At 39.8% G+C, this 288358-nt stretch overlaps 2 protein-coding genes across 4 annotated transcripts in view; both read left to right on the top strand.

Annotated features, from left to right (window-relative positions):
- Nucleotides 1-34739: 34739 nt before the first annotated feature.
- On the top strand, nucleotides 34740-233654 carry LOC136886744 (fatty acid synthase). Its single transcript, XM_067159548.2, has 37 exons — nucleotides 34740-34935; nucleotides 46355-46507; nucleotides 59169-59342; nucleotides 75077-75277; nucleotides 80188-80426; nucleotides 84648-84919; nucleotides 86030-86144; nucleotides 86999-87196; nucleotides 93959-94087; nucleotides 97207-97437; nucleotides 101811-102003; nucleotides 108902-109131; nucleotides 113557-113822; nucleotides 121575-121719; nucleotides 127964-128080; nucleotides 128540-128648; nucleotides 136805-137065; nucleotides 140469-140645; nucleotides 144110-144435; nucleotides 148663-148953; nucleotides 150437-150639; nucleotides 160969-161208; nucleotides 163901-164024; nucleotides 167994-168170; nucleotides 176247-176426; nucleotides 182090-182288; nucleotides 185546-185729; nucleotides 188540-188685; nucleotides 192152-192399; nucleotides 196092-196416; nucleotides 205958-206110; nucleotides 206854-207060; nucleotides 212365-212630; nucleotides 218176-218373; nucleotides 223613-223675; nucleotides 227964-228209; nucleotides 232089-233654. The coding sequence occupies exons 1-37, from the start codon at nucleotides 34740-34742 to the stop codon at nucleotides 232215-232217; spliced, it is 7311 nt and encodes a 2436-aa protein (XP_067015649.2). The 3' UTR covers nucleotides 232218-233654.
- Nucleotides 233655-270320: 36666 nt separating this feature from the next.
- Nucleotides 270321-288358, top strand: part of LOC136886446 (uncharacterized) — an 89233-nt gene continuing 71195 nt past the window's right edge. For 2 of the 3 annotated variants that reach the window (XM_067159225.2, XM_067159227.2), the window contains exons 1-2: nucleotides 270321-270664; nucleotides 282435-282620. In XM_067159225.2, coding sequence (XP_067015326.1) covers nucleotides 282451-282620 — 170 coding nt within the window. In that variant the 5' untranslated portion in view covers nucleotides 270321-270664; nucleotides 282435-282450. The remainder of the gene's footprint in view (nucleotides 270665-282434; nucleotides 282621-288358) is intronic. The other variant, XM_067159226.2, reaches the window with a different exon arrangement.

The following is a 288358-nucleotide window of genomic DNA, read 5'->3' on the forward strand; positions in this document are numbered from 1 at the left end:
TCCGTGGTTTTCCATTCTCCTGCACCAAGGTTAATGCCGAGACAGCTCCTAGTATATGCCACGGCCGCCAACCCTTTCACCTTCTCCGAATACTAATCTCCTGGCCTGAGAGACGGCGTCACCGTCTAGGAGACCCGCCTCCCCCTTCAAGGGAGGAAAGAAAACGTTTAGTAGTAGTAGTAGTAGTAGTAGTAGTACTTTAGTATTTAGATGCTGAATTGTATGTGAAATCTATGTAAGACATGTTCGTGAAAAAAATACCCGCAATTTAATGTGAAATACCAGTTTTACTGGTCCCGTTTTAACCTGCATTTTTATCTGAGGTTTGCCAGGCCCCAAAGAGATGCGTGCAGTACCTGTGAGGAACTGAAATGTAAACTGAAGAGTGCGGAGGCAGCAGCTGAGCGAAGAAGGAAGGACAATTATGTGGCCATAAAACGTGTCTCTGAAGAGTGCCAGAAAAATAAAGCTGTTGATTGGTCTGTGTTTTGATTATATGTCAACAGTTTCGCTACCACATATCCCGGTTCAAAATGCAGTATTTAGTATTATAGACAGTTAAGTGTTAACACATTCTAACCGAGTGAGTTGGCCGCACGATTAGGATCGTTTAGCTGTGAGCTTGCATTCCGGAGATAGTAGGTTCAAACCCCTCTGTCAGCAGTCCTGAAATGGTTTTCCGTGGATTCCCATTTTCACATGAAGCAAATGCTGGGACTGTAGGCCTACCTTAATTAATACCACCGGGCGAGTTGGCCGTGCGGTTAGGGGCGCGCAGTTGTGAGCTCGCATCCGGGAGATAGTGGGTTCGAACCCCACTGTCGGCAGCCCTGAAGTTGGTTTTCCGTGGTTTCCCATTTTCACACCAGGCAAGTGCTGAGGCTGTACCTTAATTAAGGCCACAGCCGCTTCCTTCCCATTCCTAGGCCTTTTCTGTCCCGTCGTCGCCATAAGACCTATCTGTGACGGTGCGACGTAAAGCACCTTCTACAAACACAACACAATGTCCTTTCTCGTGGAGAGTGGCTTTCAGGTAAGGTTATTTATTCATTTAATTACTTTTTCTAGGGAAGTCTGCGGACCCCTTAACCCCCGGGCCTTACAGGTCCTAACGTTACGCCACTGCTCAGAGACAGCGGCCAGATCCTCCTTCACTACAGTTGCCCATTTTCAAGTCATGAGAAGATCAAGAATTTTATCAACACAATCACAATAGGCATTCAAGACAGATACCCGTAAAACATAAGACGGCGCTTCCTCATAAGAAGTGAGAGCTTTTCAGATGTAGACGCCGGCCCTGTGGTGTAGGAAGTCCTGTCTCTTATCCGTAGACCCCGGGTTCAATTCCCGACCAGGTCAGGAATATTTATCTGGATCTAATAATAATGTTATTTGCTTCACGTCCCACTAACTACTTTTACGGGTTTCGGAAACGCCGAGGTGCCGAAATTTAGCCCCACAGGAGTTCTTTTACGTGCCAGTAAATCTAACGACACGAGGCTGACGTATTCGAGCACCTGCAAATACCACTGGTCTGAGCCAGGATTGAACTTGCCAAGTTGGTGTCAGAAAGCCAGTGCATCCGCCGTCTGAGCCATTCAGCCCGGCTGTATGGATCTGAGGGCAGGTTCGAGCTCCACTCAGCCTACGTGATGGCATCTGAGGAGCTTTCTGACGGTGAGATAGCGGTTCCGGTCTAAAGAGACAATAATAACGGCCGAGAGGATTCGACGTGTGGACCACATGTCACCTCGTAATCTGCACGGTTTCGGGCTGAGCAGCGGTCGCTTGGTAGGCCATGTCCATGTTTTGTTTTTAAAAAAGTAAGAGTATAGCTCAGCATTCGATCTCAGACGATATTCGCCTTTAGAATTTTGACGAGGGCCGAGGCTCTTTCGTATGATTTACTTTTAACATGAATATGTTTTTGGGCCATTATCGATATAGTGTTCTAACTTCCCTTTAATTCTATTCTTGATGATGTTGAGAGGTATTTTTGAAGCATGAGACAGGAGAGTGATAGATCGATAATCTGAGCAGTCCGTGGCATTCCTCTTTTTTTGGTATTGCAACAGTTCTGGTTTTACTAAAGTCAGGAGAGAACTATGCCATTCTCAAAGCAATCTGATACCAGCTGGAAAAGGCAACGTTTCATATCGTCACCCAAGTGTTTCAGAAGTTTTGCTGGAATGTTATCTGGACTGGGGATTTTCTTTTCCTGGAGACTGTGTAATGCTGCATTAAACTCTGAAGATGTGATTGAGGGGCCCTTTCTGCATTCGTCTATCTCGTGTTCTTTTTCCTTGGTACAGGTCTTTAATATATTATTTCAATCGTTCATAGATTTCTTCGGTGTTGAACAGGAGGTTTCCCATTTTATCTTTGACTATGGAGCTTCTGGTTTTTGGTTTGTGTTGCAGGGTTCTGATATTGAAATATGCCTTTTCCACCTGTCTTCTGATCATCGACTTAGAGAAAGCTTTTGATCGAGTAGACTGGGAACAACATTTCCTTACCATGAAAAAAGCAGGAATTGATTGGAAGGATAGACGCCTCATACTAAATTTATACAAAATGCCGAACACTAATTTAGAAATCAATGGGACAAAGAAAAATGCCAAAATAGAAGAGTTAGACAAGGATGTCCACTCTCTCCTCATCTCTTCAATATGTTAATCGAAGAAGCCATCGCAGTCATGAAGGAGAAAACAACTGAGATCAAAATTAATGGTAAACTAGTACACTCTATAAGATTTGCTGATGATATTGCCATACTAGCATAAACAGACAAAAGTATGCACATATGGACATAAATATGTTTCTAAGAAAGTTAATTGTAAGAAATTATAGACAACAATTAGGAGATGCGAAAAGTCCGTCATTGAGACGACTGAAAACCTGCTAATTGTATGCGAAAATAGAACGAAAAGATAAAATATCAACTTATAAGTCCCATTTTGTCCTGTATTGGCATCAACTCAACTAAGGTTAGGTTGAATGGAAATGGCGTATGGCTTTTAGTGACAGGAGTGTCTGAGGACATGTTCGGCTCTCCAGGTGCAGGTCTTTTGATTTGAGACCCGTAGGTGACCTGCGCACCGTGATGAGGATTAAATTATGGTGAAGACAACACATACACCCAGCCCCCGTGCCAGAGAAATCAACCAATGATGGTTAAAATTTACGACCATGCAGAAACTCTCAAACTCATTGCTGAAGGTCATGGCAGAGGACTAAAGTTGCTAACTACATTATTCAACGCAATATATAAATCTGGTAGAATTCCATCTGACTGGTTAAGATCTACCTTTGTCACCATACCTAAAAAGGCTAGTGCATCACATTGTGATGATTATCGTATGATCTGCCTAATGTCCCATGTGCTAAAGGTATTTCTGCGTATCATCTACACTCGAATCTACCTGAAATGCGAACGCCAAGTTGGACATACTCAGTTTGTCTCTTTTCTCCTTGAATGTTTTGACCCAGAGATGCCTAGATATGAATGTAGACGTGCACGCTTGCTCCATCGACTAACGAAAAGCTTTCGATTGAGTATCTCATGCAAAACTTGTTGAGATTTTAAAATCTACTGGTGTAGATGTTGGTGATCATATCATTACCCATCTGTACTGGAATCAAATGGCAGAGGTCAACATAGAAGGAACTACTATTGAGAACATAGCTATACGATGAGGTGTCCGCCAGGGATGTGTTCTGTCCCCACTCCTTTTCAACATCTACTCTGAAGCTGTGTTCAGAGAGGCTATGGAAGATTTTAATCTAGGTATTAAGATCAATGGCTATGTCATTAATAACATCCGATTTGCTGATGGCACGATTGTGTTAGCCAGCAACCCTAGTGATCTTCAAATCATTATAAACAACATCGTGAGGACCACTGAACGTACGGTTTATACTTGAATATTAACAAGACCAAGCTGATTGTATTCTCAAAAACACCAAAACAGGCCTCCCTTTACATTAACAACAACATCGTCCAACAAGTATCTTCCATCAAATATCTTGGACCTCTAGTGAACCAGCGTTGTGATTCAAAATGTGAAATCTTATCCAGGATTGGACAAGAAAAAAATATGTTCAATACCATGGGGACCTTATTCACCAGCCGAGAACTCAACCTCCAGCTCAGAGTTCGAATGCTACGTTGTTATGTCTTTCCTGTCCTTCTGTATGGTTTCGAAGGTGGACGCTTAGCCCTTTATTGGAGAAGCGGATTGAATCTTTTGAAATGTACTTATACAGAATAATACTCCGAATATCTTGGGTAGAAAAGAAGACAAATGAAGAAGTCCTCAACATCTTGAACAAGAAGAAAAAGCTTCTCATAACCACCAATGAGTGTAAGCTCAGCTACCTCGGGCACATCATGAGAGGTGAACGATACGAACTTCTCCGATGGGAAAAGATCTGTGGGAAGACGGAGAAATTCCTGGCTGAAAGACTTGCGGCGGTAGTAAGGACATACGTCGATAGAAATCTTCCGTGCTGCCGTTTCGCGTGTAATCATAATCAATTGGATCGCCAACCTTCGGAGGGAGACGGCGTCATAAGAAGAAGAAGATAGGCGAAATATCGAATTTGTCGTACAAGGACGAGACAAAGCTCATTTTAAGCCCCTTGCTGCAAAGAACAAACTCGGAAAGCCCTACGGGCTCGAAAACAATGTTTTAAGGCCCTAAAATCAACCGTTAAGGAGATATTGGCACCACACTACCCCTACTCTATAAATCGGATGAAAGAAATGAACTGCCGTAACCATGGCAACGTCAGCTCCAGGATTCTACAGCAGCGAGATTATGCATGTACGTTTGGGCATAGCTGTGAGTTTCACAAATAGGAAAAGTCCTCTCAGTTTTAATTACTGCGTTGATGGGGTGAAAGTTCCCTTTGGGAATCATTGTAAATACCTAGGTATTAATATAAGGAAAGATCTTCATTGGGGTAATCACATAAATAGGATTGTAAATAAAGGGTACAGATCTCTGCACATGGTTATGAGAGTATTTAGGGGTTGTAGTAAGGATGTAAAGGAGAGAGCTTATTTGTCTCTGGTGAGACCCCAACTAGAGTATGGTTCCCTTACCAGGATTACTTGATTCAGGAACTGGAAAAAAACCAAAGAAAAGCAGCTCGATTTTTTCTGGTCGATTTCCGACAAAAGAGTAGCGTTACAAAAATGTTGCAAAGTTTGGGCTGGGAAGACTTGGGAGAAAGGAGAAGAGCTGCTCGACTAAGTGGTATGTTCCGAGCTGTCAGTGGAGAGATGGCGTGGGAGGACATCAGTAGACGAATAAGTTTGGATGGTGTCTTTAAAAGTAGGAAAGATCACAATATGAAGATAAAGTTGGAATTCAAGAGGACAAATTGGGGCAAATATTCGTTTACAGGAAGGGGAGTTAGGGATTGGAATAACTTACCAAGGGAGATATTCAATAAATTTCCAATTTCTTTGCAATCATTTAAGAAAAGGCTAGGAAAACAACAGTAGGGAATCTGCCACCTGAGCGACTGCCCTAAATGGAGATCAGTAGTGATTGATTGATTGATTGATTGATTGATTGATTGATTGATTGATTGATTGATTGATTGATTGATTGATTGATTGATTGATTGAAATTCTTACACATATGACTTAATATCTGGAAAAAATATACTGTTGTGTAAGACACTCATAGGACTTCTTTGAGCGGGGATGGGAAGGGGGTGAAGTATAAAAATGAAATATAAATATCATTGTTTGTATGAGCCTCCGTGGCTGAGGCGGGAGCGCGCCGGCCTCTCACCGCTGGGTTCCGTGGTTCAAATCCCGGTCACTCCATGTGAGATTTGTGCTGGACAACGCGGAGGTGGGACAGGTTTTTCTTCGGGTTCTCCGGTTTTCACTGCCATTTTTCATTCCAGCAACAATAACCATTATCATTTCATTTCATCTGTTATTCATCAAGCATTGTCCCAGAGGAGTGCGACAGGCTTCGGCAGCCGGCACAGTTCCTGTCCTCGCCGCTAGATGGGAGCTTCATTCATTTCAACCAAATTTGGTACACTTATGACTTAGTATCAGGAGACAAACCGCATGGGGGTAAGACACCCCTAGCACCCTTATGGGCAGTGGGCGAGGGGGGTTAGGGTATAAAAATAATCTAGAATAGTATCGAATCCATAGTTTTCGTAGTCGCTAAAATGAATAGTGACACTCCAATTTTTTAAAAATTTCATGTTCAGCCTCCTTTAGGGTAGGGGGTGAGGGGGGAGTCAGATATAAAAATAATCGAAAATAGTGTCGAATCTACAGTTTTCGGGGTCACTGAGATGAATGGTGACAATCCAGATTTTTTTATCTCTTAGGGGTGGGGGCGAGAGAGGAACCGTCTCATTGATAGTTGAAATTCTGTTCATCGTATCTATAGTGCGACGGCTAAATACATATAGTTATCACTTATTAATTTTTGACAGGATCAAATACTTCCCAGTCAATTCGAGCTTCCATAAAGACAAAGTTTTACTCGAAAATTAAATAATCTAAAACTTGAAATCAAACATATCTAAATAATTCTAAAACTACATAATAGATCATAAAATATCAATCAACAAGTCAAAAAGGAATTCTATAAAAATTCACTTCACACACAACTAACTGGGAATACAAATCTTAAAAGTAAACATTCAAAAATTATCCGGGCAACGCCGGGTACTACAACTAATGTTACATAACTACATAGACTAGCAATAAAAAAATAAAAACAAATATTGGAAGTTGGGATTCTCCGTTCAACCTAACCTTAGTTAAGATAAAATATGAAGCTTCCGTGGCTCAGGCAGCAGCGCGTCGGCCTCTCGCCGCTGGATACCGTAGTTCAAATCCCGGTCACTCCATGTGAGATTTGTGCTGGACAAAGCGGAGGTGGGACAGGTTTTTCTTCGGGTTCTCCGGTTTTCACTGTCATCTTTCTTTCCAGCAACACTCTCCATTATCATTTCATTTCATCTGTCAGTCATTAACCGTTGCCCCAGAGGAGTGAGACAAGCTTCGGCAACCGGCACAATTCTTATCCTCGCTTCAAGATGGGGGCTTCATTTATTCCATACCTGACCCGGTCACTGACTGGAAAACAGGTTGTAGGTTTTCATTTTCATGACAAAAACACGGAAATTCATGGGGAAGTATGACCATATTATGAAAAAAATATGACATAAAGCATTAAAAGAACAAAATATGACTTTATATGACCCGTGCAAATTGCAAAATTTTAGTCACTGTAGATAAAATCATGCTTAAGTTGTATTTTCCATGGAAATAATATAAAGGAAAAAATATGACGTCATAAACATCCGGGCTCTAATAATAAATATTTACGAGGTCTAGAATAGCTTTCTAAAAATTAATTAGCCTTACCATTCTTTTGTGGATCCACGATGTAGGGGTAAGGTACTTGCCTGTTATCCGGAGGCCCCGGTTTCGATTCTTGGCCAGGTCAGGGATTTTTACCTGAATCTGAAGGCTGGTTCTAGGTCCACTCAGCCTACGTGATTACAATTGAGGAGCTATCTGACGGTGAGATGGCGGCCCCAGTCTAGAAAGCCAAGAATAACGGCCGAGAGGATTCGTCGTGCTGACCACACAACACCTCATAATCTGCAGGCCTTCGGGCTAAGCAGCGGTCGCTTGGTAGGCCATGGCCCTTCAGGGCTGGGGTTGAGTTTTAATTCGTTCGTGGATACATTCACTTTTATTTCGATTTCGAAAATTCAAATCTCCTCTGTGGGTGGAGTAAAGGGGTACCTCCTGCATGTTGTAAAAGGCTACTAAGAGGGGAACAATCAAATCATCTGTACTCGCTGTCTCGTCGTCGTAGCCCGAAAACATATACATGATTCTAGATTCTTCCGTGTAATAGAGGAATTATTAGGACTCGATTTTGGCCGGCTATGGACTTCGTAAATAACTCTTTATAATTTTAGTTTCCTTTGGCGCCACTACTCCTTCACTCTCTTGCGTGCTGCTTCTTTCTTTTCATCTGTCCAAAGTTGTGCCTTGTTGGTCGCTGTTTCCGGTTCCTGGAGCCCCTCAAATATCTGTAGCCTATCTTGTTTCTGAAAGTGTGTGTCATTTGTTCCAGGTCCTTCGTGATGTTAATAAACCATTATTATTTTGTTCACGTTCATGTTTTCATGTGTGTTTCGATAGGAATTGAGCTGCGAAAACATTTCAACCAAGCGAGTTGGCCGTGCGGTTAGGGTCGCGCAGCTGTCAGCTTGCATCCAGGAGATAGTTCAAATCCCACCGTTGGCAACCCTGAAGATAGTTTTCCGTGGTTTCCCATGTTCACACCAGGCAAATGCTGGGGCTGTACCTTAACTAAGGCCACAGTCGCTTCCTTCCCACTCCTAGCCCTTTCCCATCCTTGCGTTGCCGAAAAACTTCGATGTGTAGTGCGACGTTAAAAAAAACCATGACGCATTACCAGTCGACCGCTGCACATTCCATGTGGTCAGCACGACGAATCCTCTCTCGGCCGTTATTCTTAGCTTTCTAGATAGCTCCTCAATTGTAATCACATAGGCTGAGTGAACCTCGAACCAGCCCTCAGATGCAGGTAAAAATCCCTGACCTGTCTGGGAATAGAACCCGTGACCTCCGAGTAAGAGGCAGGCACGCTACCGTTACACTGCTGGGCCGACTGTTAAACAAATCAAACAAATAAGAAAAACGTTTAGAACGAAATTTCTGTCTTACATTTTGTCAAAAGGCGCTCTCAGCGTATTTAACTCCTGGAAAGCGTTCAAAACTTTTCTTTTAATAACTCCAGATAGGAAGAGCTCCGTTACTTTTACCTCAATATGCGCATTTTTACTAAGTTTCATGAAAGTCACGCACAAGAAAATCGTGCGCTTCCCTTGACGTTCGTTAAAATCGATGCAGAATACAACAAGGAATATATTAAAACGATGCTCATTAAGTTACGAGCAATCGGTATATTACGTGATTGCATATAAGACAATATCGTATTTACTCCGAGCACACAGATGCAATATTACAACTTTAATCGTGCATATTCGCTGCCAGGACGTATTAATGCCTTCACTGGGTTTCTGGCTGTTATGCAAATGACGATAATGGAATTCTTGAAGTTCGCTATTGTTCTTCCTTTCAGCAAACTCTTATTGTATGCAACAATTTCTGTTTAATGTTGAACTCTTGAGACAGAGCGAATTATAATGAGGCTTTTATATGTTATAAATATGGGCGCATGACCCAAAATGGCAGTGGGTGTTTGGACGTGTGGAGGAATTCATTTGGCAGGTAATATGCCTTTAGAGATGCACAGTTTGTATAGTTTTCATCCAGCCTAATGTGTGTTTATAAACAACCGTAGACTCTTAGATGAACATGGGTGCTTAAAAGAACTCAGAAAGCTAAACAATCTGTAGTAATAATTTTGTGTTAGAATGTGTGTATTTTATGGATTTTTGAACGATCGTAACACTCCACTCTTCTAGCATGGAGTTTACTTTAGTGAATGTCAAAATAGTCCGCCTCTGTGGTGTAGTGGTTAGTGTGATTAGCTGCCACCCCCGGAGGTCCGGGTTCGCTTCCCGGCTCTGCCACGAAATTTGAAAAGTGGTACGAGAGCTGGAACGGGGTCCACTCAGCCTCGTGAGGTCAACTGAGTAGAGGTGGGTTCGATTCCCGCCTCAGCCATCCTGGAAGTGGTTTTCCGTCGTTTCCCACTTCTCCTCCAGGCAAATGCCGGGAGGGTACCTAACTTAAGGCCACGGCCGCTTCCTTCCCTCTTCCTTGCCTGTCCCTTCCAATCCTCCCATCCCCTCACAAGGCCCCTGTTCAGCATAGCAGGTGAGGCCGCCTGGGCGACTGGTCATTCTCCCCAGTTGTATCCCCCGACCCGAAGTCTGAAACTCCAGGGCACTGCCCTTGAGGCGGTAGAGGTGGGATCCCTCGCAGAGTCCGAGGGAAAAACCGACCCTGGAGGGTAAACAGATTAAGAAGAAGAAGGGGAACCGTCTCATTGATAGCTGAAATTCTGTACATCGTATCTATAGTGCGACGGCTAAATACATATAGTTATCACTTATTAATTTTTGACAGGATCAAATACTTCCCAATCAATTCGAGCTTCCATAAGGACAACGTTTTATTCGAAAATTAAATAATCTAAAACTTGAAATCAAACATATCTAAATAATTCTAAAACTACATAATAGATCATAAAATATCAATCAACAAGTCAAAAAGGAATTCTATAAAAATTCACTTCACACATAACTAACTGGGAATACAAATCTTAAAGGTAAACATTCAAAAATTATCCGGGCAACGCCGGGTACTACAGTTAGTGTTACATAATTACATAGACTAGCAATAAAAAGAAACAAGTATTGGAAGGTGGGATTCTCCATTCAACCTAACCTTAGTTAAGATAAAATATGAAGCCTCCGTGGCTCAGGGGGCAGCGCGTCGGCCTCTCACCGCTGGATACCGTAGTTCAAATCCCGGTCACTCCATGTGAGATTTGTGCTGGACAAAGCGGAGGTGGGACAGATTTTCCTCCCGGTACTCCGGTTTTCCCTGTCACCTTTCATTTCAGCAACACTCTCCATTATCATTTCATTTCATCAGTCATTAATCATTGCCCCAGAGGAGTGCGACAGGCTTCGGCAACCGGCACAATTCCTATCCTCGCCTCAAGATGGGGGTTTCATTCGTTCCATCCCTGACCCGGTCACTGACTGGAAAACAGGTTGTAGGTTTTCATTTTCATGACAAAAACACGAAAATTCATGGGGAAATATGACCATAATATGAAAAAATTACCAGAACATGACATAAGGCATTAAAAGAGCAAAATGTGACTTTATATGACCCGTGCAAATTGCGTAATTTTAATCACTGTAGATAAAATCATGCTTAAGTTGTATTTTCCGTGGAAATAATATAAAGGACAAGATATGACATGTTATAAACACCCGGGCCCTAATAATAAATTTTATTGCGCACAATGTGCAAAATTTACATATTACATCAATTAAATTACAATTCGCTTAAGGAGCACTTTGTTCAGAGCAAAAATTGCTTCAGAGAGACTGTTCTCTTCATGCACTTCATTACGTGATATGTATCACACTGTTCTTTGCACAGTACACATACACACTCCTGGCTGGCCCGGTGGTAGGACTTCTTGGCACAGATACGGTGATGAAAGCCGTGTATTGCAAAGCGTGTCACCAAATGTCTCAACTCGTATTCCTCTTTCATCCAATCCTTATTTATCAGTGCGTCTGTACTGTAAAAGCTTTCCTCGATCGAGTCCCTTTTCTCCCGTAGTTCTCGTAACAGCTCCTCGTATGCCGGAGTTTGCTGTAGAGGCATTTGTAATCTTAAATCCTCTATCAAGAAGGTTTCCCGTGCTAAGACATATACGTACCGGGATCGGGTGAATTTAGATACCCCTAGGACCCTCTTAAGGTATCTCGGTTTCATGCTTTCCAGATCTCGTAGCTGTTTACATGATAGGTACTCCCATATTACTTCTAATCCGTATGTGAGCGTTGGTAGCACCTTGACTTGGAAAAGTTTCATGGCCGTCTCCAGCGACATTCTTTGCAGATGTTTGATTTCACTTATGCTTCTAAGTGCAGCAGCTAATCTCTTCTTTATGTGTACTGAGAAGGTCGTCCCGGAGACTTGTAGTGTGATCCCTAGATACGTGAACTGTTCTAGACCTCATAACTATTTATTATTAGGGCCAAGGATGAACCCGGGCCCTAATAATAAATAATTATGAGGTCTAGAATGGCTTTCTAAAAATTAATTAGCCTTACCATTCTTTTGTGGATCCACGGTGTAGGGATAACGTACTTGCCTGTTACCCGGAGGCCCCGGGTTCGATTCCCGGCCAGGTCAGGTTTTTTTACCTGGATCTGAGGGCTGGTTCGAGGTCCACTCGGCCTACGTGATTACAATTGAGGAGCTATCTGGCGGTGAGATGGCGGCCCCGGTCTAGAAAGCCAAGAATAACGGCCGAGAGGATTCGTCGTGCTGACCACACAACACCTCATAATCTGCAGGCCTTCGGGCTGAGCAGCGGTCGCTTGGTAGGCCACGGCACTTCGGGGCTGTTGCGCCATGGGGTTGAGTTTTAATTCTTTTGTGGATACATTCACTTTTATTTCTATTTCGAAAGTTCGAATTTCCTCTGTGGGTGGATAAAGGGGTACCTCCTGCATGTCGTAAAAGGCTACTAAGAGGGGAAAATCAAATGATCTGTACTCGCTGTCTCGTCGTCTGAACCCGAAAACATATCCATGATTCTACGTTCTTCCGTTTAATGGAGGAATTATTTGGACTCGATTTTGGCCGGCTATAGACCTCGTAAATAACTCTTTATAATTTTAGTTTCCTTTGGCGCCACTATTCCTTCACCCTCTTGCTTGCTGCTTCTTTCTTTTCATCCGTCCAAAGTTGTGCCTTGTTGGTCGCTGTTTCTGGTTCCTGGAACCATTTTTTTTTTTTGCTAGTTTTTTTTTACGTCGCACCGACACAGATATGTCTTATGGCGACGATGGGACAGGAAAGGGCTAGGAGTGGGAAGGAAGCGGCCGTGGCCTTAATTAAGGAACAGTCCCAGCATTTGCCTGGTGAGAAAATGGGAAACCACGGAAAACCATTTTCAGCGCTGGCGACAGTGGGGTTCGAACCTACTATCTCCCGAATACTGGATACTGCCCGCACTTAAGCGACTGCAGCTATCGAGCTCGGTGTTCCTGGAGCCCCACAAATATCTGTAGCCTATCTTGTTTCTGAACGGGTGTGTCATTTGTTCCAGGTCCTTCGTGGTGTTAATAAACCATTATTATTTTGTTCATGTTCATTGTTTCACGTGTGTTTCGATAGGAATTGATGTATGAAAATATTTCAACCAAGCGAGTTGGCCGTGCCGTTAGGGTCGCGCAGTTGTCAGCTTGCATTCAGGAGATAGTTCAAATCCCACCGTTGGCAACCCTGAAGATAGTTTTCCGTGGTTTCCCATGTTCACACCAGGCAAATGCTGAGGCTGTACCTTAACTAAGGCCACAGTCGCTTCCTTCCCACTCCTAGCCCTTTCCTATCCTTGCGTTGCTGAAAACCTATGATGTGTAGTGCGACGTTAAAAAAAAAAAAACATGACGCATTACCAGTCGACCGCTGCACATTCCATGTGGTCAGCACGACGAATCCTCTCTCGGCCGTTATTCTTAGCTTTCTAGATAGCTCCTCAATTGTAATCACATAGGCTGAGTGAACCTCGAACCAGCCCTCAGATGCAGGTAAAAATCCCTGACCTGTCTGGGAATAGAACCCGTGACCTCCGAGTAAGAGGCAGGCACGCTACCGTTACACTGCTGGGCCGACTGTTAAACAAATCAAACAAATAAGAAAAACGTTTAGAACGAAATTTCTGTCTTACATTTTGTCAAAAGGCGCTCTCAGCGTATTTAACTCCTGGAAAGCGTTCAAAACTTTTCTTTTAATAACTCCAGATAGGAAGAGCTCCGTTACTTTTACCTCAATATGCGCATTTTTACTAAGTTTCATGAAAGTCACGCACAAGAAAATCGTGCGCTTCCCTTGACGTTCGTTAAAATCGATGCAGAATACAACAAGGAATATATTAAAACGATGCTCATTAAGTTACGAGCAATCGGTATATTACGTGATTGCATATAAGACAATATCGTATTTACTCCGAGCACACAGATGCAATATTACAACTTTAATAATCATGGCTGCCAGAACGTATTAATGCATTCACTGGTTTTCTGGCTGTTATGCAAATGACGATACTGGAATTCCTGAAGTTCGCTATTGTTCTTCCTTTCAGCAAACTCTTATTGTATGCAACAATTTCTGTTTAATGTTGAACTTTTGAGACAGAGCGAATTATAATGAGGCTTTTATATGTTATAAATATGGGCGCATGACACAAAATGGCAGTGGGTGTTTGGACGTGTGGAGGAATTCATTTGGCAGGTAATATGCCTTTAGAGATGCACAGTTTGTATAGTTTTCATCCAGCCTAATGTGTGTTTATAAACAACCGTAGACTCTTAGATGAACATGGGTGCTTAAACGAACTCAGAAAGATATACAATCTGTAGTAACAACTTTGTATTAGAATGTGTATATTTTATGTACTTTTGAACGATCGTAACACTCTTCTAGCATGGAATTTACTTTTGTGAATGTCAAAATATTATAATAATAATAATAATAATAATAATAATAATAATAATAATAATAATAATAATAATAATAATAATAATAATAATAATAATGCATGTCCAACCCTTGTTTCGTTTCTCTGCTAGGTCGTGTATGAAGTGAGATGAATCTTCGTAGCGAGTTTTTTTCGACCGGATGCCCTTCCTGGCGTCAACCTCATCAGAGGATGAAATGAATGTCGTGGTATATGATAGTAGTAAGGGAGGCGTTGCAACCCGGTACCGGCATGTAACCTACTTCTTTTGGATAGCACCAAGAGTTCTTCTCAAGGCTTCTTAACGTCCTCATCCGACGGATGAATCACTATTCAAGAGCGTCTTATGCCTTCACTCCGTATGAGCACTGCGGAGAGCTTTGGAATGGAATCCGTGCTTTTGGCACGCAATCTTGTTGTTATGAATTGTACACTATTATCTCCCCTACCCTGCCGACCAACATTCTAATGGTGAAACTTTTTTCTTTCAATGGGATTCGAACAGGTTTACCATGGTGTCGGATGGTGGACCATATAGACTTGACTTCTTCTTTCTTTATCAGTAGCTTATCCTCCAGGGTTGATTTTTCCCTTGGACTCAGCGAGGGATCCCACCTCTACCGCCTCAAGGGCAGTGTCCTGGAACGTGAGACATTGGGTCGGGGATACAAATGGGGAGGATGACCAGTACCTCGCCCAGGTGGCCTCACCTGCTATGCTGAACAGGGGCCTTGGTGGGGGATGGGAAGATTGAAAGGGATAGACAAGGAAGAGGGAAGGAAGCGGCCGTGGCCTTAAGTTAGTTACCATCCCGGCATTTGCCTGGAGAAGTGGGAAACCACGGAAAACCATTTCCAGGATGTCTGAGGTGGGAGTCGAACCCACCTCTACTCAGTTGACCTCCAGAGGCTGAGTGGGCCCCGTTCAAGCCCTCGTACCACTTTTCAAATTTCGTGGCAGAGCCGGGAATCGAGCCCGGGCCTCCGGGTTTGGTAGCTAATCACACTAACCACTACACCACAGAGGCGGACGACTTGACACTTTAACGATTTTAAATACCAGGCGGAATAATAATAATAATAATAATAATAATAATAATAATAATAATAATAATAATAATAATAATAATAATGTATATATGTTAGGTATTCAACCCGAAGGCTGGTTTGATCCTCTACAGCTCCACCAACAGCGCCATAGATAGCCTAGATGTCACTGAAGAGGCATACTAGGAAAGTGAGGAGTAAGGTAGTTTCCCGTTGCTTTCCTCACTGAGCCAGAAGTTGCTATTGCATATCAGTCTGCCAAGCCCATTGAAATGCATGCACCAACCGACCCTATGAGCGATATTTTCACACCATTCATAACAGGGACTGGCTGCATAAGGAACGGTATTACTGGCATCGCTCATACCTCGGTCACTTTCATAATGTCAAAGCCAAGGATGAGACTGAGACAGGTCAATGAAAGTAACAAATTTACTCTAGCCCATACCAGAAGACATAGTGCGCTGTAAACACTACATCCTGCCAGCAAAGCCACAATAATAATAATAATAATAATAATAATAATAATAATAATAATAATAATAATAATAATAATAATAATAATAATAATAATATCTTAAGGGGGTGAGGTGCACCTTTCGCTAGATTAAGTGCAGTAAAAATGTAAACCGCTCTCGCACAATAACTATAGATTCTACTTGAATAATAATTTGCACTCTTGACTTACATTAGTTACCATTTATGTAATAATGTTCAGATTCTTAATCATATAGTTTTTCCTAGTGTTTGTACTACTAACAGTTGTATAGAGCAAACTTGCTTGTGTCAAAGAAAGGAGCCTAGAGCATGTTGTTTGTACAGTGGAACTTGTTTAATTCAAACATGTAGGGTCCAGGATTCAGCCCTCTTACATTAAATGAAATAGCCTGACCCTCGAATGAATAAGCAAATCACCAAACGTCGGATTCGGATGAAATACCCTGCCGAGTCTGTTTACATTCGGTCCTTTCTGTCTGTGTGAAATGTGTGGCGTCGAATTGTAAACAATTGGCACAAACAGCATCAACATAGATTTTCCCCAAGTGGACATTGCCCCTGAGGACAAAGTATGCAAAAAGACAATACGAATATTAAAAGTAATTGTGAGCTGGTTTGCACATGTGACACACTGCACGTTGTTGCATTAAAAAGTTTGGGAGATATGGTTCTTCAGGATTTGGACGGAATATTTCAAGGCAGTCACTGCAATTTCTTTTATTAATGCAAGTTGGCCGTGCGGTTAGGGGCGCGCGGCTGTGAGCTTGCATCCGGGAGATCCCACTGTTGGCAGCCCTGAAAGTGGTTTTCCGTGGTTTTCCATTTTCACACCAGGCAAATGCTGGGGCTGTACCTTAATTAAGGCCACGGCCGCTTCCTTCCAACTCCTAGGCCTTTCCTATCCCATCGTTTATTTTTTGGTGACAAAAGGTCCCATGAGCCTCTGGCTCGTGATAGGGACCTCTCTGAGTCAGTGCGACGTAAAGTCACTAGCAAGAAAAAAAAAAGAGGTTGAATGATTTGCAGAATTGAACGAAAAAGGGAAGAATGGTTCCTCTAACACCGACCGTTAATCCTGTGACTTCGATATCATCCAGACGGTATTCTTGTTGATACAATGGGTTTGTTGGCTCATATGTTGTTTTCTTTTCCTCGTGTACCTCGTTGGGTTGTGTTTCGGATATCTCGAATCTGATCGTCGGATCTATTATAAAGCCCTTTCGGTGGTTTTTGAAGGCTATCATGTCAGTTCGACGGGTGTTGCCTGTAATAGAGAGACCTTGAATCTCCTCGAAGACTGTAAAGTCTGAGTCCCGTAACGCTTGAGCAATGGCAGATCGTATTTTATGGCGCCTAGTATTGCGTAGAGCTTCTCCATGCGAACAGTAACCGAGGATGTGAGCAAGAGTTTCTACCTTGTCGTGGGGAATATGTTTGAGTAATGTCTTTAAAACTAGGAAAGATCACAATATGAAGATAAAGCTGGAATTCAAGAGGACAAATTGGAGCAAATATTCCTTTATAGGTAGGGGAGTTAGGGATTGGAATAACTCACCAATGGAGATGTTCAATACATTTCCAATGTCTTTGCGATCATTTAAGAAAAGGCTAGGAAGACAACAGATAGGGAATCTGTCACCTGGGCGACTGCCCTGAATGCAGATCAGTAGTGATTGACATTGGCAGTAGTGGCCGTGTCCATGGTTCTGTCTGGAATAGCTCGTACAGCCGCTACGTTGCTTGCCATTTTCAAGGCATCACGCCATTCGCTACAAGATGATCTTTGAAGGCGACTAACCCACTGAATGGCTGGAGGATGTTGACGAAAAAAAGGATAACTCCTTTTCCTTTCTGTGGGAGGTCGCGCCACTTACCAAATTCAACTTCTCTCAACTTAGTTCGTATTTTGCGGGGTCTAAGAAACCATCCTTTTTATTCAATATACGCTGTCATCTGGTGTTAGACGAAGCCTTTTCAAACAGTTGAGGCTTTCTTCTTTTGGTTCCTTTGTATTTAATATGTAAGGATCTCTGAAAGAATATTCTAAGGGCATTAATGCGTTGAAGAACAACTTCCCAACACGAACGGAATAGCCCTAGTCCCTTGAATTTCCAAAACTGTATAGAATGGTGTCCGACATATCAGCGGGAACTTGTAAAATTTCCTTCAATGTGCATCTGATCTTTTTATCTGAATCTTCGAGGAATTTTATAGGAATTTGCTCAGAGGGAATTGTTTGGAACTGTTAAATAAGATATGACAAACTGAGTTATTTAGAATACAGAATTTTTATTAGTTTGTAAAAGAGGTGAGGACGACAGAGATTCTAACTTTTTTTGTTTTGTTTTGTTTTAACCATTGAAGCTTGAGAGTTAAAAGTGATAATGATAATACTCTCAAAGTTCATTCCCAAATATTTTATTGATTCTCCCGGAGAGATACTCTTGATATCTCCTCCGTAAGTTGAGATATCTTCACCAAAGAGCTTACCTTGAAAAATATTGATACACACTGACTTGGACAGATTAATATCCAAACCATTCTCACTGAATCCTTGAAATGCCATTCGTGCAAGTTCGGGGGCAGATTGTTTATTTTTGCCTGTGATGACGGTATCATCCGCGAAGCCTAAGACAGTTTACGACTTAAGGTCAGGTGTTACCGAAAATCCATATTCTGTTGTACGGTTCCTCGTTGAGTACCTCCAAAATATGATCCGTTGAAAAATTATGTAGATAATGTTGCAGATAAAGGAGATGTCTGCAAAACGCATCTTCTAAGCGGTATTGGCTTGGTTTTGAAGTGGTTACATTCAATTTGTGTTTGATTTCTTTCTTGTAATGAGACAACCAGAGGGGAAAGCTTTGAGGGAGCAGCGGAATTTTGCAGTTTTATTCTAACATGTTCGTGGCCTACGTTGTCGAAGGCTTTATGAACATCAAGAACAATTCTAGTAGCATTGCTGCTATTCTTCTTTGCACATTGTAATATCGACTGCAATATGGATGTGTTCAGTATTCTGCCAGACGGACTTGTGAAACATCTTTAGTGCTCATTAAACACTATGAATTCCCTTAACCTCCGGTCGAGGACTCGCTCGATCATTCTTTTGAAGACTGAAATAATTATTGTGATAGGCCGCCAGTTTGAGCTTGACATCTCATCTACAGATTTAAATATTAATACTGTTCTTGCTTTGTTGAACCAAAGTAGTGCATGTGATGTATCTAACATACGGGTGGCTATAAGAGCAATTATTTCAGCAACCATGTCCTCTCCGACAACTCTCATTAACACGTGATCAAGTCCGGGTGACGTACCCAACTAATATTTTCTTGAACTACTGATAGAATTTCCTCTTTCGAAATGATGTTCTGGTATGTATCATTCTCTGAGGATCAGGTAACTGCTTTGGATAGAAACTTCTGACACAGTCATTACTGACAGAAAAAAAAATATGGGAAAAAATGATTTTCTATATCCTGAATAGGAATTTTGCATTGTGGTCCACTACTACCAAGACCACGGCGAACTGCTTTTCTCCTCTTATTATAATATTGATATTGAGTTACCTGGTATTCGTATTTTAGGGGCTGCCTGGCCGAGGCGGTAAAGGCGTGCTCGGCTCGCCCGGAAGGACGTGGGTTCGAATCCCCGTCAGGAAGTCGTAAAATTTAAGAAACGAGATTTCCACTTCCGGAGGTTCACTCAGCCCACACCAAAAATGAGTACCAGGTTAATTCTTGGGGGCAAAGGCGGCCGGACTTAGAGCTAACCACTCTACCCCATCACGTGCCGAGGTTAACAATGGTGGAAGCCTTTACCTTCCACTCCTCCAAGGGCCTTCATGCCCTGCACGGAGGTGACTTTGCTTTGCTTTTGGTATTCGTATTTTGCCTTTGTTCCGTCGCGCTTTGTTTGCCTTTCGGGGTTTGTTGATTGTGTATAATTCCTCTGAATATTTAGGCCCTTCTTATTTTTCCTCAGGTCATAGTACCTGCGACCGCGGGGTGCTTATGTCAAGGAAGAATATCAATAGCTTAGGCAAGGAATTGTGTGAATTCATGTTCTCTTTCTCTTTCCTCGAACTTTCTTTTCCATTCCGCAATTTCTGATTTTAATAGATTAACATTTCAATCCGAACAGGGAGGATTATCTTTAATCGTCGAGGAAGAGGGAGAGGACTTATCGTATGGCTTTTAGTGCCGGGAGTGTCCGAGGACATGTTCGGCTCGCCTGGTGCTTGTCTTTCTATTTGACGCCTATGGGCGAAATGCGCGTCTGAATGTGGGATGATGATGATGATGACGATGATGATGTAGGGAGAGGGTGAAACCCGGTGTCGACACGTAGCCTATTCCTGTCGAATACCACCAAGGAATCTGCTCAAAGCTTAACGTCTCCATCTGACGGACGCATCACTATCAACAGCGTCGTATGCGCTCACTCCATATGAACACTGCTGAGAGATTTAGAATTGAATCCAGGCTTTTGGGACGCAATCTAGTGATTAGAAATTGTATAGCACCGCCTCTCCTACCCTGAGGGCCAACATTTTGATGGTGAATTTTTTCGACCAACGGGACTCGAACAGGCTAACCACTGTGTCAGACCATTAGGCCTATAGACTCGACGTCTTAATGATCATGGCCTCTAGATGGGATTAGTTCTATTATGAGAGAGAAAATAATTTTGTTTCAATTATTATACACTAGTCACTAAGGAATATAATTATTTTGTTAACACAGTGAGAATACAAGAAGTGCAGTATCTAAACCATTTAGAACAAGTATAGATTTCCCCGTTTGCCTCTGTAGTGTAGTGGTAAGTGTGACTAGCTGCCAGAGTTCGATTCCCGGCTCTGCCACGAAATTTGAAAAGTCGTACGAGGTCTGGAACGGGGTCCACTCATCTTCGGGAGGTCAGCTGAATAGACGGGGTTCGATTCCTATTTCAGCCATCCTCAAAGTGGTTTTCCGTGGTTTCCCACTTCTCCAGACAAATGCCGGGATGGTTACCTAAAGTACCTAACTTAAGGCCAAGGCCGCTTCCTTCCCCGTTCCTCGTCCATCCCTTCCATTCTTCCTAGCTCCCACAAGGCCACTTTTCAGCAAAGCAGGTGAGGCCGCCCGAGCGAAGTACTGGTCCTCTTCTCCAGTTGTATTCCCCGACCAATTGTCTCACGCTCTAGTACACTGCCCTTGAGGAGGTAGAGGTGGGATCCCTCACTGAGTCCGGCGGAAAACCATCCCTGGAGGGTAAGTGGATTAAATAAATAATAAATAAATAGATTCACCCGATTATAATATTAATCTTAAAGTAACGTTGTTATGAATGGCAAATTCCTATACTTATCAAGGAACGTAATCTCAGGTACGCAACAACTAGGCTATGGTTCCGTTTCCGGCACCAGTACGATTCTGCAATACTTTTCTCTTCCACCTAGCCAGCGCTGCATCATCCTTAACCGTAACTTTTTTAGCATATGCGAGTTCTAAAACACATTTTACTTCGAAACATCCGGCTCCATGGCTAAATGGTTAGCATGCTGGCCTTTGCTCACAGAGTTCCGGATTCGATTCCCGGCAGAATCGGTAATTTTAACCATCATTGGTTAATTTCGCTGGCACGGGGGCTGGGTGTATGTGTTGTCTTCATCGTCAATTCATCCTCTTCACGACGCGCAGGTTGTCTACAGGCGTCAAATCAAAACCTGGCGAGCCGAACATGTCCTCGGACACTCCCGGCACTAAGAGCCGGGTTTTTTCGAGCATCCAATATCATTTTTCATCTCTCATTGCCCCAGACACGTGCGACAGGCTTCGGCAGCCGGCACAATTCCTATCCTCGCTGCTAGATGGGGCCTCATTCATTCCATTCCTGACCCGGTCGAATGACTGGAAACAGGGTGAGAATTTTCATATGGAGGTTTTTATTATTCGTCAACTAGGCAACAGAAAAATCTCTGCTCGATCCGAGGAAATCGATCTTCCCTTTTATCTAAATATCGAATACATTCTGCAATTTATTCGAAATGTTGATAGTCTGCATATAATATTCACAAATTTAAGACGCAATCCAATAAGGGTCCGTCTTTGTGGTGTAGTGGTTAGTGTGATTAGCTGCCACCTCCGGAACCCCGGGTTCAATTCCCGACTCCGCCACGAAATTTGAAAAGTGGTACGAGAGCTGGAACGGAGTCCACTCAGCCTCGGGAGGTCAACTGAGTAGAAGTGGGTTCGATTCCCACCTCAGCCATCCTGGAAGTGGTTTTCCGTGGTTTCCCACTTCTCCTCCAGGCAAATGCCGGGATGGTACCTAACTTAAGGCCACGGGCTCTTTCTTCCCTCTTCCCTCTCTATCCCTCCCAGTCTTCCCATCCCCCATTAGGTCCCTGTTCAGCATGGCAGGTGAGGCCGCCTGGGCGAGCTACTGGTCATACTCCCCAGTTGTATTCCTCGACCCAATGTCTCACGCTCCAGGACACTGCCCTCGAGGCGGTAGAGGTGGGATCTCTCGCTGAGTCCGACGGAAAAACCAACCCTGGAGGGTAAGCAGATTAAGAAGAAGAATCCAATAAGGATGAGCAATGTGGCTCGAGACCAAATTCGTACACGTGGAAAACATTTCTGGCGTCACACACGTAGTCACTCCCAAGCCGGTCACACACTTACCTGATTCAACTCTCCATCGAAATAGTTGCGTATTATTATAATGCAAGTAACGTAATACCTAAGACACTACAGTTCATAATCATTTTCCGCCTGCGGTTGAAGGCGGTAGAATCTATCTACGGTATCCCCCGGCCATCAACAATATTCAGTGGATTCGTGGTAGAGTGTCGGCCTATGGATCCCAAGACTAGGGTTCAAACGGCGCAGAGGTAGTCGGATTTTTATGTACATATTTGGAATTGCGCACAAATGTACAAGTACAATTTATGTAATTCAGTCTTTACTGTAATCGACTATCGATCTTACTCTCTCGTTGCAGACAGTTATAAGATACTTGTCACAGTGTTTTCCACATAATACACACATGCACTCACTATTTGGCTCATGAAATTTCTTATTAGTACAGAATTTATGATGAAAGACATGTATTGCGAGTCTTGTTAAAACAGATCTTAATGGTTCGTTTTCTTTCATCCATCTCCTGTCAATCATTGCGTCAGTAGTGTAGAAGTCTTCAGATATTTCTGCACGTTTTTGTTTTCTTCTCTCAACCACTTTAGTTGCAAAATTAGTAGCAGGTAGTGGTAGACTCAGCCGTAGATCTTCTAAATAGAACTGTTCTCTTGCCAGTTCATAAACTAGACGAGAAGATGCTGTTCTTGTGACTCCCAACACTTTTTTCAGGTAAGCTGCTTTTAATGTTTCAGTGTAGTTAAATCAGTTAAAGATAATTTTTCCAAAATCATTTCTATGCCGTATGTTAGTATTGGGGAGATTTTTTGCGTGGAATAGCGTTAATGCTGTTTGGAAAGGCAGTCTGGTAATGTTCTTAATAGTATATATCCCTCTGATAGGAGCTGTAGCTCTCTTCTTTATGTGGAGCCGAAATGAATTACATGAAGCCAACATATTTATATGAATTTACAGCCTCACTCTATTTTTTCCTAGAGTCACTTTGTCCTCTGTTGAAGGTTTTTTCCCTTTTCAGAAAATCATGTGCAATGTTTTGATGAAATTGATGGTGAAGTCATTTTCATCAGCCCAGAGATATAAAGCGTTTAATGTATTTTGTAGTTCATATCTGTTTGATGAGTCCAGAATAATATAATCTGCATACATATATAAGGATACTGATTTTGTTGTCTAAAATCTCTGTAATATCTGCAGTTGCAATATTGAACAATAAAGGACTCATTGAGTCTCCTTGTAAAACCCCATTTGTCTGGGTAATCTCTCGTGATCTAGTTACTTATTTCCAAATTGTTGAAAGTCAAAATGTTCTTAACAGCTGATGTGATTTCATTTCCTCCTTTTGTCATGGAATCCAGTTTTTCTAAAAGTTTCGTTCTGTTAATTCGATCGAATGCTTTGGTGTAGTCAAAGAAAACGGTGTGAAACTTTCCTTTCGGATGTCTTAGAGCTTGATCAATGTCATTTTTTAGACGATGGCCTATGGCTTGTAGTGTTGATCTCCCTTCTCTGAAACCAAACTGCTCGTCAGGAATTAGTGGCTCTATTATCTTCGTGAGTCACTCAGTGAGTAATTTTGAGTAGATTTTAAAAATATTGGTTTATTCCACGATACGAATTTGGATCCTTAGCGTCACCTTTTCCCTTATAGAGTACTTTTATTACAGATTTTCTCCGTTCTTCCGGAATCTCACTTGTGGTTAAACATTTGTTGAATAGTTCTGTCCAAATTTCGATTAGTACATCTGCCGAATCTTTTAGTACCTCATTATACATCAAATCTGGGCCTGCAGCTTTATTTTCTTTTGTCTTCTTTATTGCCGATTCTATTTTGCTGTGAATAAGGAGATCTTCTCTATCTCGAATGATTGTCTAGTATCTGGTAAAGTACCTGTTTGTTCGGGAAAAAACGTTCATTCGAGACTCCATGTCGTACGATGTCGGCATGTAAAAAGATTTCTAGTGACACATTTGGTGTTTACCCGGCAAAATTCATTAAATCTCAGCCATAGACGCACAAAAGAGTTCCTATTTACTCGGTCTGCCATCTAATAGGCCTACAGTAAAACAGAACGTCGAAATTGACGAGCAGACAGCCAGATGGTGTCAAATTGAAACGTCTGCACACTAGTGATGGGCAGTCTGAGACGAGGTCTCGAGATTTCTCGGGATTTCTTGAAACTAGCGCAGGCACTATTTCTCGCGAAAAATTTCGAAAGATCTCGAGAGCGTTGTTTCCACATTGTGCGGCGAGCAGCGTGTCGTAGGCCTACAGGTAGTTGGAGCTGAATGTTGTTTGTGAGAAGTATGCGAATAGCCAACCACGGGCCTTCTCAATTTCGTAAATACGTGTCAACAAGCGACTAGGACGTTCATTTCTATCCAGGTCTATTTTGACGCAGTATAACATAATTATAAAGGATACGCATTCTGGCATTGTATGCACTGGTAGGTACACGAATGAGTGGTTTAAGTACAGAACCTGACGGCTACTGTAGGTACACGTACCTGGATACCAGAGGCGTGCATTATTCGAACTCGAGAAGAGGCAAGATGCGCCTTGCTGCATATGCAACCATCATTACGCATGAATGGAATGTGTAATCTAAAATGCTTCCGTTTGCTCCAATTCTTTCGACAGGCAGGTGTACATCGTTATCAGACCCCGCATTCAGTAGGCCTAACATATGACCACGGCTTGTGTTTACTGATATTTTGGTGACGAAGGAAATACTTCCTTACAATGTTATAGAGTATTCGCTTCATAATTAGGTACTTTGATATATGACGGTGCAAAGTGAAATTGTGTCTAGTTGTACGCGACAACTTGAATACGATGTCCGAAATGCAACGTAAATCGTGGATGTCGGTTATTTTTAAGAGATGTTATGTAGCACAGCCCACTGTGTTTTTAATTCAAAATAAGTAAAATACATCAGCAGAGATACTTCTGGGATGGTCCGGCGCTTACAAACGCATAATATCAATGAAGGGGAATCGTCACAGAACGCCTCCGGCCCGGTCTGAATCACAAGAAGCTACCCTGCCGACAACGATTGTGAGGCATCCCGGTAGGTTTACATCCTAGTAACAGTTATTAACAAATTATACGGGTTATGCAGCTAAGAAGTCCACCTGATATAACTCGTGAACAGTTTAAGATACTGGCATTCTGTCTTCACTTTCGTTAATGGTATTAAGGAGCTCATAGTTCAACGTGTAGTGCTTTCCTAGGCTTTTGACAAAATTTATCGTCACACACGTTTCCATATGAGAACTGCTGATGATAACTATCAAGTTTACACTCGTAGTTACTGGGACGTCCCACAGCTCGCAGCACACGAGAATCGGTCTCGAGAGCGTTGCCCATCACCCCTGCTGAAAGAATTTTTTTTTTCGGGGGGGGGGCCGAAGCCCGCTCCCCCCGCGTGACCAACGACTCAATCTACATGGCCTCCGACATGCTATTATTTCTAAGAAGAAGAAAGAGATAGCAGGGAAGAGTGGGAAGTGATAAAAGGAGTATCCGCCTGTTTCCATGTCAGACACGCTACTAGGCGATATTGTATTAGGTATATGGTGTTGAAGTATGGTATTGAAGGGTCAGGGAAAAACCACATAGGCAGAAAGAAGAAAGAGCCTACATGTAAAACCTGACATCTTGTGATAGCACATGCAAGGATGTGGGCTGGAAAAAGACCAGAGGTTGTGTTAGTTAGGAACAGGTAACATGCACAAAACATAAACCAATTCCTTGCCATTCCATCACCTGGGGATCAGTCCGTCTGGGCACTGCTGTGACTAGCACGGTCCTTGCCGGCTGCGGAGCCATGCGTCGAGTACCACTAGGGCCTGTCGCACGACTCCACCTCCTTGGGGTACCTCGTACCCAGTCTCCGATCCCGGAGAATGAGGCCAAGCCCGCCGAGGCGGGGGCCTCCTGGAAAGGGGTGGGTCATGGCGCCGGGCCTCCTTCCTCTCTGCCCGCGCCATGGCCCGGTAGACAGGGCAACTGCGATGGGAGGCCGGGTGGGCCCCCGAGCAGTTGGCGCACACCGGCGCGTCTCTAAGTGTTGCGCAGGCCGTGTAGTAGTGATCACCACCACAGCGGTTGCACTTCACCTCGAGCCCACAGCTGACCTGACGGTGGCCCCACCTCAGACAGCGGAAACACTGCAAGAGCTGCTGAGGGGGACGTTTCACTCTCACCTGACTGCCGCTACCCGCTGAGGTCCTCTCCTGATTTGCTCCTCGGTTGACTGCTGTCCTGGGAGCAGTCCTGGGTTGCGGCTTGGCGGTCCTCTCCTGGTGAGCCAGCGTCGCCTTCTGCTTCCTGGTGCGGCGTGTCTTCTTCTTCTTCTTCCTCCCGGGGGTTGCTTCTCGGCGGGGGAAGAGGCCTCGTCCTGGTGGCCCTCTTCCCGGCCTGGTGACCCCGGGGTAGTTGGTGGCTCCGCTGCGTCGCCATCTTCTTCTTTCCCCTGGCTGGCGGCGGCGTCGGCGTCGGTTGGTCCCAAGGGTTGCTTCTCGGCTGGGGAAGAGACCACGCCCTGGTGGCCCTCCTCCCGGCCTGGTGACCCCGGGGTAGCTGCCGGCTCCTCTGCGTCGCCATCTTCTTCTTTCTCCTGGCTGGCGGCGGCGGTGGCGTCGGTCAGTGCTAACACTCGACTGCGTTCCCTGTCCTGGGGGGCGCACATCGAGGTCTGCAACTCGACAGACGTGCAGGCAGGCTGGACCTGGGCAGCAGTATCAGTACGCCAGGGGGCGTCCTTCTCCACCGCTCTGCTGCTCTCCACCAACACGGGCGCGTTCCTGGTTTGCGCCCGGGTAACAGGCCCTTCCTGGTAGGCCTGCGTCTGCGACCACTTCACCCTGGTTGTCGCCTTGTTGGCCTGCGTGTACTTCGTGGAGTACAGCTTTCCAACTGGAGTCGCGCCGTCGCGGCGCTTGGGAGCGCCGCCGTCGTCCTCGGTCGTTGGCTCCGTCTGCGAGGCTGCCTCCTGGTAGCCCGAGACGTCCAGGTGCTTCCTGAGTCCTGGTAGCCAGGCAACCTGGAACTGCTGGGACGCGCGCTCCTCGTAGACCCTGAAGCTGGCTGCGTCGTTAGGGCGGATGATGATCGCCCAGGAAGCAACCATAATGCCGATGATCGGCAGGAGTGGCTCGCCGATGTACTCCGCAGTCGCATTCAGGTGGTCGAAGACGCGCAGCGTCCCCTGGTAGTCGCTTTCCCCCGGCCGGTTGAACACCACCAGTCCCGGGCGTTCATAGCTGGGGACATCCGCCGTGTCGAGCGCGTCCAGCAGCTTCTCGACGGCTCCCTGGTAGTCGTAGTCGACCAGTCTCACTGGTAGGGTCGGCTTCTCCATCCTGGTCCTCCTGAAAATAAAGCTCCTGAAAGAGAAATAGCGAGCACTGAAAAGTGCTCAGCTCTGACAAATGCTCTTTCGAAGATGTACTAACAAGTACAGCTGCCTGACTAGTACTGGGAAAGTACAGAGCGCCTGGCGAGGAGAGAGAGAGCGAGCGAGAGGAACACGTCCTTCCGCTACGGCTGTCGAACTCGTCCTCTGAAAGAATTGGAGCAAAGTCGGGCATTTTAGATTACACGTTCCACTCATGTGTAATGGGGATTGCATATGTAGCAAAGCACATCTTCCCCGTCTCAGGTTCGAATAATGCACGCCGCTAGTATTCAAGTAGGTGTACATCCTATCTACAGTTATTCACAAATTATGCAAGGTTATTCAGCTAAGATGTCCACCCCGGAATATTTTAAGATACTGGCATTCTGTTTTCATGTTCGTTAATGGTATTAAGGGGTTCATAGTGGAACGTGCAGTACTTTTCCAGGCTTTTGACAAAATGTATTGGCTCACACGTTTTCATATGAGAACGTATCCGACTCGTTGGCTGAATTGTCAGCGTACTGGCCTTCGGTTCAGAGGGTCCCGGGTTCGATTCCCGGCCGGGTCGGGGATTTTAACCTTCATTGGTTAATTCCAATGGCCCGGGGGCTGAGTGTTTGTGCTGTCCCCAACATCCCTGCAACTCATACATAACATTATCCTCCACCACAATAACACGCAGTTACCTACACATGGCAGATGCCGCCCATCCTGATCGGAGGGTCTGCCTTACAAGGGCTGCACTCGGCTAGAAATAGCCATACGAAATTATTATTATATGAGAACGTTATTTCACGCAATAACTGCCAATGATAGATATACTATCAAATTTACACTCGTAGTTACTGGTACGTCGCACAGCTTGCACTACAGCAGGATCGGTCTCGAGATTCTCGCGAGAGTCTCGAGATCTGTGACGTCAGTCTCGAGAGTCTCGAGCGAGAGCGTTGCCCATCACTACTGCACACGGCAGCTGAGGCCATATTATTATTATTATTATTATTATTATTATTATTATTATTATTATTATTATTATTATTATTATTATTAACAATTCTACAGATGGGGAGTCTATTACAATTTCTTGGAAGCGCAGGGGAGGAATGAAATATTATGTCCATAGAGGCGATAAGTACAACCATACAAATGATGGTAAAAATGTCAGCGCCGTAGCACCGTTGCGACAAGCGATTCAGTAATATAGTAGTGATGGCGCATTATCCAAGTTCAATAGTTACATTTTCTTGTTTTATTCACAATATTTATAGGCTGAGGTAAGAACAAAACTTTTCCTATCGGAAATTAAAAAAAAAAAACTTTCTTCCGGCTTTAGATTCAGCACCACAATCAGAGCGGTGCCACGTGCGGCGGCACGGGTTGCACGGGCCCAGAATTGCCCCTGTACGGTAGAATACGTAAATCGAGTTCAGGGCAACGACTGGTTGTTCTCCAATACCTCCACCATTAGCTCGGAAATTTATGGCATGTCATAACACACAATGTTAAAAATTTGCTTTATGTCGCACCGACAGAAATAGATCTTATGGCGATGAAGGGACAGGAAAGGGCTAAAAGTGGGAAGGCATCGACCGTGGCCTTGATTAAGGTACAGTCCCAGCATTATCCTGGTGTGAAAATGGGAAGCCACGGAAAACCATATTCAGGGCTGTCGGCAGTGGGGTTCGAACCCACTAACTCCCGAATGCAACTGGCAGCTACATAACCCAAACCACGTAGATTTGGTCCATACCAGATGTCTTTTTGTTTTCTGGCTTGCTTTATCACTTGCGAGATTTCTGTGGGTGTTATTTGAGTGCTCTCTTCTGCTGGTTCCTTTGTATCATTTATACTGAGCTCGATAGCTGTAGTCGCTTAAGTGCGGCCAGTATTCAGTAATCGGGAGATAGTGGGTTCGAGCCCCACTGTCGGCAGCCCTGAAGATGGTTTTCCGTGGTTTCCCATCAGGCAAATGCTGGGGCTGTGCCTTAATTAAGGCCTCGACCGCTTCCTTCCATTCCTAGGTCTTTCCCATCCCATCGTCGCCATAAGACCTATCTGTGTCCGTGCGACGTAAAGCAAAAAAAAAAGTGTCATTTATTTCATACGCTTCCTCCGATTCCTCGTTCTCTATTCTAAAAGCGCATTTCTTGAACTCCTAGTGTGGAATAGCACTGAAGTGTTTCTCCCATCTATCCTTTGGCATTTCCTTCGGTCTTAGAATTATTTTCTTTCTGAGTGACAGGAAGGGATCAGTTTTAGCAACATCCGCTAGTTTTCTTGCCTTCTCCTCTATATGGTGTGATTTCTTCAACTCCAGAAGTTTTTTGAACTCTCTTCTGTGTTTGGCGTATTCGTGTACATCCCTGTCCGTGGCCAGTGTCACCGCCTTGTGTAGCGAAAACAGAGTTTCTTTCCTTTTAAGGTAGCACCCTTTATCAAACCGTAGTTGGAATTTTCTGTCTAACTGGAATGACCGCTTGTTTCAACTAATCTGTAACCATTCTAGTGTCTTCTGCTATTTGCTTTACGTCGCACCGACACAGATAGGTCTTATGGCGACGATGGGATGGGAAAGGCCTAGGACTGGGAAGGAAGCGGCCGTGGCCTTAATTAAGGTACAGCCCCGGAATTTGCCTGGTGTGAAAATGGGAAACCACGGAAAACCATTTTCAGGGCTGCCGACAGTGGGGCTCGAACCCACGATCTCCCGATTACTGGATACTGGCCGCACTTAAACGACTGCAGCTACCGAGCTTGGTATTCTAGTGTCTTAATGTATTTGTCCTTAGTGAACAAGTGGATCGAAGTTTGTGATTGTTTCATTTTTCTGGAGTTTTGCTGAGTCCAGCCTTTTAGGAGTTTTTCTTCCACTGCCTGAGTTTTATACTTTGAGCTGAATATTGGTTGGGTTATCACGCTATCATTTGCCGCCGGGATGTGTTCACTCCCCACCAACAAGCTGTCATATGTGCTATACCAGAGGTCCGGAGGCCTTCCTGCTTCTGTAGGGTAATCTAATTTCTTTGAATAAAAAAGACAGAGATCATTTTACTAGAACTGTTTTCTGTTCATTAGGGTGAATCCTCCCTCTGACAGCCAAGGGCGCCCATATCCGGAAGCAAGGTGGGGACGCCACCCCCCCCCCCCCCCCCAAGCTCTCAGGGAAAGGCAAAAATCTAGTCTAGTCAGGTGTTTTCCTTTCAAGAAAATGATTTTAAAGTCAGTATTACGTAGAAGCGGTAGTACCGTTCCCCACCAACAGGCAGGGAACACCGTGGGGTCATTCTACCACAGAATACGAGACCCCCAGGTCTGACCCCCCCCCCCCCCCCTACAAGCTGTCATATGCGCGCTGCTGCCAGCGTTTCCCGTACCAACAATGTCTTCTGACTCGGTTGATCAATTTCAGTGGCGTAATGTTAGGGCCTGTAAGGTCTGCAATGCAGACCTCCCGAGAAAAAAAAAAAAAAGAATAGCCTACATACTTTTATCCGAATGCCACTCTGCACGGGAAAGATGATGTCCTAATGCTGTAGACAGAGCTGAAGAAAATTGCTTTTACAGTTCATAAGTAGAGTAATTAGGCTATCAGGGGTTTACATTTGGTTGCAGTTATTCTTATCGCGTTGAACCTAGCACAGCCGCTTCTCGTAACACGAGCGCCTCGCTCTCTCAAAAAGACCTGCGCCACCTGTTACTGCTTTTTCCGCAAAACAAACATTTTTGAAACTCAGACTTACAAAGAACTAACAGGGAAATGGTATGATCCAACACAGACTCGGCAAACTCAGTCTCGTCAGCATCAAATGTAGGCATTCACTAATGCACCGGTAATTGAAATCGTCAATGCCTTTGCTTCCCAGAAAGTATGCCACGTGGTCCGGTTTCTTTAGACCCTAATGTGAGTGCAGTTAAGTTTTAAATAATTACAACCGAGCTCGATAGCTGCAGTCGCTAAAGTGTGGCCAGTATCCAGTATAGTAGGTTCGAACCCCACTGTCGGCAGCCCTGAAAATGGTTTTCCGTGGTTTCCCATTTTCACATCATGGGGCTGTACCTTAATTAAGGCCACGGCCGCTTCCTTCCCTCTCCTAGCCCTTTCTTGTCCCATCGTCGCCATAAGACCTATCTGTGTCGGTGCGACGTAAAGCAACTAGCAAAAAAAAAAAAAAAAAAAAATTAACAACAAAAACATATACTAGTATTTATGCTATATTTCAATCCCTACAAAATATTTAATTTTTAAAATACTATCTATTAATAAATTATCAAAAATAAGATTACTAGAAGGAGACCATAATTTAATTTCATCGATTGCAAATTTTATTAATATATTATTTAAATTTTGTAACAGAAAGTCCTTTGTATATCGTCGTTGCCGGGACAAAACCTCCTATGTGATAATATTTTTGGAGATATACTGACCCGCAGCATATACATCATGAAGAGCGAAAATGCCTTGACCTCCGCCTCTGTGGTGTCAGTAGCGGCGATTGGAGGTTAGAAGTGGGGAGGGGGGTGGGGGCAAAAATATGGAGACAACATCCAGTAATCGGGAGATAGTGGGTTCGAGCCCCACTGTCGGCAGCCCTGAAGATGGTTTTCCATGGTTTCCCATTTTCACACCAGGCAAATGCCGGGGCTGTACCTTAATTAAGGCCACGGCCATTTCCTTATTCTTCCTAGGCCTTTCCTATCCCATTGCCGCCAAAGACCTATCTGTGTCGGTGCGACGTAAAACAAATAGCAAAAAAAAGAAAACAAGGCTAAATCCGGAAGTGTCACGTATTGTCTCTACTGTATTTGTTATTAGCCACCAATTTGATTTTAGAATCATTTAAGACGGAAATTACTCTACCTCAATAGTTGAAACTGTTTAACTCCTCATAGTTAATTCGTTTAATAGTAATAATAATAATAATAATAATAATAATAATAATAATAATAATAATAATAATAATAATAATAATAATAATAATAATAATAACGTGTGGCTATTTCTAGCTGAACGCAGCTCTTGTAAGGCAGACCCTCCAATGAGGGTGGGCAGCATCTGCCATGTGTAGGTACTGCATGTTATTGTGGTGGAGGATAGTATTATGTGCAGTGTGTGAGTTGCAGGGATGTCGGGGACAGCACAAACACCCAGCCCTAGGCCATTAATTAACCAATGAAGGTTAAAATCCCCGACCCGGCCAGGAATCGAACCCGGGACCCTCTGAACCGAAGGCCAGTATGCTGACCATTCAACCAATGATTCAGACTAATTGATTAATGAAAATTAATGAAAATTAGTGATTGACCTGGATTGAAGGGCTAGTTTGTTTCTAACATTTCAAGATACCGTATGACTTGTTCAACTTTCTTGGTCACGGCTTATTTGGGAATCAAATAGGAAATTGAAATTCAGTGCAAATGTAGCTACTTTATGCAGCAAAATAAAACATACGAACATAGTAAATTATTATGTACAGCATACTCATTTTAATTCTGACATTTGGGGCTGTTTCCCAGCTCCGCTCAGGCTTACTCATCTACTAATGTCATTCCACACCATCTTTCTACTGACAGCTCGGAACATACCGTTTAGTTGAGCAGATTCTCTCCTTACTCCCAGCCCAAAGTTTCAAACATTTACAACATTAATTGATAGCCTATTTTGGATATTTTCAACAAAACTTCAGAATTAAACGCATGTTAGAATTATACATGCTATAAGAAAAATCACAAGTTTAACTTGTAAAACATGTATAGTCATTAAGAAAAAAGAACAAGTGTGTGATATTGTATGTTCCTCGCATTTAATATTTAATCAGACAGTTTTAATTATTATCAAAATAAATTTCACCTCCCATGAAGATACATTTTCTTCGAAATCATTAAAAAAAAACTATGTAAACAAGTAATAAAGAATCTGCCACCTGGGCAAAAGCCCTAAATGCAGATCAGTGGTGATTGATTGATTGATTGATTGATTGATTGATTGATTGATTGATTGATTGATTGATTGATTGATTGATTAATATGTCAGTTGAGGGGAAATCAATTAAAAACCCACTCTACATTTGCATTATGTACAGGAATAATGACAAAATATTCTGCAATTTTCAATAACTCAGATTAGTTAGCTTCGTACTTGCTAGCACAAAAATAGCAAAATTTTACTTCCTGCAACCGCAATAATGAGCTAGCAAACATTATTTTGCCTCAAAAAACATTTGTCTATGCGGTCAAGCTACTTACAAACTTATTCATTCTTTCGCAACTGAAAAATACATTTTTTAAAGGCAAAGAATGTTCAGAATTCAAAAATTTCTTGTGGATACTTGACAGAAGGTTAACTTGTAGGACAGGTCTAGGATTTTCTGAACGTCTAGTATTCCTATCCTAACACAATGTGTACAGCAATACTGGGTAGTTTTGCAAGATGTAATTTACTGTCTCTTGAGCAAGGACACATCTTCTGAGAGAAAGATATCCCCCCTGTAGGTGGGTATCCCCTGCTTGTTGGAAGAGGCAACTAAAAGGGGCCCGATGGGCTCTGAACTTTGCAGCGTGGGTTGGCGACCACGCTGCCCTTAGCTGAGTCCTAGGATTGCTTCCACTTACTTGTGTCAGGCTTGTCACTTCTATGTTGTACGACACCCCGGCGGTGTTACGTATGGAGGCCTAGGGAGTCTTACATTTTCGCACCCTTCGTTACCCTTGTCTTCCTTTGGCTAGTACCTTCATTTTTCGAAGTGTCGGATCCCTTCCATTTTCTTGTCTCTGTTAGCACCTCCTAATTTCTTTGGTTTCCAAGTATGTTTTAAATCTTCAAGTGTACTTAACATTTTTCTTTTGCTTACAGATTAAGTTTGTGAAGTCCAAATGGCTCCCCAAACAACATTCAAAGAGCTCTCCCAGAAGAATGGAGAACGGTTATCGCATCCACCTCCAGGGGATGAGGTGGTCATATCAGGAATTTCAGGCTGTTTTCCAGAGAGCAACAACATGTATGAATTGAGAGACAACCTACTCAACAAGACTGATATGGTTACTGAAGGGAAGACAGGCTGGAAGGATGGTAAGTCAAGTTTTTTTTTTTTTAACATCAGCAGAACCACTGAGTGGTAAGGTTGGTGATTGCTGTTCTAAGGGTCAAAGCAAGGGAATTTTCGACCCCTCCAGGCAGCCATGGTAGTTCCTGCCTGTCATAAAAAGTGATCCTACAGGCTCTCAATTTGCGAGTATGAGTTGGTGACCATTTATTTGATTTGGAATTTTCTGAGTCTGGCATTACTTCCACTTACTTGTTTCAGGCATCTCACTATCCACGCCTTTCTTAACTCTTCTTTTTCTTTTACCCATACTTGCATTCTTTGAAGTGTTGAATCTCTTCCTTTACCCCCCCCCCCCCTGATTAGTGTTAGGAGAGAATTGTTGCCCAGCTGTACTTCCTCTTAAAACAACAATATCCACTACCATGACAATATTAATCAAAGGAGTGTTGTCTGATAAATGTGCCACTGCAATAGAAATATTTCTAAATACCTAGATCTACACATTTCATATTTAATTTTAAATTATGATTAAAACTGTGATCCTTTAAAAATCATGCATCTGCAGAATTCCTTGAGTGGAAAATCATGAGGCGAAACTGTATCCACTGATTGGAGTAGCACCACATCACATCCGGAGATAATTTTGTACTGATATGGGGAGAAGGATGCAGCTGACAGATACCTATCTTATTGACACCAACCTGCAACTTGATGACTCAGATCTAGGAAGTGTGTCCTATTTAGAATGCAGGATTTGGAGAGAATGCCAGAAAGGAATGCATTACCTGGTGGAGGAACAAACTGGGCTACCAGAATATCCAGATCAAAGAAGAACTATATCCCAGCTGTGATCAACCTTTCATGATGTGGAGGACTTAGAACCGCACAAGAGTGGATGTACAATGATGCAAGACTAACATGAGAGATGGAGTCTCCTAACAGCTGATGTGGACGTTGAGTGTCAATGTGGTGCTGTAGAAGATCCAGAATGTTGAACAATCTACTCATTGCTAGAATATTCTGCACTGGTCATGATATATATAATAATAAAGACACTTTATTGGAAAGAAAGATTTTTAGGAAGAAAGTCTTACAAATGGAAGGATTCCAAGGGAGGAAGGAAAAGAAAACAGGCACAAAGTGGACTGAAGACAGGAAAAAGAAACACAGTGAAACAATGAAAGAATACTGGAAGAAAAGGAAAGAACAACTAAGGAGGAACAATTTAAATTGTCACGTGGTCCTTAGAAGGCCGGAACACAAGAAGAAGAATAAAGACACAACTGGTAGCGTTAAATTCTATGACTAAGATTTTTTAGCTTCTAGTACTTACACACTAACTTATACACAGCCTCCATTGATTGCGCTCTCTCTACTCAGACTGACTCAATCACACCACTTGTTCATTCTTTCACCTACAAATTAACACACTACACAGTTTCCAATTATGCATGTCTTGCACCATCTGTCACACAAGTCATTGGCACACATTTATCAGCTGAACACTCCAACAGTCTTCATAGACTTCATGCTGACATGACTCAGTGATCTCGGTAGAAAAGGACTTTTTCATACATCATTTAGTAATTCACCAACGATGTAATTGTAAAGAAAGTTTGTTTGATTTTAAGTCATGAATGTGCCCCATTTTTGTTGACTGAAAATTTTGAAAAACTCTCAGATTACTTGCTAATACAATCAGAACATTGTAGTTTTTAAAAGTGTGTTAATAATTTATAGGGCAATTTCCAAGAAGCTTCAACGATAGCACATGTGGATGCTTTTCCTAATCTAAATCAACAGAGACTATACCAAAGATGACATTGTAAAGAATGTTCACAAAATAATTTTAGTTTTTATATGTCTTATTATTGTTTATGTGTATTACTTATTTAGTTTTAAGTCACTCTATATATATGTAGCTGGAGATAGTTACAAAGTGACCGGAACATGTACTAGTTCTTATGAAATAGGATAAGATATTGTTTACAGTGTTATATAGTGTTGATTAGGTGGATTCCTAATAAAAATTATTTTTCTACCGAAATTGGGAAATCAACACGGATTATGAAAATTATGAACTATGATGACTCAGTGACTCAAGGCACTTCTGACTTTATTATTTTAACCATTATCTAACACAACACTAAAAGTCACTGTTAAAAAACTAAGTCCATCTTGTCAGTACTATAAAAAGTTAATTAATTAATTATCAATAAAATGCTTTACGAAGACTGCTGCAGTTGTGTACAGATAGGAAACGGTAATTCTGATTGGTTCCAAACCACTAAAGGAGTGCAACAAGGCAGTACCCTTTCACCATTACTTTTTATCACTGTCGTGGATGAAGTCATGAAAGAAATTAAGCAGAAGAACAATATGGACATCAATGCATTTGCATTTGCAGATGATGTAGTAATTTGGGGAAATACAGAGAAGGAAGTCCAAGAGAGGCTGAACACCTGGAATGAACATTTGAAAGCACACGGATTAACAATAAATAAATCGAAAACTGTTACTATGTCTGTCAACAGACAGAAGAAGAAAGGAAAAATAATGCTGGAAGGTACACAACTGGAAACAGTAGACCAATATAAATATCTTGGGTGCATCATTTCAAGTGATAACAGAATACAGCATGAGATTAACAACCGCATTCAAAAATCAGCTCAGTTTTACCATCAAGTTCGGAACCTCCTCTGGAACGAACAAGTTCCCTTAAGATCAAAGCAGATTCTATTCCAATCATACTTCACCCCCATAATAACATATGGCCTAGAAACCTGCACAACAACCCAACAAGTGGACAGCAAACTACAAGCCGCAGAAATGAAGTTCCTACGAACTATGGTACAGAAGACAAAAAGGGACAGGGTAAGGAATGAAAGAATAAGGGAGCAAGCTGGTGTGTATGCATCCCTGAATGAAAAAGTGACAAGGGCCCGTTTGAAATGGTTTGGCCATGTCAAACGAATGGATGATGGAAGGACAGCAAAACAATGGCTACACACAGTCGTGGCCGGAAAACGACCGGTAGGAAGACCTAGGAAGAGGTGGCTGGACCAAGTGAAAGAGGACATAGGAACAAGAGGAATCAGCTGGGATGTCGTCTTGAGAGAAGAGTGGTACATGGACAGACAGAAGTGGAGAGTGCTCGTAAACCACACCCGGGCAACTGGAGTGGAAAACTGATGATGATGATGATTATCAGTAAAATGCTGTACATTTTTCAAGAAACTCACTTGTTCTCTTCATCAACGGCCAAACATTCCACCAAGTAATTTTCAGATTTGATATCTAACCTCCTTTTGAGTTGTGATTGAAATATAAGAAATATCATCTACATAAAATATTTAAAATAATAACTCAATTTGACTCTGTACTGTATTCACTCAACTGAAAAGTACAGTGCTCACCGCAGTACTTCACAGCAGTACACACGCAATACTCAGTACTCACGACAGTACATACACAGTACCCGGATAGTGAACCCCGAACACACTGAATAGAATTTCAAACCGAGCCACTCACTGGCTGCCTGTCTGGCTTATGTAGGCACCTAAGAAGCTCACAAACAGTCCAGAAGCTGGATATACCCAGACCACACTCGGCTCCCAATCCTCTAGAGGTTTCTAGTAGTGGCTAAAGGCTTCCAGGGAGATGACAGAGAGAACTCAGAGAGGGACTGGCCTTCCACTCCTTGCTTTGTCCTGACTGTTTGGCCATGTGAGCAGGCAGAGCGGGGCCAATATCTATGTAGTAATGTTAACTGCTCAGGCGGGGTCAAGGTAGCTTGCCCCTCCCTAGACAGAGCAAGGTCTAGCAAATAAAATGGCATACTGTCACTATATACAGTGAATTTTCTTAAATGTATTTGTTTTCTGTTAATGAAATGGCCTGAAACTTTCTAACAAAGTCATCAACGTGACAAATGATTTATTTTTCCCCATACATACATTTTATAGTGTTGTCTGATCAATGTTTAATAGGAATCTTATTACATAGGCATACACATACATACATACATACATACATACATACATACATACATACATACATACATACATACATACATACAATAATAAAGTTATTGGCTTTACGTACCACTTTTATGGTTTTTGGGAATGCCAAGGTACTGGAAGTTTGTCCCGCAGGAGTTCTTTTATGTACCAGTAACTCTACTGACACAAGGCTGACATATTTGAGCACCTTCAAGTACCATGGACTGAGCCAGGATCGAACCTGCCAAGTTGGGATCAGAAGGCCAGCGACTCAATATCCTCTGAGCCACTCAGCCCAGCTACATGCATGCATGTATGCATGCATACATACATACATACATACATACATACATACATACATACATACATACATACATACATACATACAGTATGTTAAATTGTATGTATTGTATTGACTAAGCCTTTATGGGTTATTACTGAAATCTTCCCATGATTTCTTCTTGGACTCTACCATGATTTATTTCTCTCTGTTTCTCTAATCCATGTACAGTTCTATATTTGCAACCTGCAACTTGATGACTCAGATCTAGGAAGTGTGTCCTATTTAGAATGCAGGATTTGGAGAGAATGCCAGAAAGGAATGCATTACCTGGTGGAGGAACAAACTGGGCTACCAGAATATCCAGATCAAAGAAGAACTATATCCCAGCTGTGATCAACCTTTCATGATGTGGAGGACTTAGAACCGCACAAGAGTGGATGTACAATGATGCAAGACTAACATGAGAGATGGAGTCTCCTAACAGCTGATGTGGACGTTGAGTGTCAATGTGGTGCTGTAGAAGATCCAGAATGTTGAACAATCTACTCATTGCTAGAATATTCTGCACTGGTCATGATATATATAATAATAAAGACACTTTATTGGAAAGAAAGATTTTTAGGAAGAAAGTCTTACAAATGGAAGGATTCCAAGGGAGGAAGGAAAAGAAAACAGGCACAAAGTGGACTGAAGACAGGAAAAAGAAACACAGTGAAACAATGAAAGAATACTGGAAGAAAAGGAAAGAACAACTAAGGAGGAACAATTTAAATTGTCACGTGGTCCTTAGAAGGCCGGAACACAAGAAGAAGAATAAAGACACAACTGGTAGCGTTAAATTCTATGACTAAGATTTTTTAGCTTCTAGTACTTACACACTAACTTATACACAGCCTCCATTGATTGCGCTCTCTCTACTCAGACTGACTCAATCACACCACTTGTTCATTCTTTCACCTACAAATTAACACACTACACAGTTTCCAATTATGCATGTCTTGCACCATCTGTCACACAAGTCATTGGCACACATTTATCAGCTGAACACTCCAACAGTCTTCATAGACTTCATGCTGACATGACTCAGTGATCTCGGTAGAAAAGGACTTTTTCATACATCATTTAGTAATTCACCAACGATGTAATTGTAAAGAAAGTTTGTTTGATTTTAAGTCATGAATGTGCCCCATTTTTGTTGACTGAAAATTTTGAAAAACTCTCAGATTACTTGCTAATACAATCAGAACATTGTAGTTTTTAAAAGTGTGTTAATAATTTATAGGGCAATTTCCAAGAAGCTTCAACGATAGCACATGTGGATGCTTTTCCTAATCTAAATCAACAGAGACTATACCAAAGATGACATTGTAAAGAATGTTCACAAAATAATTTTAGTTTTTATATGTCTTATTATTGTTTATGTGTATTACTTATTTAGTTTTAAGTCACTCTATATATATGTAGCTGGAGATAGTTACAAAGTGACCGGAACATGTACTAGTTCTTATGAAATAGGATAAGATATTGTTTACAGTGTTATATAGTGTTGATTAGGTGGATTCCTAATAAAAATTATTTTTCTACCGAAATTGGGAAATCAACACGGATTATGAAAATTATGAACTATGATGACTCAGTGACTCAAGGCACTTCTGACTTTATTATTTTAACCATTATCTAACACAACACTAAAAGTCACTGTTAAAAAACTAAGTCCATCTTGTCAGTACTATAAAAAGTTAATTAATTAATTATCAATAAAATGCTTTACGAAGACTGCTGCAGTTGTGTACAGATAGGAAACGGTAATTCTGATTGGTTCCAAACCACTAAAGGAGTGCAACAAGGCAGTACCCTTTCACCATTACTTTTTATCACTGTCGTGGATGAAGTCATGAAAGAAATTAAGCAGAAGAACAATATGGACATCAATGCATTTGCATTTGCAGATGATGTAGTAATTTGGGGAAATACAGAGAAGGAAGTCCAAGAGAGGCTGAACACCTGGAATGAACATTTGAAAGCACACGGATTAACAATAAATAAATCGAAAACTGTTACTATGTCTGTCAACAGACAGAAGAAGAAAGGAAAAATAATGCTGGAAGGTACACAACTGGAAACAGTAGACCAATATAAATATCTTGGGTGCATCATTTCAAGTGATAACAGAATACAGCATGAGATTAACAACCGCATTCAAAAATCAGCTCAGTTTTACCATCAAGTTCGGAACCTCCTCTGGAACGAACAAGTTCCCTTAAGATCAAAGCAGATTCTATTCCAATCATACTTCACCCCCATAATAACATATGGCCTAGAAACCTGCACAACAACCCAACAAGTGGACAGCAAACTACAAGCCGCAGAAATGAAGTTCCTACGAACTATGGTACAGAAGACAAAAAGGGACAGGGTAAGGAATGAAAGAATAAGGGAGCAAGCTGGTGTGTATGCATCCCTGAATGAAAAAGTGACAAGGGCCCGTTTGAAATGGTTTGGCCATGTCAAACGAATGGATGATGGAAGGACAGCAAAACAATGGCTACACACAGTCGTGGCCGGAAAACGACCGGTAGGAAGACCTAGGAAGAGGTGGCTGGACCAAGTGAAAGAGGACATAGGAACAAGAGGAATCAGCTGGGATGTCGTCTTGAGAGAAGAGTGGTACATGGACAGACAGAAGTGGAGAGTGCTCGTAAACCACACCCGGGCAACTGGAGTGGAAAACTGATGATGATGATGATTATCAGTAAAATGCTGTACATTTTTCAAGAAACTCACTTGTTCTCTTCATCAACGGCCAAACATTCCACCAAGTAATTTTCAGATTTGATATCTAACCTCCTTTTGAGTTGTGATTGAAATATAAGAAATATCATCTACATAAAATATTTAAAATAATAACTCAATTTGACTCTGTACTGTATTCACTCAACTGAAAAGTACAGTGCTCACCGCAGTACTTCACAGCAGTACACACGCAATACTCAGTACTCACGACAGTACATACACAGTACCCGGATAGTGAACCCCGAACACACTGAATAGAATTTCAAACCGAGCCACTCACTGGCTGCCTGTCTGGCTTATGTAGGCACCTAAGAAGCTCACAAACAGTCCAGAAGCTGGATATACCCAGACCACACTCGGCTCCCAATCCTCTAGAGGTTTCTAGTAGTGGCTAAAGGCTTCCAGGGAGATGACAGAGAGAACTCAGAGAGGGACTGGCCTTCCACTCCTTGCTTTGTCCTGACTGTTTGGCCATGTGAGCAGGCAGAGCGGGGCCAATATCTATGTAGTAATGTTAACTGCTCAGGCGGGGTCAAGGTAGCTTGCCCCTCCCTAGACAGAGCAAGGTCTAGCAAATAAAATGGCATACTGTCACTATATACAGTGAATTTTCTTAAATGTATTTGTTTTCTGTTAATGAAATGGCCTGAAACTTTCTAACAAAGTCATCAACGTGACAAATGATTTATTTTTCCCCATACATACATTTTATAGTGTTGTCTGATCAATGTTTAATAGGAATCTTATTACATAGGCATACACATACATACATACATACATACATACATACATACATACATACATACATACATACATACATACATACAATAATAAAGTTATTGGCTTTACGTACCACTTTTATGGTTTTTGGGAATGCCAAGGTACTGGAAGTTTGTCCCGCAGGAGTTCTTTTATGTACCAGTAACTCTACTGACACAAGGCTGACATATTTGAGCACCTTCAAGTACCATGGACTGAGCCAGGATCGAACCTGCCAAGTTGGGATCAGAAGGCCAGCGACTCAATATCCTCTGAGCCACTCAGCCCAGCTACATGCATGCATGTATGCATGCATACATACATACATACATACATACATACATACATACATACATACATACATACATACATACATACAGTATGTTAAATTGTATGTATTGTATTGACTAAGCCTTTATGGGTTATTACTGAAATCTTCCCATGATTTCTTCTTGGACTCTACCATGATTTATTTCTCTCTGTTTCTCTAATCCATGTACAGTTCTATATTTGCATCAGAATTTGTTTGGAGCCATTTTTTATGTGCCTTCTTTTTACATGCACACACTGCTAAAATTTCATCATTCCACCAAGATGTTTGCCTTTTCCCCCCTCTTTAAATAGAGTTGTTCTTAAGGATTCCCTTGCTGTTCCTACTACTGCATCCCTGTATGCCACCTGTTCTCTTTTTATAACTTGAACTTGCTAACTGTCTATTCTTTGGAACTTTTTGCTAATCATATACATGGCTTCTTCTTATTTTCCCCGACCCTAAGGTTGGTGGTTAACATGCAGCATGTCTTCTAAGTATTTCTGTTATTTGGCCAGCAACTTCAAGTGGCAATAGGTGTGCTTGCCTTTAATGTTGTACTTCTGTCTAAATTCCTTGGTGTGGAGGTTTTCTACCAATATGCATGTGCAGACAGACTTCAATTTCTCCATCCTAGGTCTAGTGATATTTTAGTTCACTGCAGATCAGTTAGATCACTGAAAAATCCCTGGTATACCTGTTCATTCCTAATAGCCTTATGCTTGAAGAATGAATTTGCAACTGATCATTCCATACTAGCCCAAATGTCCAGTGATCACTTCCCATTCTTATTTATTTCCATATCTTCTCCAGTTTTACCCCTCATATCCTTCAGTTTTATTTCCAGTTTTCACTTTGAAATTGTCCACTAGCACTATCCTGTCCTAACTGTTGACACTGACTACAATGTCACCCAGCGCTTCATAAACCTTCTCTACTTCATCCTGATCTGCTCCCTCAAATGTTGAATACACAGAGACAGCTTTTGTCCCATTTCCTCCAATAAATTGCTCAATCTATCCAAATAATTCGTTCATTTATGTGCCTAACAGAAAATCTCTTTCACGCTGTGGTATTACTGATGAAGAGTCCTACCCCACACTCTATCTTTCCCTTCTTAGCATCTGTTAAGAACACCTTATAAACTCCTATATCTTACTCGTTTTCTCTCCTTACCTGAACACCATTAACTACTGACATATCCAAACGCATCCTCTTTGCTGATTCAGCCCCATTTCTACTGGACTGGTACTTTCTTTCTTCCATAAGGCCCATTAATATTGATAGAACCCCCATCAAATTCCATTTTGCTTGCCAAATTGTTTCCAAAGAGTGCCTGGCCTATGAAATGGAAATGGGACTCTGTCGCTCTCATATGACCGAGATTTGTTTAAAATATTCTGAGAGTTGTAATTCCTGTGAAGTAGGATGCTATCCTACTTTCACATTGCCCCTGTGCAAATCTCTCTTTTTTTTGGTTTACGGACACCTGGTGTATTTCATAGTCCTAGCTGCCTGAGAGCATAAGGAGGGTCATGACTCAGAATGTTCAAGATGCCTACTCTTATTCTGTAGCAACACTCAGGACCACTTACTTGGGTACTCAGCTGTTGCCCATGGTTCACAAACTAGGATGAGACTGCACATTGTTCATTTCATATTAGAATTTTAACCTTGTCCAGTTCCATCTTGGATTGCGTTATGGATCACTGATCTCCATCTCTGCCTGTCTTTCCACCATTCTTCATCAAAGACGTCTTGAAAAGTCTTGAAAGTTGGCTGCTTTCTTCCTTAGGCCTTGTTCAGTTTGTTCTTTCCATTACCACCACTGGTTTTTGTAGTTTTCATACTATTGCATAAACTTTGGTGATGCTTTTTGATGATCCAACCAATCTCCAGACTGAAGACTTAACATACATTCTACTAAGTATCGCCATTGTCATGATCATTGTTGTCACTAGCCAGGTTGTTTAAAACATGCATCTTTTCTTTTGTCTTCTTTCTTCCCACCATCTCTGTCATAACTTTGATCCAGTCCTCCCTTGTTTTCTTCACTCCTTCCTTCACTCCATTTAGCCACCTGTCCCTTAGCTTCCTCTTGGTCTCATGCCTTCCACTCCATTCTCATGCATTTTCCTGGATATCCTCTTCTTCTTCATTCACTCTTCACGTGTCCATATCATCTAACCCTTTATTCATTTGTCCTATTCTGCAATGGTTCCACATGCACGAGATCTGTAACCATCTCCTTTCTTATATTACCTTATCCATTTTTAAAATTCCTATTCTACTTCTGAAAAATGTCATCTCATTGGCTTCTTTTCCTCACTACCCAAGTTTCTGAAGAATGTGTCAGTATCGGGATATAGTACAACTGGTATATCACTCTTTTGCTGTTTAGGAGGACATATTTACTCCACACTAAGCTTCTAACATTTCTGAGGAATGTTTCTGCTTGTCACTCTCGCTCAGTTATATTCTTATCATTCCTTCTGTTTTCCTGTATTAAGCTGTCTAGTTAATTGAAGATCTCCACCTTCCTCAGTTGTTCCCCATCAGTTGTTACTCCAGTTGTTGGCCTATCCTTATTTCTGGTTATAAGCACAATCTTGTTCGTTTTTTATACTGAATTTCTTGACATATCCTTGTACTACAGTATTTCATCCCATGCATTCAACTGGTCCTGAATTTTCTCTTCCCTATTTCCCCCACACCATCAAAACATCTGTAATCACCACTATTTTCATCCTTTCTTCCCCAATTTCCTTTGTAACTCTCATTATTATGTCATTCATTACTATAATGAAAAGTAATCATGAGAGTGCACTTCCTTGTTTCAAACCATTCTTTCTTCTAGCCAGTCTGTTCCCTCTCCTACTTTTACACAACTCATACTTCCTTGACACATTTTTTTTTACTCTACGTATAGCCCGTTTCATAATTCCTTTCTTTACCAGGGCCTTCCATATCTTGTACATACACTGTCATATGCTTTTTCATTATCCAAGAAGACTATCAGTAGACATTTTCTATATTCATAATGCCATTCTTGTTGCTGTTTTACTGCAAAGATGAGATCTACTGTGGGCCTTCCTGGTCTGAAGCCATACTGTTCATTTCTCAGACCTCCTCCTGTTTTAGCTACCCAAACATTGCTGTATTGCCAAACGTGTTGCAACAAGCATTTATCATTATAAAAGTAGAGGACTCAGTGAATTTCTGTGCATTGTCATCATCACTGCATAATGGATGTTAACACTAAAGAATGTTAAATAGCCTTAATTTCTTTGTTTCAGAATTTATTGGGCTGCCAAAGCGTGCGGGAAAGGTGAAAGTACTCAACAGGTTTGATAATGCTTTCTTCGGAATACCATCAATAGCTGCAGAATCAATGGATCCTATGAGCCGAATTTTGCTGGAGAGGTCCTTTGAAGCTATTATGGATGCAGGTAATTTCAAAATAAATGCCAATCTACAGAGCTGATAATAAGTTGTGATGATACTTCTCTCATGACTTCTGAATCCAATTTTCGTTTTGAAGAGACAGTGACAAGTGGTGCACTGAAGAACATAATTGGCATTGTGGGTGTATATAATCTGCTGCTTGTGCTTATTCTTGATTTCATCCCATTTGTCATCCAGCATCTGCAGCAATTTCTTTTCATAAGCCTCTATTTACTTATATCATGTGATGCCATTTTGAGGCTCACAAGCCAAACGTTCAAGGTCAACACTTCTTTGTTTGCAGTGACCCATATACTGCTTCAGGGCATCTTTCAACCAAAGATTGTGTCATCCAACCTTTCTTCTCCTGCCCTGTATCTCACCATACAGTATAAGATCATCTTAGGTAGCTGAATGTCTTGCATCTGGTTCACATGTCCCATCCATCGTAACTGATTTTGAGTCAGCCCTTCAAAGTACAACAGTATTTCTGATGTAATTATTCCACTGCACAGGATTGATCTGAGACATTTCAGGTGGAAGCAGTCTAATGTCTTGATATGCCTTTGATAGGGACATCAAGTCACGGAAGCAAGCCGAAGAGTCGGAGTATAATGGCCTTGTTCACAGTCAGTTTTGTGTGTTGTTGCAGGTCATTGGATGACAAGACACTTAAGCTAATAAACAATAAACTTTATGATCCGTATTGGAGAGCAATTACAAATGTGAAAGCAAGAGCTAAAAAGTTTCCACCTATTCAATACTCATTTATTGTAACAATAATTACATATATTTGGGACTAGTTTTGGTCTCTCTAGAAACCATCTTCAGCCAAAATTATAATGTTAAAACAAGCCATGACATACAATATTAAAATAAGTGTTCTACAAGCTAAAAATCACAATGTAGGAATGTGTCATTGAAGTTTTATACAATATAATTAAAAGTATGTTGAATGGAAGACATTCTTGATGAATAATGTTAGTTCATGTGACTATACTTGTTGAATTCTGGTGCTACGCCAGATTATTAAAATGTTCATCACAGTTTTAGTCACTTCTTGAAAGCTTCAATTTAAAAACTAAAAATATTGACACCTAGAAAGTTCTTCTTAATACAAAATTACAATTGATCGAATGTAGCAGAAGCTAAGCAGCTAAGCTTTTGAAAGAAGCAGCTGCTGTGTGCATATGACAGTTAACTTCCTTGTCCATGTGGTTTCTAGATGTTACTGAGCAACGTAGGTACTTGAAATTTATCCTCAGACTTCAGAATAATGCCATCAGTGTTGATATCTAGTGGCACATGCACTGTAAGGTCATTGTTGAAGGGTAGTACTTCAGTATTTGTTACACTGATTTTGAGTCTAAACCAGGTGCATGATTAATGGAACTTGATTATACTATCCTAAAATCCTGCCCTCATGTCTGCAACAATGGCCATATCATCAGCAAATATCAACAGATCCAAACTGCACTTTCCTACTTGCTTGGCGTTTCTGCATGTTGACGTGGCTTCCATCACACAATACTGGAAGTGGATATTGTCAGCATTTTTTCAGTGCATCATTTATCACAGTTGTGAAGTAGATGGAAAACAGTGCTGGAGTAAGAACACACCCTTGTTTCACTACATTACTGACTTCAAATCTTTCTGAAAGCATATTATTGACACTGATTTGGTATTGTATCTCTTCATGGAGTTTCTTGACCAATGGGAGGAATGTTGGGGAATAGTCGATTTTGTGAAGCACTATCCAAAGAGCATGGCGAGGTATGCAATCAAAGGCTTTCTCAAGGACCACAGGCTTTTCTCCCATAACTGATACAAGGGGAACACTGCATCAACAGTATCATGATTAATACAAACGCTGTACTGAGTGTTAGGGAGCATCATCTCAGCAAGTACTTCCAGCCAGTTGAGCAGTACTCTCAGAAAGACTTTCCCAGATATGCTAAGCAAAAGATATTCTGTGATGTTGCAGTCAGATGCATTGCCCTTCTTCTTGTAAGCTGGGCATATAAGGAAAGATTTGAAGTCATCTGGTATAGTCCCTTTCCTCCACATATTCTTGAAATCTTTCCTAATGCTAATGTGGAGCACTTGGCAACCATACTTCAGGATTTCTCCAGGTTTACCATTTTCTCTAGGAGCCTTCTTTTACTACTCTTTATGCTACTGAAGCTTTTACTTACTGCATTGTTCAGGCGGGGAGGGGGGGCGTATCATCCATACCATGGTGTCATCTTCATCATTAGCCAAAGTCATGATGTTGTTATCTGCACTACAGTCTGTGTTAAGCAGGACTGAGAAGTGGTCTGACCATCTAGTCAGGATTTTTTAAATTCTCAGCCACCCGCAACATTCCATCTTGTGACTTCACTGATTCTATTTTGAGTCTCTGTGGACCATAGATTTTTCAAATTGCTTCATAGAATGGACCAGTGTGATGCTGGTCTGTGAGAGTCTGGATCGCATTTGTCTTATCTAGCCTCCATTGGTTTTCCAGGTCCTAGTTAGCATTTGCAGCTCTGTGTTGCTTTATGATATCTGGCTTCTCAGCTGTAACTGTTAGGAGGTACAGTTTCACTTCCAGTACTTCAGAAGTTGTTGATGTTCCACTACTGCAGAAGTTAGGACATCATTGTTGCTGTCAAATCAGTCCTGATGCACTCGCTTGTCTTTCCCATGGATGGCTTCTGCAGTTTTTTAAGATCATTTTTACAACCCCATTCTACTTCTAAAGCAAGCTTAGAGATCTCTTCTTCAAGATTTTCCCTAATAGTTGTAGTGGCAAGTTTTTGTTGATCCACCCTATTTGGTTTCTTCAGAAATATTTGGTTCTCTGTGTGTACCTTGATATTCAGGTTAACTGCAATCAGCCTGTGGTCCTGCAATTCATGCAAATTTACAACTAAATAAAACAGAAGGCTTGTTTTATATCCCACTAAATACTTCATGGTTTTTGAGGAATTGCTAGAATTTTGTCCCACAGGACTTCTTTTTTACACACTGGGAAGTCTATCAACACATGGCTGAAATACTGAATGGGAATCAAACCCATCAACTGGGCTCAGAAGACCAGGGCTTCTACTATCTCAGCCACTTGGGCTGATGACGCACGGAGCGGTTTTTTCCGAGTCGGCAGCTGCGTCAGCCGCCGCCTGTGATTGATACGCAGAGCGGTTTTTGCCGACTGTGACGAAACCACTGCCTGCTCGAACTGCATCTAAAATGACTGCTTATAAGCAGTCATCGGGTGCGTATCGAGCAGGCAGTGGACAAAACACATTAGTGAGCGTGACGTTAGGTGAGGAAGCTAGCTAAAATTACCGAAAAATAAAGGATTGTTCTTATTCTTATTCCAAAAGACTACTTAATCTATATGTCTTTTTACGTGTATATTATTGAATTTCAAAGATACTTCATGATATCTAATACAAGAATACCTACCAATGATGCAATCGCCGCGTAAATTCAGCCACGCCCGACTAGAGCGAAGCATCAAGTCAGCCGTGATTCAGCTGAATGTAATAAATCTATGGCGCTAGAGCGCGCACAAAGTCTTCAAAACGCTCGCTGCACCACCAGCTACACGACAGGCCGAGTCGGCAAATCTGTCGGCGAGCACCGCTGTGTCTGTTTCATCCCATCTGATACAATAGAAACATGCGCCGACGCGGCGGCCGACTCGGCTAAAACCGCTCCGTGTGTCATCAGCCTTAGTGTAGTGGATGCCCTTCCTGACTTCAACTAAAGCTGGAGGGATAGATTATTATTGCTTGTCTCTGTGCTGGTTAGTAGTGTGGTGTGTTGTAAGTAGATAAAGAGGAATGTATTAAGATGAACAAAAACACCCATCTCCAAACCAGACGAATTAACCTTATAGAGTTAAAATATCCTCATTTCAGCCAGGAATTGAACCTGGGGTCCACTAAATTAAAGGTTAGTGTGTTGACCATAGGAGCCAGACATTTATGTATGCATATCAGTGGACTAATATGTGATTAAAAACTTGTGCTATAAGAATAGCAACAGCAAAGTACTTTACCCAACATTTCCTTAGTAAATCTAGTAGTAGTAGTAGTAGTAGTAGCAGTAGTAGTAGTAGTAGTAGTAGTAGTAGTAGTAGTAGTAGTAGTGGTAGTAGTAGTAGTAATAGTGGTAGTAGTAGTAGTGGTAGTAGTAGTAGTAGTAGTAGTAGTAGTAGTAGTTTTTTTTTTTTTATGGCAGGGGAAAATCTTTTAAAGACACCACTCTGTGTGGGAGTTGGATTTCCACCAACTAAAAACCCCTGCCCTCTTCACTCAAACCATTCTGGAACTGCTTGTCGGCATGACATCAGAATGGAGTGATGTATGTTATTAAGTTCTTCCTTTCTCTTCTTTCTCCTTCATCCCCATAATGCTTGTCGCCATTGCCTTTACTGTGTTCCAGGCAAACGGGCTCTCTAACATAATCTGAACCAGATTCCCTGGCGTGAGTTGTCGGCCAAGTTGTTGGCAGGCTTTTCTTCGTTCTTCTTCCCATCGAACACAGTAGAAAAAGGTGTGTTCTACTGTATCCCTTTCAGAACAGTACCAACAACCATCTCCCTGCGTCTTTCCCATCTTCATGGCGTATACGCCGAATCTTCCATGTCCTGTCAGGATCTGCGACAGATAGTAATCTACCTGCCGATGTCTACATTTAAGCCAGTCTCCTATGTTGGGTATTAGCTTTTTTGTCCATTGGCCAACATCGGTTGTGCCATCCCATCGGTCTTGCCACTCTAGTAAGAGTTGGTTCCTCGAGGATTTCTTTTCCTCAGCAGATATAGTTGCATCCCTTTCATGCCAAAGTTTTCTCTCTGCAACGAGGAGGTCAATGGGAATACTGGCAGCTACAACTTGTAAAGCTGCTGTCGAAACAGTTCGATATGCACAGGTAACTCTGAGCAGCATTTTCCTCTGTACTCTTTCCATAGCTCTTCGGTGAATCTTCCTCCTGAGTGCATTGTGCCAGATAGGTGCAGCATAAAGTAAAATGGAATATACTGCAGAGCACATAATCTGTCTCTTAACTGTTCTTGGTCCCCCGATGTTAGGCATAAGTCTGGCTAATGCCGATGCCTTCTTCTCTGCCTTTTGGGTTACTGCCTTCACATGTGCACCAAATGTGCAATTCCTGTCAATAAGAACCCCAAGGTATCGTACAGACTTTCCTGGGATAATCACTGTATCATTTAATAAGAAACGGACATTTTTCCAATTCCTGGAACCTTTCAAAATTACAGCCTCAGTCTTATGTGGAGCCAATCTCAACTTATTATTTACCATCCAAAGGTTAACTCGTCTCAGTGATTCATTTACTCGGAAGGTCAGTTCTTCTACATTCTCTGCTATTACCACTATTGCAAGGTCATCTGCATAACCAATAGATGTTGTCCCTTTTGTCAGCTGCAGGCGTAAGACACCATCATATAGAATGTTCCACAAGGTGGGTCCTAGGACAGATCCCTGTGGAACGCCAGCACTCATTTCAAGATCTTCTAAATCGTGAAATCGTATTCTTCGTCCTTTGAAGTACTTAACGATTATTTGTTGTAGATACTGAGAAATGTTCATCCTACGAAGTTCTCTCAAAATAATGCTCCAAGAAGCAGTGTTAAAAGCATTTTTGACATCTAGCGTTATCAAGGCAGCCCATTTCTCACTGCTTTCTGCCTGTATTTGAATCACCCTCTCAATAGCTTGGGTTGTGGTTCTACCCTTTCTAAATCCAAACTGGTTCGAAGAAAGTCCTCCCTGTTGTTCAAGTTCTTTCTCCAGTCTAGTTTTAATCAATCCTTCGTAAAGTTTGCTCAAGGTGTTTAATAAGCACAGTGGCCTGTATGCTGATGGATCTAATGATAGTTTCCCTGCCTTCAATAACAGCACTAGCTTGGCTACTTTCCACTCATCGGGGAATTCACGCTTTTTTAATAAATCATTGAAGACTGATAAGATCCAACCAGGTGCCACCTCAACTGCATACTTGATGGCTTCTGGTGGGATTCCATCTACACCTGGTGCCTTACCAGTCTTCATATTGCGTGCTACCTCTTGTAACTCAACCACAGTGAACGGTTCTGCAACACAAAAATCTGATTCCGTTTCAAGTCTGTCATTAGTACAAGGGAACAACTCCATTGCTATGGCTTTCCTTCTATCAGCTGGGAGCTGAACTGGTACCCTGTTGATTATTCGACCGGTCACTATCTTATATCCCGCTCCCCAGATATCACTGTCTAGATCTTCGCATAGCTTTTGCCAGAGATTTCTCTTAGAATCCTTTATTAGCTTCATTAGTTGCCTCTTTGATGCCTTATAGTCAGCTTCTAATGGTATTAAGTTGACCTGGCTGATTTTTTTCCTAGATCTTGTAAGAATTCGTCTCTTGCGATTGCAGTCTTTCCTTTGCATGTCTATTTCATTGTTCCACCAGTAAGGGACTCGTGTTTTATATTTTGTTGATCCCCTCAATCGGCTGGTCCTACAAGCATCTTTAAGAGCAGTAGTTACATCTTTTAGAGTATGTTGCACTGTATCTACAGTTTGTGACATCCACTCGATTGCAATTTTAAAGGTTTCCCAATTATAGTTCCACACCGTTTTTGTGATATCATTAAGCTTCTTCGATCCCTTAACTTGAAAGTAAATAAAACGATGGTCGCTGAGAGATTCATCTTCCATAACTTCCCAGTCAACAATGAATGATGCTATACCCTGCGTTGAGCAGGTGACGTCTATGAAAGACTCTGAGTTCCCTCTGGAAAAAGTTGGTAAGATTCCAGTGTTATGAACCACCAAGTCTAGGGTCGCTATCCATTCTGCCCAATATTCTCCCCTACGATCTGCAGTTGGTGCCCCCCACAGAGGCGACTTGACATTTAGGTCTCCGAGAATGATAGATTCAATACCTGACGCCATGCAGTCCTGAACTATTGCATCTACTTCAGCTTTGAAAATATCAAAAGGGATGTTAGGAGAGATATAGCAACAATAAATCTGATATTGCTGAAGTTGAATACACAAATATCCTTCTTCTGCCCTTATGCTTAGCACCTCCAACTTATCATTTAAAAAATATGCAGCTACATCACATCTTTTGTCCGTGAACCAACCACCTTCGGCTACTCGCCTTCTGTTTGGCTCGCTAACAAGCACTAAGTCTACTTTCTTTTCCAAGGCTGTCGCATACATGATGTCATGACTGTCGGATTTCCTCATGAGATTCGCCTGCAGTATGTCCATTATTGGTCGTTTAAATTCAACTTCCTTGCCTCTAATATTAGCTTCCTGTAAGTAGGGCATTTCATTTGATCTGAGCGGTGGCCCTCCACTTGGCACATGGTGCAAAACGAAATGTTCCCACAATCCTTCGCCAAATGGCCTTCTTGTCCACAATTTAGACAGCTCCGTGACCGGTCATCCTTAACGTCGCAGTGTGGCGCTTTATGTCCAAATCCAAGACATTTAAAACACCTTGCAACTGTAACTTTTTCCTTCACCATACAGGTTGCCCATCCCACATTTATTTTCTTTTTCTTTAACAGTATTTTCGATGGTTCCGTTGGCAATATTACGGTAGCATTCAGATTTCCGAACCTCCCCGGTCTTACGGACGTAATATTGATCTGAGATTCTTCGACAGCAGCTTCTAAGGAGAGTGCTGCTCTGAGATAGTTTTCATTTAAATCCGGATCCATACCGTACACTAGAATTGTTGTCTCCTTCCTTTTTGTTGAAACCTCTATTTCCTTGACGTTTTTAGTTATCTCACGTTGTAATACGTCAGCCTTTCCTTTGCCTTCTACAGTAAGTATAAGGTCATCCTTTGCTGTTTTCCTTATTCGTTTTATTTTAACACCAATTTTTTCGATGTTTACTCCTTCCTTTACTGTTTTAAGCAATTCGGCGTACGTTTTTCCCGCAGCTTTGCACGTAACTGTTTCCTGAGTATTGTCATTTAAGGATTTCTTTTTCGATGTTAATCCCACAGAAACAGCCTGTTTTACCTGCGTTTTACCCGATTCCAAGCACCCTATTTCAATATCACTCTTACGAAACATCCATTCCAAGATTTTCCTTATATAATTCCGATCAAGGGTATCCGGGATAGTTATCAGCACCTTCTTTCTTGCATGAGTCTCAATTATCTCTTTCCAGTGGGTGAGACATGAATACAGGCTCTGCAGGTCATTTACTCCATCTTGATTAAATGAATATGGTATTACATATACATATCGCAGCTTCTCCCGCTCTCCTCCTCGACTCGTGTAGGTTTGCGTAACAGTGCGCAGGAATTCCGTCTTACCTTCCTCCAGATTAGAGTTCAGCAAGTCAGAGATTTCTGTATGCATATTCTTCATGCTTCTCATAATTCCATCCTCCTCTGTAAGATGTTTGGGATTTACAACCATTGATATATCCCAATCAGTCAATTTCCGGAGATGACGTGCGTGTTACTGTAAACACAGTCAGGCCATTCCTTATCCAATAGCTTCGCAAACTCGTCAAAGCACGTAGCTTCCAAAAGGGTCTGCTCTATATCTAGCACTCTGTCACTGAATTGCGCCTGTGTCCCAACATCACGGGTTATTTTCTTACTGGAGGTAGTGCCCTGTTCCAAATCACTCCTAGCCTTTGGATCTTCATTCACATCAAATTGTTCCCATTCCCACGAACGACTACGGATTATTTCTGCCATTTGTCCCATTTCTTTAATACCTTTCTTTATCTCCGCTTTCGTATTGGGAGTCATCTTAACTAATGCTAATAAGTCTTCACTATGCTTGACTAACTTATCAATTTCTAGTCGCATCTCTTCTAATCCTACTCTTTGGTTTATAGTCTTCGTACTCTGTAGTTCCATGGTTACGTCCAGCTCCTCATCCGACATAGTATCTCTTTGGTTTTCTACGTCTATTTCAACCTCTTTGGATTTGACATTTCTATTCTCAGTACCTCTACTCTCTTTTCTCTTTGAAAACATAACCTTAAATCATTTAAAGCAATATAAATGGCCTATTTACCTTGTCAGAAAAGGGATGCCTCTTTAGCTCATCAAAGAGAGATAATACCGCGTTCTGAAGGGCAGCACTTCCACTTATAATCGCAATATATTTTAACCATACACAGCCTTTAAAACACCACTTAATTAAGCAAATACGCGGAGCACTAAACAACACCAGCCATTCAATAGCAGCACGCGAGTAGTAGTAGTAGTAGTAGTAGTAGTAGTAGTGGCTTTAACCCTTGTGTATGAACTACACTGGCAGAAAAAAGTATCCAAACACCAAGAAGGGGTAGTGCTAGATTAACGAACGTTGGTAGGCGTATTTATACATTTGAAAGATGACGTTGATTCAACATTCCCGCAAATCACATTAGCGTGGTGCTAGTAGCAGCCCCACGATGTTGCACATCAGGTTTACCTTAAATACGGGCTATACTATGCGAGAGCGTTAGTTACCTGTGAAATTGGACGGAGTGACTGTGAGTGGGTCAAGAATGTCTTTACGAAGATGAGAGGCCAGTATCAACAGCTCACTGCGGTTGAACAAGTCTGTATAATATGGCTACTTGAAGGAGGATTTTCCTTCTGCACTATTGCAAAATGACTTGGCAGGAATATCTCCACTGTCAAATAAATAAATAAATAAATAAATCAATCAATCAATCAATCAATCAATCAATCAATCAATCAATCAGTACTGATCTGCATTTAGGGCAGTCGCCCAGGTGGCAGATTCCCTATCTGTTGCTTTCCTAGCCTTTTCCTAAATGATTTCAAAGAAATTGGAAATTTATTGAACATCTGCCTTGGTAAATTATTCCAATCCCTAACTCCCCTTCCTATAAATGAATATTTGCCCCAGTTTGTCCTCTTGAATTCCAACTTTATCTTCATATTGTGATCTTTCCTACTTTTATAAATGCCATTCAAACTTATTCGTCTACTAATGTCATTCCACGCCATCTCTCCACTGACAGCTCGGAACATACCACTTAGTCGAGCAGCTCTTCTTCTTTCTCTCAATTCTTCCCAACCCAAACATTGCAACATTTTTGTAACGCTACTCTTTTGTCGGAAATCACCCAGAACAAATCGAGCTGCTTTTCTTTGGATTTTTTCCAGTTCTTGAATCAGGTAATCCTGGTGAGGGTCCCATACACTGGAACTGTGCATGCGTGCTGGCAGCAGTGGTCACGAGAAGGTACACTCGCAAGAAGACCAGGCTCCGGATGTCCCCATGGCACCACCGAGAGGGAGGACCTCCGTATTTGGCCTATGGCTGTGATGCAGTGGACTGTGTCTGCAGCAGCAGTTCGAGTGGCAGTTGGCACCACAGTCATGCAATAAACTGTTAGAAATTGGTTACTTGAAGAACAGCTCCGAGCTAGATGCCTTGCGGCATGCATTCCACTTACCCCAAACCACGGCCGTCTGTGACTTCAGTGGTGTCAAGTGAGAGCTCATTGGAGGATGGAGTGGAGGTCCGTTGTGTTTTCCAATGAAAACCAGCCCTGCCTTGGTGCCAATGATGGCAGTGTGTTGGTTAGAAGGAGGCCAGGTGAGTGCCTGCATTCCACCTGTCTGCTGTGTCGACACACTGGAACTACACCGGGAGTTCTGGTCTGGGGAGCAATTTCCTATGACAGCAGGAACACTCTCGTGGTTATCCCACGCACCTTGACTGCATATATGTATGTCCATCTGGTGATTCGACCTGTTGTGCTGCCATTCATGAACAGCATTCTCAGTAGTATTTTCCAACAGGATAATGCACGCCCCCATGCCACTGTTGTAATCCAACATGCTCTACAGAATGTCGACATGTTGCCTTGGCCTGCTTGATCCCTTGATCTGTCCCCATTCAAGCACGTATTGGACATCGTTGGACAACAACTCCAGCGTCAACCACAACCGGCATTAAGCGTTCCTGTATTGACCGACCAAGTGCAACAGGCATGGAACTCTATCCCACAAGCTGACATCTGGCATCTGTATGACACAATGCATGCACGATTGCATGTCTGCATTTTACAATCAGGCAATTACACCAGGTATTAATGGACCAGCATGGCACATTTGTGATGGCTTTTCTCGCATGGATATTAAATATGTTACCTCAACAAATATATTGCCAAAATTTCTATATTCTACATTCTTTATTTCATGGTGTTTGGATATTTCTTTTCCACCAGTGCAGTCTCCATAATCATCTGTGGTTTTTTCTATTTCTTACACATCTTACTTAGAAATTGTTAAAAACACGGTCTTACCATCATCTTCTAGGTCTCCCTCTACTTCTCTTACTCTTTATTCTTCTTCTAGGTAACCTAGTTTTCTACATTCAACTCATATAAATGAAGATAAAAATATGAAAAGAACACATAATCAGATAACCACAATGAAAATTTGGTGTGGGAAGAGGGAGTAACAGGAAAAAGACAATCTCCACATCTTCATACACTTTACATTGATGGTCTCTCTCATCATCAGTCCCCGTTCTTTAACATTTGTTATTTCTCAGCTTCTGACGAGCTTGTTTCTGGTTCCCATCTTCATCAGGAGGGCTGGCGTCAACACTCCCTGAGGCATCATCATGACAGACTTTAAGTTATGATGTGGGAAGTGAAGGATAAAAAAGAAAGAAATGAATACAGGTAAAGGGAAGTGATTAAAGGACTAAAGACTAAGAACACAGGACAAACACAGAAGGAGCTCAAAGGGTTAATATAAGCAATGGAAAGGAACTAACAAGTAACAAATCCAGTCATGTATAGAAAAATAGTAACATGAATAGGAACACAGTCAGAATAGGATATGTGACATGTGAACAGGGATTGATGAGGAGACCCTATCTATATGAAGATGGCAGTATACAAAGATGTGAAGGTTGACATTTGAGGGTTGATCAAGTTGATGTAGGACCATGCAATCATATTATTGAAATACTAAGAGCAGCTGTAGGGCACTGTCTTCATCACCATATCTTGATCAGGCTCAGTGGACTGCCCGCAGCTACAAGACATCTCCTCCACTGTGTCCTATCTCTTGGTCCCTCCTGCCAGTCATTCCCGGTGTTGATCTGTCTTGGGTTTTCGTGTAGTTTGTCACTTGAACTTTTCCTTGACCTGCACTGTCCTCTCTTCCTATCAGGGACTAAATACATCAGGTTCACAGGCTGTGTATGTGTACCCAAAAATGCGACATGTTCTGCCCACATGACACATTTACTTTCTGTGTTTGGAGCTTTGAACATATAATACAACTCACAATTCTACTTAATCCATCACTGCTCATTCGTCATGTTCTTTGTTGTGCTGAAGATCTTATGCAGACTTCTTTTTGCTTTTTGTAAACAAGGAGACTATTTTATTCCTGTTTTCAGATAGTCGGGTACCCTTACAACACAATAGATAATAGTAATATGTTATATTGTTTGAGTTTGAGCTGTCTTGACAGACTGCACGACTTCAGAAGTTGACTGAGTCTATAGTAACGGAATTCCTGGCTTGGATTTTTGCGTTTACTTTTACTTGATGCTTGCTGCGTGGAAACGGCATTGTTAAGGACCTTCCATACATTCTTTTAAAAATCCATTAAGGAAGCTTGATCATTTTTCTTGTTTTGCAGGGATGAATCCTTGTGAACTGCGGGGTAAGAACGTGGGTGTGTATGTGTCGGCATGTATCAGTGAGACAGAACGTGACTGGTGCTACGACAACCTCGAGTTACATGGATATGGTGTGACAGGAACAGAACGAGTGGGGTTTGCTAATAAGATTTCCCGGTGGCTTGGTGTGAATGGTAAGTAAAATTAAAATAGTCACTCCTTGATAATGATTTTGTGATTTACAATGAGATTAGAGACAAAGGTGACTGTGATGTGGGATTGAGACTGGATTTAGAAAAAAAGTCATGATAGCATATAGGAAATTTTCTGGAAATTAATTAATTAATTAATTAATTAATTATTTATTTACTTGATATCTTGATCCATTTTGAAGGCAAAAAGGTTATTCCTTGGTGCTTTCTGAAATCCATGAGAATATGAAGAAAATGGGCATAAGTAAGGAAGATATTCAGAATTAAGCAATTTCAGAAAAATGGTATCAGATTTCAAGGGTTTCTGAGAGGAAGCTGGAAGGAAACCACCAAAAGTAGGCTTTTTGTGAGAATGAAGAAAGGAATGAGCAACTAAATGAAGGAATACTGGCGCAACATCAATAGCAATGGATCAAAAAGATTAATGCACATCCAATATGCTGAAATTATTATTCCGTAGTTTTACTTTGTCAAACTGAAATGAAGAAGTGTGGCTCAGGCAATGAGACATGTTGTTATGCCAAACCATCTTATAGATACTATGTTGTATAAACTACAGGGTATTTCAGTTCTTAATTCTGTATCTAATTAAATTAACTTACACAATAGTTAAAAGAAATATTGTAGACAAAAATATATTTTTGATAGCTACTACGATATAAGGAAAAATTATGTACTAATTTCTTAAGTTGGTGTACCATTTTCAATATTTATTTTTAATTACATTTTGCTAGGTATGTCTCTAATTACAGCTAGAAGCTAATTCCAGGAATGTATGTACAGGTATGAATGAATTACTAAAACTTGCCTCATGTAAATCCCAAAACTCAGCAGGGAAGGTTTCTGACATTGTGGGATATCATTTTGGAAATAAATGGAGCAAAATGGAGTATGAGTACAGATGGGGACATTTCAGGGTGAGTTTATAGAGAGAATATTATTATGTGAAGATAATGATGAGTGGGGAAAAATCTTCATTGGAAGAAATGCAGTGGGGAAGTTTTGAAGAAAGCATTTAAATCTCTATATCTAGTCATGTGGCATGGGAGAGCATGTGAATTTTCTTTGGGTAAACTGAATGGAACACACCCTTTCAGAAAATAATGATAATATTTGTTGGCTGTTACTCATTGCCGAGTATACATTTTTCATGCTTAATAAACTATTTCACACTCGTTACTCTTTATGTGCAAACTTCTGGTGACTAAACAAATCAATTCTTGTGTAAAACTTGGATCCACACAAATTGGATTTGATAGATAGTATAGGGCTGAAGCTGCTGGAAAAGATCATAGAAACAAGACTTAGGAAGATAGTGGAACCTTTGCTTGAGGAAGAACAACACGGGTTCAGGAAAGTCGAAGTACTGTGGATCTTATCTTTGCAGTAAAGATGCTGACAGAAAAGTACTGGGAATACGGAAGAAATCTTGTGATTGCATTTGTGGACATTGAAAAAGCATATGATAGTGTTCCTCGAAACAAGATACGGGAATGTCTGGAAGACCTAAAGGTGCCAAAGTACTTAATTGCAAAGTCAAGATGCTATACCAGAAGTGCTACAGCTGTGTCCAGATAGGCAACGGACGATCAAAATGGTTTGAAACAAAGAGAGATGTCCAACAAGGAAGTGCTCTGACACCACTCCTGTTCATAATAGTAATGGACAAGGTCATCAAATCTATCAAGAAAATGGACAGTGAACCAAACGCCCTGGTATTTGCTGATGATGTGCTTTTATGGGGAGAGACAGAAGCTGAAGTTCAGAAGAAACTTAATGAATGGAACAACCCACATTCAAAAATTTTGGACTGAATATGAGCAAAACAAAGACAGTAGAAATGACCATCAACAGGGAAGGAACAAGCTCAAATATATTTCTGGAAGGAGCAAAAATCGAATCAGCTTACCACTTCAAGTACCTCGGAAGCACAATATCGAAAGACAACACTGTTAGGCAGGAAATACTCAGCAGGACACAGAAAGCATCAAACTTCTACAGTCAAGTCAAGAATCTCCTCTGGGACTGCAAAATATCACAGAAAGTGAAAACAATCATGTACCACACTTACTTCGTACCAATCCTCACGTACGGTTTAGAAACATGTACCCTACTAAACAAAGACTTCAGTAGAATCCAAGCAACTGAAATGAGATTCATTAGAACCATGAACCAAACAACCAGAAAGGACAAGATCAGAAATAAAGTGAATAGGAAAGTAGCTGGTATTGAGGTTCCTATTATCAGTGTCATAAAGAAATGCAGACTTCAGTGGTATGGGCACATAATGAGAATGAACAGGGAAAGACCTGCCAAAAAATATTTCGACCTTAATCTCATAGGAAGAAGACCACAGGGAAGACCAAGAAAACGTTGGATAGAGACTGTAAGATCAGATGTGGAGGAGAGAGGATACAAATGGAAGGATGTACTGGATCAAAAGATGTATGAAGACAGAAGGAGATGGCGAGCGCATGTACACCACACCCGGGAAACTGGAGTTGGGAAATGATGATGATGATGATGATGATGATGATGATGAGTGTAGGGCATGGCAAAACTTGTGTGCCTGTTGTTTGGACTCTTCATGTCTGTGACATTCTTGTTCAAACAGTTTGATAGTAGCAGAGATGGATCACTCCCAAAGTAAGCAATCCTCAGCAAGTGATTCCCAGGTCTGCAGATTTATATTGGTCTCCTTCTTGGTTTGCTTAACCCTAGAACTGGCAATAGGTCCCTGCTGTAGTGGTACTGTCGAATGTTCTACACGTTCATATTTCTTCTCGTAATTTCCTCATTTCTTCAACAGATGTCATGACAGTCTACTTATTGTTGTTCTCAATGTCCACAGCAGCTGCGAGTTTAGTTTCATTCATAGTTGCAACGTCTTTGGGTGCAGTTTCACAGAAATAAATGAGTGCAGTTTTCCAACAATCTGTTTGAGCAACATTTCTGTAATGTTTGTAAACAAACCTTCATGGACTCTGCTTTGCTATTCTATTTCATTTTATTTCATAGTTTTCGGTTCAGTCCGAGTTATTTACTTTTGTATATATATTGTTATTTGATTGATTATATACATTTTTAGTACAGTGTGTGTCTAAATATGGCATCTTCACTTCATTACAGAAAATTACTGATGAAGTAGCGCAAAATTTGTTGGAGGATGAAAGTGACGGTTCTAACTTTGAGGTTATTGAGAATGAACTGACAGATTCAGATTTAGGATGTTTATCAGCTATTTCTTTGCAACAATATCGAATAGAGATAATGAACCTCCCATAAAGCAACCTATCATAACAAATGGTTGCATGCCAGAACATTTTCCCAAATACAGTATTTTCAAGAATCTCAGAATGCTGAAACTTTTGCTAGTGCATTACAGATACATTATTGACACTCCGTATTATCTCACTTTGTTACCGACATGTTCCAGTTTTGTGTACATATGATGGAAAGTTTTTTATTATCATTATTCATTCATTCAACTTCGCTAATCGACCAACTAGGGACCACGATAAGCCTCACTTTACATTCTGGCATTTGTTCATCTTTCGCTTGATCCACATCGTCTTCATTAGCTCACTGTGTTTAGTACAACGTTCTTCTGTCCATTTAGCACCAGTTCCCCTTTTTTCGTCCCGGAAAGTCCCAAAAGTCTTGATGGCTGTTCTGAAAAGATTTCGGTCTTGTGCATCTTCTGCTTGTAGGCCCAGTTCTTTAAGATCTTTCTTGACATTAACGTACCATGGCATTGCCGTTTTTGGTTTTGCGTCAAATATACTGAAGATACGTTTCGTCCATTGAGAGTCGATCATCCGTCGTATATGACCGTAGAAGCAAACTCTGCCTTTACGCATTGTGTCCGTGATCTTCTCTATCTTACAGTATACTTCTTGCCTGGATTTTCTAATGTAGATGCCATTTTTGTAGTTTGGACCAAGTATGGTGTGTAGAATCTTTCTTTCTTTCCTCTCTAAATCCGCAAGCAAACATTTCTCGGACAGGATAAGGCATTCAGATGCATACAGTGATACTGGTTTGATGACAGTGTTGTAGTGACAAATTTTTGTGTTCAGGGAAAAGCCCTTTTTGTTGTAAATGTTACGGGTGGTTTGGAAAGTAACTTCCATTTTCTTGATTCTTGCTGCTATGGGCTCTTTGTCAAGTCCATTTTGTTGAATCCATTCCCCAAGGTATTTAAATTTATTATTATTATTATTATTATTATTATTATTATTATTATTATTATTATTATTATTATTATTATTATTATTATTATTTTGAATTTAGGAATTACACTTTTTGAACAGACTGTACATTTATCTTGTCATATCCTGCAGATATTTGGTATTTTATTTAAACAAGTAAAAGCTGCCAAATAAGGCTGCCACAGCAAGATTTAACATTGCCAGTTCTAGGGTTAGACTGATGTTTATAGCATCTCAAAGGGCGCCTTTGTCTTGTGCCATAGCAAAATTCATCATAGAGGATTTGGCGATGGACATGCCCAATCCATCAAAGATGGAAGCTTCCACATTATTACCACATACTTTCTCCAAACTTGTGGCTAGCCTCCGTGGCACAGGCGGCAGTGCATCGTCCTCTCACCGCTGGGTTCCGTGGTTCAAATTCCGGTCACTCTACGTGAGATTTGTGCTGGACAAAGTGGAGGCAGGATAGGTTTTTCTCTGGGTACTCCGGTTTTCTCTGTCATCTTTCATTCCAGCAACACTCTCCAATATCATTTCATTTCATCTGTCAGTCATTTAATCATTGCCCCAGAGGAGTGCGACAGGCTTTGGCAGCCGGTATAATTCCTATCCTCGCCGCAAGATCCCTGACCCGGTCAATGACTGAAAAACAGGTTGTAGGTTTTCATTTGTTTTCACTTTCTCCAAACTTGTATGATTGGTAATATGGTCCTTCCACTAGGTATTCAAAATAGAGCAGAGTTTCTGCTGGTGAAGTCTGGCTAAGTTGAAGAGTATGTATGTATGTTCAGTCCGTCAGCAATTCCGCTGGTGGGATCCTCAACAGCTCTGCCATCAGCTGTCATAGATGGCCTAGGCATCACTGAAGAGGCATACTAGGGAAATGAGGAGTGAGGTAGTTTCCCGTTGCTTTCCTCACCGAGCCAAGCCCACTGAAATGCATACACCAACCGACCCTATGAGCAACATTTTCACACCATTCATAGCAGGGACTGGCTGCATAAGGATTGGCATTACTAGCGTCGCTCATACCTCAGTCACTTTCATATTGTCAAAGCCAAGGATAAGACAGAGACAGATCTATGAAAATAACAAAATTGCTCTAGCCTATACCAGAAGACATAGTGCACTGTAAACACTAGGTCCTGCTAGCAAAGGCATAAGTTGAAGAGTGCCTTGTTAAAATGACACTTGATCCCTCTGCCTGGTGTCCGCAGATGATATTTCACAAAAGCATGGCAGCCAAGTAAAGAGTTTTGTGCAAGTATGTTCACAGCCCTGCAACAAACCATATGTGATTGGGAAAGCTTGTATAACTTGGAACATGAGAACAGTTCATGATGGAAGAGAGAGTGAGAGAAGAGCAGCACTAATTACCCGTGAGTTTGCTAAATTGAACATCGTTGTTGCTGCTCTGCATTAAATCAGGCTGTCTGATGAAGGAAAAGTTGTAGAGCTTGGCTTGTGTTATGCCTTCTTTTGGATGGATGAAGGATGCACCAAATCCATGGTGCTGGATTTTCTGTGAGGACAAAAATGGTAAATAAAAACCATCTCACTCCCAGTGCTATTAGTGAAAGACTTATGACTCTTCATGTACCACTCTCGAAGTCAGGTTCATCACTCCCACCTCTGCCTACGTTCGGCTCCATGGCTAAATGGTTAGTGTATTGGCCTTTGGTCACAGGGGTCCTGGGTTCGGTTCCCAGCAGGGTGGGGAATTTTAACCATCATTGGGTAACTGTAGGCATGAGGGCTGGCTGTATGTGTCATCATAATTTCATCCTCATCACGATGCACAGGTCGCCTACAGGCGTCAGATCAAAAGACCTGCATGTGGCAAGCCAAACATGTCCTCGGACACTCGTGGCACTAAAAGCCATACACCATTTCATTTTTTTTCCTTTTCCTTTTACTTCTGCCTATGCTCCCACCTTAGATGTGGATGAAGATGCTAAGGACCAGTTCTACTACCATCTGAGAACAATCATTTTAAAGGTACCATCTAGGGTTACACTGTTAATCCATGGTGACTTCAATCTCAGAGTTATGTGAAATAATCAGCTCTGAGAAAATGTGATGGGCAAACAAGGATTTTGTTACTGCAGCACCAACAGACTATTGCTTCTTGGTTCCTGTGCTGAACATCAGCTGTTCATTACCATTAGCCATCGACATAGTTTCAAGACTAGATGGATACACTCATACTTTAACCACTGGCATATTGTCGATTACACACAGGAATGTGAAAAGAAAGATCACTAAGATGGCAAGAAATATTGTTGTCTGCTGGACAGATCATAACTTCTGATTTGTAGACTCAGGATTTCTATCCATAAGAAGTCATTCTTTGTATCTGTCCTGATAGAAGTCTGTTATTTCTATGCTCTCTGATTGCTGCAGACTTTCAAAACACAGTCTCTGACAGGCTTGCAAATAACACCGGCCTGCAAAGATTTTCTGGCAAAAGTAATTGTATGTGATATATGTTACATTTAATGTAAAAATTAATATCAGTTGTTTCATATCATGTACAGATTTGTCACAAGCCTGTCTCATGTTTATGCTAATGGAGCTTCATTATTGTAAATGAGGTTTGGATTGTTTGTATGGAATGCAGATATGGACGTGTCTGAGAGAAAATATTGTATGTGCTCTGTTTTGGAGGGGAGTAGGCAATCATACAGGAACACCAGAAGAACAATTAGAACAGTTGCAGTTCGCACGTGCGCAATGTCAGACAAGGTCAAATTGCCAAGATCACATTTCTCCATAGCCGAGAGGAGAATCTGAGAACATGTGTCATGCCTTTGTCTACAAGTTACAATGTGCAGTTGAAGTTGATTGAGTGAATAAATGAGTTAGTTTGTGTTAAAATGGCAAGTAGCAGTGATGTTCGGAGGCAAAAATGTGTGAACAATCCTAACTCTTTGTTATATATGTGGCCAGTATACAATTAAAGGCCAGAAGCAAAATATTATGCCATTTATGAAAAGCCTGTAATTGGTATATTTTAACATGAAGTTAAGTGATCACGACAAGAATTTCACATCCCATATTGCGTGTAAAACATGCAGAAAACCTGCGGCAATGGTACAATGGGTTGTTGCCATCAATGCCATTCGGAATCCCAATGGCTTACTTTCTTCTACATTTTGTTTCAGAAAATCCTGAACATTTCTTCCAACAAATGTTTCAACGGAATTATAACATCAACTTGACTCTCTTTTAAATCCATTCGACTACCACATCATTTCCGAACTCCGCTAGCTTTGACATACGTTTTATCATAAGCAACGCCTCTACAGAAGTTCCATTTTCTTCTCGACTTTCAGATATCCCAAACATATACATTTTAACTTGTCTATTACATTCACACTTCCGTTTTAAATAACTGACAGTGATTTTACCACCTTGGATTCAACTTGGGAATTGAAGAAACATCCCCCTTTGATGAATGTGTTTACACTCAAGGCCATCACAGTCTTAATGATATTATAAAAATATGGATCCATTTTAGTTTTAAACTCTCAAAATTTCATGTTTAATCACGTTTTAATCTTCAAAACTGTTAATTCACTCTCTTCTAACATACTTTGGTGCATTATCGTTGTTTTAGATGTTATTGTATAATGTTTTACGAAATCATTTTTCAACATTTTAACCTATAATTTATAAGTATATGTATTATTTTTAAGATTGATATAGGCTGATGATGCCCGTAAGGAGGGTGAAACATGTACCTTTGACTTTTATGTATTATGTATAAAAAATATTTGACCATATGAAATAGTGGATCATATTGTATTGTATTGAACAGGTGGACTTATAATATTGTAATAATATGAGACATACGTCAACTTCAATACGGAACCATAATGAGAATAGTTACTTGTAATATCCCGATGGCTTGGCGGGAACAAAGAAGTAATTTTGACAAATGTTATTTTTGTGTATGTAAAGTGTCTGGATTCAATACAAAAAAAACAAAAAGCACATTGTTTATCCCTGCCTTCCATCTGCCATAACCCCTGTACCACATGGACCCGATATTCCTGTCCCAAAACCACCAATACAGTTACCAGAGAGTGTGTCTTTGTCATCTTCAAGTCCGGAGGATGGTGATGATGATACCTTTGCACTGGATGTTGAGGATAAAATTCCACATCTTTATAATCGGTGTGAAATGATTTGGTGTGTGACCTAGGCCTCACTAAAGAAAAGAGTGAAATTTTAGGATCAAGATTCAAAGAGAGAAATTTTTTACTTCCTGGGACAAATTCATATTGTTACAGAAATCAGGAGAAAGAATTCCAGCAGTTTTCGTTCACGAAGACAAACTTGTGTTTTGCTATGATATCGCTGGCTTGATTTGTCGTCTTGGACCTATTTACCAAGCAAAGGACTGGCATCTATTTATTGATACCAGTAAAAGGTCTCAAAGGTGTTCTTCTGCACAATGGCAATAAACTTGCTTCAGTGCCAGTCACCTATTCAACATCTCTTTGTGAAAACTATCACAATTTATCTATGGTGTTGCAGAAACTGAACTACAATGAACACAGATGGTTACTGTGCTGTGATTTAAAAGTGTGCGGTGACATATTAGGGCAGCAAGGAGGATATATAAAGTTCCTCTGTTTTCTGTGTGAATGGAACTCTCGGGACAGGGATCATCACTGGTTATATTGTCTGAGTGGCCCAAGAGGAAATGGTTCGTGTCTGGAGGAAAAAACATTGTAAATCATCCATTAATTGATCCTCAAAGTGTGTTATTGCCCCCTTTACATATTAAATTGGGAATAATGAAGCAGTATGTGAAGAGTTTGGACAGAGGCAGTCCCTGCTTTCAGTACCTCTGTCAGAAATTTCCAGGGCTGTCAGATGCCAAAATTAAGGAAGGTGTTTTTTGATGGCCCCCAAATTTGGAAGCTTATGAAGGATCCGACATTCAGTACGATGATGAAGGAAAGACAGCGTCAGGCATGGGAATTATTCAAGAATGTTTGTAGCAAATTCCTGGGTAATGTTAACGGTGTCAACTACCAACAGATTGTGGAAACCATGCCGTACAACTTTCAGCTTAAAGTTACATTTCCTGCACAGTCATCTGGATTATTTTCCTGCAAATTTAGGAGCATTCAGCGAGGAACATGGTGGGCGGTTCCATCAGGATCTAAAAGAAATGGAACAAAGGTACCAGGGGCGATGGGACGTCTCCATGATGTCAGATTATTGTTGGTGTCTAGTGCAAGTTAACACTACTGAGGAACACAAACGCAAATCAACACAGTGTTCATTCACATCAAAGTGCAGCAAACAGTAGTGTTCTTGTAGTGAGATTCATACATTCTAGCAATGAACACATTACTTTTTTGTATATTCATTGCAATTTGATCATGTCCCATTAAAATTACATATATTCTGTATTATGGTGTTTTCTATCGAAATTACAACAATATGTCAAATTATATTTCAAATAGCAAAAAAACTGTACATAATAGGCAAAAACAGTTTATGTATTTGAAGTCAGCACACCTAAATTAGGGTAAATCACCTCTTCAACCTTTCACCAGAGAGAAATTCTCTTTTACGCAGGCCGGTATTATCTGGCTAACATCAAAGAGGTTAAGGAAGAAAGGTCAGTGCTTCATAAGATTATCACTGAGTCAGTAGAGGAAACATCAGCTTCGAGAAAGTGAACAAGCAAGACCGGTTTTAAAGACAACAGTGAGTAATTTTGAGTCTTGTGAGTGCCAAACAGGAATTTCATCAGCCCATTATTCGAGATCAATCTTCTAGCCTGAAGAAAACTCATTTACAGGACGTCAAATGGAAAACACATTGTGCATAACAGAAAATAATGAAGAACAACAAAAAGCTCCAGAGTTTGTCTGATGCACGAGATCTGTGAAACTTCTACATGGGAATAAAAGAACTGTATGGACCAAATCGGTTTTAGACAGGAACCTTGAAATCTGTTGACAATGCAATAGTCCTTACTGACAGCAAGGACATCCTGGAGCGCTGGAAGGAACACTTTTACACTCTTTTGAATCGAAGCTCTGGCACTGCCGAAGACTTTCCCCACGACATTCTACAACAACCCCAACAGCCAGTGCCAACAGCATACTGGGAATTCAATGAGGCATTCAATAAACTGAAATCCAGAAAGGTACCCAGACCAGACAAGATCTCTCTGAAACTGATTCATAGTGGAGGCTTACTGCTAAAGACAAGATTTTTCACACTTATTCTCTTAACCCATAATTACTCATGTTATGTCGCAGAGACCCGAGTGAATTTTCGTTTAACAATTTCCTTTGATATATGCTAATATAGAATATCGCCAGTGCTGTGTGATTTCATCTGCTGTTGAGTTATTCAGAGTGCAGTAGGGGTTTTTGTTGACAACAATTTCTTGTTTGCACATCTCCTATTGTCATAAGATTTGACCTGACATGAGTGTGCGTGTTCTGCTAGAAGTTATACGTACAAATGACTAGAAAAGTAGTGAGCGGCTAAAAAAATTTCTTATTTTATGTGTACCGGTTAAGTGTTGTTATGGTGCGGCTCCATGATTTAACTGGTTAGAATGCTGGCCTTTAGTCCAAGGGTTCCTGGCTTTGATTCCTGGTTGGGTTGGTAATTTTGACCTTTATTGGTTATTTCCTTCAGCTCGGGACCAGGTGTCCATGCCGCCTTCAACACTAGATTTCATCCCATGCATTGCCCCACTCTCACAAGTGAGCAAGTCGCCCATAGGGTTCAATTCCAAATTCTTGCAATAGCCCTCCCCAGAGGCCATGTGTCATAATAAACAAAATGACAAAATAAAAGGTAATCACTCCGAAGGAGTGGTTGAAAGTGAATGAAACTACATGTGCTGAAAGTCCATGTGACTTTATTGAACTAATTACAATATGGGATGAAAGAGACAAGACTGTTGGCAGTTACAGGTGGAATGTTGGTGCCAGTTCAGTAGGGTGTCCGGTTCCATGGCTAAATGGTTAGCGTGCTGGCCTTTGGTCACAGGGGTTCCGGGTTCGATTCCCGGCAGGGTTGGGAATTTTAACCTTAATTGGTTAATTTCGCTGGCACGGGGGCTGGGTGTATGTGTCATCTTCATCATTATTTCATCCTCATCACAACTCGCAGGTAGCCTATGGGCGTCAAATTGAAAGACCTGCATCTGGCGAGCTAAAGTTGTCCTCGGACACTCCCGGCACTAAAAGCCATACGCCATTTCATTTCAGTAGGGTGTCGCACAAACCCCCGCCCCTGGCCACAATGCATGCCCTTATGCAGTTCAGAATGGTATCAAGCAGCCTTTGGATCCTCTCCAGAGGCAAGTTCATTCACAGTTGTTGCAGCTGTCCCTCCAGATCCTGCAGGTTGGTACTGGAATGGAGTCTCTTTCCAATGCCATCCCGCATATGTGCAATGATGGAGAGGTCCGGGGACCTTGATAGCCGTGGGAGGACCTCAACATGCTCTAGGCAGTCCATAGACCCATGTGCTGTGTGTGGACATGCATTATCTTATTGGAACACTGTCCCGCGGTGCTGTGCCCTAAGGAGTGGGATGCGTGGACGCAGAATGTCTGTGATGTACTGCTGTGTCATCAAAGTCTGCTGAAGCACTATTAGAGGTGACCTGTATGCATATCCTGTGGCTCCCGAAACCATGAAGCCAAGGATTATGCTTGTGTGACTTTCCACAATATGTGCAGGATCTGCCCTCTGCCCTCAGCGCTGCCAAAACTACACACGATGCTCATTGGAGGTTATGGAGAAGCGGGACTCATCACTGAACTTGATGCGATGCCAGTCGTCCTCTGTCCGTGCCTCCCGAGCAAGGCACCACTCCAAACGCAGGCGTTGGTGTTCTGGTGTCGATGGCAACCGACGCATAGGGAAGTAGGACCCCAATCTGGTGGATGCGAGTCGTCGAGACCTAGCACACGAGGGCGAAACGCTGGCAACCAGGAATGAGTTAGCTGGAAAATTTATAATGTCCAATAACGGACCATTTATATTGGTATTATAAATTTACTCATTCAGGACAAATATTTCAGATTCCCTATGGGAATCAACATCTATATCATCTGATGGCCAAGCAGGCATCAATTTTTAGTTATGAGACAAAGTCTCTTAATGCATTGGCACTGCCGGTGGCTCCAATTAGCCTACGCAGTGGCCTCCACGGTATGCACTAGCCAGCGTATTGATAGGTGTGCTAGGTACCAACTGATGAGCCCACCCTAGCACACGAGGGCGAAACGCTGGCAACCAGGAATGAGTTAGCTGGAAAATTTATAATGTCCAATAACGGACCATTTATATTGGTATTATAAATTTACTCATTCAGGACAAATATTTCAGATTCCCTATGGGAATCAACATCTATATCAACTGCGTGAGAACTCGCAGGATATTGTAGAATCTCCAGTACATGTTTGCGGATGGCGGGTGCCGAAATTATGGGATCCTCAATGCTTGTCTTACCATATGATGGTCCTCCCTCGGGGTGGTGTTTCTTGGTTGATCTTAACCTGCACGACGTGATTGGGTGCCCTCATGTACCTATTGAGTTCAACATTCAGCCAGTGTGACATCTGAATGGCCCACATGCCTGGCAATTGCACGATACGACCAACCAGCCTCGTGCACTCCCACAATGCGGCCTCTGTCAAATGCTGTCAGTTGGTGGATAGGTTGTCTAACGTGTCTGCAAGGCATCGCAGGTGCTTCGTACTGTACGTAGTCCTCTCCGCACGTCTTGCTTAACTGTCTGACTCTCAGCAGTTGACTGGTAACAACTTATCAACAACAGGACAGTGCCATCATGAATGCACTCTGGTGGGTGTTTTACACATTACAGATCCTTGTGAATCTAATCATTTACTCACACATCAATAGTATGCATGTATACTGAAATGGGATAATATTGGACCACTCCTTCTAGGTACTTAACTTTCTTTGTCAGGCAATGTATTTAACATTCTGTAATAGTCATTACTGTGATGTGTGCTTTTTGTATCAAGACTGACACGAATCTCCAGTCCTCAATCAACCATAAAATTTAACATCCTCGGCTTTAACTTAATCAGCTAGGTGTGCCCTCGGAATTAGTATCACATGACTTGGTCTGGCCAAGAATTGAACCCAGGGCCCTTTGAACCAAAGGCCACTACACTGATCATTCAGCCAAGGATCAGGACTCCATATTGTGTATAGGAACGAATATTTTCCCTCATATTATGCCATGAATACTTGTTCATTTGCAACTGTGGGTCAAAAAGACCTGACGTGAGTGTTTATGTACCTTTCTGTCACACAAGTATTTAAGGGTTAAACCAGGAAGCCCCAAAACTACCTGGTGACCTAAAAAATACCACTATTATGACCATATTCAAGAAAGCTGAGTGTAGTTTTATGGAAACTATCATCATATACCCTTGCTATCCATAGCAGGTGAAGTTCTAGGAAGAATTCTGCTTGGTTACCTCCGAGTAATTTGTGAGAGGATTTTCCCTAAATCTCAGTGTGGTTTCTGAGCCTCCAGAGGAGGCCCAGTTGATGAGATGTTCTGATCCAGACAAATCCAGGAAAAATACAGGTAGTAAAAGGAAACATTGTTCATTGTATTTTACAATCTCCGGGAACTCCAGTTTTCCCTGTCATATTTCATTCCAGCAGTACTCTCCAGTATCATTCCATTTCATCTGTCATTCATTAATCATTGTCCCAGAGGAGTGCGACAGGCTTCGGCAGCCAGCACCAATAATAATAATAATAATAATAATAATAATAATAATAATAATAATAATAATAATAATAATAATAATAATAATAATAATAATAATAATAATAATAATAATAATAATAATAATAATATCTCTGTATAATTTAATCAGGAAAATTTAAGCCTATTTATAGAAAAGGGATAAACAAAATAATAATACTAAAACAAAATAACTGAGATACCGTTCATACCAGAGGTTTGTTAGGTGCACATCTGTCATAAATATTATGTACAGTATCTGAAGTTCCTTGCCTCCTATTTGGAATATATCCTGTGGGACTCAGAAATTTCCAATTCAGCTCTGGAATGTCTTTAATAGTAGAGTACATGTAGTTTTCTTATTAGCTTTCACAATTATTTTATTGTCTTCCTAACTCTTTCATTCAGTTGACTTCTACTTCCTATGCTGTGTACTGTACCTGTAACTGCAAATGTCATGTACAATTTATATCATATTTAGATTTACAGAAATGATATATAAAATATGACACATTATCTGAAGCATTATATCAAATTGACATATCTTTTGTGAAGAAACCATGAAACACACTATTCTTCACTCCAGAGAACAATAACTTATGAGGGAAAAATAGTATTAAAAAAATGTTGTAGCTGGACACTCAGGGAAAATGTACAGGCAAGCATATTAATGGGCAGACTCTTTTCCCTGCTCACCCTTGTTTGGTTGAACAGGGAAGGCTGAGTTCTCTCCGCTTACCTTAAAGGCTTTGACAAAACAGAATGGTATTTGCTTGCTAGTTGGCTTCACTGCACAGATCTGCTGTGCACACATTTCAATAGTGTATTAAATTCAATAAGATATTGGCTTTTTTCTTTCATTAGAACATTTTTGGGAAGCTGAGCTTATCCTATCTACTCTGTGGCTTCACTATTGGTCATGTGGGTACTGATAGGAGCTAGCTAGTGGATTAAGAAGAAGGGTTATATGAGTCTAGTAAGACCACAGTTAGAATGTGCTGCTGGAGTGTGGATCCATGTCAACTATAGCTAGTTAAGAATCTAGGTACAGTACAGAGGAAGGCTGCTTGGTACATAGCAGGAGATTACAGATGGACAAGTAGTATCTGTGGGATACAAAGGAAACTAAAGAATAGTAAGGGCAAGACTGGGAGAAATATATCAGGTTTCAGAGGGGAAGAAGCTTGGAAGGTTATGAAATAGAGGTTAGACACTAAGGAGGAACATAAGTGCTGGCAGAGATACAAATTCAAGTTTTTATTAAGCTAGTGGAGTAACAAGTGAGGGAAGTATTCATGTGTGAGAAGGGGTGAGGTATGGTGGAACAGTTTACCAAAAGGCATCATCAATTCCTTTACTGTATCCAACTTTAATGAGAAAGTTGTACATAGAAAATGGTCTGAAGAGAAAAATGTATAATTGTTATAAATATAGTAGGATAAGTCGGTGAGAATGTTATGAATTTCAATACAGTCTACTTTAGTTTACTGATAACTCTAAAGGAAGCTAAAGTGCATACTTGCAATATGTAGTTGCCACCAGGTATATTCTAATTTGCTTATTAATTCAATTTTATTTTGACCTGTTGAAATATATGTATCCAAAAATCATATGTGGTGTGTGCGCGCGCGCGCGCGTGTGTGTGTGTGTCTCTCTCTCTCTCTCTCTCTCTCTCTCCATTAATAAGACTTGAATAAGGTTTCTACTCTTTTTCAGGACGAAGTATGATGGTTGATACAGCCTGTTCCTCTTCAATGATTGCCCTCAATGTTGCTTATGAAGATATACGAGATGGTATTTCAGACTGGGCTATTGTAGGTGGTGCAAATCTCACGCTGTCACCGTTTATAACAAAATGTTTCCTGGATCTGGGAGTTATCGGAATGGAGGGTAAATGCCGTGTATTTGATGATGAAGGTAAGTTGATTATAAAGTTGTCATTTGAAAATAATGGTTTTGACAATTTTAAAGTGGCTGAGATTGACCAATGTTAGTTTATTTAACTCAAAAGCATCAAGAAATTAATATAATGTACAAATTTCTATAAATGAATAATAAACTGAAAATATATCTATAAACCAATATAATCAGTCCACATTAAACAACTTCAGCTCAGTACTGGGTGACATTCATGGCCTTGGGATTTGCTTTCAACAGACGTGTGTGTGATTTGGGACATAGTCTACACTGGTACAGATGGTGAGTTTCTACTGTCACATACAATTGACTCAGACATGTTCTACTTCTTTTAAATACCATATTGTCCCAGGATTTTGCCACACCTTCTCTGAATCTTTTCAGAGCTTTCTAAACAGCCATTTCTCTTCCTGTCTAGTGGCCCTGTTCTCAGATGGATTCATCCTTTAAAAAAAGTAAAGTGCTGTCCTTTTGTCGAGGTGGTGCACCTCTTTCCAGGCATACCCTCAGTGGGTAGGAGCTGAATTTACCATTTGTACTACATACCAGCGCTTCTGCCATCCTTAAATTTCTGGGAGTTTCTGGAATGGAATCCAGGCTGCTGAGGACAGCAGCTAATAGTGCTAACAGTTACACTTTCTGAAGCTCTTTCTGTATTTTGATCTGGGAACGGAATGTTGGTGGCCACGTAGTGGATGCTTTCTTAAATGAGATGTTTTGCATTGTTAGTAATGCCATTCTTTATGCAGTCAGTCTCTGTGTACTTATCGGTGGGCTTAGCTCCTTCTGGCTCATGCCTCATTTCCCTAGTACATCCACCCTATTCACCAGATATGGCTTCCTGTGTCTTTGATCTGTTCCCCAAATTAAACAAACTACTCTGAGGGAAGTGTTTCCGTACGTGAGGTGCCATATTCCAAGTGGTAGTGTGCTTCTTCAAGGACATCAACAAAGGTAGCATTGCTACTGGTATCCTGCACTTTCCACACATCTGACGGGTCATTACTTCAAAGGCCTGTAGAGGTATGGTGGGTCTATAATAAAGGGTTTTGTAGATGAATATGTTGCCATCACTTTTCTTACAGCCACCGTACATTACTAGAAAAAAGACCTCTCCCATCTACGAGTGTCTAGTCACTTTTCAGTCAAATCCTCAGATCCTGTAGAATATCTGAAGAGTGGACCCTGTCTCAGATAATTTCTCGTACAGAAGAAAGGCTCTAAGGACAACATTAACAATATCCATCTGGTTACTTTGATGTCTTGAGGTGTAAGATTTGTTCTATGGTAGCCTAGTTAATGAAACTACAATTACTACACAAGACAGAAAACAAAAAAGAGCTGAATCAAAAAAATACTAAGTGTATTTTATTAATTGAAAATTTTGTTTTCTTGATCACTTAGTCCTGTAAAAAAGAAAAAAATGTAAATTTTATGTATTCCTAATTTCATCTTCTATTAACATGATTTTATCCTTTATAGTGATTATAATGAAGGTGATGATAAACTGTTTCTTTTATTCTGAAGAGTATGGTTGTTTCCTTTTTTTCTGTGTAGAATTGAGTTATTTCTAGAAATATATCTGTAGCACCTAAGGGGCGCGTACACCAATAGTAGTAGTAATAATAATAATATGAATAATAAAACCAAATAGTAATAATAATGAAGTTCACATCTAAGCTTGGAAACGTGACGGTTAGCTTCTCAAACACGCAAAATTAAACCATACACAAGGGAAACAACTTATAGGCCTCACAATGACAACTACGGACAGGATTATGGAACATGTTGCAGCCCTATTGGGGTCCGCAGGAAGGTATGATGTTATGGGGAAGAAAAAGGTTCACGATCATCCACCTTGAACTCAACTATATTAAAATTAACAAATGAAATATACAAGATCAAAATTAATAAATGCCAGAGCAGTTGATACTTAACTCACAAATCAAGGACTTTTAAATAGACTTTAACAAAAGATACAGATCCACTAAACCAAAACGATGACATAATCAGGATACTTAAGTAAATTTGTAAAACACAAGGTTTAACATTGTAAGATTATGCAGAATTACAACATATTTGTTGTAAACAAGATAAGGTTTACAAGAACACAACTTATTTATTTGCTTCACACAGAATTCTACAGTATGTACAGGAATAAAACATAAAATTGTCTTAAAGCAAAGTAGATGATTAATCTTGAGAGAGTTTCTGTTTCTATACACTATGTATACTCTGAATGTATTTACACTCACTGCTATCTTGAAAAGATAGTTCTTGGGAAAGATATAGTTCGTGATAGTTGAAAACTATCATTTGCACTAGCATAGATTAGCTAAGAGAGTTCCTTCTAACTTGAAGTGTCTGAGTTCATAAGCTTGTACTAAATGAACGCTATGTTCACAATTAGAGAATCTAATGTGTGTGTTGGAGCTTGAGTGAGCTTGGGGATGTATGGCATACAACATCGGGGCTCGACATGGATGAAGGAACGGGAAAGTGGAGTAGTGACCTGAGGTGAAACCTCATACTACCAGAATTCCGTCCACCTGGTCGAGACACATTTTTAAGAGGAGTAGCCTCCGTGTTCGACGTTCAGTGTATTCTGGAGCAGGACACTGGGGAGAATCCTCATGAGTGACAGACAGGGAGCTCCTTATATACTGCACACGATGTAACAGACACGCGCACTGAAGACTGCGCGTCGAGTCTCGAATGATCCACGCTTGCGTGCGTGCGGCTGGCTGGCGCTGAGCGAAGAGAGCGGAGGACATACAACAATATTGTCAATAACAAAATGCAGGTGCCTGTCTGTCATAAACAGTCATTCAGAGAATTGAAATTAGTGACGTCGGGAATCTAGGGCAAACTCCAACACGATGAATTTAAATCATTGAGAGACACATTAAACAAGAAAATACTGTGTCACTAGAAGGAATTAAATAAAATCGACACAATGAAAAAACATAGAAATAACACTTACCAAGTAAGACAGAAGTTCCCCGAGGGGAGCCATCCAGCGCGAACGCTCATGAGGACGGTCAGATGGAAAAAACTCGGCCGAATCCCATCACGCACACGAAACTGGCAGAAGGCTGGAAATGGCCCGATCACAAATAACCAATAGGACACCAAATTCCTCTGGATTCCCATTTTTTAACCAATTGGAAAGATCGTTATTCTGACCAATCCAATAGCATTACCATATATGGTCAGTTTAAGATAGTTAGCAATTTCACAAGCTCTCAAACATTTCAATTGTGACACAAAGTTTTCATCAGTGGAAACTGCACATGTGGTATAGAATGCCTCAAAAATAAAGCACCTTATAAAATTACAATTCTTGATGTACAGAATATACAATGATAATACCTTTCAGTAATTCTTCTTCTTCATAGAATAATAAAAAAATCAATAAATTCTTCAAGTTACATTAAAACGTCCAGAATGTCTTTTCTTCACACTTCCTGAAATTAATTTAAATGACACACATAAAACACAAATACAATGTAATTTACATACAAAGGTCACTTAATTGCTCTTGCAATGTTAAAAATATTCAAAAGTTCATATTCTTGAGGTTTCCCTAAATTGCATAAAAGAAATATTACAAACATATTGAATTTAATATTTTCTTCTAGTTACATAAAAATAATTCCTGCAGAGTCCAGAGTCCATATTTCTTCATTTTCCACAATACTAAAATATTACAGACAAAAATGAAATTCTGCTGTCCTTTCTTGATGACACACAGGGGATAATATCAACATGTATAGAAACACTTAAGAGAATAAATACAATAACATATCTGTGTGGGAAGAAGGAATACAATTAGTTTTTACGTTATACCCACACAGATAGATCTCATGGCGATGATGGGATATGAAAGGACTTAGGAGTATGTAAGAAGCTACTGTTGCCTTTAATTAAAGTAATCCCCCGACATATACCTAGTGTGAAAATGGGAAACCATTTTTAGGGCTGCTGACAGTAGGATTTGAACTCACAATCTCTGAAATGCAAGCTGAGATACCTGACCAAAACCACATAGCCACTTTCCTGTAATGGAAAGAAGGAGGAATACAAAGTTGAGACAAGAATAAATATAAAAGGACAAGGACAAACATGAAAACACAAGATGACAAGGACAATACACTGCCATCTTCACACGGATAGGCTCTCCTCATCAAACCAGATTCTTCTCACCTCCCAACGAGCTAGTTACTGCTTCATCAGGAAAGCAGGCTTCAACACTCATTGAGGGACCATCTTGACAGAGTTTTGGAAATTGTGAAACAAAGAGAAAGCTTGGTAAACAAAGAAAACGTGAAGAGATATACATAAGATATAGATGAATATTGATGGTAAAGGACTAGAGACAGAGCTCAATAGCTGCAGTTGCTTAAGTGCGGCCAGTATCCAGTAATCGGGAGATACTGGGTTCGATCCCCACTGTTTGGCAGCCCTGAAGATGGTTTTCCGCGGTTTCCCATTTTCACACCAGGCAAATGCCGGAGCTGTACCTTAATAAAGGCCACGGCCGCTTCCTTCCACTTCCTAGGCCTTTCCTATCCCATCATCGCCATAAGACATATCTGTGTTGGTGCGACATAAAGCAAATAGCAAAAAAAAAAAAAAGGACTAGAGACACAGGACAGACACAAAAGGAGAAAAGAAGCCCAACTTGATTTGTCACTTTTTTGCTGTTTTCATTACTTATTGTGTAGAATATAGAATATGATGTCCTGATTTGATTTTTTTCATTTCTGTTTTGTTCTTTATATTACAAACTTTTTGTCCTGATTTTGATCTGACATGTGTTGACAACTCTGTTTCATACCAACTTCAGAACGACTATTTAAGATTATTTGTTGCACTAACATGGGTTTTGCTTTCTACTATTTCTGTAGCCAAAGGCTATGTCCGAAGTGAAGCAGTGTGTGCTGTGTTCCTGCAGAAAGCAAAGGATGCCAAGAGAATTTACGGTACCATCGTCCACTCCAAACTGAACAGTGATGGATACAAATCGCAGGGGATAACATTTCCATCAACGGATCTCCAACGGGAGCTTTTACAAGACATGTACAATGAATGTCACATTGACCCAAGTACTGTGGACTTTGTAGAAGCTCATGGTACTGGAACAGAGGTATGGTAGACTGTTTTAACACATTACTTAGGTAATAATGTTTAGTTGATTATGCAGAGAATCAAGTAATTTGAACATAGAATGTTGGATAAAACAGGAATATTATGCTTAATTTAGTTCTTTCTCTTCCTCTTCTTTTTATATTTATTTTACAATTTACTTTATGTTGCACTGAGATAGGTCTTATGGCTGCGATGGAATAGGAAAGGGCTAGGAGTAGTGAGGGAGTGACTGTGGTCTTAACAAAGATACAGCCCCAGAATTTCCTTGGTGTGAAAATGGGAAACCATCTTCAGTGCTGCTGGCAGTGGGGTTCAAACCCGCTATCTTCTGAATGCAAGCTGAAAGCTACCTGACCCAAACCTTGTAGCTACTTGCTCTGTCTTCTTTTTAGTTCTTTTCCTCACACCTACGATTCTGTATATGCTATTTCTCTTGGTATTTTTTTTTTTCACTACAGATTTTTACATCTTAGGTTGGTCATATCAAAGAGCAACCATATAATGTTTACAAGTTAAAGTGGGAAAGGGTCCACCTATTCAATAAATTTAAATTATGTAATTATATTTTATTAATTAACGGGACTAGTTTCGACCTCTATATTGTGAGGTCATCCTCAGCCATTACATAATACCATGATTAGAACAATATCAAAAGTATCACATGCACACACTAGAGTACAAAGTTGAAACACTTATATGTCCTAAGTTTGTACTGTCATGGAAGTTGAAAGCAAAAAATCGTGTATATCTACATTGGATTCTTATGATGTTGATATTAAAGTAAACTCGTGTCCTTATCCTGAGGTGGTGCAGCTCTTTTCAGGCACACGCCCAATGGAGGTGAGCTGCATGTACCATTTCAACCACATACCAGCCCTCCTGCCATTCTTAAATTTCTGGCAGTATCGGGAATCAAACCCAGGCCCCCGAGGATGGCAGCTAAAAATGCTAACCATTACGCTACAGAGGCAGACATGTTGATATTGATCAACTGATTATTGCAAAGTTAAAGTGAGGCTTATTGTGATGTTTTAGTCCCTCATTGGGAATAAATAATGTAGCAGCATTTGGGGTTTTAATAATTCAATTATAAAAGAAAAAAACATTTGGAAAATTAAATGAAATTTAGAATCATTAAAACCTTATCATAAAATCAAAATTAAACAAGGTAAAATACACGGAAACTAACAGCAGGAGGTGAACAGCGGAAGGAACCCTACGAAGTTGTGGATCAAAGAACTTCTGTGGCCAAAACTTTGGCCGAAGTATAATTTAGTTAATACTTACTTATAGTTAACACTTATTTATTAAAAAAACATTAAGGAAAAGGAAGAAAGGAACAGTATTGTTAACATAAACACAAAAGAATACAAACCCTGATGAAATGAAGTTGCATCAAAGAAAATTACAATTTGAACACCTGAAGTGACCACTTTCATCAAAGAAATAAAAATACACATCATAGGAAAGCATTTTAAAATGAATCAGAATTACTGAGGTCAATCTTAATGAAAAATTAATTTACGTTACAACATTGTTAGAAAAGGCTTGCCTCGTGCCAACGTGAAGATGGATGTAAGATGTCTTTACACCATCATAAATTACAATTGATTTCTGATAGAAAGACTGACAGGTAAACTCCTGTGATAAATTAAAACATGAAATGAAATAAAATAAAATTATATTATGAAATTTAAGATTTGCCTACCCCAAGAGAAGGCAGGTCTCCCATGGAGCACAGAACTCCCGGACAACTCATCCACTCTACATGATGCTGAAGACAGACTTAAGACATCCTGTGACGCGCTTGCTGAAGGTACCCTGCGCTAGATGGTGCAACCAGAAATGTCACAACAAAATTAATGACCAATGACCGCTCAGGAGTTACCTTTCAATTTATTTAAACCAATCAAATTTAAATGTTTAATTTCATGCTTATTGTCTTGTCCTTGGAAACTTCTCAAAGCTTGTATCTTGTGCAAGTCCGAGGAAAATCAACACGTGCGGTACAGGGTGTCCCACAATTTTTGACAATCAAATTAATACAATTTTTAATGATCCAAAATTTACTTGAAGAAGGTCAAATATATCTAAACTCTCACAGCACACGTCACAAATACATGAACATTGGAACAATGGAAAAAATGATCCAAAACACATTGAAAACTTGAATTTCTGTCAAATGATCATTCTGAAATTAAAATATTGTCCTGGGATGAGACGAATGACATGATTAAATAAAACTGACAGATTATAATTACAAAATGTGTAGGCCTAAAAGTCATGTGTTCACCATTTATTGTTTTCCATAGTTTTTAAAATTTAGAAAGATTGCCTTCCAACGAAGGTAGCCAACAAGACTCAGAATATAACCATAAATTTGTTAAAGAGTATTGTAGAATACATACGTGTACAAGTTCTTTATAGCCAGAAGTCATGTGTTCACTGCATTAAGTGGCAGGCTGTCACATATTGGACCCCCCTTCCTCTCTTCTTTTGAAGCTGTAAAACAAAAACAAATAACAAATTAAAAATGTTGGTGAGGTCTAATACACAAGGAAGTATATTTACTTCTCCAGTTGATCATACCTGTAACATAGCTACATCATGTTACTGCCCTCCTCATGAGGCCACCACCTGACAAAGAGTATTTTCGAGAGGCAGAAGATAGGGTGCAGTACTCTCTGGGCAACAGCGTGAATGTCCTTCGATAGCCATCTCTAGCTTGGTAACCATACTGACGTGCCTAGAATAAACTGTTCACCCCCCTGCGGGTGGGGGACGCACATGTAGAATACACCTGTGGTATCCTCTGCCTGTCGTAAGAGGCGACTACAAGGGGCCCAAGGGGCTCTCAACTTGCGAGTGTGGATTGGCGACCACGGGGCCCTTAGCTGAGTCTTGGCATTGCTTCCACTTACTTGTGCCAGGCTCCTCACTTTCGTCTATCCTGTCCGACCTCCCTTGGTCAATTTTGTTCCTTTCCGACCCCGAAGGTATTAGAGCATTCGAGGCCTAAGGAGTCTTTCATTTTCACGCCCTTTGTGGCCCTTGCCTTTCATCGTCCATTACTTCATTTTTTGAAGTGATGGATCCCTTCTTTCTTCTTCTTTTTTCTCTCTCTCTACTCCCTGTGGGTGGGGGACACAGACGAAAAATACACCCATGGTATCCCCTGCCTGTCGTGAGAGGCGACTAAAAGGGGTGACGAAGGGATGATTGAATTAGAACCATGAAACTACTTTTGATTTATACCATCATGCAGAGAACACCATGGGTTGCCTGTACTTGTGAGTAGTACCACTATATTAGTTACAAAACAGGTTTGTGATTAGTAGCAGCAATGAGTTGGATCTCCTGTGAGTTACTAGTACCCGTGAGTTGTACCCATGTGATCAACACCGTGGGTCTGGGCGTTGCCTGTGAGTTGTACCACTATATGAGCGACACCGTGGGTCTGCGTTGCCTGCGATTAGTACCCACTATGTGAGGAACACCACGAGAATACTGGCACCCGTGACTAGTACACCTAGGTGAGGAACATCATCGGTTTGCGTTGGCTATGAGTGGCGCCATTGTGTGAGAAACACCATAGGTCTGCATTACCTGTACAACGTACAATACTTGTGAGTAGTACCATCATGTGTGGAACACCGTGAGTCTTCGCTACTTTTCATTAGTACCCCAACATGACAATACCATGGTTCTACTTTACTAGCGATAAGTACCATTCTGAGGGGCCTTTGACCTGGATTTTGGTCTCCTTTAGACATCAAGCATCCTCGATTCAGGATTAAGCTTTATAAATGGTCCCTTGGTCTGTAATACTATTATTTCTGGTCTTTTTTGAGTCAGATCCACTGTTTTTTGTTTTTTGGGGTTCATGTACATCCATTCATTCTTCATGACATTTTTTTATTTTGGTCAGTGGATGTTTTTGAACTTTTTGTTTGTAATTTCATTTCGTACCATTAGGGGCCGATGACCTCGATGTTAGGCCCCTTTAAACAACAAGCATCATCATCATCATCATTATCAGAATAAACTGTTCTACAGATGCCATTCATTGCAGATAATATTTCAGTAATCTGTATTCTAACTACTGTATTAATCTTTATTTTCCCTAATTGGAGTTACCATTTACTGTCACTCCTCATGTGTTTCAACAATCTGAAAAACTATTAAATGGTGTTTCTCACAATTAATGTTTGCTTCGCAGGTTGGTGACACTGAAGAACTCCTGGCGATGGAGAAAATTTTTTGTCCCGGCCGCAAAACTTCGTTACCAATCGGCTCTGTGAAATCGAATCTGGGCCACTCTGAAGGAGCAGCAGGAGTGTGTTCTCTTGCAAAGGTCATTCTCTGTATGGAAATGGGCTTGCTGCTGCCAAATCTGCACTACAATATTCCGCACAGAAATGTTGAGGCACTGAAGGATGGAAGATTTCAGGTATTCTCCATATCTGTATTTCTCTGTCAGCACAACGATAGGTCTCCTGTACATTCAAGGCTTCTTTTCTGTGGGGAATGGTAGAGGACACATGAGGCGTATAGTTTCAAACATGGCCAAGTCCGTTGAGCTGTTTTTTTCAGGAGAAGCAAAAAACTCGTTTAGGGTATTAATTCATATATATTCCGACACTTTAATCTTTATGTTGCTTAGCAGAGGCTTCTGATTCATTACCATACAATTTTTAGTCTAAATATATTACATGAATTGAAAAATGTATTTAAAATTTGGACTTGATCATGTTTGAAACTATCTGTGGGACTTGGCCGATTTTGAAACTTACGTAAGAGGACTTGGCCATCTTTGAAACTTAGATTAGAAAATTTGGCCTAATACCTAAAGAAAAAAGAAATCTAGATTAGGCCTATTTTCCAACTTTGTTCATCTTGACTTTATTTAGAACAAATATGATTAAAAATGATATAAGATTTAGTGAAAAATCTTTAAAGATTATTATTTTAAACATTATGTTTGTGTAAAATTACCCAACATTGTAGAGGCTATTTAACATTTAAATAGTGTATATTTTGCAAATATATGGATTCATGTAGCTACTTCAATGTATATTCTTCATATTATACCTATTCAATACCACTGCGCCTTCGAAACACATCACCGAGCCTTGATTGAATCACCACTAACAACACGTTGTTGATTATACTCATCTCAGCTGTCTTTCCCTCGTGCACTTCAAGGTGGAAAGATCACGTTGCCGCTTTCTGGTATGGCGTTTATTAAATTCCTCCATTTTATTGCACAGCAAATATGAATACTATTAAAAATGACCAATTAATTATATATATATTTATTATTTATAAAATATTTATTAAAATACACGCAAACAAAACCACCACATGTGACTCGAACAAACGTCAGGCCACCATTTTACCGGAAGAAAACACGTGACTGGATAGCGCAGGATTATTGGCCCGTGCGGGTTAACAGGGACTTGGCCGACTTTGATATGAAACCTCATTCTTTGCAGCAATTTTAAATGTGATCTGGCCGGATTTGAGACCCACTTTCGTTCCCGTTGTATTCATCTTGTAAAGAGGAATCCATGGAAGTCAAAACATCAGAACGTGAAAAAGATGGACTTGGTCGTGTTTGAAACTATACGCCTCACATCATCTGGATATGCTATATTATTGGACCTTTATGTTTTTTATATGTATAAATGACAAGAGTAAAGAACTGGAGTCACAAGTAAGGATCTTTGCAGATGATGATGTATTGTATAGAGTAATAAATAATTTACAGGATTGTGAGTGACTCTAAAAGGACTTCGACAGTGTTGAGAGATGGAGTGAAAAGTAAAGTTGTGAGTTTCACAAAGAGGAAAAGTCCTCTCAGTTTTAATTACTATGGTGGTGAGGTAAAAGTACCTCATAGGGATCACCATAAGTACCTAGGTGTTGATATAATAGAAGATCTTCATTGGGGTAGTCACATAAATGGGATTGTAAATAAACCTTACAGATCTCTTCGTATGGTAATGAGGATATTTAGGGGTTGTAGTAAGGCTGCAAAAGAGAGGGTAAATAAGTCACTGGTAAGACCCCAGTTAGAGTAAGTATGGTTCCAGTTTATGGGTCCCTCATGAGGATTTCTTGATACAAGAACTGGAAAAGATCCAAAGGAAAACAGCATGATTTGTTCTAGGTGATTTCTGATGAAAAATTAGTGTTACAAAAATGCTGTAAACTTTGGGCTCTGAAGACTTGGGATTATGGAGATAAGAAGCTCTTTTAAGTGGTATGTTTCAAGCTATCAATGGGGATATGTTGTGGAATGACATTAGTTGACGAATAAGCTTCAATGGAGTTTTTAAAGGTAGGATGAAAAAGTTAGAATTCAAAAGGACAAATTGGGGCAAATATTCTTTTATAGGCAGAGGAGATGTTCAATAAATTTCCTACTGCTTTGAAATCATTTGAGAAAAGACTAGATAGGGAATATGCCTCTTGGGTGACAGCACTAAATGCAGAGAAAGGGTGACTGGTTTCGTATAATATGCTGTTAAATTTTATTTGATTGTTGATGGTAATCATCGTTTACAGGTTGTGACAGAAGTTACCCCATTCAATGGAAAATTATGTGCTATCAACTCATTTGGTTTCGGAGGTGCTAATGGCCATCTTTTGCTGCAACGCAATATGAAGGAAAAGGTGAATCGAGGAAAACCCACCGACAATATCCCACGACTTGTAGCTGTTTCAGGACGTACTCCAGAGGCTGTAAAATCTCTTCTTGATGACGTAAGTACTTCATGGTTTATTGTTCTATTTACTGAAAGATGTTCTTTATAGTAGATGTATATTAAAGAGCTGCATATTATCACCTATTCTATTTATCATCTATGCTGAATATGTGATGGAGAAAGCCCTCAATGACTGGACTGGAGGCATATCAATTGGTAGACGAAAAATCAGTAGCCTGCGCTTTGCTGACGACACCATTCTCCTTGCCAGCAGTGAAGATGAACTTGCAGAATTACTAGCAAGGGTAAAAGATGCAAGTTTAGAATATGGGCTAGAGATCAATCTGAGCAAGTCCAAACTAATGATAATTGACAGAGCGGCACAGATCCAGCTGACAGGTCGATTAAGGGAACTGGAAATGGTAAATGACTTTATATACCTTGGGTCAACCATCTGTGATACTGGAATTTCTGACAGAGAGATTAGGAGACGTATCACCTTAGGGCGCGCTGCCATGAGCAAACTCACAAAAATATGGCAGAGCAGAGCAATTACAAACAGTACAAAGATTAGACTAGTTGATTCTCTTGTGTTCTCTGTCTTCCTTTATGGTTCCGAGACCTGGACCCTCAAGGCAAGAGATAAGTACCGTATTGACGCCTTTCAGATGTTTTGTTGGAGATGGATGCTCCGTGTACCTTGGACGGAAAGAAGAACTAATGCATCTATTATTCAAGAACTGAATACATACCTGCCAACTTTACAAAACCAAAAATCAGGAGATTTTGATTTGAAAATCAGGAAAAATCAGGAGAAATCAGGAGATAAAATTGGTCAAAATTGCTTATTCTACATGTCTTGCGCAACACAGTACTACGATATATTTATAAGACTTATTGTCTCAAAGCCCGACTGTTGCTATACGAGACTACAAGGCTAAAAATTACACATCTCTATTCCCTCACAGGAACTACGTGAGTGGGATAATCGGTCTCTGATAAGCCTACCGAAAATAGTATGAACTCATGCTCCACATGTGTGAATCAGTCATGCACTTAGATGCCATTACTTAGAAATGCAAAAATTAATATATTGCATCAAGTGCCCGCGCAACTATGTGAAGCACAATGCTGTTTGGATCAAATAACTAGCTGATGTTCCCGTGTTTCGCTACGGAATTCTCAGAAAGACTGTCCTTATAGTTTTCCCAACTGAAGTCAACATGTCATTACGACGATGCCAGTATGAATGTCGCGATTAAAAGCAATGCTTTCATACGAAATATTCGATAAAATGAAAATAGAACATTTTCTCACTTTTAGCGAAAAGTACTGCAGTGTAAATCTATCAGTTCAAAGTTTCAGAGCTAGAATGACCAGGCTGCAGACAGCCGCGAACACTCCTGTGTAATTATTCTGTTTAAGTGTGCACACTGCTCATTCAAATCACTACCTCAGAGTAGGGATCGAATAGCTGGAATACTATGATGATCCAGTGTGTTACGTACCAGTAGTATCAGAAAATTTATGAACCAGAAGAATGGCATGCTAAACAAGAGAGATCCAACTCCCCACTCCCCAGCTTCTTCCCGCCAATATTCAAACAGGCTGTTATACTTGAAACGCAGCAGTAATCCCGTCTATCGTAGATAAATGGCAGCAGAATACACAAAGCACATCACAACAAACAATGGTCAATGTAATTGTTGATCAATTTTATGAGCTTTCTATATTGGAGGCCTTCACATTTAGTTTTCTTCCGAATCTGTGATATTAGAGCATCTAATGTAAAGCGAGTTGTCCTTTCTTTCATGACTCCCTCTTGTGTTATTATTCAAGCGATCGTTCCTTCGTGACTTTCCTCATTCTTATAATCTTCAAAATTTAATCACCATCACCACCAATATTATTGTAGTCGGAAGGGTAAAACTGAATAAGCAAATTATCACAAAAATAATTTATTCCATTATTACCACCTATTCAATACAAGCCACGTGCTACGTGGATGAAATCTACGTAATACTATATACACTTCTCAGGGACATTTTTCGCCCCTTGTTAAGGGCATCATCAACCTTTAGGTAACCTTAAGGTCACATATCTGAAACATTATCTATTCATACATGGATTACAATGAAAAGTATGTTTCAGACATTTGAACTTAAGGTATCCTAAAGGTTGATGATGCCCTTAACAAGGGGCGAAAAATGTCCCTGAGAAGTGTATATAGTATTATGTAGATTTCATTCACATAGCACGTGGCTTGTATTGAATAGGTGATGATAATAAGAGTATATTTTTGTGATAATTTGCTTAAGTCAGTTTCAATACGAATCAATCATGAGAATTGTCTCTTGCAAAACTGAATAAGACAAATAATCAGAAATTGCATTCTCTGTAACTTTTGTTATGTAGTATTTTTCAATATGACCACTAAGATAGGTAATTAAAAATTAAATTTTTGGCACCTTCCCCTCAACTACCATTTTGAACAGAGTGAATAAAATTATTTATAGCATAGACTGTAGTTCCTTATTCCCTGACTTTACATAAAATTCTGTTCACCCATTTTCTTGTACCTCGGCGCTGATACGGACTTAGGAAAAAAAATCAAAATTCATGAATATCTCCGTTATCACAGCCGGTACGGTAAAAATGCATAACACATAAATGATAGGAAATTTAATAATATATAACTTTAGTTATGTAGTATTTATCGCTAGGGCCAATAATAACATAAATATTTGCGAATTAAATTTTAGGCCTTCCCCTAAACTACCATTTCACTCAGCGTGAATAAAATTATTTATGGCCTAGATTGTAGCGACTGATTCCCCGACGTTATATACCGATTTTCATTAAATTCTCTTCAGCCGTTTTCTCGTGATGAGCCTGAGTACGTACAAAACGTGTATTTCCCCCTTGTTACTATGGTCACGACCGGTACGGAAATATCGTTCTTTTTAAATTCTGAGCAATGTACAGACAAAAAATTTTATTTATACTGAGATAAATTACAATTAGTCAGAATTGTCTCCAAATGGCTCCTAAAATCTCTAGAAAAGTCACTAGTCGTTATCATTGAAATTATGTCACTAAATTACTAAGAAAGCGACTAGTCTCTAGAATCGACCAAAGAGGATGGAATCGACTAGACTGACGTGAACGAACACGAACATAGCACGCGAGAACGAGAGATTGACAATCGATATACGCGTCGCGATATACAGGTTTCAATAAACATCGCACATTCGCGCACATTTCTCGCATTAATAAACTTCGATATTTCGTTTGAAAGCGGCCAATGAGCGAAGGACTTCCGGCCACTGGCGTAAAAAAGCTGAAATGGCGGGATTTGAAATCAAATGTTTGAAGTTCACCAAAAAATAAGCTAAAATCGGGAGAAAAGATAAAATAATCGGGAGGCGGGAAAAACTGTCGAAAATCGGGAGTTTCCCGCCTAAATCGGGAAAGTTGGCAGGTATGTGAATATCTCCGAACGTCTCTCCTCTCGCGCCATAAAGAGAATCGTCCAATTCTTCGGACATATTGTAAGACGTGATAGTGAAAATCTGGAGAAATGTATCATGGAAGGCAAAGTTTTTGGCAGAAGACCACAAGGAAGGACATAGAGTAGGTGGATTGATCAAGTTCTGCGTACCACCGGTCTAACTCTTCAGCAGGCTTTAAGATAAGCTGAACATCGTCAAAGTTGGCGCCGCTTAATCCAGAATATTGTGTGAAGTCAAATGGGGTCACGACGCTCGGCAATGAGTCACACGACTTATGATGATGATGATACTAAAGAGGGAATAAATTATATACATACCTTATATCACAAAGGCATTTTGTTATAGACTCTTATGTAACATGAACTGAAGATATGCTTATTAGTATAAGTAATGGCAGGGAACAAACAAGTGGCAAATCAAGTCATATAGAGAGATATGAACATGAATAGGAACGTATTCTGGAATGACAGATCAGTGTCAGAAGAGGGAGCAAGGAAAATAGGATACAGGCACAAACATAAGAACATAAGAGGACAAGTGCTATCTTCATATCTTCATACACTGCAGTCTTCTTATAAATGTGCTCCCTCCTCATCATTCACACCTCTGTATCCATTCATTTTCTCAGCCACTAGTCTTTTTTCACCAATATTCATCTCCTTTTCTTTGTCTCTTGCTTTTTCTGGTCTTTATCCAATTTTCTTTATATCCTGCTCTTCCCACATCAAGACTTATGATTTGAGTGTTGATGGCTGCTCTCCTGACGAAATTGGAAAGCAGAAACAAGCTCATTGGGGCCTGAGATGAGATAGACATCAAAGAACTGTAATTGACGGGCCGAGAGACCGTCTGTTTGAAGACAACAATTGATAAAGATGTGGAGGTTGTACTTGTCCATTTTTGTTTTCATGTTTGTCCTTATTTTCTCTTTCTGTCGCTCCTTCCCACACTGACCAGTCATTTGATCATTTGTATTATGTGCTCCTTTTCATGTTCCTTCCTCTCACAGAAAGAGGAGAAAAGGCATACCCCACTGTAAAGATAAGCTGCATTTGCTTTTTAACCACATACCAGGTCTCCTAACATCACTAATCATTATGCTAAGGAGGCAGACAGGGCAAAAGACTATTAACACATTGGAGAGAGCCATATTTGAATATGCTATCCTCCAGAATTTGCAGTATTTTTAATGGATTTTAAATTCTTTTCAAGACTAGGGAAAGCAGTGATTTTAAAAACTTTTAGAATATCTATTTAAAACATCCACACTTTGCACTACAAAAAAACAAAGAGTTTTCATTATCATAATAATACAGGAAGTTATTTGATATAAATTTATGAAGATAATAAGTTCTACAAACAAAGAAATCTGACAACTGTGGATGCCAGTCAGGTTAATATTTTATAATTTGACAATTATGAGGACACATCTATTAAAACATACTAATTAAATATATAGAGTGTAACCTAAGTGTTCAATTGGCATGAATATCCTTGTTTACAACTAGTAATATGCTTTCCTGCAGGTCATTGCTAGAGATGATGCACTTGCATTGAGTTGCTGCACATTGTCATCTGTACACAGGAAACAACCCAAATCTTTTAGGGAGTGATATAAAACTATATTACAGAACCCGAAATTAGCTCATTATCTTACTTGCCTGAAGTGTCAGAATGGTCATGTTCTTTTGGTGTGTAACTGTCATCCTCGTCCTCAGTTTCAGACCCGAGTCTTCCAAAAGAACGTCCAGTAGCCAGATCATTAATAGCTAACACTTTGAGAGGACAAGGTTATAATGTCTACGAAGAATTACATGGGTCTCTCCAACAGAGGAAACAACCGACGCATTGACATTATTGCTTTTAAGCCATCCTGTTCTGAAGGTTTCATCATTGATCCAACAATTAGATTTGAGACCAACGAAAAGCAGCCGGAAGAGGTCGATGAAGAAAAAAAGAAGAATTTATGAAGAAACGGTGGACTTCTATAAGCGAAAGTATAAGCTCTCATCCATCTCTGTAATCGGCTTGATGTTAGGTGCTCGAGGAACTATACCTACATTTTTTGTCAACTTCTGCAATACTTTGGGCTGAATAGAGATTCATATATAACATCGCGATTACCATACTCAAGAAGTCCATCATGATCTTCAAGAACCATGCTTGCGGACCTCAAACAAATGTTTGACATGCCTCACTCGATTGCCTACACGTAACATCACACGATATCCATATATTGTTGTTAAGGTACTCTTTGTCTTTGGGCAACCTGCAGCTGTTGCAGGAAGATTGTATTGTACAATAATATCATCATTTAAATTTTGTGCACTTGAATCAGATATGCTAAAAGCTCAGAAGAGTGACACAAACATGCCTGCCTCTTGAACACATTCTCTTCTGTCAGCACGCACATACTTTCCCGCTCACGTCACAGCTGAGAGTGAATGATGATGTAGCCACCGATTAGGCGGAAACACAGCAGTATTATCAGTGCTTTGAAAGAAGAGCTCTTGATTTATGCTCGTAACTAATATATTTTATGCTTGTTAGAAGCATCCAGCAGTGTTCTGACGAAGTCACAGCTTGCTGAAATGGGGATAGATTTACTGGCACTGAAAAGAACTTCACAAGACAAGCTTCTGGCACTGTGAGGTCTCCGAAAAGCTTGAGAAAGGTAGTAGTTGCAGGTTGTAAAACCAATAGTGTTATTATTAAAAATATTTTCTCTGTGTGGTGCCAACTATCCTGCTATTTGTAAACACTTGAAACACCATAAAGGTGGTGATAAGCATTTCACAAGACAGGTTTGCGATGTGGCACTGTTAAGGTGACCTACCTATGAGTTTCAGCATTCCTATTGCACTTCCATGTAACAGTAAAGTGGATCTCTACTTGGACTAAGAACCATCAGCTGGGGTTGAACCCTTGAACTACACTTGATCCACAATGGCAGTTTGTGAAAGATTGTTACTATAAATTCATATTAGTATTTACAATGGCCAGCTCTATGGTTTGAAGTAGTGTACCTGCCTCTTTTCCAGAGGCCCCGGGTTTAATTTCTGGCCATTTCAGAGACTTTAGCCAACCGAGGAACTGTCTGATACGAGAGGTAGCGGATCTGATCAAGAAAGCCAGGCTGGCCAAGGCCCTAACAGGCTGTTCTACATATCTGATGGGGGAAAAGGTGTTCTTGGTTCACCTAGAAGTCCATTTCTAGGTGAACCAATCAAGCCTTAACCTTTGTGATCTGCACAGAGATGGCTTCTTTTAGTGCTGTTAAAGTAATGATAAACATTTGTTTTTTCCAGGTAATAACACGTCCAGTGGATGCAGAGTACATTAACCTAATTCAAAGTGCCCACAGACTAAATACTCCAGGTCATTCGTATCGAGGCTACACAATTCTTCTTCCTGGAGAAAAGACCAGTGTAATATCGGTAAGTCTAGTCTTCAAGAACAGTTGATTTTCTTTGTCTGCTCTTGCTGTTGCTCCTTTCTCCCACACTGACCTGCCATAGTGCTCATCCTATTATGTGTTCCTTTTCTTATTCCTCTCTCTCTCTGTATGTGAACAGTATAATGATGGTAAATTAAATTGAGATCTAAAATAATCAAAAATAGTGTCGAATCAATAGTTCTGGGGTCCCTGAACTGAATAGTGACACTCCGGATTTTTTAAAGTCCATATTCAGCACCCTTTGGGGGTACGAGTGGGGGAGTGAGACATAAAAATAATCGAAAATAGTGTCGAATCCATAGTTTTCGGGTTTTGCAGAGATAAATAGTGACACTCCAGATTTATTCAGTCCAATTTCAGTCCCTTTTGACATAGGGGTGAAAAAAAGTGAAAAAAAAAACAAAATGACCAAAGTGACCGAGATTATGGATTTATCTTTGTATTTTCCAGCATAGCTGAAAACTAAATTTGATACAAATATTAATTACTATTACTAAATGCTGTTGTGGCAACACAAACCTAGACCCTCTGGGGAGGGGGGTGAAATATACATATAAATAAAAATGACAGATATTAATATGGAAGCATAATTTTCAGGACTACTACAGCGATTTATACCAAACTAGGTACACATATGACTTACTATCAGGAGACTAACCACGTGGGGCTAAGCCACCCCTAGTATATATATACACATACAATATATCAAGTAATTTACTTGATAGACCAGACCCTCTTGTCAATTTATTTCTTATAATTGCACTTCAATACAGAACAAAAATGAAATTTATAGCTTATAACCATTCATTTTCATTTTTCAACCGTTGAAAGATGCAGATGCCTGTCCACTTCGTGGATTTTAATTTTGTCTTTGTTACTAAGCGATATCACAACCTTTTCAGTATCCATAACTGGTCTACACAATAATATGACCACGCTAGTCAACATCACCTGATTATGTTCCTAATCCGTACGTAGGCTATCATGCGACAAATGTTCGGTACCCTTCACTGTATAACTCAACACATTAAATTTCTAACTTCTGAATGGAATGTGACATACAAGCACAAGGGGGCTTTCTGGGTTATTTAGCAACATCAGTAACAACCGGAGAGCAAAATTTGAACTTTCGTAAGGCTAACGGCTTGCTTCCCGAAGATGTAATTTACCCTGTAAAGATCAGGACATCAAGGCCATTACTCGTTTTCGTGCAACTTTCTCCAATAGGCCTCCATTTCGCAAGGGATGCCAAAGAACGTGATCGTAAAAAGCAGTAATAGTGAAAATTTGTGATGCGATAAGTGAGGTATTTTTACATAGATTTAATACGACGTGAATCGATACTTCGAATTTACGGCGTTCTAAGTGAGAAATCGTCTTTATGAGGACATTCCTAATGAGATTTCACTGTATTTTCTTGCGTGTGGTTAAATATGGAAAGGCTAGTCCCATGTAAATTTATAGCGAAAAAGTAATCATTACTTGTGCTTGAAATATGTTTTCATTATGTATATAAGGTTAGGTTAGGTTAGGTTAGGTTAGGTTAGGTTAGGTTAGGTTAGATGACACAGTTTGAATAAGTAAACCAAAACGTTTGTCAGAGAGCCCACTGGAGTGATACTAGTCCAATTTTTCAGGAAGAAAGTGAACATATGGGTTCACATTTCTTGAAATTAGAAGGTAACTAACGGGTAAGCCGCAGTATGGAAATATGCGAAAACGCAAGTTTTAAATAAACTGATTGCCGTTTCATACCAATTTTCATGTACTTTTAAGAAAAATCTAATGTGGCGAGATCCCAGGTCATAGAAGATGATGTTATGTTGACATTTTAAAATTAAAATCTCTTCTTATAAACTATTTAATTTGTATTTGATGTTAAGGTGATGATTATAGGTTTACCCTAGCAAGGCAAACTCCTCTCAATATTATGATGTTGTAGTATGGATGTTAAAGATTCATTAGCAAATCTTGAAGATTTTCCAAGATATTTGTTGAGGAGTTTCCCTGCTGGTCCCTTTAGAATGTCGATCTCATCCTTATATTTGTGTTGCTGATGATTTAGTCATGCCTACCTATAATCATCACCTTAATATCAAGTACAAATTAAATAACATATAAGAAGAAATTTTAATATATCTATTTAAAATGTCATCTTATCATTTTCTGTGACCTGGAATATCACCACTACAAGGTTGCAATATACAAGAACTGTGTAATGAAGAAAGAAGACTAAACTGTTAACTATACATAATGTTCCAAAAAAACTTTTAAATTAATTTATTTTTTAGGGTGTCCACTTGCCAACTTTGCCATGTATTTTGGTATATCCTTGTATATTCTTTAAGCTGAAGACATCCTCAATGAGGGACAAAACATGTTCTTTTAATTTTTAATAGACCAAAGTGTGTTTCTTCTAAAAGATAATACAATACAGTATTACAGTATCAAAAAGGTGGACTCTTCTCAATTTCAGTTGAGTATTAAGTCAATGCGGAAGTTTAGTAATGAAGTTCATCACATGCAACTGTAATGATGTTGCTATAGTACACAAGAAATGGCTATTAATGTATATACATTTTAATTTATTTCTAAGAAACACTTTGCAAAATAATTTTCTTAATTTTCTATATCATTGTTATCTAATGGCATCAACTACCATGTGCAAGCATTTTGAATCAACACCATTTAGATTGCATGCATGTTAATTTTGATGGTTCATTTTACTCTGCTAGACAAAGAAACTGCAACTCTATTGGGTGATCTATGACTGATATTTTGTTGGATAAGCACCCAGCAGAGATTTTCTGCCTGCTGGCATCATATGACATGGAATGCCAAATGAACTTCTTTCTGCCCTTTGATAATCCAACTACCTTTAGAAAATAAAAATTATACAGAGGATAGAAGACAAGAAACACAGAGCATCAAAATAGTAGTAGACATACTTATTTTTTGGCAAATATTTGTTTCCATTTCTAGGAAATTTATAAGTAGCTAAAAGCTACTCCTGAACAGTATACAAAATGTCAGATTTTTCTAATGGCTTGAATCAAATTTTAATAGCCTGTGAAATATTCCTTTAATTTTTGTTTCTAGTTCTGGTCCGAGAAACATTCTCCTCTCTGGTATGTGTTCTCTGGACTTGGTAGCCAGTGGGCTGGTATGGGAACCTCCCTGCTGGACGTACCTGTGTTTGCTGACACCATTAAGAAATGTGACAGAGTGCTGAAGCCATTGGGAGCAGACATCTACAAGATTATCACTCAGTGTGACTCGCAAGTGTTCGACAATGTGGTTAACTGTTTTCTTGGCACTGTTGTCATGCAGGTGAGTGAATAATATCAACTTTCCACAGACCATACAGTATTCACTCATCATAAATTATACTCTCATATAATTAACGCATTCATATTTTAAAAAAAATGTTAATGTGTAAAAATTATCTGCTATATTGTATGTGCAATCAAGCACTAACATTGAAATTAAAACTTACTTATGCCATATTTGAATTTCATTATTAATGATGCTGGTATTTAAACTAATGAAGTATCTTTATTGTATAATTGCAAGCATATTTTGAAATACAGATATAAATTAAAAAACATTCTCTTCATAAATGAAAAAACATTCTCTTTAAAATCATACATTTCTAACTCAGCACATTTATTCTGTTACATTGCAAAACTCTAGTTAACCCTCGGACACTGCGCTAGAAAAATCTCCACTGTTACTCACGTGAGCTTTGAATGCTCAAATCGTAATACAATTTGGAAGACTCCTATTCACTAGTTCCCATATTTATTAAAAGATGTTTTATTTTACATTTTATAAGAAGTATGAATACAAAATTTGAAAATACGAAGCGTGTTTTTTAGGTAAGGTCCATTTTGTTGTAGACACTAGTAGTTCACGCACATATCGCAACGAGCACATGCATTGTGTACTGGCATGCCTCAGGAACAACTGTGCTCAGTTTCAGCTCTGTAGTTATCTTGTACGGTTCTGTTCTGTGCTTTCAAAATGTTTAAGACTATCAACTCGCCTGTTGCGTGTGAGGTTCGGTCAGTGATACGGTTTTTGTCAGCAAGGAGCCTGTCTGCCGCAGAAATTAATCGAAAGATTTGCGAAGTGTACGGTGATACTGTTATGAGTGAAAGCAAAGTGCGTAAGTGGGTACGACAATTCAAAGATGGCCGTGACAACGTCCATGATGAGGACCGCTCCGGTCGCCCTTCTTTGATTACAGACGATTTGGTGGCCTCAGTTGAAGCGAAGATTCGTGAGAACAGGTGCTTCACAATAACAGGTCTCTCAAACAAATTTCCTGAAAACGGCAGTGAACTATTGGTTATCGGAGCTGGCGGCAAGTTTCTATGAAAGGGGTATTTTAAAATTGATTACGAGGTATGATAAGTGTTTGAACAAACTTGGCAACTATGTCAAAAAAATAGAGCTATGTATGTACTTTCTGAAAATAAATTTACTTTTTTGAAATAATCTTTCATTGTGTACTTATTTTCAAACGGACCTTACTTAAAAAACACACCTCCTATAATACTGTTTCATTTTCATGAAGAGAAAAAGAGTGATGCTTGTTTTTGAAATTTAATTTTAGCATAGCATGAAATCTTCACTGGGGGGGAAAACTAAGAAATTTATAAATTTCATGTAGATTTTGATGTAGTCCTAACTATGTCTGTTACACAATTTTGTAAGAAAAACTAAGAATAATAACACAACGTAAACAAAAAAAAAGAAAAAAAAAAGAAAAAAAAAAGAAAGAAAAAAAAAAAAAGAAAGAAATATATATATATATATATATATATATGTTTGGCAAAATCCACGTTCCATTTGTGCACCATTTTGTGTTTGCTTTTCTATACTTGTAAGTTTCTGTGTACAACATCATAATAATATCAGAGTAACACTAGGGCATATTCGATTGCACTCTGTTGAGGCCATTTGTGCAAATCTGCCTAAAGTGATCAGAATAGACTTTCCTTTGACATTTCCTGCAGCCCTTCCTTGTTTGCAGAGTGTCATACTCGTCAACACAACAAATATCTCTCCACTTGTTCCCTTGGTCCACAGGAAAATGAACATCAGGTATATGAGTTCCTGGAAAAACATTAGCAAATGTCCTTAAAGATAACAGAAATGATTTCACTTCCTCCTCTGAACACTTTATGTCTTTACCAGCTCCCTTGATCATTTCCAATAACCAAACATGAACACTCACATGGGCTACCTCATATTCCAGCTCACTTGTTAACTCTCTGGGGCTAATGTCACTCTTCTGGGAATGCTGACAATACATTTTGTGTTAAAAACAGGCCTTTCAAAATAAATCTGAAGATTAAGAAGATGCCATGATATACCAAGCTAGTCTGTTTCAAATTTTTATTACCAGAGCTTTACATGCATCATTCATTCACCAAGGGAAGCTTTTAATTAGTCATGCAAAAATATAATCCTAAAAAGCTGTTTTGTAGTGCTTTTCCATTTAAATTCTGTTTGAGCAACTCCACCTAGTGTGTATGGGACAATTACATAATTAATTGAAATAAAAAGCACAAATTTTTGACTGGTGGATTTGTTTAACTTTCTTAACCTCAAAACCTACAGGGATGTGCTTCTTCATTTCAAAAAATTCCCATGCTTTTTTCATGCAGGACAAACATAAAAGGAGAAAGGGGTGTCTTTCCTGTGTTATAGACTTTTACCGCTTATATTTTATCCTTTACTTTTTGTCTCCTGCCTGTTCATGTTTAGCCAGATTTCTTCTTATCTCACACTTGCTGCAGAAAGACTAAAAATCTTTCTAGATGGCCTCTCAATGAATGTTGATGGCTGCCCTCCCAGTGAGCTGGTAACAGAAAATAGCTCATTGGGGGATGAGAAGTAATGGATCTAGAATAACTGCGATTTATGAGGAGAGAGCTCGTCTGTTTGAAGACAACAGTGTACAAAGATGTGGAGGATGTACTTGATGTTTTATTGTTTCCTTCTGTTTCTTCCACTTCCCACACTAGCCTGTCAGTGTGTTTATCCTATTACAGTAGGTGCTCCTTTTGAGTTTCCTATATTTCTTTATATGACTTGGCTTGTCATGGTGTTTATTCTATTATGTATTATGTTTCATGTTCTTCTCTTTCTACATATGATTTGATATATGTGATTTTTCATTCCCAGTAATTACAAGGGGAAGCATTATCTGATCCTGTAATGATTAAGAGGGAGGTCCTGCCAGGAAGTATTGTTAGAACTTTAGGTTTTCTTATGTGTACGTATGTAAATGATATGAGTAAAGAACTGGATCAAAAATTAGATGTATGGCTTTTCAGGCGTTTGCTCTATTAACCAGCGTTTCGTCTTAGGTCTGACACTAGACTCATCAGAGTGGGATGTGTCAGACCCTAACCACTGATGCTGGGGTGTATGCAGGTGAACTTATCAGAAGCCTATTTAAGAGGCTCAGTCTGATAACTGCATACGGGAGATAAAACTCCATAATGGAATGAATGCCCGCCTAGCAATTCCAAAAGACTGTAACAATGTTGTGAGGTGGACAGCAGACAATGGTATGATGGTAAAGTAGATGAAAAGTCAGGTTGTAAGTTTTACCAAGAGGAAAAATCCTCTCAGTTTCAATTACTGTGTCGATCGTGTGATAGTACCTCATGGGGATCATTGTAAGGACCTAAGTGTTAATAGAGTATAAGGAAAAAATTTTCATTGAGTTCCCATTCGGAATTGCTAGGCGGGCATTAATTCTATTGTGGAGTTTTATCTCCCGTATACAGTTATCAGACTGTACCTCTTAAATAGGCTTCTGATAAGTTCACCTGCATACACCCCAGCATCAGTGGGTAGGGTCTGACACATCCCACTCTGATGAGTCTAGTGTCAGACCTAAGACGAAACGCTGGTTAATAGAGCAAACGCCTGAAAAGCCATACATCTAATTTTTGATATGCTCTATTGGTGGAAAAATATCTAATTCCCTCCATGGGAACTTAGAATTTCCATTTAAAGAACTGGAATCGCTGAAAGGCTTTCTGTGGATAATGTAATGTAGAGTAGTAAATAAGTTACAGGATTGTGAGCAACTGCAAAAAAGACTAACAATGTTGTGAGGTGGACAGCAGATGGTAAAGTAGATGAAAAGTCAGGTTGTAAGTTATACCAAGAGGAAAAGTCCTCTCAGTTTCAATTACTGTGTCGATCGTGTGATAGTACCTCATGGGGATCATTGTAAGGACCTAAGTGTTAACAGAGTATAAGAAAGAAAAAAAATCATTGAGGTAACCGTGTTAATGGGGTTGTAAATAAACATTACAGTTCTCTTCATATGGTCATGAGGGTATTCAGGGGTTGTAATAATAAGCATGTGAAGGAAAGAGTATATAATCTGCTAGCAAGACCCCAGTTAGGGTATGGTATCATTATTATTTATTTTGTCCGACTCGTTGGCTGAACGGTCAGCATGCTGGCCTTCGGTTCAGAGGGTCCTGGGTTCGATTCCCGGCCGAATCGGGGATTTTAACCTTAATTGGTTAATTCTTACGGCACGGGGGCTGGGTGTATGTGTTGTCTTCATCATCATTTCATCCTCATCACAGCGTGCAGGTCCTGGAATATCCAGGCACTAAAAGCCATACGACATTTCATTACTTTTTTTTTATTCTTTATTTTTGCAGATTGGTCTGGTGGACATTCTAACTGCCCTGGACATTATCCCTGATAAGATAGTAGGTCACTGTACTGGTGAGTTGGTCTGTGCATATGCTGATGGCTGCCTCTCTCTTGAGCAAACTGTCCTTGCCGCCTATTACTGTGGGTTGACCTTCTCTGTAAACTCTACTCTTTCCAAGGGAGTTTTGGCCACTGTAGGTAAGTGTTCTTTAGAGAGAAAGGCCTTTTCCATTCTTTGGATGTTCTGAGCCAAGTCAGAAAATAAATTAATTTTATTACTCCAAATTATTTCATGTTGGCAGATGGTACGCTAAACTTGCAGGATTCAAGTGAGATATAGCAGATATTTTAGATTCAGGAAGTCAAATGGATTGCATTAGTTTTGACTGGCTTTGCAGGCTTTTGACTGGGTAGATCATGGGTGGTTACTGATGAAAATGAGGGCTGTTGGACTAGACAAAAGTGTGATTGAATGGGTGGCAAAATTTCTAGAAAGCAGATCTCACAAAATTAGAGTAGGTGAAGCATTATCTGATCCTGAAATAATAAAGAGGGGGGTTTTGCAAGGCAGTATTATTGGACCTTTATCTTTTCTTGTAAATACAAAGGGAGTTCAGTATATAAAGCAACACATATATTTTCTAAAAGCAGGTTGCTTTTATTGAGGATTCAAATATACCATGTTATTCCTCAATCCTTTTGCTACAATACCCTATTTTTCAACATAATCTCTGTTCAATGCTAAGGCCTTTTAACACCGTAATGTGAGGGCCTTATATATGTCTACATGGTACCACTCTACTGGCGCCACTCCATGGATTGCCATTTTGTTTCTGGCTTGGAGTGATGAATCCATGTCTCATTGTCTGTGACAATGTTTGACAGGAAATTGTCACCTTCAGCCTCATAATGAGCAAGCAATTCCACACAGGTGTTTCTTCTTTGCACTTTATGGTCTTCCATTAGGTGTTGAAAAACCCAGTGGGAACAAAGCTATGAATAATCCAACTGGTAGATAAGTGTGTCATCATTACCAACAGAGACATCAAATTCAGCAGCGAGGTGTTTGACTGGGATCCGTCGATCCCCTCTAATAAGGGTGTCCACACGTTCCAACTTTGCAGGCGTCACAAATGTGTGCGGCCATTTGGCACGTGGGAGATCAGACAGCTTTGCTTGACCTCGTTGTGATGATGAAGCACGCCTCACCCAATGACTCACTGTGCTTTTATCCACTGCCAGGTCTCTGTAGGCATTCTGCAAGTGCCTAGGAATATCTGTGATGCCCTGGTTTTCCATCAAAAGGGAAAGAAACTCAATAACTGCTCTCTGTTTGGTATGCACCTCCGTTACAGATGCCTTTTTGAAAACTATTTATATCATTGCCACCTATCGGAAATTATTGACACTCTACAAGATGAAGCGGGAATATTCAAAGATGCCCCAAACAAAATTCCAACTTTTTAAGACCGAAATTGGCCGAGAAAGAAAATGTGTTGCATTATATATTGAACGCCCCTCATGTATATACAGTATATAGAGTAAAACCTCGTTAAGACATTTCTGCAGGGGACAACAACAATGAACATGTTAAGCGAGAAAATGTTATACTAAATATGCAAATAAAAACTATCCAGCAGGGACATGGAAACACTAGATACGATTTTTTCTGACATGAGAGCATTTTACATCGTGTATCCTCCAGTGAAAACTATATCCACCATTTCTAAAGATGAGAAGAAAGTATTAAAAGGGTGAAAAACACCAAACAACAAATATGAAAACATATGCACGGGGGCCAGTAAAAATATCAAAGTACAGGGGAACCTCGATATCTCGAATCACCTCAAGTTATCAAAATTTCGAGATATAGAGAATACTGTTTTTTTAGCATGCATAACACATCATTGAATCACATGTATCTACTTGCTTATACTGAATACATTATTTTTAACAGTACCTAAAAATATACAAACAAACTCTATTTTACGGTATCACTTTAATTATAACCCTTATTATAGTAACGTTTTAGAAGAAAGGATATAGTACATACAGACGTGAAACAAGAAACTTACCTCCGTTAACACCTTTGGAAAAAATCCGTTAGTCTCTTCTGTTTGTTACGGTTAACCTTTCCTCCCTTCACATCGAAACTTCTCGTCGATACCACACAGCCGAGATTGTTAAGTCTTCCTCATGAACCCACAAATGCCATATTGCACAGTTAATGTTGCACAAAATTCCAGTTACAGAGTACTCATTGCTTCAAGGGAGGAAATATTTGCTTCGAGAAATCAAGAAATTCGTGTAACCGAATTTCGAGTAATAGAGAAATAAATACACGTGAAGAATAGGACAAGCGGCCAGGAAATTTAAGTTAACGTACTTCAAAATACTGAAAATTTGAGTAATAGAGGTTCGAGACACCAAGGTTCGACTGTATAATCACACTCTTTCTAGAACAAATGTTAGTAGAAGCCTTTTATTTCAAAGCAGTGGGTTATTAAACATTGTTTTCTGGTCACACTCTTCGACAGTAAATTGGAGGTTACACTCGACCATGTGCAAATGGGAGGAATCAGGAGGAATGACTTTGACCGTCATTTTGGAAAGCTTCAACCAAGTTGAGTGATCGAGTCGAAACTTAAAGGTGCAAGTTCAACATCTGCAACCACTGCATGCTTAAAAATACGGATGCTAGTCCACTACCGGTTCGAGGATTAACTACTGTGTTGATGGAATGAATGGACCTTGTAGTACCTTATAGGGATCACTGTAAGTACCTAGGTGTTAATTAAGAAAAGATCTTCATTGAGGTAATCATATTCATGGGATTGGGAATAAAGGATACCAATCTCTTTGTATGGATATGAGGGTATTTAGGGGCTCTAGTAAGGATGGAGCTTAGTAGAATTATACAACTGAGGAGTGCCTTTTACCACCAGATACGGAGGTTAATATGGAATAATGATGTACCAATTAAGGCTAAAGAAGTAATGTAGAAGGGAAATGACATATGCAGCGAAAACCTGGACAATGGTCAGAGAAATGAGAGTGGAGTACAGGCAGCTGAAATGAAATTCCTGAGGAGTGTAGTACAGAAGACACGGAGGAAAATAGGTAGGAGAAGGAGGAGGAAACAAAGGTGATGATGGTTAGACTTGGACTCATTTTTGAATTATGATAAAAGAGAGACTAAACGAGGCAAATAGAAGATTACGGAGGTACTTAGTTAATTCATAGAGGCTTGCAGGCTAACTTCTGAAAGGAATAACAGTTTATAATGAAGATGTAGCCTATGTACGTACAGTATTACTCTAGAACTTTAAAAATGTATCCAGCTTGCTGCAATTTGTGCTCCCATTAATTTGGAGTATTACAGCCAGGTAACACAAGTACAGATGCTCAGGCTAGAACAGCAGAATATAGCAGCTGAGACAATTGGACTCTTCATCAGGAGGACAGACTTCAGCATTCATTGAGGTGTTATCTTTACTGATCTTTAGTCTTGATGTGAAAAGGAAAAGAATAAAGCCATAAATGCAGGGAAAGGGAACAGACAAAGGTGAATAAAGATGTTAAAAGACTAGGAACACATGACAAAACTGGGAAGCATGTTCATATATTTCTACAATATGAGCTCTTTATGTGGAAAGGAGAATAAGCTGGATAAAACAAACAAAAGAAGAATACAAGAAAAGAAAAGGCCTACACAGATGGTGGAAAACAAGGAGCAAAAATATCTCTGCAAGGTGTGATTGGTATTCTTCATGACCACGTATATCAGTTTGAATAATGACTGTTAATATGATGAGGAGTATTTCTTCCCACCTATCTTACATAAACATGTTGGGCGTAATTAGGAGGGCGATATTAGTACACCCCAAAACAATGCAAAATGCCCCTATATGGCCTACGAGTGATCATTTATGAACTCTGCTTGTTTGAGTCAATAGCTGGAATGGTGGGACAGTTCGTACATTTACAGATATTGTCTCTAGACAGTTTTATCTGATGTAATTTAGACTGTATGTGTGTCAGCTTTGATGTTCTGTTTTACTCTACCAAATGGCAGACTAACAGGAGCTCTGTTGGGTGATCTATGGCCGAGATCCCCCTGTGGATGGGGGCGGTAGAATAACATCCACGGTATCCCCTACCTGTTGTAAGAGGTGACTAAAAGGGGTCCCAGTGGCTCTTAATTTGGGAGGAGCGGTGGGTTGGCAACCACGGGGCCCTTAGCTGAGTCCTAGCATTGTTCTCACTTGTGCCAGGCTCCTCACTTGACCTCCCTTGGTTACCTCTTGTTCTTGTCTGACTCTGACAGTATTAGAGCACACAAGGCCTAGGGAGTCTTTCATTTTTATGCCCTTTGTGGCCTTTGTCTTTCTTTGGCTGATACCTTCATTTTTCAAAGTGTTGAATTGCTTCCATTTTTCTCTCTGATTAGTGTTATATAGAGGATGGTTGCCTAGTTGCACTTCCTCTTAAAACAATAATCACCACCACCACCACCACCACCACCACCAATCTATGGCCGAGATGTAGTTCATTTTATGTGGTAAACACCAAATGTGTCATCAGAGATCTTTTACATGTCAGTGTTGTACCAAACGGCCTGCTAGTGGACGAACTTCTGCCCTTCTAAAATCGGAAAAACTCTACTGGATTTTGAACTCTCAATTTTGATGATGATGATTGTGCTCGTTGTTTAAAGTGGCCTAACATCTAGGTCATCGGCCCCTCTCTATTTTGGCAGGGACTTAAGTGATGACCTTGTACTCAGACAGTCTAGGTTTGTATCATAATGGGTACGACCCCAGTCCTTGGCCAAAACCCATAATGAACCATGGTGGCTCGTATACCCCCTAACCTTCATAAATACCTGCAATAAATTGAAAACATTTTTTTATGTATTTACAGTATTATGATTGTTTACTTGTCTGTGTAAGCCAGTCTCCTTCTTTGACCTTGCCATAATTCTGTGTTCATAAGGGAGTGGCCATTTCCTTCAATAACCTCTTCCCTCCATGTCCTCCTTTTCTGGGCTTTCTCTTTTTCTTCATCCTCAGGTCTTCGCCTACTTCTCTGAATATACTCAAACTTTGAATTTAATAGGTCGAGCTCACTATATGTAGTACACATGGAAGTGATGCAAAGTACAGAAGACAATGACCACTCGGACATCAGTTAGATCCGAAGCTACAACCTTCTGATTGTACATCGGATGCTCTACCATTGAACTATGGTGGCCTAGGTCATATCTGGTTTGTTGGAGAGGATCTGATGTACATTTCTGGAACTTATGCCAGCTCAACTGTGGAGTGCGCACTTGTTGCCCTTTGTGGGCCAATTCAATGAATATTAAATTTTCATGACAGCATTGTACTTGAAAGGAACTTTCAACTTATTAGTTTGTGTTCAGCATATATCGACACCTAAGAATGAAAAACTCATATGTCCAATTTAACTAATTTTACAGGAAGTGGAAAAAAAAAACTTTATATTTCAGTCTCTTCTCTCAATAAATTATATTCCATAACATCTCAGAAACTTGCATGTACAGTATAGCCAAATTAAGAAATATTTGTCTGCCTCTGTGGTGTAGTGGTTAGTGTGATTAGCTACCACCCCCGGAGGCCCGGGTTCGATTCCCGGCTCTGCCACAAAATTTGAAAAGTGGTATGAGGGCTGGAACGTGGTCCACTCAGCCTCGGGAGGTCAACTGAGTAGAGGTGGGTTCGATTCCCACCTCAGCGATCCTGGAGGTGGTTTTCCACTTCCCCTCCAGGCAAATGCTGGGATGGTACCTAACTTAAGACCACGGCTGCTTCCTTCCCTCTTCCTTGTCTATCCATTCCAATTTTCCCCTCCTCACGCAAGGCCCCTGTTCAGTATAACAGGTGAAGCCGCCTGGGCGAGGTACTGGTCATCCTCCCCAGTTGTAACCCCCAACCCAGAGTCTGAAGCTCCAGGACACTGCCCTTGAGGCGGTAGAGGTGGGATCCCTCACTGAGTCCGAGGGAAAAACCGAGGATAAACAGATTAAAAAAGAAAGAACTATTTCCTTAATATGCGTGTTGCTGTATAAGCTACTTTTTCATACTTTATGTGGTTTTCTTTATATTTTAAGTATAGTGAACGCACATTACATAAAGGGGGAAATAATTTAATTTTTATTTGAAAATGTTACTTTGTTCAGGTGATTGCAACAGCTAATTTAACAACTTGATCTATCATTGGTTAATTTATTTTATCAAATAAGCATTATTACAGATGATTAAATCTAAAATATTTATTCATTATCAACTGTCAATGAGTATTTCGCACTAAATTCAGCCTACTCAGATATATATGGTTTGCTAACTGGTTACTGTAGTGCAGCATAATTAACTTTTAATTTTTTAAAATTTCATTAACGAGCAGCTTGACGTACAAAGCTTTTAAACTTTGATCTGAACATCCAAATATGACTTACGAGGGTTTTATTCTTAGGTGTCAATATAGTACAGAATAAAAATGGCCAGCCGAACACCAGTGGGATTCAAATCCATAGCTTTCCCACAACCTCACCTACTTCGTTCTTCCACCTCCTTTCGTCAACACTTATCTTTCTCATCACTCTCTTTCTCATATACTGTTCATCCCTTCTCATTATGTGGCCAAACCATCTCAGCCTACATCTGTGTCAGCCTGTAAATCAACATAATTCATTTCTTTCCTTTTCCTGCATTTATCTGGCTTTCTTCTTATCTCACATTTCCTGCAGCAAGACTGAAGAACTATCAAGGTGGCCTTTCAATTGATGTTGATGCCCACCCTCCTGATAAAGCTGGGAAGCAGAAATGAGGTTGATGGGGGCTTGGAAGGGATGGATGTAGAAGAACAAGGATTGTTAATGAGAGCCTATCTATACAAAGATGGCAGTGTATGAAGATGTGGAAATTGTCCCTGTCCTTTTGTGTTTCTGTGTTTGGCCTTGTCTCCTCTTTCTGTTGCTACATCTTCTCACATTGACCTGCTATTGTGTGTGCCCTATTATATGTTCCTTTTCTTGTTTGTTGCTCTCTATATTTGACTTGTTCATATTTTGCAGGAATTGACTTGAAAAAGTGGAAGACTTTGCAGCCGGATAACATAGAATTGGTCAGCACAAACGATAATAACAGTTGCCTCATAACTGGTTCTGCTAATGATGTGGAGAAATTTGCTAAAGATCATGAGGCTGATGGTATAGTCGTACAGATTTTGAAATCTGGAGAAGCTGCCGTTCATAACAAAAATACTGCTGAGGTTAATTTAACGCTGCTACATTATCTACACCAGGTAAAACTCTTTACCAAATTCTATTACTACTAGTGGCCTCTACTGCAATAAATACACCTTTGATAATTAAAAATCAGCCTTGTCAATACTTAGAGTACCTATCGGAAATTGATGAAACTCTACGAGACGAAGCGTGAATTTTCAGAGATGTCCCAGACAAAATTCCAATTTTTTAAAACCAAAATTGGCCGAGAAATAAAATGTGTTGCATTATATATTGAACACCCCTCGTATGTGCGTGCGTGCATGCGTGCGTGCGTGCGTGCGTGCGTGTGTGTGTGTGTGTGTGTACACACACACTTGGAGTATTGACTAGGCTGACTTTTAATTATCAAAGATATATTTATTGGAGTAGAGACTGTAGTCAATACGGACCATTATAAAATCAAACCACAATGGTTTGGTTAATATACTAGTGGCCTGTCGCAGCAACAGCTGAAAACTTATTTCTTGTTTAATTGTTTTACCAGCATTATGTAATGTGTAATGTATGGGTTATTTAGCAAACTGTTGGAGAGTCTTTCAGTCATCTGTGAATTAAGAGGGAAATTTATAGAATTTTCGCAACAAATTCTGTTTGCAAGACTTGAATCTATCACGTGAAGTTGGCCGTATAATGCTTCGCTATTTTCAGTCGGCAGTAAATCTGAAATGTACCTATGAATCATCCCCTGTATCTTAAAACAGTAAGGACCTAATCCTGGAATGTGGCTACGGTTAGCAGAGAAGGATGCAAAGGATATTGTACTGTTATACTGCCTTATATGATTCATGTAATCATTATCATGTAGCATCATACCTTTAAGTATGTTGTTTACTTGAGGTTATGGAAAATTTATTTATTGGTGACAAAAGGTTCCATGAGCCTCTGGTTCGTGATAGGGACAATACAGTACATTGCTTTTCTTAAGGCGACACAATAATTACATTTCATATACAGTAGCTTTTTCTGTAAAGTGACAAGTACATTTTTGGATAACTAAGACATACCTTTTTTTAAAAAACATGTTAGCATCATAGTTTTTCAGAAGTATATTCAGATATTGCATGGCTTTAAGATATTAAATATGGACAATATATTATTGTATTAATTAAAGCAAGTTATATAGAGATTATATTAAGATATCTGTATAAGAGTAATATTCCTTCAGTTTTTTCTTAAAACATATAACCGATTTAGAGTTCTTTATAACAGGAGGCAACACATTATATTCCCTAAACATTGATGATTCTATGCCTTTACTGGAATATAAACCTCCCCATTTCCTGCCATTTCACCAGCTCTCTATCAACACCCTGTTCCTGTCGTAAAAACTTGCTACGGAGATTCATCTCACTTCATTTTGCTCTAAATTGTGCATTACACATTAAAATGATATAGAAGATAGGTTGATAGATCGATAGATGCAGTTTTAGTTAGCTAATGATGATGTGTTTTTTTGTTTTTGCTATTGGCTTCATGTCGCACCGACACAGATAGGTCTTATGGCGACGATGGGACAGGAAAGGGCTAGGACGGGGAAGGAAGCGGCTGTGACCTTAATTAAGGTACAGCCCCAGCATTTGCCTGGTGTGAAAATGGGAAACCACGGAAAACCATCTTCAGGGCTGCCAACAGTGGGGTTCGAACCCACTATCTCCTGAATACTGGATACTGGATACTGGCCGCACTTAAGCGACTGCAGCTATCGAGCTCGGTAATGATGATGTTGCAGAATGAAATGTTAGCATATGTCCTTGGTTCCTGCCATCATGGGAACTCTTTCAGAAAACAAGAAACCATCTGATCAGAAGCAAGAGAGTATCAGCCCTGGCTGAGAAGAACCTTTGAGGAGCACGAGGAAATCCACTGTGTTGCAGCAGATCGAGTACACCCAGATCTGACATCATAGTGATCAACAGAAAAATTAGATCACGATTTATTATTGATCCCACTGTATGGTTTGAATCTGACAAAGATCAGCCAATAGCAATTGATTGAGAAAAGAGGATCTATAAGCCAACTGCAAACTATTTTAAGAACCTTCTATGACCTCAACAGCGCCGCAGTTACAGGGCTGCTGGTAGGGTGTTGAGGCACCAAACCCCATGGCATTACAGCCCTTGAAGGGCCTTGGCCTACCAAGCGACTGCTGCTCAGCCTGAAGGCCTGCAGATTACGAGGTGTCATGTGGTCAGCACGACGAATCATCTTGGCCGTTATTCTTTGCTTTCTAGACCCGGGCTGCCATCTCACCATCAGATAGCTCCTCAATTCTAATCACGTAGGCTGAGTGGACCTCGAACCAGCCCTCAGGTCCAGGTAAAAATCCCTGATCTGGCCGGGAATCGAACCCGGGGCCTCCGGGTAAAAGGCAGGCATGCCACCCCTACACCACAGGGCCGGCAGGGTGTTGAGGCACCTTTCCAAAAAAAAAATGTTCCCCAACTTTTGTACAAGTTTTGGTCTGAACAAACAGTTATTTCAGGAAGTTTGCCTATTGGCTCTGGAAGGCTCCTAACCTATAAATCCCCATTAGTGTTTATTGTTTGTGGATCACTTTATGGTATTGTGACCGTTAATATTTTTTAATAGTTGTATTTATGAACTGCTATGGACACAAATACTTAAATGGTATTCTTTGTCAACATGAAAGTTGAGAAGAAATCAAATTAGAGCACTTTTAAAATCACAGGATTACAGGTACCTAGAAGCAGAAACAGAGAGGAGTTACAAACACAATTAGAAATACACTGAGGGATGTGAACAAACTCCATATCGTCACTCATTGCCATTTTCATAGATGACTTCTCTCTCTCAATCAGCCTTAGCTCTCCTAGCTGTGGAAGGCATTTTTTGAGATGTGGAAAGTGCAGGATAAAGAGAAAATCAATTTAACACAGGTAAAGGCAAGGCAAAAGGAATTTAATCTATGAAGGTCGATCAGATATAAGCAGGATTTTTGTTCCTGAACATCAACAGTTGATAGGACTGGCCCCGTGCTTCTGCTGTGCTTAGGCGGGACCGTTAGGAGTGGGGAGAGGGTGCTGTTAGATATTTCCTGCCATTTTGTCAGTAACGCTCATGATGTCGGAGCAACAGGTGCACCCCTCCACTGTGCAATGCATAATTATAAAATTTCTTGCTCATGAAGGAGTTACAGTGGCAGAAATTTGCCAGAGATTGACTGCACAGCTCGGTGATTAAACATTGTCAAGGACGTGTGTGTTTGCCTGGTATAAAAAGTTCAAGGAAGGACGAGAACGTGTGGGAAATCGGCAACATGATCGCCGTCCTTGGATCAGCATTACAGGCGAAAACATTTGTGCGGATAAAGACATTATTGACAGCGATCGATGGGCGAGAGAATCAGAAATTGCAGAACAATAATACCAATATAAATGGTCCGACATTGGACATTGCAGAACAAGTTCGAATCAGTTATGGGAGCTCTCTAACAATCATCACAAATGACCTACAGTTCCGTAAAGTATGTTCCAGATGGGTCCTCGCCTTTTGACCAAAAATCTGAAGTTGAGACGTTTGGAGGTCTGTCAGAGGCTTACACCAAGGTTTGCTGAAGAAGGTGATGCATTTTTTAGTCATATCATCACCTGTGATGAAACATGGGTCCACCACTACAATCCCGAATCCAAACAAGCCAGTAAGGAGTGGCAGAGGAAAGGGGAGGCAGCACCAGTGAAAGCCAAGACTCGACTGTCAGCTGGCAAGGTTCTTGCAACCATTTTTTTTGATCGGCGAGGCATTTTGCTGATTGATTTTTTGCATGACCGACGCACAATCAATGCTGCTTACTACTGCGAGCTGTTGAACAAGGCGAGGGTTGCATATCGCCGTGAAAGATGAGACCAACCGATTCAACAGAACATCCTTCTCCATGACAATGCGTGGCCCCATACTGCAGCTCTAACTGTCTCCAAGCTACAGAAAATGCACTGGACTACACTTGATCATCCTCCTTACAGCCCAGACTTATCACCCTGTGATTTCTATTTGTTTGAAACGCTTAAAGAAGCTCTAGGAGGGCGACGATTGGAAGTTGACAAGAGTGTGGTGAACTTCATGCGCAACTGGCTGGTGACAAGACCCTGTTCTTTTTATGATGGGGGCATCAAAAAGCTGCCCATATGCTGGAAAAAACCAATGCAGGAAACTATGTGGGAAAAGAAATTGTAATTGCCTTGTGTTTTTCAATAAATTAATTTAAATAAAAAGTAAAATCCTGTTTGTATTTGATCCTCCCCCTCATCATTCTGTAATCAGCTAAGTGGGGTACCTATCAGATTACTGATATGTAAGTTAGTCTTTGTCTCCATGTTATTTCTTACCAGCTTGGTAATCTGTATTGTGTTTTATTTTTAAAATATTTACTAATAAGTTACTTGTTTGTCTGAGACGTGTTCAATGTTTTACTCTCATTTCAGATTATACCAAATCCTAAACCTCGCTCCAACAAATGGGTTTCCTCATTTGTAGTGAACAACAGACAGGAAATACAAGACACTCAACTAGCATCAGCGGAGTATTTTACCAACAGCCTGATCAGTGCTTCATTTTTCTCCGAAGCCAAGAAGCAAATTCCTGATGATGCCGTGACTGTTGAGATATCTCCCAAGAGTGTGCTTGGTGACTTGAAGTTAGCTCTCTATGGGGAAGAAGGTGTGGTAGCACTCCTCAGTACTCTTGGAAGGTAAATCATCATGTTCATTTTATTCTGTAGAGGAAGAGATATTTCTTCTTCCTGTATGGTATCTGCTCAGTGAACGTTAATGATCATTAGGGCTCAGATTTTTATGACGTCATATTTTTATCTTGACTTACTTTTCCATGATTAAGTTAATTTAAGCGCGTTTCCAACCTTTTTGAAGACAAAAAGCCAATTTTTATTGGTCATTTAAATGCATATTTAGCCATATTTTAACATTAGGTCATATTTTAGCCAAATTATTGAATAAGAGCATACTTTTAGTCATATTTATGTGGTATTTAACATTTCACCATATATTGTTCCAAACGAAATTTCATAATGCTTGTGCAGCTGTCTGAAGGAAAGTTTGTTTGGCAACCTTCACCTGGTGGTAGTGAGATTTACTTGGAATATGCTGTTACAACTTGTGAGTGAAAAGTTCTATAGATATACACCTGGAACAGCACGAGCCCGTTTGAGATGCTAGAAGTATGATTCATTATTCATGAGGAAGAAACACATAGCTACTTCTCCCTCTCTCTCTTTCTTCCTCTCCTTCCTGATAGACTACATTCAGTTTCCTTGTTCTGCAGAGTGGTAGAAAGGAATATCAACCACAAATTATCTATGCCCCCTTGGCACTATCCGTTTGTACTGCTAATAAATAGTTCAGTCTAGTTTCAAGATACCTAAAGTAAACTGCTCTGATAGTGCGAGGTTGCAAAGTTTCCTTAAAAATTTCAGTGAAACGTATTTTAGTAATGATTGATATATTTTATATTGTAAACTGTGTGAGATGAAAATTATGGCTGAGAAAAGTTTCACAGTGCAACACAATTGCAATACTGATAAACACAAAAGCTGTGTGTAGAGACAATTAGCAGCAGAAAACAGGCAGCAATTGCTGTTTGAGAAACCGCTCAGCAGCTCATCTACTTCGGGGAGCATATTTTCTCAGAACTCTAAAGATCTTTGTAAAATGGTGGTTTTATCAAACATTCCTTTATATATAGTAGAAGTACCTAGTTTACGAATGATCTTAAAGAAGTACGTGACTTATCCCATTCCCTCTTGAGTCCACGTTAAGAAAGAACTATCTGACTTCCTGTTACAGTGATATAATGAACAAAATAAGAAATAGTGTGGGCAGTACAAAATATGGGTATCCATAAATGAAACCACAAACGTAGATGGTAGATATGTGACAAATGTTATTGTAGGCACCCTTAAACACAACCAGCCTGGAGAAACATTTCTATTGATGAGTGAGGTGTTGGACAAGTTGAACAACTCCTCCATCACTGTTGTTTTCGACACTGCAATGAATTTGTTCTGGCCAGGTAAAGTAAAACGAGAGAATGTGCTCATCTTTGTAATGGATGCTACTTTGTACACAGTAAAAGCAGCGAAAGGTCTTCAAATAGTGTATCCAAAAATGATGCATATAACGTGTCCTGCACATGCCCTATATAGAGTGATTGAAGAGGTCCGAAGGAACTTCCCTGAGATGGATAAATATAGTGCTAATGCCAAGAACCACATCGAGTTCAAATTTTAAAGAAGAGGCACCATCACTATCCTTACCGCCTCAGCCCATTGTAACATGTTGGGGGACTTGGCTTAATGCTGTAAACTACTATTGCATGAACTACAGTGGGATTGAGAAGATTTTCAATGACTTTGGCAGAAGTGATCCTTCTGCAATCAGTAATGTACCCCTGGTTTGAATGTAGCAATCAGTGTGGCAAGCTCTGCTGATTGTGGAAGATACCTTTGTAGTCTGCTGGAGATGGGGGGGGGGGGGGGGGGGGTAAGTCTCATATAACATGCAATATCTTTTTCTTCTTTTTCCAGATATCTTTTCTGGATTTGAACCCTTGATCCATATCGATAGTTCAAACAATTACAGGGCCACTGCATTCATTGGTTTAATTTCTTAAGTAAATTTCTTAAGTATACTATTCACTGTTACTACAAGTTTAATATTAATCATAGACAAGATAGATTCCACAATGTATCACATGGTGCTACTAAAGCAACAAACATTATATTATGTACGGTATTATATTTGTGACAGCTAGACATCATCAATATTTTTCATCAAGGACTTAGCTTTTTTAAAGTGTTTAACCCAAAGGGTTGAAACTAGTACTGTGAAAATAATGTTTAGTGACAGTACAACAGATTTTCATAAAATTTCATTGTGTGAGGCATTAATGTATTGAATGGGTGTGAAACCTGGACACTTTATCACTGTGACATAAAGAAACTGGAACACTTCCATCAGCAGAATCTTAGATCCATCATGAACATCAAATGGGATGACTACATAAGCAATGTGGCATTTCTTGACAAGGTGCATGTGAACAGCATAGAAGCTTTCCATCATCACTCATCGGCTTAGATGGGTTGGTCACATCCAGTGTACGAATGACAGCAGACTGTCTAAACAACTTCTCTGCAGTGAGAATGGTCATGGCGAAAGGCCTCAAGTAGCTCCTTTGAAATGTTATAAAGACCAGCTTAAGAAGACTATGAATAGCACCAACATAAATGGTTACGTAACATAAATTATAACACCTGGGCAACAACTGCACAAAATAGTGTTCTTTGGCGCAAAGCTACTGCAGAAGGTGTCTCACTGTTTGAGCAGGCACATTGAGACAAGAAATTGAAACCTGTGAAAAGCGGAAACTACGTCAGATTCAACTGCGTCCTCAATCCACCTTTAGATGTGACCTGTATGGCTGCATGTTTCATGCGAAGATTGGCTTGATCAGTCATCAGTGACATCTCCACAGAGCCAACAGACTTTAAGAAGATATGCAAGAGAAAAACGTATCCTCAGAATCGAGTAGCGACCTATGAATTGAATAGGTGGACCCCATTTTACCTTGTTCCTTGCAGCTAGTACTGTGGTTATGGATTGTGGCAATCCTTACATTCATGACTTCAGGGACTTCCACGGTGTATATAGAGATGGCCTTTGTTTGTTTGGCTTATTCAGAAGGAACATCTTTGTTTCCTTGTCAGAACGATGAGAAATTTAGAAATTAGACTACCTGTTCTGGAGAAGGATATGTGGTCTAGTGTTCAGTCAGCCTGCAAAAGAAATAATTTCCAGGCTAATTTCTAGAGCAAAGATGGCCAGACATAGAGCTAATGATGCTATCCCTAGTGTGAAGTTTATTGATAGTAGAAATGTTTACATCTCTTCAAAGGTCTTCACGACTTCTAGAGAGATGGGCCATGATTATAGATAGAAACAAACAAACCAACCCCATGGCTACTCAGCGCAAAGGCCTGCAGTACAAGGTGACGTGGTCAGTACAACAAAACCTATCGGCTGTCATTTTGGCTTTTTAGACAGGGGCCTCAATCTCATTGTCAGTTAGCTTCTCAATTATAGTTATGTTGGCATAGCCAACCTCAAACCAGCCCTCAGATCCAGGTAGAAATGCCTGACCTGGCAGAAATCAAACCCAGGGCCTCCATCCGAGAGGCAGGCATGCTATTCTTATACTGCAGGGCCTGAAAGTAGAAAGTAAAGAGACTAAGAAGGAGGTGCAGTTTGGATAGAGTTGGAAATGGCTGTGGAAGTAAGGAGAAATTGAAGGAACTTACTAGGAAATTGAATCTAGCAAATAAATCAGCTAAGAATAACATGATGGCAAGCATGATTGGCAGTTACACAAATTTTAGTGAAAAATGGAAGGGTATGCATAGATACTTTAAGGCAGAAACAGGTTCCAAAAAGGACATTCCAAGAATCATTAATGAACAAGTGGAGTATGAAGGCAAGGATCCTCAAAAGGCAGACATATTCAGTCAGCAGTATGTAAAGATTGCTGGTTACAAGGATAATGTTACATGTAATTAATCTCATAATAGAACTGTATTGAAGATAGTATATTAAAATTATAAAATCCTTTTATTTACAACCACCTGTTCAATACAATACGTATATAAGGATAATGTCCGGATATAGGAGGTGACTAATACTAAAGAAGTATTCAAATTTACGTATGATAACGACAGAATTTACAATAAAATACAAAAGTCAAAAACAAGAAAAACAGCTGGAATTGATCATTTTTGGGGGATATACTAAAGACAGTGGGTTGGGATATAGTACCATATCTGAAGTACTTATTTGATTATTGTTTGCATGAAGGAGTTATACCAAATGAATGGAGAGTTGCTATAGGAGCCCCTTTGTATAAAGGAAAAGTTGATAGATATATAGCTGAAAATTACAGGCCAGTCAGTTTAACGTACATTGCATGTAAGCTTTGGGAAAGCATTCTTTCTGATTATATTAAACATGTTTGCATAATTAATAACTGGTTCAATAGAAGGCAGTTCAGGTTTAGGAAAGTTCATTCCACTGAAACTCAACATATAGGATTCCAGTAAGATATAGCAGATATCTTGGATTCAGGAGGTCAAATGGACTGTATCGTGATTGACCTATCTGAGGCATTTGATAGGGTAGATCATGAGAGACTACTGGCAAAAAATGAGTGCTATTGGACTTGACAAAAGAGTGACTGAATGGGTGGCTATATTTCTAGAAAATAGAACTTGGAGAATTAGAGTAGGTAAAGCTTTATCTGATCCTGTAATAATTAATAGGGGAGTTCCTGAAGGCAGTATTATTAGACCTTATGTTTTTGTATATAAAATGATATGAGTAATGAACTGGAATCAGAGATAAGTCTTTTAGTGGGATGTTATACTGTATAGAGTAATAAATAAGTTACAAGATTGTAACTGCAAAAAGACTTTAACAATGTTGTGAGATGAGCAGCAGGCAATGGTATGATGATGAACAAGGTTAAAAGTCAGGTTGTGAGTTTCACAAATAGGAAAAGTCCTCTCAGTTTTAATTACTGTGTTGATAGGGTGAAAGTTCCTTTTGGGGATATTTTTTTGTTAGGGTCTTCACATCGCACCAATACTGATAGGTCTTATGGCGATGATGGGATAGGAAAGGCCTAGGAGTTGGAAGGAAGCAGCCGTGGCCTTAATTAAGGTACTGCCCCAGTATTTGCCTGGTGTGAAAATGGGAAACCATGGAAATCCATATTCAGGGCTGCCGACAATGGGATTCGAACCCACTATCTCCCGGATGCAAGCTCACAGCCACGCACCCCTAACCGCACGGCCAACTCACCCGGTGGAGATCATTGTAAGTACCTAGGTGTTAATATAAGGAAAGATCTTCATTGGGGTAATCACATAAATGGGATTGTAAATAAAGGGTACAGATTTCTGCACATGGTTATGAGGACTGGTAAGACCCCAACTAGAGTATGGTTCCAGTTTATGGGACCCTCACCAAGATTACTTGATTCAAGAACTGGAAAAATTCCAAAGGAAAGCAGCTCGATTTGTTCTGGGTGATTTCCAACCAAAGAGTAGTGTCTTTAGAAAGGAAAAATTAAATGTTTCCCTCTAATTCAATACAAAACATAATTCCATCATTAGATGAACATGTTTCAACTTGTTTGAGCCATCTTCAATGAAATAAGGGGGGTTAGAGTAATCTACATAATATAAGCTAAAAATTTGCTAAAAACATAATGAAGGAACAAAAGAAAAAACAAAAGGGACATGACGGAAATGAAAACAATAACAATATTTACATCACTAGATGGAGCAATAAATAACTCGCTGAGACAAATTCAGTGAAAAAAGGTTAATATAAAACATAATTGAATCCAAAAAGTGTGCTAAAACTAAGAAGAAAATAAAATAAAATAAATGATACGGATGGAAATGAAACAATAAGTGCTAATGGTGAGGTTGCGGACCTCTTAGTCTAAAAATTTTAGTTTGATAACAATTCAAAACAAGCCAAAATCACTGTGTTGAAAATTCCGGTTGACAGTCTGTCTTTGTAGAAACACTTTTAATGTTGCTCGTTCCTGCTCATATCTCCCTGGGAACTCACCCATTTAACATTCTTCTTTGACATGTAATTTCACCTGATCAGATGCCAAACCCTTCAAGAATTCCATTTTTTTTTCCCTGGGCTTTTATGGTACAAATTGAACAACACGAAAGAGTTACAAATTGCAGTCTCCAATAGCCAAAAGAAAATAGCCATATCACTACATTTTTCACTAGTATTTCCCTAACCTACTCCTCGAACTGAGGATTTGTAGTTCTTAATAACTGGAACGGACTAGTCATTTGAGATGGTTCACTTACACTGCCCACATAACATGTATTGACAAAAATACTAACTACTAACGTGAAGTTCATTTGAGAATTTCAGTCGAGTGTAGCGAGCTAACCCTGACCCAGGGTGTGAAGTGTGTTGGTACAGACAAGAAGGTAACATAAATTACAGCTCCATGCAAGATTTTTAATTTGTATGTATGTATGTATGTTCAGTCCGTCAGCGATGCCGCTGGTGGGATCCTTAACAGCTCTAACATCAGCTGTCATAGATGGCCTAGGCATCACTGAAGAGGTGTACTAGGGAAATGAGGGGTGAGGTAGTTTCCCGTTGCTTTCCTCACTGAGCCAGAGTTGCTATTACAAATCAGTCTGCCAAGTCCACTGAAATGCATACACCAACCAACCCTATGAGCAACATTTTCACACCATTCATTGCAGGGACTGGCTGCATAAGAATTGGCATTACTAGCATCGCTCGTACCTCAGTCACTTTCATATTGTCAAAGCCAATGATAAGACAGAGACAGATCTATGAAAGTAACAAAATTGCTCTAGCCTATACCAGAAGACATAGTGCACTGTAAACACTAGGTCCTGCCAGCAAAGGCATATTTTTAATTTAAGAAGTTCAAATGTTTTATGTTTATTGGGAGTCTATGAGACCTCACATCACTGGTTAAAGGATATAATAACATTAAGAAAAGCAATGAAATATCAGTATTTATTATTCAGCAGGAAGCAGACCTGGCTAACAGCTGGAAACTATAGATGATGATGATGATGACGATGATTATTCAGCGGGCTTATATTAAATGCATACCAGTACCAAAAATATTTATTATTTAGTACACTTGTAAATATTAATGGTAAATGCTCCATAATTTCAGCTTGGGTGTTCACTAATTGTTGGTGGGATAGCAGTACTGAAAGCATCAATTTGAGCCCAATGAAAATCCGCTTGATTCAAGTTCTATTTTATTTGACGATTCATTTCCCGTATTAGAAGACATATTTACAGTAGAGGCGTCATACTCCGAGGAGATTGTAACCAAAACAGCTGGGACAGATGACACCATACAAGTGGAATCAGTAACTAAAGCCAGTGATAACGTAGAAGTAAACATACTGACCAAAGTATTGTCAACTCCAGCACACCCAAGCACGTTAAAACCATAATGAATGACTGTAAATATGTTACAAACAGTTTATTATCACTTACTAATGTTTAGGAAACTAATATAAGACCTTGCACAAAACAGTATGGAATGGCGCGTCATATCAGTATTTGTTGGAATCAGTTCTAACATAGAGGTAACTACAACACTTGCTGTAGTTACCAGTCATTGCGCAGATAACTGTGAAGAAAGAAGCCGATAACTGTTGTTTTGGAAACTCATTTTAAACGTATCACCATGTTATGACACTGAACACTATGCATCTACAGATATCTGTCATTCCAGAAACCGGCCATAATACTAACCAATAAAAAGACAAATAAAAAGAAAAAGAAATAAACAATTGTCTGTTTAGCTCAGTTGAGAAAGAACCTTCTTTTCTATTTTCCAGATTGTATGAGGGCGGTGTTGCTATGAACCTTACGAAGCTGTACCCTGCAGTACAATATCCCGTGAGTTGTGGTACACCCATGATTGCTCCTCTCATCAAATGGCAGCACTCTCAGCAGTGGTATGTCTATGATAAGTGGAACAAGGTAAATACATTTTTTTATTGTCTTAATAACACCATGAAAGTATTATGTACAAAGTGTTAAGATATGAGTGAATGTGGTAATGTTTGAACCTCCCTGTACACATTAATACAGTGAATTTCATCAGAAAAAATAACTTTCTTCCAATATTCTGTTTTTCAATTCTGATGACTATGTGCCCTCAAGATATATTTGCTGCACATTTCTCCTGTTAGATGTGTTTCTTTGGTGGTTTGCAGGCCTTTCTTCTTCCTGCTATAAGTCTATGAAGAATATTAGTTATGTGCTGATTTACTCCCTTGTCGCACAAATCGTGAACCTAGTCCAAAGTTGTTTGTCAGGGGTTTAACTTACTTCTTCTGAGGGGAAAGTGGTCAACTGTTGGCACAATTTTGTTTTCCCTGGCACAGATTTTTTCCTTTTTACTTGGGTGAAATTGAGTCAGTCTGTTTTATCTTATTTAGTCGTGCCAGAAACATAACATATAGCATCAAGAATATTACAATAAAATACATCCAAAAACTGGTACTACAAGCATATCATTTCTAGAAACTGGGTAATACCACATCACATGGGCCTACCCTACAGAAATAAAATTTAAACATAGTGTGACCAGTGTCTTGCCAATTCACATGCTTCCTTGGTGCCAACATTCAGATTCTGAGGAGAACATGTAGTTGGGCATAACTTGCAGACAAGGTAATGAATTAATGAAGGAAGGAAGGAAGGAAGTTGTTTCTTGACTGAAGCCTTTGGATTGCTGCTTAATATCCATATAGGGTATTGTGGGTCCTCAAGTTCAATGCTTTAGATTTCTCTAGTCTGGTTGCAGACTCACAAAGTATATCTAGAGGTGAGATACCTGCTAGACAGTACACTTTTTCAAGTGGTGTAGACCTCAAACAGTCTTTAATGAGTCTGCAAGTCTCATTTAAGGCAAAGTCCAGTTGATCGGCATGGCTGGAACTATACCAGACAGGACAGGCATATTCTGCAGCTGAATAGCAAAGGCCTGTAGCTGAAGTTTGTAACGTACAAGGCTGTGTCCCCCAGGTTGCACCCGATAGTTTCTGAAGAATATTGTTCCTTGCTGATACCTTCCTTTTGATGTTCAAGCAGTGTGTTCTGTAGGTGAGTGCTTGATCGAGACTTACTCCTAAATATTTGGGAGTGAAGCAGTATTTTAGTTGTGTACCTTCCCAGGTCTCCTGCAGTTTCCTTGACGCCTGCTTTTTTTTTTTTTTTTTTTTGAGGTGAAAGGTGCAGACTTGTGTTTTTGATGGATTTGGTTTCAGCTGGTTCTCCCGGTAATAATCACCTAGATGTTGCAGAGGATGTGAGAGCTTGTCTTTAGCATCTTCAAAACTTGCCTCTTGAACTGGTAGAGCAAGATCATCTGTATAAATAAAACTCTTCATATTTGCAGGCAGGGCTGATCATCAGTATAGACCGGGCGAGTTGGCCGTGCGCGTAGCGGCGCGCGGCTGTGAGCTTGCATCCGGGAGATAGTAGGTTCGAATCCCACTATCGGCAGCCCTGAAAATGGTTTTCCGTGGTTTCCCATTTTCACACCAGGCAAATGCTGGGGCTGTACCTTAATTAAGGCCACGGCCGCTTCCTTCCAACTCCTAGGCCTTTCCTATCCCATCGTCGCCATAAGACCTATCTGTGTCGGTGCGACGTAAAGCCCCTAGCAAAAAAAAAAAAAAATCATCAGTATAGATGTTAAAAAGTAGAGAAGCTAGCACACTTCCTTGTGGAATATAATTCTTCACATTCCTCCATCTGCTCTGCTGGTCGTGAAATTAAAAAAAAACCTTCTGTTTTGCAGAAAGCACTCAACCATTCGAGTTAGTTTGTAGTCCTCAGTTATTCTATTCTATAGAGTTTACATAGGAGTACGGTATGCCATGGTTTATTGCATCTGTTTATTCCACTGAATAATTTTATTTACCATGTCTACACCAACACAAAATTTGGTTGCTATATCTCCATGGTATCATATAATTTTCTGCAATAATTCTTCTATTTTCTGGGAGTCATGTCCAAGATAGATATTGGGCATCAAACAAGGTAACCTCAAAATCTCTAATATCGGAGCTTCTTACAGCAAGTCAGTACTTGTTCCCTATCCACTCCTTTGTTTACATGGCCTGCCTGCTTCCTCCAGCAAGTCAGTGCTTGTTCTACATAAGACATTAAAGATTCATTTCTTTGCCTGAGGTCCTAAGTCAACTTAAAGACATCATATTGTGACAAGATAATCATAACCTTAATTTTTGTTATCTATATATATAAAAGAACATGTCCTGGCTGACTGACTTATTCATCATCGCAGAGACAATACTACTGGACATAAAGAAATGAAATTTTGAAGATACATTTTATATTACAATGTAGGTGCTCACTAAGAGAGGATTTTTGGATATTCTGTTGCTACGGGGGTGAAAAGGGGAGGTGAATTTTTAAAATGAGTGTATCTATATCTCAAAACTAAAGTTTACAGATGTAAAAATTGGTATTTAGAAGCTCCTTTGAAAAAAAGAAACATATATTTTTTTGTTTTGGGAAAATCCCACTAGGAGGGGTGAAAAAGGGGTTCAATGACTTTAATGAGGATACTTATATCTCAGAAAATGAAGATATTACAGACCTGAAAAACAGGTATTTTAATCTCCTTTAAAAATAAACACATATTTTTTTATTTTTAGAAAATCCAATTAATGGGGGTTTAACAGGAGTGACATATGGGGTGAATTTTTAGAAACACTGTATCTACAATATGTCTCAGAAACATAAAATGTGACAGACGTAAAATTTGGTATTTGGAATCTCCTGTAAAAGTAAAGAAACATAGGCGATTTGTTTTCGGAAACTCCACTTAAGGGGCACTAAAAAGGGGTGAAATTTTGAAATGAGCATGTCTACAGTATATCTCAAAAACTTAACATGTTACAGAAGTGAAAAATGGTCATTTTTATCTCTATTAAAGATAAAGAAACATGTATTTTTTTGTTTTTGGGAAAACCACTTGGGTGGGGGGTAAAAATGACTGAAAATGGGGTTGAATTCTTTTTATTAGGATATTGATATCTCTAAAACTGAAGATGTTACAGATGTGAAATTTGGTATTTGGAACCTCCTTTAAAAATAAAGAAATAAGTATTTTTTGTGTTTTCGGAAATCCACTTGGGGGGGGGGGGAGAATAAAAATTTGTTGAATTATTTGTATAAAGATACTATTATCTCAAAAATGAAAGATGTTGCAGACGTGAAAATTGGTATTTGGAATCTGCTTTAAAAGTAAAGAAATACTTTGATTTCAGAAAATCCAATGAAGGGGTGGGGGGGTGAAAGAATTGAAAAATTAATTGAATTAATTGTATGAGAATACTTACATCTAATAAGAACTAAAGTTGTTACAGACGTGAAAATTGGTATTTGGATCTCCTTTAAAAACAAAGAAAAATACATTTTTGGGGGAAATCATCTTGGGGGGCAGGGGTGAAAAGGAGTTGAATTTCCTTTTATGAGGACACATATCTAAAATACTGAAGATGTTACATTCGTGATAATTGGTGTATAGAAGATCCTTTACTAATAAAGAAACAAGTATTTTTCTTGAAAATTCACTTAAGGGGGTGAGTGTGAAAGGAAGTGAGAGAAAGTGAATATTTTTATGGGGATACTTATATCTCAAAACTGAAGGTAACAGACGTGAATGGAATCTTCTTTAAACATAAAGAAACACATCTTTTTTTTCTTTACGTCGCACCGACACAGATAGGTCTTGTGGCGACGATGGGACAGGGAAGGGCTAGGAGTGGGAAGGAAGCGGCCGTGGCCTTAATTAAGGTACAGCCCCAGCATTTGCCTGGTGTGAAAATGGGAAACCATGGAAAACCATTTTCAGGGCTGCCGACAGTGGGGTTCGAACCTACTATCTCCCGAATACTGGATACTGGTCGCACTTAAGCGACTGCAGCTATCGAGCTCGGTCTTCTTTTTTTTTGGGTGGCGGGAATCAACTTAATGGCGGGGGGGGGGGGGGGGTGAAAAAGAAGTTGAGACCAGTTGATTTTAATGTTCATAATGTACTTGATTCTGATCATAAACCAATCAGTTTTAATCTTTCCTGGGTTTGTTTTCAAGAGTCATCTTTTCCTTTGGAGAACTTAAAGTTAGATTACAGTAGATTCTCCTGGCATATAAATTAAAATTTAAACATATTTGAAATAAACGATAGGAATGATATTGACTGTGCAATTGTTCACCTCTATAATAAGGTCAACAATGCACGGAAGTATATCATTCGTATCGCCAGAAATCCTGCGCACTTGCCTACGCGCGACAATGGTGCTACCACCAAATAGCAGTCTTGCATCTTGCTGCGGGGTCCAGAACATCAATAATAATAATAATAATAATAATAATAATAATAATAATAATAATAATAATAATAATAATAATAATAATAATAATAATAATAATAACAACAACCTAAATTCAAATGAAACTTTAGGGGCGCGCAGCTGTGAGCTCGCATCCAGGAGATAGTGGGTTCGAACCCCACTGTCAGCAGCCCTGAAGATGGTTTTCTGTGGTTTCCCATTTTCACACCAGGCAAATGCTAGAGCTCTACCTTACTTAAGGCCACGGCCACTTCCTTCCCATTCCTAGGCCTTTCCTGTCTCATTGTCACCATAAGACCTATCTGTGTCAGTGCGACATAAAGCAAAAAAAAAAAAACAACTAATATCACCCACTCAAATAATAATAATAATAATAATAATAATAATAATAATAATAATAATAATAACGTTCTGAACTGTCGTCAAAATGTGTGGACCGCGCTGCAAATGAGTCCTGGCCGGGTAATGACTATGAATGCAGTCCGGCCACGGGTTCAGTACCGCCAAAGCACCCAATACGACACCACGCCGGATCTCCTCAAGGATTTGATCCATATTAAAAAGGCTTATAGGAAAAGATGGCAAAGATTTAGGGACCCAACTGACCAGGCAGAATACCTAGAGCTAGCCCGGGAAGTATGAAATCAATTGCTGGAAAGAAAGATTGAAAAATGGGAGGAACTTTGCCGTCAGATCGCGAATTTTGGTGGATTATATATAAAATGTTAAGCATTTGATTATAAATTTCAGTATAATACTGTAGCAAAGCACAGGTATCTTGCTAGTTATATATATTTCAATGTTATAGTTATTCCTACAACATTGTCTTTGTCTGGTATATATATATATCCGTATATACAATAGAGGGAAATTTGATTGATCCACCTTTTTTCAATACACAATATGTTGTTAATATGATCACAACATTTTTATTCAGTACCGGTTTCGGTGTCTATGGACAACATCATCGGCCAAAACAGGTCATATGAACAAATATATACAGGTATGTATATCATTAACAGGATGAAGTAAAAATATAATGCTTAAAAGAATATTAACAAGTTATGTGCTTGTTGGTCAAAGTATAAAATGAAAGTGAATATATTAACAAATGTTTAAAAACTTGATCACTTGTATATCTTTGTTCATACGACCTGTTTCGGCTGATGATGGTCTCCATAGACACCGAAACCTGTACTGAATAAAAATGTTGTGATCATATTAACAACATATTGTGTATTGAAAAAAAGGTGGATCAATCAAATTTCCCTCTATTGTATGTTATCTCCTTTCAATACGGACCAGAGATGAAGTTTTTAGTGTTAAATGGTATATATATATATATGTTTTAGTTTTCACATAATTTGTTTAGTTTTTATTTGGCTGAAGATAGCCACTAAGTGGCTGAAACTAGTCACAAGACTTATGTAATATCATTTACTTGATATATTGTATTGAAAAGGTGGATCCTCTTGCCAATTTATTCTTATAAGATAAAGATGAGTTCAAGTAGCAAAAGACCAGGAACGAAGTGCAAACACTTAAGGAGAAAAGGATTCCAGCAAATCAATATAAATAATGGAAAGTAATAAACAAGTGACAAATCAAATAATAAATCGGAAGACTTGCCCCTGAGGTTGTAAGATATTTTGTCATACAAAGTATGATATTGTGTGTAACATACAGTAATAACAGTTATGTTACACATATACTTCTGGTTATGGCATGGAATTATGTTTACCCTTTACCCTCTATCCTTCCTAGTTTCTTGTATTTGAGGAGTCCATGCTATATACAGTAAATGTTTAATTGTCTTGTGTCGTTTCATTCTACAGACCAGGTTCAACCGTGGCTCTGACAACTACATTATAAACGTAAATGAAAGGAGAGACTCTTTCTATAAGGGTCACGTAATTGATGGACGCAACTTGTTTCCTGCTACGGGATACTTGGTAAGTAGCGTTTAAATAGCTTGAACCTCCAGATTTGGATTTTGATGTTTATAAGACCAAACTTTAGACCTAAAGTACAACAGAGTATTCATAAAGTAGGTAATGGAAAGGAACAAACAAATGTAATTCAAGTCATATGTAGAAAGATGGGTAAATCACCAACAACAGTGTCAAATGCCCTCACTCCATATGAGCACTGCGGAGAGGTTTGGAATTTAATCCAGGCTTTTGGCACGCAATCTAGTGATTAGAAATTGTATACCATCACCTCCCCTACCTTGTCGGCCAATGTTCTGATGGTGAAATTTTTTTCGACCAACGGGACTCGCACCGTCTAACCGCGCATTTAGACTTCAACGCCTTAATGATCATGGCCACCGGGTGGGCTTTGTTCCTTTCTTTCTATATATGACTATATTCATAAACTTATGCTTAATAACTATTTTTTTTAAATTACAGTACTTAGTGTGGAATACCGTGGCTGAGATGCAGCAAGTTTTAGGAACATCTTGCAACGTACACTTCCGGAATGTCAAGTTCAACAGAGCTACATATATCCCCAAGAAAGGTACGAGACTTATCTGGCAGTGTCTTGCTTAATATTTTTATACCTATTCTTGATCGACTGTACTCAGACACGTCTCTGGTGAGATAAAGTTTTCAGAGTGTACAATGTCTGCCGGTAGGGACTATCTCTCTTTATTGACAACAGGGGGAAATTAAATATGAAGAAGACAGATTATCTGGAATGCAGCAACCAAATGGATGGCACAATTACTGTAAATTTATAACTGTTACGTTTCGTTCTTCAGTCTGCCAATACAAATTTTGAATAAATAAATTTATAAACTACCTGAAAAAGAAAACAAAGAAAAGAAACAACTTAATAATTCTGTTACTCCCGAAGATGGTTTTCCATGGTTTCCCATTTTTACACCTGGCAAATGCTGGGGCTGTACCTTAATTAAGGCCATGGCCACTTCCTTCCCGCTCCTAGGCCTTTCCTATCCCATCATCGCCATAAGACCTATCTGTGTCGGTGTGACATTAAGCCAATTGTAAATAAAATTCTGTTATCGTAAGCTTTCTTTTTCAGGTAGTTTGTAAATTTATTTATTCAAAATCAGTTCTGGCAGGCTGAAGAACCTAACATTTATAAATTAACTGAGTTGAACCTGAAAAGAGATGGCTTCAAATTTAAAATAAATTGCTATATGCAAGTTAAAAGTTAATTAAATAACTCAGTTAAAATACCTGGGCTTGTGCATCACTTCTGATTGCACTTCCATTACTGATGTCAAGACAAGAGTCATTGCTACATTGATCAGACTGGTGCCTCTTTATGGAATTGATGCTAGCCTAGATCATCAAAAAAGAACAGGAACTTCATGCAGTGGGAATGAAGATGCTGAGATGGTCCATTGACTTGACTCAAGTAGACCATTCAAGGAACAGTAATGCACATAAGAAATTCAAAGTTGTCCCAATTGCACAGGAAATGCAAGGAACACATCCTGTTTAAAACACACGATACATACAAATTTCCAACTACCAGCTCTTTCTGTGGACCAGTGTACATTTGGGTATAATACCAAAGAATGTATAATATATTTTAATATTGAATGTGTTCTCACTTGTAAAGTGAAGTGTATTGATTGGGTGGACCATTAAACCTAATACTAATTCTTAATTAAGCTGTATTTCAATACAGATCTATACGATGAAGTTTGTAAATTACAACATGTTCTGAGCTGCGGTGGAGATATTGCTTGGAATGACATCAGTCAATGAATAAGTTTGAGCGTATTTTCTAAGTAGGAAAGACCACACTATGAAAATAAAGTTGGAATTCCAGAGGACAACTTGAGACAAATACGGTAAGAGGAATTAGGGATTAGAATCATTTACCAAGGGAGATGTCTGATAAATTTCCAACTTCTTTGAAATCTAAGAAAAAATAATGTAAACAACTGATAGGTAATTGGCCTCCTCAACGCGCTGAACATTACGACTTTTTAAAATTAATGACCACATACAAACTCTCTGGATATAGCCTATCTTGTCACAAGATTTGCACCACAGTGTCTAGTGATCGATGCAACAGTTAGCTGCAATATGGGAATCACGTTCACAATGCAAGTACAAGTTGCCTAAATTTAATTGAAGGAAATTTACCTTTGAAAAGGAAAACTGGTTTGATTTATTCTAGCGTAGGCTGAATTGTGTAGGGTTGGATTGTCTTTAAGTTACCTTGTTGACATCTGTGGACTTGCCGGTATTGAATGTTTTGCTATCAATTTTTGATGCTTCCTGGGTGAGGGAAAGTGTCAGGTCAGTTTGCAATAGGAGTTGTTCAGATGTTGATGGATGGATCTTTAATGCCTAGAGTGAATTGAAAGACCACGTTGACAACCGACTTTTTGCATTCACAGTTGAAATTGCATGTAGCAACATATTTCCTTCAGGTGGCAACATATTTGGATGACATAGATGTTGATTCCCATTGGGAATCTGAAATATTTGTCCTGAATGAGTAAATTTATAATACCAATATAAATGGTCCGTGATTGGACATTATAAATTTTCCAGCTAACTCATTCTTGGTTGCCAGCGTTTCGCCCTCGTGTGCTAGGGCGGGCTCATCAGTTGGTACCTAGCACACCTACCAATACGCTGGCTAGTGCATACCGTGGAGGCCACTGCGTAGGCTAACTGGAGCCACCGGCAGTGCCAATGCACTAAGAGACTTTGTCTCATTATCAAAAATTGATGCCTGCTTGGCCATCAGATGACATAGATGTTGATTCCCATAGGGAATCTGAAATATTTGTCCTGAATGAGTAAATTTATAATACCAATATAAATGGTCCGTCATTGGACATTATAAATTTTCCAGCTAACTCATTCTTGGTTGCCAGCGTTTCGCCCTCGTGTACTAGGGCGGGCTCATCAGTTGGTACCTAGCACACCTACCAATACGCTGGCTAGTGCATACCGTGGAGGCCACTGCGTAGGCTAACTGGAGCCACCGGCAGTGCCAATGCACTAAGAGACTTTGTCTCATTATCAAAAATTGATGCCTGCTTGGCCATCAGATGACATAGATGTTGATTCCCATAGGGAATCTGAAATATTTGTCCTGAATGAGTAAATTTATAATACCAATATAAATGGTCCGTCATTGGACATTATAAATTTTCCAGCTAACTCATTCTTGGTTGCCAGCGTTTCGCCCTCGTGTGCTAGGGTGAGCTCATCAGTTGGTACCTAGCACACCTACCAATACGCTGGCTAGTGCATACCGTGGAGGCCACTGCGTAGGCTAACTGGAGCCACCGGCAGTGCCAATGCACTAAGAGACTTTGTCTCATTATCAAAAATTGATGCCTGCTTGGCCATCAGATGACATAGATGTTGATTCCCATAGAGAATCTGAAATATTTGTCCTGAATGAGTAAATTTATAATACCAATATAAATGGTCCGTCATTGGACATTATAAATTTTCCAGCTAACTCATTCTTGGTTGCCAGCGTTTCGCCCTCGTGTGCTAGGGTGGGCTCATCAGTTGGTACCTAGCACACCTACCAATACACTGGCTAGTGCATACCGTGGAGGCCACTGCGTAGGCTAACTGGAGCCTCATTCAGGACAAATATTTCAGATTCCCTATGGGAATCAACATCTATGTCATCTGATGGCCAAGCAGGCATCAATTTTTGATAATGAGACAAAGTCTCTTAGTGCATTGGCACTGCCGGTGGCTCCAGTTAGCCTACGCAGTGGCCTCCACGGTATGCACTAGCCAGCGTATTGGTAGGTGTGCTAGGTACCAACTGATGAGCCCGCCCTAGTACACGAGGGCGAAACACTGGCAACCAAGAATGAGTTAGCTGGAAAATTTATAATGTCCAATGACGGACCATTTATATTGGTATTATAAATTTACTCATTCAGGACAAATATTTCAGATTCCCTATGGCAGGGATGGCGAACCTATGCCACGCGTGTCACTTGGTGACACGCGAACACGATTTCGGTGGCACACCACATGCACATAATAACATTCTTATGTACGTCTTGTACTATAGACTAAACATATCTCGTGCATGGTATAGTTACAGTGTTTTAGGTTGAAGAAATATATACCGAAAATCTAAATTCTAGTTCCATTCAGACGTGCATTATGGCAACACTTCAACACTGATAGGTCCGGAAGTCAAGTGAGATAAATGTCAGAGGCATCCGACGAACCATTTGCTCACCCACATCAGCCAATTAGCGAAGTTTGGCTCATGTGTGGTTGCCAGCATCGCGTAATTATTTGTAGTGCGTAACTGTTAATTGCTTCGAATTTTGTAAGAAAAATAGTTGCCAAGATATTATCTCAACTTCGAGATTTGGACAAACTATCGCACTTTATTTCAAAACCTTATATTGCACAAATGAGTGCTATTAAGGCCATTTTTTGCCTGGTTTTATATTGACAGTTTAGAAATGGAGTTCACTGAATTTCAAGAAAGCAGTATAGTGCATCGGTAAACTAATTCCTACAACTTGGTGAAGAATTGGTGAAAATCGGGTGTGCTTTTGATGATGAATATTCTTTCCAGAAGCTAGAGAACTTAATACTTGAACAGCGGAACAGCCTCCCAGAGATGTTTTCGGCCATGAAGAAAGTTGCTACAGCGTTTGTTACTTTGTTTGGTTCATCATACACCTGCGAACAGCTATTTTAGGCAATGAACATGCGAAGTCAACTGTTAGAAACCGTCTTAGTTCAGACCTAAGAACTTCTGGTGTGTTATCGAAGACAACAAGTTAAGACCCTAACATAAATGACATGGCTACTAAGATTCAGCAACAAGTTTCACACTAAAGTTGAGAACGACATTTCATTTAAAGTCCTTCGGCAATATTAGTATTTTTGATTTCTATGTCCAATAATACGCAATGACGAAGTGTGTTACAATGGGCGCTTATTATATTAAAAGAAAAATTATGTTAGGTATTCTTAACACTTACATATTAAAATGTATTTTTGCGGTATTGGCAAAATACTACCACAGAACATGCAATGAAATGTATTATTTTACGGTGTATGTGTAATTACATATTAACAAACATAATTTGGAATTAGGGATGGAAGTCGGTAGTGGATTGTGGGGGCGGGGTGATTGTAGCGATTCCATAAGAAAACAACAAGTGGCACAGTATACAGTTGAGAAAAATAAATCAGACATAAAATGGCACACTAGTTGGGAAAGGTTCGCCATCTCTGCCCTATGGGAATCAACATCTATGTCATCTGATGGCCAAGCAGGCATCAATTTTTGATAATGAGACAAAGTCTCTTAGTGCATTGGCACTGCCGGTGGCTCCAGTTAGCCTACGCAGTGGCCTCCACGGTATGCACTAGCCAGCGTATTGGTAGGTGTGCTAGGTACCAACTGATGAGCCCACCCTAGCACACGAGGGCGAAACGCTGGCAACCAAGAATGAGTTAGCTGGAAAATTTATAATGTCCAATGACGGACCATTTATATTGGTATTATAACATATTTGGATATCGATTGAGCGTGAGATTATGTGCAGTTGAGGAAACAATGATGTTTGACTGTGACATTACGTCTGGAACATAATTGGTCTGTTAGATGCTTAACAACCTCATCAAATTTTAGTTCGAAAGCTTTTTTTAGGAGATGCCAGAGATGTATAGGCAAGAATACGGAAAATGAAATTTATAAATAATAAGATGCCAGAGATGACCGTAATGAAAAGGCATCTAGTCCTATGCTGCTTATCAACACACAGGCATACATCTCCTTGTATCAAGTTTGTTTTTCATTTGCATTTAGTTGTTAAAACGTTGAATGTAGTGCTCGAAATTTTCTGTTTGAGCACAGAAGAGTCAAAATTTGGAAGGATAGTAAGGCCCGAATTGATCTTGACGATTTGAATTGGTCTCTATTTTCTTTGATATTTGCTTTACGTTGCACCGACACAGATAGGTCATATGGCGACGATGGGACAGGAAAGGCCTAGGGAGCAGCCATGACCTTAATTATGGTACAGCCCCAGCATTTGCCTGGTGTAAAAATGGGAAACCATGGAAAACCACCTTCAGGGCTGCCGACAGTGGGGGTTCGAACCCACTATCTCCCGGATGCGAGCTCATAGCTGCGCGCCCCTAACCGCAAGGCCAGCTCGCCCGGTAATTGATAGTTTAAACAATTGTATTGAGTATCCACTCATTATTAACATTGAATTGCTGTAGAAATTGTTGAAACTAAATAACATCCATATCGAAGATGCGAGTTCAATGTTGAAGTTGTAATGCATGCTCAGTAGAAAATACAGCTTGTCAAACTATCAGGTAATTATAGAGAAAGTACTTACAGACTGTCAAATCAACATGTAAACAACAAGTCTTTTACCTCATCACTAAAACTGTTGTGTTTTAAGGATTTGAGTAATTGAATTAATAATAAAATGGTAGGATTTGTAATGTATTAACTTAAGAACAAAGAAAAGAACTTAAGAACAATATATCAATAGCATAGGTACACAGAGACAAAATATTACAAAGAAAATTGAAGTTCATGCTGTTACAACAATCTCCCTCAGTTATTAAGCGCAATCGTAGTCTTCGATGTAGCACAGTGGTCTTCGAACACACAGAGGTCTGCAAGTGTTTCTCCTCATTTTCAGAGGCATTGTCTGGAAGTTCGTGCTGTACTTCAGCTGGGGTCCTGCCAGGTTGAAGTTCTCTTTGGACCAGGGATCTTTTTATTTTTGCTAGTGGCTTTACGTCACACCGACACAGATAGGTCTTATGGCGACGATGGGATAGGAAAGGCTAGGAGTTGGAAGGAAGGGGCCATGGCCTTAATTAAGGTACAGCCCCAGCATTTGCCTGGAGTGAAAATGGGAAACCATGGAAAACCATCTTCAGGGCTGCCGACAGTGGGATACGAACTCACTGTCTCCCGGATGCAAGCTCACAACCGCGCGCCTCTAACCACATGGCCAACTCGCCCGGTAAAGACCAGGGATTTAGGGGTAGCACTACTATCTCTCACGCTCACGTGGAGGCACTGGGTTTGATTCCTGGCAAGATCAGGGAATTCTACCTGCATCTGAGGGCTGATTCAAGGTCCACTTAGCCTATGTGATTACAGTTGAATAGGTGCTGCCTAATGGGGTGAGATTTCACAAATTTCACCATTTTTGGCCTTATATTTGTCCCTATTGACTAAGCTCATGTAAATAAGCACACCAGGTTGTTGATGGGTCTGCCATGTCAATATAATCATGTTAATTTAATCAATCATAGATCATACATGTTTTGAGAAATGGCCATTCACTTGATCAGCAAAATCAAATCAAATCAAATCAGAAGCGAAAAATATTTTGCTTATGATATTAGACCTCGGTCTAGAAAGCCAAGGATAACCATTGAGAAGATTTGTTGTGCCGATCACACAGCACCTCATAATCTGCAGTCCTTTAGGCTGAGTCGCAGTTGCCTGGTAGTCCAAAGCTGATCAAGGCTGTTGTGGCATAAGAAGAGAGAAAAGAGAGAGCAAACCAAAGAGATGTGAACAGTTTTACTGTTTTACCAAACAAGTTCATCATGCAATACGGGATATGTAACTGAACGCTTGTATTTGGGAGAGGGTTGGTTCGAGCCCCACCATTGGCAGCCCTGAAGATTGCTTCCTATGGTTTCCCATTTTCATCTTATTTGCATTTCAATACGGAACTAAAATGAAATTTATAGTTTATAATTTCCATTTTCACATCAGGGCATACCTTACTGAGTCCCTCATTGCGGGAGCAATTACAGTGCACACTACTCACTGGTGCAGCAGGAAGGCATTACTCACTGCAAGCTAGGAGCATGAACATGTGATAGTTTAAGCACATATGCTCAAATAGTTATGACAGAATATAGCCTAACACATTACTACTGCACATCCCAAAACATCTCCCTCTAAACCATGTGAGTAGACATACCTTCCCATTGGAATGCACAGGTACCTGTCACGTAAGCACTTAGCTCAACACCGCACATCTAACTATCACTTTTATTTTCTGTATTAATTCCTACCACCTCACATCACTCATATAAGAACCATCATCAGAATCAAGATCACTTTCACTTGAGTTTGTTGTTTGTGCAAGGAAACCCTCTCGCTAGAGGTCACACTTTACCACTTCCACCATGGTTGATTGTCACAATGCTAAACGTGATGACTGTGCAGTTTGGGTCATGTAGCTAACAGTTTGCATTGGGCGATAGTGGGTTCGAACCCCCTGAAGATGGTTTTCTGTGGTGTCCCAATTTTCACACCAGGCAAATTCTGGGGCTGTACCTTAATTAAAGCCATGGCTGCTAAAACAGATTACCAAAACAAGAAAATGTGACGACGTTGAAGTTGCTCAGAGGAAAGCAAAAGGTTGATAGACAGATTCAATACACCAAAAGGAAGAGGAGAAAAGATACTAACCCTTTACAATAGAAAGTTCCCTATGACAGATGGTTAGCATAATGCAGTCTGTACATGACGTACGAGTACACCTTACCATAATTCACCAAAAACTTGTAGGTGTTAGTGCAACATTACCTTTTACTGTTTTATAATACAGAATACTCTTCTAATATGTTACAGAATGCTGTAATGTCAGTGTGTTCTAATTCTAATTGCTTTTCTTTCCCCAGGTTTTGTAATGTTTTTTGTGATGATCCATCCAAGCAGTGGTAACTTTGAAGTAGTGGAAGGAGGGACTGCCATCGTCACAGGACATGTCAGTTTACTGCAAGATGCCAACAAATACCACGTCAAGAACACGCCACCTGTTTTGGAGAGTGAAGACAAAGATCTTGTTGATTACACCACCAGAGATGTTTACAAAGAGCTCAGGCTACGAGGATACAATTACAGTGGATTGTTCCGCAGCCTTGTTAAAGTAAATCAAGGAGGTGAGTATTAGAAATCATTCGTTAATATGTAGACATATATCAGGAAGCCCCTTCAACATTTTAGTGTTGTATTTCTAACATAGCCATTGGTTGTGGCATCATACACAACCATTAACCCGGCTCAAGGGAGATAGGGTTACCGTCTCTATCCTTCACTTGAGTAATTCTTGTCTGGCACATCCACGTCGCGGGGGTGGGTATGCTCCACATAAGTAGGCCAGTGTGAAGGAGAGCTGAGTTCAGGCAGGGACCCAGTCTCACAGGGTATAACATGGAACCCATGCCCAGGGTTACAGGTGAAGTTTTTAACAGCATCTTAGGCAGAGAAGGAGACCTTCAGAATGGTGAAGATGGTGGATGAGGCGACCCATCCTCTCTGGGGAAAATTAGAAGAGGAAATCGCTGCCTTGTGGAGAAGAGGGATCTTCAAAGGCTAGGGAGTAAACCCCGAAAGAAAATCCTCAGATGCGTTAGGTTTAGCGGTCAGCAGATGAGTAAATTTGTACTTACTTTCAACTATAATACAAGCCTCGAATGGAAGTTTAAATATAGAAATGGACTTGATAAGCCTCTGACTACAATTGCACAGTATGATGGTAATGCTGATGTTCATGCAAGTGTTAGATCAGAGAGCAAAACCTGATTTGGAACAATAAATATTTTAACAATGAATGGGAAGGGAAAGGAATTGATTTACCTAATGGAGAGATGAAATCTCAACATCCTGGGATTAAGTGAAGTAAAATGGAAAGGGAAAGTAATGAATAAACTAAGAAAGGGGTACACCTTGTACTGGATGGGTAACAGTAAAGAGAAAAGAAATGGAGTGGGATTTATAGCGAATCAGAATGTTGAACCAATAGCTGAAGTTGAGTATGTAAATGAATTATAATAATGCACATACGTGTAAACGAGGAACTACTGAAGATAGTACAAGTGTATGCTCCACAGCAGTATGTAGCATGTAAGAAAAAAGAAGAGTTCCTCAATGAACTGGAAATACATATTGTTGGAGATGGGATCATGATAGTGGGAGATCTGAATGCTTATGAATGCTTTTGAATCAGAAATAACCTGATAATAAAGAACACATGATTTATGAAGATCAGCCGTTATAGTTGGGATGGTCAGTATGGAACACTCATCGATTTTATAATAACAGACTGAGAATGGGGAAGGTACGTCATGAATACGAAGATAATCCCCAGTGAAAGTATGGAAGGTGATCATAGATTATTGATTGTGGAATTAAAACAAAGATCAGGATTTGGGAATTGGAGGAGGAGGATAAAAGAATGGCATTCCAAGATTGCATAAAAAGGAAGTTGCATAACACAGAAATACAAAGTGGAGAAGAAGAGTGGGACAATTTAAGACACACATTTGTGGAAGCAGCAATTAAGGTATGTGGGAAAACAAAAGCAAAGGTTAAGGTTAAGGAGACACGGTGGTGGACAGACAAAATACCGAGCCCTCAATGCCATATGGAAGGTTGAAAGGGTACCTAAAGTCTGGCAACAAGGAAGCATTGTACCATTGTTCATAAAAAAGAAATAGGAAGAAATATGAAAAATATAGAGGTATAACCCTATTATCACATGGGCTAAAAATAATGGAGAAAATCATAGACAAAAGACTGAGGGATGTAATAGAAACACAGTTAGGGGAAGAACAATACGGCTTTAGACCGAATAGATCAAGAATAGACTTGATATTTACAGTGTGAACAATAATGGAAAAACACCTGGAAAGGAACAAGAAAATCATCTTCATAGTTTTGGATTTGGAAAAAGCTTATAACACAGTTAAGAGCAAACATGTATAGGAATGCCTAGGAAAAAGGAATATACCAATATCATTAATTAACAAGATGAAAATGTATCATGAGAGTAAAAGTAGTGTCCAAGTGGGGCGTGGCGACTCTGAATCATTTTATACAAAAAAAGGTCTCAAGCAAGGAAGTGCTGCACTGTCACCATTATTGTTTATTATATTGATGGATGAAATCATAAAACATGTAAAACAGAGTATCAGTAGTGATGAAGTGAATGCTTTGGTATTTGCAGATGATGTGGTGATTTGGGGAAAGGGAGGAAAGGAAGTACAGAAGAGACTGGATATTTGGTATGAAAATCTGAAGGAGTTTGGAATGGTAATTAGTAAAAAGAAAACTGTTGTCATGCACTGTGGAAAAGAGAAAAAGAGAAGCCAAGTGAACATAGATGGAGAACAGTTAGAGAATGTAGAACAGTTTACATATCTGGGTAGCATTATTAATGGAAGTAATGAAATCAACCCTGAAATTAATAACAGACTAAGTAAAGGTACAACATTTTATTGTCAAGTCAGAGAGCTTTTATGGGATGACAAAGTACTCAAGAGAATGAAATTAACATGATATAAACAGTATTTCATACCAATTGTAACATATGGGCTAGAAACGCTGGTAACTAATAAGAGACAAGATAGTAAGATCCAAGCAGTAGAAATGAAATTTTTAAGAACATCGGTTAAAAAGACAAGAAGGGATAGAATTTAAAATATAAAAATCAGAGAAGAGCTAAATATAGAACCCTTAGTACAGAACATACAGAAAGCAAGACTGAGATGGTTCGGACATGTAAAAAGAAAGGGAAAGGAACGGGTAGCAAGAAGGGAATTAGAGAAGTTAAGGGAAAGAGACCAGTTGCAAGACTGAGAAGAAGGTGGATGGATCAGATTTGGAAGGACATTAGAGAAGCTGGTTTGGATGTAGTGGAAGTAATGGAGCAGGAAAAGTGGAAGGACAGAAAGGAGTGGAGAAGGCTTGTTAACTACACCCAGGCAACATTGATGATGATGATGATGATGATGATGATGATGATTTCTAACATAGCTCCTAAAGCTAGGGAAACTCCTCCTCTCAGGCTAAGATTGTGAAATTCTCAAACACAAATTCATAATACTGGGCATTTCCAACTGTAATCACAACTTAGCAGTACTTCCACATTTTATTTTAAAATTCCTTGTGAATTACTTTTGACATCAAGACTAAGTTTTCGTGGGTCTTCTAACCTGAATATGATACCGGTATTTTTGCAGCCAGCACTTATTCCACTGTGGATATCATTTGCTGCTAACTCTTTCTTTCCAGTTTTTGATGACTTTCTATAGTCCACATTTGAACTGGAGTAGGGAGAGGCTATCCTCCTGTCTTAGTCTTGTCATAATTCTTTGTGTGTGGTATCCTGATTTGTACCTCCTATATTTGTACAAGTTTATTTCATATCATGTTGGGTGTTCAGTTTTAAGTAATATTTACATTCGCTGTTAGCAACATAAATATTATTTAAACATTCCTTTGTATGAAGGGATTATAAAAGATAGACTCTCCCCTAATCGTGATGTTTGCCTGTTTCTGCAGCTACATATGGTGAAGTTCGCTGGCATGACAACTGGATTGCATTTTTGGATAACCTTCTTCAAATGAAGATCCTCAGCCTGGACTCCAGATCTCTGTTCGTACCAACAGCCATCAGTGAGATCCGTATTGACGCATTTCAACACCAGGATATGCTTGAGGAGTTGGGAGATGAACCAGGTAGGGATAAACAAAGTAGGACCATAAAAAGATCAAGAGTAGATTCAAACTGTTAGATCTTCCCATGTTTATTCTATGAGCATCTTGAAACTAAACATCTCCAGATTGGCCACCTTTCCTTCTACAGGTTGTATCAGAACTGAAAATGAAAACCTACAGCCTGTTTTTAAGTCATTGACCGGGTCAGGGATGTAATGAATGAAACATATATAGGCTGTTATTACAATGGCATTGCCACTGGAGAGTGTTGCTGGAATGAAAGATGACAGGGAAAACCGGAGTACCCGGAGAAAAACCTGTCCCGCCTCCGCTTTGTTCAGCACAAATCTCACATGGAGTGATGGGATTTGAACCACGGTATCAAGCGGTGAGAGGCCGACACGCTGCCATCTGAACCACGGAGGCTTTACTGTATCAGAACTATACCGACAAAAAAATTAGAGATATTCTTCGTGGTGTGTCAAGAACGATAGTGAAATCGGATTGGCGAAGAAAATGTTTATTTTTGAGAAAATGAGGTTACTTCGTTACTTACGGACGTGCGATTCAAGTTGACAAAGTTGCTGTTTGCTACGTCAGAGAGCCAGTTGCTACCTGTTGCTGTGTGTCAGAGGGGGAGAGGAAGTACGAAATGGGAGAGAGAAAGACAATGCTCGGTGCGAATGCATTTCGGATAGTCGCTTCCCAGCCCCAGTGGGCAGTGTACAGTTTGTTCCGCATAAATTGACTATTATGTGAACATCATCGAAAGAGAAGATGAACTTGTACCAAGAATACAGGAAGCTATCCTGGTTGTTTGCGACACCACACATCCTGAACGAAGTCCAAAGTTCATTACTACACCATTGTGGACTGTGCATCGAAGTAGGAGAGAGGGATATTGAACATCTACTGTAATCAAACCATTGGACGTATTGTTTCCTTCATTCAGTATTTCATTCCATTTAAAATGTTGTGAGTGAAGGAATACACAATCTTGAGGCATCTTTGAGCATGGTAAATAACAAAGGACATTACTGCAACCAACAGATGAGAGGAGAAACGATCTGTTGCATTCCTTGACTGAGAAGTATGTCTTAATTACAGAGTGTGCAGTTACAGTTGTTTAATAAATGAACTGTGGATATTGCCTGTAAGAGACAAGCACAATCCTGTGTGAATCAAACGAGAACGATTGTGCATACATGCGGAGCATTCTCTCTGTCTCCATTGTACACCCCACTTCCCCTACCTCCCCTTCTCTTACCCGAAGCATGGCAGCAGCTTGTGCTGTGGCATAGCAAATACAGCAAGTTTGTCATTTTGAATCCTGCGCGCGGAAGTAACAAATTAATGTAATTTTCTCGAAAAGAAACATTTTCTCCGCCAATCCAATTGCACCATCGTTCTTAACATAACACAAAGAGCAAGTCTGGAGGAGTATATTATCGGCACACTTTATCTTGGTGTATTTGTGTACGGGGGTAAGGAGTAAGGAGGAAGCTGTCCCCGTTCCGATAGTGCTGCCAACTGAATGAAAATGAAATATGAATTGAATCGAGAATGTGATCAATCGATATGAAGTTTCTAAACCGTTATTATCTTAAGCCAACAACTATGTCACATACACATTATATAACATTTCTCGATGCAAATCTTGTTCCTAGCATGAATTCTATAGTTTGGCTTTGCTGTGTAAACAACAACAATACAAGTACGTAAAGTGTACACCAGATGTCGCACAGTGATGCTCAAGTGATTCATGGTTTTTGTTTCAAAGGTTGCCAGTATGAATCTCGAAGACTGCCGAGGTCGACCGATTCAGCACTAGGGTGTAAATGCACCAAGATAAAGTGTGCCAGTAATACATTACACTTTCGTAACTACAGTACTCTGTAGAATACATGTATATATTATCTCCTATGAGGACATACTGTAGGTAATTAAATGTGTTCAACACAGTGTTTGTATAAAATGTGCTGAACAACATGGTTTGTAATCATTATGTTCCAGGAAAATAAATTATCACTTTAAAAGTTGCCATAAGCAACGAAATGCCAAATTAAAGGCATTTACTTTACAAGGGTTTAACATGTTCAACTCTTCTAGCAACAATTATGAAGAAGAAGAATACTGAATACTATGCCACTAATACAGTATATTGCTTCTGTAGCAAACTGTCATGTTTTTATAAACTTAAACAAAAGAAAATAGATTATGATAAAAGTAGCATCTCTTTAAGCAACCATATTGATACTGAAGTATGCAAATACAAAATAACAAATTTCTGTATCAATCCTTATGTCTCAGACTATGTAGCTGTATGTTTTAACCATTACTTGTAGACCAACTCAGGTAACTTGATCCTATCATCGGTAGATATGCACAGCCCTGAGTCAGCAATGTGGGGAAGTACAAGCTAACTGAGGAGAAGCAACTTGTGCCCTTGTGCACCCGTGGGATAGTTTGACACCCGTGGGATAGAGGGAGAAGCAGAAGAGAGAGAAACTAGGACAAACAAAATCACAAAATGACAAGGACATTCTCCACATCTTCAAATAGATGGCTTCTCTCATTATCATTCCCAGTTGCTTTGCTCGTTCCTTTTCATCACAAATATTGAACTCTTGGGATTCTTTTCTTCTTCTCTGTTTGCCCTGTGCTCCTGGTCCCTTATCACCTACATTCATCTTCATCTTTTGTTCTCTTATATTTTCTTGTCTTTGTCTGGCTTTTTATCCTGAACTTCCCTCTTCAAGATGGCCCCCTCAGTATGTGTTGAAGCCGCTCTCTTGATGAAACTGGGAAACAGAAAACAAGTGCCTCGGGGGCTGATAAGAAATGGATGTAGTGGAACTACTATTGATAAAGAGGGAATGCATCTATTTAAAGATGGCATTGTATGAAGATGTGTTAGCCCGCCTGGTGGCCATGATCGTTAAGGCGCTGAAGTCTAAAACGGTCTAACACCGAGGTTAGCCGGTTCGAGTCCCGTTGGTCGAAAAAATTTTCACCATCTGAATGTTGGCCGGCAGGGTAGGGGAGGTGGTGGTATACAATTTCTAATCACTAGATTGCGTGCCAAAAGCCTGGATTAAATTCCAAACCTCTCCACAGTGCTCATATGGAGTGAGGGCATATGACGCTGTTGATGGTGATTCGTCCGTCGGACGGTGACGTTAAGCCTTGAGTAGACCCCTTGTTGCTATTCGACAGGAGTAGGCTATGTGCCGGCACCGGGTTTCACCCTCTCCCTACTATCATATATCACGTCATTCATTTCATCTCCCATTAACTCCTCTGATGAGGTTGACGTCAGGAAGGGCATCCGGTCATAAAAAACCGCCACGACAAATTCATTTTTGTCCTTGTCTCTCCTTTTAGTTGTTCTATCTTTCCACACTGACCTGTCTTTTTGCTTATCCAAATTTTTGTTCCTTTTTCATGTTCATCTCTCTACATACGACTTTCTTCCCCTTTTTCAGTTTTCCCAGTTTATGTCAACAAGACATTGGACCTGACGGTATCCGGTGGCGTGCAAATCCGTGGCATCAAAGCCAACTCGATTGCTCGTCGGAAACCACGGGGCGAACCAGTTCTGGAGCGTCACCAGTTTGTGCCATACCAGATCCCCGACATCTTACTGTATAGTCTACGTCAAGCTGTAACTGTGTGCGTACATGTTCTTTTGGAGAACTATGCAGGCTTGAAATTGAACGTTGTGGAGGTGGTGGACAGTAGAGCAAATCCTGAGTCTCAGCTTCTGGCACCAATGTTGGCTGCTATCATTGGTGATCTACCTCTTATGCAGGTAAATTGGTTTACTAGGTTTCTTCACATTTTGAATTTTTACAGAAAACAAAGTAGAGGCTATGGCTACACCTAGGTATAAAGATATTTTGTACTTAAAACTTCACAAAAAGTTTTAAAATCTGGTATATTCATCTTGTCTATTTGCATTTTTGATAAAATTAAAAATCGACTGAACTCATCCATTTATTTTCTCTCTCACATTCACTCTCTTGTCCAATCATTCTTTCAAAATAATCTTTCTACATATGTGTTCTCCAGGAAACCATGCTTGGCAAAATGTTATGCTACGAAGCAAGAAGGCGGGAAGGGTGAGAAATATTGATTTTTAGATTTGAACGCCAACTGTTAGCCTGATCCTTGAACTTGCGTGATGAAAGGAGTGAACTAACCATATGGAAAAGTCTTCAAAATAACCTTGGAAACAATTTGAGCAGTCTAACAAAGCCATTACCTTAAGTCGAATGGGAATTTAACATTGGCGACTTAGGTTATGGTTTCTTAAAAATGAAGTTCCTCATTGTCTTCTTGTACCAAAATATGAAATAACCAGCTTGCATATCAAATAATGTATGGTTACAATTATAGACATTTACTGGGCTGCATATCTTATAACTGGCAATTTTGATTACTACAAGAGCCTGGTCATAGTGCTAGGATTTTCTTCATGCTGACAAGTGTGTTACACATGGAGAGTCATGTCAGGTTTACATGAAGAAATAATCATTTCTTTTCTGCCAGTGGGTCATATGAAATCTTTTTGTAACTGGACTTTTGGTCTCATGAAAAGGAACTGCTGCGTGACACATACTTCTTCTCTGACATATACTGTCTTGGTCATTTAAGATAGCATCATTTTTGATGCAACATCTGTTATTTGTAAGGAGACTCGTATTACACCTAGAATCATTTGTCAGGTGATAGAAATTGCTAAACACCTGAATAATTTTAATACTGAGTAGATCATGATTGCCCTCCGTAGTTAAGTCTTAAACATCTTTCTCCAAACATCTTTCTCCTTGACTCCGGAGGCTCTAGAATGAACTGGATTTCTAACAGGGTTTTTCTATCTTCAGTCTACTTACCACGATATGACAATTGCCATTAGCGGTTTTCATTCCACATTGTCATTGCTCTGAAAATGGTCTTGATTGCAAGATTGAAATGCGTCAGCGTACAATAAGTATACAACCTCATTTTTTCCATTACAGATTAGAACTTCATTGACGGTTTCCACTAGATTACTACAATTTCTATGCATCTGTCTTCTACCTAACACAGCTTCTCATATTTTTATATGCGGCCCTTCCGACCCCTCTATAATAAGGCAAAACACCAGCCAACATTATGAAACAATAATGAAGAAAGGGACCGCTAGATTGAGAAGATTTTAAGAATGCTGCTATTTCTGAAGCCTTAAATTTAAGGTGTTTTTTCTCCTTATCACAGGCTTTTCGCCTGCAGGTTAATTCAGGCTTGGTTTCTCTCAAAATGTTTGCTCCCGCTCTCCTCCTGACCAATTTTATGTGATGGGTTTCCACTAGGATTTTGACAGCGATTTCAAACTGTTTTGTCGTTTTTATAAACTAATAATTTGTAAACTATGAGGTCCACAACCTCACCATGTGCTACTATTATTCATTTCCATCTGCATCATTTGTTTTCTCATTCCCTTGTTTCTTAGGTTAACGCAGTTTTTAGTATCAATTATTATTTCAAATTAACACCTGTTTCACTGAATTTTGTCACAATAAGTTGTTTTTTGCTCTGCATATTGATGTAAATATTGTATATTTGTGCTATTTTGTTTCCGTCTAGGCTCTCTTTTGTTTGTTTTTTCATTTGCGCTTTCATTATGTTTTTTAGCATTTTTTCAACTCATATTATGTAAATTATTCCAACCCCCCTAATTTTTTCACTGAAGATGGCTCAAACGAGCCGAAACATGTCTGAACTTGTTTACTCCGTCTAATGACGGAATATATGATGTATTGAATAGGAGGATACTTTCATTTTTCGCCATTGTAAAGCAATAAGTATAACATAACTGAATATCCCCGAAGCAGTATGATGTCTTCTGATTTTGAGCACAGTGCAATCGTGAACATTAAATGTTCTTTACTCGCTCATTTGTTTTCTCACTCACATTTAGTCATTCATCATTTCACATGTAAATATTCATTCACTCCTCAGTTGGGTTGTGATAGCTGAGTGGCATTGTCATTGAGTTCTGAATAAGGCTACTGCCCCTGTTTGAATCCCAACTAATGCATGTGGGATTTTCAAAATGAAAACTAACATTTGTGTGGTCTGGATGTCACATAAATCTGGAGTTCTCAGGCCATGGCATGATGTAAAAATCATATAAAACTACAAGCTTGCTTCTTAAATTACTTCTCAGGCTAGCTCAATCTTCACTATCTTCAGAACGTCTCCTCCTTCATCTCTATCCCATCTTGTTAAAACATCCTCCATATCATTCAACCATCTTTTTAGTAGTCTTTCTTTTATTTACCACACCCTTCTGACAGGTTTAATCTTCCAACCTTATCTCTGTTTGTCCCAATCATGTCACTCTGTTCTGATAATTATAGGGTTCCTTCAGTTCTGTGTTCCTTCTGTAGTCACTTCTGCCAGCAATCTGCCTCTCTTATCTTCTTCTTTTTTAAATTTCAATGAATGCGAAGTCTATTGCATGTGATTGATCAGTGGTGAGCTTGTACAACAAGTAGCACAGTTCAAATACCTTGCCCAGAACATTAAAAAAAAAATCTTCAGTGTCACACTGAAATAAAAACATGAATAGCAATAGCAAAGCAAGTCTTCAGAGATCAACAGTCCCTTTTATGTTAGTAAACAATGTCTCTCATCTTTCATAAAAGAATAATGAAATCTTATGTTTGGTCTGTTGTGCTGTATTGTACTGAGACCTGGATGTTAACCAAGAATGAAATTAAAAGGATAGAAGCCTTTGAGTTGTGGTGTTGGTGCTGGCTGCAGCGGATAAGTTGTTGGGTGGAGAAGAAGACCAATACTGAGGTATTAAACATTGTTCAAGAAAAGAGACAGCTGTTGAATCAAATTAGGAAGAGATAACTTTCTTGGACGGGACATAGGCTTCGACATAGGAATGTGCTGATGGAAATTTTGGAAGGTAAAATACCAGGGAAATGCCCTCGTGGAAGACCAAGAAAGACATTCATGATGACATTTCTTGTGAACTCCGGATGAAGGAGCTATGTAGACGCAAAATGTACTGCACGGGATCGACCCAGGTGGAGAAGACTCACTGCAGGGGCAAATTAGTTATTAGACTAAATTACTCAAAGAAGAAGAATGCAAAGTTTATCATTACAGTGAGGGCCTGTGACCTAAATGTTAGGCCCAACACAGCAGCAATCATCATTATCCATGGCTAAATGGTTAGTGTACTGGCCTTTGGTTACAAGGATCTCGGGTTTGATTCCCAGCAGTGTAGGGAATTTTAACCAAGATTGGTTAATTCCGCTGGCACAGGGGCTGGGTGTATGTGTCGTCTTCATCATCATTTCACCCTCATCACGATGCGCAGGTCGCCTTCCGGCGTTAAATCAAAAGACCTGGCAAGCCGAACATGTCCTCAGACACTCCCGGCACTAAAAGCCATACGCCATTTCATCATCATCATCACAGTGAGAGGCAAAATATGACTAACCCAGCACATACCTAGAATTCAAATTTACAGAATGGCCACATTGTTTCTGGTTTGGAGGGAGGTGACACACACACACACACACACACACGCACGCACGCACGCACGCACACACACACACACACACACACACACACACACACACACCAAATCTGTTTTTTTCTTATAATTACTGTATTTACACAAATAATACCCGCATATTTTTAAAAAAATTGAGGCACGAAATTCGGGTGCGGGTTTTATTTGCATCAATGTTGGCATTTTTATTTCAAAATCAGCCTTCCTAAAGTTAGGGTGTGGGGATTATTCGATAGCGAGGATTATTCGCATAAATACGATATTTTTTATCTCTGGCTGTGAAAGCTGTAATTGGCATCATTAAGCTCTTCATGCAAAGCTGGTAGGTAGTTGCATCTCACGAGCAGTCTGATATCCTAAGGTCATAAATACTAGAGGATCTATTATATGATTTGATTTGCCACTTGTTTGTTCCTTTCCATTACTTGCTGAAATCATATTTGTACTTTATACTTACAGGCAGATGTTAGAATTCTTGGCCAGCCTGAGGACCAACGCTTTGCTGACTTGGGATCGCAAGTGAGGGTAGAATCGGGCAAGTTGATGGGGGATCATAGCAATCATATAGTTGTGTTCAGCAACGTGGTGAACAGTCCTGAAATGTTACAGTCTGCCCTGTCATCATTGGGCGATGGAGGTTGTATCATAGCTCGTGAAAGTCCCAATGAAGTCATTTCTGAAGAGAACTTTGCTTTTGATGTGGTGGTTGATCAACTTGTCAATGATGAGCGCATCTTACTGTTGAAGAAGGTGAGTTACAAGAATCTTTAATATTTCCTGATGTGCACCTGTGTATCTTTTTTAAAAGATATTTTCTTTTGTTTAATTGTTGTGTTGTATTCCTAGTTTGCTCAGCTAAGAAACTTAAGGGGACTAAAACATATATGAATAGGAAACAGATGGTGAGCAGTGACTTACTGTGTAAGCACCAGAGTAAATCCCACAACAGTTTCTGTCCCAATACACATCCAACCCCATCAAACAACATTTGATATTGTTTCATGGTTACTATTCTTAAATATTTAAATATCTTCTCAGCTTCTTGCCCTTAGAAATTTCGAAGTTGGTAGGTACAAGGAAGTGCTCGCCTGAACATTAGATAATTGCTCCATTTTTTTTCCAATCTCTTGTCTTACCTATCTCCTTACTTCCTTTACTTCACAACAGATTATTGTCAATAGTGAACACTGCCATCCTTATCTATCCTCTGCTGATGAAGACTGTATCCAAAAAATTTTAATACAGGTAGAGCTCATTATACGCGATAGTTACGTTCCGCGGAATTGCCGCACATAGCGAATTCGCGTAAATCGAGAGTAATTTTATATGTAAAATATCTGGTTACCTTTCCGTTTACTCACATATTAATTTTAAAATAGAAGAGATGCTTAGTATTTTTACAAAAGATAACCATTATCATGTTCTGAAACGCATTTTAATGCAAATTTTATACACTTAAAAATTTAACACTGAAACACACAATGATAAACTAAACTCTGCATACAAGCTTGTGGCTTTAGCTTGAATAGCAGCTCCAGAGAGAGGCATGTGTCATTGGTTGTGATGCTCAATCCAATCCAATCGCTTCCGAAGCAAAATTTAGTCACTCTAGTCACACTTAAGTTAGTAGAAGATTGAGCAGTTTTTCGAATTAAATCTGCATTGTCACGAACAGTTCTCACAGTGGATTTACTGAGTCCCAAAGCACGCTGAATGTCAACAATACACTCACCTTTCTCATAGCGATCCAAAACGTCTGTGTTTCTAACGAATACGACGTTGGTACACGCTTCTTTCCTTCGACAGGCACACTTTCTTCCCTTTTAATCGGCATTTTAAATACGAAACCTGTCCAGTGCATCTCCACAACTCTAATGACCGGAACTGATGATTCACGTCTCGGCAAACACGAGAGAAGATGCGCGTAGAGATGTGCTTGCTCCGTTTAATCTTGGCGCGTGACGTAGTGTAGGCCTAAGTTACAGAGTTCAGCACGTATGTCTGTACCCCCCTTAAGGCATTACAGCTTCTACGTTCTGTTAACAGATGGCAGCACTAGACTTAAAACCAAAATCGCGTATAACAAATCCGCGTATAACGGGGTTTACCTGTACTTTGTTTTGTTTCTTTTTGTATCCTTGCATGCTTACACACTAAGTTGCTCTTCATCTGTTTTATATGCTCAATTTGTACAAGACTGTGTTGTTGTATTTATCTTCCTGTCTTTTTACAGAAATATCCAGGAACTTCCTTGGATCATATTACAGTGGTCAAAATCACAGCCCAGAACTATGATTGGCTGCCACATCTGCAAGCTGCCATTAAGAATGGTGAACCACACAAGCGAGTCCTCCTGGTAGCTCAGGGAGAGCCACTGAATGGTATATTGGGCTTATTCAATTGTCTCCACCGAGAGCCAGGTGGTGCTATTGCAAGGTGAGTAGATTTATGTAAATAAAAACAAATACAGTTTTGTGTGTGCACTTCAGAATTTTGTCTTGTTCTTAATTTTCTACTCAAATTAGCTGTATGAAAGTGTATGGCTTTTAGTGCCGGGAGGACATGTTTGGCTTGTGTGGTGCTGTTCTCTCTATTTGTCGCCCCTGGGCAACCTGCGTGTCTGGGTGTGAGATGATGATGATAACGTAGAACCAAACCAAACCCCATGGCACTACAGCCCTTGAAGGGCCTTGGCCTACCAAGTGACCGCTGCTCAGCACAAAGGCCTGCAGATTACGAGGTGTCGTGTAGTCAGCACGACGAATCCCCTCGACCATTATTCTTGGCTTTCTACTAGCTAGTTGCTTTATGTTGCACCGACACAGATAGGTCTTATGACAACGATGGGACAGGGAAGGGCTAGGAGTGGGAAGGAAGCGGCTGTGGCCTTAATTAAGGTACAGCCCCAGCATTTGCCTGGTGTGAAAATGGGAAACCACAGAAAACCATTTTCAGGGCTGCTGACAGTGGGGTTCGAACCTACTATCTCCCAAATACTGAATACTGGCCGCACTTAAGCGACTGCAGCTGTCAAGCTCGGTATTCTTGGCTTTCTAGACCAGATGATAAGGTAGAAAGAGGGTGTAACCTGGTGATGGCACAGAGCCTGCTCCTGTTAAATAACACCAAGGGGTCTGCTCAAGGCTTAACGTCTCCATCTGACAGACAAATCACCAGTAGTTTCATATGTCCTCACTCCATATGAATACTGTCGAGAGGTTTGAAATTGAATTCAGGCTTTCAACACACAGTCTAATCATTAAATATTGTATTATCACCCACCTCTCCTACCCTGCCGGTCAACATTCTGATGGTGAAAATTTCTTCCACCAACAGGACTCAAACCAGCAACCTACAGTCTCAGATTCTGTAGACTTGCTGCTTCAGTGATAATGGCCACCAGGTGGGCTTGTTGTGATTGTTTTTGTAAGATACAAAACCTTATGATCATCAGCCCATATTGATCAGGAAGCATAAAATATGAGAAGGAAAACAAGAAAAATAATAGAAAAAAGTGAGGTGGAAATGAAAGACTTCCTTGACCTTGGATGCCTCACTGTCATCATGTTGGAAGGGAACTAAGTACATTGGTCTACCATGTTATAAGCCCATAAAACTGAGCAGTAATAACATTACACTTACTGTTGTTAATTGATATGTGCCGCTCAGCCACTAGATGGCATTATCGTTGCAACTGTATAAGAACTAACCTGTCAACGAGACGGGTTCGACTGTTGGTTGACCCATATATTTCAAACACTGGCAAACATCACAATTGTGATTCATCACATGGTTTCATAATGAGCAGCTGGTAACTAACATACAGGCCATTTGTGTTTCAAAAAGCTTGTAAGTTTTACAAAACTGAATCATTGTCCCAGCACCTCCATTTTCACGTGCAATCTGAATCACAGAGATGTGATTATCCATTTCCAAAATCACATGTTCATGACCTGAATTTGTACCACATCTGCTTTGGTAGGAAGCCAGTAGTCAGTGTTGGGAAAAGTACAGAAATTTTTGTACAGGATGAACTTCACTTAGCTGAGAAATATTTTACTCAATTACAATTACAAACTACTTTTTCAACAATAATCAGTAAAATTACAGTAACTTCATAGAACATCAGTCTTCGGGAAATCAATGACATGCTTTTCTTCACATGGGGTTGGAACGATATCAAAATTTGCAAGGAAAATTATATTTCACTTTATGTGGAGACATTAATTGACTATCATAACTAGACATGATTCTTTGCAAATTTCAAAATGATTATTCTGAGTCAAGGTTTGCATTTAACACCCACGTTCTCATTATTTTGAGGGCCAACTAATTTAAACTATTTATTCAAGTAGGGGAATGAAAATTCCTTAACCATTGTGTCATTACATGTTTATTCCTGTTCCATTATTGACCATGTATGAAACTTACAGTGTCGTAGTACACAATGATCTAATTCTCAACAAAGTACCACAATGAGTGCATGTTATATCTGTAACTTTATAGTTCATACCTTGCGACATCCGACTCGTTGGCTGAATGGTCAGCGTCCTGGCCTTCGGTTCAGAGGGTCCCGGGTTCGATTCCCGGCCGGGTCGGGGATTTTAACCTTCATTGGTTAATTCCAATGGCCCGGGGGCTGGGTGTTTGTGCTGTCACCAACATCCCTGCAACTCACACACCACACATAACACTATCCTCCACCACAATAACACGCAGTTACCTACATATGGCAGATGCCGCCCACCCTCATCGGAGGGTCTGCCTTACAAGGGCTGCACTCGGCTAGAAATAGCCACACGAAATTATTATTATTATTATACCTTGCGACCACTGCGGCTTCAGTGTTGTCAAACTCTCCTTGTGATGTATATTGATTACTAGATTGTAATGATTACAATTTTACTTCAAAAAGTAAATTATGTGTAAAAGTTAGATATTGTAAAAAGTAAAGGTTAAATGTAAAAATTACTCAAAAATTATTTGTTACAAGTAATTTGATTACACTACTTTCACTCAATTACTTCCCTACCGTGCCAGTTGTGATATTATCCCTCTCTGTTGCTTTATTCACATTATTAGCCACACAAGTACAGTTACCACCATTACACAGGATGACATATGATAAAGTTCATGATCTGATTTGTCATTTAATAATATAACCTGTTCTATTATTTGAGGTCGGTACTAATGTGGAATAAGTCCAGTTTTATGGCCGCATTCCCTATGTGGAGGTATGTTTTCACCTTGCTTGTTTCTGTGCTGGTTGATAGTGTTGTGTGTTGGATGTAAATGAAGATGTGTATAGAAAGAACATGATCATCCAGTCCCGTGCTCTAGAGGAGTTCATTAACATGGCTAAAATGCCTGGCAGGGAATCGAACTCAGGGCACACTACATTGACCATTCAGTGAAGAAGCCAGATGAACTCACATAGTCCTAAAATATCCCATGAAATGAGTTTTAACTTTTCTTTATGCTCCAGCAACCTGTTCTCAAATGGGTTCTACATTTTATCATCATTATATATAGAGAAGCCTCCACTCAAACACATTGGTTCTAGTGTGTCAGGTTATTTCCCAGCGCCCAACACTTAGCGTTAGATTTTACAGTTCAATCGTCATCCTTTCTCATTCAAGATTGGAATTGGACAATGGAAGCATAAAAGGGAAGAAGTACCATAAAATGCGGTGAAACCCATCACGTGGGGTAAAACTGATCATTAGCGCCAATTGATTACTAGATTGTAATGATTATAATTTTATTTCAAAAAGTAAATTATGTGTAAAAGTTAGATTTTGTAAAAAGTAAAAGTTAAAAGTAAAAATTACTCAAAAATTATTTGTTACAAGTAATTTGATTACTTTCACTCAATTACTTCCCTACCGTGCCAGTTGTGATATTATGCCTCTCTGTTGCTTTATTCACATTACCAGAGGTCAATTGTGGCTGCCCAGTGGATAAAAACAAGAATGGTTTTATTTTTTAAAATATTTTTTATGAAGAGCAGGATGTGCTCTCCTACAGTGGACTTATATTTAGTATCTGCTTTTAGTTGACACTGATTGCACACGTCCATTTAGTCAGGGATTTTGTAGTGTGGAAACAAACTACCGATGTTCAAAAAGTTGACTAATAATTGAGTATATATTAAGCTAGGTGAATAAATTGTCAATTTCTGTTTTGCTTACTGACTTATGTGTATGAATGTGTAATTTTGTGAGCTAAAACCGATCATGGTGAGAATTTATAAAAAGAAGCAGTTCCTACATAATGCAGTCCTTGATATTCAAAGAAGTGTTTGCAGTATTTGGAAGGCATCTAAAAATTATGCTGGATCATATACTACATTGAATGACAAACTAAAGCAAAAATATCAATTCAAAATATGTCAACAGCCAGCGTTATCTAGCAATGAAGAAATGCAGCTCACAGAATGTTCAGTGCAATGTGAAGTGGAGCTTTCCTTGGAAGAATTTGGATGTGTCTTATGTTTTCCAGGATTATTTAAACCACTTAGGTTGGGACAATAGCCCCTGCCCAGAGAGGATAAAGTGTTCGCTGGGTCAACACCAAGTACTTAATATTAGAATAAATGAAAATGTGAAAAGAAACAAGGCTGCCATTACCAGAGGCTCACTTAAAATTGGTTTTGAATGTCTTGGTTTATCTCTTGCTGATGTCCCTCCTTCAAACATAATAAATTACCAAACCAAACCAAACCAAACCAAACCAAACCACATGGCACTACAGCCCTTGAAGGGCCTTGGTCTACCAAGCTACCGCTGCTCAGCCGGAAGGCCTGCAGATTACGAGGTGTCGTGTGATCAGCACGACGAATCCTCTCGGCCGTTATTCTTGGCTTTCTAGACCGGGATAATAAATTACAATGAAACTAATTTTATTGATGAACCAGATCAAGTGTGCCATTGTCAAGCATGTCTTTAAGTAGACTGAGAGAGTGATGGTTACAACTAAAATGAGCATTAGTGTCATGGTTGTGGCTGCAGCTGATGTGTCACGCTGCCTCCATACACTGTGTTCAAGGTCAAACCTATTTATCCAACTTGGACTGAAGGCAGTGTAGATGGGACTGAATACATTCGAAATTCTAGTGGATGGTTTGACCTTGCGATATTCAAGAATTAGTTTGTAAATATACTCCTACTTTATGCAAAGGAACTGGATGACATAAAAGTGATGATAAGGGCATGTCACCTGAGTCTAAATGTGTTCAGGCTGTGGGGAAAAAACAAAAAAAACCCTACAAACAAAATTTGCTTCATTCTTCTCCAACCAAATTCAGTGCAGCTGTGCCAACTGTTAGATGTGGCATATTCTTGGCCACTCAATCTAGGGTCAAGAAGCATAATGGACAAATTGAAGAAGGTTAATCAGTTAATCATAGAGTTCTCCCCAAAGCAGAATTTCTATTCCTAAAATAGAAAAAGAAAGATTTAACATTTCAATATTGGTTTGGCTGTGCCAGTAAACGTTATGAGCAGCTTTAACCTGGCATTACTCGCTAGGTCTTTATGTGCGCCGTTACTGTTGTAGTATTTACTGGGGTTCAGGATGAAAAAATCAGGTTGTCATATCTCATGACTAACTACACTAGACGTAATTTACCAAGGACTATTCCCTTAAGTCAAAGAGGCTAAGATACATAGATACTTTAACGTAATGCAACTTCCAGAATACAGCGATTAAAGGTAATAAGAAACACATGATATTAAAAAAATACAATATTGAGTGAAAAATAACTGCACTTTCAGATAATCATGCTACATGATGGAAACAAGAGGGAAATCAGAAATTTTAAAACTCAACGCAGAGGCCAGTTTAACTTACACCCTCACCAAAAACACTTCTGGTGCAGGGTAGAGGAAAAAGCACCTTACATCAAGTGACACGAAGTTACTGGAGGCAAACCCGAGGGAAATAACATTTATCTATTAGTTATACAGTTTACAAAACTAAAAGAAAAGGGGAATGCCTCCAAAATCAAACATGCAGTCCCAGCTGAAAGCTAAGGTATCTTAATAATTGAGTAGCGAGTCAGGGCGAGTAGGGGCAAACTCCTATGTGAAAAGAAAAGTAACGTTGAATTTAAATTAAGGTGGAAATGAAACCAACAGTGGTTTCCCATTTTCACACCAGGTAAATGCTAGGGCTGTACCTTAATTAAGGCCACAGCCACTTCCTTCCCACTCCTAGCCCCTTCCTGCCTCATCGTCGCCATAAGACCTATCTGTGTCGGTGTGACGTAAAAAAAAATCCAACAGTGCTAAATAATAATAATCGTATGGCCTCAGCTACCGTGTGCAGACATTTTGATTTGACTCCATCTGGCTGTCTGTTCATCAATTTCGATGTTCCGTTTTACTCTAGGCCCACTAGATGGCAGACAGAGTAAACCAGATCTCTCTTGGGCGTCTATGGATGAGATTTAATTAATTTTGTCGGGTAAATACCAAATGTATCACCAGAGATCTTTTACATGCCGACATCATACGACATAGAGTGTCGAGTGGACTTTTTTCGCCCTTCAAAAATCCGACTACCTCTGCCGGGTTTGAACCCACTATCTTGGGATCCAGAGGCCAACACTCTACCACGGATACACAGAGGCAGCTTATCCCAAGGCAGACCATCCTGGGCAGGAGGATCGCCGAAGTACGTCTGACTCGCTGGACAGGTGAGAAGCGAAAGACGTCGATGAAAGTTTTCCTCGCTCTCTCGAGAAGGGCGAAGCTGGCCCCGGGCCGATCACGAGGTAGCCAACAATCAGACCACAGAAGCTTACCACTCACCACCCAGACTCACCAATCAAAACTCCTGTTATTTTCTCCAACGTAAATGACTATCGAGAACCTTCCATCTTACGAAACTCTTAAAGACGTAGAACATCTTTCTAGAATCGACATTTCACAATATTAAAGATGTAGAACGTCTTTCTAGAATAGACATTTCACAATATTACAAAATATCACCCAACAATAATGAAAACAACCCTTTACAACTTTCAATGTTACATTTCCAAATTACTGTCTTCTATACGTCCACAGGTTTTTCTTTTTCTTTCTCTACCAAACGGTAAATATGCAGCACATTTTTCTCTTTTCTTTCCCTGCGAAACCTGTGTCACATTTTTTTGTGCTAGAGTAATTTTGTTCTAGCTTGCCACAAACCTCTACTACTACTACTACTACTGCTACTACTACTACTACTACTACTACTACTACTACTACTACTACTACTACTATGGATTTACCCTTCTGGTGTAGGGTCCACTTGATGGTTCGAAGAACAAGGAACGCCATTTATCGCAGCCGAAAACATCATTACACTGTAGGTGGAGTGCTCTTATGTAGGTGTTAAAGGCATCCTGCTATCATTGTTTTGGCTTTCCAACTGGTCTAGTTCTGCTGACTTTAGGGTGGTAGACAGTATTGGCGATGGTGTGAGGTTCTGCGCGCATGCTGTGGCCACATTAATGGAGACATCTCTGACACATATTCCCATTTATTGATGCGATGCCAGTCTTCCTCCGAATAGCATCATTTGTAATGTGGTCAGGACGAGAGATTCCAAAGAACCAATGCAACATACGCATTACCATAACGTGAAGTTGGTACTCTATTCATCTCATAACTGGCCAGCGACTGGAGGGACAACTGTACGGTAAATTTTCGACTTCAGGCATATCAGCATTCTCTTGTTGCAGAATACTCCCATTACTTCCCTTCATCGCATCCATCCAGCATTTATCCTTGCCACAAACTACTTAAATTAATTCCATCCATCCATTATCTAAAGGCTAAGCCTTGTCGCTGCAGCCACATCCCACAGTCTTCAGCAGTCCTTTTCATCGTAACATAGGAAGCAAAACCGACCTGAGTAATTATGTTCCTAAGGTATGAGAGACGTGGTCTTCCTCTCGACTTCTTCCCTAGGAACTTTCATTCGAAGGCATTCTGGAGAAAGGTGTCATGTCATAGGATGTGTCCAAGAAATTTAGCTTTCCTTTGCTCTATTGAATAAATTAAGGTCCGTTTCTCATTAACGTCGTTCAAGATAACATTAATTATGAAATTAAAAAATAATGAATAAACTGTATCATAAACATATCACAAAGTAATTATACGATCAAGTAATGATAAAAGTATGAGGCATGTTTTTTAAGTAAGTACCGTTTTGAAATAAATGAAAAACAGAGAATTTTTAACAATTTTATTTTTATATGAAAGCCTGTACATTACTCTACTTTTCAACATAATTCCCACCAATATTGAGCCACTTGTCATATCGTACAATGAGCTTTTGCATACCATCCTCATAGAAGTTGGCCGCTTGATTTGTCAGCAACTGCAACACAGCCATCTTGACAACATCATCGTCGTCATGGCGTTTGCCGGCCATATGTTTCTTCAAATGCAGGAACAAGTGGTAATCACTGGGCACAAGATCAGGGCTGTATGGAGGGTGATCGAGTTGTTCCCAGCAAAATGATGTGATCAGGTCTTGGGTTTGATCAGCCGTATGTGGGCGGGCTTTGTCATGAAGCAAAAGGACGCCCTTACTGAGCATGCCACGCCTTTTGTTATGAATTGAGTGGTGCAATTTGTTTAAGGTCTCACAATACGTTGTTGAATTGATTGTCTCACCACAGCGCAATAAGTCCACCGGTAATACCCCCTTTCTGTCCCAAAACACGGTACACATGATTTTCCGGGCTGACATTGTTTACTTAAACTTCACTTTCTTGGGTGAAGTTGAATGTCACCATTCCATAGACTGTTGTTTTGATTCAGGTGTGACGTAGGCCACCCCGGTTTGATTTCTTGTTACAATTCGACTCAAAAAATCATCACCTTCCTCGTGGTAATGCTCTAGGAAAGTCAAGGCACTGCCCAAACGTTTGCTTTTGTGTTTCTCCATCAATATTTTTGGTACCCAGTGTGAGCACACCTTTTGGTAATTTAATTGTTCACTCACAATTTCATAAAGAACACTTTGAGAAACTTGAGGAAACACGTCGGATAATGACGTAATCGTAAAGCATCTGTTTTCTCTCACTGCTCAGTCAACTGCCTGCACCAAATCTTCACTAATGACTGAAGGTCACCCACTCTGTTCTTTATCATGCACATCTTTGCAGCCACCTTTAAATGCTCGAACCTATTTCCTAACCATTCCATCACTCATAATATTTGGTCCGTAAACTGCACAGATCTCACAATGAATATCGATAGCTTTCAAACATTTTGCACTCAGAAAACGAATAACAAACTGGACTTCACAGTCGGCGGGATTCTCGATCGGTGAGGCCATTTCAAATGCTTGCCAACAAACGTACACAAGGGCGACTATTGCCGTAATGACGTCTCAGCCTTGCCAACAGATGCAGGTACACAGCGCGCATGCACGGAATGCCGACTGCAGCGCTGCATTGGTGGAATATCAAAATGGTACTTACTTAAAAAACATGCCTTGTAATTTCTCATTGTTAAGCCAATAAAGAGAAAATTGAAAATGACCAATTAACCTTGACGACATCTTCAAATTAGCCTGCCTGGCGGCCATGGTCGTTAAGGCGTTGAAGTCTAAACAGTCTGACACCGTGGTTAGCCGGTTTGAGTCCCGTTGGTCGAAAAAATTCACCATCAGAATGTTGGCCGGCAGAGTAGGGGAGGTAGTGGTATGCAATTTCTAATCACTAGTCGTGTGCCAAAAGCCTGGATTAAATTCCATACTTCTCTGCAGTGCTCATATGGAGTGAGGGCATATGACGCTGTTGATGGTGATTCGTCTGTCGGATGGGGGCGTTAAGCTTTGAGTGGACCCCTTGGTTCTATTTGACAGGAGTAGGCTATGTGCTAGCACCGGGTTTCACCCTCTCCCTTTATTATGTATCATTCATTTCATCTCATTAACTCCTCTGATGGGGTTGACGTCAGGAAAGGCATCCGGTCATTAAAAAAAATCTGCCACAGCAGATCCAGCTCACCTCATACCTGACCCCGTAGAGAAACGGGACAAGGGTTGGACAAACAAACAAACAAACAAACAAACAAACAAACAAACAAACAAACAAACACAACATCTTCAATTTGTGCATGCTAGTGGTAGTTGGTGCATTCTATGTTCATTTTGTTGCTTCTCTTCACATATCAAACACAACCAAAGGAGTTTGTATCCTCTAGATTGTTTATACATTTAGAAATTGCATACACAAGCAAAACATACCAGAACATTGCTTGTGAAAATAAGCTGTTCTCTGTTAACAGTCACCAGCAATCAAACTCATTCATTATTGGAGTTACCCCGCTTTCCAATGTCATCCAAGACACTTATGATTATTCTACATTGTTGTTTATGATAATTCAGAGTGTAACTTATGATAATATGGCATGCTCAAAATAAACTGGTTTAGTTACTTTAATTTCAAGTTACAGTCTTTTCCACCCTTGACATACTGCCTGTTGTTTATGCCTCTATTGCAGCATGTGCAAATGGTTCTGTTCGATGCATTAAAGGCATAATCTCCATTTCACCAAAATTGTCACTTATGATACTCTGACTTTCTAGGGACAATATGGAAATAATGTCTTCATTTTTTGTGGTATGAGATTATTTTAAATTTTCTCTTCTAGGTCAGGGAATACATTCTGCTTACTTTCAAGCATTCCATAATATCTGTACTGATTTTGACGTATGGTTTCTCATTTATGGACACAGTCATTTTCTTATGTTTTATTGCAGGTGTGTATTCATCCTGGATGCAGATGCTCCACCATTTGATCCAGCATTGCCCCTGTATAGAACTCAACTTGACAAAGATCTTGCAGTGAATGTGCTTAAAGATGGCCAGTGGGGGAGCTACCGTCACCTACTCCTTGAGAAGCTGTCTGCTGTTGATTCACTCCATTCATACAATAACACAGCAGTATATGGTGACCTGAGCAGTCTCACCTGGTTCCAGGGACCAATACATCCCCCAACGTGAGTAGCAATGTCAAGTATATCATGGCAAACATCGAAATGAACTTGTGGCTCTAAGCTCACAGGCATTTAAGAGCATTAGTATTAAAAGTAATGTGTATGTATAGGAAACAGATGGAGATCAGAAACTTACCATGAAAGCATGCTTGGAGAGAATACTTCTTCTTCTCTGGCTAGGTCCAGTGATTTTCAAATATGTCAGCATTTTGTCAGGAGATTTACTGGCACAATAATGAAGTCCTGTGGAGACAAAATGCCGTCACCTCACCATCTCTGAAAACCATAAAAGTAGTTAGTATGACATAAAACCAATATTATTATTTAATATTCTTTGTATTCAATAATGAATATTGGCATCCTCATGTTGCATTTCTATCCAATTGGTTGCAGTGTATTACAGCCCCACCCCTCGGTTTGTATTGGGTAGCCACATTTTTCTTTGCTCATTTCCTATGTTGCCTTCAACTTCCCCTTTTATAGCAAACATCGTCAGGGAAACTTCATGCAGATAGTCAGAAAAGTTTAGGCTCAGGTTGCTGTGAGCTTGCAACCAGGAGATAGTAGGTTCGAACCTCACTGTCAGCAGCCATATATTCTCATTTTCACACCAGGAAAATGATGGGGCTGTACCTTAATTAAGGCCATGGTTACTTGTCTCCCCCTCCTAGCCCTGGCCTATCCCATTGTCACCATAAGACCATAAGAGCAAAATTATAAATTTCATTTCCTCGTGACACAGGTCAGCCTCAGACAGTCTTGATATGAGTGCAAACAAAACAAAGTTAATGATCATCAGTCAAAAACAATAGTTCCCTCTATGAATCAGTGGTAGACTGTCAGGCTCTGGCTCCCAAGTTTGCTGGTTCAGCCCCGGTAGAGGTTGTTGGTTTTTGAAAGCAGAAAAAAAAAATCCATTTGGCTCTCTATGTCATAAGATGCCTGTACGTAGAACATCTCTGGTGCGACATTTAGTGTTTACCCAACAAAATTAATTAAAACTCAGCCGTAGATTGTGCAACAGAAATCCGATTTATTCTTCCATCTGATAGAGTAATAAGTAATAAGGAACCTTAACAATGACACGCTGGCAACCTAAATGGCATCAAATTAAAGTGCTTGCACATGGTATTATCATCATCATCATCCAACTTTCAATCAAACAAGTTCCATTTTCAAAAGCCACGAGATGGCAATGAACAAAGAAGGATAGTTTCTTTGCTGTTGTGTGTGCTCAGTTCTCTGCTATGGTAACCGAACATGGACGCTGACAGGCGAGTGTTAGCAAGAAGTTGGAGGATTTTGTGGAGGATGTTGAAGGTATCATCAGCAGACAAAATAACAAACCGCCTAGTAACAGTCGATAAGATAGACACAGCTAAGATAATTGCGGCAAGAATTGCAATGTATATTTACAAGAAAAAGAAGAAGAAGAAAATATTAGGTATCCTATACAATATACCCCATGTTGTATGTCCGGCGCTCCCTTCTCGCTCCGCCAGCCAGCTACACGCGCGCCAAGTGTCATTCTTCTAGCCTCGACGCGCAGCCCTCAGTGCGCGTGCCTGAACCATCGTGTGTGTACTATAAAGAGGAACTCCCAGCCTGTCCTGATGCCCACTTGCCCCGGTGTCCAGCTCCAGAATACACCTTACGTCGAGCACGGAGGCTACTCCTCTTGAAAATGTGCTTCGACCAGGTGGACTGAATTTCTGGCAGTACGAGGTCTCACCTCTGGTCACCGCTCCTCTTGTCCATTCTGCTGCCCATATCCAGTCATACTATTACATACCGTCATATTTCCCTAATTAATGCAAGCTCCCTTGGTTTCACCAAGTAAGAATTCTTCCTACATTGAACTTGCTGTTCTGAACTCAGCAAGGAAGGACTTTCCAAAACATTTATGTCAGTACTTCTGATAGTTTTCGACTATCGACTTTTATATCGCAAGGACTATCTTTTCGAGATAGTAGTGGATGTAAATACTGCAAACTTGTATATAGTGTACATAAGATAGACTCTTTCTCAAGATTCCTAATTCATTTTGCTTCAAGTTAAATTTCAGTTTTATTTGTGTAAATAGTGTATTTTGCATTTGAAGCGAATAATAAAGTTGTGTTTTGTAAATCACAACCTTGGTTACAACACCCCAAGTATGTAATCGTTCTCCTTTTAACTCTGAATAGCCATTCATCATCAGAATTTATTCACTAGTTACTTCCAGTCTCCACATATTTTAATCTTCTTACTGCAAGTCCACACTTTAAAGAAGGCCTCAATCTTCTTCGTAACAGCCATTTAAGCATCCTTCTTTCAGCACCATACAGAAGCATAGACCAGATGTAGGCATTTGACAAATATAACCCTAAAGTTGATGTACAAATCTGTACATGTGAGGACTTTTCTTTAATTCCATGAAATCACTATGGGCATTCTCTATACTGCATTTCGTTTCCATGAATAAAGTACCAGTACACATAACGAAATAAAAATCAACAGGGATCCAAAATGATGCGCTGCAACCAAGTAATTGAACCTCCACTGCAAACATTTTGGACCCATGAGTTTCCTTTATATGTATCTATCCACACGTGAATACACACTCACTGCTTTCCATCTGTTCCCTATAAATATTTACAAGTATTTTGCTCTTGTTTGCTTTCTTACCTGAGCATTCATGTTTGTCTAATGGCAGGTTCAAACCTTCAGAAGGGAAAGAGCTGGTGCACATATACTATTCTGCTCTGAACTTCAGAGATGTGATGCTGGCAACTGGCAGACTTGCTAAAGAAGTTGTAGTAGGAAAAAGAACTGAGCAGGTAAGTGTGTGGTAATATTTTCATTCTCTTAACCCTTATGCACAGCGGCTCATTCCTCAGACCATATTTAAACTGATGCTGCATGTTCTGAATTAGGTTGAAGAGGTGCTATTTTGTTTTTGTTCATTCAAGAGGACATCAATTCACCTACAGTGAATGGTCACAAGAATCCTGAATTCTAAATTTACACATGGTTTAAAGCAGGTATGAAATGAAGACACTTGAGGCATTGACTCATATTCAGTAGTAAAGACTCTGATACAAAGAGGGACATCAGTAGTGATGGTGATGATGACGAATAATGAATGAGTCCTTGGTTATGTTCTTGTGATTAATGAAACTTTAACATGTTGCCTGCCAGAGCTATATATTGTACCGGTGAGTGAGTTTCTCACGAGGCTGCGGGGTACAAAGTACCGCTGACAGGTGTTGTTATATGACTTTCCCTGCCGGGCTTGTGAACTGCTGAGCTGTTGACTTTGCTATGCTATCACACCACTATGGCCTTGCAGCAAATCCTGGTGGGCTTGGTTTCCAAATTATAGTTAAAAAAAAAAAAAAAAAAAAAAAGATACATATACATATTCAATTTGGTAAAGTATTAGTCTTGAAATATATAATAGATCAGCTTGAAATGGACACTACTTACCAGAATTCTCAGACTGAAGGACTAACATAATTTTTTATAACTTAACTCTCTGATAACTAGTACAATAATTTATCAATATCTTGGAAGTATTTCACATACACCCTACTGTAGTGTTAAATGCTAGTCTGTTGGCTACAGTGAGTACTCTCAAGATATGCAAATTTCTAGTACTGTACCGCTAGATTGTACCGCTCAGGCCATCTAGTCAAAACCGTACAGTGAACTTGTCTGTGGGGTCATGGTGGTTTCGTTCTACGGGAACATCCTCAAATTCTATCATATGACTGTAAATCATGCTCATGTATGTACAATATTGTTTACGTTGCATGAACTTGTCAGTGATCACGAATTGGTGATAATGTGAACAAATGAGACAAATTATGATCGTAGTAGTCTTTGAGAAAGTTTTCCTTAATTATCTAATCTGCTTTGTCCATTACCTCCAGCAACTAGAATCTATGTCTATACTCCATTATGAATATTTCCTTTTCAACCTTCATCATGTATAGACTTGGGAGAAAGGAGACAAGCTGCTCGACTAAGTGGTATGTTACAAGTAACAAGTATGTTCCGAGCTGTCTGGGGAGAGATGGTGGGGAATGACATTAGTAGATGGATACGTTTGAGTGGTGTCTTTAAAAGTAGGAAAGATCACAGTATGAAGATAAAGTTGGAGTTCAAGAGAACAAATTGGGGCAAATATTCGTTTACAGGAAGGGAAGTTAGGGATTGGAATACCTTACCAAGGGAGATGTTCAATAAATGTCCAGTTTTTTTGAAATTATTTAACACTTTAGCGTCGACGTGTACATTTGCTTTCCTCGTGGTAAACTGCTGAAATCCGATATACATTTTTCAGGTTGTTGTCGGCTACGGATGTTCATAATTTCATTCATAGATGATAATCAGACACACAATTCATGTTCAAAGTTACTATTTTTGTGTCCCCCCATTGGGGTGACATATGGTTATCAGGTTGACTATGCAACAGAGAAAGCGCACGTGTGACAGCCTTTTTTACCTTTGTTGTGAAACACTGTGCTCTGTGTTGTGAGCTGTTGATTTACGCGCATTTCAACGAGTTCCGTGTAATTTACAGTTTTGTGACAAGAATTTAATTCATGTTATGTGTTTCTGTGTTGAGTAAGCCATGATTACCGATAGAGAGATAGAAGAATAACTTGAAAAGGGTTTGAATGTTGAATCAAGAGATGTTGACATTTAGGATTTCCAATGTGATGCCACCTTTTCCGAGTCAGAATTCGACAGTAGTTTCTGTAGTGAGGACACTTGCAAAGATTCCGGTGCTGCAGCGGGCAATGATTCAACCAAATCACCAGCCAGTGACAATTACTGGGGAACATTCTCAGGTTTGCAGGAACATTGTATTTATTTATGCGTAGCCCCGGTTTACAATTTCATCTGAGTGCTAAATCTCAACCAGTATGTAAGAATAAAGCAATAATAAACTCCAATCCACATTTTTTTTTTCCCTTACCATTAATAATTGAATTCTGATGGTTGCGTATGTCACGGGGTGACAAATGTCAGAGAAATTTCCCTGTCTGTTGTGCAATGCAGAGCATGCTGAGAAAGGCATGGGCACTGCGCTGCACTCTATGAACACCTTACGTGAACAAGCAATGCATTACAACAGCAAATGGTAGCGCTAGTTTCGTGCGACAGCCTGAAGTTGAGAGGCCTGGACACACTACCGTGTCACTCCATGAGGGGTAACATACTATATTTTGTATGAGGGTCCGTCACCCCACATGGGGTGACATCATCTTCAAAGTGTTAAGAAAAGGCTAGGAAAACAACAGATAGGGAATCTGCCACCTGGGCAACTGCCCTAAATGCAGATCAGGATTGATTGATTGATGGATGTATTGATTGATTGATTGATTGATTGATTGGATTTATTTATTTATTTATTTATTTATTTATTTATTTATTTATTTATTTATTTATTTATTTATTTATTTATTTATTTATTTATTTATTTATTTATTTATTTATTTATTTATTTGTCCATTTTTCCATTATGACAACTCATAAACTGGTGAGTAATTAATTTAAATTAGAAAGATAGGAAACAAAAAATGAACGCCCATACTAGGATAAACATAAATACTAGTCTGTGTACAATGGGAGCGCAGTAGAGAGGAGAGAAAAAGACAAAGATGAAAACACAAAAGGATAAGGGCAGTGTGTATATTGCATTAGATTTTAAGGAGGAGGTATGTGAGGAACACAGAGGAAATTCAAAAGGCGAAAAGCAGCCCAACTGGTCAATATAAAGGAAACAAACAAGGGGAATATAAATTCAAAAACTGAAAGAGAGGGAAAAAGGGAAGAAACACATGCCAGGATAAACACAAAGACATGTCAGCATGGGGAAAAGGGAGCAACAGAAGGAAGACAAAGGATACTTTTTGTGTTCTCTCTCCCTCTCTCTGCCTCAAAGGGAAAAATGAAAATATATGATGACAAGGGCAATCTTCATGTCTTCATACTCTACTGGCTAACTAACTACATTTTAGAAAAGAGTATACCCAATAAAATTAATTAAAACTCAGCAGTAGGTCATCCAGGAGAGTTCCATTTTCTCTACTATCTAGTATAGTAACACAGAATTTCAAAATTGACATGCAGGTGGACGAAGTGCTCAATTGTGATAACTGAGGCCATATGATCATTGTTATTAATACAAAAGAGTGCAAAAACCAGTAACCTATTTGACTAGAATGATATATTGTATAGTGTGGTGCAGAAGTTACGCATGGGTTTGAAACATTTACAACTTTCTTGTTTTGAAAGAAATGTCATTGTTTATGCTATAAACGTAAAATGCTTATTTCAGAAATCTGTGAACCTTACCTGTGAATACCTTTCAAATGACTACCGTTTGCTTCCTCTATTTTCATAAGCTCCTTGACTGTAAGCATCAGTTTCTGCTGCTCAAATATTGTTCTTGAACTTCTCCATGGTTGCTGGCTTGTTAAGATGAACATTTTATTTGAGATATGCCCAAAGAAAAAAATCTGAGGCTGTGAAATCTGGGGATATGCATAAATTTTGTAGCACTTACTTGCAAAGTAGAGTTCAGTAAGGTTCACCTGCTGTTTGGTGCAGAACTTCCCAACTTTCTCAAGTGATCTTTAAAAGGCTGCAAAAAGAATTGAGAATGCCATTGTAAGGATAAAAGTCATGAGGTATTTGAACCTGTCCTTATCTGCACCTTGCTGTATCTATAATTTTGACCATAAAATGATCGCAATTCATGTACTTATTTATTTAATGGAAACTGTTTTATGCAGGAATGTGTCATTGGATTTGAGTTTGCGGGCCGCACCAGCGATGGACGTAGAGTAATGGGCATGATGTCAAGTGGTTCAGTGGGCAATGTGATTATTGCTGACAAATTCTTCCTGTGGCCAATACCAGATGATGTTTCGATGGAAGATGCTGTCACTGTTCCCGTCATTTACGGTACAGTAAGTACAAAATAGGAAATTCATGATTTCTGATATTCTTTTTTCCCCTTCTTTTATCATAAAACTACTAGGCATACTACTACTACTACTACTACTACTACTACTACTACTACTACTACTACTACTACTACTACTACTACTACTACTACTACTACTACTACTACTACTACTACTACTACTACTACTACTACTACTACTACTACTACTACTACTACTACTACTACTACTACTACTACTACTACTACTACTACTACTACTACTACTACTACTACTACTACTACTACTACTACTACTACTACTACTACTACTACTACTACTACTACTACTACTACTACTACTACTACTACTACTACTACTACTACTACTACTACTACTACTACTACTACTACTACTACTACTACTACTACTACTACTACTACTACTACTACTACTACTACTACTACTACTACTACTACTACTACTACTACTACTACTACTACTACTACTACTACTACTACTACTACTACTACTACTACTACTACTACTACTACTACTACTACTACTACTACTACTACTACTACTACTACTACTACTACTACTACTACTACTACTACTACTACTACTACTACTACTACTACTACTACTACTACTACTACTACTACTACTACTACTACTACTACTACTACTACTACTACTACTACTACTACTACTACTACTACTACTACTACTACTACTACTACTACTACTACTACTACTACTACTACTACTACTACTACTACTACTACTACTACTACTACTACTACTACTACTACTACTACTACTACTACTACTACTACTACTACTACTACTACTACTACTACTACTACTACTACTACTACTACTACTACTACTACTACTACTACTACTACTACTACTACTACTACTACTACTACTACTACTACTACTACTACTACTACTACTACTACTACTACTACTACTACTACTACTACTACTACTACTACTACTACTGATAGTCATCGGCTGTTTGACTTTACATTGTCATAATTTTTTTAGGATGGCCTTTAGGATGGAAATTGTAGGCCATTTTAAGAAGTATTGACATATATTTATAGAATGTATATATTAAGAAGTATTGATATATACACAAGGGCGCCCATACCTGGGGGCAAGGTGGGGCCGCGGCCCACCTCTAGCTCTCAGGGAAAGGCAAAAGTCTAGTGTAGTCACGTGTTTTCCTTTCAAGAAAATGAAAAGTCAGTATTATGTAAAAGCGTTATTACCGTCTCCCACCAACAGGCAGGTGATACCGTGGGTTATTCTACTGCAGAATACAAATCACCATTTATCTTCCAAAATATTAAAATTACTACGTACCCCCAGGTCTCCTCCCACCCCCCTAGAAACTGTCATATGGGTGCCCATGTATATACATTCTATAAATATATTCACCTCATTACCATTTCTTTATATCAATTCAATAAAAGGTGTTACAAGTTCTTCAATGTGAAAACGATGCAACCCTTGACTGACCTTAAGAGCCATTTCAACATATTTATCAAGGTATATTCTTTCTTTGAAGGATGGACATTAATGGCTTCATCAAAGAACTGCCTGCAGGATTTTGAAATGTGAATCTAATGTGGAAAGTTTCTATGGGTAGATTGTTTTTTAATTAATAACAAGTATTTGTGTAATATGCCGGCCCTGTGGTGTAGGGGTAGCGTGCCTGCCTCTCGCCTGGAGGCCCCGCATTCGATTCCCAGCCAGGTCAGGGGTTTTTCTGATGGTGAGATGGCGGCCCCGGTCTCGATAGCCCAGAATAACGGCCGAGAGGATGCGTCGTGCTGACCACACGGCCACTCGTAATCTGCAGCGGTCGCTGGGCAGGCCAAAGCCCTTTCAAAGGTGTTAAGTGCCATGGGGTTTGGTTTGGTTTGGTTTGGTTTGGTTTGGTTTGGTTTGGTTTGGTTTGGTTTGGTTTGGTTTGAATTTTTTATTTGTGTAATATATTTTAGGTATCACAATATCATTACATCAACTTGATTAGAAGTCAGAACAATATCTGGTCAAAGACATTAGTACTAAATATAATAATCCTATGGTCAGTATGTTATGCCACACTACCCAATAGGATTAGGATTCTCAACCATCCCACACAACTGTGGCTTCTTGCCATACTTAGTTGTGAGGTGTGCGAAATACAATGTGGTCACATTTCATATAAGACCACTCCCTCCTCCAAGTGCTGCAAGCTAGAACGTAGTTGAACATATCCATCCTGCACTACCTGATGAGAGCTTCCTCCATTATAGGTAATATTGTCCTGCACCTTCAGTTATTTCAAATGTGAGATGGTGAGGCACTGATGCCTGAGAGTGGCGAATTATTATAGTGCAGAATTGCATCTTGATAGTCACTAAGATCCTCCACATATATACTTTTTTGCTTATTCCAATGGCCTTCTCAGCTATGCCATTGCTTCGAGCATTGTGAGGAGTGCTTGTGATTAGTGTTATGTGCTTTGGAAGCATTAAGCTGTTGGCATTCCCAAGATGTGAATGGAACCTTGTCAGCTGAAATTTCAACAGGATAACCAAATCTACAGAACATTTCGTGAAGTTCATTGACAATGGTTGTCAATCGGAATCCAGTAGCTGCTACCCTAAAGCAAGAGACTCAGATTTAAAAAAATTAATTTTGAAGGCTTTTTTCATGTACTGGCAGCCAACACCAAGCAGTATCGTTTTTAAGTCATTTAAACAATGACGACATTAATTCTGCCATTTCTGGCACCCATCTTGTATTGTATTTGAATGAACCAATCATACATTGCAGATCCTCCTTGCACTTGGGCATTTCCAACTTCTGGGATCATTTTCATATCGTCCTTGTTGAATATTTGCCCAGCATACCTAGCATGGCTCTCTTTGTATTGCAGTTTTGCCGAATAAAATACTGCTCCTATTTTCCTAGTTCACAGTCTGGTCATGTTGTTCTTCTGTGTTGGCATAAGCACACATATCATGAAACTAAATCATAAGGTTAAGAATGTCAGCAATATTCAATCTCATCCTGGAACAATTCAGAAGCAATACCAAGACATGATGATGATGCTTGTTGTTTTAAGGGGCCTAACATCAAAGGTCATCATTGGCCCAATACCAAGACAATAGGGCAGAATCAAATACCTGTAAACTCCAAAAGGAGTAGTGAAACAGCATTTCCATGTTAAGTTCTCATTCAAACGGATATGATGGAATCCTTCTGAATGGTCAAAAATTAAAATAAAATTCCTGACAGTTTAGCTGAAATTTCTTCAGTTGTAGGTAATAACTTAGGCTTTCAAATAATGTATTGGTTCAAGTCCAACAGATCTAAACTAAGTCATTATTTTATTAGGTTTTTCAACCAAAACATTTTTGTTGATACACACCCTGGGATTAATTTTGTCAGTTTTTACTGTAGCTTGTGTTTTTTTTTTTTTTTTTTCAAGGTTCCTCCTGAAGTGGCTTCAATAGGCAAATTGGCACTTTATTGGGAGGCCAACATATGTTGTCCAAATCAGGCTTCATAGGTATATCACACTGTTTTGGAAATTTTCCATGACCATTGAAAATTTTAGAGTATTTTGTTACAAATTTTGTCTTGGCTAAATTTTCTTCTAAACTAATGGCATGAACTCTTTTAATTAAATTCAGGGCGAGACATCCAGGCAGCCCAAGAGACATGGACCCTTCTTCTACAATCATGAAGTCTTTCACTGTTTTAAAAGTTATTATATTTGTAAAACAATGTGACAACTCCAACAGGCTTTGTGGTTTTATCAAATCTTTCCAATAATATATTAACTTATGTAGGAACAAGCCGAGAATCACCTTCAATCTTGGTGAATATTTTCAGGGCCATAATGCTGATATCAGCTCAGGAATCAGGTTTGCATCTAATGAAACGTTTTTTCTATTTGTATTTCTTTGTTACCAACCTAACTGGTCAACACATTGAGCTCACAGCCGGTAAACAATTTTAATCTTGGGTGTACCTAATAATTTTAAACTTACTGAAATGCAACTGTTCGAGCTATCAGAGCAGTCATTGTCAGCAGGCTGGCATTTGACAGTTTTAATGGGCTTCCGTGAGCAACAGCCAGCTGCTGGTTTAAAAAAATGATACTTGTTGAAGCTTTTCCAAAATGTGGGGCACTGTCTATCGCCATGTTTTGACCGGCACCTATCACAGTTAAGAACTATCGGAATTATTACTTTAGGGTTTAAGAGAACGTTTAGCAGGTTTAGATACAAAAGATATTTCTGAATTGTGATTGAGTTGGTCAACTTGTTTTCTGTATGTTTCACAGAGAACTTTGTTCATCGTCTTCAGAAGAAAATCTTGTCTGTTCATTAGGAAGACTTCTCTGATAATGATGGCTTGAATTTAATTACAATAGTAAGTGGTACTCTAATTTGTCACCAGATGGCTCACTGTGCGCTAGCCTTCCAAGTGGGAAGTGATGATGCCATCTTAGCTCCAATAAAGATTTTTCTTGTCCAATACGTATGTGTGTTGTATAATAAACAGCAAGGTTATCAGACTAGTCAAAAATGAATGTGGCAGAAGAAATAAAATAAATAAAATTGAGTACAATGGAAGACTGACAAGGATATAATAGAATAGAGTTGAAGATGGAAAGAAAATTGTGACTCAGATTGTTTCATAACATAAGCTGAAAGCCATCTCATGTAGGCTACTATCAACAGTTTTTGGTTGTGCTCATTTTCTTGGTCATCCAACATAATTATAATAGCTACTTAAAGAATGAAGTGGATAGAAATTGCAAGGTAGCTAAGGAAGACTGGCTAAAGGAGAAATGCAAGGACGATGAAGGTTGTATGGTCCTAGGAAAGGTAGATGCTGCATACAGGAAAATCAAGGAAACCTTTGGAGAAAGGAAATCTGGGTGTATGAATATTAAGAGCTCAGATGGAAAGCCACTTCTAGGGAAAGAAGACAAAGCAGAAAGATGGCGGGAACATATCCAACAGTTGTATCAAGGCGAAGATGTAGATGATTTGGTTCTGGAACAAGAAGAGGCTGTCGATGCTGATGAAATGGGAGAGACAATTTTGAGGCCAGAGTTTGACAGAGCTGTGAGCGACCTAAATAGGAACAAGGCACCTGGAATTGATGACATTCCCTCTGAATTACTGACTGCCTTAGGAGAAACCAGCATGGCAAGGTTATTCCATTTAGTGTGTAAGATGTATGAGACAGGAGAAATCCCATCCGATTTTCGGCAGAATGTTGTTATACCTATTCCCAAGAAAGCCGGTGCTGACAGGTGTGAAAACTACCGCACCATTAGTTTAGTATCTCATGCCTGCAAAATTTTAACATGTATTGTTTACAAAAGAATGGGAAAACAAGTTGAAGCTGAGTTGGGAGAAGATCAATTTTCCTTCAGAAGAAATGTAGGAACACGTGAAGCAATCCTGACTTTACGTCTGATCTTAGAGGATCGAATCAAGAAGGACAAGCCCACGTACATGGCATTCGTAGATCTAGAAAAGGCAGTTGATAATGTTGATTGGACCGAGCTATTTAAGATTCTGAAGGTGATTGGGATCAGATACCGAGAACGAAGAATTATCTACAATCTGTATAAAAATCAGTCTGCAGTGATAAGAATCAAGGGCTTTGAAAAAGAAGCAGCTATCCAGAAAGGAGTGAGGCAAGGCTGCAGTTTGTCCCCCCACCTTTTCAATGTTTACATAGAACAGGCAGTAAAGGAAATCAAAGAAGAATTTGGAAAGGGAATCACAATCCAAGGAGAGGAAATCAAAACCTTGAAATTTGCCGATGATATTGTTATTTTATCGGAGACTGCAGAAGATCTCAAGAAGCTGCTGAATGGTATGGAAAATGTCTTGGGTAAGGAGTACAAGATGAAAATAAATAAGTCCAAAACAAAAGTAATGGAGTGCAGTCGAACGAAGGCAGGTGATGCAGGAAATATTAAATTAGGAAATTAAGTCTTAAAGGAAGTAGATGAATATTGTTATTTGGGTGGTAAAATAACTAACGATGGCAGAAGTAAGGAGGACATAAAATGCTGATTAGCACAAGCAAGGAAGAGCTTTCTTAAGAAAAGAAATTTGCTCACTTCAGACATTGATATAGGAATTAGAAAGATGTTTTTGAAGAGTTTCGTGTGGAGCATGACATTGTATGGAAGTGAAACATGGACAATAACTAGCTCAGAAAGAAAGAGAATAGAAGCTTTTGAAATGTGGTGTTACAGAAGAATGCTGAAGGTGAGATGGATAGATCGAATCAGAAATGAAGAGATACTGAATTGAATTGGTGAGAGTAGATCGATTTGGCTAAATTTGATGAGAAGAAGCGATAGAATGATAGGACACATCTTAAAACACCCAGGACTTGTTCAGTTGGCTTTTGAAGGAAGTGTAGGTGATAAAAACGGTAGGGTTAGACCAAGGTATGAATATGACAAGCAGATTAGAGCAGACGTAGGATGCAGTAGTTATTTAGAAATGAAAAGGTTAGCACATGATAGGGTGGCATGGAGCGCTGCATCAAACCAGTCTATGGACTGATTACTCAAGCACACACACGCTCTAAAACACATAATGCAGACAGTTCTAACAATACATTAATTAACCTTATCAATTATAGACTTCTACAGAGCAACATATAATTATCTACTGATGACAAATTTTGGTCTTGAGTGTGATGTTTTGCATTTTAAACAATCATATTAAGCATTATTTCAACACATACATTTAGTGAAGACAGAAATTAAAATATAATGTTTTGACAGAACTCGCTTTCAGCCAGAGGAGCTCCATACATCTCTCTTGGAATGCAGACACTGAAATCGCGTTGTCAAAGAACACACTTTTACTTTAAACTACCTCCAAATGATGAGATTCGATGTAGATCGTCGCTAGGTTTGAGAGTCCCTGTTCCCCAGTTGTGTTTTGAGCTCCTCTCTTTATTCACTAAAGTGCTGAAAATGACCTCCGGAATGGTAATATATCAGCTAACAAGAAGTACCATCTGGCATTTTTTTTTTTTCTAAATGTTGAGCTGAATTGTTTCAGTATTACATAAAGATTCTTGTTTTGGATTATTATAGAAAATTCTAGGATCATCAAGAGGGAGCAACAGAAAGTGGAGATAAGGACAAACACGGAAACACAAAAGCACAGTCATCACGTCTCCAAATACTGCCAACTCCACAGAGATAGTTTCCCTCCTCATCAATGCCAATTCTTCTTCATTAATTTCTTCGCAGCCCCTGATGAGCTCATTTCTGCTTCCAGCAGGCATCATCACTCTTTGGGGGGGGCAATCTTGACAGATTTTCAGTCTTGATGCAGGAAGTATGAGATAAGATGTATAACAACATCATGTTTAACAGTGTCAGAAGCTGTGAATCAAGCAAAGAGGGTTTGTTGCTGGTCAAGATATTTTTGAACTAAAACTAGGTTGCAAGGGTTGTTAATTTATAATTATAATTTATAACTGTTTGGTTCTTCAGTCTGCCAAAACCAATTTTGATTAACAATGGTAAGATTATTTTACCAAGCCTCTGTGGCTAAGACGGCAGCGCGTCTGCCTCTCACCGCTGGATACCATGGTTCAAATCCTGGTCACTCCATGTGGGATTTGTGCTGGACAAAGTGGAGGAGGGACAGGTTTTTCTCTGGGTACTCTGGTTTTCCCTGTTATCTTACATTCCAGCAACACTTTCCATTATCATTTCATATCATTTAACAGTCATTAATATATCACTTTGGGAGTGGCGACCCCATTGTACTAATAGCCTATATATGGGTCATTCGTTACATCCCTGACCCGGTTAACAACTGGAAAACAGGTTGTAGGTTTTCATTCATTTTCAAGATTATTTTACCATTAGAAGGATGCATCTGTATCATCAAGGTTTCTTGAAACCTCTTGAAATCTGAGCTAAGTTTTTGCTGATAATTCACATTACATTCTTCTCTCAGTCACTCTTTACTATCCTAGCGTTCAAATCAGCATGCTGCTTTTCTGTACTCTGCCCATGTGTTCCAGGTACTGTACGCTTTCCTGGTGGTCGGGCACATCAAGAAGGGTGAGTCAGTCCTGATCCACTCTGGTACTGGTGGAGTTGGCCAGGCAGCCATTCATGTGGCTTTGCATTATGGATTGAATGTCTTCACCACTGTTGGAACAAAAGAGAAAAGGGAATTCATCAAGAAGGAGTTTCCACAGGTGAGTGAACTATAGCACCAGGTTGTGCAGAAAATACTGCCACATTCACCTTGTTCATCATGTCTGAATACAAAGCTTTCTATGCCATCTTTCACACAAGGAGTTCAAGGGTGTCTCAGTATACCACCAACATACCAAAATAAATTCAGCAACAAATATTCATAATCCCTACAGTTCAGTGGTTTATGGAACTTACATTCTACTTTCTTTTAAGCATTTCATAACATTTATCTTATAACAGATCGGTGGAAGAAAAAAATTAGTGTTAAATAATGTAAAGGAACAAAATAAAGAAATGACAAATCAAGTTATATCTAAGTTTTATTATTATTATTATTATTATTATTATTATTATTATTATTATTATTATTATTATTATTATTACTAGCTGATGTACCCATGCTTCGCTACAGGATTCTCAGAAAGATTGATTTTGTGGTTTTCCTAACTGAAATCAACATAGGTCATTACAAAAACGGTAAGTATGAAGGTCATTACAAAAACGGTAAGTATGAATGTAGCGATTAAAAGCAATTCTATCACATAAAATACTCGATCAAATGGAAAGCCGCATGTTTTATAACGAACAGTGCTGCGGTTAGATTGCGGTGCCAATCTAATAGTCCTCAGAGTAGGGATTGAATAGCCCGAATGCTAAGATGATCTAGTGTGTTACGTACCAGTAGTATCAGCAAATGTATAAACCAGGGGAATGGCATGCTAAAGAAGAAAGTTATCTAACTCCCCAGCTACCTCGTATCAATATTCAGGCCGGCTGTTGCACTCTGTACGACTGGGTGAGTTGACCGTGTGGTTAGCGGTGCGCAGCTGTGAGCTTGCATCCGAGAGATAGTGGATTCGAACCCCATTGTCGGCAGCGCTGAAGATGGTATTCCGTGGTTTCCCACTTTCACACCACTCAAATGCTGGGCATGTACCTTAATTAAGGCCTAAGGCACTCCTAGCCCTTTCCTATCACATCATCGCCATAAAACCTATCTATGTCGGTGCGACGTAAATCAATTAAAAAGTACTCTGTACGCAGCAGTAATCCTATCTACCGGAGATGAGGGACAACAGAAGACACAAAGCACATCACGACAAACAATGGTCAATGTAATGTTATTGTTGATCAGTGTTATGAGCTTTCTATATTGTAGGCCTACACATTTAGTTTTCTTTCGACTCTGTGATTTGTAAAATATTTTATACCGTAAACTGTAGTTTCTTATTCTCCGACTTTACATACCGATTTTCATTAAATACTGTTTACCCATTTTCTCGTTACTCGGCGCTGATATGGACTTAGTAACAAAAATCCAAATTCAAGAATATCTTTGTGATCATAGCCAGTACGGTAACAATGTATAAGACATGAATAATAGGAAATTTAATACTGTATAACCTTAGCTATGTAGCATTCATCGATTACACCTCTAATAAGAAATATTTGAGAATTACATTTTAGGCCTTCCCTTAAACTACCATTTCACTCAGCGTGAATAAAATAATTTACAGCCTAGACTATAGCGACTTATTTCCTGACTTTGCATACCGATTTTCATCAAGATAGGACTACTAACAACAACAATATTTGAGAATTAAATTTTAGGCCTTCCCCTAAACTACCATTTTTCTCAGCGTGAATACAATTATTGACAGCCTAGATTGTAGCAATTTATTCCTCAACTTTGCATACCCATTTTCTTTAAAATACGACCACTAATAACATAAATAGTTGAGAATTCAATTTTAGGTCTTCCCCTAAACTACCATTTCACTCAGCGTGAGTAAAATAATGTATAGCCTAGATTGTAGAGGCTCATCCCCTGACTTCACACACCGATTTTCATTAGACCACTAATAACATAAATAGTGGAGAACAATTTTAGGCCTTCCCCTAAACAACCATTTCACTCAGCGTGAGTAAAATAATTTATAGCCTAGATTGTAGTGGCTCATCGCCCGACTTCACATACCGATTTTTATTAAATTCTCTTCAACCATTTTCTCGTGATACGTGTACAGACAGACAGACAGACAGACAGACAGACAGAAATTACGGAAAAGTAAAAAGTGCATTTTCTCGTTATTATGGACATGACCAATACAGAAATACCATTATTTTCAAATTCTGAGCAATGTACAGACAAAACTCTTATTTTATATATATAGATTATTATTATTATTATTATTATTATTATTATTATTATTATTAAACATATGACAATTTTATAAAACTACATTGCAGATGGCATCTGTCATGAAATTACCGGTATCTATAGCAAAACATATGAACCTAAGAATCTTCACTAAATACACAAACGACGTATACAAACTTAGGAAACGAAAAACGTGATCGTGACCTTCATAGACTTTTTAGACAGGAATACACTACTGGACATGCTGCATGCTTGAGGACTGGGTGATTCAACACACAGGTTAGTGGAGGAAACATTGGAAGCCAGAATCAGATACCAGAGTACACTCATCATTGAGGGGAAAATTGAAAAATGAAGATCTGTGGAGAGAAGGATAAATTCTTGGCTTAATGGTTAGGCCAGTGCTGTGGAAGAACTTCTATTGAACTCTTTCGAGCTGCTGTTTTGCAAGTAATTATAAAATCAACTGGATTGGCAACTTTCGTAGGGAGATGGCATCTTAAGAAGAAGAAGAAGAAGAAGAAGAAAGGAAGAAAGAAAGAAAGACAATTAAAACCATATACAAGCTCTCATATCAGTAACAATTTGTTTACAGGTGTTTATGTCATTAACTTACCGGTATATAAATATGGGTTTTAAGGTAATTCTTATCAAAGATTTAGAGAGCTCTTACTCAGGCATTTTCCTCTGCAACATCCTTTCAACCAGTTTATTGCTTTGCCCTGAGGTGTGACGTGTTATGTGTATGAAAAGAGCAAAGTGGCATGTCCAGTAAGTAAATTACACTGATCAACAAAATATGACTTTCTGCAGATATCTTGGTTTCCACCACACGTTCTAAGACAACTGAAACATGTTGATTGAAAATATGCAAACCATTTGTCTTTATCACCCACCATTATTGAGATATACAAAGTCAACCATTTACATATTTTTAACATTGTACCAAGAAAAGCAACACATGGACAGAAGTTTCACTAGAGCACTGAATGTTACATGTAGTACTAATGAACATGGCTTTAGCTAAGATTAATGCAAATGCATCAAATGGCACATATTGGATTTCTTTGTTACACAGCCTCACACATAGCAAAACAGATTTGGTGAATTTATGCAGCCTCTGGATGCCTTAATGTCCACTTTCTCTGACAATAAAAAAAGAAAAAAATGAGAGTGTTTGGTTTTTTTGTGAAAAATAATGAAAAAAGAATGAAAACAGTTCTCGATGGATGCTGTTCATGAAAAATAAAACTTTGTTAAATCTTCAAAACCTGAAGTGATGCAGCAAAACAGTTTTTGAATTTGATATCAGCATGGAAAACTGCACTAGAAACAGTAAACATCATGTCAGATATCTACTACTTGTAAATCAGTGTAATCTATATTGTTCATATTCATTCTTTGTTATTTTGTTTTAACATGGGTGTTTATTAAATGAACTACGGAAGGTGAAACACATGAAATACACAAAACCGGCAGCCTACAAGGGAAGGAAAATGTTGAATGTGCTTTAATACTTCCTTAAAACTGTAAATGTGGGTAATGCAATGAAGGAAGCTTTCATAGCATCAAGGTGTTCTGAAGGTTAGGAAGGAACAAAAAAAGCAGGGTGTTTCAAGAACATCTGCGAAAATAAAACTAAACACATGAAAAGGTTTAGGGTCATGGATAAATGCGAGACTCAGTGTCATTTATTTCATTTAGTGCATTGCTTTTAGTGGTGGAAGTGTCTAAGGACATATTTGGCTCACCTAGTGCAGGTCTTTCTATTTGATGTGTACAGGTGACCTGCGTAGGATGTGATGACGATAATAATGTAGGGAGAGGGTGAAATCTGGTGTCAGCACGTAGTCTACTCCCATCGAACAACACCAAGGGTCTGCTCAAGGCTTAACATCTCTCCATCCAATGGAAAAATAACCATGAACAGCATCACATGTCCATACAAACACTGCAGATAGATTTGAAATTGAATCCAGGCTTTTGGCACACCATCTAGTGATTAGAATTATTGTATACCATCACCTCTCCTACTCTGCCAGCCAACATTCTGATGGTGAATTTTTTCCATCAACGGGACTTGAACCGGCTAACCATGGTGTAGGAAAATAACCGTTAGAAGAGACCGATAGGCAACTAAAAAGAATTACACTTGATTTACCACCAGACAAGCTCATTGGTTGAGGAATGGTACAGGCACAACCGAAGTTTAATGTAGAATTCAACAAGACAGCATTTAAGTCCATGGATATGGCAACCTTAATAACACATGGGTATGCCCCAGCTGAAGGCTGGACAAGCTATCTGGAGAAAGTGAAATAAAATGAAAAAGACCTCTGAAGAATGAACAAACATTAAGATGACAAAGAACAATTTTTAATACACCTGTCTTCATCCACTTCATCTTCATCATCATCATCGTCGTCATCGTCACCTCAACTCTGTCCTTGGCAACTGCAGTTAAGAAGGGAGTGTCATCCTTGGTCATGTACAGTGACTGTGATTAACAGGTAATTCACATGGCACATTTGATTATGCAAATATGATACAATTATTATTGTGTATTTATTTATTTATTTATTTATTTATTTATTTATTTATTTATTTATTTATTTATTTATTTACTACCATAATTAATAATATAATAAACATTTCATGCATGTAAAAAGTCAACTGTCTTTTTGCATTGAAAATTTGATGTCATGTTCTTTGCATGATTAAAACTTATCAAACTGAATTAAAATTTTGAGTATATAATAATAATGTTATTGGCTTTAAGTCCTGCTAACTAATTTTACTGTTTTCGGAGAAACCGAGGTGCCAGAATTAGTCCCGCAGGAGTTCTTTTGCGTGCCAGTCAAACTACCGGCATGAGGCTGACGTATTCGAGCACCTTTAAATACCACCAGACTTTACCAGGATTGAACCTGCCAAATTGGGATCAGAAGGCCTGCGCCTCAACCATCTGAGCCACTCAGCCGAGATTTAAAATTTCCTTTTATATTCCGTTACATATAAACTTTTAACTCATAAAAACACAGTACATACTGGTAACATTATATTACATTATGCATATTTTGATGAAATTATTCAAGGAAATTCAGTTGAACTCGTGAATTCTCAGTCTCGCAATGCGGTAGTAGAAATCCGGTAATACTCTACTTACTCTGCTTTGCAATTGAAGGTAGAGATGTGCTATAGATTCATGAATTCAAACTGGATCATAATGTTACAGAAACTTGTCCCTTTCTGGCGAAGGCACCAATACTGTTCATTGGTGCTTTGATGAATTCTTCTCTGCATAAAATATGGTGTTTTTCCTTTGTATTTGGCTTTACTTTTTGTTGTTCCTTCTCCCACATTGTGTTTAGCCTTCTTCGGGACATTTTTTCTCAGATATATATTTCATGTTTGTCTTCTTTCTATTTAAAATAAATATTAAATTTTGTGTGTTGAAAATTAAGTAATTCTTTTTTTGAAGGGCTTCTGTTGTATTTGTAGATTCCAGATGAGCATATTGGCAATTCTCGTGACACATCGTTTGAAGCAATGGTAATGCGTGAAACTGGAGGCAGAGGTGTCGACCTTGTTCTCAATTCACTAGCTGAGGAGAAGTTACAGGCCTCTGTAAGATGTCTTGCCAGAGGAGGGCGTTTCCTTGAGATTGGCAAGTTTGACATGGCGAACAACAACCAGCTCAGTAAGTTGATTTGTAATTACTTTTTCACTCCTATTCCTCTTGGAAGTGACTTATCATGGCTTTCCTATTAAATTCGACTAAATATGTTATATTACATACAGATTACAGTCCCTTTAGTCACAATTTCCCTAATTAATTAATACCAATACAGACGACAGATGGATGAGTATGTCATTCTGAAGACTTATTTTCCTCGATGTAATTAATACCGATACAGAGAAGACTGTGAAGACTTAATATACCCTGTTTAGAAGCAGGTACACAAATAATATAACCTCTTAAATTTTTCAGTTGGTCGAGCACAATATTTACAAGTTTCTTCAGCTTATTCCAGTTATTTCTGTGGTTGCTGGAGCCACCTAGAATTATTTTGATTTGGCTAGGGTTGTAAGGTAAGGCTTCCTGACGCTACAGAACTTTTGAGATCAAAATTTAAACTCATACTTGACTGGGATTTGAACCTCTGCTTTCCAGGTGCGAAGCCTGGAGCTAAACCACTGAGCTAATCCCTCCTCCCTGCCCTATATTTATGAAAACATTAGTACACATGTGAAGAAGAAGAAAAGAGTTTGTTAATGAAACTACAACATGACCAGGTGGTGTGAATAATAATAATAATAATAATAATAATAATAATAATAATAATAATAATAATAATAATAATAATAATGTTGTTTTTACACACCACTAACTACTTTTGATGGTTTTTGGAGATGCTGAGGTGCTGGAATTTTGCCCCACAGGATTTCTTTTACATGCCAGTAAATCTCATGAAACGAGGCTGATGTATTTGAGCACCTTCAAACACGACCGGACTACGTCAGGATCGAACCTGGCAAGTTCGCTCTAATGCGCTATGGAGTCAAAGCTCTGCATTCGGGAGATACGTGGGTTCGAAACCCACTGTCACTTACCCTGAGAATCATTTTCTGTGGTTTCCTTTTTCACTTCCTGGCAAATGCTGGGACAGTTCATGTTCATAGGCCATAGCTGATTCCTTCCACCACCTTACCCAATTTCATTCACCATCATTCATTTTTCCTTTAATTTTTCCATTTTCCCTGCTCACATTTCTGCTATCTTAACTCTATGGTCTCCATTGAATGCTTTTGGTAAAGCTGTTACATCCATCAACTGTCTGCGATTTGTCCTTTCCACCAGAAAGTAATCAATTACTGATTTTATCTTCAGTCACCCCAGCCATATCTTGTAATATTCCTGCTGTTTTTATTCCAAAACCAATCATTCCATTCCTCTCACAAAACTCAACTAGTTTCTCTCCTTCACTTCTTTTCCCATATCCTTTTGGTCCGATTACTTCTTCCTTTCCTTTCCTTTTCTTTCATTTCCCACCTGTGCACTTAAGTCTCATATTATAATTTCTTCGACATCAATTATCTCCTGTTCTAGTTTCTCCAGAAATTTCGCAGTATCCTCCTCCTTGTTCCCTGTCTGTGGTGCATACACTCGTATGAAGTCCTTCATCTTCGTTCCTCATTCTCAGTCTAATTTTCATTATCCTGTCGCTGATGTACTCTACCAGATCCACATACTCCTCCAGCTGTTTTGAAATTATTAAGCCTACTCCATTTGTCGCCTCTTGGCCAACACTCCAGTATAACGTACAATTATATCCTCATATTTCCTTTCCTCATTCTCTTCTTTCCTTTCACCTTTCATTTGTCCGGCTCCATGGCTAAATTGTTAGCATGCTGGCCTTCGGTCACAGGAGTTCCGGGTTCAATTCCCTGCAAGGTAGGGAATTTTAACCATCATTGGTTAATTTCGCTGTCATGGGGAGCTAGGTATATGTATCGTCAACATCATCATTTCACCCTCATCACAACGCGCTGGCATCAAATAAAAAACCTGACCTGGCGAGCCGAACATGTCCTCGGACACTGCCGGCACTAAAAGTCACACGCCATTTCATTTAATTTCCCTTTCCTTTAACTTCGCTCAAACCCATCATTTCTATACCCTCTTTCCCTGTAAAATCCACCACTTCTGCCTTTCCTGTAAGGTTGATTATACTTACTTTCATGTTGTTGGATACTGGTCATCCAATTATCACAGTTCCCCCAGTACGCAAGGAACTGCGCGTCACTTGCAGAGTACGCCCTAACCTTTTACGAGGCAAGGTTAGAAGTACCATATCATATATAGGCTGTTACAGTATTATGGTCGGGTCGCCACTCCCAGAAGCATTTCATACCTACTGCCAGGTGTAACTTTAGACCGCTCCTCAGGAGTACAGAGGCTTTGGCAAACATTTCATTAAAATACAGATATTGCTGACAGGAGAAAGTTCTTCTGTTTTATCTGCCGTTGGGACTGGGGTCCTCTTCCGGCATCTAAACCATTGACTATGTTCTCCTTTCTGGTGAATGTGTCATTTCCAACACAAAGGCTTCAACTGGCCGCCAAAGGGAGGACTCCTCCGCCCATAGCTGTTGGTCTCCGCTGTGAGTGTCAAGTTGGGTAATGGCCTTTTAAACTTCAGCTAGACAGTCGGAGGTAGTACCATCTACTGTCACATACAGTAGCAGGATGATTCTGACCTGACTCATAATTTATGCAATAATATCCAAGAAATGAAGCCACATTTCAATTCTTGGTATAGGCAAGGTGTGATGCTTACAGATTGTGCAGTGGACAACTGTTCAGTATACTACATAAGAGATGACACTGCAGATCACCGTAGCAGATTGGCCTTCACTGTCAACAGTGAAGCTGAGCAGCAGTATTAGGAATCACTCCAGTATCAGACTGAATATCAGACCCTTTCTGCTTGCTCAGCTCTGCCTCTACCTGGAAGAAGAAGAAAAAAAAAAAAACTCGTAAGAAAATCTAATATTGACTTTGCTAGTTTGAAAGATCTGTCTGCTCGTCAACATGTTAAGCAGAGACTGGAGAATGATCTAGTACAAGAATTGTGTGACACAGAGAAATCGTGTATAACCACAGTAAGAGTAGAAGAGCTAAAATAATGGGTTGTCCACTCTTGGATAACTACTCATGGATGACCAAAGGCAGCAAAAAAACAATGATCCATCTAAATGTGACATGCTCTTCCATTAAATTACATATTATCCAATGGTTGGGAAATAACTGGAAAAGCTTGTTAAGAAATAGGGGGGAGGGGATAAAATACTAGAGGGGGAGAAAACACCCCTATTCCCTCTTCAAACTGCATCCTGAGACATGCTGTAATTTTTAAATTTATTTCTTGAATAATGAATTAATTTCTCTTGCAGGTATGGATTTATTTTTGCGGGGTATATCTTACCATGGAATAATGCTTGATACCCTACCACATGCTGATGAATCCACCAAGAAGATGATGAGTGATCTTATTTATAATGGTCTGAAAAGCGGCGCTGTTCGTCCGCTGAAGACTTACAAGGTGTTCGGTGAAGATGAAGTTGAGCAAGCTTACAGGTAAGTGAAGAGATTCCAAAGGTTGGGAATAGAGAGGAACACACACATCGTCAAGTAGTTTTGTCAATAAATCAAGCAGAAATTATTCTACCCATTCAGTACCTTTTATTTTGCCTTTAGCAAATTTAATTTACAAGTTTAGGTTGACTAAACATCATCAGCTACACATTTTTGGTAAAATAGCCTGTGGAACAATTTCTTTTCTTGATTTATTGATTAATTTATTGATACAGGCCATGAAGTGGATGGTTTGCAAGTAGTTTTGTAATAATCCAGACGCTGTGAGCAGGTGGCTTCTTAGACAGCCAATTCAATCATTCTCTTTTTTTTAGATCAATCAATCAATCAATCAATCAATCAATCAATCAATCAATCAATCAATACTGATCTGCATTTAGGGCAATCACCCAGGTGGCAGATTTCCTATCTGTTGCTTTCCTAGCCTTTTCCTAAATGATTTCAAAGAAATTGGAAATTTATTGAACGTCTCCCTTGGTAAGTTATTCCAATCCCTAACTCCCCTTCCTATAAATGAATATTTGCCCCAATTTGTCCTCTTGAATTCCAACTTTATCTTCATACTGTGATCTTTCCTACTTTTATAAACGCCACTCAAACTTATTCGTCTACTAATGTCATTCCACGCCATCTCTCCACTGACAGCTCGGAACATACCACTTAGTCGAGCAGCTCTTCTTCTTTCTCTCAATTCTTCCCAACCCAAACTTTGCAACATTTTTGTAACGCTACTCTTTTGTCGGAAATCACCCAGAACAAATCGAGCTGCTTTTCTTTGGATTTTTTCCAGTTCTTGAATCAGGTAATCCTGGTGAGGGTCCCATACACTGGAACCATACTCTAGTTGGGGTCTTACCAGAGACTTATATGCCCTCTCCTTTACATCCTTACTACAACCCCTAAACACCCTTATAACCACGTGCAGAGATGTGTACCCTTTATTTACAATCCCATTTATGTGATTACCCCAATGAAGATCTTTCCTTATATTAACACCTAGATACTTACAATGATCCCCAAAAGGAACTTTCACCCCATCAACGCAGTAATTAAAACTGAGAGGACTTTTCCTATTTGTGAATCTCACAACCTGACTTTTAACCCCGTTTATCAACATACCATTGCCTGCTGTCCATCTCACAACATTTTCGAGGTCACGTTGCAGTTGCTCACAATCTTGTAACTTATTTATCACTCTATAGAGAATAACATCATCCGCAAAAAGCCTTACCTCCAATCCCACTCCTTTACTCATATCATTTATATATATAAGAAAACATAAAGGTCCGATAATACTGCCTTGAGGAATTCCCCATTCTGGTCAAATCACCTCATTCTGGGACACTTCCCCTCATGTGTTTGTCATCCTAGTGGACTGAAAACCTGTTACAATTGGGATTGACACCATCTGGCATTCATAAAATTCAAAATATATAATAGTGTCAAGAAGATCTAAACAAATCAAAGCTAATAGAAAATAAACTCTGTAAAAGGTTTGTGGATAATATATAGTAAACACAAAATCTGAAGAAAATATGAATTGTATTTTAGAAATCCTGAAAGGTGCCTTAAACAAAAGAAGATTGAAATCAATGTTAAGAAGACCAATACTCTCTTGGTGATTAAGTACAAGAGGGAAACTGGAAGTGAGCTTGACAATGGAGGAAAGAATGAGAGCTGCAGATTACTAGGAAGTACTTAGAGAGGATGGTGCCTGGAAAAAGACCAGTTAAATGTCTCAGAAGGAGGTGGTTTGACCAGGTTGAAGAAGATTACAAAATAAGGGAGAGACATTGCACAATTTAATGAGAAGAAATTTACAAAGACAGAAGCAGATGTGACATTAAAGAAATCCTGTGCAAGAAAATTCTGGTACCTTGGTCACTCTAAAAATCATAAGTGTAGTTAGTGGGACGTAAAACTAATAACATTACATATGTGAAAAAACTCATTAGGACTACACAAAGTACTTAGAAGCGTGTATTTGCCTTTCTTTGTGCCCATATTTATTTCATTCTTTTACTGCGGGCTTGCTTTCTGTCTTCAGACCAGGTTGTTCCAGTCTACTTCTTTGGTCTTTCCTCTTGGTCAACTTGCCATTTGTGAATTTTGGATCTGAAGATTACCCTGTTTTGGTCATCTGCTGGTGTAATTCCTGCCTGTTTCAAATCAGTTTTGATTTCACCAGTCCATTTCATTGTGTTTGTTATGGCTTTACTCCCATTTTTATAGAATTCATCTGTTTGTTTTGTAAGTCTGTCTGGATGCATTCTTTTAATATGTCCATAGAATGTCACTGTGAATATTTGTGTATAGTTTGATTTCCTATCTGCCTCTGAGTTGGTACTGTCCGCCAGCAAGTTTTGGGCCTAGAATACGCCTCATCATCAGATACACAGGAGATCCATCAGACGGTTAATTGTGTGACACTGTGTATTGTCATGAAGGATAATGCGAGTCCTTGATAGAAAAGAGCAAGTACCACTGCTTTCTCCTGAATGCTGGATCAAAAAATGTCCATAAAAAAAATGTACTACAGAATATCAGCAGTAGGTCACATCTCGACGGTCTGCGCATGAGGTATAAAATGGTACAGTACAGTAAGACTCCATGGATGTCATACTCTACCATGAACATCATTTTTTCTCCATATTATCCTCAATTCATATAATTCAGTCTTCCCATTTATTATATCAAGCCACCCTTGGTATTTTCTCTACACTCTTCCAAAGATGAATAAATAGAAATAGAAAGATTCAGAAGATTAATTAATAAAATATTGTATTTTTCAGGTTTATGGCTTCAGGAAAGCACATAGGGAAGGTGATGATTAAAATAAGAGAGGAAGAGCCTGAGAGGAATGCAATGCCATCTCTTAAAATAATGAAGGCCAGACCACGATTCTACTGTGATCCAAACCTCTGCTACGTTGTGGCAGGTAAGGAAATTTATGCTATAGTTTGTTCAATCAATCAAACAAGTTTATTTATGATTTTAACAATAACTCTGATAGCAAATACAGTAGAAGTCTGTTATAGCGAGAATTCATAATGGCGGAAAATTTACTCACTATTGCGGATTGTCGTTATATCCTACTTTTTCATAAAAGTCAGGAAAAACACCATACTCATTACAATCAGTATGCAACGACAATCTGTTTGTTCAAAACTTGCATTTTTGCAGATTTCCATACTGCGGCTTACTCTTAAGTTGCTTTTCTAATTCTGAGACGTGAACGTGGATGTTAATTTTATTCTGAAAAATTGTAGTAGTATCACTCCAGTGGCTTCTGTGGCAAACGTTTCCATTTTCTTATTCAAACAGAGTCACCTAACCTAACTTACTCTCATATGTATCATGAAAACATATTTCAAGCACCAGTAGAGTAATGATAACCTTTTCGCTATAACTTACTCGGGAATAGCCTTTCCAATATTTAACCAACCACGAGAAAATACAGTGAAACCTCGTAGTGCGCGTTCCTCATTAAGACGATTTCTCGTTTAGCACGTCATGAATTCAAAGTCCTGATTCACATCATATCAAAATTGTTCTTTGTCATCCCTTGTGAAAGAAACATGATTTCCAACACAGATTAGAACCCCTGTCACAGGAGGCATGTTGGGGAAAGTTATGTGAAAATGGGAAATGGCCTTGAATTCCGGATCATTAGAGAATAAATTATAGCTTGGGAAGCAAGTAATTAGCCTCAGGTAAGTTCAGTTTTGCTGTCTTTATTTCATTGATATTGCTGAATAACCTAGTAAGCCTGTTTGTGCTTGTATTTTGCATTCCATTCAGAAGTTAGAAATGTATCGTTTTGAATGATGCAGTGAACAGTAGCAAATATTTGTCGCGTGATAGACTACGTAAGGATTAGGAACATAACCGTGTGAAGTTGACTAGCTTGGTGCATTTTGTCTTGTGTTAGCCCTGTTATATATATATATATATATATCTTCTTCTTCTTCTTTTTCTATGACCGCATAGGATCACTTTAGTCAGTCCATTGTTCAGGTCTCTTTGAAGGGATTGTTCAGGCTTTGCGGTCCTCCCAGTACTTCTTCAGACGCTTCGATCTTCATGCCCATTCCTCAGTTGAAAATATGCCTGTTGTTGGTTTGTTTCCTGTAAGGGTAAAGCGGAGGTTTGTATTCTTGAGTTTCACATTCAATTTTTATCTTATTTGTGGTGTCTTCCATTGTAAGGCCTATTTCCTTCAGATCCTCTCTTACTTCTCTTATCCATTTACATCCTGTTGTGGTATTTTTTGAGACAAGATTGTGTTGTACTAGTTGTTTCAGAAGTCTCGAATCCTGCATCCTCATGATATGTCCAAAGAATATATATTTATTACATAGTAACACTTCCTCAATGTAGAGCTTGCCTAAAAGACAAAGCATCATGAAATCACTTATTAACGAAAACAAAGTTCAGGAAGTGGACAGACAACCGCATCTTTCAACGGTGGCGTGTATATTGAAACTTGCACCTTCGAGTTTTGACTCGCGTCAGTCAAAGTGATGTCGCATTCAAGATGACGGTCCAAGTCATTTCTCTCGCACATGACCGAGTTTAACCTCCAAATAATTCATGGTCGAAGAGTGTGATCTGCAATAATGCACTGATACTTTTACGGGACCCCACTGCAAACGTTTTTATACATATGTGTTGTCAGGTGTTTTACACACTTTTTAATACAATGTTTTTACATTTGTTCTCTCATCTTTTTCACGCCTTTTAGTACTCTCATCCCATCTTTAGAAATGCTAGATAGCACATATCTTTCACTGTACCCGTACATACATGACATAAAATGCATGCATGTTGGAAAAGAACATAAGTGTTTATATATTCGTGTTGAATAATTTTTATTCATGTATTCAATAGTATGTTTTCTTGCTTTATACATTATCTTTCCTTGTCCCCTGCAGAAATGCCTAACAAGGTTTTACTGAATAAACTAACCTCCGAAATCAGTCATCCACTCTGCGCCTTATCTTGAGGTGTATCAAATTCTTGCTTAATTTCAGTACATAGTTTTAAAATTAAGTGATCCTTTACTTCATCCTTTATTTCTAACTACTGCTATCGGCCAAGTTATTTATGCATTTATTACAAAAGCATGTTCTCTTTCATTTGAAATTGTGCTTATAGAACATCAGTCGATGAGTATTACTAATCGACTCTGATATCGCCTTCAAGTTGAAATGTTGAAGTAAGAACAAAAGATCTACACCAAAGATGATCGATTGCATTCAATATAATTTCTGGAGTGCATAAATATTGATAATGGAAAAAATTACACACTCTTAATCGCTCATAATAATGGATGCATCTGTGATAGGGTTCTCACTGTAACCGAAGGATAATTCACAGTTTAATAGAGGGATTTTTAAGGGACAGGAAAAAAACTGTCGTTATAATGGAGTTCTTGCTATAGCAGACTTCTACTGTACACCATTCTTGTGAACAAAATAGCTTCCTTTTATGACAGATTCATTCATTCATTCATTCATTATCACTAATTCATTCTCCTTCATTTTCTTGATCTCTTTCCTTATTTTTGAGGTTGGCAATGCATGTGTATTTGGCGCAGTTTTACGGCTGGATGACCTTCCTAACACCAACCTTATGTGCAGGCTTTTTTTTTTTTTTCTATTTGCTTTACGTCGCACCGACACAGATATGTCTTATGGCGACGATTGCAGGCATATTAAATTTGATTCCAGCCAAGCTTCCTGCTTGTCAGTTTTGATGTGCTGTTTTTTTTTCTACCAGATGGTAGAGTAACACAGATCGCTCTTGGGGGACCATCGCTGAGTTTTGTAAATAATTTTGTCCATTGAAGACCAAATGTATAACTAGAGATCATAACTAGAGACCATGCTGACATCATATGACATGGAGTGTGTAATGGAATTTTCTTGGCCCTTTAAAATTCTAACTACCTGTGCTGGGTTTGAACCCAAAATCTTGGGATCCAGGGGCTAGCACTTTACCATTGATCCACAGAGAGATACTACTATCGCCTTCTGCTTTCTCAAATTTTTCTATAATTTCCAATTTTTGTTTTGTTGTTAAACATTTTTTATTGCTGTCATAAAAGCTACATTTTTTTAGCAACTCAACTTACAGAAACCCTAGGTCAAAAGCAGGAATAAGTAATGCACATTGCAGTCTATTTTAAAAATAAATGTACTTATTTCCTATATTTTGCTCCTGTTAGCTTTCTTACCCAAGTATTTATTTCCCTCTTAGGTTGCTTAAAGAACCTTTACATGAATTATTGGGAGTGTACTGTAAAAAGAGTCAATGTTTGAATTTTAACAATAAAGTTCTTCTGTAATTGTTAGTGTATAATGAGACAGACTCTTATTTTGATTTTTATTGTTTGTATTAAGGTGGTTTGGGAGGATTTGGACTGGAGCTTGCCGACTGGTTGGTACTTAGAAGAGCAAGACACTTAGTGCTGGTTTCTCGCAAAGGAGTAACTTCTGGTTACCAGAGTTCTCGAGTTTGCACATGGCGTAGCTATGGAGTCAAAGTGTTCATTTCCACTCAGGACATCTCCACATTCAGTGGTGTTCAGCAGCTATTGACTGAAGCAAATAATTTAGCTCCTGTTGGAGGAATCTTCAATCTTGCTGTGGTAAGTAAACAAGTATTGCGAAGTTTCCAGAAATGGATCATGGCACCACAGTTCAGTGTGTCATTGTTTCTGCTGTTTTTAGTCAGATTCCTGTCTTTCATTTCTCCTATCTGATCTTCCTTAGTACACTTGCTTTTCTCCCAAACCTGTAGTGTTTGTATAACAGCTTAAGCTTTCACAGCCAGTGTCTCAATGAATATCTTCTTCTTAAGACACCTTCTCTTAAATGTGGTTGGCAGTCCATGTAGCCAGCTCTGAATGTGATGTTGCAGCATGGAAGGAAAGCCTCTTTTGACATGCAGTTGTGGCATCTTTGAATGTCTTCAGCCATGAATTCCTCTGACACTCAGCAGACCTTTTCCCTTCTATCTTTGCCTTGATTGTAAGTTGTAACAGTTGGTACCTCTTACCTCTCACAATGTGCCTTAGATATAGAGTCTTTCTCTTTTTTATAGTGAGCAGCAGGGTTTTTTTTCTTTTCTTCTTCACCCTATGAAAGACTTCATCATTAAAAATTTTCAGCACCCAGGGTATTCATAAGATACAATGGTACAGATACATTTCAGAAGCAACAATTCTTTTCTTTATATTTTGGTCAAGGGTCCAACTTTCAAATCCATAGAGAGAAATGGAGAATACATAACATCAGATCATTTGGACTTTCAACTGCAAGCTAAGATCCGATGGATACTTGCTCGATTTTATTGGAATTTATCGATAGTGTTGCCTTGATTTTCCTCTTAGAAAATACCAAACCTTGGTCTTGAAATTTAATCATCATAAAATACCCAAGTCATTACATTAAAACAGTATTGATGGTTGTACTATTATTAAAATTTGACAGTCTTATCAACACACAATTTTTGGTTCAGAACCGATTTTCAGACTAGAAAATGGGGCAGCAGTACAAAAATGGGCAGAAATGAACTAACTTACCCTAATACATGATGCAAAACTACCTGCATCATTTATCAATGGCAGTTGGAGACGGAGCTACAATCCTGACCTCATATTCAGTTCCAGTAATATCAGCGAACAATATATAAAATCTGTCTGTTCTCCGATACCAAAGTCTCAGCATAGACCAATAACCTGTCAAATATTTTCTGCTGTTGGATTTCAGAAGGTAACTTTTTGGACTAGGTTTAATTTTAGAAAGGCAGACCAGCAGAGATTTACAGAATTGTTAGATGCCAAGGTGTCTTGTAGAGAACCAGTACTGGAATGTTTTCTGCTTTCACCATGGCTGTGAAGAGATGTTCCAGACTGTCTATTCCTAGTGGCTAATGAACATCTTATATCCCCACGCTCACTTCAGATCAAGTCACTTTACTCAGAATAAAACAACTTATTTGCAGAAACTCCTTTGAGTGCAATAACTATGGAAGCAGGAGACAAACTCATTTCTGTTATAAATGAGACAAAAGGGAATCAATGGATTGAAACAGTAGAAAATTTGGATCTGAAAAGAGGCTTGGAGACTTCTGAGATGCCTAAGTAATGATCCGACTGATACCACTTTGTATCATGATATCACTGCCAGTCAAATAGCTCATCAGTTACTGCTGAATGGGACATCCACTCACAAATTCAAAACACCAAACTGCAAAGAAGTGAACAAAAGGAAAATAACCTCTTTGAACTTTTATTCAGCATGGAAGAATTAGAGAAGGCTATCAAACAGAGTAAAATTGGAAAATCAGCCTGCTTGGATGACATAAGAACCGAGCAAATTAAGCATCTTGGTGTAGCAACAAAGGAACGGATTCTCCAACTCTTCAATAATTGCATGAACAGTAGTCAAATTCCAAAAATATGGTGGAGGAGCTGAGTGATTGTTTTGCTGAAACCTGGTAAAGAAGGAAACAATCCAGAGAATTTTAGACCAGTTGCATTGCTGTGTCAACTTTATAAATTGCTTGAAAGAAAGATCTTAAACCATCTCTTGCCTATTATCCCTCAGCAAGCTGGATTTCATCCTTGTTAAAACTACACTGGACACTGCTTAATTTTACACTGTTTATAAGAGATGGTTTCAAAGCTCGTAAGGTGACAGGAGTAGTATTTGTTGATTTAACATCAGCATATGACACCGTCAATCATCAGCTTCTATTAGTTAAGATCTACAACCTGAGTATGGTTTTTAACCTTACGAGGTTCAATGCAAGTCTCCTGCAGAATCACGGGTTCTTCATTGACTTCCAAGGACAGCACAGTCAATGGAGATTACAGAAGAAAGGCCTCTCCCAAGGAAGTGTGCTGGCTCCAACTCTGTTCAATATATACATCAGTGGTCAACCTATTGCCCCCAACAGCAGGAGTTTTTTGTATGCTAATGATCTCGCTCTGGCCATTCAAAGTACAGACTTTGAATCAGTGGAGAACACCCTAACGAATGCTTTGAAGTTCTGTCAAGATACTACAGTACAATCCATCTTAAACCAAAACTTTCAAAGACACAAGTGTGTGCTTTTCATTTGAGAAACAGGAAAGCCACTCGTAGGTTATAGATAGTATGGTCAGGGGTAAAACTGGAGCACAGTGACAATCCAAAATACCTAGGAATGATGCTTGATAGATGTCTTACCTTCATGGAGCACTGTTTGAACTGTATAATCTCCAGGAATAATCTCTTGAAAAGACTGGTCGGATCACAGTGGAACAGTCAACCTGAAACCATTCGAACTCCTGCAATGGCAGTAGGTCACTTCATGGCAGAGTATAATGTCTGGTATAATTTGACACATGCCAATCAGGTGGATTTAGCTCTAAACAACACATGCAGAATTATTATGGGTTGTTTGAAATCTACTCCAGTCAAATGGCTTTATCACCTTGTAGGAATAGCAACATCCCCTGTTCATAAAGAAATGGCTGCGAATAAGGAAAGACGGAAAGTGGAGCAGGAAAGAACCCACCCTCTGCAACGACTGAAGTCATGCAGGAGTTTCTTTCAAACATCAAAGGTACTTGGATCCACTGCTGAAAAAGCCATGTTGCAACTATGATGGGTTACTGCTTAGTTATGACAAGGACTGACTAACTTCGACATCCCTGAATAGGCTGAGATCAGGTGTGAGGAGATTGAGGAATAATTTGGCAAGATGTGGCTACACTGAAGTCAATAGTATTCTTTGTGTTTGTGGAGAAGACCAGTTTATGATACAGATGTTGATTCTCATAGGAAATTACCATAGGACCAGTTTGTTCAATATATGCTTCAATGCCGATTATGTCCAACTTCCTGCACAGAAGATGACCTACACCAGGCTATGAAGAATGCATTGGAAGTGGCCAAGTTTTGGTCAAAAGTTATATAAAACGGTGTTAAATGCATATTTCTGATACGAGAATAAAAATATATATATATATATATATATATATATCTATTTTTGTCTCTTTCCTTTTCCTGTCTTTATTATGTTTTTTTGTTATCCTACACTTCCCATATGAAGTCTGAAGTCAAGATGGCCCATCACTGAGTGTTGATGTCAATTCTCCTGATGAAGATAGGAAGAAGAAATGGGCTTATTGGAGACTGAGACAGAATGGACATACAATGTTTATATTTTTTTCCCCCTTTCCATACAGACCTGTGTTTTATCTGATAGGTGTTCCTATTCAGCTTCCTCTCTTTCTATTTATAATGTGATTTGCCAGTTTCAATTACTCAGAATACTTTTCTCTTTCAGGTTCTTCATGATGCAATCCTAGAGAATCAGACTGTTGAGAAATTTGTCGAATCTGCAAAAGGGAAGGCAATTGCCACACATCACTTTGATGTACTAACACGCCAGATGTGCCCTCAGCTGCAGCAATTTGTAGTGTTCTCTAGCGTCTCTTGCGGTCGAGGGAATCCAGGCCAGACGAACTACGGCATGTCAAACTCGATAATGGAAAGGATATGCGAAGCTCGAGTGCAAGATGGTCTGCCAGGACTTGCTGTGCAATGGGGAGCCATTGGCGAAGTTGGCCTGGTAGCTGACATGATGGAAGACAACAGAGAACTTGTCATTGGTAAGCTATTATCATGAAAATGATCACAAGGTTCTAAATTTCATTGATCTAGAAAGAACATCTACACACATTGCTGCAATTATTGTGGTGATGGTTGTGGTGGTGATTTTTGTTTTAAGAAGAAGTACAACTACCCTCTCTAAACAAATTGAGTGGAAATAAAACTATTTATTCAATGGAGGAATTTGAAAATTAATTTTAAAAAATAGAACAAAAATATTGTATTAAGCCAAAAAGGTCACAGCACATCAAAAGAGAACTGAAATTTATACGCCCTTGATTAATCCACTGTCACACGTTAAGCGAATGATGAGATCAGCAGTAGTCGCATCGTTGGCTAGTATGCGTTCCAGTATCTCCTGCAAGCCGAGGTTCCATCTTAGGCCAGTGAGACTGGCTCACTCTGTGAGGATGTGGACCACAGTGAAGTCGGCACCACATGAACGCACTGGGGAGTCTTCCCTCTTTAGGAGCTAAGAGTGTATAAATCTCCTATGACCTATCCTCAGCCTACACAAATCTATGGTCTGGAAAGAGGACCACTACATAGTAGTTGTCTTCTTAATTCCTCTCAGCTTGTTGGGAGTTCAGATAGCTAGCCACTCCGATTCCCAGGATGACAAGATGTTTTGACGTAGCTGAGAACAAATATCCCTAGCTGGCACATTCATAGGTTTAGGTGGTAAAAGTACCGCTTCTTTTGCTGCTTCGTCTACAAGCTTATTTCCAGCAATTCCAATGTGGCTTGGGATCCCTCGAAGTTGATTCTGGTGCCAGCATCATACAACCTGGTGGTGGTGGTGATTATTGTTTTAAGAGGAAGTACAACTAGGCAACCATCCTCTATATAACACTAATCAGGGGAAAAATGGAAGGGATCCGACACTTCGAAAAATGAAAATATCGGCCAAAGGAAGACAAGGGCCACGAAGGGCGTGAAAATGAAAGACTCCCTAGCCCTCGCAAACCTAATAGCGTCGGGGTCAGAAAAGAACAAGAGTTGACCAAGTGAGGTCAGATAGGATAGATGAAAGTGAGGAGCCTGGCACAAGTAAGTGGAAGCAATGCCAGGACTCAGCTGAGGGCCCAGTGGTCGCTAACCCACGCTCCAAAGTTCAGAGCCCTTGGGACCCCTTTTAGTCGCCTTTTACGACAGGCAGGTGATACCGTGGGTGTTATTCTACCGCCCCCACCCACAGGGGGACATACAACCTGGCTAGAAGGTTCTATGATCTATTGAACCAGCTGGTGTGGCAGGAAACAGGTGTCTGCAGAGACTGCAGAGAACTTAATGAGTCGCTACACACAAGAATGTGGTTTCTTTTGCAACCCACTTCAAATTGCAGAACTTTTAAGATGGTGAAAAGCTCTGCAGAATGTACCCTACAGACACTAGGAAGGAAGATCTTCATGTGAACCTATCACAGATGAAAGAGCAACCCACATTTTTTCCAACTTTGGAACCATCCAAGAAAACATGTCGCAGGGCCAGATCATGCTGAACGAAGTCCCGGAAATACCTCCCATGAACAGAGGTATCCATTTTCACCTTGGATCCACGGAGTACATTGAACTGTATATCCATTCGCGGAACTAACTACAGAGGTACTTTACTAGCAGTCCGCTCAAGACAACTACCAGTAACCACATCTAATTCATGACACAAGCTATCAGTTCGAATCCCAACCTGCCATATGGCATTGAGACAGTTTTGGTGCCTTTGGTGGTATTGGGTACTAATATCTGCATTGATAGCAGCTTGGATGTAGCAGCACTTCACAAATTTTGGCAACATATGTGTGGAGTAACTGCTGCCTCCTTATTCATGAAGGTGGAACTTCCACTTCAGTGAGCAGGCTGGGAATGGGGCTAGTACCTAAAACTCCTGTTACCAGCCTAACTCCACTATGGTGAACACTATCTAAATAGTTCAGTGTAGATCTTGATGCTGAACTGTAAGCCGCACTACCATGTCAGTACGGGAAAGGAACGTAACCATGTGAAAACGTAGCAACACCGCATGGTCAGCTCCTCATGAAGTGGCACTGAGATACAACTATGTTAAGTGTCTTCATGCAGACTACCTTCAGCTGGTAGATGTAGGGCTGCCACGTTGGTTTTTAAATCAAAGTGGAGACCTGTAAAGCTGCAGGTGTCTCCCACTGGTAAGACACTATTTTGCAAGCAGAGCTCTGGTCCACGATGCACAAGCTGACATCAACAGAAGTGTACAACTGAGGTTTCATCGCTGAAAATCGAAAACCATGTTGTGTAAGGCCATCTGTCAATTTGGTTAACTCATTGGGCCCGTACCACGGAACCATTCTGTGCTTTGGCTTGGTGGACTGAATGCCGGACCACGGAACTATTCTGTTGTCTCACTTCACTACGCAATTCAACTTTCCCTCAAGAGATGGCAGATTAGGTGTGCAGAATATCTTTGCCTTCACTATTATATGTTCTTTGCTAAAATATATCGATAGTGTGCTTGGTAATATTAAATTGAAGTGGGCTATCTTTCAACTTTGAGCTTCGTATGTAAACAACATGTTTGCGAGTAAACGACTCAAAGTTACTGACATACAATCACTTTTAGAAAGTGATAGCTGCCTCTGTGGATCAGCGGTAGAGTGTCGGCCTCCGGATCCCAAGATAGCGGGTTCAAACCCGGCAGAGGTAGTCGGATTTTTGAAGGGCGGAAAAAAGTCCATTCGATACTCCATGTCGTGCGATGTCGGCATGTAAAAGATCTCTGGTGACACATTTGGTGTTTACCCGACAAAATTCATTTAATCTCAGCCATAGACGCCCAAGAGAATTTCGGTTTACTCGATCTGCCATCTAGTGGGGGCCTAGAGTAAAACGGAACGTCGAAATTGACGAGCAGACAGCCAGATGGCGTCAAATTGAAATGTCTGCACACGGTAGCTGAGGCTATACGATTATTATTATTATTATTTTAGAAAGTGATGATGATCAAGAATGTAGCTCTGTCAGTGATATTAGTAGTAGTGTGAGTAGTGCTAATAACAGTTCTGTTGAACAAAGTGACGTGGAAATCGAAGAGGAAGTGGAAACAGATGACCATGCTCAGCAGGCGGACTGGGTATGGACCCGTGATGGTAACAAAATAAAAAATATTCCCTGTTCCGCGGTTCGTGGTGTGAATGCCGTTGTATCGAGAAGGCTAGGCAATAATCCTTCAGTTTTATAAGTAGTTTCCGAGTTTCTTGGTGACAAATTCTATTATATGGTAACTGTAGAAACTAATGACTATGCTAAACGTTTGTTGAGTGATCCAAATTGAAAGACACTACAGTCCAACTTGGCATGGCAAGAATGTACTGTGGATGAAATGAAATCCTATATTGCCTTGTACATTCTTATGGGCCAAATGAAAAAGTCGAAAATAAAGTCATGTATGTATGTTCAGTCTTCAGCCCTAAGGCTGGTTGGATCCTCGACAGCTCTGCCATCAGCTGTCATAGATGGCCTAGGCATCACTGAAGAGGTGTACTAGGGAAATGAGGAGTGAGGTAGTTTCCCGTTGCTTTCCTCACCGAGCCAGAAGTTGCTATTACATATCAGTCGGCCAAGCCCACTGAAATGCATGCACCAACCAACCCTATGAGCAACATTTTCACATCATTCATAGCAGGGACTGGCTGCAGAAGGAATGGCATTACTAGCATCGCTCATACCTCAGTCACTTTCATATTGTCAAAGCCAAGGATAAGACAGAGACAGATCTATGAAAGTAACAAAATTGCTGTAGCCCATACCAGAAGGCATAGTGCACTATAAATACTAGGTCCCGCCAGCAAAGGCAGAATAAAGTCATACTGGAGTAAAAGGAAGGTGATTGAAACTCCTATATATAGCACCATAATGAGCTACGAACGGTTTATGCTGATAAGCAGGTTTCTTCATTTTTCTAATGACAGTTTCACTGTTGTAACTGATAAGCTCCGAAAGATAAGGCCTGTCATAAATGATTTCGAAACCAAATTCATGCAAATTTACAACATGGGACATGGCGTAGCTGTTGATGAGAGCCTTATCAAGTTCCGTGGTCGTCTGAGTTTTGTTCAATTCAACCCTTCCAAACGGGCAAGGTTTGGGATTAAAATGTACAAACTTTGCGAGAATGGGACAGGCTACTGCTATGCATTTAGGATTTATACAGGGTATGACAAGGCCATGAGCCCTGATCTTCCAGTTAGTGATTCTGTTGTATTGGACTTAGTACAGTCCATTATGAACGCAGGTCATGTAGTGTACTTGGATAACTGGTACTCATCACCCCAGCTGTTTCATAAGCTACTAGAAGTACGTTTGCTTGCTATTGGCACTGTTGAAATAAAAAGAAAGAACATGCCACCAGATTTCAAGACAGTTCAACTACAAACAGGGGAGCATCCGGGAGATAGTAGGTTCGAATCCCACTATCGGCAGCCCTGAAGATGGTTTTCCGTGGTTTCCCATTTTCACACCAGGCAAATGCTGGGGCTGTACCTTAATTAAGGCCACGGCCGCTTCCTTCCAACTCCTAGGCCTTTCCTATCCCATCGTCGCCATAAGAGCTATCTGTGTCGGCGCGACGTAAAGCCCCTAGCAAAAAAAAAAAAAAAAACAGGGGAGGCAGTAGTTCAGAGTAGTAGGAACATACTGGCAGTGAAATGGAAGGACCATAGGGATGTATGTGTGCTGTCTACAATGCATACCGACATTTCTATGCAACAGACCAGGAAGAGGAGGAAACGTAGGGATGGTGGTGAGCATATGGTTCAGAAGCCTCTTCCGATCACAGACTACAACAAGGGAATGCCTGGAGTGGACAGGCAAGATCAAATACTTGCTAGCTTTCCTGTAATGCGTCGTACAGTAAAGGGTTACAGGAAACTATTCTTCTATATGTTGGATATGACCTTCTTCAACTCATATATTGTGTACCAGAATATTGTTGTGAAAAAGATGCACTACACTAATTTTAGAGTAGATGTAGCTGAAGGAATTATCAGCAGTATCAGTCTTCCAGAGCAGAGAATTTCAGGAAGACCTTCACTGGCTGATGACCCCATTAGGTTGCAATCCAGGAACTGGGCTCATTTCCCTATTCCTATTCCACCAACTGCAACAAAGCAGTTCCCGTCCTTGTGGTGAAAGGCCTCCTGAATGGCACTCTGCAGTTTGATAATTGGTGGCAGACGGGTGAGAGAGAAACAACACTGGTAGTTAATTAAGAGACCACTTTCTCCCAAGGCCCACACAAGTCACTGGTTGACGATCGTTTCAAATAGCTTACACAAGCCTTTTGTGTGTATTTTTTTACAGGTATGTTATAGTGTTATATATATATATATATATATATATATATATGCAGGGCATGCATAATTTGAAAACGATGGAATAACATTTCCCTCAGAAAGCATCTTACTGATTTGCTGATTCAGAATCTGCATATGAGGCGGACTAAGATGATAGAGAGAAGAACTAACTGGAGTGGTGCACATTAAATACATGTAAACCAAGGCCTAATATTCTAAAGGGGCTAAGTGCCAATTTTTCAGTTTTCATTTTGTTGGGCCTATTGGTAGTCCATTCATATGCCAACAGATGATGTTTGAGGTATCTTCACACATACCCTCATTCTACTGGGCTCATATGAGGTCCAAGTATGTTCTTCGTTCCTTAAATGTGTGTAGGTTTGACTGCTTTAATAATACTTTTGATATAATGCAGGAAAGGAAAGGAAAGGAAAATTGGGCTTCTCGTACTGTCACAAGGTTGAGACTGATGTTCTTAATGCTCCATATGGTGAGGTTTGCTCAACATTTGTCAAATACTTCAATAAACATGGTGTGGAACAGAGAGTTGCAGTTATAGGGTTTTATTATTCACTCAAATTTAGTGCAGATCTACTGATGCTCCTGATGGACAAGGCTCTCATTACTTTCTATAATGGTGTTATGGAACTTCATATTAGTAAGAAGAAAGATCTGTATACTGTCCTTTGATTTTATGTGGAGATTTCAGCTTTGACTTCAGATCGAATCCCGCTATAGAAACAGTCATTAATTATTTACACAAGAAGCATTGTTTAACATATACTAGTAAGCACTTGGGAATCAGTACTCATAACGGAACGGCACTCAATGTAGTTTTCAGCAAGATGACACCGCTCAAAATGATGTGTTATACATTATTTTTTAGCACTCACAGAGCAATACTTGTGTCAGTACTCAAACAAAAGAAATCACATGTTGAGGATGTATCAATCACGGGTCCGGCAGCTGATGAAACCATCGACATTTATAGACATCATTAGTGAGGAGTTCGAGAAGCAAGCTAAATTGTTTGAAAAGAAAGAAACTCAAATACATCTGGCAAAAGATGTATTTATTTGTATATAATTATAGTAATAAATATTGTGTACATTATACTTCTTCTTCATGTCCTGAAAGTTCCCTTTTCACATCTTGTGAAGGAATATTTTCAGTGTTCAGTTGCTTGTCCAAAGGACTAGAACTGTGGATTTTTTGCTTGGGCAACCTATTTCTTAATCCTAGTTTTCTCTGTCATTCCCTAGTGATTTTACTTCCTAGTTAAGAAATTGAGTCTACTTATTTTAAGTAGACCTTTGCTGACATTAATTCACATTTTACCATGCCCTTCTTTGTTTTATATATTACTGAAAGGTATAAAGTGGCAGGAAGGGATTCATTTTGGTAGAAATTTAGTAAGTACCTGTTTGGCCTGCGCTGGTGACTTGGTCTTAATGGTAGACTGTGCTGATAGCTTGCAATTGAATATTTTGGAACTTGAAAAAAGGTGCAGTGAGGAATCAGAAAAGGTATGAGCTGCTTCAACTTATCCTGCAAGGGAAAATAGAAGGAAAAAGATCTCCTGGGCGAAGAAGAATTTCCTGGCTCGACAACCTTAAAACCTGGTTCAACAAAACATCTGCAGAACTGTTCCAAATTTCAATGGATAAAGCTCGAATAGCCATGTTGATCGCCAACGTCCGAGGCGGACAGGCACGCTAAGAAGAAGAAGAAGAAGAAGAAGAAGAAGAATTCGATATGAAAATGAGCATTTCCATGACTAGATGTCATTAGGGAAGTAACCTAAGAGAAATGTTTGTCAGGTTGAGAAGACAAAACTGGAATAGGCAGATCATTTTATGTATTTAAGATGTGTAATCTCCCAGGGTTGAAGTGTAGTAAGATTGAAACAAGGTGCAGCAAAGCTAATGCAGTGAGCTCACAGGTGCAGTCATCAGTATTCTGCAAGAAAGAAGTCAGCTCCTTGACGGAACTATCTTTACGCCGGTCTGTTTTCAGACCAACAATGCTGTACGGGAGTGGAAGCTGGGTGGGCTCCAGATATCTTATTTTAATTTAATTTATTGGTGTATGGCCTCTGGAAAGACCTGGTGCAGGTCTGTTGAACAAATGCCTATAGGCAACCTGTGTGCCTGTGAGGGTGGGGCCCTGCATGTGATGAATTCTAATGCTGAACATGGTACATGTAACCGCTACTACAGTGGTTACACAAAACAAAGCACTAAACACAGTAAAGGGGGGAAGGTAAGAGCAATTGCACAATATCAGAAACCACTACACACTCAGAGAAACATTAGCTGAAATACGCGGATCTCCGCCAACAACATAATACATAAATATCAGTAGGGCCAACTAGTGGACAATAAACCAGGAAAGTGGAAGCAGGCAGGACCTACCGAGGGCATGGACATGGCTTAGATTGCAGATACCGAAATAAATCAACCGTGAATCTTAAATTTGAAAAATGTTATTTACAAAAGGATTTTACAAATACATTCCGAACAAAAACCACCAACTTGCAACTTACGACTATATTCTCTGTGATACACATAACTTAGAGGTTCTTTGATAATATCTTCGTACAAGTTCAAAATTTCAAACCAACTAATACATCTAGTTACAAATCCAGTTGTACAAGGCAATTTACAGGGAAGTAAACGTACTCTCCAAAACTCTAGCATATATCAAGTGACACTGAACTACCAGAGGCAAACCGCAAGGTAAATATATTAAACTACAATCTACATATTTAGTGAAACAAGAAATGGGAATGCCTCGAAAACAAACAGGCAAGCCCAGCTGAAAAGCTAAGGCGTCATAATTAATTTGGTGAATCTAGGTTAGGCTAGGGCAGACTCCTATACAAAATAGCAACCGAACATTACCGAAATTTTAGCCGGAACAGAATTCAAGAGTGCTTACCCGAAGCCTATTAGTGAGGCGTCGCACACGACGTAAAACTTCAGACAGACCAAGACAGACTAAGGCAGACCAGGCCAAGACAAGTCAAGACAGACCGAATTCTCACGAACGCTCCCTCGCTCTCTATATAAAGGTAAACCCTGGCCTTGGAGTAGCCAATCAGAACGCATGAGCCCGCCTATCGTCACCCAGATTCACCAATCACAATTCCTACTTTCAGGCGCGAACTTTAACTAAGCTTCTCGAATACGCACGTTCGCAAATCTTCCATTTCCAGAATAGTTAGAAAATGCCTTCTAGAACACATAACCAACAAAAGGCAACACACCCTGTTCCAGAATTCATGTAACAATTTTCTAGATACTTCCAGTAAGTACAAAACTGAAATCTATTATTTACAAATACTATATGTTACAAATATTACACAGTACAGGTTAGGTCATTACAAATAAAACATACTACAACACTTTACAAATAAAGTCTTCAATAAACATTTTCCACTTTCACTACATTGTTCACCTGTGACAGTACACATACCCAGTCCCTGAGCCAGAGAAATTAACCAATTAAGGTTAAAATCCCCAACTTGGTTGGGAATCAAATCTGGGACCTATTGGACCAAAGGCCAGCATGTTAACCATTTAGCCATGGAGCCGGACAAGATATCTTATTCATAAGTTACAGTAGAAGTAACAGACATGAAAGTAGTGAGAATGATTGCTGTTACAAACAGGTGGGAACAATGTCACGAAGGTACTCGGAATGAGGAAACAAAGGCTAATCTAGGAATAAACTCGACGGATGAAACGGTACGCATAAACCGGCATCGGTGGTGGGGTCATGTGAAGTGAATGGAGGAAGATAGGTTACCTAGAAGAATAATGAACTCGGTCAAGACTATGATGGTTAGACTCAGTTTCTTTTCGTTATCATGTTTTCAAGGTCAGTTTCAGACTAGTGAGTGAAAATGTCTGGGAATATGAGTGAGATGGTTTTTAATGCCCAAAACCTGTATTTGCCAACACTCGATTGGATGGAAATAATGAAACAGGAACAGGATGAATGTACTTGATATAAATTTTCAGCTTTTGCTGAAGAGAAGTTTAAAACAGCACAAATAAGCAATTCAAATGGCCCACAGTGTGCTGTATACAGTTGTGCTGACGATAGTGCCAGACCTGTTGCTCAGTCAGGAAAGCAGTTATCTTTGGCACTGGAACCCTGAATTGCTGAATCCTTTGAACAGAATTACATTTATATTTTTCATGTTTCAGGTGGAACACTGCAACAGACTATTGCATCATGTTTGGAAGCTCTAGATAACTTCCTGAAACAGCCCCATCCTGTAGTTGCCAGTATGGTTGTGGCTGAGAAACTTGGCAGCGATTCTTCAACAAATCTCTTTGATCGTATCCTTGGAATACTTGGTAAGTGTTCACATTATATTTACATTATGTTTGACCTAGATATCTCCAGTAGCTTACAAAAATCTCCAGTGCTAGTTTCTTACACTGTAAGCATCACCTATATCTATCCAATAGTTGCTGCAGTGTTGGTATATGAGTCAGGGAAAAGTTTCTGCTGAAATGTATGAAGTGTTTGAGGGCTTTGTTGTTTTATTTACTCGTGTCAGAAGTCTTACAGTATCATTTTAACAAATACAATAGCTTACAAAGTATTAACATTAATACTGAACACAGACAGAGAAGTTAATCAAGAAAATAAACCTTTAAAATTTTCCTCACAGGAGAATGAAGGAAAGTAGTCTCAACTCTGCAAATATCTTTTATATTGTGGTTAGATCATTGGTTCATCAGAACTGGCACTGGGATCATGAAGGAGGCTGCCTTTTAATCTCTGATCTGTGAGGATGGTTGCCCAGTTGTATTATCATCGTCATTTCCCATTATCCAGCTGTAGCCGGGTAGGGGCAAATACGGTTCCTCTCCACTTTCTTCGGTCTTTCCCCCCACGTTCCTTTGTTTTTTCATGTTTGTCCTTGTCTCCTTTTCCTGTACTGATCTTTCATTATGTTCATCCTGCTATGTGTTCCTTTTCATGTTCCTATCTCTCTGTATATGACTTAACCTGCCATTGTGTTTATCTTAGAAATGTATTTTGCCTGTTATGTTACTCCAGGTAGAAGCCTGTAATTGAAATGTTTTTGCAGGTATTCGTGACAGCAAGAAGCTGAGTCCCAGTGCAACTTTAGCTGAACTGGGCATGGACTCAATGACAGGTGTGGAGGTGAAACAAACCCTGGAACGTGACTTTGAAGTCTTCCTCACTCCAGTGGAAATCCGAGACCTTACTATCTTGCGCTTGAAAGAACTCTCAGAAGCTAGAAACCAAAGCGATGAAGACAAATCAAATGAAGGTGAATAAATAAATAAATAGAGTTTGTTAATCCTTGACCGAGCTCGATAGCTGCAGTCGCTTAATTGCGGCCAGTATCCAGTATTCGGGAGATAGTAGGTTCGAACCCCACTATCGACAGCCCTGAAAATGGTTTTCCGTGGTTTCCCATTTTCACACCAGGCAAATGCTGGGGCTGTACCTTAATTAAGGCCACGGCTGCTTCCTTCCCACTCCTAGCCATTTCCTGTCCCATCGTCGCCATAAGACCTATCTGTGTCGGTGCGACGTAAAGCAACTAGCAAAAAAAAAAAAAAAAATGTTAATCCTTGTACTATGTTCTCACATAAGAATCTCTTGTTGCGCTCCTAGGTTGGATTTCTCCCAACGCATGAATATTCTAAGAATAATATACATTAGAATTTAAGCTTTTAGGAATTCTTGAACAATATCTGGTCTCTCAAGTAGAAATTCATGGTCATTTGAATTGATTTTACCCATCAAGATGAATCAGTCACTCACACAGAACATTAAACAAACTATGCTAATTCCAGTAACAAAAAAGAACAAAGAAAGATGAAGAGAAATCCACTTCGTTCCAAAATCTTCAATTATGAGATATTTGGTTTTGTGGCTTGTTATAGAGAGAGCAGAAGTGAATAAAAGAAGAATCCCTACAAATTTAAATATCTAGCATTGTCATGATTATGGAATATTTATTTACGTCATCTAGCATGTTCATGATTATGTAATATTTATTTAATGCCGATATGAATATCATAATTTATCATAATGGAATACGAGATACAAAAGTTGTGAAGTGGGGCCATAGGCTGAGTTTCATAGCCCTTCTTCTTCTGCTGATTTTCTTGCATCCTGATGGGATTGCAGACTACAGGTGTGAACTGTGTCGCTCGTTGGCATTTGGCCCTGTTTTACAGCCGTATAACCTTTCTGACGCCAACCCTATGTGGAGGGTTGTATTCACTATTGTGTCTTTCTGTGGAGGTTGGTAAGAGTGGTGTGTTTGTGTAAATATGAAGAGGAGCCAGCCAGTCCTGGAGTCAGAGGAATTAAACTGACTCACTTAAAATCCCTGACTTGACCAGGAATTGAACCTGGCACCCTCTGAAATGGAGGCCTCAACACTGACTATTCAGCCAAGAAGCCGGACTGTTTCATAGCATATCAAATATTATAATCATCCCTCTATTTAAGAAAGGAGACAGACAAAAACCCAGCAACTACAGGGGCATCACTCTTCTATCACATGGACTCAAAATATTGGAACAAGTCATAGAAGAGAGATTAAGAACCATTATTGAACCACAGTTTGAAGAGGAGATTTATAGTTTTAAAAGGAATAGGACAGAAAAATATCTGATATTTTCTGTAATGATGATCATGGAGAAACACTGGAAAAAGGGAAAAGATGTCGTCTTCATTTTCCTAGATATTGAGAAGGCTTACGACAGTGCACAGAGACAAAAAATCTGGGAATGCCTTGGGAATAGATCTATACCATGTGCTTTAATTAACACATTGACGACAGGCCCCGAACGGGCGCTGCTACCCTATGTAGACCGGATATTTCAAGCCTCCAAGAAAGAAATTACACTGCTGCACTCTAACTACTGTAACTTGAAAATTATTCAAGATATCAACCTCAAACTTGGAACATGTACTTACTACGTTGCTTAACAGTCTTGTATGCTGTGATATCTTTCAAAGCAATATCTTTTGTGGCTCCATTTAATAGTCTTTCTAAACACTGTATAGTATGAATGCCCTGTTTGTGCCTTCTGTGTACTGTTTACATCTGTACCAGAGCTCCAGGGAATAGCTCTATATATCCAACCTTATTGTGTTAAATACATGAAGGTTTAAAGAAAGAAAGATACAGCAATAATTTATATTCCATGACTACAGTGTTTTGAACTCCTAATATCGCCCACAATTTCATTAATAATCAAAGGAATATGAGGTGCATAACAACGAGAATTCTCGTAGCCTGGCACCTACTGTCGGCTGTCACCTATTGTCAGCTGAGAAACTACGAGATTTTTCTGGGCTCATCATCCATGTGGCACATCAGACAGTGAATCTGCATATAAATTTTGAAATACTTTGTCATCACATAGGACACGTTGCCACGTACAATGATTCTTGGTGAGTAAGAACGCCCATGTATATACAAAGTTTCCATGGCTACAAAGACTGTACAATTTAAAAATTACATCAACACTAAAATCTACGATCCCTCTACTCCATGACATCATTGAAAGTAGTTAAAATTATAGCCAACAGATAGCACAACAAGCCACAAACGATGCCCGTGCGTAAAAACGGAGATCTCCGGGGCCCGTCAACAACCGCTGGTTGCAATACTACTGAGATCTCTGGGGCCAGTCGTCAATGTGTTAATAAAATCAAAATGCTGTATGAACATTGACAAAGTTGTATCCAAATAGGGGATGGATATTAGGAGTGGTTTGAAATTAGGCAGAGTGTACAACAAGGCAGCGCAGTATTGCTTCTTTTATTTATCATTGTAATGGATGAAATAATGAAAAAGTTATTAGACTCAGTAGCAACTCTGAGTTTAAAGCTCTTGTGTTTGCAGATGATGTAGTGTGATATGGGGGGATATGGAAACTGAAGTTCAACAGAAGACGAATGACTGTAATGCTATATTCAAGCAATTTGGTCTCAAGATAAGCAAGTCCAAAATGGCAGTGTTGCGTGTTAGTCGGCAGAACACCCAAACTAACATCACTCTAGATGGATCAAAGTTGGAACAAGTACATCATCAGTTCTGCTATCTTGGCACTGTAGTAACAACAGATAGCCAACCATCTGCAGAAATCACTAATAGAGAAAAGAATGGAGCACAATTTTATCATAAGCAAGTTCCATTAAGATCAAAATTAATACTGTACAGGAGCTTCTTTGTATTATTTATCAAATACAGTGTAGAAACCTGCATGCAAACCAACAGAAATATCAGCATACTACAAGCAGTGGAAATGAATTTCTTAAAAACTGTGATTCAGAAAAAAAGAGGGACAAAATAAGAAACAACAAGATACACCATCTTGTTCAAGTGAAAAACCCCTCAGCAAGATTTGGGTTGAAGCCAGGCTGAAATGGTTTGGTCATCTCAAAAGAATGAACCCTCAAAGAACAGCTAGAATGTGGTTTGACAAGGAACTCGAATGCAAAAGATCAAGAGGTCGGCCAAGGAAGACATGGTTCGATCAGATTAGAGATGATCTAGCTGGATGAGGTCCGGATTTGCAGCAGGTTATGGAAGAAGAAGAAGAAGAAGAAGAAGAAGAAGAAGAAGAAGGTGATGAAGAAGTTACAGGATGAATATTGAACTATGTTTTATCTAGAGTATTTTAAAGGAAAGTTAATTTAAACTAAGATTTTGTGAAGTTATTAGAGTGTCAAATGTTTTATACATCCACCAATATGGCTGCTTCCTACTCATCCATGGCTGCATTTGTTTTCTGATAATTATTTAATTAGTTATAGTACTGTATCTTAGTCACATAAAGTGACAGTGCTGTAAAGTAAACCATCATAACTCTTTTTTTTCCCTTTTTTTTTTTTGAATGTCATAATATTAGACATAAAATCTTATTAGCCTGAAGAATAGATAGCAAGACAGTCATACATTTCCAGACCAGCCAAACTCATGCAACTGCTTAGGATTATTTTCAGCATAGCAGATTTTTATTCAATAATATTTTACGACAGTGCTGATTTTGAAATTTGAGACATGACAGCCAAGCAGCAAAGTTTGGACCTCCAACAGCATGTTGCAAATGTTCAAAGATACATACAGCCCACAAAACAAAGTGGATGACAGTGGGAGGTATTGAAACCTCTAACAATGTCCATCCATTCTGTGTCTGTCTGATTATGATCTCTTTGCAAAAATGAAAGAGCCCTTCGTTGGAAGCATTATGACACAAAAAAGCCATCATCCATGCCGTAGTGTGGCCCCTGCTAGACATAGCCAAAGACAGGCCTGTTGATGATGTACAATGCCTTCTATGTATGTGGCACAAAGTGGTTGTCATAGGGTTAGAGTACATTAAAATGATGTAACTGTAGTGTTGCCATTACTTTTTTACCCAATCTATGTAAAAGTTTTAAAATAGCAAAGTCTTATGCATAAAATCAATTTTTTCCCCCTTAAATCTTCTGATTTTCCATCATCCTTAAGCATAATTTACACAATGCCAGTGATTAGTATACCAGTTGTACAGTAGCTGAACATGTGTTTGGCATCCAACAACTGGAGAGACAGTGTCCAGCGCTGTTTACATTGTACCAGTGTCCGTAAAGACAGTCAAAAGCATACGGACCGGTGGCCAGCTGAACGTTGCCAAATGTCCAAATAAAGAACTTTAATTCAAAAGGCAGTAAGATTATTCGCTTTCTTATTGTATGACAAGTTTTTGGAGTTACTGATCAAGGAGAGATGGAGAAAAGGAAAAACAGGTACAACAATGGATGTGTTAAAAAGAGAAACTCTGGGAGCTTCTGCAGGAATCATAAGAGAACAGCTACAATACCAAGATAATTAGAATAATAAAGCTGTGATGGGGCTCACACCAGCCCAGTTTGAGAATTGCATTAATCCATGCTGATTATTACATGACCTGATACTGTGAAGCGTGTTGCACTAATAACAAGAGTCACGTTAAAGATTACACTAGCATTTACTTTCAGGAATCGATTCTTAATGTTATTAGTATTTTCTACACATTTCCAAATCTTCTGTATCAAATTAAATTCCTTGGTGTGTCTTAACAGTACCAGTCACTGGCATGGATTTCAAGATCAGTGGTGGAGAAACACCAATTGCGTGTCAGTTCAAGCATGTTCAATGCTGGCTTCCAGTGGCTGGTAACCTCAGTTGGCATGCTGACTGGCATCTTATAAATTAGCCTTTAGACACAAGAAAAACAACTAGTACACAATAACATTATTGTTAACTGAGATGAACATTAAGTTCGGACAAAAATCTTGTTACACAGTATAATAGTTGATGAATTATTTTTATGGAGCAAAATAGATGCTCATTTTTAAAATTGAGGCTTTATTTTTTATTTCTTTATTTCTGAACATGTGTTCAAAATTAAAATTAATTTCGGACAAAAATCTTGTTACACAGTATAATAGTTGATGAATTATTTTTATGGAGCAAAATAGATGCTCATTTTCAAAATTGAGGCTTAATTTTTTATTTTTTATTTCTGAACATGTGTTCAAAATTAAATTAATATTTTTTCTACTCTTTTTCACATTTCAGAGACTGTCACTATGGAGAATGTATTAGGCCTGGACTTATACTCTAAAGAAATTCTAAAAGGTGGGAGCACTGAATATCCACCAATGGTACAACTTCCATCCCTGGAGAATACAAAAAATTCTCTGTTTATGATTCCTGGTCTGGATGGTCTCGCTAGCAGCCTTGCCGTTCTCGCATCAAGACTCAACGACCAGACTTTTGCTCTTCAGTTATACAGTCACATTCCCATTCCAGTGGTCAGAGAAATGGTTGATTTTCTCATGCCTGTAAGTATACTTATTTCAAAAAATATTCTGTGCTCTAAGTAACATCATTATAACTGGGGCTGTTCACTACACAACATCTCAGAAGATGTAGATCAGTGTTTCTCAACCCCTTGGGGTTCTTGAAGAGGACTAAAGGGGTAAACTTTTTTTGCCTATGACATTGTTATCTTGTTGCTCTGTAGGAACACTTTTGATGATTTACCCACAAGATTTAATCTATCAACCAAAGGACTTAACATTTAGCAGTCATATTAAAATAGAGAATGTTTACTCAGCAGGTCATATTCAAAATATTCCATTCACCTATCCAGTGATTCCCTGGGATCTATTATGGGTTCACCTGAATTACCCAAAACACTATTCATTTCCTTTTTCCCTCCCTTCCTAAGAATTCTTATTACTGTCTAGAAAGGTTTCCCTGCTGCTTGACATAAATACTTTAATTTAACTAAACTTTAAATACAGGGATGAATCTTTATTTTTGGCTGATTTTGCTACTGATTCTGCTTTTCAAATTTGTTTCACGCCTACATCTTTAGTTCTTAGTCCCGTAATCGACTCTCACGTGGTACAGTATGAAACAAACACCTGGATGCAGACCAAGTTTCTTTTTACAAGTTGCACAAAAGTATACAGTTTCCCATTGAGTACCATTGATTTTCTTATTTGAACACACTGCACAGTCCTTTGTGTTGCTTTTCTCATTGGAATAAATAAAATGTGGTTTCCCGTTCACAGTCTTTCACACGTGTTGATTGATGACCTCACTTCACTGATCCTCGAATAGACTTTCTCTCAGCTGATAGTTCTTCCACCAATTTTCTCTTAACTTCTTCAGAAATATCAAAGGAAAACATAATATCACTGTCAGAATTCTCAACTACATCAATAATGTCTGAATTACTCAAAAAGGTATGTTTACGTTTGCTGTCTGTATTATTGGTAGACGCTCTGATGCTCAATAAGTATGCAGAATTTAAACAGAAAGTCTTGGTTGTTTCTTGCTGGAATTCAATAATAGTTTTTTTATATATATTGAGATATTTCATTAACTCCTTCAAGAATTAAACGCAACCACCAATATTATGCAATGAATTAATGTTAGGGCGTCACACCCAAGTAACATGTGCTGGTACCGCTGACCAGTGTGAGAAATGAGCAAGGGCTACCAACTGTCCAACTCAATCAGGTAACAAAGCTAGTCATAAAAAAGGAGAAATCACTGCGCATCGTCACACTCAGTAATGGAACACTGACCAGACAAAGTCGAGAACTTACTGAGATTCTCAAACACTATCATAAGGACATTGCCGGCATTCAGGAGACAAGGTGTATTGGTGAGTGTTATAAGCTTATTTTCCATGAAACAACTAAGACCATAGGTATCGAAATCATCATGAATTCCATCTGAATGCTTGGCCCCTCAATACAAGCTGCTTATCCTTGACATTAAAATCATTGTTCACAGAAACAGTGGCTCAGTAGACTAAGATACAATCAGGTGGTGGAAGCTACATGAGGATAAAGATGGCATTATCAACATCAGCTTCCCTGTTATCTCTTCAAATTTGGTAGTCGATGCACTGAAATATACAGATATTCCGATCGTCTTATGTCCATTGTCATCGATGCTGACAACCATTGTATCTTCTCTGCCCATGCTCCCCAAACAGGTTGTGATGGAGAGGAAAAGGATCAGTTCTGGAATGAGCTGTATGACCACATCTCGTTCTGTCTGGCAGGGGATCTACTACTACTTTGAGGAGACCTAAATGGCCACGTTGGAAGTGCCATTGATGGGTATGACTGCCATTGGAACAAAGGATATGACCTGTGTAACTATGATGTTTGATGAATCCTTGATTTTGCAGAAGCAACCAACCTGTTCATCACCAACATGTATACCAAGTAGCGACCCAGTCACTTGATCACCTATACCAGTGGCAATACCAGCAGCCAGATTGTTCTTGTGCAGAAATAAGTTTTCCCTGCCATGCTAAATGCAAAAGTCCTTCCATCTGAATGCTTGGCCCCTCAACACAAGCTGCTTGTCCTTGACATAAAAATCATCGTTCTCAGAAATGGTGGCTCAGTAGGCTAAGATACAAGTGGTGGAAACTACATGAGGAAAAAGAGGGCATTATCAACATCAGCTTCAAATTTGGTAGACAGGACATGGGTAGCTCTCCGTGTCTCAGTCACCACTGCTGTGAAAATGGTACTTAGCACCAAGAAGTTTGGGCATCGCTATGTAGATAACTAGGCGTGGCTTTGGACGGACCAGTTAAAGCAAAAGGTGCAGAGGAAGAAGTCAGTTTTCAAGGTGTGGTTTGCACTGAAAACAGATGAGAACTGGCAGAACCGAGCGAGCTGGCCATGCAGTTAGGACTGCACAGCTGTGGGTTTGCATTTGGGAGATAATGGTTTGAACCCCACTGTCGGCAACCCTGAAGATGGTTTTCCGTGGTTTCCCATTTTCACAGCAGGCAAAATGCTGGGGCTGTCCCTTAATTATGACCACGGCTGCTCCCTTCCCACTCCTAGCCCTTTCCTATCCCATCGTCACCATAAGACCTATCCGTGACGGTGCGATGTAAATCAGATTATATATCAACAACTGGCGGAAGTACACAAACTAAGAGGATTTTAGCGGCTGCACAAGATGAATACTACTGCAGGCTTCATGAACAACTTGGCACAGAGGAGGCAGACTGGCAAGAGCTCAGAGCAAACCAGTTCGGGACAATGAACATTTGTGAAGGACAAGGATGGGCATGACAGAAGTTCAATTCTGAAATGGTGGCAAGAGCACTTCGATGAGATTTCAGAAATTGATGGTCAGAAAACTGCAGATCCTATTCATCAAATCATAACCAGAGAAGTAGAGAGAGCCATTACTGTCACAAAGGACCTGATAGTGCCTGGTCCCTATGATCTGCCAATTGATTTATAGAAGCTCAAGGAACTTAGGGAACAGCTATTACCTGGCTCACAGACTTCTTCAATGCCATAATTGAGTCAGGTCAAATTCCTACTGACTGGACATTGAATGTAACAGTACCTATTTTTAAAAACAAGGGGAACCAGTCTTGTGTTGAAACTATCAACCAATTTGCCCTTGTGTCACACCCAAAAGATTTTTGAACGAGTTCTTGACCTGCACCTTAAAACATCGTCACTCTCACCATCAATCAACAAGTGTGGATTCGTCAAAGGTTCTAGCGCTAGCGATGCAATTTTTATTGCATGGATGCTGCTAGAGAGACACCAGGAGAAGAGAAAGCCTCATCTAGCTTTCCTTGATTTGGAGAAGGCCTTTGACCGTGTCCTGCACCAACTTATATGGTACTCGCTATGCAACCATGTATTTCCAGAGCTCCTCATCAACTAGATTCAGTTGTTCTACTCAAACACCACTAGCCATGTCAGATGCTCAGTCAACACCTTTGATGACATCTGTGTGAACGTTGGCGTTCATCAGGCATCTACACTGTCACTGCTCCTTTTCATCCTCGTCATGGACAATGTAACACGTGATTTGCATTTCGATGTCTCATGGACATTGCTATATTATGCTGATAACATCATGCTTGCACTACAACTAAGGAAGAGCTCCAGTGACAAATCCAGACATGGGCCAATCGCCTTCTGTAATTTGAGCTTCGTCTTAACACCGCAAAAACAGAGTATCTGAAAAGAAGTCCAGCTGATAGTTCCATTCAAGTTAATGGTGTGTATCTTCACAAAGCTAACTAGTTCAGATACCTGGCATCGTACCTGCAGTGAGGGTGGAATAGACGGTGATATTAGAGCGCAAGTCAGAGCAACATCGTCAAAGTAAAGGGAAGTTACAGGTACTTTGTGTAACTGCAAAATGCTAATCCATCTGAAGTCAAAGATCTACTGAACTGTTGTTCATTCAGTGGCGTTATATGGGATGGAATGCTGGCCCACGACCAAAACTATCGAAAGTCAACTTTGTGCAATGGAAATGCAGATGGTTTGCTTGACAGCTAGTGTATCCCTCCAGGATCACATCCAAAATTACATTCTCAGGCAGTGGTTTGGTATCGCCTCCATTCAGTATAAAATGTAAGAGGGGCGACTACGATGGTTTGGGCATGTCTTATGGGCAGTATCTGGAACAGTCACCGATACATTCTAACACCTTACCATCAATGGACAAATAGCCACATGGCAGTCCCAAGCAATGATGGCAGGACACTATCAACAAGGACCTGAGAATCTCCGGAGCTCGTCCAACCGATGCCCAGGATCAAGGAAAGTGGAGATCAAAGATCTTAAAGTGGACCCTGCTCCTACGGGAAAACACTTAAGTTGATGATGATGATTACACTATAGAGATAACAAGTGAATTACCTGCATAAGCAAAAAAGTATTAGGAAGAAGAAAAAGATATACAGGACCTCTGGGTAAGAAGCAGGCATGCTACCCCTAAGCCTCGGAGCCTATGTTACCTGATTCAGTAAGCATAAACCTTTCCGAAGAGGATTTCCTCCAAAAAGTAAAATTCAGGTCATGTCTCTCAAATACTATTCTGTCTCTACACTCTTAACATTCATCATTTTGCTAGCAGACAGGCTGAAAACTTCCTTGTCAAATCAATTAATACCATACAATGTGGTCTCAAAACTCCATTATCCTCCAGTATTCAAGTATATAACAATATTTATCTGTTGATCTTAAATCAATAAATAATATACACACCTTCGAGAACTCCACATATTTAGTTATACTGAACCATATCTAGAGTCATAATTTTAGTTAAAATTAATCATCATTGTTTTCTGTTATCCAGTTCATTCCAAGTTGTGGCTAATACAGTTCCTCTCCACTTTTCTAGTCTTTCCACCACTCCCCATCCTGTGGTCCAGTCCAAGTTGCATTTTCTAAGGCTGCCCTTCACTAAATCCATCCATCTTGTTCTTCCTTGTCCTCTCTACACCTCCAGCTGCAGTTCCAAATTCTGTTTTGTCAGCCTTTCATTGCTTATCCATGTGGTGTCAAAAAGCCATCTCAACCTGTTCCTCTATACCTATATATTATCATTCAAATTCTCCACTTGAATTGCCTTCCTTATGTCCTCATGTTTAATTCCATGCCTCCTTGTCTTATGAAACTTCATTTCAGCTGCCAGAATACAGCTTTTGTCCCTTTTTGTTGTAGGCTAAGCTTCTGCCCTATAAATTGTTACAAGAATGAAATACATCTTGAGTATTTCCTTAGCCTTCATTGCTATATCTTTATTCCAGCGCAGCTTTCTCACACTGTCATAGAAAGCACTTCCCATTTGTAAATGTAGAAATAATATTTTCCATTGTAATAAGAAAGTTCATTTTATCACCCTGCATCATTAAGTACCTTATACTTCAAACAGAACCCATAATTTTTTTAATTTTTATTTTATTTATTTTTGCTTTAGGCAGAGGTAGGAGTCTTAAGTTATGTGAGTTGGTGGGCTGCTGAATTACAGACCTTGAAACTTTGAAGTTTTTTTAATTTTCTTGTATCATTTTGTTTTCAGTTTGTAAGAACGAAACTGGACTCTGGATTACCCCTCCAACTTGTTGGATTTTCATTTGGAGGTTTGCTAGCCATAGAAATGTTGGCTACTCTGGAGGAAGAAGGCTACCTTGGCAAACTGGTACTCATCGACTCGTCCCCAGATGTGATAAAGGACGGAGCTCAGGGTCTTCTCAGAGATGGAGAAGATGCATTCCAAGTGAGTATAATTTTAATTTTTGATATATATATATATATTAGTTATCATCATCATCATCTCCAACAGCATCATATAGCACAACTGCCTGCCACTCTGTTTGGAATATTGAATCCTGTCATTCCATCAGCTCTCCCTCATCATTCTCTTGCATTTTTTTTCCTGTCTTTTGAACACAGCCTTCACTCCCTTCAGTCATTTGTCCCTTAGTCTTTCCTCAGCCTCTTGCTGTCCACTTTCATCTCGTACATTCTTCTGGGTATCCTTGAGATCAGTAATGTAACATGTCCATACCATCTCACCTGACATTTCTATATTCCCTCTTGTAAAGGTTACTCTTTATTATTTCCCTCGCCTTCTGTCTCTTCTTGTTCCTCCTATTCTACTCCTCTAGAAGTAATTTGCACTCTCGCTAATATCTTTTCATTATCCAAGTAAAGTTAACTTAATATTGGAACATACTGTCACATTTTATGATGTATAATATGTGCATCCTTGCTCCAGATCAGGCTTCTAACACTTTAAAGCCCCCTGTGGTTGGAGGCAGTAGAATAACACCCATGGTATCCCCTGCCTGTCGCAAGAGGTGACTAAAAGGGGCCCTAAGAACTCTTGACTCGGGAGCGTGGCTTGGCAACCATGAGACCCTTAGCTGAGTCTTGGCATTGCTTTCACTTACTTATACCAGGCTCCTGACTTTCATTTATCCTATCCGACCTGTCTTGGCTAATTCTTTTCCCACCCCGACGGTATTACTTGTGGAGGCCTTGGGAGTCATTCATTTTCATGCCCATCATGGCCCTTGTCTTTCTTTGGCTAATATCATTTTTGAAAGTGCCTGACTCCTTCCTTTTTCCCCCCTCTGATTAGTGTTAATAGAGAGTGGTTGCCTAGTTGTACTTTCTCTCAAAACAATAATCACCACCACCACCACCTCTAATACTTTGAAGAAAGGTATGTGACTGTCTTTTCTGCTCATAGATCTCTTTGCTGTTCCTCCTCCTCCTCCTCCTTCTTCTTCTTCTACTGCTTTTCACACATCTGTGGAATTGCAGGTGCGAACTGTGTCGCACATGTGGATTTGGCCTTTTTTTACGGTCGGATGCCCTTCATGATGCCAACCCTATATGGAGTGATGTGATCACTATTGGATGTTTCTGTTGTGGTTGGTAGTGTAATGTATTGTCAGAATATGAAGAAACCGAGGTCGATAGCTGCACTCGCTTAAGTGTGGCCAGTATCCAGTGTTCAGGAGATAGTGGGTTCGAACCCCACTGTCAGCAGCCCTGAAGATGGTTTTCCATGGTTTCCCATTTTCACACCAGGCAAATGCTGGGGCTGAACCTTAATTAAGGCCACGGCCGCTTCCTTCCCACCCCTAGGCCTTTCATGTCCTATCGTCGCCATAAGACCTGTCTATGTCGATGCGACGTAAAGCAACTTGCAAAAAAGAATATGAAGAGGAAAGTGTTGGGACAAACACCCAGTCCCCGGGCAGAAGAATTAATCAGAGGCAATTAACCCTTGAACCAATAGTTGAAATAGCTCTAACCGGTGTGTGTGCATCACACATTTGCAATACCTGATGTGTGTCACTCTGACAGATGTATTATTCACATAATATACACATATAATACACCGAAACATTCATTGAAAAGTGGTTTGCATTTACCCTCAATGTAATATTTTAAAAAATTTCTTCCCCTTCAAATATCCTTTCAAAAAAATCAAAAATTTTTTTACTTACAACATCGAATATAAATGACTAATCAGTTTTCTGAAACTTTTTAAAATATACATTTTGTAGAGAAATTAATTCTGATGATAGGCATGCAAATTTTTAATGAACAGTGTTAATACTTTAGGAATTATTCAATGAAAAGTACAGTAGTTGATAGAGCTCCAACCGGTGGGTGTTCACAACCTACCTCAGGTGGCACAACACTTATTCATTCTGCTACAGTAGGCCTTGAATTTACAGATGCATTTTATTCTTCTTCTTCTTTTATGACCACATAGGATCACTTTAGTCAGTCCGTCGTTCAGGTCTCTTTGAAGGGATTGTTCGGGCTTTGCGGTCCTCCCAGTACTTCTTCAGACGCTCCGATCTTCGTGCCCTTTCCTCAGTTGAAAATGTGCGTGTTGTTGGTTTGTTTTGTGTAAGGGTAAAGCGGAGGTTTGTATTCTTGAGTTTTGTATTCAATTTTATCTTATTTGTGGTGTCTTCTGTTGTAAGGCCTATTTCCTTCAGATCCTCTCTTACTTCTCTGATCCATTTACATCCTGTTGTGGTATTTTTTGAGACGAGATTGTGTTGTACTAGTTGTTTCAGAAGTCTCGAGTCCTGCATCCTTATGATATGTCCAAAGAATCCCAGTCTCCTCTTATGCATAGTATCTGTAATGGGTTCTAGCTCTGTGTACACGACTTTGTTAGGTATTAACCGCCACTGTCCATCTTTCTGGTATTTTTTGTTGATGCAGGTTCTTCCAATCCTCCTTTCAATTTTCTGAAGTCTGTCAGTCTTTGATTGTTTATTCAGGTAAAAGAGTGTTTCTGCTGCATATGTAGCTTCCGGTTTTATAACTGTGTTGTAGTGTTTTATTTTTGTATTTATTGAAAGACATTTCTTTTTGTAGATATTCCATGTTAATTTTTGTGCTTTAGCTAATCTATTTGTTCTTACTTGGATTGAGATTTTTTCATTTAAGTTATGTGTTATTACTTCTCCAAGATATTTAAACTGAGTTATTATTTTGATTTTATTACCATTTATGGTGACTTCTTTTAGCTGTGTTGGTTTTGGGGGCATAATTTCTGTTTTTTCAAATGATATTTTGAGGCCAATTTTATTTGCAATGTTTTGAAGTTCTGATATCTGGGTTTTTGCTTCTTTTATGTCCACTGCTAGTAATGCTAAATCGTCAGCATTTTATTCTATTACAATATCTTCATCATTTAAATTCGAAAATGTAGCCTTCGTGTGTGCTTAACACACAGTAAACAATGAAAGCAAGTTACAACAAAATCAACACGTGTTTCAAAGCTGTACAAATTGCGACCTTCATATGTATCAAGGATATCACACACTAATGTATGTATTTAATACTGAAACATTCCACATCCAAGGAGAAAACGTGCCTGATGAATGCTGCCATCTAACGGAAATATTCACGATTTCTTCTAGCTGTAATTGTAATATGTCATCAGCGGCGGTTGAGATAGGCGCACACCTGCGGATCTATCGTCAGCCTCCGGTTCGAGGGTTAAAATCTTTGACTCAGCCGGGAATTGAACCCCCGGGACCCTCTGAACCGGACCATTCAGCCAATGAATCAGACTGTTTGCTATTCCTACCGCCTTTCTCTATTATACTTCCTAAGTATTTGAACTTTTTACATTTCTTCAGTCCTTTTCCAGGCAGTATGTCTACTGTTCTTAAGTTATTGTCTACAGAAACTACTGTATTTTCCAGTGTGTAAGATGCACTATTTTACCCTTAAAAATGCAGTGTGTCTTGTATAATGAAGGTACAGATTTGTTGTGCTTTTTTCTCTTTTTTTTTTTTTCTCCCAGAAGCCTTACATGCTGTCTTAACTTCCAAAATTATTGTCACGCACACTCCTTTTGATATTCCAAAAACTTTGTTGAGCCTGATGATGTAACAGTGTGCGTAACATTCTCATGACTTCTCATGTAATATGGGTAGTCAGTAGGGGGAGTTGTATGTAAGTGATCTCACCTGAATAATCAGTTTCTGAATTGAGTTTACAAGTGTATGTATACTGTAGTTTATTGTTACGATAATAAAACGTAGAAAATAGTAACAGGCAATGTTCATACAGCACAAGCTATAAACTGCAGGTTGCAAAATATGCACAGGAACACGAGAATAGGAATTCTGAAAGATGCTATGGACCACCACCAACAGCCAAAGTGATTAGAACATGGCATGGTCAGAATCATATTCGTATTTTGAACAAACTGTATAAAGGGAAGCAGTCAAAATGTGGAAAACGTGCCAAGTGACTGGAAATAGAAAGCAAAGTGTTGAAATGGGCTCAAGGAAATCAGCAAAATGGCACTGCAATTATGGCAATGATTTGCACACACTCAGTTAAAATGATCTCTCAACATAAAGTTGATGAATTCATGGTGTTATTTTTTTTAAGCATAGTGGACTCGTTATGTGTACCAAAACTATAATTTGTCAGAAATTGCCAAAAGGATATATTACAATAAAATAATTTCCCCTCACAGATTTGTGATTCAACAAAGATAATGTAATTTTGAAATGGGATCGGTAGTGAATATGGACAAAATTCTGCTCACATTTAATGTACCCTCAAATAGGATTGTTGTTGAGAAAGGTGAAAAAAGTGTCACAGTGAAAACAAGTGAACATTAAGAAAACACACTACACTGTAGTACGTACCTGTTGTGCTGATGGTACTAACCTGCCACTGATGATAATCTTAAAGTGAGAAACTCAGCTTAAGAAAAAGATATCAGCAGGTGTAGTTGTGCACGTGCATGAAAAGGTTGCATTGATGAAAATGGCATCAAAGTATGGATTGATAAATTGTGAGGAATGAGAAAAGGCATGCTACTAAAGAAGAAAGCTCTTTTTTTTTTTTTTTTTTTTTTTTTTTTTTTTTTTTTTTTTTTTTTTTTACTTGATCACTGTCAATCATACTTAATGGAATCACCACTGTTTCCAGAGATTCAGCAATCAGTGCCATGTCGTCTATAAAGGCCAGACAGTCTACTGTCTACCCTTCGCTCTCTGTTTCCTACTTGCACATCTGCCTTTGCTGGGAGACCTAGTGTTTACGGTATGCTGGTATGGGCTAGGAATAATTTGTTCCTTTCAACGACCTGCTTCAGTCTCATCCTTGACTTTGACAATGAGAAAGTGACTGAGATCTGTTACGAATGGTGTGAAATTGTTGTTCAAAGGGTCACTTGGTGTGTGCATTTCAGACTGATGTGTAATAGCGACTTCTAGCTGAGTGAGGAAAGCAATGGGAAACTGCCTAATTCCTTTCCCTAGTATGCCTCTTCAGTGATGCCTAGGCCATCTATGACAGCTGATGTTGGAGCTGATGAGGATCCAACCAGCTTTTAGGCTGAGTTTTCAACATACAAACTTATGTTTTCATTTCTTTTAAATTTTAACAACCCTGTTTTAAAATAGCATGTATTTGGTGATATTGATAAATTGTTAATATGTCTGTTTCAGATATCCTACATCATATACTTCCTTGTGATTTGGAAAATTATCCAGCCCAATGAAGCAGTCAAAGTGAGTATGAACACTTATACACGTCCAGTGTGCCAATATATCAGTACTATGTAGAGCTTTGTAACTCCATTCAAAATCCCACAAATAATGTAAACCTCAGTTAACTCCCTCCTGCCCTTCTGGCCATAGCCATGCAAGACCATTAGCGTTTTAATCTGTGCAGAGGAGTGTCCCATCACAAGCCAATAGATGAGATGATTGGCCATTGTTTCCAATAGTGACTGCAGGTCATTTCTGTTAAGCCAGCATTGAAGCTTTGCTTCTCACTGCAAATGACATGACAACACTGAGGTGGATGCAGGTGTAAACCAGGTTGAAGTAGCCAGAACTGCCAGCTGTCACATCCTGAGTGTTCCACTGTATTGAGTTATGGCTGTTATGCTTCGCTATGTTAACAACAGCATGTTCAGTCTTCTCTCTTATCTTTGGCCTGTTCTCTCTGCCACATCAGCTGACAGAACTGGTGCTCATCTTGTTTGGCCTCCGGGGTCTTCAACTTGTCGTACTGTATCTGGCATGTTTTAGTGGGCTTTCTTTTTTAAATCACAGAGAGATAAATAATGTTACTAACAAGGGAATTGCCGACTTTTCTGCTTCTGATTGTTATGAAACATGGTAATATAGTTTCCATTCAGGAAAAAGTAACATCCATAAAGTATAAGCAATGAATTTCTTGGTTAGGCCCGTATTGATGGATATGACTTACTTTTTACAAATTTTAGTTCATTCTTCTACCTAATCAATACATAGTTTCACTTTCAAATAGTACTAGTTTCGATCGCACACAGTGGCTATCCTGAGCTATTCATCATAAAAATTGGAATTAGAAGGATATAGTGTCATAAACAAAAGGGGTTGAAAACCTCCTAAGTTAAAACTACAAAAATATAAATGCAGAAAGTACACTATGTACACATTTAAAAGTCCAAGAGATAGAATGAGAAATTAAGAGGTATTAAGAAGAGTGGGAGAAGAAAGAGAGATGCTATAAAAGTGTTTAATGTTTGGGCTTTTAAATGTGTACGTTAGTGTATTTTCTGTGTTTATATTTTTGTACCAAGCTCGATAGCTACAGTCGCTTAAGTGCGGCCAGTATACAGTATTCAGGAGATAGTGCGTTTGAACGGCAGTCCTGAAGATGGTTTTCCGTGGTTTCTCATTTTCACACCAAGCGAAAGGCCACAGCCACTTCCTTCCCACTCTTAGCCCTTTCCTATCCCATTGTTGCCATAAGACTTACCTGTGTCGGTGTGACGTAAAGCTAAGTGTAAGTGTATATTTTTGTAGTTCTGCCATTTGGCAGGTCTTCTTATGATCTGTCCCTCCTTGTTTCCTGATCTTCAGCAGATCCTTTCATGAAATGATATTGTCTTGTCACTTTAATGTTGTCTACCAGCTGGAACCTTTTCCTTCTTCTCACTCTCTGTCCATGTATCGTCCCCTCCATTGCTCATGTTGTCAGGCAGTTTCTTGTCATACAAGACCCAAGTCAGTTCATCTATTGCCTTTGGATCTTTTGTAGCATCTCTCATTCTTCTCCCACTCTTCTCAGTACCTCTTCATTTCTCATTCCATCTTTTCAACTCTCCCCATCCATCTTTCTCCAAATCCACACTTCGAAAGGTTCTATCCTTCTGTCAACCTCTCTCCTAAGTGCTTATGTTTCTGCTCCTTACATTAACACACTCCAAATATAGCACTTTTCCAGTCTCTTTTTTAGATCTTTATTCAGTGGACCACATCAGTCTTTGATTCCTGCAGAATGCTTCCTTTGGTCTAATAATTCTATTTTTTATCTCCTGTGAAATGGAAATTGAGTGTGATGGGCGCATTTCATGGTAATGTATCTCTAGAAAGCAAGTTGGCTGTGCAGTTTGAGTTACATAGCCTTGAGCTTGGTGACAGGCGGACGCGTTGCCCCCTACACCGCGGGGCCGGACTAGCTAAATGGTTAAAAGTAATAAACTTCATTGTTAGGTTCCGTATTGAGTTGAGAATATCCTTAAAGTAAATACAAAATTTTAATATTCCACCTTCTCAATACTAAAAAATCATTTGATGTTTTTACAAAAACATTACAATGATATTAAAAGGTACTAGTTTCGGTCCACTGTGGACCATCATCAGCCTAGCCAAATTACAAAGCTAAATGGTTAGCGAGCTGGCCGTTGGTCCATGGGGTCATCATAGTTATCTTCACCAGCAGCTGCAATACATGTAAAATGATGTCTAGAACATCTGAATATCAAACATGAAAAGCAATAGGAATAAAAACAGCTGCTTGCCGGCCATGGTGAAGCACCTGTTGATATCTGGATCAGCTGATGACAGACAAGAAAGTGCATTTTTTCATGAGGAAAATTCTGTCATGAAGATTTCGGGTACTATTTTCATCACATCAAATACTATCTTGGAGTCAACTGGAAAGTATCTTATAACTGCTGGAAGAAATAAACTTCTATCAATTAGAAGTACTGTGTTGTTTTTCATGGCAATACTTTTACTTGAGGCTTGCTGTATGTTTTGGGGAATGGTTTCATTAGTAGTTCACAATTTGTCTGCCCTGACCAAGAATCCAAAATAAAAAAGGACAGGCTCATAACTCCAGCTTCAAAACATTTTTCAGCCATGAAATTACATGGTTACATGTTATTTTACCACTACCGCTACATTCTGCTGTCATGTTTAGTGGTTTATGTACTCTTATTTGTTCGACCATATGTGTTCCAAATATGCCATTCATTTCTTGGAATTGTGAAGTACAGATTTTACCAAGTATACTTGGTAATGAGAGAAGAACCTGTAGAGTGTATGAATGGGTGGTAGAAACAATAGATTGTACAACTGGCTCACAAGTTCTCTCACCTGTACTTGTCAGAGTCCTGTTTCCATTAACTTTTTACTCAAAATGTGTTTACCAGATGAGTTGGCCGTGCGGTTAGGGGCGTGCAGCTGTGAGCTTGCATCTGGGAGATAGTGGGTTCGAACCCCACTGTCGGCAGCCCTGAAGATAGTTTTCCATGGTTTCCCATTTTCACACCAGGCAAATTCTGGAGCTGTACCTTAATTAAGGCCACGGCTACTTCCCTCCCACTCCTAGGACTTTCCTATCCCCTCGTCACCATAAGATCTATCATGTGTCGGTGCGACGTAAAGCAAATTGGAAAAAAAAAGTGTTTATATCTATATTGTGAACATTTGTCCTGTATCATAATTTAGTGTATCATGTCCTGCCTCTGTTAATAAATTTAATCATTTTTATGCACACATCCTGACATCACAAAAAGAATGCATACCCAGCACAAACAATTCAACTTTTAACTAGGTGGTGCAAGGAGCTCCTCATTTACACAATGACACATTTCTTATTTTCTCTAATAATTTGTAACTGGCTGACAGATGGTGACACCAACCTTCAGCACCAAAGAGAAATAATCCGTGAACATTTCCATGGTAACTCCAACCCCAGGGACATGTAAAAACTTAAATATTACAAATATATCAATGAGCTGTACTCAGAGATGGGAATCATGAGCATTTTGGCACACCCAAATCCAACTTGGGCGTGGAACTCAGTGTGTTAACTAAAGTAATTGAGAATCAAGATTAGAGAATAAATTATTCAAAATACATTGTCTAAGTTTAGACCAGTCAGTTACGACAGTGAGATAGAAACACTTGCACTCATCTTGGATGGCTGCAAACACAGCGAAGCCCTTAGAAAATATTGCTATGACTGTTTTCGAACCTTGATTGCTGGTGCTTTGAGGCAACGTAAACATGAAGTGAACAAGGAAGGACATCGATGCTCATTGGCTCCTCTAATTGGACAGAAATGATAGCCATTCCTACAGGCTCAACTCCTGGGTTTATAGTATGACACTAGAAGAACTCAGGATTCTGAAACCCAACCAGTGGATTTTCATTTTTCATACCTTAAGAAGTATAGAAATAGTGGGGCATATGGTTTGAACTAGAGGCACAGTAAAAGTTCTGTAAGCTGTTCAGATTGGATAACAAAATATAATATAGTGCTTTGCTGGCTTTAAAGGGTTCTCCTGCTATTCTGAGGAACCACTTGTATAACAGTTATAAGTGATATGTGAAACAGTAGACGTTTCTATTCTAGGTTACATTTCTCTGTTACATTCTCGATTATAAGACAACTCGCCAACTACTCCAGACATGACACTACACCCTGTTAAGGGTATGTAAATTGTGATACTTTTTGGATTTTCAGGGCAAATATTGTTTTAAATTGTTCTAATCTTTAGTGTATCTATCACAGGTGGTGGAGGAGGTTAAGGCTCAAGGCTCATGGGACAACATGTTAGACTGGTTCATTAAGAAGGTCACTCCACATTTCGATGTCTCACCGACTCATTTTAAAGCAGTTACAAATGCTGTTATGAATCGTTTCAACTCCATCCTCAGATATAATTGGGAACATGAAAATCAGATCTCATCTCCCGTTATGCTGTTGAGACCAACTGTAAAGATTACAAAGACTGAAGATGACTATGGCTTATCCAAGGTAAGTTAATAAATGGAACAACATTTAGCTATAAAAAGATTTGTTATTTTACGCCTAGTCTATATTCAAAGACTGTGTATGGAAATGGGCAGACTGTCCTTGTCCTGTGTATTATCATGTTTGTCCTTGTCTCCTTTTCTATTATTCCCTCTTCCCACACAGACCTGTAATTGCATTTATCCTATTGTGTGTTCCTTTCCTTGTTCCTATCTCTCTATAAATGACTTTATTTGAAGGAGGTAAAAACCCCTCTTTTGAGGCAGCTGTACTCAGGGAGTGGTGACCCTGCTCATGCAAGTCACAGAGCACACTGACCTGGTGTATAGCATCTGGTAAGGGTCCCAGATCAGGGTTATAAGCGAAGACTTCAACAGTACCTACAGCGGAGAAGAAGGGCTTCGGTACAGTGTTGGTGGCGGAAGAGGCAGCCCAGTGCTGGGTTAATTGAATAAAAGGTATGTGTATCCAAGTTCAAAGCAGATATCAGCCATAGTGGCTGTACCTCATTGAGGTGGCTACAACATCGACTATTCTCTGTGTTAAGGGCGGCTGACGAATGGTGTAAAATGGCATTGAACAAGGTAATGGGAAACCACCACAATTCATTTTCCCCTGGATAACATCAGTATAGCTGAAAAATGAATACTTTGATCCCCAGTTCCCGGCAGGCCTTCAGTGTTACATTACGTGTGATAAAATTCATTGGTCAGTGGTCAGAAGGTGCTAAGAATCTCCGGGCCGTATTGAAGATATGCACTTGGAATGTAATAAGTATGTATGAAGGAGGAAATCTATAACACCATCAGAGAAATGGAAAGTCTTAAAATAAACATCTTGGGAATAAGTGAAATGCAATGGGCAGAAGCATGTAGTTGCAGAATCAAAGATCATTTTGTCTATTACTCAAGAAACAATGAACCAAATCATTTAAATAGAGTTGGCATCATATAGGGTCAGCAAGAAAATCATGCAGTTAAGGCCGTCATTCCATTATCGGACAGAGTTTAATTGAAAATGAAATGGCATATGGCTTTTAGTGCCGGGAGTGTCCGAGGACAAGTTCGGCTCACCAGATGCAGGTCTTTTTATTTGACTCCCGTAGGCGACCTGCGCGTCGTGATGAGGATGAAATTATAATGAAGACGACACATACACCCAGCCCCCATGCCAGCGAAGTTAACCAATTAAGGTTAAAATTCCCGACCCTGCCAGGAATCGAACCCGGGACTCCTGTGGCCAAAGGCCAACACGCTAACCATTTAGCCCTGGAGCCAGACAGAGTTTTATTGATCAAGTTTAATTCAAAACCTTTTGATATAAATATCATACAAGCATATGCTGCTACATGTGATGGGACTGATGATATTGAACATTTTTGTGGAGACACTGATGAAGCATTAAAAATGACCAAACATTCAGAAATAATCATACTAATAGAAGATTTCAGTACAAAGGTGTGTGTGAAGACGTAATTGGCAATTATGGCTTGGATGAGAGAATGATGGCTGGGACAGGTTTGTTCAATTTTGTCAACTTCTTCTCTGTAACAGAGATTTTAAGATCAATCTCTGTCTCCATTTACTTCAGTGTTATGTATTTTCTATCTTACTTTTACTTTATGGACCCTAACAGAGAACGCCACCACAAAAACTCTGATCCTTTGAGATGTGGTGCTACTGATGCCGGGGTTGACATAATACGTAACACTGAAGTTCTCCAGCACCTGACCACAGAGCTAGAGGTCATGCACAACATCAAAAAGAAGAAATTGAGTACTTTGGCCATATCATTCAAAATAATAATAATTATAATTTCGCGTGGCTATTTCTAGCCGAGGGCAGCCCTTGTCAGGCAGACCCTCCGATGAGGGTGGGCGGCATCTGCCATGTGTAGGTAACTGCGTGTTATTGTGGTGGAGGATAGTGTTATGTGTGGTGTGTGAGTTGCAGCGATGTTGGGGACAGCACAAACACCCAGCCCCCGAGCCAATGGAATTAACCAATTAAGGTTAAAATCCCCGACCCGGCCGGGAATCGAACCCGGGACCCTCTTAACCGAAGGCCAGTACGCTGACCATTCAGCCAACGAGTCGGACATCATTCAAAATGATAAATATAGACTCCTTCAGCTTATTTTACAAGGTAAAATTGAAGGAAGGAGAAGTATGGGAAGAAGGAGAATATCTTGGGTACAGAATCTATAAGAATGGTATGTGCTCAGTTTTCCAAGTTGTTGAGAACAAGAATCAGATCGCCCCGATGACAGCCGACATCCGATGGGGATGTGATACAACAAGAATAAGTGTATGAAGATTTGGTAATTGTCCTTGTCCTTTTTGTGTTTTCATATTTGTCCCCATCTCTTCTTTGTGCTGCTCCCTCTTCCCAGACTGTATATTGCATTGTGTGTGCCTGTCTTTCCACATATCATTTGCTTATTCTTTTCTGTTGATTTAATGTGTTCATTCATTATTATAAACTTGAACTCTTCATTATGAATGCTTTCAACATCATTGTCATTTTTTCATGCCTGTTACCTGCACCTGCTGAATTAGTTATTTATGTAGTAGCCACTGAAAGTAATGTTGTACCTTACGAGTGAGATGTTTCAAAACAAGTAAGGTAAACCTAGCACTTTAGTGGCTCTTGCATACAATATCTTATTTCATACTATGGTGAATTTACTTATTTTAAATGGAATATTTAATTATCAATAATTCTGACATGCTGCTACCCAAATCATCCATGTTTGACTCATGCAGTGACTTTTTATGTTCTGTTGTGAGTGTGTTGCTATGAAAGCTACAAGAGGTATGTACCATACGCGCACCTTTTAGTGATACATGGACACCCTAGTGCTGAATAGGTCGACCTCGTGTATCTTCGAGATTCGTATTGGCAACCTTTGAAACACAAACTAAGAATTGCTTATGCATCGCTGTGTGACATCTGGTGTACACTTTACGTACTAGTATTGTTGTTGTTTACACAGCAAAGCCAAACTATAGAATTCATGCAGGGAACAAGATTCGCATTGAGAAATGTTATTTAATGTTATATAAAGTGTGTATGACACAGTTGTTGGCTTAAGATAATAAAGGTTTAGAAAATTCATATCGATCGATCATATAATCGATCCAATTCAGATTTCATTTTCATTCAGTTGGCAGTATTACCGGAAGCATAAGACCTCCCTCCTTACTCCGCCCCCCCATACAAAGAAATATTGCTAAAAGGTGCGCGGACTATACATGGAGATATGAGGTAATAAAACATCATAATTAATGTTATTTGAAGCAGTGTACAGTCCACTAAGCTACCAGAGTTGTAAACATGGTCCACCGGTCTTGGATTAATGAAGGTAATGCGAACTTCATGATGTGATGATATATACACAATATTTATGTGTTGGAAATGGATTAACCGGACAATAGCTGGGTATGCTGAGATGAAATTTTTGGTGTAGATTGGAACGGAACCACAGTACTGCAACCAGGCGAGGAAACAATTTTAAAAATGAATTTTGTGTTCACTGGTTCCTAATCTCTCTGACCACTGTGTTTACACATTAGTGCAGAGTGGAGTTCAACATAATCAGAGACAATTTGTCATAAAGGGGTCCGAAAATGCTAATCTACCGTAAAGCGTAATTTTTCATACGCTTTTGAGTACGGAAAGAAATCAATTTTGTTGCAGTATGAAATAAAAGATATCTTAGAGTCCTCTGACCTGTCACTTTCATTCAGAAATGTCAACCTGAAAATCAAGAGATGTGAGGATAACATGGTCTGCGATCTCTCTTCCTTTCAGCATGGTCTTAGCAAGTCCCTTCCTATTGTTGGTAATAGTGACTGAACATGTTTTATCTTTCTCTTTACAGTACTGCAAAAATATGGAGGGTGTGCACTTCATTGAAGGTAACCACCTTTCAGTCCTAGATAACCCCAAGACAGCAGAGCTCATCAACAAGTTCATGGAGATTCCTGTGAGCAGAAGCACAAGTGTATAACCTACTGAAGCTGCCGTGTGACAGAACATCACACTGTTGATAAATTTGACCGCAATAGATGCTGTTCATTCCTGTATTGACTTATATAAACTCATAAAAAACTATTTAAATAGTATTCTGGTTAAATCTTCCTTGTTAATACACTTTCTCTTAATGAACCTTATTTATTCATCGTACATGTTTCAAGAACAAGAAACTTTCTCTCTATCAGTGATCGTTCAACATTATTTCAACCTGACAAGGCGGATTTAACAGAATGCTATTTTAAAATTTTTTTAATGAGAACATCACAATTCACAAATATTTTTCTGGGCACACACTTGACAAACAAATAACATTTAACTTTTTCCCCATTGTTCATTTTAGTAGTTAATCTGTTGTTTTTAGATTACAGTCACATTTTTACTGAAAATAACTGTAATTACCAGGTTGGATCTCCATGTAATTCTTGAATAAGGTATCCTCTTTCTGATGATGTATTTTACTTGTAAATTCTCAATACTCTTATGTGCATTTTGGAAGGTATATGTGAAGGGGAATAAAAATAGTTCTATGTTTACATAGATTTATATATATCACGAATCACAACACAAAAGTTATTTTCAATGTTACAAATTATTATTGGTGTCAAAAATGTCACAGAACTATTTGAGTAGAGTGATATTATTCACATATTTTATTTTTAATGAGTGCCTGACAGCCCTAGGGGCTGCCTGGCTGAGGCGGTAAAGGGTTGCTCTGTTCACCTCAAAGAACATGGGTTTGATTCCCCATCAGGAAGTCAAAAAATTAAAGGAACAAGATATCCACTTCTGGAGGTGCCCATGGCCCTTAGTTTCACTTACCCTACACAAAACATAAGTACCAGGTTAATGTTCCTGGGCAAATACAGCTGGGCATAGAGCTAACCACTCTACCCCACCAAGTGCCGAGGTTAAGGAGCATCCACCTGCTCTCAATATAAACCCTCTGACTGCTGTTTCTCTTATTGTGTAAATGCAACACACTTCAATTTCTAAACCAGTTTTCACCAAATTGTAGATATAGATAGCTTCATCTAATAATAGTCCGGCACAAATTTTAAAAACACAACTAACAGCTGTTGTCATGTGCAAACATGTATTGAAAAAAACTGCATTCTGACATCAGTTGTTGAGGCCTATTGTACCTGAATGAGTGGCAGTCATCTAAAGCAAAATGTTTTTGTAATGTGTGTATTGAAATGTAAAGATAAACAGTGGGGAAAGTGTTAAAGTAATCTGAAAGCTGTAAGCCAATGTCTCTTATCTTGAAACTTTTCAAATTCGAAGCATTAGTGTTTGATTTCTGAATTTACATCATTCTGTGGTCCACTTAATGTGATATTCATGTTAAGTTAATGTTATATTGACTCGTTACAATGTTAACTTTTAATTTTAATAAATATGGTTTTCCTTCTTTTCTGTTATCAATTCATTAATTCTGAGCAGTCAAGGGAATACCATGAATATTCCTTCTCCTTTTGCAATTCAAGTTACTGAGAAACCTGTCCTACAGAGTCCCAATTATTTGGCCAAAACACTACCTGGAAAGTCTCAAACTTCAATATCCTAAACCGAGTTCATCCTTCTAAGCTAATTGCTCTGGTAAGAAAGCTAGCCAGAGCAAAATATGTAATGAAACAAAACATGGAAAATAGGGATTTACAATGTAAGCAAGCATGGATAGAGTACACATGTTGCTGCATCTTCCGCCAGTGAACTGAGAAAGTGATACGACTATTACTGAAAAGTAGATGCTAGCGTGGAGTAGTGGGGATGATTGGCGAGACAAGAGAATGGAACTAGTGAATTGGCTGAGTGGTGTGATCCATGTAGGTGTTACCTTGCATTCATATGAACCCACTGTTAGTAGCACTGAAGACTGATTTCTGCAATTGGGGCCGATGACTTTAGATGTTAGGCCCCTTTAAACAACAAGCATCATCATCATCATCAAGATTTCTGCAATTCCCCAATTTTCACCTCAGGCAAATGCTGTATTTTAACTAAGGCCATGGCTGCTTCCTTCCTGGTCCTAGCACTTTCCTATCCGTTGTCGCTGAAAATGGTATGTGTTAGTGCGACGTTAAATCGCTAACAAAGAAGAAAACTAGAGAATGGAAAGATGGGGACAGTTATATTAATGCCAGGTACTTCTCTAAACCTGAGCACCAGTTGATGTCGAACTTCAGAATATGTGGTAAATGTCCCCCATTTAAGTCTGAAAAGAAAGGTAATTTTAGGGAAATCTCTTTCTTCTTCTTCTTCTTCTTCTTCTTCTTCTTCTTCGTCTTCTTCTTCTTCTTCTTCTTCTTCTTCTTCTTCTTCTTCTTCTTCTTCGTCTTCTTCTTCTTCTTCTTCTTCTTCTTCTCTTCCTGGTTTCATCCCAGTTACTTGGGTGCTAGCACTATATGACAAAGCCTGGTTTTACTGCCTGATGCCAACCCTATTTGGAGAGATGCATTCACTATTTCATGTTTCTGCAGTGGTTGGTAGTAAGATGTGTGAAATGAATATAAATAATGAGATAAACATAAAAACCTAGTTCCCAAACCGGAGAAATTAAAATCTCCAGGCCAGCTGGTTATCGCACCTTGTGTCCTCTGAAATGAAGACTGCTACAATGAACATTCAGCTAAGGAGCTGGACAGGGAAATGCCCTTTATACATCTTTTTACTCTGTTTAAAGAGGTTGTTGTATAAGATAGCTTGTGGAAAAACACGCCTTTAGTTCTTCTTATTGTTTTATGACCGCATAGGATCACTTTAGTCAGTCCATTGTTCAGGTCTCTTTAAAGGGATTGTTCGGGCTTTGCAGTCCGCCCAGTACTTCTTCAGATGCTCCGATCTTTGTGCCCTTTCCTCCGTTGAAAATGTGTGTGTTGTTGGTGTGTGTTGTTGGTTTGTTTTGCGTAAGGGTAAAGCAGAGGTTTGTATTGTAAGACCGGGCGAGTTGGCCGTGCGTGTAGAGGCGCGCGGCTGTGAGCTTGCATCCGGGAGATAGTAGGTTCGAATCCCACTATCAGCAGCCCTGAAAATGGTTTTCCGTGTTTTCCCATTTTCACACCAGGCAAATGCTGGGGCTGTACCTTAATTAAGGCCACGGCCGCTTCCTTCCAACTCCTAGGCCTTTCCTATCCCATCGTCGCCATAAGACCTATCTGTATCGATGCGACGTAAAGCCCCTAGCAAAAAAAAAAAAATGTATTGTAAGAGTAAAGCGGAGGTTTGTATTGTAAGAGTAAAGCGGAGGTTTGTATTCTTGAGTTTTGTATTCAGTTTTATCTTATTTGTGGTGTCTTCTGTCGTAAGGCCTATTTCCTTCAGATCCTCTCTTACTTCTCTGATCCAGTTGTTTCAGAAGTCTTGAATATAGTTTTCAGTGACCCATTTCCACTTCGGTATGATGTACATCAATATTAACAGAATTGATCCTCAACAGAAAGAAGTTCAGAATTCGGGTAGATGACCACAAATTTCAAGAAGAGCAGGAGAAGAACAGGCCCAAATTTGTAATATCTGAGGAGCAGAGAAAAATAAGGAATGAATGAATGGAGAAGTTCTGGGAAGAGAAAAGAAGACTGGCCAGAAAGCATTAAGTTTCACGCGATCCACAGTTGGCCAAATTCGGAAGCAAGAAGAAGAATGTAACGACTACAATTTTATTTCAAGAAGTAAATTACATACAGAAATTAATTTTTGTAAAAATTAATGATTACAAGTAAAAATTATTAACCCATTTGGATCATTTGACGAGCTGTGGTCGTGTGTGAATTATTTTTTTCCTTGCAAACTTTGGTATGTAAAAAAATATCAGTGATTTCCATAAGACTAGTATTCTATAAAATAACTGTATTTTTACTGATTACTTGTTGAAAAAGTTGGAAATCTCCGTGGCTCATGTGGCAGCGTGCCACCCTCTCACTACTGGGTTCCGCGGTTCAGATCCTGGTCACTCCATGTGAGATTCATGCTGGACAAAGTGGAGGTGAGATAAGTTTTCCTCCGGGTACTCCGGTTTTCCCGGTTAACTTTCATTCCAGCAACACTTTCCAATATAATTTCATTTCATCTGTCAGTCATTAATCATTGCCCCCGAGAAGTGCAACAGGCTTCAGCAGTGGAACCAGAGGTAAGTTTTTTTGCGGATAATGTTATTCTGTAGAGAGTAATAAATAAGTTACAAGATTGTGAGCAACTGCAACGTGACCTGGATAATGTTGTGAGATGGACAGCAGGCAATGGTATATTGATAAACGGGGTTAAAAGTCAGGTTGTGAGTTTCACAAATAGGAAAAGTCCTCTTCGTTTTAATTACTGCGTTGATGGGGGTGAAAGTTCCTTTTGGAGATCATTGTAAGTACTTAGGTGTTAATATAAGGAAAGATCTTCATTGGGGTAATCACATAAATAGGATTGTAAATAAAGGGTACAGATCTCTGCACATGGGTATGAGGGTGTTTAGGGGTTGTAGTAAGGATGTAAAGGAGAGGACATATAAGTCTCTGGTAAGACCCCAACTAGAGTATGGTTCCAGTGTATGGGACCCTCATCAGGATTACTTGACTCAAGAACTGGAAAAAATCCAAAGAAAAGCAGTTCCATTTGTTCTGGGTGATTTCCGACAAAAGAGTAGCATTACAAAAATATTGCAAAGTTTGGGCTGGGAAGAACTGAGAGAAAGAAGACGAGCTGCTCGACTAAGTGGTATATTACATGTTATAAATCTCATTTTTGGTCCATTACAGGTCAACAACAATAAAGGTGTTTTAATTTAATCCACCTATTCAGTACTTTTATTTTCACTTATAGTGGTTACATAAATCGACTCACAGTTAAATTTAAATTTAACGACATTAACATTTAACTGTGAGTCGATTTATGTAACCACTATAAGTGAAAATAAAAGTATTGAATAAGTGGTATATTCCAAGCTGTCAACCTATTCATATGCTGTTTCCATTGCCAGGGTCGTTTATCCATTACATCCATCCAGTTTCCTTTGTCCTTTGGTTACGTAACAAGAGTTCTTTTCCGGGGTAGGGTTGTTGGCGTGGAATGACATTAGTAGACAAATAAGTTTGAGTGGCGTCTGAAAGTAGAAAAGATCACAATATGAAGATAAAGTTGGAATTCAAGAGAACAAATTGGGGCAAATATTCATTTATAGGAAGGGGAGTTAGGGATTGGAATAACTTAACAAGGGAGATGTACAATAAATTTCCAATTTCTTTGAAATCATTTAAGAAAAGGCTAGGAAAACAACAGATAGGGTATCTGCCACCTGGGTGACTGCCCTAGATGCAGATCAGGATTGATTGATTTCCCCTAGGAGGTTTGATGAAACCTTTGTGTAGGAAATGACACAAAATTTCCTCAACAACTGTTGCCTTGCAGATGTGACAGGAGACTGCTAAAGGCTAAGGGACCCCAAAAGAAAAATTCTCTTCGACGATAGGCCTAGCAAGTCAACTGGAAGAGTACTGTGCAAATTTCTTTCAACCAAAGAATGAACCTCAGAATGAAAAATAACTCAACAAGGCCAAACTTCGAGTACCGTTTTTAAAAATAATGACAACTCGAATAAGTCCGTAGCTCAACCAAACAGGATAAGAAGAAACACTAAAAGGAGATGAAATAACAGAAAAGCCAGCCTCGGAGTTGCTACCTTGAACATATTAACATTGACTGGAAAATGTAACTAAATAACAGATATGATGAAGCACAGATGCATTGACATCTTGGGTCTAACTGAGTCAGGGGAGCACCATGTTACTTTCCTTATATCCTGCCTTTGCATCCATGTGCTTTTAATAAGCATATTATTACCCGTAGCAACATCAATCAACCTTACACCATTATCGTTCGAAACTTCATGCAAACTCTCCTTACCAGCTGTTTTCCTGTAACCAATTTCTCTTTCCACTTGGGCATTGTTGAAGTCCCCCATAACCACTTTAACATCGTGTTTTGCCACTAGTGCTAATTCTTGTTGCAGTTGTTCATAAAAGATATCTTTCTCTGCTGACACTGCATCTTCTATTGGTGCATATATATATATATATATATGAATGATATATTGAAGAAGCGGGCTTTTACTCATAGAACACAAATTCTGTCATAAACGGGCTCGAAGTTCAACATTACATTCTTATATGCATTATCCACAAGGAACCCTGTTCCTCCATATCCTCTGTTTCCACAGGTATAGAACAAGGTGTGTGTCCCAGTTGCAAGCATTCCACTCCCATTCCATTTTACCCCTTGTATTGCTACCAACATCACATTATATTTTTTCATTTAGTTCTTCAGATTCAGTAATCCTCCAGGTTTATTCAGCATTCTTAAATTCCATGTCCCAAAATACCAATTCATATGCTGTTTCCATTGCCAGGGTCGTTTATCCATTACATCCATTCAGTTTCCTTTGTCCTTTGGTTATGTAACAAGAGTTCTTTTTCGGGGTAGGGTTGTTGACCCCATGCCTAACCTCCAACTTGGAGGACCAGGGTGCTGCTCTTAGTCTGGCTCATCGCCTTAGACCTGTCAGCTTGGGTGGCCCTACCAGGAGCCATAGCTCCTGCTGACATAGCTCTAAGGGTCATTTGAGCATGCAAGCCTCCAAAAACACCCGGCAATGCCAAATTGCCTTCGTCAAGGTGGCAGTACTTGCAGAAGGTAGTCTTGGAAATACCAATTTTCATATCATACCCACTTCTCCTTTCAAGCTCCAGGTTATTAGGCTGCAAATATCTAGAGGCATCCTCTTTGCTGGCTCAGCCAGTTCTGTTTGCTTTCTTCCACAATCTCCATTGATACTGGTAGTACCTCATTGAAATCCATTTCTCTTACCAAGTTGTTTCCAAGAAGTTTTTTTTTTTTTTTTCTAGTTGCTTTACGTCGCACCGACACAGATAGGTCTTATGGCGACGATGGGATGGGAAAGGCCTAGGAGTTGGAAGGAAGCAGCCGTGGCCTTAATTAAGGTACAGCCCCAGCATTTGTCTGGTGTGAAAATGGTAAACCATGGAAAACCATCTTCAGGGCTGCCAACAGTGGGGCTCGAACCCACGATCTTCCGGATGCAAGCTCACAGCCGCACGCCTCTACGCACACGGCCAACTCGCCCGGTTCTAAGAAGTTTGTGGCCTGTCAATGAAAGTGGGACTCCATCCCTCTCATAAGTCCGAAGTTCACTAAAAATGTGAGAAATTTCTGTGCAGTAGGATGTTGGCCTTACACATAGTCCAACTAAGAATTTTTCACTCTAACGACTTTGATGGATTGAGTCTTCCTAACCGCATGAGCGCAAAGTGCTAAAGATGCACACTCCTGTTCCATAGTAACTTGTATCTCAGCACCCAGGACCACTTACTAGGCCACTTAGCAGTTGCCCATAATTCACAAACTAGGACGTGATCCACATCACGAACAGTATCCTGAAGTATCCTGTAATAATTTATCATAAGTGGTAATTTCTAGTAAAGGACATGTAAAGCCTTGAGACGAAATACAGTAATATAAAAGGATGGGTGGTTTGATGTTGGATAACCATGGCCATTGTGTTCGTTATGGCTACCTGTGAATGTGATACACACACATCCGTTATCGAGATAGAAGGAGTTTGGGTGGAGACATGCTTGGCGCAGAAGATGGAAGTACAAGGATATGGTTGAGAGTCAAGAAGTGTCAGTACTGACTAGACATGTGAACATTTGACTAACAAACCTGTAATAAGAATTAAGGGTTCTTCAGAAGTCTTAATTGTCATTATTGTCACAAATTAAGAGCTCAAAACATCTTGTTTCTTTTGTCCTTATTTTAGCTTTTTGCCATTTGCTTTACGTTGCTCTGACACATGCCTTCTCTTAAAAATTTAGTCAAGGAATCAAAAAGAACAGTACGATATTTTCATGACTCGCAGTACACAGACCTGGACTGGTTATGTGGTTGTGCAAAAATGAATAAACTATACTGTTGACCATGTATTCTATTTTCCTCAGGAAGGAATGCTTGGAATAAAGATGGTTTGGACAATTTATATAGCCTACCGCACTTTCAGATTTTAAAGAGATGCCATGAAGTGTCTCAAACACACATCAACGCTATTACCAATATGATTCAATTTGGAAGGTCCAGAACAGAGTACAGCTCACAAAAAGAAAATCAATGAGCATAATGAGCTGGTAAAAAATAACATATACACTGACTGACAGAGCAAATGCAACACCAAGAAGGAGTGGTTCGAAAGGGATGAAAGTTGGGGAAAAAACAGAGACGGCACGGACGAATAATTGATGTTTATTTCAAACCGATATGCAGGTTACACAATGCGCACGGCATCGACTCAGTAGGATGTAGGACCACCGCGAGCGGCGATGCACGCAGAAACACGTCGAGGTACAGAGTCAATAAGAGTGCGGATGGTGTCCTGAGGGATGGTTCTCCATTCTCTGTCAACCATTTGCCACAGTTGGTCGTCCGTACGAGGCTGGGGCAGAGTTTGCAAACGGCGTCCAATGAGATCCCACACGTGTTCGATTGGTGAGAGATCTGGAGAGTACGCTGGCCACGGAAGCATCTGTACACCTCGTAGAGCCTGTTGGGAGATGCGAGCAGTGTGTGGGCGGGCATTATCCTGCTGAAACAGAGCATTGGGCAGCCCCTGAAGGTACGGGAGTGCCACCGGCCGCAGCACATGCTGCACGTAGCGGTGGGCATTTAACGTGCCTTGAATACGCACTAGAGATGACGTGGAATCATACGCAATAGCGCCCCAAACCATGATGCCGCGTTGTCTAGCGGTAGGGCGCTCCACAGTTACTGCCGGATTTGACCTTTCTCCACGCCGACGCCACACTCGTCTGCGGTGACTATCACTGACAGAACAGAAGCGTGACTCATCGGAGAACACGACGTTCCGCCATTCCCTCATCCAAGTCGCTCTAGCCCGGCACCATGCCAGGCGTGCACGTCTATGCTGTGGAGTCAATGGTAGTCTTCTGAGCGGACGCTGGGAGTGCAGGCCTCCTTCAACCAATCGACGGGAAATTGTTCTGGTCGATATTGGAACAGCCAGGGTGTCTTGCACATGCTGAAGAATGGCGGTTGACGTGGCGTGCGGGGCTGCCACCGCTTGGCGGCGGATGCGCCGATCCTCGCGTGCTGACGTCACTCGGGCTGCGCCTGGACCCCTCGCACGTGCCACATGTCCCTGCGCCAACCATCTTCGCCACAGGCGCTGCACCGTGGACACATCCCTATGGGTATCGGCTGCGATTTGACGAAGCAACCAACCTGCCCCTCTCAGCCCGATCACCATACCCCTCGTAAAGTCGTCTGTCTGCTGGAAATGCCTCCGTTGATGGCGGCCTGGCATTCTTAGCTATACACGTGTCCTGTGGCACACGACAACACGTTCTACAATGACTGTCGGCTGAGAAATCACGGTACGAAGTGGGCCATTCGCCAACGCCGTGTCCCATTTATCGTTCGCTACGTGCGCAGCACAGCGGTGCATTTCACATCATGAGCATACCTCAGTGACGTCAGTCTACCCTGCAATTGGCATAAAGTTCTGACCACTCCTTCTTGGTGTTGCATTTGCTCTGTCAGTCAGTGTATTATCAGCACTTTGATAGATACTGTGTGTTTTCTCTCAAAGAAAGGATTACCTTTCAGTGGTCATCGAGAAACTGAAGAATCTGATAACAGAGGCAATTATAGGGAGTTACTAGCATTAATTGCTAAGAAAGATGGCATTTTGGCACAACTTAGAAACATCTATAATGTCCTCAGGACTTTCATCTGACATTCAAAATGATATTATAGATGCCGTAGCTACTTTTATGACCAGCGAAATTAAAGACGAGGTTAAGAAAGCAAACCTTATTTCCATTATTTTGGACAAAAGTACAGACGTTTCTAACAGAGCACATCTTTCAAATGTATTTAGATATGTTAGTCCCGAAGGCAAAATTCAAGAGCTTTTGTAAGATTCAGTGATGTAAGCAGTGACCGTTCTGCTGTTTCTCTCTCTAAACATCTTTTTGGAATGTTACAAGAATTTCAGTGTGGTAAAATGAAATGTATGGCTTTTAGTGCCGGAAGTGCCCAAGGGACATGTTCGGCTCGCCAGGTGCAGTCTTTTTGATTTGACTCCCGCAGGCGACCTGCACGTCGTGATGAGGATGAAACTATGATGATCACAACACATACACCCAGCTCCTGTGCCAGCAGAATTAACCAATGATGGTTAAAACTCTTGACCCTGCCGGGAATTGAACTCGGGACCCCTGTGACTAAAGGTCAGCACACTAACAATTTAGCCATAGAGCCGGACAGTGTGTGGTGAAAAGTTAGTAGCAGAGACATTTGATGGAGTAGCAGTGTGCAAGCATTTGAGGTGAGATGCTTTGGCCTGCAGCAAGCTGAATTTTCTGGCGTTTCTTCTGTGTTTGAGTTTCTGATGTCCGTGTTTCTTTTGAAAATTCTTCCAACGATGCTTTCCACTGACAACCTTCTATAGTTTTCTGTGGTAGCCGTCTTAGAACTTGCTGCGAGTCAAGAGGATTTATTCCACTTGCTCGGAAACAACTAATTAAGTTCTCTCCTGCTCGCTCAGCTAGGTGATCCAAACACTTCTTCAGCAGACGTGGGAATGTGTCTTTGGGAATTGTTCCACGATGCTTGCTTTTCCTCTCTTGCAGCACCTTCCTCCACTCGTTCTTCAAAGGTCGAAAGAATGCTAGGTCCAATGGCTGGCAAAGATGCGTCGCATTGGGTGGCAGTAGAACAAATTTTACATTGTTTTTCTCGCATTCTTCAATCACCTTTATAGAGATGTGACTTGGGAGATTATCGCCTATAATAGCCTTTGGTGCATCTCCCAAAGTTTTGAGATAAGGTAAAGCCAAAGTAATAAACCAATCTTCAAAAATTGGGCCTTCAAACCACCCAGATTTTGATCTATTATACCTTGCTCCCTGAGGACCTCCTTCCACCCAGGTTTGGTACAGATGATCTGACTTATAAACAATATACGGGGGCAGCGAATGTCCACTAGCTGTTCCAGCAAACACTACTGAAACACTACACTTGGAGGAGTCCACCAAACGTTCCGGATGTTTGCAGGTCCGGCGAACAATAACTTTCTGCCTTCCGGGATCGTCGCACAAGTTGGTCTCGTCGTAGTTAATTATCGCCTCAGGGGCTACACCATCAAGTGTCACCTCTAGCTCTGCAAAATAGCCTTTTATTGATTCTTGATCCACAGCAGCTCTGGCTCGCTTGATGTTCTCACTCAATTTCACTTTAAATTTATCGGATTGTCTCTTTAGAAATGACTTCACCCAGTCAACACCAGGCATGTTGTTTTTAAATCTTGGTTCTTGCACACCAACCTTGTCAAGAAATCTCTTGACAAGAAGTCTTACATCAAACTCAGACATTGGGAAACCCCAGTCCGCAGTCAGGAGTAAAGAATGTGCCAAAACTGTTTCATCATTCAGTGACAGTACACATGGACGTCCATATTTATTTGTGTATTTGCCGGATATTTTGCGAGCAATTGTGCTCTTAGGAACACCGTACATCTCAGCAGCTTTCCTCAATGACATTTCTTTCTTTTTAACAGCATCCAAAGCACGTTGCAGATTTTCCTCAGAAAAATCATGGTATTTTCGGGCTCCTAACTGCCGCCGATACCGACGCACCATGATATTTAGTCTGAAATATAATAATGAAACCAGTTCTAAATTAATTTCGTAGCACATACTAAAACAAGTGTAACTTGGGACATTGTCCCAAGTAACCCCAAAATTGCAATTCATGACTTGAATAAATTTTACTTGCTTAGGTTGGCAGCAAAATAAAACCCAATGCATGTGCGATGTTGAATAGGCGGTTAGTAAGCAACGATATGTAGAATTCTGTAATTTCAATGTCTCAGCTCATACACACAAAGCTTTTATGGTTATTTTCTTTGAAAATGATCTACAATGTATAAATTCAACCTTAGTAATACCCCTACCTTAATATTGCCTCGAAATATTCATATACAGGTAGTAAACGTTGTGGTTTACTCGTCTGTCGTATTTTGGTGCGTACACACTGAAGCAAGTGTCGGCAAAGAGCTCCCAAAATATGGGTTCAAACTGTCCCAAGTAACCCCGTTTGACGGTATTATTATTATTATTATTATTATTATTATTATTATTATTATTATTATTATTATTATTATTATTATTATTATTATTATTATTATTATTATTATTATTATTATTATTATTATTATTATTATTATTATTATTATTATTATTATTATTATTATTATTATTATTATTATTATTATTATTATTATTATTATTATTATTATTATTATTATTATTATTATTATTATTATTATTATTATTATTATTATTATTATTATTATTATTATTATTATTATTATTCCGGGCGGTACACCTCTACGCGACGCAAGTTCAAATCTTGCGCCAATTGAAACTTCTCTACTGGAGGAACCCGGAACTTTAACAACTGAACTAACTCTACTGGTTATCAGAAGATGTCACTGTGTGTTTTGATTTGCTTTTGTTTTTCATTGATCAAGAAGTGTGGACATTCTCTAACAGATGTCTCTACCCAAAACTATGATAACGAACTCTGGTGTAAAGGAATGAACCTTCTTGGAGAAATGTGGTATTCATAAGTTTTGTCTTTACTAAATTTTATTCGGTGGTTTGTGGGTTGGCAACATTAATCCTTTCTTTCCGCCTGTTTTGAATTTAGCCAATCAGTAATTTCTGTAATTAATTTTCCTCCAATTATAGCTTTCTTCAAATTTCCATGTGTAATTCTTAGTCAACCAATAAAAATTGAGTGGGTGTGTCTACTCATTCCTGAAAGGTCTCGAATTTTCTATGGGGGTATAAAAACTGCTGATTTTCTTGTCTCCGGGCCACTTCAGTAACATCTAGTTTAGTGTGTGGATATGTAGCAGGGGGAGGGAAGCGCCTCTTTCTTCGGGCAACAGATCTCCAATAAGGTAATGGCCTTTTAACATCTTTATTTCTCGCTAGCTCAGCAGTTTAACTATCGGGGAGGATTCGAAACCTTTAATATGTAAACCATTAAACATGTAAACCCTTTTCCTGGTAAACTTCAGTTTTTTTGAACTTTAATTCGGGGATAGAGAGTGCCTTACCCTCTCGAGCTCACCTTCATTTGAAATTGAGTTGACTACGTTTCCATAACCGTTTCTTCTCTTCCTTAATGTATTAAAGTTTTCGCATACGAGTCACCTTACTAGCTTGGGATTAGCCCCTGTGTATCGGCCTAGCGCCATTTAGGTTTTAAAATGTAGATTTAAGAGTGCAAATTTACGCCTCCATCCTTTTGTTTTGGGCCATTTAAATTAACCTAGTTTTTGCACACTAAGGCCCAGTAGATTGGGTACGAGATACCCCTGTTTCTTTATTATGCCTTGACGGCAGGTTGTATAAAAGTCTGTTAGGTATTGCCTTTATAGGCTTGAAAGATCGGGAGCGGGTCAGCTCTTCATGGTGTTGTGGTAAAAGTGCCTTAGAGAGGCTTGAGATGTAAAGTTGGAAGATAATGCTCCATGTAATTAAGGGTTTTCTGCCCTTTGGTAATTTGTGGTTATGAACTGAGAGCTCAGACTTTGGGGCTCGTAGCCCAGAATTTGTAAAATTACGTTGTACCAGATATTCTTGTTATTTTACCTGGTGAAAATTGTTAAACTTTGTTGTCTGTTGAAAATATAACCTTTATTAACATTTTAAATTCATCTTTCGGACTTATACTTAGACCCATTCCAGTCCGCACCTTCTTTCACCTCTGACTTCCACGGATAACTCCGTAACAAGTGGTAGCAGAGCGTGGTTGAATGGGTCTCAGTTTAGCCCCTTTTGACGGCTAAACATTGCTTTTGATTCGAACTCTAACAATTTTCTCCGTCGCTGGAATTTTTCCATTTTTCTAAATTGGTAAAGTGTCTGTCATCATGCCCGGCCCTCGCGATGCCCTCCATCCCGGCTATTTGAGCAAGGAGGAATTAATCTATGAATTAACAATTAGAAATGTGCAATCTGGAGGCACGGTTGCGGTAGATGCCAACAAGCTTAAAGATTCCCTTGATTTGCCTATTTCCATCCCAACTTTGGGAGAGAAAGAGATTGACAACTCTCTCTCCACGATTACTGACAATACTACTGAACTAGCATCCGTAGTTAGTTTTTTTTTTTTTGAAGAAAATGATCCTTCTCCAAATCAGCTTAAATGTGTGGAAGCTAGATTGTTTCATTTTTCTAATAGAGTTAAAGATCTGTTGTCTCTAAAGTTGAATGACATTCAGGGGAAAGAGGGTAGTGCTATTCTCGAAAACCTGTCTAAACTGTCCAGTAAGGTTACCCTATCGTTAACTGGAGCTGTACCCACCAAAACCGACCAACCCACTCTGGTAAACGTAGTTAGCGAGGAAGACTCTTCTAAATGAGAGAAAATAGGAAATCTGTAGGAGCTCAACAAATCTCTGCCCCATTAGACAATGAATCCGAACGTCGTACCTCGCTGAATAATGCACCTTCTGAAACAGCTTCTCCGCCACGTAGGCATCTACCTACTACGTCACCTGGCTTCAGCAGTTTGCCCCATCCTTTAGCAATGTTGCTCAGAGGTATTTTAAAGTTCTCCGTCAATTTCACCAGTGATGTTATTGCCTTTCTAAGATTTTTGTTGAGTTTCAGGATCATGCTCTTGTTTTTTCTCTTTCTCCGTGTCAAATTTTGCAGATCATTTATCCCTATTCAATTGGTGTTCTATCTGACAAAATAGTAAGAGCCATTGCTGACCAATCATCTATATGCTTCCACTTACTTGTGCCAGGCTCCTCACTTTCATCTATCCTATCCGATCTCCCTTGGTCAACTCTTGTTCTTTTCCGACCCCGACGCTATTAGGTTTGCGAGGGCTAGGGAGTCTTTCATTTTCACGCCCTTCGTGGCCCTTTTCTTTCTATGACCGATATCTTCATTTTTCGAAGTGTCGGATCCCTTCTATTTTTCCCTCTGATTAGTGTTATGTAGAGGATGGTTGCCTAGTTGTACTTCCTCTTAAAACAATAATCACCACCACCACCAATCATCTATAGAAGACTTCCACGCCCATTTACTAGCAAACTTCATTCCGGCTAGGGCTACGTCATCACTAATTCAGAAGTACTATTACCGTGTACAGCGTCTGGATGAAAACCTTGCCGACTTCATCCAAGATATTAAATTCTATACCAGGGTGTATGCTCTTCACTTCCCTGAAGCTCAGATTGTACAGGCCATTGTGGAAGGCATTTCTCCATCATACAGGTCATATTTGTGTTTTGCGTCGCGTCCTCAAACGTTTGCCGAATTAGAGGCTATGGCTGTCTCAGCGGAAGGAGTTAGGTACGCCGACACCTTACGTATCGCGAAAGAACCCTCTCCATCTTCTAGTAATTTAGGCCTCCACCTCGCCGAACCGTAACACCCCGCAAATGTTATGCTTGTGGGTCACCTGACCATCTTCCGAACAAGTGCCCCTTGATTAAACCCAATGGGACCAGGAATGGAGCAGGATCATCCCAAGGCTGTTTTAAATGCAGCTCTTTTTCCCATATTGCCAAGAACTGCCCTAATGCTAAAAGCACCCCCTCCTGCTCAACTTCTGGTGCAACTCCCACCAAGAATCAGAAATGACTAGTGGCTTCGGCTGAGTCGGCTATCTCTTCTTCCCGAGGCTCAGCCCTAAGTAAACCAGCCGCAATCTCAGGGAAAACTCAGTCTTCTAATTTATCTTTTGAAAGCCCCAAAGAATGTCTTAGGATTGCGGCGGATACCCCCGCACTGGTCCCATTTCTCAAAATTGAATTGAATAATGAGCCTGTAACTGCTCTGTTAGATTCGGGCAGTGTGTGTTCCATTATTTCGGCCGAGTGGTACTCCCAATTGAAATCTGTTTGTAAACTTCCGGATTATTGTTCGTCTTCGGTTCAATATGTTTCGGCCAATTCATCTCCATTAGAAATTTTAGGTTTTCTAAATGCCAAAATTCGTATTTCTAAATTTACTTGGAAAGTTAAACTGTTTGTGGCTAAGCACTTGTCTTGCCCCATTATATTGGGAGCTGATTTCATGTCTCACACCGGTTTAGTGCTCGACATTCAGAGCAAGTCGTGCATTTTCAAGTTTGCTTGTAGTTTCAAAATCCCCTTGTTAACATGTAGTTCTGTATCATGTTCATCTGTTTCGCCTACCCAGGATGAGATGTTGTTAGACCTTAGACATCTACCTGAGGAGCAGGCTGATAGTATTCGCAAGTTGTGTCAGTCGTTTCCTGAAGTTTCTTCTGATACTCTTGGTGTTACTGACGTCATTGAATACACGATTGAGGTTACGGATTCGATTCCAGTCCGTTTTCCGCCTTATAGGCTATCTCCACCTAAAATGAAGGCTTTGAAGGAAATCATAGATTAAACGTTGAAGGATGGTATAATTCGGCCCTCTAAGTCGGCGTATTCATCGCCTATTTTCCTTGTTCCGAAACACCAAGGTGGCTTCAGGCCTGTGATTGATTATAGGGCTCTCAATCGGAAGGTGATGTTACAATCTGTGCCCCTTCCAGACCTTCACTCTTGTTTTTCATGGTTTCGTAAAGCTAAGTTCACCATCTTAGACCTCAATCAGGCTTATAACCAGATTCCTCTGGCTGAAGAATCTAAACATCTGACAGGGTTTGCCACTGATTGGAACCTGTACGAATACAACCGCGTGCCTTTCGTGCTCCCCACGGGAGCAGCCGTACTGTCGAGACTGCTAGACAGGGTCTTCTCCGACATCAAATTTAAGTATCTATACCATTATCTTGATGATGTCGTCGTATTTTCTGAGACCTTTGAAGAACATCTAGATCATCTGAAAGAGGTCCTGAGTCGCCTTCCTAAAGCAGGGTTAACGGTGAAGTTGTCCAAGGTTGCCTTCGCTAAGCCTTCCATGTCATTTCCAGGGCATAATGTATCGCCCGATTGTGTCGCTGTAGATCATTCTAGAACACAGGCCATCCTTGATTTCAAACCTCCCAAGGATATCAAAGGTATTGTCTGGTTCATAGGCATGGTGAACTTCTTCAGGAAATTTATTCCAAATTTCGCCAATAGAGCGGCGCCCTTGAACTTACTACGTAGGAAAGGCATCGAATTTGAGTGGGGGCCTTCTCAACAAGCCGCTTTCGAAGACCTCAAATTAGCCCTTTGTAATGCCCCTGTCCTCGCTATGCCCGATTTCTCTAAGAAATTCATCGTCCAAACCAAGGCGTCGTCGTCGGCTGTAGCTGCAGTCCTTCTTCAAGAGACTGATCTAGGGAGGCAACCCAACGCCTATGCCTCTAGGACATTATCGGCCCAAGAATCCAAGTATTCCATCTATGAACTAGAAGGTTTAGCAGTCTCGTTTGCTCTAGAAAAGTTCCGCCTCTATCTGGAACATGTCAAGTTCGACTTGGAAACGGATAACCAAGCCTTAAGCTGGGTCCTAGCTAGGCCGCGTCGTACTGGTCGTATAGCCAGGTGAGCCATCCGAATTTCTGCCTTCCAGTTTGACGTTAGGCATATTAGAGGTACTGAAAATGTTGTGGCTGACGGACTAAGCCGTATGTTTTCTAATGATGTAGAGCCCCTTGAAGAGGAAGACTGTACTTCACTTCCCGAGTCCATACCTGCTGTCGTAAATGTCATACTAACGGATGCTCCCATGTTGTTTAGGGATCTTGAAAAATATCATCGTGAAGATCCTACGCTGGCCCCTATCATGGAAACCCTTTCTTCTGGGGAACATGTCGTCCCTTGTGTATTGAGGAATGGTGTTTTATGTTGCCCGTCGAGGGAGGATCAAAAGATGAAAGTTGTAGTTCCAGCTGTTCTTGTACCAATGATCTTCAAGTACTAATATGAGACCCCATTAGGGGGGCATTTAGGTATCTTCAAAACTAGAGAAAAGATCCGAGAAATGTTCATTTGGAAGGGTATGGGCGGAGAAATCCGTGAATTGGTAAAGGCTTGTAAATCTTGTTGGCTTACTAAACCCACCATGTCCACTAAGCAAGGGCTCTTGTCTTCTCATCAAACGTTGCGCCCCATGGAACGTCTTTATATCGACTACGTAGGACCCTTCCCCCAATCTAAGGGGAACGCCAACAAATTTATTCTTGTATGTGTAGATGGTTTTACAAGATTTTCTTGGTTATTTCCGACTAAGCTGCCTACCGCTCAGACCACCATTTCTTGTTTCTTTTGGTCCGTGTCAATATATTGTGACTGATAATGCTAAAGCCTTTACCTCTAATCTCTTTCGTAAATTCTGTTTCGATCTATCTATCTCACATGTAACAACTTCTGCATACTATCCTCAACCATCTCTGGCTATACGGGTCAATCGTAATCTGAGGACGGCTCTGATTGCCTATCATCACGACGATCACTCCAGGTGGGATACGTCCCTGCATTGGTAAGTTTTCGCTTTGATTTCGGCGGTTCATTAATCCCATAAGTTTACTCCAGCTTCTTTGATGTTTAAGTTTGTTCCCAACACGCCACTCTCTAACATTTGGTCTCTTAGTGATATTCTACCTGAGACAATAGATCCAGATAATATTAAAGATCTTTGGAAGAAAGCTAAGGCCAATCTTAAAGAGTCCCATGAAAAGGTTAGGGAAATATATGATCGTGGACGGAGGCCCACCAATTTAAAGGTAGGATACCAAGTTATGGTCAAGAATTTTGTTCCCATGGGCAAGCTTGCCCCCAGATTTCATGGGCCGTGCATTATTTTAGATTTTCTTACGCCGGTCACATTGTTAGTGAGCAATCCAGCCACCGAGAGACAGGTGAAACCTGTGTAAATTACATGCTCGTTGGATCTTTAACATCTTGTAAGAACCCCAAAGGTTATATTTTTCTCTAAATCTTAGGCCTTCTGCCCTTTATATATTTTTACATTTGGTTGTTTTTATCTGCTTCGTATAAATATTGTAAAACCTTCTCCGAGGGTACTCTGCTGTCCTCTCCGACCGGCCATTACCAAGCTCCCGTCTCCTGCTAAACCACACCAGTGGCAATAAAAATAAAAATAAAATAAAGGTTTCCACGCCGCTGGCCCCTCAGCCTCACCACCAAGGCAGTACCCTAAAAACATTAAGGTCCAACACAAATTCTGTCGCCGAGATCTTACTGTGCCCCCGCAGCCGTGCGGCGCCGTACCGCCACTGAGGTGGGGTACGGGCCCACTCCACTCCAGTGAGGTCAACCAGAGTACGGCGAGCTGGAGCCCTCCTTCCGGCCAAGGCTGATGTGCGGCGCACCACCCGCAAGCTACTCGAGGACTGTAAACGAACTTCGCATCTGCGGCGTGCTTCACCACGACTAGCCCTCTCATAGTAGCGGGAGAGAGGTATCTCCGGGTACTTGAGGGGTCGGAGCGGCCTCCACAGGACACAGGCAGCGGCGACTGGTCTTGCCGTCAAAATTAATCAGCAGCTAATGTACTTCAACATTTACACGAACACTCTATATCTGCAATTAATACAGTTTTGCTTCAAATCAACCTTTGGTGGACTTAGAAAAATATTTCTTCCATGAATTTATGTTTTTGTTTCGCAATTCTACCACAACAAAGAAATTCTAAAACTGGTCTTAAACTAGTCCCACCCATCTATATCAAACAACTTAAGTGACCTCCGACTACTGAAAAGTGGTATTTTCTCTTCTAAATTCTTCTTTAACTAATCAGTAACAAACTTGGACCTTGTTTTGAAAAAAGAAAATTTCTTTCCTCCTGGGTCATCCCTTGGAAGGACTTTTTTCGGGGGGGGGGGGAGGTCTGTACCGGGCGGTACACTTCTACGCGACGCAAGTTCAAATCTTGCGCCAATTGAAACTTCTCTACTGGAGAAACCCGGAACTTTAACAACTGAACTAACTCTACTGGTTATAAGAAGATGTCACTGTGTGTTTTGATTTGCTTTTGTTTTTCATAGATTAAGAAGTGTGCAGATTCTCTAACAGATGTCTCTACCCAAAACTATGATAACGAACTCTGGTGTAAAGGAATGAACCTTCTTGGAGAAATGTAGTATTCATAAGTTTTGTCTTTACTAAATTTTGTTCGGTGGTTTGTGGGTTGGCAACATTAATCCTGTCTTTCCTCCTGTTTTGAATTTAGCCAAACAGTAATTTCTGTAATTAATTTTCCTCCAATCATAGCTTTCTTCTTCAAATTTCCATGTGTAATTCTTAGTCAACCAATAAAAATTGAGTGGGTGTGTCTACTCATTCCTGAAATGTCTCGAATTTTCCACGAGGGTATAAGAACTGCTGATTTTCTATAGTGTATACACAGACGCGCATGAAATGCTGTCAGTTGGTACAATTAACTTTATTCACATATATTCACAAATTAGCACACGCATAACCTTAATCACTCTTAAAAAACAAAATATAAACGTCACAAACCGCCATATAAAGACAACTGCCTATCGCTGGACATCGAGATGACGACATTGAAACACAAGTAAAACAGTTGACTGCTTAACAGCATGTCGTCCACGTGGTGACAAATATAACCTTGCTACACCATGACACTTTAACCCATAACTTTGAAATCAGAACTAACGTTCACCGTCAAGATCGTCCCCATATATAATGTGCCTGGTCATCTATGTTGATAGTACAGGACTATTCACCGAACTTTATTGTCACAGGTTGTATGACAGATGTCAGTAAGGAAAATGTATCAAGTGGTAGAGCCATGCATTAAGAAATGAAAAACTGAGGATCCTAAAGTCCCGACTCCACTTCACCCATAAACCACCGCCAGAACTCAACACGTGAAGGTTCGTCTGGACGCTTTAACGCATGCAGAACAGTAATTTTGTAAGGATACAGATGCAGGTCCTTTTTGATAATGTTTCGACACGACGATCTCTTATCCGCATGGACGGACATGTGACAGCAAACGATTGGTGCATCGAAATCAGAGCTTCCAGCATTTCCTCTGATGGGTCACAATTATTACCTTGCTGCATCATGACTCTTCAACCCATAACTTCCAAATCAGAACTAACTTTCACCGTCAAGATCGTCCCCTTATATATGTGCCTAGCCAGGCGTTTAGAAAGTTACCTTACAAAAATATATCTTCGCGAAAATTCTAGAGTGCGTAATACACAGTTTACAATTGATGATATAATCTCAATCGTTCTAGTGCCTATACCGTTCTGGAAGTTACAGTGTGTTTCATAATTATGGATTACATTTTATATATACAGGTAAGAATAAATTACAATATTAATTCACAGGTATTTACATTAACCGAACTGATATAAATGTTTATATACATTGCCTGTTTCATGACATAACCTCACACGCAATACGATCATTTGACTACGTAAATAATAATAATATTAAATGGATGTACGTCACTTCACAGCTACACATACGAGTAATAATAATAATAATAATAATAATAATAATAATAATAATAATAATAATAATAATAATAATAATAATCACAATCGTAAAATTAATAATAATAGCCATAATAATTTGAGTTCGATATTTGTGTTAGTTACCCATGGGTGAGAGAACATTGTTTTCAAGTTATACCTGTTATCGCACTTGCGTCACGTTATACTAGCGGCAGGTTTCCTGCGGGGGTGGAGCTGGACAAGGGGGACACCTGGGGCACATCGGGGGCAGCTTGCGTGTGTTAAACCTGCGTTTCGTTTGTTGTAGGGGGCAGGGCCTTATTATTATTATTCTTGTTGGTCTTAGCTTGGTGGGGGTAGTTGGGCTGAGGGCGCTGGTGTTGGTTGCTCCTCTTTCCGTTGGGGGTGTTGCAAATATTGTATGCATCCACCTGAAAGGACTGGTTTTCCTGATGGGCCTTGCTTTCGGTCTTTTGTGCCTGAGGGGCCTGCTGGACCGGAAGGGTCCTTTTTGCCAGAGGGGTTTTGGTTATTTTTGCCTGAGAGGCCTGCTTGGGCTTTAGGGTCACCACGCTTGTCACACTCTTTCCCTTTGCCTTGGAAGGCGGCTTCGTATTCCCTGCGACTGGGACATTCCTTGAAATTAGCCACGTGCTTCCCCCCCGCAGGTAGCGCACACAGAGTACACGGGGTCGATGTCATGTGGGCAGTCGCGTAACAAGTGGGAGGCGGCGCATCTGCGGCATCCGGGACCCAGTCGGCAGGCCGCCCCTGAATGCCCGTACCTCTGACACACTCCACATTGAGACCAGTGGCTGGGGGGGGGGCGGTACGGCTCGACCTGGGGTGTCCGCCAACGCAACCAGGAAGAGGCAGTCTTTGTCTGGCCTATTTATTTTTACTTATTTATTTACTTTATATATTAATTCCAACGAGCCAAAAACTCTCATACAGGAATTGTACAATACGATTTCTTTAGCGCCTAAAATTAATGCATATACATTGGCTGCAAATAAATACATAAGTTTGTTAGAATGAACAAACAAACCCCGTGGCGCTACAGTCATTGGTGGGTCTTGGCCTACAAAGTGACCACTGCTCAGCCCGAAGGACTGTAGATTGCGAGGTGTCGTGTGTTCTTGGCTTTCGAGACCGGTGCCGCCATCTCACCCTCAGATAGCTCCTCAATTCTAATCACGTAGAATGAGTGAACCTTGAACCAGCCCTCAGGTCCAGGTAAAAATCCCTGCCCTGGCCGGGAATCGAACCCGGGGCTTCCGGGTAAGAGGCAGGCACGCTACCCCTACACCACGGGACCGGCTGTTTTAATGAACGTTACTCTAAATATTCCAATATTTCCGTTACGTTACCATTACACAATGTCTTATCAATAAATTCGTCTAGATATTTCCTACTGATTCCGTAGCAATTTCTTTAATTTCATTTTGAAAGATGACAGATTGGAAACTGATTTTAAATCTCTTGGAAGATGATTATATGACTGAATGGCTGAGAACTTAAAACTACAGTTGCCATACTTATATGAGTGTATTTGAAAGAGAGCTATGTCACCTGTTTGTCGTGTGTTATAATTATGAATGTCTGAATTCAGAGTGTACAGAAGTTACTATCGTGCAGGATACTGTTTAGTTTAATTTTGTGAATTAATATTGATGATCTAAAAGCAGAGCTCATAGATAAGGGCATAATTTTACTTTTAGCGTATAGAACTCGAGTGGGTGTGTCAAAAGGAAGATTATAGATATTTTTGATTGCTCTATTGTGTATTACCACAAGTTCATGAAAGACTGACTTTCTGCAACGAGACCAAATTACATATAGGTACTGTAAGTGACTGTGAACGAGTGAGTAATATACTGTGAGTAGAACTTATCTACGGACTATATAGGTACCTTAATCTTTTCAATAGCCCAGATACTGGAGCTATCTTTTTTACAATGTAATCCACATGCTCTATCCAGCTTAAATGTTTATCTATTATTAGACCAAAATATTTAAAGTGATCGACCTCACCTTTTCTGTGTTATTAATATATCTTTGAATTATATCCTGTTCGCATACGCGACACTGATAGAGTTGAGATACCCTTGGATTGCAACGCTATCCCCGATATCCCTTGGCTCGTATGTTCTGATGGGCGTTCTCACTAAAAATTGCTACACTGTGCTGTTGGGTAATATCCTTACAAATTTGATATTAAGCCCGTTCAGCACTCTGGTAGCGATTTCTTAGCTGTCAAAGCTGGACATGTGCAGCCGGACTGTTTCACGTGCATCAATTCTCGGCCTGGAAAAGTAATAATTTCTCTGTTCATGTGTCATCTTTTTGAGGGGCTCCATTTCAATTAGCCTGGTGTTGTTGGCGTATACCGTAAGGGGGGGGGGGGTTGACCACTTACGGGTGATGGGTTTTGTTGGCTGTGGTGGTTGAGTCAGTTTCTGATGTGTGTGCCTCGTGTGTATTGTTCTATGTTTTGGTGGGTGATGTCTGAATGGAGCCGATAGTTGTGTCGGTGGAGCTATCTGCTCGGGTACTCAGTTCTGCGGCTCAGGGGATTGGGTACTTTCTCTTTCCCCTTCCTTCTCCTGGCCTCCGTGTAACCGTCACCCTCGTTTTTCGGCTGGGTGGCTGGGCCAATATTTTGGTCGCCCCGTGCTCGCGCAGCTCTTCTCCATCTGAAGTTTCGGAGTCGGCTTCCTGGGATGTACTTGACAGTTCCATCACCAATTTAGCCTCATCCGAGTCTGAGTCCGATTTGCCGGCTTGCTCAGGAGGGTGTTGGACTTTAGTTGGCACCATTCGCCGAGTCCGGTGATTTTTGCCGTATTTCCTTCCCCTGTGCTCCGCCTCTTCGCTCGGGTGGGTGGGACTAGGTCCCGATTTCCCGCCGTCCGGCAGGTCAACCACTAAGTTGGTTAGGAGGGGGTGGTTTGTGTTCGTGTGAGAGGTGCTCTCCATTTTGTGTTTGGCCTCTTGAGCCACCGGATCGGACGACACTCCGCCCCTCGCCTTCGCCACGCTTGCCACCACCTCAGAAGAGTTCCGCGCGGGCTGGCATTGGCTGGACCAGGATGTGTGAGCCCGAGCTCCGGTTAATATTCGAGTTCTAGTTTGCGTTTGTGTTCATAGCAGGTATACCTGCTGTGTGTAATATGTAGTGTTTCGTGAGATTGATAGCACCTGTCACATTTATTTCCTGCTCCACGGGGTCAGTGTCCGGAGCGAGGGTTATTTGTGACCTGTTGGGACCGCGCGTGGCAGGGCTATATGTGTCAACGTTAAGAAAGTCTGACTTAGTGTGCCTGCTCACGGCTATATCTGTAGGGCTGCCCTCAAACTGTGTCCGCGGGAATGTGGTGTTGAGGGTACGACGCTTTGAGAGTAGCGCCGCCAGAGCCGAATAGAGAGGTCTCACTTTCCGTTGTAGTTGTGGTAGCGGTTCCACCCTATCCGTTACCTCTGGACGTTCTCGATGTTCGACGGGTGTCTGTGAGGTACCAGGCTCATTGACAAATTGCTCTTTCGAGAGATAGCTCTTTTGGAAAGAATGGGCCTCATCCTGTGTGTGTAATTGTGGGGATGAGCTAGTTCGAATTAGTAAGTGCGGTCTGGTCCAACATGAATAGGGCCCTGACTCATGGCATTCCTTATCTAACCCTAGGCCCCGAGAGGCGGTAACCGTTTGGGACGAGTGTGTGTCCATCTAGAAGTTCTGGAAGTTCTTGTAGCAAGGCGAGTGCATAGCACTACCCGCAGTCGTTGAGAGAGAGCGAGTGAGAGGCACTCGGCCTTTCACTTCGACAGTCAAGCTGCTCCTCCGCCGTCCCCGATCATCATGCCACATGAAAAGTTTTCATTCCACCCCCAGGGGGTAGGGGCGGGCCACCTAGAAGGTAACGTCTTCTCTCTGGCCAGGAGATTCGGCGGGGTCGGAGGTTTAATGGAGTAGGAGGCTGGGCTAGGGTGATTTGGCATGGTGAAGGAGGTGGGGGATTTTTGTTCTGGCTGTGCACTTTATTACCAACTTCAGTCTTTTACAATTGTATCAGATTTTTACGTTTCATTTTCTATTGACAAATTACAATTTACAACTGGTGTGTTATTCTAGTGATGGCATATACAATGATGTGAGATAAGGGTTTTCACATATATGTAGAACAGATCTTGAATTGGGTCTGTTTATAATATGACAACGACTACATTACATGACTGCAGTATATAGGTACAATGAGATGGGATGATAAGTGTTTTACATTAAAAATTAGGATTAGTTTTATAATTGGACTATTTACAATATTGCACCAACGAGATAGTTATAATTACATGTATACAGTATATACAATCATGTGAGATGAGAGAATTTTACAGTAAATAATGTAGAAAAAATATTAATTGGATTAATTTCAATATGATCCAGCTAGAGAGTTATTCTTACACCCATTGGTTGTATACAGTAGACATGAAGTACATTTACTTTTATAGCCCAATAGAATTTATCACACGCAATTATGCATTGCTCAAGAGCGCTGTAGCATTTCCCTTGGCTGAGATACAACCGGATATGACGTCATTCCCAACAATCAAGTAGAATACATTCCCCTTACCAACCCGTGCACAATTAAACACAACTAAATGCAACCTGTAAGGGAACAAATGTACAATACAGACCAATAGCTTTGTCCCTAACAGGCATGATAAATTACATACTTCAATTTTTCAAATGCGCTGTTCTCACCGTATAGAATGTTAGACGCCTAACAGCAGCTTCGCGGCACTAACTTGGGGACACCCACAGACCCCTCCCCCCTGCACGATCATACTCCAAAACAATCCACTTGTTCGTAAGTTGAAAACTAGCACCGAAGCACATAACAATGAATGACTGGTTTTTAAGGTCAAGAGTTGGCAGGCCTGTGCACCGCAATATAACGACCATCGCGAGAAGTCCTCGAGGAAGAAACAAATGATGGTGCGCTGATAAAGTGCTGCTGATCTTTTGCTAAAACATGCCAAAATGAGAATAATAGTGCAGTAACACGTCAGTGTAGCCACAAGCTTATGTAGGATGACATATGACAGAGTATGAAAATTCTAAACGAATTACCGACCAGATCTCCCAACACAAGAAATATATTACGATTTGGGCGCCAAAACATATTGTAAACAACAATTTATCAATTTTAAGTGCACTGGTTCCAGTGGCATATACCAGTAGCGGCGATTAGGGGGGCGAGTGGGACACTTTGTAGAGGAAACATTATTTTGTTTTACCCGGCTGAAACTAGGAATTATAGGGATGGTTAAATAAAGTATCCATACAAGCCCTGTTGTCTTGTCAGCAAAATTCTTCCTTCATTTTCATTAATTATTAACAAAACTCTTAGCGAAAATACGCACAAAATGTCGGTCGTCGCGGATAACCGAATTGTATAGCGCCACAGCAAGTAGTGAAGACTGCATGTGCTGTGAGGAAGGGTAGGAGGGGTATATTTTTGCCAAGGTCATGGACACTGAGGTGTGTTTCACACTCTTGCCGCGCGCATTAGTCAGTCTGATAGTCTCTTTAGTGTTTGTTAGTCTTGTTGTGTGTAATCAAATACTAAATGATTTTTAATTGTAAAATCTCGACGTACTTCTTTTTAATTGTAATACATGTGTAATATTGTTCTTTGATTAATGTTTTATTGTACAATATTGAATGAAAATCTCAAAAAACTGTTATTAGTTCCGCCCTTACCGTAAGTTGAAAAATTTGTCAACATTTACCTCTTTGTCAAAATTCGATTTCAGATCATAAAAAACTTACCACTTTTTAGCTTTTTATCCGTTTTGACGTATATCCCCCTCTCTACAATGCCGCCCGCTATATCTCACAAAGCCGGGTACTTTTTGTCTAAATTTTTTGCTCCCCCCACTGGCGTATACTGGCGTGTACTGGCGTATACTGAGGGCTACGAAGGCTATCAGTGAAGCCCAAACCTCAAATGGGAACGATGGAAATCTAAAGCACATTATAATATAAGCGTCTGACACATAGTTCCATTTACAAACTTTTGAAAGCATTGAGAAAAAACGTCGCACGTATGTTCGTATTTCCGAGAACACGGCTTCGGAGACTTATATTGCAGCCCAGACTCTCGTCCCTCTCCCCTCGACTTACTTCTCGCAGCTTGCTGCTGTGTGCTTGATATGCGCAGAGACCGGGGGATAGATGTGATAGGCGTCGGTCCATGATGCGAAATCGAGGGGGGGGAGGGTTTTCTCCACGCCGATGATTTTAACTCAAAGGTTATCCCCCACTAAAATTGCCGAGAGGGATTCTTTCCTTTTAAATGAGGAAAATGTAAGACATATATGATTGAATTCAATGTTTTTGACTGTGCATATGTTCATAAAAACATCAACAATAATGCACATAATATAGAAATAGTAGGATGACTGCCAGAACTTGAGGAATAAAACAACCCAACGGTGGTAACTCGGCACATGCAGCCTATAGTTCATGTTTCACTCTGGCAAGTCTATCTGAAATTCGGAAATAATTTTCCATTGAACATCAATCTTGTCATAACAACAGAATTCAAACAAAAACGTTTTATATATATATATACATGTTTACAGGGGAGGGAGTAATTTACTTACAAGGGAATTATATACCCCCGCCCCGACCGGGTATTGCTTGAAATAAACACTAGTAGTTAAGCCCTGTGATCCTTCTCGCCCCCACCAATTTTTCCCGATTTGGCACCCTGCTTCGGTCCTTCAGATCGCCACTGTTAACTATCAACCATGCGTTACTCATCGTATATACTTCCTCACCTCATCCTTTTGACAATAATAAAAAATCTTAGGAAGACAGGGAAACAGAAATGAACAGTGTTTTGGGTAATTCAGATGAACGCAAGTAGTATAATTGGATGGTTCTGGCGCCTCCTCCGGCTCCCAGGGGCCCGCTCCTCCTCCTCCTCCCGAGGGGCCTTCCCAGGGTCCTCCTCCTCCTCCCGGGAGGCCTTCCCAGGGGCCCGCTCCTCCTCCCGCGGGAAATTTGAATTTGTAAACAAAGCCACGTGCTTATTTTGACAGCGACGTGCTTTTTTTACAGCTATCATCGACAACAACGCATCGCTAACCTCACTGCTGCCATCTTGACGGGCTACCAACTTGTCATAACTCACTAGCGTGAGATTTTAGGTTCACAGTCTGTAAGAACAAAATGTGCGTTTTTTCAGAGTAGCTGATTAGTTCTTAAGAATTGCCCTTAATGGAATGAAAAACGCCAAGAAGAAGAAGCCTAAATATTGAGAATGCCACGTCCATATATCCCTGAATCTACCAATCTGTATCCCATTCTCAAATTAGGGTAATTGTATAACATTTCAATTTCTACTCAGTTGTGAAAAGAAATACGAGCTCCTTTCTGATACCGACTGTGCAATTGAAAGCTGCACAAGAGATCACCATCGTGAACAGTTCTCCACTCCGCACTTACGGCTTAACTTAGGCCTATTCTCCTTTAATATCGCCGATCAATGTAAGCTCGCACTTATCACTAAAATAGTTGCCAATACTATAAATTATCACTTTATCACATAACACAACCACAGATCCGCTAACCGATAGGAATCACTATGAAAAACACACAAGAAACTGTAAACATCACCGCGTGTTAACCATACATTCAAAACTAAAGTGTCCGCAACATGGCGATGCGCGAATATTCCGCATAGCACCAGCGCACTCTGTAAGTCTAGATAAGTAATATTATAAAGTCTTTGGCTTTCCCGAACGCAAAGAATCTCAATGAAAAGCATACAGAGGAAATCAACAGGTATACACCACTGGCAGAACTTATTCAAAGATTCTTATGGCACTGTAAAGAGGTGATAGCTGTTCCAATCATCCTTTCGAGTACAGCTGCTATACCTCTGGTGGATGGACTGTAGAAGTTGGATGTCAACACCAACATATACAAGACCATGCAGAAGACCGTGGTCATTGCCACGAATGGAATTGTAAGGAAACTTATGGGTTCAAATTATACGTAAAAATGTAGTGTAAATTAAGGTTGATCGTGCTGTGATTTCGTATAATCTGTACAATTGCTTGAATATCACTACCACGTAAGTGTGCAAAATATTATTATTATTATTATTATTATTATTATTATTATTATTATTATTATTATTATTATTATTATTACAATATATAGGCGTACTATTATTCACATTAACCAACACTAACCGATGTCTTTCTTTGCTGACACCAACTTATGTGATATCTTTCACCTAGTGAGTGACGTGGTTTGAAAAGCATGTTTCATTTGGTTCATGGGAGCGAGTCTTTACAAATATTTTATGGTGTTAACTGTTGCGATGTACTGCCAAACGTGTCAGTACATGTGGGAGTTTCTGGTTGAGTCCTGCATTCCAGCACCTCTGTCGCATTGTACCCACAGAGGAAAATTCTGTTCCCCCCCCCCCCCCCCCCCCGCTACATTCACTCCTTTAATTTCTTTTCTTCCTAGTGGATTGCAGGTCGCAATCGTCTCTGGGTCGCAGCATGTTCTTGAAGCATCTACTGTATTTGGAAAGTTTCTCTCTTCAATTCTTAAATAAGTATTGAAGTTGTGAAATATGATAATTCCCAGAGATGCTTTTAAATAGGGAGCTTTCAGATTTTGTTCACGTGAACAGGTCCTTGGCTGTCAGTTTGACCCAAATTAAATCAAGTCCGTAGGTTCAAAATGGTACGATTTTTGCATTATAAAGAGCCATTGCAGTCTGAATAGATAGTTGTCTGTTTTATTTATTTCAATACATTGCGTTTGGGCAAATACAGTAGAGACAATACGCGACAATTATGGATTTAGCCAAGACCGACTCCAATCCTCAGACCTTAATGCTACTCTCGATCGTTCAAAGATGGCGAATCGAGTAGCCGAAATTGTTGGGTTTGTTTTGGTTTGTTGTTATCGTATGTAGTCAGTGTAATTTTATTAAATTTGACAATAAATGTTAGTTTCTTTGTAGAATATAAGTGTGCGAGTGTATTTATATGAGTCGGTAGGTACACAGGATCTGTAATTATACGCAGTAATGTGAGAATGTGCTTGTTTTGATCTATTTTTACTCATTAAAAAACATGAGTGCACTGGGTGGACCAGTTTTTAGTCTAACTATGGCAATGCCTCTCATACAACTATTCTTAAGTTTCCTACGAAATAGAACATTAGAAGAGAAATCGATTAGGAATATACATCGTGATTATTTTGAAGTCCATGGCAAAACCGTAGCGTGTATACATCATTTTGAGAATAAGTATGAGGTTAGGAAATCTAGTTCTCTACTTCCAAACTATTCGTGTTCCTCGAAAAATATTAATTTAGAATATAATTGATATTGTGTTATTCCGCCAGTGTCTATGTGCTTCAACGTGTCTAGTGATTTAGATGCAAGTGTATTTTACAATAATCTATGCTTTGCCTGCGGAAATGTTTGGCTGGATATTGAAGTATAACAAAACTTATAAGTGTGACAGATGGAGCAATCTGTATACTGTTACACAAAAGAAATAGTGACTTAGAGGGATTAGCTGCGGTTGTAACGTAGGGTTTTACACTACCAACACCTTCCGATCCATGCTGTGGCTATCAGTTTTCAAGCAGACTGTGCCGAACTGAAGCTCGTGCATGTGGTTAAATATCAATGTTTAGTCAATAGAGTTTTTCCACTTATGTTATTTAATGGGTAAAAACCTATTAGGCTATATATTTAGTGTCTGAAAGTTTCATTACTAAGGTTACTATAATTGCCTGAAGTGCTGTTATGCCATATGTCAACATTATATTAACATCATGTTAACATAATCATTTCGGGTGTACTTGATCTGAGTGACACCGAGCTCGAAAGCTGCAGTCGCTTAAGTGCGGCCAGTGTCCAGTATTCGGGAGATAGTAGGTTCGAACCCCACTGTCGGCAGCCCTGAACATGGCTTTCCGTGGTTTCCCATTTTCACACCAGGCAAATGCTGGGGCTGTACCTTAATTAAGGCCACGGCCGCTACCTTCCCACTCCTAGACCTTTCCTGCCCCATCGTCGCCATAAGACCTATCTGTGTCGGTGCGACGTAAAGCAATTAGCAAAAAACTAGCAATAATCTGAGTGACTCAGACGGTTAAGGCGCTGGCCTTCTGATCCCAAGTTGCTGGATTCGATCCTGACTCAGTCCGACGGTATTTGATGGTGCTCAAATACGTCAGCCTCGTGTCGGTAGATTTACTGGCACGTAAAGAAACTATTGCAGGACTAAATTTCGGCATTTCGACGTTTCTGAAACCCGTAAAAAAATGTAGTTTGTAGGACGTAAAACGAATAACATTATGATTTCGGGTGTACTTCCCATTCATTGGGTGGTGAATTTAAGAAATTATCTACCATTTCAAAACTAAGACAAGTTATGTTTGTGTTTCACAGTTCTCATGAGAGCGAATAAATCGAGGAATTTTGCACCTTAATTTATTTTGAAATATTCAAAATGATGCTAGAAATATCATTTTAACAGTTTTATCACGTATTTTCATCTATCCAGCGAAGTGAAATCTAAGAGAAAACGTTATTTGACGAATTGAAATGTCTAAATAATCAGCTTGTTGGTCTCTTTTCTAGTAGAATATATGTGATTCTAGTTGATTATATGTGGTGCGCACTTGTTGGCGAAGCGTTTTCATACGTGTAAAAGTGATTTTCCTTACGATGGTCAATTCATCATATTAAATTACCGCCGTTTATATGAAATGCACGTGATATTTTCGTGTTAGCCAATACCAGTAATTCGGCTACTTCGGCCGCCATGTTTTTCTTATATTACGGTCTGAGGATTGGAGTCGGTCTTGATTTAGCCTTGTAAAATTGGAGACAATTCGACGGTGGCGCCCCTAGTGACTTGACCTGGAAAAATCGCGCTAAATTCAAATATCAATGGAAATGTATATACGGAAATGGATAAATAAATAGCGTCTAGAAAGAAAGTGTTATTGAGATATTAACTTCTAAGTTGCTAAAGCAATTCTGGATAAATGAATGAAGAATTATTTAAAAGGTTATTATTCAAAGACTGAAATTCGACATATAAACAAGGTGTGAAATGGACTGCTGTGAAATTGCTTGATCTTTCATTTTTGCATTACTTTTTTAGGTTTAGTATTCCTGCCTGAACTCTTACGGTGTCCCCTAGACACTTGTCAATAAACATATCGGCACATTCCTTACACATATGATGCAATGAATTAACATTTAATAGCTGGACAATTTTCCTCTTAACATGAAGCCTACTAACAGAAAGAAAATCTATAAAATCCCAGGTTTAATTTGAGAAGAGGGATAAAAGAAAGAAAAGTATGAAAATGTTGTCGATAGTGATGCTTTGAGGAAATTTACGTACAATTAGAGATAAAATGTAACATACCCTTGGCTGTATAGTCGAGGATTTTTAACCCTCAAACTGTGTCGTGGGGTCGTTTATGGCACCGCTTCTCAAACTTACTTTTATTACAGTGGAATGTTTTATCCTAGAATGTTCCCCTTCTATGTATCTTTCCGCCTACTTGCATTTGTTTCATAGCCCGACCGGCAGGCACCTGCTCAGTTTCCTAACTTTCTTAGTAGCAAGCGGAGCGGAAGTGGTGACACTTGTGGCATCACGACACAGTTCGCGTTCTGAAGGCTGTGTGCGCGCTGCCTCTTCCTAGTGCTGTTTGTAACTCTGTGAAGGAAGCAGTTGCTGTGCTGATGCAATGGCATCGTTTCAGGAGAGTGGTATTTCGGTTTCACATCCTAATTTTTCGAATATAATTGAGGAGGTGCTAGACATTGCGCTGAATGGGGACGATGACGGAAGTGTTGAAAGTGATCGTGATGACCAAGATGTTGACTTCAATTCTGAACACAATTCTGTTTCCGAGCAGGAATATGATTCTCATGACGAAGATATTTCGCATAATATAGAAGAAAACTCACAGTTAGTGGAAGGAAATCCATCAGCATTTTACGGTAAAAACAGGTACAAGTAGTCTTCTGCTGAACCTTATATTGCAAAGACACCTGCTCATAACATTATTGTCAAAGTACCAACAATAAAAGGTAAAGCGAAACAGCTGGGAGATTCTTGTACGCCACTACAAGTATGGGAATGTTTATTTTGTGATGATATTGTGGAAGAAGTAGTGAAGCACACAAATGAAAAGCTCGCAACTTACAGACTACGGTTTTCTAATACGGACAGAACTGAAGTGAGGGATGCAACCAGTATCGAAATAAAAGCATTGTTTGGTCTCCTGTACTACAGTGCTATTTTCAAATCGAACAATGAAAGCTTAGACTCCTTGTTCGATACAGATTGTACTGGTAGAGACAGATTCCGTGCGACACTGTCCGTGAGAATTGTTCTCTTTTTGATTATTGTTTTGAAGTTTGATAATCAGTTGGATCGTTGTGAGAGGAAATGTACAGATCCTGCTGCCGCTATATCGTGGATGTTCAACAGAATGGTAGAAAATTCTCAGAGTCTTTACAACATCGGTCCCATGGCTTGTGTGGACGAAATGCTAGTAGGCTTCCGAGGTCGCTGCAAATTCAGAGTGTATATGGCCAATAAACCACAAAAAAGGTCTCAAAATTATGATCTTGTGTGATGCGCGAACAAACTACTTTCTACACAGGGAAGGATAGTGATGGGACTGGTTTGAATTTAGAAGAAAGAAATTTACAAAAACCAACGCAAAGTGTAGTGCGGCTTGCTAAAGTGATTGCCGGAACGAATAGGAACATTACCGCCGATTAACTATTTCAGCTCACTAGAGCTTGTTTCGGAACTTAAAAATAAAGAAATTTGACTTACGTTGGAACCCTCAAGAAAAATAAGAAGGAGATTCCGCCACAATATCTTCCTAACAGAAGGCGTCCTGTGGGCTCATCTGAATATGGATTCACCAAACATATCACGCTGCTTTCATACATGCCAAAAAGGGTAAGGCTGTAATTTTGGTATCGAGTATGCATCATGCTAGAAGGAAGGACCCTGATTCTAACAAAGACGAGATGATTTCATTTTACAATAACACGAAAGGTGGAGCGGACACACTGGACCAGAAGTGCGTTACGTACGACACAGGTAGACGTACACGCAGATGGCCTATGGCTATCTTTTACACGATTCTCAATATAATAACAGTCAATGCTCACGTACTGCATACACCATTTAAAGACAATAAGGTCATTACTCGTTTCGAATTCCTAAAACATCTGGCAAATCTACTGACTGAGTTCTATCTCAATGAAAGGCTTGTGACCACTCGCCTACCTAGGGAGTTTAAACTGATCGTATCTCGTATTTTGAAGAAGCCACTTCCAAAGCGCACCACACGAGATAGCGAAGGACCTTCGAGGAGGAAGAGGTGTGCGATATATCCTATATCCCAAGGGAATAAATCTAATCAATGCTGTGGAGATTGTGACCGACCAGTGTGCCAGACATGCCGATCTCTAGTCAGCCGGTAATGCAGAGGTGACGATTGGAAGTGAAAGTTCATGTGTTGTGAAAATTTGTGGTGTAGGACATATGTGTGTAATTCTAGTTATTATCTATTATTATATGTCTTAGGTATATGAAAAAATACCATATATATACTTTATTACAATGTTTAACACTAAAAGTTGGTTACATTCATCTTTATGTATAAAAGTACGTGTGGATTGCAGTGACTTGGAACTTTTTCTTTTTTTTCAACGTGTATACTCATTTCAGAGATATTTTCTATATAGATTCTTTATTGATGTTAGATAATGTATTATAATAAATACTGTCTCAAACGAAATCTAAATACCAGAGTTATGTCCTAGAATATAGGTGGTACCATTAGTGGCACCGCGACACAGTTTATGTATAGTACGCGCACCTTTTCTTGAGCCCGAATCTCCATAGTAACGAATGGGAACCAGGGCTCAAGAAAAGGTGCGCGTACTATACTCATATTATTACGACACAGTTTGAGGGTTAAAGTCGCTGGCCTGGAAATGATCTGAACAGATCTTATAATTCTTATAGAAGCGTAACGTCCCTTCTTTCTTGTACACCTTATCCAAATCACTTCTGTGACATTTCAAAACCCGCAGATCACACCTACAACAACACATCAGTATTGAAGATTAACTGATGCAATATCAGTGGCGGTTTCTGGTATAGCGCAATGGAGCAATGAACCTCCAGTTTATATCACATTGTACTTAACTACTTAATTTTCACAACTGCTTTGTTAATCTCGAAGCCTTTGCTAAGCTCATCTATCTGTAATATACTCGTACTGACTTTCAATTAAAGCGAGCCGCGCGAACCGCGATGTCCTGCTGGGTACTAGTCTGGAATGCACCCCCCGTCCGTACCAAGGTGAAGGGTGTGGTGAGATGCGGGGAGATGCCGACCAACACGTAGACAAGACCAGGATATCGCAGAAACGAATATCCGTGATTTATGCATGCGCAATATGCTACTCTCTCCCACACGTCTTCGTAATCGCAAGTCGTGTTATGGGGGCTAGAAAACTAGTACATGCTTGCCATCTGTTGCCCTTACAGGAATTTAACTACGGCAGCAAAGAATAGTACATATAGTTAACACTATTGTTGGAAAGCATCATTACTACCGAAAGTCACATTAAACTGCCAAATTACGATTGATATTTTATCCCAAATATATTACTAATACTTACTGGACATATTCATTTGCCTTCCTTGGAGTAATTACTTCTTGGAGAGAAACTTAACTTAAAAATCATTTAGGCGAAAAATAGCGGGAAGATAATACCAATTAAAATGCTAACTGCCTAGCCCACACGAGTTCGTAAAATTAAGTTACCAACGTTGTCAACAGTGCGAACACACATCCCTATAGTTTCCTTCTGTTTTTCAAATGTGATACTAGTGTTTATAAAACTTTGCAGTATTTGTCATAATTGGTTATATTATTGTACGCTGGGCAAGCGTGTCAGTGTTCTATTGCGTCGTACAGAAACTTAATTTTTAGAACATAAAGAAGTTATAATCTTATGTCCGTGTGTGTGTTTTTGTGCATTGTGGTTGCGTCCACAATCTTTGTGCTCGGGAAAGGTAAGGAGCTACAAAATGAGTATGAACAGTGTCCAGATACCTAGAAAAACAAAATTTTCTTCTCTCTCTCTTGAGCGCAAACTTGAGATTAAAAATGCCGGCCGCCCACTGCCTGATCTTGATATAACGATGCAGATTAAAAGTAAATAAATCGTGCGTATTTTCAGAATGCATAGAGGCCGTATGCAAAAGAATCGTGTGGATGTGTGGGTGCGAAATTACCAACAGGATGTTTTGTTTGCCCTGTTTATTTATTCCTTTTTTGTTTGCTAGTTGCTTTACGTCGCACCGACACAGATAGGTCTTATGACGACGATGGGACAGGTAAGGGTTAGAAGTGGGAAGGAAGTGGCCGTGGCCGTAATTAAGGTACAGCATTTGCCTGGTGTGAAAATGGGAAACCACGAAAAACCATTTTCAGGGCAGCCGACAGTGGGGTCCGAACCTGCTATCTCCCGAATACTGGATACTGGCCGCACTTAAGCGACTGCAGCTATCGAGCTCGGTGTTTTTTTTTTGTGACTGTTGAAAGCTAAGGGACTTGGACCAAAGTCGGAGTGGCAGTATCTAGGGTTCGGAGGGGGGGGGGGGGTGCGGCGCCACAAGAATTCTTCCTTCTATTGAACCCCCAGTGCGAATGTCACGCGCCGCCACTGTGCACTACACAATAAAATATGCGTATTACATTTTAAGCAAGTTAAAACATGGGTCGAGTCGGTCAGAAGATTATGAAGTACTATAAAAATCTCTGTCACTGGAAGAATATATATGCAAACACTATATTACTTACATTTTCTTGTCACGAGGGAACATGAAGAACAACCGCGCATTCTTCTCTACTTCATAATTACTGCAGCCAAACACAGCACATACCTTTCCTCTCATGTTGAGAGGAGATATCAAGGAATGACACACGCTATTTAATTATGGCAACTCATTGAAAACGCATAAATAACACCAAAAACTTCACACAAAAATACACGTGCTCTTATGACAGAATCAGTAGTTTTCAGGTCTACTCGCTAGAGAGAGCTCCAAGCAATAGCTGTCCCTCGATATTTCTCTCAGTGTCGCGTATTGTCTCTAATGTATTTGGTTTGGGTTAATCCTAATTAAATATATTTCGATACGAAAACAGATACATGAAATAATTTAAAACTCTTTTGACTTTTAAAATATGTAGTTTAAACTGTCTTTGTGAAATTCTGTATTCAGTTAGAATTTCGTCTATGAATATATTTTGATTGCACCACTGCTTGTAACGGTAGGGAATGTTATCGGCCTGTATTGTCTCTTCGTGAAATCCTCGTTGCTTTGTATCTTCCATGGATGGAATGCCACCATACTATTGTTCCGCAGCGGAGAGTGATGGAAACTATAAGTTCTTGTTTATGTTTGGGAAATAGTGTCTTATTGCGGATTTGGGAGCTATTATTTTGTACAGGAGTAGACTGTGAGTGAAAGTTTGTGACGGTTTTGTTATTTGATACTTTTCTGAAAGGTGTTACCGATATTGCTCATGTGAAGAACTAATTTGTGACTTAGGAAAATCTTAATTCTGCATTCATAACTGTTGAAGAATCTCCATCTTCCTTCCCAAGTTAGGTTACTAGGACATTCTGGAAAACACAAATCCTCGTGGTTGTTAATGGAGATAACTGTCTATTCTACGAATTAGCTGTGTGTTACGGACATTCTGTTTGTTTTGTTGAGGTTTAAGGTGAGTTACTTATATTTTTCTATACTATTAGCTGCTTTGACGTGTTGTCCACTGCAGAAACGGAGGTCAAGTTTTAAATTGTATTTTGTAATAGTTACTGTTCCATAACTGATTTTATAGTATCAGATGTCAAATCGGTTGCTGGGGTGAGATTCTTTTTCAGGATTGCATTAATTATGGTCAAGGTTTTTGTAGCTCTTAATGTCTTGTTTATTGTATTGTTGTGATATTTTTTATAGCTTCATGAGTTTTTTGTTCGAATTAATGGTCTTCTGTCCAGATGATCCCGGGTTTGATTCTCTGCCGGATCGGGGATTTTAATTGATAAATGGTTAATTTCCTTGCTCATGGAGTGGTCGTTCCTGCTGTCCCAAACATACCTGTGGGCCTCTGCAGTTCGTTCATGTACAGATTGACATTATTTTATGTTAAAATTGTGATTCTTGGTTGCGATCAAGTAATAGCCTTGTTTTTTTTTTTCACAAAGTTACTTCTGTTGAAAAATATATAAATTTGTTTCTCATTAATTATTATGTTCTACATGCTGTAGCAGAAATTGTGCAGGCCACACTTCATTTTTAAAGCAATTGAATATTTAGCTCTCAATTTTTTTGATCATAAGTCATGGGGATTTCCTGTTAATCTATGAGACCTATTGTTGGCATGAATGCTTTCTTTTATTTAAATTTGAAATGAACAACATTTAAGGGGACACTAAAAAAAAAATAGTATATTGTTCCTAATACTTTATCTGGGTCCTGTTGAGAGCAGTATAGTGGAGCATAATAATATATTGTTCCTAATATACAATCTAGATCCTGCTTAAGGCAGAAGGCCTATATTGGAGCATATTGTAACATTTTAAAGTCTAGTATCATTATTGTATAAGTCATGCTAGATCTATTTTTGTAACAAAAATTGTCTTTTATAGTACGCACACTTTTTAGTGATAGATTTTTGTACTCGGTTGAGGAGTAAGAAGGGAGCACTGTCGGTTCCGGTAATACTGTCAACTGAATGGAAATGAAATCTGAATTGAATCGAATAATATGATCGATCGATATGAATTTTCTAAACCTTTATTATCTTAAGCCAACAAACAGCGATGATATGCGATTCTTAGTTTGTGTTTCAAAGGTTGCCAATACGAATCTCGAAGATAACCAAAGTCGACTGATTCAGCACAAGCTAGTTTGTGCAGGTCTAGGGAACATTTTGTATGTACATGGGGGCTCACCCTTTTTCTCTAGATCTTCCATATTTCTATACAAAAATGTTGTAAATAAATAATCCCAATACCAATTTGTGTTTCTCTGCTGGGGAAGAACCTGCCAGATATCCCAGTAGTTTATAATTCTAAACTCTATTCTAAATCTGGATTGTAATTGCCCTCAAAAGTCTGTTACGGCTGGATCTCAGGGCAGATTGATTTATACAATTTACAAGACTGGTTGTAATCTTTAAAATATTATAATGTAGGTATTTAACTTAGTATGCTCATGGGTCAATTTTGACATGCTTGCAGACATCAGTGTGTGAAAATGTCTTGATTGCATAGGTGTGTGTGTGTGTGTTTTGTTGAGTGCCTAGGGTCGGATTTCATTTGAGTGTAATCTCTTTCCAATATATATATATATTTTTTTTTTGCTAGTGGCTTTACGTCGCACCGACACAGACAGGTCTTATGGTGACGATAGGATAGGAAAGGCCTAGGAGTTGGAAGGAAGTGGCCGTGGCCTTAATTAAGGTACAGCTCCAGCATTTGCCTGGTGTGAAAATGGGAAATCACGGAAAACCATATTCATGGCTGCCGACAGTGGGATTCGAGCCCACTAACTCCCGGATGCAAGCTCACAGCCGCACGTCTCTAACCGCATGGCCAACTTGCCCGGTCCAATATTTTGTGAAGGCGATTTTATTTCAGTTCAGTTCTGTTTCGTTGTAAGTTTAGTTGTGTGATTTCCAACATCATTGCAAGGCTCACAAACATTTTTCATGTGCTTCATGCACATGAACTATAAGCACTTAGAACAACCTAATCTTTAGTACGCGAAAAGTTTCACAAAGCTTAAGTTACATGCAGGTCCGTTGGGCACCCCAGTCACATTAACTGGTCATTTTCTTTTCCCAAGGCAATGAACACTGGAGATGCATGTGAATGAAGGTAGACAAAGTAAAGTGTGTCCCGCTTCCAGTGGGGCCGGCAGTCGACATGCACATGCACACTCCGAACAGTGCATTCATAACTCATGCTAACTCACTGCACAGCCACGAGGCGGGCAGTTACTCGAGTTTGTGTGTCGTGTGAAGCCATGAAGTGTTAAGTTTGTTGGCAAGAGCACGTGTGGCTGAATTACAGTATAATTAATTAGATTTATTACATTACTATACCCTTGAAATGCCAGTGAAATACACACGTGAAAAAAGCATTTATGTATGACACACGTGCAACAACAGTGTATTTTAGAGTGGTGTGTAAGCAATTTCAGGAGAGATTTCCTGGGCATAGTGTCCACATTCTAGAAAGTCATGGAAAGTCAGAGAAAAATATTATGGTCAGGGAAATAGACAAAAACTGGGAATGTCAGGGAAATAGACAAAAACCTGGGATGTCCCCAATGATGGATTTGAGGGAATATTTTTATTCTCTAGCCTGCGGTAACCGAGGCTATTGTAGAATGTCTTTTTCATGTATCTTTTCGCAAGAAGTGCACCATATTTCTACAATTTTTGTTGTGCCCTTGCATCATTTCTTTCAACCATTTTTATGTTATTCTTTTTAATTTCAGTTTTAGGATGCTTGCTTGAAACTCATGACAATGGCTAACAAGCAATGTACATTTAATAAACTCTGGCTAGACAGTAAAGTGTTTCTTGAATGGAGTGGTTGGTTGGACATATTGGTAAATGATGCAACTTGAGCATATTGCAAAATCTGTTGTAAATCTTTCAAACTTGGTAATATGTTACCCATGCTAAAGGACCTACTCATATAAAATACATAAAAGCTAAGTATTCCCAGCGAACAGTTTCTTTCTTTGCAAAGAATACCTCTACTCCTTCTCCACTTGGAGATACACAGCCAAGAGTCAGTACTACCTACATCTACAGTTACAAAGGAATTAGCAGTGCCAGGAACAGGTTAGATGAGTTTAAAGACCTTCAGTATGAATGCAGCTGATGTTATATTGGCTAAAGCCATGTGGGCTCTCCACGTTGTCACTGGAAAGATGTCCCTCAACTCTTGTGATGAAACTTCCGCAGCATTTAAAACAATGTTCCCAGATAGTAAAATTGCTCAAAACTTTACCATGGGTAAGACAAGGCTTCCTATGTTAATCATGGATTAGCCCCCTGTTTTAAAGAAAGTTTGCAAAGTGACTTAAGGCAGTGCTCTGATTGCGTTGCTTGTTTTGATGAATTGTTAAACAGATCTGTCCAAAGAGGACAAATGGACTTGTGTGTAAGGTTTTGGGATGTAAATCTTCAAAAAGTTTCAACAAGGTATTGGAACAGTGTATTTTTAGGCAGGGCAACTGCAGATCACTTAATAAATGGGTTTATACATGGACTCTCCTTACCTTTAGGAAATATTTTGAAAGTCTCAATGGATGGGCTGAAAGTTAAGCTCAGTTTTATTTTAAAAAATCTTGGAAATCATTTGCAAGTGTTAAACCCAAAAGGCAAATCTCTTCTTGGTATAGGCATTATGCAGTTTGCATACAGTGAATGGAGCCATGAAAACTGGGATCTCCAAAACGGATAGGGAAACTGCCACCTGGGTGACTACCCTAAATGCTGATCAGGATTGATTGGGACCTTTTTCATTTTTTCAGGTCTCTGTACAATCTTTTTTAAAGATAGCCCTGCTCGACGTGCTAAAGCTAAACTGTAATCTTTTCGATAAGTGCAAACTTTTCTTCTTTCATTCCTATCTTGTCTGACTGATCTTCAAATTTGAAAACTGCTTTGCATATAGACCTAGACTAATTGGAATTTGTTATATTCATCTCCATTACAAACACAAGTTAATCGCTTTTGATCTCAAGAGTGCTTTAAATCCACGTAAAATAGTATTAGATTGCTGTGGTAAAATAACTTTATTTTCATATTTGAATTTCTTAATAAGTTGGTTGTACTTTGTTCATTGGAAATGATGAGGTAAAGGGACATGTTACCATTAAAATATTTGTTTATATGTAAAATGCCATCAGTGTATTTGTTTTTCCATAAATAATTGGAAAAAAAGGAAGTGGAGAGAGAATTAGGCCAGCTGTGGGGATGGTGGCAGCTGGAATTTCCTTTTTTTTCCCTTGTAAAACATGCTGTTCAGTGAATTAATTTGTCACTCAGTTTTTGTGAGTCAGGGAATTTTTTCTTTGCTGGCCAGGGAAAGTCAGGGAAACTTAAGAGAAGATTTCTGCAGACACTATGCTGGGGTTCCAGTTCCAGGTAGACAAACAGATTTCTTGTGTATAAATTTAGAACAACGGGATCACTTAATGCTGGGGGGAAAAAAAATTTAAAAAAAAATTAAAAAAAAAAATTATTTTACAGAAATAATCCGTGCACCATAGATGAACTTAAAAAGAATATATTCAAGCCCCGGCAGCCCTGAAGGTGGTTTTCTGTGGTTTCCCATTTTTGCACCTGGCATGCACCTGGCTGTGTGTTAAGTCCACAGCCGATTCCTTCCCACTTCTAGGCCTTACCTATCCCATTGTTGCCATAACAACTATGTTGGTGCGATGTAAAGCAAGTTCTATAATGAAGAAACAATATAGCTGGGCTGAGTGGCTCAGACGGTTGATTCCCCCTGTGGGTGGGGGCGGTAGAATAACACCCACGGTATCCCCTGCCTGTCGTAGGAGGCGACTAAAAGGGGCCCCAGGGGCTCTGAACTTTGGAGCGTGGGTTGGCGACCACGAGGCCCTCAGCTGAGTCCTGGCATTGCTTCCACTTGTGCCAGACTCCTCACTTTCATCTATCCTATCCGACCTCTCTTGGTCAACACTTGTTCTTTTCCGACCCCGACACTATTAGGTTTGCGAGGGCTAGGGAGTCTTTCATTTTCACACCCTTCGTGGCCCTTGTCTTCCTTTGGCCGATATCTTTATTTTTCGAAGTGTCGGACCCCTTCCATTCTTCCCTCCGATTAGTGTTATATAGAGGATGGTTGCCTAGTTGTACTTCCTCTTAAAACAATAATCACCACCACCACCATCAGATGGTTGAGGCGCTGGCCTTCTGACCCCAACTTATCAGGTTCGATCCTGGTTCAGTCCGGTGGCATTTGAAGGTGCTCAAATACGTCAGCCTCGTGTCTGTAATTTTACTGGCACGTAAAAGAATTCCTGCGGGACTAAATTCCAGCACCTCTGTGTCTCGGAAAACCATACAAGTAGTTAGTAGGACGTAAAGCCAATAACATTATTTAGAAAAACATAACAGTAATTAGGACAATAATGCAACAGGAACTTACATGTGCGAATAGAAATTTCATTAGAAGATGCCAGGAATGTTTGAATGCTGAAGGAAACCACTTCCAGCACCACCTGTAAAAAAAAAAAAAAAAAAAAAAAAAAAAAGATTGGGGTGGGGGGTGCTGTTGGGTGCATAAATAAGCAACGAATGTAATATCGGTAATAGAATACGGGGGAGATTATATACTGCTTGGAACATGCATGTTGTCTCCTGGCCCCACCGGGATTGGGACACTGTATTATCAGTATAGCCAACCAAACAGGCGCACTAGTTCGAGATTTCAGTACCTTGCATTACCTCTCATGGGTCAACTGAAAGAAAAATTATTTCTGTCACCTAGATGTCTAGTTTATTTTATTTTTAGTGTGTTTTGGTGTACTTGCTTATTCTCTCATTGGCATTTGACTATAATTTCTTTGTACACTGGCATCTAAGTCTAGTTCTGTAATAAATTAATGACAGTATTTATCCTAAAGTGAGGAGGGGAGTATGATTCTATTGTAATTACAAGTAGGCTAGTCTGTTAGTAGCTAACCTAAACAGTAAAGCATAGAGAGAATATTCATATCTGTTAGTTGGTCTGCTGACTGAGTGAAATATGGTAACTTACCATCTGTCTGAGCCAAAGCAAATTTTACTAGCTTTCTTCCTCTACTTCAGTCAGAAGACATGATTGAAGTTTTAATATGTAAGCAACAGTGAATGACAATCTACAATGACACACATTGATATTATTACTCCCCCTATGTCTGATCCCCATATGTCTTGGGTTGTGAGTTGCATTCTAAGAAATCTTTGTGTTTAAAATCCCCGTCTGACTTGCAAGGTTTCTTTTTTTTTTTTTTTTTGCTATTGGCTATACGTCACACCGACACAGATAGGTCTTATGGCGACGATGGGACAGGAAGGGGCTGGGACTGGGAAGGAAGCAGCCATGACCTTCATTAAGGTACAGCCCCAGCATTTGCCTGGTGTGAAAATGGGAAACCACGGAAAACCATCGTCATGGCTGCCGACAGTGGGGTTCGAACCCACTATCTCCTGAATACTGGATACTGTTACATGTAATAAATAAAACTACAGCTACAACACTCGTAGTAAGAAGTCCACAGTTGTCAATACACTTAATTCATAACATACAAGTTACCTTCACCTCGTCAAATGATTTAACTGTCAATAAACTCGTATTCTTGACAACATTTTAACATCGCTTCAAATTGAGATGGTCCACAGAAGTCCAATTTTAACACTGTTCTTCAACCTTTAATCTACAACTTTTTATCTTCTCATCAATGTGTTCTACATTTCTACCATATGCCTATGACTTTCGTCTTTTGTCTCCTAGAAAGGAATATAGTGATCTCTTGACTAACCTTCAACATTATTTTCTCAATATTACTTTTTGAATAAATATGACTGATCGTCATTCTCGTCAGAGTCTAATTGTAACCGCCAATCGCTCAACTTAATTTTACAGCAATCTTAGTACTTGTTCATCACAGTCTGTTGCTTTGTCCATTTTACTTGTAATAGTAGCCTTTTAATGTCAATAATTTTAATATTTTTCACCTTTGTAATTCTTTGCATTGTAAAAAAAATGTTTAAAACCAACATTGTTATTTTTAATGTTAATTTTAGTTTAAGTCTCTTCAAGATTTTAAAAATTAATTTAATCTTATTATATGTTAATCAAGTGCTTATTTTTATTCCGAGGTTAAGACAATGGCTGATGATGCCTTTATACTAGGCGAAACCTGTACCATTTTTAGTTAATAGATCAATGTAAATCATCCAAGACAGTGACTTATTGTATTGATTACGTGATCAGTTTAATAAATAACTTACTGTTATTATTCTAATTAATTACTGGATACTGGCCGCAGTTAAACGACTGCAGCTATCGAGCTCGGTAACAAGGTTTCTAAACTCGTATGTATATATGTCGAGAACATACAATAAATTAATTTTTTCTTTCGATCACCGCAATTTTTTCTTCTGCACTCAAGAGTTTTAAAATCCAACAGAGCTTTTGCTTTGCCATTTAACCATATAGGCCTAATACTGACAGTGATAAAAATCAAGGTTTTTAATGCAAGCCTACTATATGCGAGTTGAAAGTTCAAAGATAATCAGTTGATTCTTGACTCGCCCATTTCCAAAACCTGGAACAAAATTTTACAGGAATTGCAAAAAACTGTCCTTTGTTTCCAAAATTTCTTTTGTATACTTCTTCCTTTAATTTTATATGGTATAATTTACTCTCTGATCTGCAAATAGTGTTAAAATCATACTTTGTTAGAATATTTGTAAATAAGTATTTTATGTTGGTTCTGCAGGTAGGACTTAACGGAATTTGGAACTGAATCAGTCAATCAATCGGTCAACATTGATCTGCATATAGGGCAGTCGCCCAGGTGGCAGATTTCCTATCTGTTGTTTTCCTAGCCTTTTCTTAAATGATTGCAAAGAATTAGGAAATTTATTGAACATTTGCCTTGGTACATTATTCCAATCCTTAACTCCCCTAGCTATAAACGAAAATTTGCCCCACTGTATTTGACTCAGGATGGTGAACATAAAGTGAATTTTTTTTTTTACAATTAAATTGACGTCGCACCAACACGGCGATTATGGGATAGGAAAGGCCTAGGAATTGGAAGGAAGCGGCCGTGGCCTTAATTAAGGTACAGCCTCAGCATTTGCCTGGTTTGAAAATGGGAAACCGTGGAAAACCATCTTCAGGGCTGCCAACAGTGAGGTTCGAAACCACTGTCTTCCGGATGCAAGATCACAGTTGCGCGGCCCTAACCACATGATCAACTCGCGCGGTGGATAATAAATTAAATAAATTAAGGCATTTTATACAAGTGTGTTAGTGATATTGTCAATAACTAATACTAATATAAATCAGTCACCCCATTTTATCAGAATTCATCCTTGACTACAAAAAAGACCCAAATGAATACATGTAAAAAAAATTTTTGTAACTCACTATGACTTCATTTGGGGCGCACAAAGTCAAAACAAACTTTAAACTTTTTTTAATCATATGGCTATTGTGCTGGGAGTGTCCAAAGGCATGTTAGATTGCCTGATCTTTCTATTTGACGCCCATTAGCGACCTGCGTGTTTGGACCATTAAACTAATTACTAATAACTAGAGGGCAGATGTTAAATATATATATCGCATGGTTGTACAAGTACACAAAAGTTGACACAAATAATCAAATGGAAATATCCAAATTTGACAACCATTCCAGAGCACATGGTGTCAGAGTGTAGAGTCTTCAGACCACCGTCAAATGCACGAAGTGGACACTCCTGAACAATGTGTTGTATGGTTTGGTCCTCCACTCCACAGTCACGGGCAGCAGATGTATGGAAACCCCATTTCTTTAAGGTGTGACCACCACCTCCCTTGACCCATTCTATTGCGGTTCAGCTTCGACCAGGCTTGGCGTGGTAGATGGAATACCTCTACCTTCTTTGTAGGATTTTCAATCAGGTGAGCATTGTTGGGTGTTCGTTCAAACATTGTTGCCACTTGTAGATCATGTCGAAAGAATTGATACCTTCTAAATCAACCAAGGGTGGCTTACGTGATTTCAAACATGTTGTTGGTGGATCTTGCAGGGCAGGGCCATATGATCAAGAAAATGCCCTTGATTTTAGGTAAAATGCTATAAAATAAGTTAGACTTTAAAATATTTGACCAAACTGAATTCTGCTGACTGTGTAACAATGGTATTACAAGTTAAGGCGCTGGCTTTTTGAGCCCAAGTTGGCAGGTTCGATTCTGGCTCTGCCCGGTGGTATTTTAAGGGGCTCAATTACCTCAGCTCTGTGTCGGTAGATTTACTGGCGCATAAAAGAACTCCTGTGGGAAAAAATGCTGGCACCTCATTGTTTCCAAAAAACCCTTAAAAAGTAGTTAGTGGAACATAAAACCAATAACATTATTTAATATATTACATTTTAGCAGGACTCCAGGGATTGCTAGAGGCCTGTTGGCCGCTTTGTGGCTCTAACCTGAAGGCTTATGCCTCCAGAATCCCTTTGCTTGTCCACAGCGCAGTGCTCTTCGCACTAGCCAGACCTAACCAACCAAGTCCAATGGTCTTGTAACTAGCTGGACCTTACCAAACCGTACGTGTTTTGAGATCTTACATTCTCTTCTTCAGTGGCATAATAATCACCAATTTTTTCTTGGACTCGCTAAATCATAAAATCACAATTCTTAATTTATGCGTAACGCATTAAAATAATTAAGTTAAACATTTATAATCATTGTTGAACTGTTCTTGGTTAAGTGATATAAGAAAAACATTAAATATATCACCCTATGAAATATAAACGTCTAATTCTAGTCTCAGAATATTGTTACAAAACAAAAACACATAATGATCATTTTTTGTTAAGAGTCTGCATCTGTATGAAAATTTCTAAATTAATGTGTCGAAAGCAGCTCTTACTGTTGATCCTCTCAATCATCAATTACTTCATGGTCCTTTGCAATCTTTCCCTGGTTTAAGAAAACTGCTCGTCAAATACTTGAAAAAACGATTAGGAATAATGCAAACCAGTTGAACATAATTATCCTTCTCTTAATGGTTCAGATGTTTTTCAGACAGTCAAAACTTGAAACGTACCATATCATAAGGTTGGAAAGAGTGTCAAAGCCATTGTATCCTCTCCTGAGGCAAGTTGGCCCACAGCTATTGTAACTGGTCCTTTGATATCCTGAACGGAGTTGATGTCTGCACTGGTCCCGCACGTTCTATTGGAGACTGATTTGGGGATCTTACTGGTGATGTGGGGTACCTCAATATCACGCCATCACTTCATACAGACATCTGTCATGTGTGGATGTGTATTGTCATGTTGAAAAATGGCATCACGATACTGTCACACGAGAGGTAACATACATGGACGCAGGATGTTGATATACTGTGATTCAGTGGGGAGAAAATAAGTTTTCCTTTTTAAATAGGTCCACCTCCATACCATTACCATGCATATTTACAAGAATTACGTATACCGGTACCTAGTAGTAATAAAATTAATAAAGCAGGACATGTTTTGTCCCTATTTTTGGCATCTTCAGCTGTTTAGAAAAGATTCTTGTGATCTTAAAATTTCGTGGCATTAGCCCATCATTCTAAATCCAGTATAAGAAATATTTACTATGTATTTAGTTGCCTGGCCCAAGAACACTACATGCATGCCTAGAAAGAACGGTTGAAGGAAAAAGGCCAGTGGTGAGAGAGAAGGCATTTCTGGACATTTCGATGGCAAAGGCTCGTTCAACACCACCCTACCCGGCACGCTGGAGGGGTTCTATGATGATGATGATGATGATGATGTTGTTGTTGTTGTCTGTGACTGTTTTAATATTCAAATTATGATTTATTATTATAATAATCTCAAAATTCCTGACACAAGTAGCATTATTTCATGTGTTACTTAAAAAATATTCCCTAGTAACTTTAATTGTACAGTTCATGTAATTGTAAACCTTGGCTTAGTGTAAGAGAAGGCTTCATAGCCTCAACTACACCAAGCAGAACAAGGCAAATTAGTAAAATAAATTTATTATTGCAACTTGTTCATGTTCTTTTAATCGTGGGTATCTTATACACCTGTTTGTAGTATGTAACGGGTGTGTTCTATTACACGTGTATGCTTGGGAATTTTGAAATATTTTCTCAATTGTCTATTAATAATAAATAGTAAAGGGACAGTGCACTTCCCTTTCACGCCAGTTTCATTTTCAACAATGCTATTTTTGAATATTGAATTTTCACGACCGCATTGTAATTTAAACCGACTTTCAACCTATTAGGTCGTGTTACGTACATTTAGTACGTGTTGAAGAGATGTCAAGTACTGCACAAAAATGGCCAACCAGACACCAGTGGGATCCAAACCCACAACCTCCCTTCCATCTCGACCCAGCAGTAACATTTGAAATTGTTTCTAATATTTGCTTTTGTTTTCTGCACCTGACTTCCTTAAAATTTTGTTCTCCTTCATATTGTAAAACAGTTGAGGCACTGGCCTTCTGACCCCAACTTGGCAGGTTCTATCCTGGCTCAGACCAATGGTATTTGAACTTGAAGGTGCTCAAATACGTCAGCCTTGTGTCAGTAGATTTACTGGCATGTAAAATAACTCCTGTGGGACTAAATTTCAGCACCTCAGCATCTCTGAAAACCGTAAAATTAGTTGGTGGGATATAAAGCAAATAACATTATCATATTGTTTATTTTGTGTGTTTGATTTGCAGTGGAAAGCCTGCGAGGATGCAGTTTGCACAGAGCTTCCCCACGATGGAGACACCTCGCCCCAGCATGTTCGGCCAGTTCATGCCAATGACCCAACAGGGTCAAGGTCAAGACCCTCCTGCTGGTTGGTTGCAGGTTCCTCCAACCCACATGCCGTGGGGTATCCCCAGTCAGCCCAGTATTGTCAGGTAAGAACTTGTAGATCAACATTTTATCTGCCATTATAAATAGAGATTCTATGTGTCTTAACGCAATCCATACAATTGATGAACACCTTGATTAAACTCTGGGTCTTGGAATGCAGAGATTCTTGAACGAAATAATGTAAAAACGTATCATTGATGGGCTGTGTATAGCTCTGCATAGAAATCTTCCCCTTCCTTTGCTGTATACATTCTAAACTTAAGGTCTTAGACTAGGGCCGTGTCATACATTCACTCTGAAAATTTTATAAAGCTTCTTGAACTTAGATATAACCTTTTGTAGATGAGATCACTGATTAATTGTTCACATTTTGTTTTGGGCTCTGTGGCTGGAAGCTTGCATTCATATGTTGGTGGGTTCAAACCTCACTGTTGGTAGTGCTGCAGATGGTTTTTACATGGTTTTCCATGTTCTCAAAAGCAAATGCTAGGGTTGTACCTTAATAGACCTTGGTCGCTTCGTCTTCAGTTCTAGCTCTTTCTGACCCCATCATTGCCAAAAATCTTGTCAGAGTTGGTGCAGTGTTAAACTATCAACAAAAATAGTAGCTTTCTTGTATCTTGACAGTATGCGAGCCTTCTTCGTTTGTGGATGTTCAAAACTTTTCATATCTCTACCCTCTGCGGGTGAGGGATGTAGATGAAGAATACAACCATGGTATCCCCTGCCTTTCGTAAGAGGCGACTAAAAGGTGCTACAGGGTCTCTCAACTTGGGAGCATGGGTTGGCGCCCATGGGGCCCTTAGCTGTGTCCTGGTGTTGTTTCCACTTGTGCCAGGCTCCTCGCTTTCATCTATCCTGTCCAACCTCCCTTGGTCAACTCTTGTTTTTTTCCAACTCCAGTGGTATTAGAGCATTCGAGGCCTAGGGAGTCATTCATTTTCATGCCCTTCGTGGCTCTTGTCTTTCTTTTTCTAGTACTTCATTTTTTGAAGTGTTGAATCCCTTCTTTTTTACTTTTTCCCTCTCTCTCTCTTCCCCCTGTGTGTGGTGGGCGCAGGCATAGATTACACCCACGGTATCCCCTGCCTGTTGTAAGAGACAACTAAAAAGAGCGACCAAGGGATGATGCATGGGTCGACGTTACTTGCGACTGGTACCACCTTGTGAGAGTCTGCGTTATATAGGAGAAGTACCATTCTGTGCAGAACACTATGGGTCTGAGTGTTGCTTGTGGAAGAGATAATGTGTATTCCACTGGTCCGTTCCACTGTGTTCAGTACAGCCTGCAGTACCTATGAGTAGTACCACACTATGTGCAGCACCATGGGTCTGTGTTGCCTGCGGTTAGTCTTACTATGTGAGAAACACCGCAGGAATAGCGGCGCCCGTAATTAGTACCACTATTTGAAGATAACTGTTGGTCTGTGTTGCCAGAGAGTAGTATTATTACGTGAGGAATACCATGGGATTGTGTTTTCTATAGGCGTTACCATAATGTGTGATGCACCATGGTTCTGCATTGCATAAGATTAATACCCTCTGTGAGCGACCCCATGAGTAGAGCCCTGCACGGATGTGGATATCCGCAAAGGTAGTGTCTTGGTGGATACAAACTGTGTGGCAATGCGGATAATTTTGCTGATAATTTCTAAATAATGACATTTATTGATTTTCACTCGGGTATGCTCTTATTTTTGCTTGTGGTTAGGCGACTCTTGACATTGGTATGGGAGAATGGTGATATATAAAGAGCATTGTGACCCTGAAGCCGAAAATCTGACCTCGGCCTAGCTGGCCGCTGTCCTCAATTAACCCTCGGTTACTCGCATGATGAGTGCGGCGCTCACCTCCATTGTATATTGCTTGTTGTTAGAATATTACAACATTTCTACTTTTGAGACTCCATATTCCTTTCAAACGGATTGTTAGGAAGGGGATGTGTCAGTTATTTCCATTACTTTTGGAAATGAAGACCCTCAGTCCATTATTAGGCGCGACAGTGCATGTTTTGGTGAGCCGTGCTCTCAGTAGCAAGTAACTGTGCTACTCAATTTGGTGCATTGTAATAAGTCTAGGTTTGTCTTATGCTTGTGTTTAATGCAAAATTTTTATATTGTGACTGTTGTTAGTGAATTTACAGAAGTTATAATGGCATCCACCGATCAGATAATGTAGTGATTGGGTGTAACTTTGCAGGAAGTGTACTTGAACACCGAAAATAATGGTAATGAAAGAGATAAGGTTTACGAAATTGATCCTAACTCTGAAACAGAGTATATGCAAGTTCTGAGGAAGAAAAGGCACTTTCGTTGATTGAAGGCTGCATTCCATTCGTTTCAGGAAAGGATGGAATCACCAAGTGGGGCCCGCATGCTCCCTCTACAAATGTTCGAATCCAGAAACAATGTTCCAGGAAAGGTGCTGAAAGGAACAGAAGTTATAACTGTGTAAAATGTTTGTTGCCTGTTATGCTGGAATATATGTTCGCATTACTTAGTTCATACTGAACATACTCCTCCTAATCTCAAATTTGTTTAGATTTAAATATTTGTTTTCCTAAATAAGTTATTTGTCTACCCCTAAGTTCCTTTTCTTGATACGGAGTTGGGAATGAGGTGAGATGAATTTATATCGCATATTTTACGGCCGGATGCCCTTCCTGTTGCCAACCTCAGTTGAGGAGCTCTTAGATGAAATGAATCATGGTGAATGAACTTGGATAAGGAGGTGGACGGAATTTGTTAGCTGTGCGTTATGAATAGGAACTGACTCAGAATTTGCCTGGAAGTGTAAGCGGAAACCATAGAAAACCATTCTCAGGACAGCCGACGGTGGGGTTCGAACCCACACTTCTCCCTAATGCAGAGCTTAGCTCCAAACCCATAGCACGTTAACACGCTCGGCCACTCCACTTGCACGTCTTTGTAAATAAATAACTATCTCAAATTGATGTATTAAAAATACCTCCAACTTTATATGCACATATTATGGCCTTTAAACCGGAAGGTGAGCGTTGCACTCACTAGCGAGTAATGCAGAGTTAATGGAAGTAAGAAACAAAGGTGAATACGTTGGTATAGTTTTCACAAGAGGAAGTCCTTAATGAATCTGCCACTGTAGGGGTTCTGGTGCCAGGTTTCAGGCCTACTGTATTATGTTAACAGATCTATCTGTTTCAATATTTTGGGTGTAATATACTGTAGTTCAGTATTTACAATATCCGCGGATAATCATTTTGTGGATGCAGATAACCATTCGCAGGTGCGGAGCGGCTGCGGATATTGTTTTGTATATCCGTGCAGGGACCCATGAGTATGCGTGGCCTTTGATTAGTTCCACCAAGTGAGGAACATCATGGGAATACCGACGCCCGTGATTAGTACACCTAGGTGAGAAGCACCGTGGATCTGCGTTGCTTGTGAGCGGTGCCCTTATGTGCAAAATGCCATGGGTTTGTGCTACCTGCGAGTGGTGCCTTTGTGTGTGACATACTATGGGTTTACATTACCTGTGATTACTACCATCATGCGAGAAACACGAGTCTGTTACCTGTGATTATTACCATTGTGAAGGGCCGGTGACGTGGATTTTGGACCCCCAAGCATTATCTCGGTAATTAAGGCATTGTGAATTGGATCCACTAATTGTTTTTGTTTCACGGTCATTTTCTCATCACCGTTCGTTTCCGATTGTAGTCAGTGGATAGATTTTGAAGTTTTAATTTGCATTTCATTACACCTTGTACCATTAGGGGCTGATGACCTAGCTGTTAGGCCACTGTAAACAATTATCATCATCATTTCATAACTCGGTAAATACTATACTCTCCCCATTGAGTTTTGTAATCTAACATTTTGTATTCAAATTTAGCAGCAAGATCATCCCTAAATTTGCAGTAGTAAAGAAACATATTGAATTGCCACAAGTCCATTGAATTCTTTGAAGGACAAACTTTGCTCTCATTTGGAAGCTTATTCATGCTTTGAGAGGAGAACTGGGTTCTGATGAACTTTATAAGTTTCATATTTTTTGTAGGTCGGGCACTTTCAAATCACTTGGACCCTGTCTCACACCATGGCATCTATATTGCTTCTTTCTTCTCTCAGGCTAGAGAAGTATCCAAATTGTTTTGTTTATCGATGTGCCAGATGTAGCGTCTATGGCTCAGGCGGCAGCGCGCTGGCCTCTTACCACTGGGTTCCGTGGTTCAAATCTCGGTCTTTCCATGTGAGATTTGGGCTGGACAAAACGGAGGCGGGACAGTTTTTTGTCCAGGTACTCCGGTTTTCCCTGTCATCTTTCATTCCAGGGACACTCTCCAATATTTCATTTCATCTGTCGGTCATTATTCATTGCCCCAGAGGAGTGTGACAGGCTTTGGCAGGTGGCACATTTCATGTCATTGCTGCTGTATGGGGGCTTTATTCATTCCATTCCTAACCCAGTTGAATGAGTGGAAATAGGCTGTGGATTTTTCATTTCATCAGTGTGCCAGAAAAATAATTCTGTTCCACACTTTCTTCTGAAGTAGTGGTTAATCTATCCAGCACTATTTTGGGTACTCCTACGTCAGTACTTCAGAAGGGAATAAATTAAGCTTCTGAGGAGATCATCTGTGGTGTTGAAGCTTCTTTTAACCTCTGTTGGGTCATATTGCTGGGGAGGTTCCTCTTGAAACCACTGCAATTATTAGACATTTCATGCCTCGTTGTCCTAACCTTACTTCTTAACACATTGCGGACCAGATGCTCATCACACTGCCCTCAACCCCTGCACCCGGCCATTTTCTGTGTAACTTATTGCCACAGCGCATGCACATAAATGATTACATAAAATCAGCTTCATGGTCCGTATCGCACTTCAATAGATTCACAATTAAGTATTTATTTATTTTCCACCTAGTCGATGCAGTGATTGCTTAAGGCAATTTTTAATGGTTAAAAGTCTGTAACTTCACTAACCTTGTACTGATTATGGTGAAATTTAATGGAGGCGTTTGGTAAGAGTCTTAGTAATGTTTCCCGGTCATAAAAACCCGCCACGACAGATTCATCTCACCTCACACCCAACCCTGTAGGCAAACGGGACAAGGGTTGGACATCCTATCAGACAAGAAACATGTTTTATAGCAGAATGTCCAGTTGGGTGATCCACTGTATGGCTTCCTCTGTTGGTTCCAAAGTGTCACTCGGGCTACCTGTGTAGGAACGTCGTGTACATTCACTTACAATATGGGGGATCATCTGCCGGGATGCACCACAGTCACACTCTGGTGATGAAATATATTTCCACTTATAAAGGGCATCCCTGCATCGTCCATGATTTGTTCTCACCCGATTCGGAGTTGTCCAAATCTTACGTGGTAGATGTCCACCAGGAAGATGTTCACCAGAAAATATGTTGTGAATATGTTGTGTAAGGAACTGTCTGTAGCAACGTCCGTAGGTTTAACCTCAAAGTGCCCTACACGTGACCCCCCGGGTGGTGCTAAGAAAGCAATAACTGTGGCTGCTGGACCTATCTTTTTAAAGATCTCCCAGCAATGGCAAAAGTATTTCATGGATATAGCTCTTCTCAGAGCTACCAGACAAGAAACATTTTGTTGATAAATGTAGTGAACAAGATGTTTGATGTCCAGTACCTTACCTGCAATGTTCTGAATTTTCTAGTCACCTCATCACCTCTGCCTGTGGTGTGGAGTAATATGAGGACTTTAAGTCCTACATCACCACTGCGACTGAGCGATTTGGGTACGCGTTTCGAGACTTTTAGCTTTGCA

Source organism: Anabrus simplex, chromosome X, assembly GCF_040414725.1.
Source record: "Anabrus simplex isolate iqAnaSimp1 chromosome X, ASM4041472v1, whole genome shotgun sequence".
In the NCBI taxonomy this organism is placed as follows: Eukaryota; Metazoa; Arthropoda; class Insecta; order Orthoptera; family Tettigoniidae; genus Anabrus; species Anabrus simplex.

Excerpts from the sequence above, each read along its gene's own strand:
- LOC136886744 (XM_067159548.2), top strand. The coding sequence starts at position 34,740 with ATGGCTCCCCAAACAACATTCAAAGAGCTCTCCCAGAAGAATGGAGAA. Across the intron at positions 218,374-223,612 it reads ATGGAGAAGATGCATTCCAA|ATATCCTACATCATATACTT; the intron begins GTGAGTATAATT and ends TGTCTGTTTCAG. Across the intron at positions 228,210-232,088 it reads ATGACTATGGCTTATCCAAG|TACTGCAAAAATATGGAGGG; the intron begins GTAAGTTAATAA and ends TTCTCTTTACAG.